The 238,580-nt window shown below is 45.7% G+C and overlaps 2 protein-coding genes across 2 annotated transcripts; both read right to left on the bottom strand.

Moving 5' to 3' along the window:
- Nucleotides 1-4,379: 4,379 nt before the first annotated feature.
- GPR45 (G protein-coupled receptor 45) lies at nt 4,380-102,021 on the bottom strand. Its single transcript, XM_068565121.1, has 2 exons — nt 101,932-102,021; nt 4,380-7,585 (listed from the first exon to the last, which is right to left on the bottom strand). The coding sequence occupies exon 2, from the start codon at nt 7,512-7,514 to the stop codon at nt 6,216-6,218; it is 1,299 nt and encodes a 432-aa protein (XP_068421222.1). The 5' UTR covers nt 7,515-7,585; nt 101,932-102,021; the 3' UTR covers nt 4,380-6,215.
- MRPS9 (mitochondrial ribosomal protein S9) lies at nt 95,354-141,486 on the bottom strand. The gene is made up of 11 exons (XM_068565122.1): nt 141,331-141,486; nt 136,295-136,474; nt 125,952-126,014; nt 125,833-125,863; nt 115,627-115,706; nt 106,611-106,696; nt 105,646-105,721; nt 102,985-103,153; nt 101,932-102,040; nt 97,801-97,970; nt 95,354-96,066 (listed from the first exon to the last, which is right to left on the bottom strand). Exons 1-11 carry the CDS (start codon nt 141,463-141,465, stop codon nt 95,975-95,977), a joined length of 1,191 nt encoding a protein of 396 aa, XP_068421223.1. The 5' UTR covers nt 141,466-141,486; the 3' UTR covers nt 95,354-95,974.
- Nucleotides 141,487-238,580: the final 97,094 nt, after the last annotated feature.

Below are 238,580 nucleotides of genomic sequence, written 5' to 3'. Positions count from 1 at the left end.
ATCAAAACCACCAATTCTACTTTCATAAGTTTATTTTCGGAAAATAATCAGCAGCTAGGTAGGAAGATTTATGTCAGGGATACTCATTGTAGGATTTTTTTTTTTTTAATAGTGGAAAACAGAAAAAAAACAAAACCAAACAGGGGGTACTTAAGTAACTTAGCTTCTGGTGCAGCCACATAATGGATGACTTCCAGCCACCAGAAATCACTTCAAAACATGAAAAAAAAAACCCTACCAAAACACTAAGCTAAGTTGTGGGATAGTATGATCCAAATTTTGCAAAAGAAATACACATTTTTATATGTAAGTTTAAAAAACTAGAATACCTTTAATTTTCTTCATGCGTTTGGGTAAAAAAAAAGTTTTCATTTCTACAAGGAGCAAATTACCTCTATAATAAAAAATAGTCAGTAGATAGGATTTTTAGGGAACATTTATTCCTAAGGATGGAAAGTACTCCATTCTCTTACAGAATCTAAATCTAAACTTTAAGGTATAGCATCACCTCACGTCTAGTTAAGAACTTACCCATATCTGCTTATGGCATCATTTGAGAAGGAAAGATTCAAGGAAAACAGAGCAGGGGGCCGGGGAGCGAAGAGGATGTGGGGGAAGAAGAGGGTCTGTAGGTTCACACGAAGGTATAACGGAGATTTAGACTCTGGGGACAAAACCCTGGTGGAACCGCACACGTTGGAGAGCGTCTGAGCGGGTGCAACTCAGTGGTCCCAGGGCTCCCCGCCGGGAAAGCGGTTCCTAGCGGCCTGGACTGCCTGCTTCCTGAGCGGCCCGGCAAATCCCGTGACAGTCGAAGCCTTGGGGAGACAGAGCCTCCTGCTCCCCACAGAGTTTCTCCCTTCACGCTTTGCAAGCAAATTACGCTTTGCACTTTTCCATATGCATTTATAAAGTTATTCAGTCCTGTTTGTCTTTTATGGTGAGGTGAGTGACCCTTTCTTCATGGTTTAATAAAACATTCGAAGTCTTCGTGACACCACAGCAAAGCACCGCAAGGAGGGGAGACTGCAGCAGCATTTCAATGAGGGAGGAAATGAGAAATGAGTCCCCAAAGGACACTTAATAAGGAACAGCAAACCTGTCTTTTCAAAAAATGCTTCTGGAAATGAGCTTGGCTGTTTTTTTCCGGCTGGATGGTTGGCAAAGGGACAGCAGCTGCCAGAGGCAGCAGGAGAGAGCGCTGGGGAGCTGGAACACGCAGATCCGTGCAAGGGACCGGCCTTACTACCCCGGCCTTGGGGATGGTCAGACGCTTACCTGGACACCTCCAGGCTGAGCTGGCATATCAGCACCCTCGGATTCCTGGTTGCAGAAGGTAACCTTCTGGCCACACCTGTGTGTTTCTCATACAGGCGAGTTCTTTCTGTTCCTATCACACTAAGTAGGAAAGATCCCTCTGTGCTGCAGCCCCTCCCTGGTTCCCTCTGAGCCAGGCACTTGGGCACCTCTCCTATTCTTAGATCACCTCGTCCCTGGCTCCTCCAGGAGGAAAGGGCAGAGGGCGGAAGGTAAACCAAGACTGTCTGCTACAGTGCCCTCGCGCGCCCGCCCCAAATAACGTGCGCACACGCGCACACATCATGCTATGTGTTCCAACATCCTTTTATTCTTACACAGTCCAGATGTAACCACCCCTAGGGTCCCCAGCCCTGTTTCCTTGAGCTGCTCAATCGCCATGGCCTGGCCCCGGCCCCCATCTCTGCGGGTCCACCTTGCCATCAGCAAACGGTCTGCACCTTCCAATAGGCGAAGCTGTGAAAGTATACTCTTTCCTTTAACATAATCAAATTCTTGGCAGACTCAGTCTCAATCGCTGTCGATCGTGGTTTTAAATTATAAATTTTGTATCTTGGCAAAAGTCATCTCTTTGTGGCTGCAAATTTTCAAACACCTTTTGTGCCTAAAAGGTTAAATGTGGCGACTCTCTTCTCGGCCCAGTCATCAACGCACATGCAATTTCTGTGTCTGGACACACATCCCCAGGCGCTGGGGGCCAGAGGCAAAGAGAGAGGCACCATCTTGGGTTGATTGTGTTTATTTTACATCGAGAAGAGGCTCAGTTATGAAATTTGCACTTAGGACTTAAGAATGTCTGTGTGTGCTAAGGTCGCTCATTTTTCAAAATCGTGCAGTCTTGGCAGAAACTGCTGGGAGTCCCCCAACTCCTCCTCTCCTTCTGTGCTGAGAGAGCCTTGACTGGACACGTGGGCACCTGACTAGGGACTCAGTCTCCCAGCCTCCTTTGCAGCCGGCGTGATCATGTGACTGGGCTCTGGACCAGGGAAGACCAGGGAAGACCAGGGGAGTGTGGATGTGCCTTATCCCCACCCTCCTCCACACTCTCGCCTCCTGAGGAGCCAGGACACAGACCTGGCTGCGGCCTGCACTGACCCCAGAGATGAGGACGATGCCGCAGGGACAATGCACACCGAGATGGGCGGAGCCTGAGTCCCGAACAACCCGGTGGGCGGGGAGCCCACCTCACAGCTGGACTTCCGTGAGAGTGGGCGGGGTTACTTTTTAAGGTTAGCGCTGGGGGCGGGGGGGGGTGGGGTCTGTTCCAGCAGCTCTGCCCATTTCCCCTAGCCCACTGCCTCCCTGCCGGCCTCCCTCCCGCCTGCATCCCTGCATTCCCGGCTCCGCCACCCAGCTGTCTGCGGACCTTAGAACCACCGAGAACAGTGGGGTGTGACCTCGGGCTGTTTCTCCAGCCTGGGAGTAAGGTGGCACTACCCACCCATCCCTTCCCCTAGCAGCCCAGGGGGGCTGACTCACAGCCCTGGGAGCGTTTTGAGCGGAATGAAGTGGTCATTTCAGGCCATCGAGTCCATGCTCCCGGCTTCAGTAGCTGTTGTGTTCTTGCCAGCCGACCCTGAAATCTTACAAGCACGTGAAGACAAGGAAAGGACAGGACAGCCAGTTTCTGAAACACGTTTTTACCCTTGCCCCAAGCGGACAAAGCTGGGAGGTAAGCAGGTTGACAACACGACTCTAGCGATTACTGCCCTGGTATATCCAGCCCAGGCGTGGGACTAGGTCCTCATATACATTATGTCATGTGTTCCTCTCGGGGGCCTCTGGCTGGGAGTGTCTCCCTCGTTTAGGAGGCCAGGAAGCTGGACACAGAATCACTTGCTGGAGGCAAGGCTGCTGACTGCGTGAACAAGGGGAGCACAGCAACGTCGGAAATACTTCACATGGCAGATTTTCAGTCCCCAAAAAAGCGTGTACTGTGAATCATGTCAGGGGAAACTACGCCGGGGCTCAGAGTAGCCAAGTAGGAACTGATCTAGACTTTGCTCTTCATCTTGGTTGTCAGTCAGAATGTCCTAGAGAACCCTTTGCCTTTATTTCACCCCAACAGCAGGGGGCCGAGATTCATGATGACGAGGTAGTGGATTTCCCCGGGTGGTGAGGATTAGGGTGACACTTCTGAGACTTACCGTGTCTCATTTTCTGAGGCAAGGCTCTCCCACGGGCCGTCACCACCACAGTCACTGCCCAGGACCCCACAGAAACAATTCAGCGCCCAGGGTTTGGGGGAAGTCCAGGGCCAGAGAGAAGATGAAAACATAATACAGAGAAGCAGTGGTCGCCCTGCAGGCATCAGGGAAGGAGACAAGAACTTGCTATTTATGCAGGATTTTAAGAAGTTCCTTGAAGGCCCAGCGAGGCTGGAGAGAATCAGGAAGTCGGCAGAGTGAAAGTCAGAGGTGAAACTAAGTGGCTGGAATTATCTAGCAGGGTGGGGAGTTTTTAAAAATGTGGGCGCCCTGTTGTGACCCTCACACTGCTGAATCTCCCGTTGTCATCAGTAATGCCCTTTAGTCATTGCAGCTCGGCTAGTGGCTTACAGGTTCTGGACTAGACTTCCCGAAGTGGGTGTATCTCAGGAGGTGTCCGACCCCAGATTCCTGGTGTACTAGTCGTGGCTCTGGCGCTAATTTTGGCAAGAAACACAGTCTTATACACCGAAAGAGCAGTAATACTTTACTTAAAATATATACAAAATTATTACTTTGAAACATGTGTATTACTATCCAACATACATCATATAACACTGCTTGATGTAAATTTTGGTACCTTCATTCGTTCAGTTTTGTGATTTCTCTTTTACACGAGGCTCCTGAAGAACGTTCATTTAAGAATGCCCACCGGAGGGGAGGTGCCCAGAGGCCTGGTCCCCGTGGTGGTCTGGCTGTGCTCTTGGACACCACTGAGACTGTGCAACTCTGCCTCGCGGGGGGCACTCGGGACACAGAAGTGAGGGGACCCACCTCAATCAGTCACATGCCATTGACCGTCTTCAACCAATCTCTCTCTCTCTCCTCTCTCTCCCTCACTCTAGGTATACAATGGTCTGGGGGGGGGGGGTGGTTCTGGGCCTGGGTGTAAAAGGAGGGTGAAGTTGGTGAGAAAAAGTGCCAATTATTTTCTGGAAAACCCTCGTCTGGACTTAGGTTAATGTGAATTATGTTTTCCTTCTTTTTTGCTTCTGTCACAGGAGGAAAGCATGGGAATGGGGAGCTGGTCTCTTCATACAACCTTGGGAAGCAAATGAGGAGAAAAACACAAAGGGGAGCGTCTGTGCTTGAGTTACAGTTATCCTGAGATAAATCAGACATCTGCCTTTGGGCCCAGCCGGGCGTGACTCATCACCACCCCCTGCAGTGCCTTGCATCTCGTAGGCACTTAATAAATGCTCGCTGCATGGATGGATAAACGAAGGCAGGGGATCTGGTGACTACAAGTGGAAAACATGCACACGGCAGGGACCTCGGCAGGGATGTGGGAGACCCTCTAGGCCCGCTTCCTCGCTTAGCAGATGGGGAAACCGAGGCCCAGAGAAGTGGGGGGTGAAACGAGCAAGGTCACGTGACTAGTTCCTGATGGAGTTAGACTTAGAACCCTATTTTCTAAATTTATCCTTAAATTTCCCACTCTCTTCAGATCTGAAGCTGTAAAGAGAGCTCCGTGGACTCAACCGTGTGCCCTGACCTCAGGAAAGTCACCCCCACCGTCAGAAGCTCCCGGTGGTAAAGGGGGCCCTGGGTGTAGAGGCTGGGTGTACGAGACAAGCAGCAGGTCCCCTCTAGGCAGCTGCCCTCCTGGGATCCCAATCCTGCCTGGGCTGGGGGACCAAGGTCCTGGGGGGGTGGCCCCGACGGCAGTGGTCAGAGCCCTGCGGCCCTGAGTGAGGTAGAGGAACACAGAGGTCAGTGGGAGCGGGTCGTTGCGTCCCGGCCGCAGGTCCTGGGACGGGGTGACGTGGCAGCCTCAGTGCGTCGAGAGGAACATGTACACAAAGCCCCCGACCGCTTCTGGGGCTGAAAGCAGGTCGCCACAAGTACTTGCTGAAAAGATGGATCACAGGAGAAGGAGTGTGGTTCCCGCTCACGGGGAAAGATGGAATGAGGACAAGGGGGGCCCGGGGACCAGAGGCGAGAGAGAGGGAAGGGGCAGGGGCTGTCAGGCAGGCAGGGAGGTGACAGGCTTCAGGGTGAGGGGCCGGGTGGGCCGGTCCAGGGGGGAGGCTTGAGGATGTGCGCTGGGGTGGGCTTGTCATTTCAGCTGAGCGGCCCCCGAACATTCTCTGGGCTTCAAGCCACCAAGGCCTCCCATGTGTCACACGGGGGCAGCTGAAAAGCCCGGGGGCTCCTCTGCTTCCCGCGTGATTTTGGTTTATAGAACGGACAATTTGGCATCGTCCAAAATGCACATCTGACCGATGTAAAGAACCTGGCATGTTTCCACAACGTATGCCACAGACACAAACGCCTCTGAAGAATGCTGGCGCCCAATACAGTGACTGATGACCCAGAGATGAACCTACTTGGGTTTCTCACGTCAGAACACGGCACCACGGCTGTCTCCGAGGCAGACCTTGAGAGAGCCCTGCAGACAGAGCCTTCCTCCTGCCCCGCAGCCAACCTCCCTCCCTGCTCCCCTCGCCTCCCTAACGTTGGGCCCGACTCCTTCATCACCCACCCGTTTCCCCTTTCGTCGTGACCGCTGTCCAGTTTCCATCAGACCCGCCGGGAGAAACAAAAATAATTCATCGTGTCAACCTGGGAGCCGCAGCTCACCCGGTAACGAACGAGTCCCTTTGTGCTTAAGAGGCCCCGCCAGGTGCTGACTGCACGGAAGTCCCAGGAAGCCGAGTGGGGGGCAGGGGGCTCACCGCCACCCCCTCCCTACACGGCGGACTGGTTTTCCGTGCACGCGTAGACGGTGCTCGGCTGGATTCGCCTCCGGATCCGCTCAGGCACTTTGGGGAGGATCTGGAAGGTCTGGGGCAGCAGCTCCAGGCAGGCCTCGCGGAACTTCTTGATTCGCCAGCAGTAGACGATGGGGTTGAAGACGGACTTGAGGTAGCTGAGCCCTAGGATGCAAGAGCTGGTGGTGTAGAACGAGGGGCCGCAGTAGAACCTCCGGCTGAACACCGACAGCAGGCTGTAGACGGAGTGCGGCAGCCAGCACAGCGAGAAGCCCACGAAGAGGATCAGGATGGTGGTGAAGGCCTTGGTTTTGAAGCTCAGGTCCAGGCTGACCTGCTGCTGCCGCTGGAGCCGCCGCAGGCCGGCGCGGGGCAGCCCCCGCAGGTCCAGGCTGTCCGACTGGTTGTGCACGCGCACGGCGTTCTTGCGCACCGTGTGCAGGATGCCCAGGTAGGAGCCGAGCATCACGGCGAAGGGCGCGAAGAAGGCGGCGCCCACCAGCGCCAGCACGTAGGCGCGGCCGGCCGGCAGTTCGGTGTAGCCCAGCACGCACTGCGGGGCCCGCGCCGGCACCTCCACCAGCGGCCAGGCGGCCAGCGACGGGGCCGAGACGCAGAAGGACAGCGCCCAGGACGCGGCGATGATCACCTTGGCCCTGCGGGGGTTCAGCCTGTCCTGGCGCTGGACGATGATGAGGAAGCGGTCCACGCTGATGATGAGCAGGATGGCCACGCCCTCCAGGACGAAGAACCAGAAGAGCGCGGCCGAGAGACGGCAGAAGGCGTCCCCGAAGTGCCAGCGGACGGTGACGAGGGTGACGGCGGTGAAGGGCATGCAGCACAAGGACAGCATGATGTCCGAGAAGGCCAGCGTGGCCAGCAGCAGGTTGATGGCGGAGCGCATGGCCGGCCTCTGGTACACGATGACGCAGACCACGGCGTTGCCGAGGAGCCCCACCACGATCATCAGCATCATGAGGGCCGCCAGGGACATCCTGAGGGGCGCTGGCGGGGCGGGGGGCCCGGGGTCTGCCGCGTGGCTCCCGTTGGGCAGCGGGTGTTCGTAGGTCTCGATGGACGAGCGGTTACAGGCCATCGTGGAGGGCAGCCTGGAGCTGGGGCAGAAGGGAGAGGAAGGGGCCTCAGCGCCTCGGGGGCTGCAGCGTTCTGCCTGCCGGCTGCATCGACCGCCCGGTTGTCTTGGATCTGGAGGGCGCTGCAAGGGCTGGGAGGAGCCTTCCTCTTCGGGAGCAACTGGCTGGGATGTGCGATTCATCCATCACAGCCTCCGCATCTCCGTGACAACCGACTGTGTCCTCAGCTTTCTACTTGGACGCTCTCAGGGGCCTGGAGCAAAGAAGCACGAAAGAGAACGGGGTTAGACCTTCCAAGCGCGGGTTGGATAGAGCAGTTTTTGCCTTTTACAGGTATTTTAAACATCAGAGTGGCGATGACTCACTCACTTACCACGTGGGACAAGGCTTGGTCTTCACTAATACGCCGAGCCTTGTCACATCACCCAGGAAACCTGATTAGACCCACCTTGTGGGGGACCAGACTTTGTAATCAACATTGCCATAATCAGCATGTATTTTATAACTTGAATTATAAACAGCCTGATCCAGTGACGCTTTGGACAAGGCAACCCCCCGTAGAAAGCCAGCTCCACGAGGGCAGGGTTTTGTCTGTGTTGTTTGCTGTGTCCCCAGCGGAGAAGATACTCAACAGAAATTTTGTGGAGTAAATAAACGGTAGTTGATGCCGCTGCTATTTAAGTGTGGAGTCACGTGCAGTTGTAAGAAATAATCCAGCAAGATCCCAGGTACCCTTCCCCCAATTTCCCCTAGTGGTAACACTTCGGATAACTGCAGTGCTGCCAGACTGCTAGAATGTTACTTTTGGAAACGCTGATGAAAAGGAGGACACTCTCCCCCCAGATAAACCCTTTTAAAGGGTGCTATTGGGGCTTCCCTGATGGACAGTGGTTAAGAATCCGCCTGCCAATGCAGGCGACACGGGTTCAATCCCTGGTCCAGGAAGACTACATGCCGCGGAGCAACTAAGCCCGTGCGCCACGACTACCGAGCCTGCGCGCTAGAGCCCGGGAGCCACAACTACTGAGCCCGTGTGCCACATCTATTGAAGCCTGCATTCTAGAGCCCATGAGCCACAACTACTGAGCCCGTGTGCCACGTCTACTGAAGCCCACACGCCTAGAGCCCGTGCTCCGCAACAAGAGAAGCCACCGCAATGAGAAGCCCGTGCACCACAACGAAGATCGAACACAGCCAAAAATTTAAAAAAAAAAAAAAAGGATGCTGTTATCTTTCATTTCGTGTTTCTTTCATGGGTGTGGCAAGGATGGGGTTCTGTAGCTCAGTCCAAAGTCAGCTTGCTGAGCAGGTGAAATCCACCACTTTCCCATCACTGGGCGCCTCCGGAAGGCTGCTTAACCTCTGCTGGTGTGACCTCCTCGTCTGTAACATACAAATTCCAAAGCTTCCCACTGACCGATGACTTGGCAGGCTGTCCACTTGAGGCGGAAAGAATGTCGTTGCAGAGACTGGGCGACGTCGCTTCTTCTGGCATTCAGCATTGCTGGGGTTAGGTTGGAAGTGGATTTGATTCTGTTCCTTCACAGGTGACAAGTTATTGCCTCTTGAAGGCTGGATATTTTCTTTCTGAAAAATGTTTACAGGGCAGTGTCTAGATATGAGTCTTTTCTTGTTTGTTGTGCTGGGTACTCAGAGGGCCTTTTAAATCCAAAGCCATGTGCCCCTCAACTCTGGGAAAGTTTCTTTTTTCACGTCTTTGCTAGTTTTCTACCTTTTGATCTTTGTGGAGAATACTTAACAGGTAGATGCTGGACCTCACCGATTGGGCCTTAATTTTTCTTTTCTTTTCCCTTACTTTTAAAAAAATTTTTCATTGAAATATAGTTGATTTACAATGTTGTGTTCCCTTGTGTGTGTGTGTGTGTTTTTAATTTGTCTGCTTTGGACTCTTTTTTACACTGTGCTCTGAGGGGGTTTTTTAACTTTGTGTTTAGTCCTATTTAATTTCTGACTCTGGCAGTCATGTTTTAAAATCTCAGAGTGTTCCTGTCTTCTGTGTCTTTTGTGCGGCTCTTCACTCGTTGAGGGATGTAGTCTCGAAACTCTCCAGGTTCCTAGAGGTGGTATTTTAAGTTCTCTTCTTTTTTTCTGAACTTTCTCTGGCTCCTCTGGAGTCAGGGCCTCAGTTTCTCTTTAAGACTGCTGGTCCTCCTCACGCTAGCGATCCTGAGTCCTGATCCTGCTGCGTCCCCAGGGCAGGGGGGCCACTGGGGGCAGTCTCCCGCCCACCCTCTCACTGTGTGGCGTGCCCGGGGGTGGTCCAGGGCGGGCCGGCCTTGCATCAGGGTGCACGGGTGTGGAGCCAGCCCCAAGCTGAGGGCTTCCCGTGCTGGGAAGAGGAGGGCTGCCCTCTGGGACCATAAACCTTCATGACCGTCAAGTACATGGTCAGTACATTCACTGCAGTCTTCTACTCTTTGCCTAAAGGAGGAGAGATAAATATCTATCACTTGACTTCACACAGGTTGGACCACCCCTTTTAAAAAAGTGGTTTGAGTGGGTCTCTGTTTTTCCAGTGAAGATGTTAAATAAGTATTTCACATAATTTGTAAGGAGTATACCAACCTCATGACTCATCTTTAAGAAGTGCTGGGGCTTCCCTGGTGGCGCAGTGGTTAAGAATCCGCCTGCCAATGCAGGGGACGTGAGTTTGAGCCCTGGTCTGGGAAGATCCCACATGCCACAGAACAACTAAGCCCGTGCACCACAACTACTGAGCCTGCGCTCTAGAGCCTGTGAGCCACAACTACTGAGCCCACATACCACAACTACTGAAGCCCGTGCGCCTAGAGCCCGTGCCCCACAACAAGAGAAGCTGCCACAATGAGAAGCCCGCGCACCACAATTAGAGAAAGCCTGCGCGCAGCAACGAAGACTCAACACAGCCAAAAATAAATAAATTAAAATAAATAAATTAAAAAGAAAAAAAAGAAGTGCTAAGTATATAATAGGGGGTAAGAACCCAGCCCAGGATTCAGATGGATCCTACCAATGGATGATTTTATTTCTTAATTTCTCTAAGTCTTTGTTTCTTCATCTGTAAAGTGGGGATAACAACAGTGCCCCCCCGGGGAGGGTTATTAGGGGAAGCACAGGAGGGGACGGGCCCACAGTGCTGGGAGCACGGCAAGCAGTGCACCGAGCTAGCTGCTCATTTGTTTCCTTTTCGTACCTGAGCTTTATTGAGATACTGTTGACATATAACATATGTAAGTCTAAGGTGTACAATGTGATGATTTGATACACGTGTAATATTGAGAAATGATGACCACAATAAACTTAGTTAACAGCTCCATGCCCTCATGTAATTATCTTTCTTTTGGTGTGTATGTGGTGGTGACATTTAAGATTTACCTTCTTAACAAGTTTCAAGTGTATAATACAGTCTTGTGAATTGCACTCACCATGCGGGACATTATTCACAATAGCCAAGACATGGAAACAAGCCAACTGCCCATTGGTGGATGAATGGATAAAGAAATTGTGGTGTATATATACAATGGAAGAAGCTTTAGAATTATTAACAATATATCATTTGGTATATACTTTGTTTAAAAATTACCTAAAGGTATAATACAATTTTTAAAATGTAAGAATCCAGTGAACTAACAGTTTGACTAAATTTTCTTTTTACAGGCCCAATCGTTATTTCCTTTGAGAAATAAATGTTTCATAATTTCAATAAAAAGAATGTTGCAGTAGAGAATGTAGGTGACTAGAGTGGCCATGGAACCAGGAGGCTGGGCAAGCAGCTTCGGGCCGCCCCAGGCCCCCGGGAAAGTCCCACTAGCCACGGGGAGGGATCACGTGGGCAGTGACCAGCTTGGGCTGGTGCAGGCAGTGCCCACCAGGAGCCAAAAGAACACGCGTGACCGAGTGGAGATTCCTGCCGCAGGTGGTGGTCTAGGAACGAAAGCATTCGAAGGAGACTGGAATGGTTTCTTCTTTCCTCCACCTCCTGCCAGAGACAAACTGTGTGAGCTGGGTGAGTATCAGACCTGTAGAAGCTTCCAAAGACACCTCCGCTGATGCTTCTCTTTTGTGGAAGCCCTCCTGCTTTCCACTTACTCATGCCTACTTCTTCCTCTGTGCTGGCAAGAAGCATCTCTTTTTCCAAGTTCCTTAGAGTCGTCCTTATCATAGCGATCTCAAGTTGAAGGGCTGGGGTGATGTAGGAATCTAGGCGGCCTCAGACCACTTAGTCTAAAGGCTCTGCGGGTGGCAACGTCTTGGGGATGTTAGCTCAGGTCCACCCAGCCCCCGGCGCTCCAGGGGTAGACCCTGCCTTGGCCGAGCACGCCCGGAACGAGTTCATCTCTGTGGTGGGACTAGTCATCCAGACTCGTGGAGGCTGAGCTGTATAATCAGAGATCTGGTGTGTTATTTTATAAGTGAGAAGTATCTCTCTGCAGACGACAAATGCTTGTGTTAGCACGATACAATACTTCTGTGCCTCAGTTTTCCAATCTGTGAAATGGAGATAACTACACATCTACCCCCAGGGTTGTAAAAACATGTGCAAGACCTGGTACAAAGAAGGGCATTAGTAAATAATCAACTAGTAGTTAATAGATTAATCCACATCCCTCATTGTTTCAAGTTTATGGATTTCTGTCTCTTGGATTACGGAGCAAGAACCATGACAGGCGTGCATGAAGCCCTCATGGATTAAGTCCTTCTTGGAGCACAGAATAAGGGGTCACTGAGTAAAAGACACACCCCTGTGTGTCCATGTGTCTGTCACTCCTGGCTGAACCCTTCACCTGCTCCCTTCTCTATGCTGTAAGAGCGGATCTTCCCTACAACATAATTACAGGGGGTGATTTCATGCTTAACCAAAGGAACAGATGGTGCAAGGAATTTTTTTTTTTAATGTGTGTCTTGAGGTTGAATCAGATTAAAATTGTTTGGGCTTCTGGGCAACAACTTGTCTCTGATATTTTAATTTAGCGTTTTGGTCACGGTCCTGTTGCTAATACCCAAGTCAACAGCACTTTTCTTACCAAGCGCTCGGGCACACTAAAGATCAAAGTGAGAGGTAACAGGCGAACAGGAAATGTTCCGGTACCTTCTTTAGTCTGACCCAGCACTACCGCCTCTCTGGCGGTTTTCACTCGGAGGGGTGGGATCGTGATGGGAATTATAAGCCGAGGAAGAAGCGAGTTGGGAACGGAACCATTTCAAGGTACCTACTGTAGTTCCCATGCCATCAATCCCACCTTGGAGCTGGGCGGTCGTACAGGTGTTGAAGATAAATAAGCATCTTGAACTGAGCTTTAATTTATGAGCTAAGGGGAAGAGACCGGCCTGTGCTGTGGCGTCAGCAGGGGTCCGCTGACCCTGTGCTCAATGGACCGCGTCCGCACAAAGGATGGAGGGAGCTTTCGGCCGTGCGCAGGGAGGAAACACTGCCATCTGTACACTGAACTGACCACGGCATTGTCTAACGCTCCTTCTGCCACTCCTGCGGCCCTGCCGCTGCTCTGCGCGGAGAGCTGGCCCTGCCCGCCATCCACGTGTGCCACGCAGATGCATCCACGAGCAGCTCACCTTCGCAAAAGTAGTGCCAGGTAGAGCCAAGGCCCGAGGCCAGTCTCCGGTGCTGAGGCTCCGAAAGAGGGGCCCGACGTTGGTAGGACCAGAGCGAGAGTGAACGCAGTTTCTTGTCCGTGATGCTGACGAGCATAGAGAAAAGACAAACAATGCCTCCACCGGACCAGCCAAGATGAGATGCAGAGAGCCCTTAGGTGAGCGCACACCTTCCAGGAGGTGACGGTGGAGGGTGGTCATCTGTGAGGGTGAGGGAAGGTGTCTTTCTCTGCTCTGTAAGTATGACAGCTCTGCGGGGGACCACCTGGTGGTACCCTGGGGGGTTACCTGGGCCAGGGGCAGCCGCGGGATGCTGCGAGGCCCTGGGACATGCCCTGCCTGCCTGCGTCCTTCCCTTCCTTCCCTCCCTCCCTCCTTCCCTCCCTCCCTCCTTCCCTCCCTCCCTCCTTCCCTCCTTCCTTCCCTCCTTCCTTCCCTCCCTCCCTCCTTCCCTCCCTCCTTCCCTCCCTCCCTCCTTCCCTCCTTCCTTCCCTCCCTCCCTCCTTCCTTCCCTCCCTCCCTCCTTCCCTCCTTCCTTCCTTCCTTCCTTCCTTCCTTCCTCCCTCCCTCCCTCCCTCCCCTCCCATCCCCTTCTCTTCTCTGTCTATCTTTGTGTGTGTGTCTGTCCGTCTCTCTCTTTTCTAGCTTTTAAAACTTTTTATGACGGTACATTGCAAACCTATAGAAAAGTAGAAAAATTAGTATAACAGAGCCCCATTTGGCCAAGCTTTTGAGATATGTTTTTCCCATTTCCTTCCGTTGAAGTGGGAGCAGCTCTGCACGTCCTTGTCACCAAACACCTCCTGTCCTGGCTTTTTTTTTTAAATTATTTTATTTATTATTTTTGGCTGTGTTGGGTCTTCGTTGCTGTGCACGGGCTTTCTCTAGTTGTGGCGAGCAGGGGCTACTCTTCTTGCAGAACACGGGCTCTAGGTGCGCAGGCTTCAGTAGTTGTGGTGCACGGGCTTCAGTAGTTGTGGCTCGCGGGCTCAGTAGTTGTGGCTCGAGGGCTCAGTAGCTGTGGCTCACAGGCTCTAGAGCACAGGCTCAGTAGTTGTGGCGCACAGACTTAGTTGCTCCGTGGCATGTGGGATCTTCCCAGACCAGGGCTCGAACCCGTGTCCCCTGCATGGCAGGCGGATTCTTAACCACTGCGCTACCAGGGAAGCCCCTGTCCTGGCTTTTGTTTCCAATGTAAAACCTGGAGATTCTGCTGGGTTTTCTTGGAGAGAGGAGAGCAGGCTGAGAGGCAGAGGAGTGTCCTGATAGACAAGGAGAGGAACGCCAGCCCAGGAGAGGTTCCTAGGGGACAGGGCCGGCGGGGAGTGGGTGCACGGAGGGCTAGGGGTTCTAGAACCTCTCCGAGCTGCTCCAAGGATTTGACCGTCCTAGTAACGATGGTCCTGCAGCCAGAGATCAGTCCCCAATAGGATGTCACTGACTGTATTGCAAACGTGTAGCTTCAGGTGACAGATCTCCTCTTAGCTGGTAACATGCAGCTCTGAAGGGACAAAGTCTGAAATGTTTTTCTTCCTTTTCCATTTTCAAAGTCCGACATGAAGAGACCATCCAGGCTGTAACCTGAGATGGAGCTCGCTAGAACCCAGAGGGGGACGGAACGCAGTGTGCAGGCAGAAGCCCCTGGACGGGGCGGAGGGTTGCTGGGAGGGCAGCAGCGCCGGGCAGAGGGCAGAGCTGAGCCAGGGGAAGACTTCCTGGCAACTGGCAGGTTAAGCACCAGCATGGGTTCTCAGTGGAGGCGCTTATCTCTTTCCCTGTTGCCCCTAAAACAGAATGGCCTGAAGGCAGGTCCACAAGGAGGCAGCAGGGTGTGTCATCACCTGTGTTGTCTGAAAAAAACAATGCACAACCTACACCTCGAGAGTTACATTTTATTTGGCGGACAAAACTGAGGACTTAAGGCCGGGACACAGCATCTCAGATCACTCCGAGGGACGGCTCCGAAGAGGCAAGGGGACTGGGGGGTGGGGCAGGATATATGGGAGTTTTTGCGACACAGACCAAGTAGTCGGAACATCAGAGGGTTACTGAAGAAAACCGGACATCTCAAGTGAAGGAATTTAGCGCTTTTCTGTGTATGGGAAGATGCAAGAGTCTTGACTCACTGAAATCATTCCTTTGATCTGCACCTCAGCCATCTGGGGCCAGTATCCTGTGCTCTCTCATCCTGAGTCTCCTCAGGGCTCACCACTGGGGCGGCTGTAGTGCGATGGCTGCTAGATGGGGGGCATCCCGTTTCTATCCTGAGTGCCCTCAGGGCTCACCACTGGGGCGGCTGTAGTGCGATGGCTGCTAGATGGGGGGCATCCCGTGTCTATCCTGAGTGCCCTCAGGGCTCACCACTGGGGCGGCTGTAGTGTGATGGCTGCTAGATGGGGGGCATCCCGTTTCTATCCTGAGTTCCCTCAGGGCTCATCACTGGGGCGGCTGTAATGTGATGGCTTGATGGCTGCAGCATCCTTTGTTTACTGACATGGCAGGTGCACTTGTAGTTCACACGTTTGAGGTCGGCGCAGCCCAGAAAGCCCGCGTCACTGTTGTGCGTTCAGGGAAATGACGGCCCCTCCCCACACGATGGCAACAGCAGCTGTTCCCCCATCTTCAGACCCCACCTGCCGTCTCCTCACGGCTCCCCTGTGCATCTCTGTGTCCTCTGAGCAAAGGCCGGCGCTGGCCTTCCTGGGGCTGTGCCCTGGGTGCCTGGAGAGCGTCCCTGGGGCGGGACCACCGCCCACTTCGAAGAACAAACCCTCAAAGCACTGGGTCGGGGACCAAGCCCTTCTTAGGGTACTGTTTTCCAGAAATACTAAAGTCGAGTCCTCACTACACACAGGCACATCTACATTTTACTTCACAGACTTAGAAATATGTATTTAATCTCCAAGAGAATTTGCCGTCTCTTCTGGTGGGAAACTTGGTGGACTCTTTCTCTGAAGTTGTGGTTATTGCTTCAGGTAACCAATTGGCGTCTGAGATATTGGACTTTTAATTCTTACTACGGAAAAACACAGTGGTTCACAATCACCCAACCTAGGGAATGAAGTCGGTGTGGGCAGATGGAGAAGTTTGCTGTGGAAACAGCTTGACTCTGTCCTTACCTGCAGCCACGTCACCTGCCTTTTTGATACAGACTCTCAAACAGATGGCATATTCCAATTTCAATAACTTTATTGGCAATGAAAAAATATGCAAGAGCTGCCAAAAGTAATTCATCAATAGCTGTGCTTGGAAACAGGTGTTGGGCTACGTGTCTCAACTTTTAAGAAAAGTGAGCTGAGAGAGACCAGATTGTTTGATTTCTCAAGTCAGGCGAGACTCCTGGGGGAAGTTTTTCAAACAGAACAGAATCGGGGAGCCTTTTAAGGAAGCACATCTTTACTGACTGTTTTTAACAACACCTGAAATGTATTGTGTGCGCGTTACTGGCGGCTAGGTTCGGTCCTAGCTCGGTGGTTCTCTGAACCTGCGTCAGCGTCACATAGGAACTTGTTAAAAATGCAGATTGTCAGGGCCACCCAGACAAACTGAGTCAGAACCCTGGGGATGGGGCCCAGGAAGCTGTGTTTTAACCAGCGTCCCAGGGGATTTGAAGTTCTCAGTTGTGGGAGCTACTGACACAGCCTACCCGCTGGAAGCCTGCCAGTGACTCGGTTTTACAGACAGAAGTCCTTGACCTAGAAATTCATAAAAAGACACACCTGCCTTGGGACCCAGGAGGACTGGTTTAACCCTGGACTGTGCCACTCCGGTAAGATGTAAGTGAGAGTTCATGGCAGTCTTTTATATTTGCAACAAGTTAGTATTTCGGGGCAAGAGCGACAGAAACAGAAGAAGGAAGGAAAGTGGCTCAGAGGCTCTGTAGGACCAGCGAGGGCCAGAGTGCGGTGGGAGCACGGCAGCCGTGGACAGGCCCCAGGACCCCGGCTGCCCTCGGGCATGTATGACCTGCACAGGTGAGCTCTCACAGGTGCTTCTGGAGTGATGTGGGTGAGTTCTCCTTGTCCCCCCAAAGTTAAACTCTGCTGGCTGGAGAGAATGTAGGATTCAACGCTACATTGGCGGGAGACGCAGGGTAGCCCCGGGATTCGGCCGCTGTCCACTCTGTGGAATCCGCGGTGCCACCCCCATGATACGTACAGAAAACATCCATATGGCCCCGTGGAGTGACCAGGCTCGGGGCCTGAGAGGGTTAAAGCCTCGACATGCCCGCAGCCCATCCTACGGAACTAGCTTTCAAGGATTCTATGAGTACACGGGGGCTAAGACACACTGAATTTTTGCTCTGACCAAAGAAACAGTAATAACACCTAGTATTTGGATAAAACTTTAACATATTCAGAATGTTCCCACAATGTGCCTTTATTTCCTTCTCACAGCCACCCGATGATACGTTAATATTCCCATTTACGGATGAGGAAACAATCAATACATGAAGTGATTTGCTTGAGGTGACACAAGTGGGCAGAGGGGCTCCGGTCACTTGTCGCCTCCTCTCAGGCCCTGAGGCTTCCTCTGTCCTGGGGGCCTGGTCAGTGGTACCCACTCAGGGTGCAGGTGGGTTTCATCGTGCGGACAAATTCCTTTCTACAGACTCACATGCCGATTCGGATACACTGACTGCCCACACTTGCTCTAGTTATGAGAAAGAATAGTTGGTAATATAAGTCCTTCTGAAAAGAAGGACCCACCCAACCTTCACCAAATACCTGTTTTTTGCATCTTTATGTTCCCCTCTTTCTTTAGAGGAGGCCGAAGCATATGGCTCACGTAGGGACCTTAGTTTCCAAGTGAATCCTTGAAAATTGTATTTGTGCATGTCACTGTTAAAAGGCAACTTTCCCCCCTTTCTGAACTAGTTTAGAGGTGTTGCACCTGAGGTGGAGTTTTTAAAGTCCCGGAATCATGTATGAAGATTTTGCTAGAGGCACAAAGCCTACGGTGCTTGTTTAAAAATAGTTTGATGTTCTAATGAAATCTGAGACACAGCACTTTTTCAAGATGCTACAAAATAAGACCTGCCAAGGTCAAGTTTCTCCAGGTAGAACATGTGATGTCCCAAGCAGCCTGTCTGGGGCTCCAAGACAGCCCACCCCGGGGCTCCCAGCGCAGCTGCACCGCCTTTAAATTCGAGGAACCCCCCCCCCCCGGGTGCCGGCCCCTCAGACTTCTCAGCCTTGCAGCCTGGCTGCTTTGCAAAACCTTTTCCCTCCTCCAAAATCACATCTGCAGGTGCCCATCCCTCCGCTTTAACTTGGCTTTCTCAGAAACTATTTTTAAACTCTTTTTTGGTACCTTTGCAATTTTCCTAACATTTTAATGCCCCTATTCTGAAAAAAGAAAACCCTGACTCTGATCAAAAATATGCTTTTTCACTTGTAGTAAAGAAAACAGACACAGCTGATGTATTCGATTAAAATGATTTTTGATGATATTTTAATGTTTTTAACAGCTTTATTGAAACACAATTTACACATGACAAAACCTGCCCATCGTAAGATTACAATTCAATGGATTTTATACAATTTATAATGTTGGGCAACTGTCACCACAATCCATCTTCAGAACGTTTCCATGGCCCCCAAAAAGACCCCTTGTGTCTGTTTGCATGCAACTGGTTGCTTTTTTTTTTTTTTTTTTTCAGAAATTCAAATAGGAATTATTTATTTATTTTTGGCTGTGTTGGGTCTTCGTTTCTGTGCGAGGGCTTTCTCTAGTTGCGGCGAGCGGGGGCCGCTCTTCATCGCGGTGCGCGGGTCTCTCACTGTTGTGGCCTCTCTTGTTGTGGAGCACAGGCTCCAGACGCGCAGGCTCAGTAGTTGTGGCTCACGGGCCCAGTTGCTCCGCGGCATGTGGGATCTTGCCAGACTAGGGCTCGAACCTGTGTCCCCTGCATTGGCAGGCAGATTCTCAACCACGCGCCACCAGGGAAGCCCCTGGTTGCATTTTTAATAGTGGTTTTGTTTTGTTTTTGTTTTTTGGCTGCACTGCACGGCTTGCGGGATCTTAGTTCCCTGACCAGGGATGGAACCTGTGCCCTTGGCTGTGAAAGCATGGAGTCCTAACCACTGGACCACCAGGGAACTCCCGATTTTTAATAGCGTTTTAAATTTCCAAAAAAGAGTTCCTAATACCGCCCACGAACTTGACAGCTGTGTGGAGGGCTGTTAATCTGGCAGCCCCACCCTGACATTCCCCCCCGGGTCCCCGGCAGGAGGAGGGAAGTGGTATTGAAATTTGTGATAAAGATGAAATAGCATTGGAATCATTTTAGTCCTTCGGCCCAGGCCCATGTGGATATTCGTGACTCCGAGTGACCAAGCATCAATTGGGCAGCGAGCAGGGCAAGCTTAACTCCTTCACCCCTATACCTGCAGCAAACCCCTGCCCAACCTAGAGTCACGATGGGCCAGTGAAGCACAGCAGGCCGTGGGGCTGGGCTGGTCAGGGAGCTCCAGATCCAAACCACCGTCCTGCCTCTGCTTCCCAGCCTTGGAACTTGAGGACCGTTTGCAATTCTTCAGCCTCTGCTGCTTCTTCTTCTTCTTCTGTACCAACTCCACAGGGTGGCAGCAAAGATTAAACAGCATCTTGCAAGTCACAGGGCGAGCGGAGGGACGGGCCTTCATCAGGGCAGAGGGCAAGCTCAAAGGCATCATGCAGCAGAGCTACTCGGGAAACACCTGCCTGGCCCTCCACGAGGCGGATCCGGTGTGGACGGCCCCGCAGGGCACAGGGGAGCGAGGGGCTGGATGGAGAAATGGCCGCTCGTGCTTGGTCGAGTTTCCGTTCTGGAGAAACATTGTCAAGAGGAAGCTACACTCCCAGAAGCCCCGTCAGACCCAAGATCATTACCGCTTCCAGATCAACTGTCCTGCATTGTGTTCAATACTATCCACGGTCCCTCCGAGCATCTGGAATGACTTGCTCAGACTTGTTTCATTTACGACGCGTTACAGTTTAACTGTCACATTAAAAGAATTGACCTAGAAATTCCACCTCCAGGAATTGGTTCTAGGGAAACAATTATTGATGGTCACAAAGACTTGGCCACACGAATGCTTAGGGCAGTGTTGTTTCTAAGAGGGAGACCGCGTGTAAGTTCAGTGACAGGAAGGCAGTCAGGAGACGCAGGGCCTGTAGTCGCAGCTCTGGGTTAAATGTTGACTCTGCTCTTGGTGAGCCTCTTGGCCTCAGTTTCCTCATCTGCAGAATGGGCAAATGAGATTCCCTCCCTCACGTGCTCTGGCAGGAGCAGCACCGTGCATGCGACCCGGTAAGCACTGGGCACAGGCTTCTGCTTTGCCTACGACGTCCTAACAACAGAATTGTGTCCCGCAGCAAAAGTAACCCTGCAGGCCGGTGCTCAGCAGCGCGGAAAGATGTTCACGAGATAGCAAGGGGGAAGTGAAGGTTAGAGCATAGTTTGTAGAGTTTGAACCCTCGCTAATAAATGCACGCGTTAAAAACGAGCATGGGAAGTAAGCGCATGTTTGCATTGGTCTCTCTGGCAACTTCCCTGCCTCCACCCCTCCCCCGGCAGCCCCCCCTCCCCCTGCAGGCCCTCCCACCCCAGCGCAGCAGCCAGGATTCCTGGGGAAAAGGGAGTCAGAGCAAGTCATTCTTGTGCATCTCCACTGGCTCCAAACTCACTTGGAAATGGGCATGAAAGCCGAACCTGTTCATGGGGAGCCCACTGTGGGTGGTTTCCCAGCCCTAACCTCCCTCTGTGACACCCACAGTCTCCCCTGCTCCCGCCCCTGCCCCTCACACTGGTTTCCCTGCTGTGCCTACTTGGTGTCCTCTGTCTGGAATGTTCTCCCCCTCCTTCCCCACCTCCTGCAAGTGCTTCTTCAAAAGCCCATCTCAGGGTGTCCTTCCCTGCTCACTGGTGATGACAACCGTCCCACGGAGAGCTCAGCCTGCACCGTCCTCCTGGCCCTTGTCACTGACATGCAGGACCCTGCCCTCGCTCGTCCTCCTTTATCTCCAGCGCTTACGGCAGCTTCTGGAACTTAGGGGCTGCTCCTCAACATTCATCGAGCGAATGAATGCTTTGACTTTTCTTCCATCGCGCACCTATACGTTCTAAGCTTTCTGCAGTTAACATAACTTAATTTTTTTCATAAAAAGGTCAATTTTTAAAAAATGAGTATATAACTGATTCACTTTGCTGTACACCTGAAACTAACACAACATTGTAAATCAACTATACTCCAACATAAAATTTTTTTTAAATGAGTAGCATTTTATACGTATGCCTCAATTTTACACCATTTCGGTTTTGAACTCAAGATTCATGGATGTGATGGGCAAGGGTGGAAAACAGACAGTGAGACGGAGGCGGGGAGAGGGAACAGGCAGAACCCACTATTTCAGGCCATTTCCTAGACGGCAGGCAAATCCTTTGCTAAATCAAAGGGCTGGAATTTAATACGACTCCTTATCAAGAAAGGCAACTTACTAATTTAAACCCAGGGCCAGAATATTTCCATTCCAGCTGCTACAACTTCTAATAATTCCCAACATCTTTTTATTGTTCAGGATTTTAATAACATCAAACACATCTTCCCCAGCACGAGGAACACATTTAGTTCAAAAACCGCCAAGCTGGAAAACATTTGAAACGCACAGCCAAGCCACAGGGCAACTGGGCCCGCAGGTCAGTGGTGTCCACGTGGGCTTGCCCCACAGTTAGCCACCAGGAGAAGAGGTTTGTTTGCCATAAGGGAGGCTCGGTTCAGGTTTCTTGGGATAATGCTTAACGATCCACTCGAACATACAGGCCTGTTCTGTGCTAAGCTCCTCGGGTAATATTACCCAGAGGTCTGGAGTGTCTGGAAGATGATGACTTGATTCTTACTTGGGGACAAAGATGGTGCTCGAGCAGGAACTGTGGGCGTCCCAGGGTCTGTCCTTGCTGTTTCCCCACACTCTCCCTAAGAGATCACTTCTCTTCCAAGATTCCAAACACCCCCAAGACACTGCTCAGACCCAGTTCCGCAAGCCAGATCCGGCTCCCTTTCTTGACTCCCAGGGTCCACGGAAGATCAGCTCTTGGCTATTTCACACCCAGCGTACCTGAATCGGAACTCAGCGTCTTCACCCCCAGTGGGGTCCTCCATCACCCCGCATCCCGAAAACCAACCCCCCAGCCCCCCAGTTACCGAAGCAGAATCTGGAGTCAACCTTGACCCCTCCCTGCCCCTCATTCCGTGCCTCCAAACAATCATCTACTCTCTTAAGAACCTCAGAACTCAACCCACGTTTCTCTGTCCACACTGCCACTGCTCCAGTTTGGGTGCTGCCATCTCTCAACCAGGTCACAGCCACCTGCCGGCCCCAGGGTACCCCTCCCCTGCCCACCACAGCCCTCCCTCTGCTGCCACTGGAGTGTCTCCCCGCGAAGGAGATCAGACCAGGTTGCTCTTGGCTTAAAGCCCATCAACCGCTTCCTACCGACCTTGGGATGAAGTCCAGCCTCCCTGCCCGGACTTGCAAGGGTGTGCGGAGACTAATCCTGTGAAGCTTGTGAAATCAGCTTGGGGGTCATAACCAGGACTGACAGAAGTAGAATAAGGTGGAAATGGAGCTCTTCATGCAGGGTAAGGGGAGAATTGCTGGTGACTGTTGGGTCATACTGACACGTGTGTCCTGAGCTATGACGTTACATGCATTTCTCACTGTGGGTTGTAGTTGAAGACTGGTTTGGAAAACGCTAGTGGGGGCTTCCCTGGTGGCGCAGTGGTGAAGAATCCGCCTGCCAACGCAGGGGGCACGGGTTCGAGCCCTGGCCCGGGAAGATCCCACAGACCGTGGAGCAAGTAAGCCCGTGCACCACAACTGCTGAGTCTGCGCTCTAGAGCCCGCGAGCCACAACTACTGAGCCCATGTGCCGCAACTACTGAAGCCCGCGTGCCTAGAGCCCGTGCTCTGCAACAAGAGAAGTCACCGCAATGAGAAGCCTGCGCACCGCAACGAAGAGTAGCGCCTGCCTGCCGCAACTAGAGAAAGCCTGCGTGCAGCAACGAAGACCCAACGCAGCCAAAAATAAATAAATAAATTCATTTAAAAAAAAAAAAAAAAAAGAAAAACGCTAGCGGACAAGACCTTTGGTGAGCTGGCCCTGGTCCGACTGTCCAGGCCCCTCCTCCTTCCCCCCTGCAACCTTCTCTGGTCACCTGCAGGATCTCACATACCCATCTGCCTGCTACTTCCGGCCCTTTGCACATGCTGTTCTCCTCCCCGGAAGTGCTTTGCTTGCACTGCCCTGGCCTTGTTATGTCTAGTTCTCGCTCTTCAGATCTCAGCCAAAATGTCTGTCCCTCATGGAAGCCTTCCTTGACCCCTAGGCAGGGATAGGTCACCTGCCCCATGTCTCCCTGTCGTCCTGCCCTTCCCCACTGTAGCCCACGTCACAGTGTAGTGCAGCGTAGTGGTTTGTGTCTGCTTTCCTGCTCTTGGCTCCGCTGGGGCAGGAGTTACATCTGTCTTTTCCCCTCTGTGTCCCTGGCACAATAGAGCAGGTACTCAACGACCATGAGTTGAATGAGCCCATTCATTAACTCAAGGCTCATGCGTCAAGGGTTGCTTGCGTCCCTCTTCTGCGCAAGACCTCGTGGACAGACCTCGTGGACAGACCGACGGAAACAAGCAAGGCAGCATCATTGCCTGGAATTCGGAGGTGACATTTCCCTGACCTCTGCAGCGGGACTGCCACTCCCCAGGGGACGGGCAAGCTCAGCTGCACAGCGTCCTACGGGTGATGCTAGAGGGTTGAGGACGATTCTCTGGGACCCAAAGTAAACCTAACAAAACCGCCTCCAGATCACGTCCTGCATTTCAGCCTTGACTTCCAGCTTGGGAATTTTATATTTCACATAACATTTTTATATGAAAATTATGTTTATATTTCATATACAATTTCACATGAAATAGATATGAAACCCGCAGTTTACTCAGAACTTTAATATCTGGGGCTACGACAAGGTGTCATTCCTTAGGCTTAAGCCGGACACAGGGACTTTACCAAGCCTGTAATGCGTCCACCTGGGGAGGAAGAATACATTGCAAATGTCAGTTATTCACACCACATGACTTCATTAATTCACACTCATTCCTTTTAGTCCTGTCTGAAATAAATAATGCTGGGCCAAAGGAGGAGGCATTCAGGGTTCTGGACCCTGAGGCCAGAGAGAAGGAAGAGGAGCGGGTGGGGAGACCCAGGGCTTGGGGTCCGAGCCTTGCCCAACCCTGCCTGCCTGGGTTGCCCCGCTCGGGGCACTGAATCTTCCCGAGTCACAGTCACTTACCTACACAGAGGGGCAGTCACACCTGCACCTAAGCTTGTTGGAAGGATGAACACAGACAGAACTTTGAGGCCAGCTCTGCGGGTAGGTTCTGGATGCAGGAGCCGAGGCCAGGAGGCCGCTGGGAAGATGCCCTCAGGGTGACGAGGGAGGGAAGTGGGGTCTCTAAAACAGGGGGTCCTCCAGCCCCCAGGAGACCCCACCGGGCGGGGCCTGGGGTGGGGTGGGGAGCTGGGACCAGGCAGCCTCTCTAACCGGGGCCTGACCAGGGGCCAGAGCATCAGCGGTACCAGGGGAGCCCAGGATCAGGGAGTAAGAGGCCCTGTTCAAACCACGGAGCAAAGGATGCACTTTCCGCATCGGTTTCATTTTCTTTTTCCTTTACGTATACTGTGAGCGTCTGTGTCCAAACACGTCCCCCGGCAATAAAGTGTTTTCCTCTGTGACCACGTCAGTGTGAGGAACCGATTAAAGGAGGGAGTGACCACTGCCTTCTTATCCCCCGTCAGCCTCCGAGTCCCGCTATCGGATGTGAACGCTCCTGCAGCACCCCGGCCGGCATTCCCCACTTCCTGACGAGCTGCAAGCAGGAAGCGGGGCCGCCTGGACCTGGGGAATCCAGTACCCCTCACCCTGTTCAGAGTCACTGTAACCAAAGCGTTGGGGAGAAACACTGATAGAAGCCACACGAGGGAGGCCTTGCATCGCCAAACGTTCAATACGAGACATGCACAAAACAGCCAATGGGCTTTGCAAGAAACGTGGTTTGTATTCCTCAGAGAAAGTCTGGAGATCAGATTTTCAGGGAGTTCCTATAAGAAATGTGTGGAAGTAAGGAAAACGAGGGGCCCCCTTCACTTTTTTAGATTACAGTGCATAACAGTAAGCTCTTAATTTTCCACATCAATGGCAGGAAACTTTTATAGATAGCATTAGTAGAAATGATAATAATACTAACAATAATGTAATAAAAACAACAAAAATAACTAGGACCCAAACAGCTAAACGTTAAGTCCTGAAACCATAAAACTCCTAAAACATAGGGGAAAAGGTTCATGACGTTGAATCAGGCAATGATTTATTGGCTATGACACCAAAAGCACTGGCAACAAAAGCACAAATGGGCAGATAGGGCTACATCCAACTAAAAACTTCTGCACAGCCAAGGAAACAATCAACAGAGTGAAAAGGCAACCTACGGAATGGGAGAAAATACTTGCAAATCATACATCTGATAAGTGGCTAATATCCAAATATATAAGAACGTTACAACTCAACAACAACAACAAAAAAACAGATTGAAAACTGGCAGAGGATTTGGATAACGATTTCTCCAAAGAAGATACACAAATGGCCAGGAAGCATCTGAAAAGATGCTCAACGTTGCTAATCATCAGGGAAATGCAAAAAAAACCCACAAAGAGATATCATCTCATACCCATTAGGATGGCTCCTATCAACAAAACAAAAGAGAAAATAATAAGTGTTGGTGAGGGTGTGGAGAAAATGGAACCCTTGTGCACCTGCTGGTGAGGATATAAAATAGTCTCTATGGAAATCAGTATGGAGGTCCCTCAAAAAATTAAAAATAGAATTACCAGATGATCCAGCAATCTTATTTCTAGGTATACATCCCCCCCAGATTGAAAGCAGGATCTCAAAGAGGTATTTGCCCACCCATGTTTATTGCAGTATTATTCATAATTGTCAAGAGATAAAAGCAAATGGACCCAAATGTCCATTGACAGACGAATGAATAAAGAAAATACGGTATATACAGACAGCAGAATATGATCAAGCCCTAAAAAAGAAGGAAATCCTATCACATGCTACAACGTGAATGAACCTCAAGGACATTACGCTAAGTGAAACAAGCCAGTCACGACAAGACAAATACTGTATGATTCCACTTGTGCGAAGGATCTACAGTAATCAAACCCAACAAAACAGGAAGTAGAATGGTGGTTGCCAAGGCTGGGGGGAAGGGGATGCGGAAGTCTTTGGTGGGTACAGAGTCTCAGTTTTGCGAGGTGAGGACGGTTCTAGAGATACTCTGCACAAAATGTGAATGTATTTACTACTACCAGACTATGCACTTAAAAATGCTTACAATGGTAAATTTTGTGTTACATGTTTTTTACCATTAAAAAAATTTTTTTAAAAATTTTTAACTAAAAAAATCCCCCTACTACCATTTATTGATCACTACATGCCAGGTGCTGGACTAAGCTCCCTACATATATTCTCTCACGTAATCACGACAAAGCATCCTGCTGAGGTGGGGACTACTAACCCATTTTGCAAAGGAAGTAACTAAAGCTGAGCGGGCAGGTATTGCACCCAAGGTCACAGGTGTAGAAGGCTGAGCGATGTGCCCTAAGTGGTCCAGGGAATAAGCGGCTGAGCTGGGATGATGAGGTCTCCCTCCAAGGCCATTCCCGTAACTCACACGTCTGTGGGGCTGCAGGACAACCTGGGCTGGGGTGACATCCTCCCACCAGGTGGGGGGCTCAGGCCTCTGGTACAGCTGTGAGGGGAGGCGAGTGCCAGGAAGCAGGCAGGCTGCCAGGTCGTTAGTTTGGAACGAGGGGTGAAGGATGGTTCTGTGGACCATGGGGAGTATACATTCCTATGTCAATGCAAAGCATTTGGGAGAAGGTAGTGGACACAAAGGGACCCAGTTTCCAACAAATCAGAGGTGGTTTCCTACAGCCCCACCTTCTGAGCAGCCCGTATTGGGATCACTAAGAAGGGGAAAAGGAGAGCAGCGTTCACGTGCGCAAACGAAGTCATAGAGCCTGTGCTAGGGGCTGTACCAGCCTCGCTGAATCCTCAGAAAAGAGTTAGGAATCAGATGAGGAAACCGAGGGCCTGGGGAACTTGCTGAGGTACCTGGCTGGTGAGTGAAGCACTGGGACCAGCCGGGGAGCCGGGGATGCTGGGCTGTCTCTGCAATTCGTGACCCAACCTCCAAGGCCATCAACACCCTGCCCTGGTCCACCTGGATGCCCTCTCTTCTAGAACCAGCTCTCCCTCCGGAAGTCCCGTCACTTCCTTCCCATCCCTGTGCGTGGCATCTTGCTTCCTACTTAACACTCAGCAGAAGTGATGGAACAGAACCTCCCCAGGCTGGCCGGAGCCCACGGAGCTCACTGCATCTGTGCACAGACACTGCCTCCCCGACGGCTGACCTGTCCTTGGTCCAGAGGCCACGGCCGCAAACCTCGTTTCTTCTCCCTCCCTCCCTCCCTTCCTTCTTTTCTTCCTTCCTTTCTCCCTTCCCTCCTTCCTTCCCTTTCCCTCCCTCCTTCCTTCCCTCCTTCCTTCCCTTCCCTCCCTCCTTCCTTCCCTCCTTCTTTTCTTCCTTCCTCCCTCCGTTCTTTCCTTCCTTCCCTCTCTCCTTCTCTTCCTTCCCTCCCTCCTTCCTTCCCTCCCTCCTTCCTTCCTTCCCTCTCTCCCTCCTTCCTTCCTTCCTTCCCTCCCTCCTTCCTTCTATCCCTCCCTCCTTCCTTCCCTCCCTCCTTCCTTCCTTCCCTCCCTCCTTCCTTCCTTCCTTCCTCCCTTCCTTTTTTAAAAAAGTTTTTGTTGGAGTAGAGTGGACGTAACAATGTTGCGCTGGTTTCAGGTGTACAGCAAAGTGAATCAGTTATACATACATACATATCCACTCTTTCTCAGATTCTTTTCCCATATAGGTTATTACAGAATATTGAGTGTAGTTCCCTGTGCTTATACAGTAGGTCCTTATTAGTTATCTATTTTATATGTAGTAGTGTGTATACGTTGATCCCAATCTCCTAACTTATCGCTTCCCCCCCATGTTTCCCCTTTGGTAACCGTAAGTTTGATTTCGAGATCTGTGAGTCTGCTTCTATTTTGCAAACTCTCTGCCTCTTGCATCGCCCATTTTCCTTCACTACTGGATCATTCCCACTCCAGCAACACTGCTCTTCCTGTGGTCACGCAGTGACCTCCACTGAGAGGAACTCCTGGCATATTTCACACCCAACCGGATTGATTTTAACAATCCCTGGCCTATTCAATGTAATTAAATTCAGTAACAACCATTGTTTTCTTGGTTCATTCTCTAGCTTTAACGCAACAATTTAAGAAAGAATAAATTTCCATTGCAAAGCTATTCAAGTTTAGTATGTTCATGACTAAAATTTGCATTCATCAAACAGAAATATGACACCTTGCAGTTTGCAGTCTATTGTAGTGTTCTGAAGTTTAAACACAAATAAAAACTTCATTTGATCACATGGAATGACAGAACTGAAGTCACCAAGTTCTGTTTAGAAGAGTATACATTTCTAAGCCAACGCAGGGTTGTTTTGACAATCTCCCTGCTACCCCTGCACCCACGTCAAACCTCCTGGTTGAATTCAGGAATGTGTAGGACCACCAGGCCTGGAGACAAGGAACTGAGCTGAAACAATTCTGGACTGTTTCGGATGACTCTGAGTCTGTATGTGTAGGGGCTGACTCTATAACTGGTAATTCTCTGGAAAATGCCATGTTTATTAAAAGAAAATGACATAAGTGTGCGCATCTGAAGCTTTCACGTGTGTTACTAAAACTCAACAGTCTAATTCGAAAAAGATACAGGCACCCCCATGTTTATAGAAACATTATTTACAAGAGCCAAGATGTGAAAGCAACCCAAGTGTCCATAGATAGATGAATGGATAAAGAAGATGTGGTGTATCTATACACAATGGAATATTACTCAGCCATAAAAAAGAACAAAATCTTGCCATTTGCAAGAACATGGATGGCCCTAGAAGGAATTATGCTAAGTGAAATAAGTCAGACAGAGAAAGACATATACAGTATGATTTCACTTATATGTGGAATTAAAACAAAACAAAGAAAGAAACAAAGTAAAACAAAACAAACTAATAGATACAGAGATCAGATTAGTGGTTACCACAGGGGAAGGGGGATGGGGGGGGTGGGCGAAATGGGTGAAGGAAGTCATCCGTATGGTGATGGAGGGTAACTTGACTTGGGGTGGTGACCATGCCGTAGTTTATGCAGATGTTGGATTATAATGCTGGACCCTTGAAATTTATATGTATAAAACTCGACAGAAATTGCAACAGTCTTTAGAAATGAGACCAACAAAAGCCTGTTTGTCACTGACATTGTTCAGAATGAGCACTGAACGGTGATGATAAAAAGCAGACTCTTTAGTTGACTAATTATTATTTTTCTCTACAGAAAGCGCCCCCCCCTTATTACCTGCACTTGGGAAAGAGTCCGCCCACCCCACCTTCCCAGCACCGGCCACGCCAGGCACTTCTTGCTCCTCACTGACCCCAACACACTGCCCACCAACCCCCTCCTCCTGCAAAGCTGTCCTTCTGTGGCCTCTGGTCCACCTGTGTCTCGGGTTCTCCTCCCAAGGCGCTCACTGCTCCTCCTCAGTCTCCATGTCCCATCCCCCCCCCCCCCACTTTCCCAGCCTCTAAACATCAAAGTAACAAGCCCGGGGGCCTCTCGCCCCCTAGGTGATCTCAGGTCCCAGGGTTTTAAGGACGTCTGTGCGCTGATAGCTCCTGAAGTTACATCTCCAGGTGAGACTTCACCCCCGAACTCTGATACCTAAGTGTAACAAATCTGTCGCTGACACCTCCGCCTGGATGTCTCTCTGGATCTCATCCTCGCCCCATCCAAATCCTGCTCCTCTCCTAGTTCTCTCTCTCTCTCTCTCTCTCAGCAGACGGCGACTCTAGTTTTCCAGTGGCTTAAACCGAAATCCTGGCAGTAATCCTTTCCTCTTTCCCTAACACCCCACATCTAACCATTAACAAATCCTGTTTGCCTGCCCTTTGAAATATTTCCAGAACCCGACCACCTCTTCTCACACCACCCGCAGTTCCGGCCCACGTAACACCTGGCTTGGAGCGTTGCAGCAGCCTCTCACCCCAATCCCAGCCCCTCTAGTATTTCCTCACATGCAGCCAGAATGGTCTTTTTAAAATGTAAGGGAGATCTTCACTCCTTTGCTCAAAACCCTTTCCCCGTTTCACTCAGGACAAATTCCAGAATCCTTACCAAGGCCTTTGAGTTCCAACACGCTCTAGCACAACCTGACCCTCACACCCACTACTACTTCCCCTTGTTTACTGCCATCCTCTGCCTCACCCACTCTCTGCAGCTACATGACTCTTCTAATAGTTCTCAAACTCTCCCCTACACTCCTGCCTCAGGGCCTTTGCACCAGCTGTCCCCTCTGCTGGAATGCCCCCCGCCAGAGATCTTCGAGGTTCATTCCATCACTTCCTCCCTCTTCCTAACCATCACACGCCTGGCAGGGCCTTTCTTGACCAGCGTCTTCCCCATCACTCTCTAGGCCCTTGTCCCTGCTGCAACGGGATGTCTTAGATCCACTATTTATTTAAATGTCTGTCTCCACCCATTAGAGGGACTCTATTTTGTCACTCTTTGTGGTCTCCAGAAAAGGTCCCAGACCTCCCTGCTATTCTCCGAGCTCGGGGAGAACTTCCAGAGCCACTGTGGAAAAATCACTCAGAAAAAAGCAACAAAAACTCCCGAACACAGGTGCTTGATTTTGCTTGTTTCTTCGTGGAAAACAGCCCAGGAACGTGCCCGATTTCTTGGTTGAAGACCTGTGACAAGGCTTAGGCCTGCGATGGCAAGTTTGCTGCGTGGATTTTTTCCACGCTCGCCTTCTGAGGTCTCCGCAGATTCTATGTTCAATCACGGCCTCGGGCACGGTCTCCCGAGCCTCCGTGAGTCACCAAGCAGCCACTGCTGGCACATGAGATGGCGTTGGTCATCCCTGCTTTAAAAATAGTTCAACATATGCATCTTGTTCCCATGCTGGATTCCGAAGGTCTAGCTGTAATTCACCGGAAAGGTTGAGAATCTAAGACGGGCTGGGGTAAGGGGAGGTGTCGGCTCCGGAGCCCCTCACAGCCCCTCCAGAGATGGCCGACAGCTCCGGGGTTCCCCAGAGGTCCCTCAGAGTAGCTCGGGGCCCCTCATCACCCACAAGTCTGCAGAACAATACTCTCCCCTGAGGGCAAAGTCTCCGCTGCTCTGATTGTCATCTCTTCTCACATCTCTCAAAGGCTTCCCTGCCCGATCCACATTCATGTTCTTCTCCTTGATACGAGGGCCCCTCAGCAAACGCCCCACGCCCACCGACTGCAAGAGCCAGAGACCCTCGAGGTCAGGCTGGACACCACCCTCCCTGCCAGTTCCTCACCAGTGCCTGCTGGTTTCACCCCCGTCTCTTTCACCATCCCTTCCTCTCTAGACCACGACCCGAGCATGAGTTACGACCTGAATCAGCACATCAAGACCCTGGCAGGTCCTGCACGAAAGAAACCCTTGACTCAGTGAACCCAGCCTCGCTGAATCCTTTGTGGCCCAGGAACACCTGGTCCCTTCACCACGTCTCCCAAGACCGTGCACCGTGGGATACTCCTTGGGAGACACCCTCAACCTCTCCTGGTGGGGGACCTAGAATTTCTACCCTGTCCTTATCACGAGCTGCTTCCTTCTCTAAACCCCAGGCATCTCCATCACTCCCAGGGATGGCCTGGGGCCGCCTCTCCCCCTCAGGTGTGTGGCTGCAGGTGTGAGAGCAGAGCCTCTCCCTCGGGACCACTGGGATGTGCTTACAATGCAGACTCGAGGTCACCAGGTCTGGCGTGGGACCTGAGGTTACGCCCTGCGTCCAAGCTCCCAGGTGAAGCCCAGCAGCCGTCGGATCCCTGCCCAGAGCAGCGAAGGCAGGAGGTGGAGGTGACTTGCAGGTGACAGACCCCGGCCCCCTTCGGCTCTGCCCTTAACTAGGCAGCCTTCAGCTCTTTAAGCCCTGCTTTCTTGACCTCAAATGGGCATAAGTACCCGGTGAGACCGTGGACAGTTGCTGTTGTCCACACTGTTTTGTGGTATTTGATGAGACGGTCAGTCAGCTGCGGCCACAGGAGACAGAGGAGGGGCTCGGAAACGAAGAGTATTCCACTTTCAGGAGGCCCGGCCTCCCGCAGGGCCACGTGGGGAAGGTGCCCGGGGTCCAGGAGCAGAGGTCAGGGGTGGGAAAGTTTTAAGGCACAGCCCTCGTTGGGGTTTTCCAGGAAAGGCCGGGCAGGGCTGGGGAGCATCAGAAGATTGGCTGGTTTGGGTGATTTGGGCGGGCTTTGGGGAGGTGGGGGGGTGGCCTCCGGTTCTCTGGTCCCTCTGGGACCACGGAGGCAGAGGAGTATTTCCTGCTGGGGGGCAGGGGCAGAGGGAGGAGTCTGGCTCTGGGTTGATGAGTCTGAATGTCAAGGGCATGATCCTGGCTGGCCCTGGGAGGGACAGACAGCCTGCCACCCTCTGACCCTCGCCCAGGGCGTGCTGGCTGATTGGATGACGCGGGGCACGTGTGCGCGCGCACGCGTGTGCACATGGCACCGCCCGGCCCACGGCACTCCCCACGTGGCTGCGGTTGCTGTCATCGTTTTTATTATTCTTGCTCAGAGCTTTTCAAACCCGCGTGACTAACAGAAAAGAACTCCCTCCTACCCCGCACCGCTGTGAATTTCAGAGCAAGATGCTGAAGCCTTGATGGAGCCGGCGTCCCCACGGGCTGCTTCCGCCCTGGGGAGCCCGAGCTGAACCCCGGGCCCCTCCCCCCCGACCCGGGTCCCAGCCCTTGAGTCCATCCTCCCAGACCCTCCGCCGAGAGGAACAAATTGTGATGATCTCTGAACTTCCCTTCCTGTTTGCTTGTAAATTAACTCGCTACCCGAAAGGCTGAGAATCTCTGCCTGTCAGATATTTTCTTCCCAGTTGACGAGAAAGTGCTCAAAAATAGAGCTGCCACCTGACACATCCTGGAGCGAATTGCCTTACACACAGCAGGCAGCTCGAGGCACGTTCACGGCTCACCTTCGCCTCTGGACCCCAGTTCACGGCAGTGGGCAGACAGCAGGGTGCGGGAGGGCTGGGAACGCCCTTTCATGCTCCCCCCACCCATCCCGTCTTCTGCTTGAACTGCAAACGTTTCAACCAAAGACGAAGCAGGCGATCGAACCACCCACCAAACCTAATCAGCAGGTCCACTGGCCCCAGACTTTTTAGCGCCTGCCCGCAGGTTCCCCCGGCGTCAAAACACGAAGACATTCAAAATCCCCACCGAGGAGTTTTAACAGGGCGTCACCCGTAAGTTACAAGTGGCTACGTTTCCCTTTGGTGTGTTTTGGGACAATTTTCTTCCACGGACATGTGTCACTTTATTTTTTTTTTAATATTATGAAATATTTCAAACTACAGAAAATTACAGAGATTATTAAAATGAACACTCGTGTACATTATCCACATTTGTTTTCCATTTATAATCAGAGAAAATCCAGTAACCCTACAACAACAAAAACCTTAAATTCATCCTCTTTCCCTCCAAGTCAGTCCTTCCTGACTTCCAGTTTCGGATGATGGTGACCTAGTAATTCAGGTGACACAGCAATCAACACGAAACCCTCAGAACTGTGACTGAAGGCAACCTACTCGCTAACCCCCAAGTCCAACTGATGGCACCTCTGTGCTTCTTGAAAAAAACCCCATTTTTTTCCCTTCCCGTTGCTACTTCAACAGCCTCGATTATGTTGATTCTCTTCCTCTTTCTGGTCCTTTTAGGTCAGTACTTCAAGCTGTCATCCCGTGTCTCTGGCTTCGTTATGACTGAGGAATCAGGCATCAGCCCGGCTGCAATTCCTCTGTGTACAATCCAGTGTTTTCCTCCCTCCCTCTCTGGATGGATTTAAGATCTTTTATCTTCGCTCTTCTACAGTTTCTCTGTTATGCTCAGATGCAGATGTCTTTTAAAATAGTTCAGCCTCCTGAAGCAGAAGCAGCTAGTTTTCCCATCGTTTCTAGAAGTTCGCCGCCGTTACGTCATCGCATTTGCTCTTCCCTCCTTCTCTCTCTCTCTTCCTCTCCACCTTATTAGACATGGAGGGACGTTCCCACGTTCTTCTCTGCGTCCCCTAACCTCTCATATTTTCCACAACATCATCTCTCAGTTTGTGCCTCCTGGGTGATTTCTTCAGGTTTTTCTTCCAGTTTACAAAGTCTTTCTTTTGCTGAGTCTATTCGGCTATTTAGTCTGTTCAGGAAGTTTTAATTATGATGGTTTTCATCCCCCTGTTCCTGGCACAGAGCTTTACAAGCCCTCAGGATCTGATAGGAGTGTCTTTGTGATGCTACGGATGCAGCTCAAGGCGGGTCCCTAGATGGGTCGGGATGAGGCTGCTCACTGGAAAGGCAGACCGTGTGATTAGAAGGTAGGGGGTTTGGGCCATCCCACCTCCAGGGAGGAAGGGAGCTGGAGACTGAGTTCAATCACACAGACAATGACTCAATCAATCGTGCCCACCTGTGAAACCCTGATAAACACTCTGGACCCCGTGGTTTCCTGTTGCTGAACACATGCCTCAGAGCTCACCTCTCTGCTCCTTTTATCTGGCTGGTTCTCCTTACCTATGTCCTTTATAATAAACTGTAAATATAAGTGCAGCACTTTCCTGAGTTCTGTGGGCTGTACTAGCAAATTATCAAGCCTGAGGGGGTCATGGAAACTCTGGAACTATAGCCGGTCGGTCAGGGGTCCCAGTGGCCTGTGAAACAAGAGTGTCTTGTCGGGGACCAGGCCTTGACTTGTGGGGCCTCTGCGGACTCCAGGTGGTCAGTGCCAGAAGGACACTCGGCGTGTACAGCTGGGGTTGGAACAGAATAGAATCCCAGTCCTCCTACTTGCTGTGTGTGAGACTCTGGGCAGGTCACAGAGCCGCTCTGTGCCTCAGTTTCCTTGTCTTAAAAATGAGGGACTTCCCTGGCGGTCCAGTGGTTAAGACTCCGAGCTCCCAATGCAGGGAACACGGGATCGATCCCTGGTCGGGAACTAAGATCCCGCATGCCGCATGGTGCGGCCAAAAAAAAAAAAAAAAAAGATCATAGCAGCACCTGCCACATAAAATGTATGAACAATAAACGGGACACTCGGTGTCTGGCACATCATGACTCCCCTGACAAGTGGGAATGCCCCAGTCTCCTGCTCAGATGCCACGTATCCAGAAAGCCTGCGGCGCGGCCTTCAGTGGAGGTCACTCCTCTTTCCCTGCACTGTGGGTACCCCCATCCCTCTCTCTGTCTTATTTCTGTTCGACCTGACACCTGTATTAGGCAGCTCTTCCAGTGACAATGCTCTGTAACAAATCATCCCTCAGACTGTCACGTCCAGGAGCAAGCCTTTACACTCACGCTCACGGGTCCACAGGCTACAGGACTGGTTGATCCCGGTGGGCTCAGCTGAGCAGCTCTGTTGCCAACTTGGATCTGCTGGGCGGGTCTCCAGGCTGCAGGTTGGGGTCAAGTCGGTGCCACAAGTGTCCCATTATTCTGGGACCAGAAACTACTCGGGGCATGTTCTCACGGCAATGGCAGAAGTACAAGAAGCAAGCCAACACCCATGAGCATATTGGAAGCCTCTGCTTACGCTGCCCACCCGTATCCCACAGGCCCAGGTGCGTCACCTGCCACGCCCAGTGTCCAGAGGCCAGAATGGACTCTATTTCCTGGCAAGGAGCTGCACTGGCCATAGCAACACGTGATGCTTAATTCTAACATGAGCAGGCTTTGGGGAATCCGGGAACAATGCTCCAATCTACCACTCTCCTTGGCATAGTGTATTTTTACTGGTTTTTATCAAGAGTACTTCTCCTGCCATGTAATAGAAGCTCCATGAGGGCAGGGACATTGGTTGTTCTGTACACAGTTCTCTCCTGGGCCCTTAAACAGTCACTCTTCAGCAGGTGTCTGTTGACTGAATGCGTGAACAAATGAATGAATGAGCCGGGTGAGAACAGTAGTGATAGCAGTCACACTGCTAACCTTCTATGGTACAGCTGGGGATGAGCTGTGAAATGGCCAGAAAGAGGTGGGCAGGTGGGGCTTCCTGAATGCTGCAGGGAGGGGCCATGCAGTGCTGTCGGCCAGTTGCCTCCTTGTACCAGAAACTGGCCATGGGACAGCGGAGTCACAGGTTCCGGGCCAGGCCATGATGCATCCATGTGGATCACTTTATATTCATCCTCAAAGCCAGATGCTAAAGCAAGAGCCACACCACAGGTACCCAAAGCCAGTGATGAGACATCACTTCAGTATCTCAATGCCCCTGGTTTTCCAACCATTTGTTGCAAGAAAAAGCTCTAGTACCGAGTTAACTTCCCTAAAGTAATACTTACCAGCTGGCTGACCACAGAATTACCAGCCTCATTCACTAAGTAGGATTCTACACCCAGAGGTGGAGACATTGAGTTCAGCCTACTTTTATATACGTATTTTTTAACTCTCCTTGTTAAGGAATGACACCATGAATGGAAAGAGCCCTAAAAATACAAATTCTCTACAATTTAGCAAATGCAGGGACAATGAAAAGTCTAATAATAAACTTGAGACAGACTAAATACCACATAATTAGCACACTTGAACCAGAGGCAGAAGAAAAACATGTAATTAAATCTGAATACTTTAGGAAGAAATAAAAATGGTGCAATAATAGCTAAATCAACCAGAATGAGAAAGGTTATAAAAAAAGAAACCTCCGATTGATTTCCCCAGTAAGAAGATGATTTGGGACCAAACAGCAAAGGCTGGAAGAAGAGGGGGAAATTCACTACGGATACAGGAAAGTGAAGCTGATGTAATTTCCAAGAGCAAATGGTTGCTTCTCCAGAAGCACCCTGAAGGCTGAGTTCTCTTATGGTTGGTGAGAACAGAAAACACTGACGTGTAAAACTCCGTTCACATGTAAGCATTAATTATGTAAAGCCCTGTGGTTCCTGGAACAGCCAAGAGCCTTTCTACCCCAGGGGCTTTGCACTGTGGTTCCCTGCCTGGAGAAGTTTCCAAATTATGGCATGACTCACTCCTCACCTCATTCTCAGCTCTGCTCAGATGTCACCGTAGCTCCCAGGGGCTCCTTGTGCTCCTACTAGGCTTGATTTTTCTTCAAAATAAAGCATAACCTCCACTCAACACTATATTATACATCTGTTTATTCTTTTTTTTTTTTTGGCCTGACCACGCAGTATGTGGGATCCTAGTCCCCCAACCAGGGATTGAACCCACACCCCCTGCATTGGAAACACACAGTTTCAACCACTGGACCACCAGGGAAGCCCCTACAATTGTTTGTTCTTTGACCTATCCTCTGTCTCTCTGTATGCACCACGGGGGAGAGGGCTTGGTCTTTTATTACCCACCATCCCACCCCAAGCACCTGGCTGGAAGTACATGAATAAGAAACCTTCATTGACCGACTAAACGAGCACAGCACCCCAGAGGACCACACAGTAGATCCTCCCAAAGGTGTGAACAAACAAATCCGTGGAATTTGTCGACTCGGCTAAAGGAAAGCACACCTTCATCCTCAACATCACCGTTATAGAAGCTGTCGTTGAATAGTAGCGGTAAGTACAGCTGCCCTCAGCCTGCTCGTGGCACTGAATGGTACTGGCATTGAATCTGTTTCTCACAAGCACCTTTCTGGCGAGGTCCACGTCAGTGGGGGAGAAGGGGGCCCCGACGCCCGGGGTGCTTAGTGCGAGGCCGCTCAGGACCGCCCAGGCTGGCGGGGAAGCCGAGGGAGCCGGCGGGCACCACGTCTGCAGGAGCCTCTCCAGGAACCAGCAGGTCTGGGACTGACAGAACGATTCCTAGTACTCGGGCCTGTCTCCAGCTTCTGTGCAGAAAAAATGCAATTACTTTCTTCCCCCTCTGTCTGCTAAGAACCCGCAGAGAGAGGATGGCTGGCTTTCCAGGGACCCTCCGGACTCTGGCAGCCACAGTGACTCCCAGCCCGGGGCACAGGAGAACCAGCCGGGGAGCTTAAATAGTAAGATGCTCAGGCCTCACCCTCTGGCATTCCGTTTGCACTGGCCCGGGGCTGGGCCCAGGCATCTGCATTTTTTTTTAAAAAAAGTGCAACAATTGTTTCCACCGTGCAGGGGGTTGAGAGCCGCTGGGGCCCCAGAAGAGGTGCAGGGTGTGGAGTAGGGGGTGATGGTGGGGGAATGAGGTGCCTCACTTTCTAAATAGAGACAGGATGAGAATTACTACTTTTCCTTTTGCCTCGGGCTCTGATATGGCTCCACACTGGTAATAGTTCTGTCTTTATTTCAACATTTTAAATAAAAATTTACTTAAAAATTGCTATTTTGCTTGTCGTGGGTTTTTTGCATTAATTTTTGTTTTTAAAAAATGCATGGAAATTTTATTTATGTTGATTCATGGAGGTGTTTCGGCACCTCATTAAATTTAGTGCCCGAAGCAAGTGCCTCAGGGCTTCACCCTGGGGGTTTGGGGAGGTGGGATGTGGCGGTGCCCGTGGGAGGGGGCAGAGACCTGGCAGAGGGTGCATCTCCTGATGGGGACATCTCATCCCGTCACCAGAGCCTCCCTCGGAGAGACACCCAGACCTCGGCTCTAAACACCATCTTCATGAACATGGTATCTCCGTCCGGCCCAGACTCCTCACCTGACTTCCTCCCCGACAGTCCCACTTGAGTATCTGAACACGTCTCAAACTTGTTCAAAGCTGGCCTCTGCGTTCCAAATCCTTCTCCGGCCCAAATCAAACCAACGGCAGCAGCAAACCCCGGTCCTCCTAGATGTGCCTCTCAGTTTTGTTGGGGCCCAGGGAGGGCTGCCCCAAAATGCGCCTCCCTGGCATATTGATTAATCTGAATTAAAGTTACTGAAGAAGCGGCCGATGCAAGAGGGTCACTGTGACCCTCCTCTCTGTCTCCCTGAAAGCAGGAACTAAATCCTCCATGTGAAGGGCCACCCGGTACAGGAGGAAGAGGCATCCTCATCACCAGAGATGGGGATTCAGGGCCGAGCAGCCGGGATAAACAAACCTTGTTGCTTCTTTACTAATTTAGTACCCAAGCCCAGAGCTTAAATTCCTTGCTAATTAAGCACCCAAACCTAAGTTTCTTTGTCCTGTCAATTCCTCCCTGCCGCTTCTCAGGGCCCATTTCTATGAGAATTTAGATCTGTGTGCGTGAATTAAATGTTTCTCTTTCTCCCGCTCATCTGCGTTGTGTCGATTTTATTACTGGTCCCGCCAGGAGAACTCAAGAGGGATCAGAGGGGGAATTTCCCCTCCTCCACAGCAGCGGTTCACAGGCCAGATGCTCTGGCATCCATCACCCCCCCCCACCCCAGCCCTTCAGCACATACAATCCGCCAGCAGTCTGTCGACTCTGCCTCGGCACATGCCCAGAAGCATCTCCTGTCCGTCCTCACTGCCTCTCTCCTGTCATCTCCTGCCTGGACCCCTGTCAGCCTGTCTCCCCCCAGCCTCCAAGCAACCCAAGCGATTGTCCTACACCCAAGATCCATCACTAAGCTCTGTTCACACCTTGCCATCAAAAATAGAGCAAACCCGGCGCTCCCCTGGCGGTCTAGTGGTTGGGACTCTGCGCTTCCAATGCAGGGGCCACGGGTTCGATTCCTGGTCGGGGAACTAAGATCCCACGTGCCAAAAAAATAAATAAATACATACACAAAAGATTTTTTAAAAAAATAGAGCAAACCCCTTCCCACAGCTTTCCCTGACAAACAGACACACCCTTTGCCTCGGCCCTTGAAGCTCGGCCTGACCAGCCGTCAAGCTGCCCAACCCTGCTGCCCACCACCCTCCTCCCCGCTCACCGTCTGCAGCCGCGCTGGCCTCCTTCCTGGCTCTTCCACAGGCCCACCTGGCTTTTGCCTCGCGGCCTTTGCACCTGCAGTGTCCTGGTCTGGACCGCTCTCACCCCTGGAACCTCCCATGGGGGCCCCAGCGTTTAGGTCTTTGTTGAAATGTCACTTCTTTAGAGGGGACGTCCCTGACCACCCCACTGGTCACTCGTTATCTCATCTCTGCTTTCTGTATCCCACTTGTCTGTCTCCAAAATCATTTTAAGGTACTAATATTTTGCTTGTCTATTGTTTTTCTTCACCACTAGAATGTATATTTCATGAAAACGGCGGCATCATCTGTGTCGTTTGTGCTGTGTCTCCGTGGCCTACAAGAGAGCTGGCTTATAATAGGTGTTCCATAAATACATGTTGAATTAATAAATTACTGAATAAATGAATGGATAAGTGCGTAACTGAATGTTAATGATAGAACTTTCTCTTGGAAATTCCTAGGACCTATAGGCTAGCAGGATGACTTTTACACTTCAAGGTAAAGAACCAAAGACATACAGCTAAGGAAGTCCAAGAACTATAATGTACGGAGTTGCTGTTCTTCTTGGAAACCCTTCCAGCACCTTCAGTGGGTTTGAAAGGCAGGCCCCTGTGACACGGTCCATAAGTAGCAGAATAACGGCCGTGCCAAGAGGCCGGGACAAATCCCTGGAACATGCGAATATGTCACTCGACGTGGCGCAGGGGAGTGGAGGGTGCAGGTGAGCTTGAGATTGTCAGCCAGCTGACCTGGACGTGGGGAGGATCCCGGCTGTCTGCGTGGGTCCATTGTGATCACAGAGCCCCAGTGGGAAGAATCAGCGTCCGAATGGGCAGCAGAAAAGGACCCACCGGCCAACACTGATCTTAAAGATGGAGGCAGAGGCCACAAGCCAAAGAAGGTAGAGGCTGGAAAAGGCAAGGAGACGGACTCCTTCCGAGCCTCCAGAAGGACCAGATCCCTGCTGACGCTTGACCGTAGCCGAGGGAGACCCGTGTTGGACTCTGACCTCCAGGACCGTGAGGGAGTAGACTTGGTTTGTTTGTTTGTTTGTTTTGACTTGGTTTGTTTTAAGCCACCCCATTGGTAGTGATGTCACCTGCCCCTAGGAGATGAATACACGGTCTGTCGGTAGAAGGTGGTCAGGGCGGTGCCCTTAGCCCTCTCTCATGTCTATAAAGACTAAACTGTGCGAAACCAGGAGATGCAGCAGGGCGGGTACATTCCGACCCTGAAGACCAGGCCAGGGATACGGCAGTGTCATGAACGGGCCCGTGGCAGACTGGCCAGGGGAGGGGAGTGGCCGTATCCTGAGAGCCACTGCTGGGCTCTTGGCTTTTAGCCACGTCCTCTGGGAGGGCGGGGGGCGGGGGGGGGGGGGGCGGAGCACGCAACAATTGTCCACCACCATTCATTCTTCCACTCACTCGTCCGTTGCAAATGCTTCTGGAGCATCAATTAGGTGCCAGGCACTTTGTCATCACCGTGGCAACAATCATACCAAAGGTCAGGTTCAGGAACTGACTACATTTTCATGGAAAATTTGGCAATAATAATAATAATAATAACAACAATATGCACCACTTACTAAGAAGTTACTATGTACCCGGTCCATGCTGGATACTTAAAGAACACTTTGTCTCATCTTGACAAGGTAGACAGCAGGTCCGTCCTGCAGATTCTCAGAGAGGTGTGTTTAATGACCTGTCGACAGCCACAGGGAACAGGATATAACTTAGATGCCTCTCTTGCCTGAAGCTTGTGCTCTTTCTGTGACATCATACTGACCCTCAAGATAGAAAGAGTTTCCATTGTTTTACTTTATCGCATGCCCGAGACTCTAACAGTATTACCTGTAATCTTCACAACAGCCCTATGGGGAAGGTATTGTCTCCACTTTACAAATGAGGAAACTGAGGCTCAGGGAAATTAGGCTTCTTGTCCCAAATCACGTAAGTCATAAATGTCAGAGCCAGGGTGGCCCATCTCCACATCTTGTGTTTGGTCCACACAGCAGGCTGCCTGGGGCAGATCCCGCTGCCCGAAGTCTATAGTTTTAAAACTACATTATTTTCACTCCTTCAGCCTCTGTTGTCCATTTACATCTCTCCTCTCTAACAGAATCTCATGCAGTGCCCGCCTTCACTTTCCCTGTCTCACTTCCGCTCCTTCGCCCGCTTGCCCAGGTTCTGGTGTCTACACTGGGCTGTGATGCGGAAACTGGTTCCACTGGAAAATCAAGGGCAGCTGAGGCCTTTGGGAGAACACAGCGGAGACAGGCATCAGCCTCCTGTCAGCAGCCGGGCCCCCGTTGGAGGGGCTTCAGCGGATGCTCTGTGTGGGGCAACTGGTCCTTAGAGGTTTCCATGGAGACCCCTCTCTGCTCTCTGATTCGCTCACCAGACCCTTGGCATCACGATGGAGACCACTGTCCTGAGGACCCCGGGCCTGCCTACAACAGGCCCCCAACGAGGCGCCCCTTACACAGGCTGGGGGTAAAACAGAGACCAGGCCCACATCTTGTCCATGGAATTTCCCAGAAGTGGTTTGCAAAGCAGACTATCCTTAAACTAGTTTTATTTTCTATAGGAATAAAGCTGTCGTTAATGCCGTGATCCCGGCCAGGACTGTCTCCGAAAGCCGTGGTTGTGACCATGTCACCGACGTGGCCAGGGAGCCGGAGCCCTCCCTCCCCCATCCCTACCAGGCATCTCTCCTCTTCTCCCGCCAACAGAACTTGGATCTGGTCCAGACACACCTGGGCATCCGTGCAGGTGGGCGGGGCCTGGTTTGGGGATGTGTGACCCAGCCCTGACCAATGGGATGCGAGGGGAGTCACTCGTGGGAAAGATCTGTGCTCCTGCTGTCAGGAGCAGCGGGGGCCAAGCCATTCTGTGCTGCTGAAGGGACGCAAGGCTGAAGAAAAACCAGACGGGCCCGCGGAGCCGGGGGACGTGAGGCCCCCGGGGGGCTGACCGGTAGCCTGTCCAGCCCCAGAGTGTGAGCCTTTTATTCCCTGAGTTAATCGAGTGTCTCTATTGCTAAAGCCGCCTTTGGCTGCATTTCCTGCTCCTTGAAGCCGAGCACATAGTAACGGACAGGCCCCCATCCAGGCATAAGAGCAAAGGGAGAGCTCTAGTTAGTGACGTCAGGGACCTCGCCGCCTGAGGGGCCCCTGGTTTGTCCAGCCCGGCACCCTCATTTAACGCGTGAGGACCTGAGGTCAGGGGGTGGAATGTCCTGCCTGGGCCCCCTGGCTGGTTGCAGAAGAGCCACTACGAAGGTTTGGGGTGTGGGGACCACCGACATCCAACCTTGCAGCCCATCCCGTAAGCTCTGCGCCTCAGCCAACCCCCGCGCACCCCAAAGGACAGGATGGCCTCCGGGGACGCGCCTGTCTGAACTGAGTCCTCCTTCTGGCTCCCTGGGTCTCCTAACTGCATCCCGTCTTATAGCGCAAGACTCTAATAAGCTAGCTCGTTCTCACTGGGGTGGTGGGGACTTCCTGAGTTACCACCGATGCTTCGAAAGATGCAAGTGCAAAGCCCAGGATAAACAGAATAACTTCCCAAAGGATGCAAGTGCAAAAATAGAATTTCAGGACGGGTGTTTAAGCCACACCAGTCAGGCCCTGCTGAGTCTGCCCTCCACCTGTCAAGCTAGTTCACTGTCTTCCTGGACTTAGAGAAGGCAGGACCACCTCGTGCTTTCCGAGCACCGACTTGGCAGCTGTTACAATGCTTTGAGGAGCCCGGGAGACTCAGGCACCCGGCTCTCTGCCCGCACTGGTCACTCAAAGCAGAAACAATGCTTCCATGTGCCAGGCACTGGGCCAGTGTTCCCATAAACCATTCCATTTACTCCTATGATAATGCTGTGGGACAGAAAGGGTTAACCTTTCACAATTCAGTGGATGACTCTCGGGCCGGAGAACCAGCTCGCCCAAAGCCACAGGCACTGGTTTAAATGGCACAGCTTGAGACGGAATCCTGGTCCGTATGGGGCCAAAGCCCATGTGCTGTTTCTGTCCCAGAGCATCTATCAGGGCTGGAGTTCTCGGGGCTGGTCCAGGCAGCCGTGGCTTACAGAGGATGTAGGATCTGAGCTCAAGGGGAAACTAGAAGGACAGGCTGAGGCCCATCAATGGCCTTCTATTTGTATGAGGTACAAAATAGTAATTCCACGTATGCCTAGAAGTTTCAAAAATCTTAGAAGGGATGAGAGCTAATGCACGAGAGGAAAAGAACATACCTAATCTTCAGCTTGAAATAGAATGCTTCTCGGACGGCGTGTCCACTTCCTAGGGCTGCCCTGACAAGTTCTCCCAAACTGGTGTTCTAGAACTGCAGGAATTTAGTCTCTCGTGGTTCAAAATCAAGGTGGCGGCAGGGTTGGTTTCTGGAAGCCCAGCAGGAGAATCTGTTCTCTGAGTCTTTGTGAGCTTCTCAAAGCAACATATTTATATTTATGCATTTGCCATAAGAAAGAATAAAGGTTTTGCTTTTTTTTTTTTTTCAGCCAGGCAGAGGGAGACGGTCTGGGAAAGCAGAAAATGCGGTACAGGAGGGCAGTGAGGGCTCTGCCCCCCGGGGAGCATCTCAGCGCTTGTTGGGAGGGGCGGGAGGGGCGGGGCGATGGGAAGGGCGTGGCTGGTGGCTATTGGCGCAGCCACCAGGAATTCCCCGTGGGTCTCCGGCCACACCGTCGCGTCGCCCTCTCCGCTCCCTTGAGGTTGAGCGCGGCAAGTGGCCCTCGTTGGCCAGGAACCGTGAGGGGTGCCCTCTGGCTGATGCTGAAGGGCAGGTGCGCCCCTGACTCCCTCGCCCCTCCTGGCCCTTGATGCTGGAGCCTTCCCTGCCTGAAGGTGACGAAGAGGAGACCCCAGCCACCCTTGGCGACCACGGAGCAGGAAGAACAAGCAGCCCTTTGCTGCTCCCCGGGGGTGTCAACACCACGTGGCCTCGTCCCCCGGCCACACAGCAGGCAAGGACTCGGGGTTTGGGTCACATCTCTGCTGCTCCCTGGGGCTGTGGGCAAGTGAGTTGCCCTCCCTGAGTAAGATACACATATAAACGCCTCCAACAACCTACAAGAAAGCATGTATGAGGCTTAAGTGACGGACACACAGGGAGCAGCCAGCGCAGTGCCAGGTCATCTACGTGCTCAGTAAAGCTCAGTCTCTGATCCCCTGGTTCTCTCCAAGGCCTCGGTTTCTCATCATTAAATGAGGCCGTGAGGTTGCAGGGGACGGTCCCCGAGGGCCCTTCCTGCCTTCTCTAGGATAGGACTGGCGCCTTTCACACAGTCACATTGTAGAGTCCCGGCGCGTCTGCGTGTGTCTTGACAGTGACGGATGATTGAAGGACACGGACTACCCACCTGTGACTTCTTCCCTCTCAGAAGAGAGGAAATATCGTTTCCCTGCCCTGAGAATCATGTATGATGGTCATAGAGCCTTTGGCAACCCCCGGCAGTAAATCAGCGGTCAGAGTCACTGGATGTGGCCTGAGACTCAGGGATGTGCCCTGAGGAGGGGACGGGAGACCCCGGAGACAGCCACACCTCTCTCCCCAGCTTCTGATCAGCCATTCCAGACACCAGCTGTTTATTTTTCACTTGCTTATGTGATTAGATCTGCTTGGCTGACGGCCTTCCAAGGCTCCGTTCTCAGGAAAACCGTTCTGCCGTTTAATAAGCCTGGGTAGACCGCGGCTGCGCGAACCACAGGGCACCAGGTCAAGGTTGACCTCCCCCCCGCCCCCAGCCTCGTCGTAGCATTTTCTTCTCCATCAAGTGCTCTTCTGCGGCAACACAAATCCCCATCCCCCCACCCCGCAAGTTTTCCTTCCCCACCGGATTCCTTCAAACAACAAATAATGACTGTGTGCTGGGCTCTGAGCTGGGAGCTGGGATGCAGCTCGGGGCTTGGCTCATGGAGTCCAGTGGGGAAGAGGCTTCATGGAACCATCAGGAAACTGCTGGAAAATCGCAAGCCTGGAAAGAGCTGCGGAAGCAACATCCACGGTGCAGGGACCACGGCAGCGCGGGGGCCCTTCCTGCACGTGCCCGCTCCCCAAGGGTCCGCACGCCTCCACCTCGCCCCTGCCCGGCTGACACGTCCCCACCGTGCTGCAAAGACTCCCTAGTCTTGACCTCCTGACCCTTGTCTGAGCTTCTGGCTTGTATTTCCAACTGCCAGTTACACAACTTACAGCTGTCTCTCATAAGAATAAAATCAAACGTGTACCAGCACTTACTGTGGGTGTGTTTGACAAGAATGTATGCAATCCTTCTTAGGAGTTCTCTTACTGTTCCTATTTTACTCGGAGACAGTGGTGTGCAGAGGGGTCATACCCTTGATCAAGGCCACACGGCTTAGAAGTGGCAGAACCCGGATTTGAACTCTGAGCTCTGACACCAAGCCTGGGCCCTCACCACCGTCCACTCCATCCACTGCCACTGGGGTGACCCGTGGCATCTCGTATTAAAACATCTAAAACCAAGCCCCTCTTCCTCCTCTCCACCGAGCCCCTTATCCACGCACCCTGTGTGAGCTCTGTCCCTCTTCCTGTCTTTTCTAGAAATGACATCGTCACTCTCTCAGGCACTTAGACTGTCACCTCCCCCTGCCTCTTCCCTCCTATGTAATCAGTTGCTAAGTCCTGTGGCTGTCTGCAAAGTCTTCTAGGTCATTATAACAGCTCCTGAATGATCCAGTTTCTGCCTTGCCTCTCTCCAACTGACCCCCAAAATAACATGTAACGTTTGTCCCCCTACATCTGTTTGGTTCCTCCCTTGATCAGATACGTTATGGCTTCCTAATGGAACTCATGAATCCTAAGTCCTGAGACCTCTCTTCTGGGTTGCACGTGTGTCCCCTGAAACTCACCCACGGCACCTGAAGTTCAACATGCCTCCAACCACACCTTCTGCTGTCACCCTCTCCATCCTCCCGTTCTTCCTCTGGTAGCAGAACCCCAGAGAGTTAGCGGGACACAAGACAATGTTTCCCATTCTCCCTGCAGTGAGGTATGGCCAGGTGACTAAGGTCTAGCCAAACAGATGTTTAGCAAAAAGGATGTGGGAAACTTGTGGGCCATGACCTGGGAGGAAAGAGGCACGCTTTCCTTCCACTTCACTGCAGCCAGGTGGTCTTGGTGGTGTGCCATCTTGGACCACCTGACAGATGACAGAACAAGGTAGAAAGAGCCTGTGTCCCAATACTATGGAGCTACCCTATTAGTTCTGAATTGCTTACACTTCAGCATCTATGTAGAAGATAAATAAGTGTCTCTTTTGTTTAAGTCATTTGGTGTGTCTGTAGTAGGGGGGGAAATACCTTTCTAAGCTCTTGACTGGGGCCCCTATTGTGAGAAACAGACGAACAAGAGAAGGGCATACACATTTACTTAATAAACTTTCACATGACACAGGAGCCTTAACAAGGAAATGAAGCCCCAAAGAAATGGTTAGATCTGAGTGTTTTTATGCTAGGTCTGATGAAGAGTGGAAGGCTGTGGAAAGATATAACAGGACAGAAAGTGCAAGCTAAGTATAGTAAACTTGAGGAAACAGAGCAACTTCTCTTCCTTCAGATTCATCTGTGTCCCTTTCTATTCCAAGATAAGGATGCCCCTTTCCTGTGGATATAGGGAGGGTACCCCGCACATGAGGGTTTTATGACCTGCTTCAAGGGAAGTTCAGAAAGTGTTTTTTACTGAAGACCTAAATGTAAGACCTGAAACCATAACTCTGAGAAGAGAACATAGGCAGAACGCTACTCAGTGACAACCCCTCCAAACGGCGCTGAGCCCATTTGCTTCCTTCTGTCTCCCCCTCTAGAGCCTGCACTCCTGGGAGATGGCGGTTATGACCCCCGGATCTGTCCCCAGAGGCCTAGCACTGCCTTGGTCCACGGTAGGGGATGTTTAATACATGAACAGAATGAGTGCAGGAGAAAATGGCTGAGACAAGGAAACGGTCTCTTCCACCACGGATGAGATGCCAGCATGCCGCCACTCCTCTGAAGAAACGTGGGGCAACCAGGTGGAGGAGGGCTTTCTGATTGTACGTGGTCACCTCTGGTCGTTACAAAGAGGGGGAGGGGTTCCAGCAAGACAACAGGCCTCAAATGGAGTCGTTCATGCTAAGTCACCAATTCGAGACTCAACTTAATGACAGTTTCCGCTCTCCCAGAAATGGGATCTCAACCCAGTCCGTCAGGAGCCACCTGACCAGCACTGGCCGCCTGCCTGGTGGACCCCTGCCGTCCGGCCCCTCCAGGAAAGCGATCTTGCCATACCCAACCTGCTTTTTTGCCAAGTATAAGCTTCTTGTTGCCGTTCCCTTCGGCCTGTTAAGACTGCTTCATTTGGTCCAGCTCCTGAGAGCTCTTTTCTCTCTGCTGAATGAGATGCTTCTTGATTCATAAATCTTTGAATAAAGCCAACAAGATCTTTGAAATTTACTTCGTTGAATTTTGTTTTTTCATGCTAGGGACAACATTTTTTTTTTTTTTAAGAGAAACACTAATCTTGCCTGCTGAACTTCTTTAAAAGTGAGAACAGACCATGAAAACGCCACTGCTGAGAATCTGCTTCTCCAAGATGAAGACTAGAAACATTACCTCTTCCTGGAAGCCTCCGGCACCTCCGTCCACCCTCCTTAACCTGAGCTCCTGGACTGGTCAGCACCTCTATTCTGTTCCGTCAGCAGAAGAAAACGTCTGAGCAGCAAGGTGGGAGGCTGCCACCCTCCAGGAGACGGAACTATGACTCTCTCTGGAGACAGATTTCTCCATAGGGAGTAAGAACGGAGGCATTTGTGATTAAAAAATAAGGCAGAGTCTTGTAACTCTTTGGTGAACAGGATTCCAACGATCCTCCCTTGCCTTTGGGCTCCACAGTGTCGTCTGTTTACAATTGCTAATAAACCCTTTAACTCTGCAAAGTTCTTCCCGAATACACCGCCATTTCTCTTTGCTCTTTCACGAAGGTGGAAATAGCACCTAGAGGAAGGCACACCATTCCCTTCCTGCCCCAATGAATGAAAGAGAAACCACCAAGCTACCACACACTCCATGTCCTGCTCAGCCTCTTCTCTGAGTCGGGACTTGAGAAGGTGGAAATTATACTGAATTATATGAGACCAAAAATGTTATTTACTGGATGCAGGTCAGAGGTCAGTTGTGATGCTGAGGGTTCTCTTGGTGGCATGCTGGGCGCCAGGATGCAGCCGTGAATGACACCCATGGAGCCCATCCTTGGAGCGCACAGTAAAGCGGGGGGGCTCAGACACCGACCACTGTGCTCACAGCAGCTCACCCAAACCAACCCAAATATCTGGGGACAATTTGGAAATAAGTCATGGAAGAAAAAGCAAACTGCAAATCAGGCCAAGCTTCCAAGGACAAGCCCAGTTTTTAATCCTTCACCACCACTGGCTCCTTTCTCAAGGCAGAAACAAATGTTTGATGAAAGAATGAGTGGATAAAAGAGATGACATCTCAGTTAAAAAACAAAATCATTTTTTGGTCCTCATGGCCTTGGTCATCTGGTCTACCACTAGACTACCACTTTTTAAATTAGTAATCACCTAACAAGTAACTCCACCCCCCAATGGCTATACTCACAACAAATGCCACATACAGAGGGAGGGGAGGGGAAGGGAGGGGAGGGGTTATTTATTGAGCATATGCTACATGCTTTACAAATGCTGTTTTGTTTAATCTTATGTCAGCTCCGTGAGGCATTTTTCATTATATCCCTCTTTTACAGAGGAACAGATAGAAGTTAGAACTGGTTACATAACGTGTACCAGATCATACAGAGAGAAGGGAGTCGTTGTGCAGACGCAAATCCAGGTCTGTCTGAGTTCCGAGTCCTGCTCTTTCTGGAATGTCATGACTTTTCAAACTTACTCCAGACGAACAAGGAAGACTTTACTTGGGGGGCTTTCACTGCTAAAATCAAATAACAATTTATAGTGACAGCTTTTCTCCAATTTGCACGAAAAGTTAATTGAATTTTCTTAATTTCATGTTTTTTCTCCTATTATTTTTTTTTCCTAAGGCTTTGGCGCCTGCTACCCCTTATCTGAGAGTGACAGCAGCAGTCCTAAAAGGAATGAAAAATTAGGAAAGGATCATTAACAACGACTCATGCTTCAGTCAGGAGATTTTTTTTTTATTATGGAATGAGTGCTCTCAATTTTGATTTTAGATTGAATCTGTGTTCCAAGAGCCCTGGAGCTCACGGGAGAGTTACACGCACGAAGCTCATTGAAAAAGGTGTTTGGACTGGATGTCCTGAGGAGGGCTGTCCCTCTGAGGGAGAACATCAGGATGAACCCAACGCCACATTAGCAAGGACACACCAGGGGTGATGAAGCAATTTCCTATTCAGAGGTAGCTGGTCCTGTTCCTTCCAGCAAGCAGCTTGTCTGTACTGGCTTCTATTAGGAACAGAAACAGTCTTTGGTCACTCAGTAAATCACCGATTTCCCACAGAAGACATGTCCTTTTCATTAAAGAAGGAGGGAAATTAGACCACTGCCTTAGAGCCACGGAACAGTATTGTTACACTGCAAACAATTATATAAAAGCCAGGTCTCACTGAGAGGCAACCTTCCAGGACAATAAGGAAAGAAAGAAAGAAAGAGCTTTTGAAAGCGGTCAGGTCTGAGGCTCTACAGCCTGCTCAGAGGCCAACTTCTTCCTTCCAGGAGCCATTTACTCAGTCACCTCTTCATTTATTTCTCCAACATTTTTTCAGCCCCACTCTGTGCTGTGTAGTTCTTTGCAAAGGCCTAGGATGCATACGAACGTCCTGCCATCCATCTGGTGCGAGACAAGAGTGGTGGAGAGAATTCATACAACACTGCGCCCCACAGGCTCTGCTGGGTGGGGAAGGGTGCCGGGTGGGGACCACAGAGGAGTGTAGGCATCAGGGACAAAGGATGTTGTGTTTCCATGTTGTGATGACGCCCCAAGGAATCTCCAGATTTGACGGAAACATCAACAGAAAAAAATAGTTTGGATTTCATCAAAATTAAAAACTTTTGTGCAGCAAAGGACACTATCAACAGAGTGAAAAGGCCATCGATGGAAAATGTTTGCAAAGCATACACCCAACAAGGAATTAATACCCAGAATAGATGAAGAACCCCTACACCTCAACAATAAAAACAAACAGCCTGATTCGAACATGGGCAAAGGACTTGAAAAGACATTCCTCTGAAGAAGATACACCTATTTTCATAGTGTTCAGTTTTCCTTTTTGTTGTACTGTTGTTTTCTGGTTTTGATATCAGAGTAATAATGACTTCATAAAAAGGACTGAGAAGTTTTCCTTCATCTTCTATTTTCCAGAAGACATTGGGTAGAACTGATGTTTTTCTTTAAATGTTAGGTATAATTCTCCAGTGAAACTACCTGGCCTGGAGATTTTAAATTAGGAATTTAGGGCTTCCCTGGTGGGGCAGTGGTTAAGAATCCGCCTGCCAATTCAGGGGACACGGGTTCAAGCCCTGGTCTGGGAAGATCCCACATGCCGTGGAGCAACTAAGCCCGTGCGCCATAACTACTGAGCCTGCGCTCTAGAGCCCGCGGGCCACAACTACTGAGCCCACGTGTCACAACTGCTGAAGCCCGCACGCCTAGAGCCCGTGCTTCGCAACAAGAGAAGCCACCACGATGAGAAGCCTGCGCACTGCAATGCAGAGTAGCTCCTGCTCGCCACAACTAGAGAAAAGCCCGTGCACAGCAACAAAGACCCAACACAGCCAAAAATAAATTAATTTTAAAAAATTAGGAATTTAATTTCCTTAATAGTTATAGGGCTATTAAAATTATCCATGTCATACTGGAGTAGTTGTGGTAGTTTGCACTTTTTAAGGAATTGTTCCATTTCATCTAAGTTGTCAGATTTATGTGTATAGAGTTGCTTGGACTATTCTCTTATTACTTTTTTGATGTCTGCAGAATCTATAGTGATATGCCACTTCCTTTCTGGTATTAGATTCGGCATCTTCTCTCTTTCTTTCTTTGTCAGTCTTGCTAGAGATTTGTCAATTTCTTTATTTTTTCCAAGGGCCAGCTTTTTGTTTGTTTAATTGATTTTCTTTTTCTATTTTTAAATTCACAGATTTCTTCCTCTTTCTTTCTTTCTTTCTTTCTTTCTTTCTTTCTTTCTTTCTTTCTTTCTTTCTTTCTTTCTTCTTTCTGTCTTTCTTGAGGTATAGCTGATGTACAATATTATATAAGTTTCAGGTGTACAACACAGTGATTCACAATTTTTAAAGGTTATACTCTATTTATAGTTATGATAAAGTATTGGCTATATTCCCTGTGTTGTACGATATATCCTTGTAGCTTATTTATTTTATACATAATAGTTTGTACCTCTTAATCCCCTCAAATTCATAGATTTCTGATTGAATATCGTTTTCTTCCTTCTACTTGCTTTGGGTTTATTTTGCTCTTCTTTTTTTTAGTTTCCTGAGATGGAGGCTTAGATTATTGTTATGAGACTTCTCTGCTTTTCTAATGTAAGCATTTAATGATGTAAATTTCCCTCTCGGCATTGAATTAGCTGCATCCTAAGAATTTTGATATGTTGTATTTTCATTTTGATTAAGTTAAATGTGTTTTTAAAATTTCCCTTGAAACTTACTCTTTGACTCATGAATTATTTAGAAGTGTGTTATTTAGTTTCAAGGTGTTTGGATTTCCTTTTATCTTTCTGTTATTGGTTTCTAGTTTGAATAATAATGACCATTATTGCCTTGAGCACTTTTTCAGTCCCGCCCTTTATCTCTTCTCCTAGAACTCCAATGACATGAATGTAAGATCTTTTATAGTCTCACAGGCCTCTAAGTCACCTCCTTCCCTCCCTCCCTCTCTCTCTCCCTTCCTTCCTTGCTTCCTTCCTTGCTTCCTTCCTTGCTTCCTTCCTTCCTTTCTCCTTTTGTCTATTTTTTCTTTTATTCACTTTCGGTAATTTCTATTTATCTTCAAGTTCACTGATTTTTTTCCTCTCTCTCCTCCATTCTGCTGTTAACTTCATCCACTGAGATTTTTTTATTTATTGCACTTTTCAGTTCTAAAATTTCAATTTCATTCCTATTTATATGTTTTATTTCATCACTGAGATTTTCTACTTTTTCATTTGTGTAAAGTGTGTTGATAATTGCTCAGAGCATTTTTATGATGACTCGTTTAAAATCCTTGTTGGTAATTCTAACATATATATTATCTTGGTGTTGGCATCTGTTGGTTGAGTTTTTTCATTCAAGTTGAGATCTTCCTGATTCTTTGTATGATAAGTGATTTGGGGTCGAAGCCTAGATGAGTTGGGTATTGTGTTATGAGACTCCGGGTTGCAAGAGGCGAAATAAAACACAGGGAACTCACTGCTGTGTTATCCTTCAAGTTCTAAGGTCCCTGGTGGATCTGTCTCCTTTTCTCCACTTTTCAGAGTCTTCTTTTGTTTATTTTATGCATAATGTCCAGGGATTTTGAGCTCTACTTAGCAGGAAGGGTAAGAACAATCACTTCTACACCATCTTTCTGGGAGCAGAAACCCGTACTTCTTTGAATCGAACCACCTTTCTTCTGTTTCAGGAGTCACGTCTCGCTCCTTCTTACTCCTGTTGCTCTAATATCAGGACAATATGTGAAGATACTACCTCCTTAGTGATCCCTGAGTTAAGAGGATGCCCCTTTCCATATTCCATGCCTTTCCCCTGTTCACACACTCATTATCTCTTGCTCCAGTTATTTAAATGGCTCCCTAATTAGTCTCCAAACGGACAGCCTCTCCCTTTCTTCCAGTCTCCTCTGTCCTGCAGATTGCGGGCAGGTTGGTCTCCTGAGGCATAAGTCTCTATCCTTCCTTTCTCTTCCTCCCTAACTTTAGACCGCTCACCACCAGCTTCATCGTAAAACTCAAACTCCTTAGCCTGGGGTTCAAAGCCATCCATACAACGGCTCCACTTCCCGTGGACAGCCTTCCCGTCCTCTGCTCTCACATACAATCTGATACCGTGGCTAAAATGTCTCACTTCCAGAGTCCAGACACATGCTGTGCAGTTGGCCCTGGGCCTTCACTCATGCTTTTCCTCCACTTGGAATGCCCCTCCTTGCCCACTGTCTCAAGGAACGGTTCCTTGATCACCCAAGGCAGAACTGACAGCTTCTCATAGCCTTTTGCTCACATCTCTCTTTGAGCATATTTTCAGTCCGTGTCATAGTGACAAGGCAGAATGTATGCTCCTGGCAGGGTGTCTCCTCTTGTCTAAAACCAGGTCTTCTTGGCTCAGCAGTCCAGGGAAGAGAGCAAGCCCATCAGCGGATGGAAGGCCAGAGCTGGCTTCACCTGGAGGCAGGGGGTATGGCAGAAAAGCCTACGCTTACTCCTAGAATACATGCCAGTTTCAGGAGGTTCTGCTCTGCCCTGGGCTCCTCTGAAGGTCCAGGAAGAACACTTTAGAGATACATTCACCACACTTGTCTTGAAGTCAGTTGTGGAGACCCTCTAGGGCAAGGCTCCTCGCCCTGCATTAGATCTACCTATTCTGTCTGTGATGTGGACAGTCCACCCTTTGGGGTGCTGCTGCTTTCTCTTAAGGGGGGTGCTGGCAGCGCGAGGAGCGAGGGAACGGAGAAGTTGCTGGGGTTTGAGTCTTAGCTCTGCCACTTACGAGCTCTGTAAACTCTGGACAAATTATCTAACTTCTTTCTGTACCGCCGATTCCTCATCTGCAAAATGGGGACAATTATAGAAGCTGCAGAGAATCCCATTCAAATGCTTAGAACATCGGACGGCACTCCATAAATGGTAGCAGTTACCATTTTCAACGTTTTCCACCAAAGTGCCCTGAACAGTAGGAGAATATGAGTGAGGATCTGGGGGGAGTGCCCAAATTAGCCTCTATTTGCTCGACGTTTCTTGGAAGCATTCTATTTCACGTTAAATATTTATGCAAGTTTTGCATTCTACTCTATTGTAAGGTTGAGTTTGTTTTAATAGCTGGCTAATACTTCTTCTGCAAATGTACTTAAGAGAACATACGTTCTAGAAGGACGCCTCTGTGTTTTCCCCTCAGCACAGGCTGGGGCTTCCCAGTGTGAGGGGCTCAGTCAGTGGGCCTTGAGCCAAAGATGCAGGGGTCTGGCGCCCAGGCCAGCACCGGAAGGTGTGTCTCACTGGAGAGTGCCGTGCGGGGCCAATGCAGCCCCGCCACCCCATTCACTCCTCCTCCCGAAACAGAGTCACAACCTCAGTCCACCTTTTCTCATTCCGGAGAGCTGGCCTCCGGCTGGACGCATGGGATATGGGGAATGTGGGCGCGGAAATAAAAATCTTGGCTTGGATTTCCTGAGCTATGATCATCAATAAAATAGGGCAAAAGAGAGCTATAATCTAACGTACTATATTACTGTAATTAGAGCTTCACGCATGGAGCTCTCGCCCGCCCTCCCTCCAAAATAATGAAACAGTTTAGCATAAATAGTAGTGACTTTATTCTCCATCATGGGGTGTTCAGTGATTGGGTAATTATGGTAACAGCACATCCAGTTAACGGGTGTCGAGTTCAGAATGTAAGAGAAAAAGGACGCGGAAAGGCACACGGAGGAAGAGAACCACAGAATCACAGCACTGCAGCGTTGGGAAGAATCCTGGCAATTGCGTACCTTCCATCCCACAGAAGAAGAAACGGAGACTCAAGACGGGGGCGTTAGGGCGGGGGTGAAAGACCTGCAAATGTCAGATGCTTAGACAGAGGTGGAGTCAGAACCAAAACCCTGGCCTCTCTCTCCTGTTCCAATTCTCTTCTACTGGGGCTTCCCTGGTGGCGCAGTGGTTAAGAATCTGCCTGCCAATGTAGGGGACACGGGTTTGAGCCCTGGTCTGGGAAGATCCCACACGCCGCGGAGCAACTAAGCCCATGCGCCACAACTACTGAGCCTACGTGCCACAACTACTGAAGCCCACGAGCCACAACTACTGAAGCCCACGCGCCTCGAGCCCGTGCTCCGCAACAAGAGAAGCCACCGCAATGAGAAGCCCGCGCACTGCAACGAAGAGTAGCCCCCGCTCGCCGCAACTAGAGAAAGCCCACGTGCAGCAACGAAGACACAACGCAGCCAAAAATAAAGAAATAAAAAATTCTTTTCTACCCACGTGTCTCTGGGAAACCACGTAAGGCAGAATACTCTAGAAAGCTTTCTGCAGGGTGAGTAGTCTTTGTTAACGAAATCTGCAGAGGTAGAAAACAACGTTCTTTCGTTGTCTGTGGCTGAAAGTCATGCCCACTGAATGTCAACAGCAATCAGCAGTAAAGGTGTGAAATGTGTTTTTTTTTGTCCATTTTGTTCCTCTGACATAGCAGACAGGAAAAATGAGCAAGTGCACCCATTAAGATTTTGTTCAACTTACAATCGAGGAGGCTAATTGTTTATTTTCAGTTAGATTTTATTTCTGTTATTACATTGAGAGCATCAGATAAAAAATATACTTTCCCATAAGAATATGTACATTTCTTAGTCCTGCATTGCATGTAAGGGGCTTGGATAGTCAATGCTTTTAGTAACGAAGGCACAGGTTTCCTAAGGAAGCAAGCTAAGGGTCATCATGGGACAACCAGGGGGCAGAGGCCAGCCGGCAGACGGGTCACAGGTTCACACTGACACAACCGTGCACCATCTCCGCCTAGTGTGTAGACACAGTCACAGCCAGTCATCCACATGACCGCCCTCCACTCTCCTCCTTCCTGTGGAAAAGGAGAGGCTGGGAAGTAGTAGGAAAGATGCCACTGGCGGCCAGAGGGAGCCGGTTCCCCACCAGTCCCCGCGGCCTCTGTCCTCTGCTCCTCAATCCCAGGAAAGCCACCTGAGGGGCTGGGGCCAGGGGGCTTCCTCCTTCCACTCTGTCCAGTGACCACCCAACAAAACACGCACCTGCCACCGCTGGGAGCTAAGCCTGGCTTGGACGGGGTGGACGGGACAGTCCGATTCTGTCTGTGACGGGAACAGGGGCCACTTGGGCGAGAGCCGCCATCACGGGTGGTCACGGGCCACTTGGCAGGAAGCAGCCGAGCAGCTGGAAAGACTCGCTTCGGAAGTTTGGTTCCCACTATCACATCCACAGAGAGATGCCAACGCCACTATTTCTCACCATTTCTTTCTTGCTCCCATTCAACCCTCCCCCAGCCTCGAAACGCAGCCGGGGCCCAGACGTCTTGCTGGACAGAGACACCCACAGTCCGACTGCAAGATGGGATGAGGAGGTGTGGAGACAGCAGCTGAAGCCAGTGGTGTGACATGGGAAGACCCCTTCCCGTGGGCACCTCGGCCATCAGCGGGCACGCAGCCCAGCCTGGGAGGTGCTTGCTGTCCGTGGCTCCACCGACGTGACACCCATGGCCCACTTTCCCACCACAAAGTACTTCCTCAGCCAAAGTTCTACGTGAACATCCCCAGGAGTCAGCTGCCCAGGGAGCGGTACAGTGGGGACCGGCGTCTCCATTGGCTCGGGAGGAAAGCGAAGCCAGGGCAGCTGGCACACAGCCAGAGAGAGGAACGACTAGACGTGCGCTGAATTTACTGCAGGACGGCTCTGTACTGCCTTGGTTATCTCATCTGTAAAATGGGGCTGATAACGGGGCCCCCACCCTCCAGAGGATGCTGTAAGGATTAAACGAAATAACGCAGGAGACGGGTTTCCCGTGGTGCCTGGGCTAGGGGAGCCTTCAGTTTAAGCGTTAGCTGACCCTCCAATGTCCTTACAAGTGTCTCTGTCTTACAGATAAGGAGACTGGGGCACAGAAAGGAAAATGACTCACCAGCACGGTACATGGCCTTGTTAGGTCTCAAAATGCAGACCCGCGTGACTGCAAAACCTGCCCTCTTTCCACTCAAGAACAGGGTGATTTCAGAACTCAGGTTGCCTGTTTCCAAGTTCTAGCACTTTCACCCTGATTTGAGACAGCTTCCTATATAGAAAGTGTTGTGGCCCGGTTTGACCGCCGCACGCAAGCCTTCTGCCTCAGAAAATACACAACAATGTACTGCCATCCGAACAAAAATCCGAGCACCATGTTCCATGATGACGTTGATGACATCAGCAAAGAAGCTCTCGTCAGAGCCCCTGGAGCTCCAAGAGGTTCTGTAGCACACTTTAGCGTTTGAGGCCAATAATGAACATGAAAGCCAATAGGATGTTCTCATCAGTATTCCTACAATTTCAAAAATCCTTTTTCTTTATGACATCATTTCCATCTCTGTTCTCTTTTTTTTTTTTTTTTGGAAAAGGTTAAGTGGATGCAAAGAGAAAGATCATTAGAAAAAAACCTTTCTAATTCCTAAGGCTTTGTGCACGCAGTAGGCATTCCATAGATGCTTGTAGAATGTATGAATAAATGGATTATATGAATGAATGCATCTATTTTCTTCTTGTGAATTGGTTCAAAGAGCCAGTTTTACAGAGACTGGCTAAAAACTGCATCCTGAGAGGTCTCAAGTATCCTTTGCTTTGCTAAAAAGCCCACTGTCTTTATATTTTAGATGCCCCCTGAGGCACGGATGTCCCCCACGGGTACGGCCAGAGGCTCATTCCTGCTTGGTAAGCATTCAACTTGAGCTTGAACGCAAGAGCCTAGGAGGTGCCCACACTTAACGCGGGGACCCGCAGCCCAGGCGGGGAGCACACCTTCCTTTGGGCGTCGTGTTCACTCTGTGCCCTTCGCTGGGGGCTGGGCAGTTCTGATCCCATTTCCACCCATTTGATGATTCTTGAAAAGAACAAACACGCAGACGAGATCAGCAGGCTGACACTGCTGAGACACGACACAGGCTTTGCTGGGAGCTACGTTAGAACACGCTCTTGGGTCAGAGGGACCTGGACTGGTCAGAACACCTGAGCCTGAGTCTCGGCTCTGGGGTCTCATCAAGGAACCACGGAATACTCCTCCTCCTTCCCGACCTGTAACGCGGCCCTGGCGACACTCATTGAACAGAATGGTGGGCACAGAAAACACTCGGACTCGGTGAAGAGACAAGCTGGCCTGACTCAAAGGATCACGCCCGCAAACGGAGGGGCAGGAGGAGAGCTCGCCGTGGCCACTGGAGGGCCCTTGGCTCATGACATGTTCTCAGCAGCCAGTAACTTCAGATGATCATATGCACCCCACTCTCAGACAGGTTAAACTACAGGCACTCCCGAATCGGCCGTTCATGCACCTGCCACCTTCCCAATTTCTGCTACATAGAGTGGAACATCACCGCTGTTATAATTTGTCTATATTTCCTCTTACATCAAATTTCTGTATGTTTTCATCTTGTTGTAATCAATAAATCCCCGGTTTGACATGCTGGTACCATGTGCTTCTATGTTGCATGCCATGCTCCGTGAACCAGCGTATTAAGCCAAAGGCTGTTCTATTGCCTGATCCCGATAGGAATAAAAGGCAGCCCACGGAAACCTGTGTGGGCCGCGTGTCCCCAAGGCTGGGCAAAGCGCAGTCTTAACATATTTAAAATCCATTATCTGACCACACGTAACAGGAATTATTTACAATTTACACGTTACAGCGTGAACACCACATTCACGGTCATATACAGTCTGGTTCTGAGCACAACACGGACAGCAGGTGGGGTGGCCTACAGTCCCTTGCACACAAGGGGCTCAGACATGTTAGAGGATTTTGCAAGATCACATTAGAAATAAACCCTCTACGTCTTCAGCTCATTTCACTGTACGCTCCACAGGGGGAACAATATTTTTTTAAAAGACTGCTTTCCTCTTTTTAGGCAGATCAACTCTCTCCTGCCATCTTTTTACCTTCCCATCCATTTATCCATCCAGCTACCCATCTATCCACTCATCCATCCATCCATTCCTCTATCTGCCCTTCCGAACACGCCTCCACATCCCTCCATTGATCCATCCGACCATGCATCCCCTCCCCCATCCATCCATCCATCCATCCATCCATCCATCCATCCATCCATCCATCCATCCATTCATCCATCCATTCATCCATCCATCCATTCATCCATCCATTCATCCATCCATCCATTCATCCATCCATCCATCCTTGCACTCAGCGTTTGAGGACCTTCTTTGTGCTTGTCACTCTACAGAGCACTGGAACTACCTACCAGTTTTTTTTTGTTTTTTTTTTTTTTTAAATTTTATTTATTTATTTATTTATTTATTTATGGCTGTGTTGGGTCTTGGTTTCTGTGCGAGGGCTTTCTCTACTTGCAGCAAGTGGGGGCCACTCTTCATCGCGGTGCGCGGGCCTCTCACTATCGCGGCCCCTCTTGTTGCGGAGCACAGGCTCCAGACGCGCAGGCTCAGCAATTGTGGCTCACGGGCCTAGTCGCTCCGCGGCATGTGGGATCTTCCCAGACCAGGGCTCGAACCCGTGTCCCCTGCATTGGCAGGCAGATTCTCAACCACTGCGCCACCTTCCGGGAAGCCCTACCTACCAGTTTTTATTCTTTTTTTTTTTTCCAGTTTTTATTCTTATAAAAAGTTTTCATTTTGAAAAAGGGATGGTAATAAAAGTAATTCAGGCACACGTCCTTGTACTGTGCTTCCCTTCATTGTGCTTGGCAGATACTGTGTCATTTGCAAATTGACGGTCTGTGACAGCTCTGCATTGAACAACTCTATCTGAGCCATTTTTTCCAACAGCATTGGCTCACTTCACGTCTCTGTGTCCCATTTTGGTCATTCTTGCAATATTTCAAGCTTTTTCTTCACTATTATATTTGTTACGGTGATCTGTGATCGGTAATCCTTGACATTACTTGTGTAATTGTTTTGGGGTGCCACGAACATTGTCGTCTTATTTTAAGCGATTGTCAGGGCCACCCCAGCCTTCAGGCACCACCACCCTGATCAGTCAGCAGCTGTCAAATCAAGGCAAGACCACCCCCCAACCCCCCCGCCGGCCAGCAAAAAGATTATGCCTCGTCGAAGGCTCAGGTGATGGTTAGCATTTTTTAGCAATAAAGTATTTTTAAATTAAGGTACACACATTGTCCTTTTAGACACAACGCTAATGCACACTGAATAGACTACAGGATAGTGTAAGTGTAATTTTTATATGCACTGGAAAACCAAAAAATTTGTGACTCGCTTTACTGCGATGGCCTGGACCCGAACCCACGGCATCTTGGAGGTGTGCCTGTATCTGCACCAGTGTCTTCTCATTTGAAAATCGACCAAAGATTTTCCCTGATGATAGAAAAACACAGTAATGTGCTCTCATTCTTCCTGTCAAGTGAAATAAAATACTTGGGAGTCTGCCAACAAAAGAGCCAGGAAAAGACCTAGTTACTAAGAGCCTTCTTCCTCATAAGTGCACGAGAAGTACAGTCATTAGGGTTATGTTGTTGGACCCCTTTAGATGAAAAGGGCGCACATCCAATTACTTCACATGATAACGAGTTCAAATAATTAGAAACGCATCCCTGACAGAGTCTTGGAACTTTGTGGAAGAGCTAATTTAAGCGTCTAGGTGTTTTCTCAGGCTGCCCTTCAGAGTTGAGATTCACTTATCTTCACTATTGCACTCTGTTTTGCCATTTTAATTCCTCCATTTCAGAGTTGAGGGCAGTGAACCAGTCATCAATGATGTAGGTGGCCTTACAGATAAATGGAAGCGTTTCAAAGTAGATAAAAACATAACGCCCACAATCATACTGAACGGAGTGAAACAAAACATGAATCCGTTATCAACTAGCAGATGAAAGGAAAAAGCTCAAACGTGCAAAAGAAAAAAACATTTGAAATTTCTAAATAAAAAAAAAATAAATAGAACAAAACTAACACTCCTGTTAAAGATTTTTAAAGTTTGCCTAAACAGGCTGTAACTCCAATGAAATCACTTTCACCAAGTCTCCCAGGCACCAGTCACTGACTTTCTTACCGACTAATGCAGTAAAGCAGTGGTGCTCAAACTTTGGGGAGCATCTGTACCACCTGGAAGGCTGGTTAACACACAGAGTACTGGGTCCCACTCAGAGTTTCAGATTCAGATTCAGATTCAGGAGGTCCGGAGTGGAGCGCAAGAATTTGCATTGCTAAGTCTCCGGCTGCTGCTGCTGGTCTGGGGACCCCACTTTGAGAAGCACGGGAAGAGACCATCCCTAGTCCTCATCTTACATAACTTCTCAGCTGCGGGTGGCACTGGGGACCACTCCCTAGACCCCCGAACACCACACTTCTCTTGCTTTCTCTGCCATCTCTCCTTGTCTCCTTTTTAGTCTCCCGGTATCCCTCGAGATTTACCCTAGGCTTACTGCTCTTTCACTGAAATCTCACCGAGCAAATTCATTCACCCTGAAGCCTTCATCACCACCTACAGCCGGCAGCCCCGAGGCTGCAGCTCTGGCCTGTTACATGTGAGCTTCACAAGGACACGGTTCCACGTCTCGTTCACAGCTGCATCCCAGGTGACCAGAGCATGCCTGGCACACGGAATGTGCTCTGTAAATATCTGTTACAACTTCCTGGTAGATATTTCTACCTAACTGTTCCACAAGCTAACTGGCAACCAAGATCAAATGTATTCGGAAAGACATGTATCAAAAGAAGGGTATTATATAAACTAGATTCTCCGCCCACCCCTCCCAATATTTCCAACGGTACCATCATCCACTGGTTTTGTAAGATCTAAGAAAGCTAATGGTCATCCTGGAATCCTCGCCTGTCAGACGCCAAGTTGTGTTGGTTTTACCTTCTAAATCTCTTCCAAGTCCACCTGTTTCTTCCCATTGCCACTGCCTGGCTGGGCCACCTCAGTCTCTCACCCGGATGCCATGGCGCCTGTCCCTGCCCGCTGCGTGCCTCCTGTAATCTCCCTACCACACGGCAGTCGGCTGACAAAGCAGGTCTCATCCTGCCTGGGTCCAGGGATCCCCTTGCCTGCAGCGCAGGGCGTCACTGTGGCCTCAGAGTCTCCTGATGGGCCCCCACTGCTTCCCTGGCTGTCCTTCACCCTCTTTTCCCCCAGCCTGCGCTCCAACTGGCCTTGACTTATTTTTGTTCCTTGAACACTCCACGCTCTCTTCTTTCTGAGCCACCACTCGTGATATTCCTCCCACTTGGAATAGACTTTCCTTTTCCTCCGACTACATTTTACTGACTACCTCCTGCTCATTTGTCAGTTCCCAACTTAAAAATTCACATCTTCCAAGAAGCCTTCCTTTTCCCCCTCAAAAAAAAAGAAAACAGGGCCATTTTTGCCTCTGAGATGGCCCACACTCTGTCTGTGGAGTGTGTTTCTCTCTAAATAATTCCACTTCTTACCTAAAAAAACAAAAACAAACAAAAAAAAAACCCAAAAAATGGGGATACGGCCTCCCTTGCATTCCAATAACCCTCTGTATCTGCACACACTGTGTTACCTCTGCTTATTTAGTTATCTGCCGTATCTGCATCTCCAGGGAAGGCTCCTGTCTATGCAGTGCCGGGCCCAGGGCCTGCACCCAGCTGCATTTGCTAAAGGAATAGGCCAACCAGATTTAATGGGGGGAAATTTAAAAGAAATGATTTTAAATGAAACTATTTTTCTATGCTGAGAACAGCCAATGGAGCGGGAAGGGGCACAAAGGGACATTTGGGACCATGGAGGTTTTCTGTATCTTGCTCTGGTGGAGGTTACATGGGGGTGGACATAGGCAAAGATCCATCAAGCTGTACACTGAAGAGCTGTGGGTTTTAAATGTGTAAATCATACATCAGTAAAAAGAAGTAAGTTATTTTAAACTCACAGCATAACCCATATGGCGATATAAATATTCCTATGGGTTAAACAACTCATATCGGATATAACAATAGAATTTACTAACAACCAAAGGCATAAAGGTCCCTTAAGGAGCTAATTATTTCCCAAAGATCCAGAACTAAAAACATGGTGAAGTAATTCCTTAAGTCTTTGTTCTGGAATTGAGCTAGTTTTACAGTGACTATGCCTTACTCAAAGTTGAGGCCCTGAAATATTTTCAAGGAAAGAAATTATTTCAAAGTCATTCTCTACAGAATCACATAGATGATTTAAAAACCCCATTTCCAAATCGAGATAATGAAGTATAGCTACATTTCAATGTTTGAGAAATCTTTAACTACGGTAATGGCAACAGCTGCTCAGTGGGGTCCACAGTGTGCCTGATAGTATCGTTTCCTTCTTGAACTGTAGGAACAGGACATGGCGTGAACCACTACGGCCCTATTAAAAAGGAGCCCTGCTATCCTGACTTTTGAGCAAGAGAATTTTCCAAGCATATCAAGAAATGTAGAACTGTCTAGTTGTCTGTCTTGGACTAGAACACAAAACGCGGACGTCCAGGGCTTGTCTCTAAGCAGTAGTAAGTGGAGGGGACTTAGGTGCCTGTTTTCTGGAAGTTACTTTTCATAAGGAGGTGGTCCCTGCGCTTCTCACGCTGGGCTCCCCAACAGTCCCCATGGCTCTGGAGATGTGTGCTTGTTCCAGCTGCCTCCCGGTCCCTTGGGCCAGGCAAAAGCCAGTGTTGAAACAGCAATTAAAACATTCTTCAGGTAGGGTGAAAAACACCCAAGGGATGCACTACATGCATCCAAAGTAATGAGACTGAGAGCCACGAACCACTAAAGGGGCACTTTCTACGCTTCAGATGGGACTCATTGCCCTCCGCCCACTTGGGTGATTTTTCTACAAAGGACATCTTTTGTTCCTATTCTTGGTATTGTTTTAGTGAAAGTTTCATTTTCCTTATGTCTCCATTTACTGCTGGTATTTTCACACTCAAAACTTAAAGGAGAGAAAAATTTTAAACTCCTGATTATCTAATTTAGTGAGGATATTACTTTATCATCATCAACATCATCATCATTACCAAGTGAGGGAGTTTTTGGGGTTTTTTTTCAATTTACCAAACCGTTCCAGAACCAGAGATAGAAAAACTGAAAGCATCGCAGCCTGACTGCCCCTTTTCCTGATGGGAAAACGGAGGCAGCTAACGGACAGACGACGGATAGCCTGCCCCCCGCAGACGTGCTTATCCCTAATCTGAGGTACTCTGTCGCTCTTTCAAAGTATTACCCACGAAAAGGAAATAATCTGATAAAGTTGGCGTTACACAGGGGAGGGGCGGGAGGGGGTATGAGCGACGGTCAGCGCTGGTGATGGTGGTGGATGTGGTGACGGTGGTGATGGCGGTGGCTGATCGTGATGGTGACGCCGGCCCGGTCCTCTCCCGTTTCTTCATCACCGCCTGTCTTCTCTGCCTCCCGCCTCCCCGCGCGGCCTCTGCCCGGAGAAACACAGCCGACAGGATTTGCACCCAAGCCGCACGTCCGCGGGCGCAAGGCTGCTGCGCCCAGCGAAGCGGCACCGCTCGGCTGGCCCCGCGCCCCTCTCGGCGCCCCCTCGGCTGCGGCCCCTCCGCGCCCCCCGCGCGCCGGCACCGCCTCGCGTGGCGCGCGCAGCCCGAGCCCCGGACGACCGGGCCGGCCCGCCCACCCGCAGGGAGCGCCCGCGACCCCGGCCCGCTTCCCGCCGAGCCCCCCGGCCCGGCCACCGGTCACTTACGCCTGCGCTGGGCCCGCCGCCCGGCGGCCCCGAGACAAAGGCTGCGCGGCCGCTGCGCCGCCGGCTGCTCCCGGAGCTGCGGCTGCCGGGGACCGGGAGGAGGATGGGGCGGAGGAGACGGGGCGGGAGGGGGCCCTGTGGGAGGGGCCGGCGCGCCGCGGTCCACCCGCTGGGGCCGCCCAGACCCGAGCCCTCCTCCCCCGCCCGCCGCCCTCCCGGGTCCTCGGCCGAAAACCTCCCCCCAGGGGCCGGGGTACCGCCCCTCGGGGGGCGAGGGAGAGGAAGAGGAGGGAGGGAGACGGAGAGAGGGAGGGAGGGAGGGAGAGAGAGTGAGTGTTCCTCCTTCCTAATCACGATCCTCTCCAACCACCCCCGCGTCCCCAGCAAGCTTCGGAAAAGGCCAGACTCTGCCTCACCTGGGCAACCCTGGAGACGCTCACACCCACCCACCTCCTTCCACCGCGCGCAGCTCTCCCAAGGATGGACGTCAGACCATTTCATGGAGAGCAAAGCCGAGCCTGGGAGGTTAAGTGCACCAAGGCGCGGCGCCAGGAGGGGCTGCCGCGGGAAGAAGGCCCCGGGCGCCAGACCCACCTCTTACCTGTTTCCCTCCCCGAAGCCTGGCACCTGGCAGACCGGCAAGGTTGCAGGGTGGGGGCTGCGCACTCCCTCTCTGGGAGAAGTTAACTTCTGTTTGGCTCCGAGATTTACATCTTGTTATGAACAGTAGCTATGATTTATTTTTATTTTTAAAACTTTTTTATTATGGCATTTAAGAGAATCAAAAGTAGAGGGAATGGTATCGTGAACCCACAACTGCTCAGCTCCAGCCTGAAAGACTGTCAACATTTTCTCTTTTTTTCCTTTCATCTGCTCCCCACTTCCCTATCCCTGGAGGCTAAGGACCTAAAAACAAACAAACAGAACAAAAAACAAAAAAACCATGAGGGACTTCCCTGGTGGTCCCGTGGTTAAGACTCCACACCGGCGGATCCCTGGTGGCGGAACTAAGATCCCACATGCCACGCAGCAGAAAAACAAAACAAACGAACAAAACATGATCATGATATCATTATCCCATGTTACAAAATTAAGAATAATTCCTTGATATCTTGTGACTATGGTTTATTCACAGCTGATGGTTGTCACCCGCCTGGTCTTTGTGTTTAGTGCTTCACCTGTGCCGCTCAGCCTAGGTGGGCCGTGACTTCCACCAAAGCTCGTGGTAGCGCGGAGGTGAGCTGGTGGTTGCTGGCCCGCAGTCGCTGATGGAGCAGGAACAGGTGAGCACTGACCCCCCAAGGCCCAGACACTCCTTAGTGTCCCCAAACCCCTTGAAAATTTTGATTGAAGCCCATCCTTCCAGGATAATGCACACATAGAATTGTGATTTAAATTCCAGGGGTTTCAATCCAATTCTCACAGTCTGTCTGAGAATGGTGGAGCCGAGGCATGCCCCTCGGCCCCCGGCTTAGGGAGCATTGCTGAGAGGTGGCGGAGACAGCCAGGGTGCAGGCTCTGACTCAGACTGCCTGGCTTTGAACCCTACGTGTCTTGCTAGCCTAGTGGCCTTGGACCGCTTACTTGACATCTCTGTGCCTGCTTCCTCATTGGGAAAAGATGGGGCTGTCATTCGAGGTTGTCTAGTTGGGCTGCCAGGGCGCTTTTGTGCACGGACAGTGCCTGGCACCGGAAGCATGGGGGGACGCTCAGAGCGTTCTCGCTGCTTGTGCCCTCTGAGTGGTTAAACCCAGAAGGACCGCGGCTCCAAAGGATTCGCAGCCTTACTTGAAGCAGAGGGAGAGGGCCCACGCCTGCTTTCTGCTGCAGCAGAAGCAGCGTATAGACATACACACGACAAAGACAAAGCGGCCCTTCTCTCTTTGACGGGGGCGGGAAGGATGTTTGCCTGATGGCCAACGTGGAGTTCTTAGAACTGTGCGGGTCACGTGTACCGACGTGGCTCCAGGAAATGATCTTTGAGATGCTGAAAGGATGCACTCATTCTCTATCACCCACGCCAGCCAAACTGGCCTCAGTTAATGGACCGAGACGGTCCCTGAAGCCTCACCTCCTCTCCAAGGTGGCCCCTGACAGCCTCGGGCAGTGGGCAGTGTCCCCAGTCTGAGCTCCTGGGCACCGGCCTGCTTTAGTGACTAGGGCTGTGGGTCGCTGTGCGTGATGTGTCGGCCCATCTAGATTGTAAATGTGCAGAGAGCTGCGATTGTAACGCAGGGTCTCAGCATCCCCCAAACACCTGTCCATCGTCCACCCAGCACTGGTGCAAGGGGTATGCACAGAGATGTCAAGTAAGTGGTCCAAGGCCACTAGGCTAGCAAGACACGTAGGGTTCAAAGCCAGGCAGTCTGAGTCAGAGCCTGCACCCTGGCTATCTCTGCTACCTCTCAACAATGCTCCCTAAGCTAGGTACCTAGGGGAAAGGGACTCTCCCTGATTATGGCCCCCTGGTTCTGCCTCTTCACCTCCTGGTTGCTCGGTATCCGCATCCCTGAAGTGGGAAGCGTGGTTACTTCCCCCGCGTGGCGCTGGGCTCCCGGGACCTTCTGACGAGCGCCCACCTCTCTCTCCGCCCCGTACTTCCCCTTTCTCTCTCTCCTGCTTCCCTTCCCTCACTCCCGACTCTCTGTTTTCCTTTCCTATCTCACAATATGGATTATATGACTTTTAAAACCGTTTGATGGAATTTGCTTGTATCAATGAAGGATGATGTAGGTGAATAAAATCAAGACTAAAGCTTTTGTAGAGTGAGATGGACAAATGACAAACAGTGTCTACTTCTACTCAGGGGAGAACGACCCAACTGTAGGTCTTCAAACAGAAGGGAGAATATTTGAGGGATACTCAGGCCTTATGGGTCTTCTTGGGAATAAATTTACCAAAGGACCCTGAAGTTAAGAGAAAACATAACAGCGAGTGTTACTGGCATCTACTTGTTCTTTGGGGACAATCTGACACTCTGGGCCAGCTCTAAGAAAGAACTATTACAATGACAAAGAACTTTAGTCATGGTAAAGAAATAGGGTTTGGTTTGGCCAAATGAAGACCATATGAATGTGAAAGGACAGCTCTTGGTGATGAATATGGATTTCGCGGCCCTAACAATCAACTTACAGAAGATTAATAGAAGGAGAGCTGTATCTTATCTGGGCGTCCAGCTGTTGAGAAACCTAAACTTATTGACACTAAAGATAAGCTTAGATAAAAGACATTCAGTTCAAGTGGAGACAAAAATACTTGAAAATAAGCCTAATGCTAGCAACTAAGTGCAGGCAGTAAACATATCTGTGGTTCCAGCCCACTGGCTGTTGTAGAGATGACAGATCATGGTAAGCAACAGCGGATTATTAACCACCAAGTGCTCTGTGCACCATGACGATGTGAGCCGCTCACTCTCCCACCTCAAAGGAAATCGGCTGTCCTAACAAGGAAACTCACAGCCTAGTTGGAAACTAAGAAAACTGAGGAGATCACAGGGGGTGAGGTGTGGTCTACGTGGCCTCCTGCGGAATCTGGATGGGCTTGGGGCTGCCTCCACCAACAGAGAAGGGAGGGAGGGTCCATCTGTGGTCTCCGGGGAATAGATCATCAGAGGCATGTAGCTTCCATCTGCCTCGTTTGGAACAAACGCTCACCGTCCAGTGCTTCCTCTTGGGATAAGCCCACCAGGCTGGGAGAGGTCCAAGCCGCACGAAGAGGTCACGGAGAGGCGCCCAGGTCAGTGGTCCCAGCCTTTGAGTGCTCCCAGCCCACGTACCAGACATACGAATGAAGATGCCTCCCTATGATTCCAGGGCCCAGCCTTCAAGTTCCCTCCAGTTTTCCATCCCAGACCTCAGACGTCATGGAGAAGAGATTAGTCATCCCCTCTGTGCTCTGTCTGAATTCCTGACCCAAAGAATCTGGACATAATAAAATGGTGTTTGATGCCACAGAGTTTGGGTAGTTGTTGTGTAGCAGCAGATAACAGGAATATCAAACAATCTGCCAGATGCATGAGGCAGATTTTGCCTTCAAAGAGCTTACAGTCTTAGCAGGGACGGGGGGTGGTATAAGCTGAGCAAGAAGGTTGGGGGCTTCCAAGCGGGACCCTGCCCCTCCTGGCTGCGTGGCCCTGGGGAGTGATTGTCTCTGTGCTCCGTCCTCGTCTGTAAAATAACGGTAACGATAGTACCTGCTTCACAGGCGAGGTGTGGAGAGAGAACATCCCTGAACCACGTAGAGCCCAGTGAACACTGCATTGGGGCATAATGTTGTCACGCCCCAGGCACACGTACCTGTGACACCACGCAGGAGACAGCGCTCCCGAACCCAGCCACAGCGTCAGGTGATCTCTGTGTCAAGGGAAGCGGATTTCTAGGATGGATTTGATCAGTAGGCTCTATGGTTTTAAAATGAGTTCACAATGGCTTCCTTGAAATCAAGAGTTTTACAATCTTTTTTCGACTGTGGCCCACAGTAAAAAAATACATTTGCTATTGTGACCTAATACACACAAGCATCCACTGCTATAAAAACCACGTTAAGGGACTTCCCTGGTGGCGCACTGGTTACGAGTCCACCTGCCAATGCAGGGGACACGGGTTCAGGTCCTGGTCTGGGAGGATCCTACATGCCACGGAGCAACTAAGCCCGTGCGCCACAACTACTGAGCCTGTGCTCTGCAACGTGTGAGCCACAACTACTGAGCCCTCAATGAGGAGTAGCCCCAACTCGACACAACTAGAAGGGCCCGCACGCAGCAACGAAAACCCAAGGCAGCCAAAAGTAAATGAATAAATAATTAAATTAAAAAAAGAAAGTCGGAGAATATTAGAAACAATATTAAAAAAAGACACATCAAGATGTTCACGAAACAATATTTGCCCTTACTCTGTGCAATGCACTCTGATATTTCGTATTCTGTTCTATTTAATTTTGCAAGATCCACTGAATTGATTTTGTGACCTGCTAAATGGGTTGAAATTTACCATCTGAAAAGCAGTGTCTTAAATAACAATTTTTATAGTTTCCTTGTCCTAAATATTTCACTGTTTTTTCCTTCGTTCATCTAACTCATGCTCCACTTTCTGGAAGTGGCCCCCCTTCAGGACGCCCATCCACTGCCCCCCATCCCGACTGGCTATGCTGGGTTCTGGCGGAGCCAGGGGTCTGTCCGACTTGGTGACGCCAGACCTCGTGCTGTGTGCTGCCCCGCAGGTCCTGGCACCGTGCTGGCACGTAGCGGGTGTCAGCAAGGATTTTTGAATTGGTCTTAGAACAGGGATACTAACTTTATTTTTCTGCTCACGTTTTATGTGTGCTAAGCACTTAGCTGGTTCTCAGATAATTTATAATTTGAGGTCATTATTTGGTGAGGATGCGATATGCCAGGGAGAAGAGACCTGGCCAGCATCCCTTTCCCGGGTATCCTAAACCAACACGCACACAGTTCTTAGTCCTCACCCCAGTCACAATGCCATAAAGCTGTTGTCACTTTATAACCACAGGACATGGAAAATCAAATTCCAGAAAGTGCCTCGCAAGTAAAAATTTACACCGCCTGGTGCTGCAGACCAGCTTGGTGACTGCTTTTGGTCACTGCCCGTCATAGACAATGACCCCGGCACACGTTCTGCTACTATAGTCATTCCCCCAACGCACTGTCCTGCTCACAGGAAACAAGCAAGCATCTGCTAAGGTTTTGTTTTTTTCTATCTTGTTTTGCTTTTTTCTTCTGCAGAACCTCATGATAGGCAATAAAATGAGCCAGTGGAAATTTCAGAGAAACGTGAATTAGAGCCACAGATCCTTCAGGGGCATCTACATTTAGCTCACAGTGCAAAATATTTGTGTCCACTCTTGGGCTGCTGTGTCGGCAAAATGAGAGCGTATTTGCACAGGTGACACACCTTAATTCCACTGTATCTGTAGATAAAGGGAATTACCTTCTCTTCAAGGGGAGTCATGTGATGGAGTAATAAAAAGGTGGTCCACAGACGAGGGTGTTGAATCACAGCTCCAACATTCATCACCTGAGCGACTGGAAGCCAGGAGCTTCAGCTTTTTGAGCCTCAATTACCTCATCTGTAAAATGGGGATAATAATATACCTCTCAGGGTCATGGTGTTAGACAAAGGTCCATGCACACCACGGGGTCAGAAGCCACTCCTCGTTCATGTGGGTGACACGTGTCTTGTGCCACGGCGTCCTGCCTTCCGGACCAACATGGAAGGGGCCAAGGACTGATGGCTGAGCCAAAAGCAGCCCCTGCAGGCGGGCCAGAGATGCCTCAGCCTAACTAGAAGGTCACTAGAGAGTGATCAACAGGCCCGATCAATTAACTTTTAAAAATAGCTTTATCCAAAGAAATGATTACCAAAAAGTCTGTTTAGTGGGTGTAGCAGACGGAACAATGGCTCCATAAAGATATCTATGGTTCTAATCCCTGGAATTGTGAATACGTTCATGTTCCATGGCAAAAGGGACTTCGCAGATGTGATTAAGTAAAGGGTCTTGAGATGGGGAGATGATCTTGGATTATCCAGGTGGCCTTGTGTAACCACAAGAGTCCTTATAAAAGGGAGGCCAGGGCTTCCCTGGCGGCGCAGTGGTTGAGAGTCTGCCTGCCAATGCAGGGGACACGGGTTCGAGCCCTAGTCTGGGAAGATCCCACATGCCGCGGAGCAACTGGGCCCGTGAGCCACAACTACTGAGCCTGCGCGTCTGGAGCCTGTGCTCCGCAACAAGAGAGGCCGCGATAGTGAGAGGCCCGCGCACCGCGATGAAGAGTGGCCCCCACTTGCTGCAACTAGAGAAAGCCCTCGCACAGAAACGAAGACTCAACACAGCCAAAAATAAATAAATAAATAAAAAAGAAAAGAAAAAAAATTAAAAAAAAAAAGGGAGGCCAGAGGGTCAGACTCAGAGAAGGAGGTGTGAGGACAGACACAGAGGTCGGCTACCGTGGGGTGACCAGAAGTGAAGTGTTGTGTGTGTGATGGTGTGAAAGTAGGAGAGACGCGCAGGGGAAAAGCACAGGAGGGAAGATGGGGTTCTTCTCTACTGAGAAGGAAAACTGGATTTTTCCAAGTCAGGAGGTAATTAGGTCATGAAGGTGGAGCCCTCATCGTGGGATTAGTGCCCTTATGAAAAGAGACATGAGAACTTGCTTTCTCTCTGCATCTTTGTCTCTTTCAGTCTCTCTGTCTCTGTCCCTATGTCTGTCTGTCTCTCCCCACCACGTGAGGACACAGTGAGAAGGCAGCTAGTTGTCTACGAGCCAGTGGATCTGCTGGCATCTTGATCTCAGACTTTCAGCCTCCAGACTGTGAGATATAAGTATCTGTTCTTTGAACCACCCAGTCTTTGGCGTTTCTTGTCATAGCGGCCAGAACAGACTGCTGCCCCCAGATAGCTCATGATGGAGGGAGACGGTGGGGGGTCTCAGCTGTGGCCCTGGGACTGAACGCAGCAGGGTGGTTTCTCCCTGACATCCCTCCCGGAAGTCCCCCTCAGGGATGGCGGCCCACTGGGAGCTGGCTACACGGGCAGCGTGGAGCCGAGCGGGGCTAGGGGTGGACTCTGACGGGCGTGGAGACGAGCCACCTGCCTCTCGGCAGCGCCCGTGCCCGGGGTGGGGAGCCCGGGGCGCAGACAAGCCCTGCTCGCCAGCTGCTCACGGGCCCACGTCAGCTGTGAGAGCCACCTGGTGAGGCCGCCCTACGAGGCAGGGCATCCCTGCTCCGTGATGAGCAAGGCGGAGCTCGAGGGCAGGCTCCGGGCTGCCGCCCGGGGTGGCTGAGGCTCTGCGGGGCTCACACCGTGTTTCAGCCTCTTTCTCTGCCCAGTCCCTTCTCCTCCCCTCACGGGTGCTCATCTCTGCAGGAGTCGGCTTGAGCTGTCGTGACAACGTGCCACGGACCAGGGGCGCTTAAACAGCACAAACACATTCTCTCACAGTCCTGGAGGCTGGAAGTCCAAGCTCAAGGTGTCAGCAGGGTGGGTTTCTTCCACGGCGTCTCTTCTCGGCTCACGGATGCCCATCTTCCTCCTGTGCCTTGGTGGTGTCCTCCCTCTGTGTCCTCATCCCCTTTTCTTACAAGGACACTGAGTCCTATTGGATTAGGTTCCACCCTAATAGCCTCATTTTAACTTTTTTAAAAAAATTTTTATTGGAGTATAGTTGCTTTACAATGCTGTTAGTTTCTGCTGTACAGCAAAGTGAATCAGCTCTCCCTTCTTTTTCCTTCTTGTCTTTCCTTCCCCACCCCACCCCCCAATAATTTTCGTTTGTGACACTTGTCTCTGATACACATCCGATGATGTCACCTGCCTGCCACTACTCTCCAGTTCTCTCCTGGTGGTAAAACCCCAGCACAAACCTTTGTCACAAAGAAACCTCTGCAGTTTCTAGAAGGGGAGGCGCGCGGGGCAGAAGGAAGCTGGGAAGGACCGTGGTCTCGCCACGGAGATGCTGGGTTAGCGCCAGGACGAGGGTCCCGACGTGGTGAGACTCCAGGGAGTGTGCGGGAGACGGAGGGCCCACGCGGAGCCACCCTCACGGCCTGACCGTGTGCACGGGTGTCTGTTCTACCTGATGAGCCCGCTCTGGTGGACAGACTGCTTACAAACATAATAGTTGTGATGCAAAACAGTATGGAGGGTCCTCAGAAAACTAAAAATAGGACTACCATATGATCCAGCCACCCCACTCCTGGGAATACACATGGACAAAGGTGTAATTCAAAAAGATACATGCACCCCAGTGTTCACAGCAGCACTACTCACAATAGCCAAGACATGGAAACAACCTAAACGTCCATCGACAGAGGAATGGATAAAGAAGATGCGGTACATATATATACAATGGACTATTACTCAGCCATAAAAAGAACGAAATAATACCGTTTGCAGCAACATGGATGCAACTAGAGATTGTCATACTAAGTGAAGTAAGCCAGACAAAGACAAATACCATATGATGTCACTTATATGTGGGATCTAAAATAGGACACAAATGAACCTATCTACAAAACAGAAACAGACTCACAGGCATAGAGAACAGACTTGTGGTTGCCAAGGGGGAGGAGACGTGGGAGAGGGATAGACTGGGAGTTTGGGGTTGGTAGATGCAAACGATTACATTTAGAATGGATAAACAACAAGGTCCTACTGTACAGCACAGGGAACTGTACTCAGTATCCTGTGGTAAACCATAACGGAAAAGAATATGCAAAAGAATGTCTATATGGGTATAACTGAGTCACTCTGCTGCACAGCAGATACTGGCACAACACTGTAAATCAACTATACTTCAATAAAAAATATATATATAATAATTGTGGAGGACAGACTCCAGGGTGGCCCCTGTGATGCCCGCCCCCTCGGGTAGGACTTGCTCCCCTGTGTGTGGGTGGCACAGGAAGGAAAGACTAGATGAGCATTCCTCGGACACGTGCCAAGCAATCATCCCGGTGGCCAAGCTCCCGCCCCAGATCTCGGCAGCACGGACTGTACTTGCTCGAAGCCGAAGAGCAGCACAGGGGGCGCAGAGCACCCAGGATACCCAGGAGCGCCGGCGTCCCTCGCTTCCGGGAAGAGGGCGAGAAGAGGGTGGGCTTAGAGGGTCTGTCTGTCTTCTGTCTGGAGTCCTGTTTCCTGTCCCCGGGGCTGTCAGTGAGCTCGGGAGTGAGCTCGGGACCCGGGGGAGCCGCTCACACTTTTCCAATTAGATGCTTATCCTGCGACTCGTTTATTTTGTCTGAATTGAATCCCCAGAATATTAAATATACGCATAATCAAATGTAAGTACAAGCCCACATTTGAAAGTCAAATATAAAGAGTTTCTGAATTTGTATCATTTTGCATTATCCAGGCTTCTGCTTTCATCCACGGGAATGAATAAATAAGAGTTGTCTGAGACCAAAATAATTTTCTGGGCAAAGAGGAATAAATGTGTTAAAATGAAGGGGAAAAAACACCTCTGAAGATGAAAAGGTTTTCACCCAAGATTGAGGTGGGAGAGATGGAATCTGCCTGTTACTTTCCATTTCAATCATCCAGCCTTTTGTCATCAACATAATAATGGGGCAGCACAGAACATCTTGGAGGGAGAACCAAGGCCAAAACAGCAGCCGCCAATAAGCCCAGAGCCCTGGACACGAACCTCAGAAAACATGAGCCTCTAATCAGTTCTCCTCAAGATCCTAATCAAGTTCCTTTTTATGAAAATCAAACTTCGTTTGATAACATTAATATTTTCAGAGGAAGCCTGAGAAAGCCACCCACTTAAGACCCTAAGTTAGCTGGATGTTAATTCAAATGAAGGAGATTCTGCAATTCGTTTCCTCTTTCCATTTTTAGAAAGGAGTAGACATTTTCTAGCTCAAGGAATTTTTGAAGCCTTCTAAATTGAGGAGACAAAAATTAAATTATTAGAAAACTGTTTCTCTTCTGACAACTTGGTATTTCTCATCTTGGCTTATCTAAGAAGGCCTATCTGTATTTTCAAAAACGGTTTTCTGGATAACATTTATGTAAGAATTAGTTCTATTTTAAATTACATAGGCATTTCCCCTTGTCAAATACAGTAGGCGCTTTGATTAGTGAAATGGCATCAGTGGATTGAAATAGCATTTCTACATGGGCTACTTGCATTTCTGATGCTTCTCTGAACACGGGAGGGGCACTTTTTATCGTGAGATACATCCGTACAGGCATGTGCAGATGAACGGATAGTTCTAGAGGGAACACTGGGTGTAATCGCCACCGAGACCAAGAAAGAGAACTTTATCAGCACCCAAAGCCCACGCCGGGCTGGCTCCCCACCCACTCTGACTTAGCCAATAGTCCTTCACTTGCTTCTCTTTATGTGTGTACTTCCTGCTTAAGGATCCCCAGATATGGACAAGCTCCCCCCTCTCTCTCCTTATGGCCCCTAGATTTTTATGTATTCCTTACTTTACAGTCATTGTTCTGTTTGATGCTTAGATTGTCCCGACTGGGACCAGAGGAAGTCCATCAACGTGGCTTCTGGGTCCTTGGGGACCCCCTCCCGCCATACCTTCAGTCTTTAAAACTCAATTTCATTGCAATATTATTTACAGAAAATAAAATGCACCCACAGTAACTGTGCAGGGTGGGAAGTTTCACACAGGTGCACACCTGCGTGACCACCGCCACTCATGCAGAATCTCCATCACCCCGCAAAGGTTTCTCCTGCCACTTCAGTCAGCTCTCCACCGCAGCAGCCCCATCAGTCAGTTTCAGCTTTCTCCAATTTCATAAAAACGGAGTCAGACAGCATGCGTTCTTTATGTCTGTTAGTTTTTCACTCAGCATGATGTGTTTGAGGTTCATCCATGTTGCCGGGTGCGTCTGTGATCCTTTGTTATTTCTGGGTAGCACTGCCCCGCAGGCTAGACCACAACTTGTACATCTATTCACCTGTTGATGGACATTTAGGCTGCTTCCAGTATGGGGCTAGTGAGAGTAAAGCTGCTACAAAATTTGCCCACATACAAGTCTTTGTGTGGACGTAGCTTTCATTTCTCTTGGGTAAAAACCCAGGCTGGTACCGCTTGGCCATATGGTAAATGGATGGTTAACTTTATAAGACACTGCACAAAGCCACCCAAGGTCACCCCGTACATTCCCTGCCTTGGTCAAAGCAGTCACTTCTCCAACAAGCCCTGATTCCTTTTTAGTACAAAACAGAACTTAGAAATCAGGGTTGGGTATGGTCATGCTCACGGCTGCGGGCAGTGGCCGTGTCACCAAGCACTGCTTCCGGTGGGTCATTTTCGGAAAAGGTGAATCCCTGTCCCAGCACTGCAGGGCACCCGGCATCCTGGCCTCTGTGCAGCAAATACCGGTGTCACCCCTCAATCACTGAGAAACACATACACACCCTAAAGCAACCACACATTTTCCATCCTGGAAAGACGCACTGGTCCACACAACTTTCCACCATCAAATGCATCTGTGGTCTGCATCTACACCAATGTGCTCTTGGTTCCCTGCTGTTTCAATGGAAAAAGGGAAGTTTCTCCTGTCTGGGGTTATTTCCTCGCCTATCCTCGCTTCCCTGGCATCCACAGGGCTTCTCTCCCCCACTTTCGCCTCCTTCCCTAACATCTTCATCTCCTCCTCCACTTTCACTTCTCCCCCATGTTCAATTCCTCCCCACCTTCACTTCCCCCATCTTCACTTCCTCACCCAACTTCTCTTCCCCCCATCTTCACTTCCTCCCCCAACTTCACTTCCCCCCACCTTCACTTCCTCCCCATCTTCACTTCCTCCCCATCTTCACTTCCTCCCCCATCTTCACTTCCCCCACCTTCACTTCCCCCATCTTCACTTCCTCCCCCATCTTCACTTCCTCCCCCATCTTCACTTCCCCCATCTTCACTTCCCCCATCTTCACTTCCTCCCCCATCTTCACTTCCCATCTTCACTTCCTCCCCATCTTCACTTCCCCCCATCTTCACTTCCCCCATCTTCACTTCCTCCCCCATCTTCACTTCCCCCATCTTCACTTCCCCCATCTTCACTTCCTCCCCCATCTTCACTTCCTCCCCCATCTTCACTTCCCCCATCTTCACTTCCCCCATCTTCACTTCCTCCCCCATCTTCACTTCCCATCTTCACTTCCTCCCCATCTTCACTTCCCCCCATCTTCACTTCCCCCATCTTCACTTCCTCCCCCATCTTCACTTCCCCCATCTTCACTTCCCCCATCTTCACTTCCTCCCCCATCTTCACTTGCCCCCATCTTCACTTCCCCCCCACTTTCACTTCCTCCCATCTTCACTTCCTCCCCCATCTTCACTTCCTCCACCTTCACTTCCTCCCCCATCTTCACTTCCCCCATCTTCACTTCCTCCCCCATCTTCACTTCCCATCTTCACTTCCTCCCCCATCTTCACTTCCCCCATCTTCACTTCCTCCCCCATCTTCACTTCCTCCCATCTTCACTTCCTCCCCATCTTCACTTCCCCCATCTTCACTTCCTCCCCCATCTTCACTTCCCCCACCTTCACTTCCTCCCCCATCTTTACTTCCTCCCCCATCTTCACTTCCTCCCCCATTCCACTGGAATTTGTACACACTCCAGCCTCCTTATCTCAGAACAAAACCAAGCCTTCGGGCCCCAGGCCCTCCTTCAGCTACAGCCCTTTGGTCCTCTTTGCCTGGCCCCACCCACATCCTCACCCCACTGCACTGTGGGTTCTGTTCCCACCACCCTACCGCGCCCGCTTTTACTAAGGTCACCAATGACCTCATTTGCGCCAAATCCAGAGGACACCCTTCGGCCTTCACCTGACGTCTCTGCACGGTGTAGATTCCCCTCTCCCTTGCCAATGGTGAGATTGGTTTTCTTCATTTGTCCTGGCTGTGGCAGGAAGTGCACAGAAGTGGTCCAGGGTTTGAGAAATGGTCCTGGGGTGACTGCCTGGAAGGGCTCCGCATGCATTTGGAAGTGTTAGCTCCAGGTTTGTTAAAATTGTAATAGAACAGACCTGACCTACTGCATTTCTAACACCATAGGCTCCCCTAGTACATAAACTCCCTCCACTGCCATCCCAGCATCTCATGGGAAACTCTGTGTTGATAAAGGGAGAAAACAGAAGGAAAATATACAATATTTGATTCATCCAACCTTACATTCCTCCTCCGAAACAAATACCGCTGTGGATCTATTATCAAAAGATGAAACTATTTTTGAAAAAGTACCACAGCAATTCAGCGGAGGAAGACAGTCTTTTCAACAAATGATGCTGGAGCAACTGGACACTCCCAGGCAAAACATCCAACACCCCCGACCCAACACCACACCTTATTCAATGAAAATTATATCAAAATGAATCACAGACTTAAAAAACATAAATGTAAAAAACGTAAAATTATAAAACATTTAGGGAAAAAGAAGGTCTTTGGGATCTAGGGCTCAGGGAAGAGTTCTTAGACTCGACACTAAAAGCAGCGTCCATAAAAGGAAAACAACCTCCTCGAAATGAAAGACCTTTGCTTAGTGAAATATCCTTTTAACAGGATGAAAAGACAAGATACCAAGTGTGAGAAAATGTTAACAAACCACATATCTGATAAAGGGCTGGCAAGTGGAACGTATAAAGAACTCTTAACACTCCACAGTGAAAAGCAAACAACCCAGTTAGAAAATGGGCAAAAAAACATGAATGGAGACAGGACACGTCTTCACGGAAGAAGGTACACAGTTGGCAAATAAGCACATGGAAAGAGGGTCACTGTCGTTTGCTATCAGAGAAACGCAAATTAAATCCACAGAGATAACACTACATACCTGTCAGAATGGCTACAATAAAAAATGGTGAAACACCAAATGCTCTCAAGTATGCAGAGACGCTGGGCCACTCACACATGGCTGGAGGGGATGTAAAACGGTCCAGCCACCCTGGCAAACGGTTCAGCAGTTTCTTATAAAACCAGACAGGCAACGACCACGTGACCTGCAGGCTTGGACCTCTGTCTAGAGAAATGAAGACTTAGGTTCACACGAAAACATGTGCACAGATGCTCGTAGCAGTTTTAGTTGATCTCAAGCTGGAGTAAATATATTTTAAGTTAGAGGAAACTTAGCCATATTCATCAGTGCTGGCAAAAACACCGCGTCACCCCCGCCAGCCATTTAACGAAATAAAGTAAGCAGCTTAAAAATGCCTTTTACGAAATTCTTTCCTGTTTTGTAGTTGATGCAAATCAGTGGATAATCAGGAGTTCTTGTATGTTAAAAGGGGAAGTTTTCGATTTAAATTATTAATATTCCAAGACTTTCTAACCCCTGAACTGACTTTTGAGACACAGAAGTAGAGAGAAATCCCTCCGGTTTAAATGCAGAGGCTCTGCCAGACGCTTCCTCCTCGACACCATCCTAATGCCTCTTATCATACAGATGAATCATCAGAAATTACCACTCAGCTTTATCTCTTGCCTTTCTCATTAGAAAAACTCATAAACTTCACATTTTACCTATGCTAATGTTTCTAAACAAACTTTGTTGTCTTATTTGCATAATATCAAAATATTGTTTGAAATCTTACATTCATTCGTCTTAGTTAATTTCAAGCTCAGAGACCACACGAGCACCAAGTGAGCTAAAACCTCCCGTGACCCCAAACCCCTCCACTCCGTGAACCCTGGCCCTCTCTGCCCCGCACTCGCACACCATCATTACTGCTCATGATGCCAACGATGGTGGGAGAAGGGTCTCCAAAGGCCAGCCTGTGCATTACTTCTTCCAGAATTAGAGATATTTCTCCCTCAATTTAGTGCTGAATCGAAGACTCATATAACTTACTATGTGCCAGGCACCTTTCTAAGCATTTACACATGTTAATTAATTTATTCCTTATAACCACCTTATGAAGCAAGTAGTATGGCTATCCCATTTTACAGATAAGGAACGTGAGGCCCTGGGAGGCAAATAACCTGCTCATATCACACAAATAGGTGGCAGAGGCAGGACTCAGACTAAGCAGTTCAGACCTGGACCCTTAGCTAGTCCACCTCCCAGAAAGAATGGATGGATGGGGCTTCCCTGGTGGCGCAGTGGTTAAGAATCCGCCTGCCAATGCAGGGGACACGGGTTCGAGCCCTGGTCCGGGAAGATCCCACATGCGACGGAGCAACCAAGCCCATGTGCCACAACTACTGAACCCGTGAGCCACAACTACTGAGCCAGTGCACCTAGAGACCGTGCTCTGCAACAAGAGAAGCCACCGCAACGAGAAGCCCGTGCACCACAACGAAGAGTAGCCCCCGCTTGCCACAACTAGAGAAAGCCTGCATGCAGCAACGAAGACCCAACACAGCCAAAAATACATAAAATAAATTTATTAAAAAATTTAATAATAATAATAAAGAATGGATGGATGGATGGAGGGAGGGATGGAGAAGTGGATGGAGTGATGGATGGAGGAATGGATGGATGGATGGAGGGATGGATGGATGGATGGATGGAAGAATGGATGGACAGATGGATATACAAATGATTGAATGAACTAATGAAAAAGTTTGTCCTGTGTGGCCATAAGGTGCAAATGGGATCCGCATTGACCTGGGAGCTCCCTGGTTCTCAGGGCCTGTCTGTGGCCTCCGCATGGCAGCATCTGGCCTCAATCCCGACTTAGGACTTGCTTTTTCATGAACACTGTGATCGCCAAGGTGTAATATCAGGAGCGCAGAGCTGGGAGGCGGGAAACCTGCATTCTTATGTTGCCTGCAACACCAACCTGTACGCTCTCAGGTACACTGAGGACCTGCTTCCCCATCTGTCAGTGAGAGGGTTCAACCAGAGTAACTTCTAATACTTAACAAGTCTATGTTGTGATCCGTCCAAGTGAAAGTCCACTGGCAAGACCAGAAGTACAGGAGGTGGGCATGAATCAAGACGCTGGAGCACCCGGCAGAGGCTGGGCGTGGTCCAAGCTCCTGGCCCAAGAGACGGCTGCAGTGCCACGTGGCTGCAGCTCGGGGAGAGGGAGGAGGTGAGGCCAGAGAAGAAGAGCTGAGACGGGGCCTCAAGAGCCTGCGGCACAGACCGTGACGCTGCAACTCCGCAGGCCACGGGGAGACACGGAGGGCTTTCACCCATTTATTTTGTGATACATATTACATACAATTCTATCCTTCCGCCCATTTTCACACGCACAGCTCAGTGGCACTGAGGACATTCACGCTGCTGTGCAGCCATCCCCACCATCCGTCTCCACAACTTTCTCATCTTCCCAACCTGAAACTCTGTCCATGAAACACTCACTCCCCCTCCCCCCGTCCCTGGCCTCCCAGGTCTACTTTGGTCTCTATGGATTTGATGACCCCAGGGCCTCAGAGCATTTGTCTTTTTGTGACAGGCTTATTTCACTGAGCATAACGTCTGTCAGGTGCACCTATGTTGTGTCACGTGTCAGAATTTCCTTCCTTTTAGAGGCTGAATAGTACTCCATTGCATGTATGGATGACATTTTGCCTATCCATTCATCTGTCGATGGACACTTGGGCTGTGACCACCTTCTAGCTACTGTGAATAGTGCTGCTATGAATGTGGGTGGACTCAATCTGTCTGAACGGAAGGGTTCTGAGTAGGATACTGGTTGGGCCAGAGTTTCCCTTTGGAAAGATCTCCCTGGTGGTGCAGAGACGATGATGATGATGACAGCAGTGACATTTAGTGGGTGCTTTCTATGCGCCAGGTACCGTCCCAAGTACTGGACATGTACTCACTCATGTAACCCTCATTCCATCCTCACACCTACTCCTGCGAGAAGGTGCTGTCTCCACCGTACATGTGGGCAAATGGAGAGAAGTTGAAAACTCTGTCCAAAGTTATGCAGATAGCAAGAAACAGAGTCTGTAACTGAACCCGGGAAGCCTGCCTGCTCACACCGACCCCGGCACCGCTCAGGATGTGCGGGGAGGGGAGGGCTGCAGGATGGCGGCCCTTTGCAGGGCGTTTGGAATTATCCAGGCAGGAGCTGACAAGGGCTGTGAACGCAGGCAGCAGAGAAGGATGGTCGTGAGGGGAGAGGTTTGAGAGTCTCGGGGTGGGACGGACAAGCTCCCCATGAGTGAGTGACCATGGATGTGAGGAAGGGGAAGGGGGCTGAAGAGGTGGACAGCTTTTGAACTTGACTGCATACTGGAGAGAGGTGTCATCACTAAGAGAACATGGGTAAACCTGAAGGGAGGGTAGGGCGGGGACAATAGACATTGATTCTATTCGGTACCTGCTGAATCTGAGATGTTATGGGGCATTCAGATAGAGGCAGTTATATTAGAGACAAACTCAAAGGAAAGACCTCGTTGGGGGCACAGACCAGGCGGTTGTTAGCGTGGGGAGGGTTAGAATCTTAGACGCAGATGGGCTTGTTCATGGGTTGTGTGTCTAGAATAAAAGGGAGAGACTGAAACCCAGGGACTGGGGAGCCTCAAAGCCGGGTAGAGGGCACACTTGGGTTTGTAAATTTTAGAACAGACACGACAGCGTGGAGAGAGGGGGTGAGGTCCCACTGCGTTGCCCCATGAGCCATCTGTTCTATTCGGGGGATGCCAATGGTTAGGAGCTGCGTCAACAAAGAGGAGAGAGAGGACACTTACAGAGAAGCGTCAGAAGGGTAGGAGGATGTGGAATCCAAGGCGGGAGAAGGTTTCCAGAGGCATGGGGTCCAGTGCCTCACAGAGACCAAATGAAAGGGGCCTGAAAGATGTCCCTGACCTCTGCAGTTAACGTTACTGGTGACCCTGCAAAGAGCTGACCGGTCAATGTGGTGGACCCGCCCTGGGCCGGGCCTGGCGGAGTGGAGTGGAGGCGGGGTGTGGAAGGGTGTGGACAGACGCCGGGATGAGGGGGACAGGGCAGGGGCTGGTGAGGGGCCCTGGGGATGGCAGGCACATCCCCACCGAGGAAAGGAACTGTGCAGACATCCCAGGCCTGGGAGGCCGGAGGACGGGGTGACCAGACAAGAGGGGGACACCTGAGAACAGACAGGGGCAGTAGGAACGGCTGGGTGTCCACCGGGCAGAGACCCTGGAAAAGCTGGAGCTCTTGAAAAGGGAAATGCTCGGTGCTGATCTTGGCCGTGGGGCTGGCACACACACCCCGGAAATGGCAGAGGCTCTGCAGAGTCACTGGCTACCGGTATAAAGTCAATTCGTGCCACTGACTTGATAAAGTTAGTTCTGGGAATTGACCCCAAGGACAAATGAGAGAAAAAGCAAATATGCTGGTGGTACATTATTTATGGTATTATTTTTAAAAAGCACACGTGGCTAACGGTATGGATACTAGTTAAGTAAATTGGGAAACATATGCTCGATGGATGGAATATTCTGAGGTCATTAAAATGATAATTATGAAGCTCAAAGTGGTTATATGATCATAAATGGAAATCCGTTTTAAAATGGTATGTATGTTCCAATTACCATGATGTAAAATATGCTTTCACGTGAAAATATACATACTAGAATTCCTAAAAATGCTACTAGCTGTTGGTTGTGGATAATGGTAAGATTACGGGTGGGTTGTTTTCTTTCTGCATTTGGTAAACTCACTTTGACTCTGAATGCTACAGTGCTGGTTAGAACAACAGAAAAGCAGCCTTGAATCTTCTTAGTTATCAGCCTATTGAAAAGAGAACATAGCTGAATATTTCCCCTCCATCCTCTGACGGTACGGAGGTCTAAGAAGATGGAGTTGGGACTTCCCTGGTGGCGCAATGGTTAAGAATCTGCCTGCCAATGCAGGGGACACGGGTTCGAGCCCTGGTCCGGGAAGATCCCACATGCCGCGGAGCAACTAAGCCCGTGTGCCACAACTACTGAGCCTGTGCTCTAGAGCCCGCGAGACACAATTACTGAGCCCTCGTGCCACAACTACTGAAGCCCGCGCGCCTAGAGCCCTTGCGCCGCAACAAGAGAAGCCCCCGCAACGAGAAGCCCGCGCACCGCAACTAGAGAGAGCCCGGGCACAGCAAGGAAGACCCAACGCAGCCAAAAATAAATAAATAAAATAAATAAATTTATAAAATAAAAAAAAAAAAAAGAAGATGGAGTTTACGTGATACAGCGATTCCACTGGAACCCTCGCACTCCACGGCGTGGAGGCTGAGTGTTTACGACCAGGGTGGTCCCCCTGCCCCCGCGGCAGCCTGGGCCACCCCGCAGGCCACAGCGCGCCTGGATGCTGTTGATAGAAACGTGCTGGCTAAACTCAGCCTGCATGTCCTGCCAGGGTGGGGAAGGCGGGGAAGGGGAGAGAGGGCCGTCCTGGCCAAGCCCGTAGCCAGTACCAGCACGTGGCCTGCGCAGCACCTGCGCCACCGGGCAGGTCCCTGGGGGCCACCCACACGCTCTCATCCGCTCCCACCCCCGGCACCTTGGTCTCAGGATGGAACGCCCCGTCCCAAACGCGTTGGTTTTGTTTCTCAGTCTCTTAATAGTGGTCTTCCTCTATTGTGAGTTAAATTCTCTCCACTTTTTTCCTTTTTTTGTAAACTAGCATTTAGAGAGTTTATTAATACTCAAAACACTGATGTAAATGTATGTTTTGAAATAGCAACTCGAAGTCAAAGGGGAGCCAGCCTATCCCAGGGGCAGCGGCTGCAGGAGGAAGCAGGGGTGTCCGGCCTCCCGTCTGCAGGACTCTTCCTTCCCTCCCTGCAAGACACTGCAGCCAAGCCCTATGACTCGGCTTCTGGTCTTTTCCAGCAATCCGCCTTTCATAAGACGACTCGAGTCATCCTCATCACAAGAGAAATAATTTTTCTGGTAACTACGTATGGTGACAGATGTGAACCAGACTTATCATGGTGATCATTCTGCAATATACAGGCAGACCTCGGAGATACTGTGGGTTCGGTTCCGGACCACCGCAGTGCAGCGAATATCGCAATAAAGCGAGTCACACAAAAATTTTTGGTTTTCCAGTGCATATATAAGTTATGTTTATGCTATACTTTAGTCTACTAAGTGTAGCATTATGTCTAAAAAATGCACATAGCTTAATTAGAAAATACTTTATTGCTAAAAATTGCTAAGCATCCCCTGAGCCTTCAGCGAGCCTGATCTCCTCACTGCTGACTGGTCCGGGGGGTGGCAGCAGTGAAGTCTGCCACATCGACTGACGACTCTTCCTTTCACGAACGATTTCTCTGCAGCCTTCAATGCTGTGTGATAGCATCTTCCCCCCAGTAGAACTTCTTTCAGAACTGGAGTCAATCCTCTCAAACCCTGCTGCTGACTCATCAACTAAAGTTTATGGAATATTCTAAATCCTTTGTTGTCACTTCAACAATCTTCACCGCATCTTCATCAGGAGCAGATTCCAACTCAGGAAACCACCTTCTCTGTTCATCCGTAAGCAGCAACTCCTCATCCGTTATTCTCATGAGATGGCAGCAATTCAGTCCCATCTGCAGGCTCCACTTCTAATTCTAGTTCTCTTGCTGTTTCCACCACATCTGCAGTTACTTTCTCCACTGAGGTCTTGAACCCCTCAAAGTCATCCATGAGGGTTGGAATCAACTTCTTCCAAACTCCTGTTAATGTTGATATTTTGACCTCTTCCCGTGAATCAGGAATGTTCTTAATGGCATCTGGAATGATGAATCCTTTCTAGAAGGTTTTCAGTTGACTTTGCCATATCCATCAGAGGAATCTCTATCTGTGGCATCTATAGGCTTATAAATGTTATTTCTTAAATGATAAGACTCGAAAGTTAAAATTACTCCTTGAGTAATTCCATGGGCTGCAGAATGGATGCTGTGTTCGCAGCATGAAGACAACATTAATCTCATTGTCCATCTCCATCAGAGCTCTGGGGTGACCAGGTGCATTGTCAACGAGCAGTAGTATTTTGAAAGCAACCTTTTTTTCTGAGCAGTAGTTCTCAACAGCGGGCTTAAAATATCCAGTAAAGCATGTTGTAAACAGATGTGTTGTCATACAGACTTTCTTGTTCCACTTATAGAGCACAGGCAGAGTAGATTTAGCATAATTCTTTAAGGCCCTAGGATTTTCAGAATGGTAAGTGAGCACTGGCTTCAACTTAAGGTCACCAGCTGCATTAGCCCCTAACAAGACAGTCAGCCTGTCCTTTGAAGCTTTGACTTCAGGAACTGAGTTCTCTTCTTCAGCTATGAAAGTCCTAGATGGCATCTTTTTCCAATAGAAGGCTGTTTCATCTACACTTAAAATCTGTTGTTTACTGTAGCCACCTTTATTAATTACTTAGCTAGATCTTTTGGATAACTTGCTGCAGCTTCTACATCAGCACTTGCTGCTTCACCTTGCACTTTTTATTTTTTATTTTTTAAGACCTTTTGGCCTCGCTGCGTGGCATGTGGGATCTTACTTCCCCGACCAGGAATCAAAACGTGCCCCCTGCATTGGAAGCGTGGAGTCCTAACCACTGGACCGCCAGGGAAGTCCCCACCTTGTACTTTTATGTTATGGAGGTGGCTTCTTTCCTTAAACCTCATGAATTAATACCTGCTAGCTTCAAACTTCTCTTCTGCAGCTTCTTCACCTCTTCCAGCCTTCACGGAATTAGAGAGTTAGGGCCTTGCTGTGGAGTAGGCTTTGGCTTAAGAGACTGTTGTGACTGTTAGAATTTTCTATCCAGACACCACAACTTTCTCCACATCAGCAATAGGGCTGTTTGCTTTCTTATGTCTGCGTGTGTTCACTGGGGCAGCGCTTTCAATTTCCTTCAAGGACTTTTCCTCTGCATACACAACTTCGCTAACCGTGTGGCCCAAGAACCCTAGCTTTCAGCCGGCCTTGGCTTCCGACATGCCTTCTTCATTAAGCTTCATCATTTCAAGTTTTTGATTTAAAGTGAGAGATGCGTGAACCTCCTGTCACCTGAACACTAGAAGCCACTGTAGGGTACTAATGGGCCGAATTTCGATACTGTTGTGTGTCAGGGAGTACGGAGGCCCGAGCAGAGGGAGAGAGACGGGGAACAGCTGGTCGGTGGACAGTCAGAACACACACACATTTATCCATTCAGTTCACCACCTTATATGGGTGTGACTCGTGGGCCCCCCAATTACAATATAGTAACGTCAAAGATCACTGATCACAGATCACCCTAACAAATATAGTAATAATGAAAAAGTTTGAAATATTGCGACAATTACCAAAATGTGACAGAAATACACAGAGAGCAAATGCTTTGGGAAAATGGCACCAACAGCCTTGCTCGATGCAGGGTTGCCACAAACCTTCAATTTATATTACATATATAAAAAATGCAATATCTGTGAAGCACAATAAAAGGAGGTATGCCTCTATACAAATATCAAATCATTATGTTGTACACCTGAAACTAATATAATAAAAGGGAACCAATTTAATAAGTGAGATCGTTATAAATTCAAATATAAGCATGTGAAAAATAAATCAGAATTTAGAGATTCGTCTGCAATAGATGGATTTAAAAATATAATTAATATGCCTGATGTTTCCAAGGGGCATTACAACGTACAGGAATCACCTGGATGAAACTAGGGAAGAGGGCGGGAATCTCACCCCCTTCGCCTTTTCTGCATTGAGTAGCCTATTCGGTTGTAAACTACTCCACCTTGTGGTTAAACCAGGGTACTAATCGCTAGAAATCTGGACACTTCAAGGCGAAATTCACTCTTTTCTGTTATAAAAGTTATGAATGAGCTTTAAAAAGTTCAAACCACACATGAAAGAAGTAAAAAATAATCAATAATTTCACTGCATAAAGATATCTAGACACAAACAGATTTTGTAAGTCAAACACAGGCATAAAGATATCTAGACACAAATACATTTTATAAGTCAAATACAGGCACGTAATACGTGAATATTCTTTGATAGAAGAGAAACAGTTACCACTTGCTTTTTTCACTTCAAATGAATCAACGTCTCAACACGATTCAGGAATGAGAGCTAGTCCGTATCTGATCACGTTAGCAGGCTGGAATGAAAACTCGGAATCCTGTCACCCAGCAATTAGGGTAACCTCCGTGGACCTCTGTTAAGGGGTGGGGGGGTGTCAGAGGTTGCACACCAATGGGACCCTGAGTCCGGCCCCTGACCCCTGGGGCCCGGGGTCTCTCACTGCAGAGCACGCGCGCGCGGCCTCCCTGGGGAAGCCTCTGGTTGGTGACAGCTGGACGGAGAGCCCTAAGCTCCCCTCTGCTCGAGCCGTGTGATGATGCGGTCCCTTCCGGCGGACGCTTCACACCTGGAGCAGGTTTTCCCCGTGTGTGGTCCCCGGACCGGCTGCAGCCGCATTGCCTGGAACTAGCTGGAAATGCAAACTCAGCTACAAATGCCTGCTCTAGGCCTCCTGCAGAAACTCGGGGGTCAGGGGCGGGCCTGGAACGTGTCTTAAGTCCTCCAGACGACTCTGACTCTGATGCCCGTCTGAGAACCACGATCTGGAACACTGATGAAACATCCCATTCTTTCTTATTCACTTGTCTCTCACCTCTTCATTATTAACCTTGAAAATGTTCCCTCCACAGGGGATTGGGCTACTACGTAGGTTCAGCTGATCGCAAAAGGGGTTACGCTATTAACTGACCTGGTAGTTACGGGTCACCTTGACAAAGTAACGGGATGGGATGACATACACTTTACATAAATCACAAGTGACTTGATCTTGGACTTAAGCTTTCAAAACCCAGGGTCTGAGCCCTCTCTCCAGCTCCGCTGCTTGCACTCTGGTCCCAGCCACCAGCTACGTCACCTGACTCGGTGCACCGCCTCCTGCCTGAATTCCCTGCTCCACCCGAGGCCCCGAGTGCCCCCTGAGCACGACGACGGTCAGACGCACGCACAGGGCGCGCCAGCCTCCGCTCAGAACATGCAGTGATTCCCGTCTGCCGCCAAGGAAACCATGGCCTTCAAGCCCTCCCGCTCACCCCGCCCGGCTCTGCCCTGTCCTCTCACTACCCTCCTCCCTCTGCTCTGCCCACACCTGCCAGCTCCCGGGGTTTGGCATCAGGCCAGCCCCTCGACCGGGGCCCTCCGGTGCCAGGCGTGTGATGCTTGCTCCTTGCTGCCTTCACGGCTCCCTGCAACAGCTGCCCCCCCGCCTCGCTGTGCCAGTCCTAACCCCCCTTCCCTGCTCCAGGGCACCCTCCACCACGCGCAAGGCCAGCCACGTAACACTTTATTGTCCCCCCACGCCGGCACACAAGCTTTTGTTTCTGCTCCCTAAACCTCCTCAGCACTCACCGTGGGGCTGCGTATATTAGCATCTGTCGGGTCAATGGAAGAGCGTAGGGGTCTGCGAGGGACCCCGCGCCTTCGCTCTGGAAGGCGTCAGCCAGCTTTGCACCTGGGAGCTAGGCTGGAAGTGCTACCAAGGCCCCAGGCAGGGCATGTCCTGAAACCCAGCCGGCTCCAGGCAGCCGTCCAGGAGAGAGGCGCACAGAGTTAACATGTGTGGGAAAAGAAACTTTCATTTCTTGGTTTAAAATTTGCACATCCCAGGATACGTTTCTGAAAATAAGCAAGTGTTCGCTGGCAGAGCCATCAGACGGTGTAAAATTGCCCGCACGAGCCTTCCCTGGGCACTGGCTACAGAAACGTCCTAAGAGAAGGCTGTCCTGAGCTCCATCGGGGATTTAGGGCACAGATCTCTTCCAGAAGCCCTGCCTCCTGTGACTCGCTCGGGGACCTCTGAGTTCCTGCGCCAGCCTCATCTCCAACAATAACCTACGCTCACACCTGTTATTACTTTCTTTCTTTCGGCCGTGCCACGCGGCACGTGGGATCTTAGTTCCCTAACCAACCAGGGATCCATGCCCCCTGCATTGGAAGCGCAGTCCTAACCACTGGACCGCCAGGGAAGTCCCCTGTATTAGTTTTCTATGGCTGCTGTAACCAACCACAAGCATAACGGCTGAAAAACAGCACGAATTTACTGCCTTACGGTTCCGTGGGTTAGAGGTCCAACCCCGAGGGTTTACCTCACTGGGTTAAAACCAGGGTGCGGGCAGGCAGTGTTCCTTTCTGGCGGCCCGCAGCACCTTAACACTAAGGCTAGGGCTCACTCGCCTGATTAGATTCAAAGTACAGACTATTCAATGTTTAAATTTTTAAATTTTTCTCATTTAAAGGAAATAGATTTCCTAAGCCACAAGCAAGTTATTGTTACTCTCTTTATTGAGCTCTGAAGTACAGTACATCATTTAAGAATATTCTGAAAGACTTGGTGCTACGATGAAGTGAGTAGTTACAGCCACACACTAGATGTCTTAGAAATACCCATCCATTCCCTCCGAGCCACTCCTGTCTGTCACCTCTCAAACCGCCCTGTGTCGTGCGCCCTGCCCAGCAGGACATCTCAATTCTCATCCGCGTGACCCACGAGTGGGTTCCACTGTGTGGGGACAGCTAAGTTTGTAACGTGAAGATCCGCTTTGGAGTTTGGGCGGCTTATTGTAGGTCTCCGAATTCTCCCTGCAAACCATCCAAAAAGATTTCTCCCAACATGCCGGGGAGTCTCCGAGGCAGTATGTGGACATGAGGGCAAGATGACGGTGGCGAGCTGGGCCCTTGCCCTGTGGACCCTGCAGATCCCAACGCGGGGGGCGGACAGGGAGGGAGGGCAGGAGGGTGGTCGGCGGGGGAGACCTCAGAGGGCGATGCCGCACAGGCAGTTAGGAACGCCCATCCCATCACGCACGATGATACTGGTGCTTATGTTTAGGAAGCTTACATATAAAGACCAAAATAAGCCCACTATGCTCCTTAAAGAAGAAATTTAAAGGTAGGAACACGAAACCCAGAAACTAAAACTAAGATGACCATAAAGTGTTGAATTCGTCCCATCATCGTCATGAACTGAATGGGCATTCTCAGCGAGGTGCTGTGCACACCCTCAGGCCAGGAACGGACCTTCGGGGTTCCGTGGACCCCTCAGCATTACAGGATGGTACTCTTGTACACGCCGCCTTTCCAGGGTGAGGAGCCTTTGTTTTCATCCAATTCCATTGCTCCAACATGGATTAGAATTTTTACACAGTCTAAATTCACATCATCTTGAAAGAGCACCAGTGCTGATGATGTATGGGAGGCCCTCCAGCTTGAACAGTATTCGTGTGCAGAGCTGTTTCTACAGAAAGCCTCCAGCACCCGGGTGTCAGGCCGCAGCTGGCTGATGCTCCCGTCGCCGCCTGTGGGCAGCCGGCTGGGGAGAAGAGAAGCCAGATCCAGGAGGGCCCTTGGAAGAGGGAACGTCAACAGGAATTCCAGCCAGGCCGGCTGAGGCCAGCCCATCTTAGGGATGCACGGATGCCCACGCGCAGCTCAGACAGTAACGCAGCTGGTACTGCCTTCCTGTCACTTCTTCCCTCAGGAAGACCAGGCCCTGGGGGATGTGCAGGGGGGGCGGCTACCAAGAGTAACTGGGGCGCAATCTCTGAATGCTGCCCGCCGGGCAGGGCCCACGTCCTCCTCGAGGCAGCTTTGACGTTTTTGGTCGACGCTGGCAATGGCAAGTCACCAGGACCTGCTGCCTCGTTAACTGCCAGGTGTCTCACCCCAGTTCTGAGTGGTCTGCGGAGCCCTGGAAAGCAGGGATCCTGCCCCCATCTTTCAGACCAGAGGGCTGAGGCTCGGTGTGGGCGGAGGGCGGTGGTCTCCGGAGCACGTGTCACCCCAGGCCTCGCAAAAGCTCCCAGCCGAGGTCCCATCCTCAGCTCCGTGTCATTATTGCTCAGTCAACACTTCTCAGCAGGACCTAACTGCCTTCTAATTGTTTTCTCTGTTTGTTGTTTTTCTAATTAGAGACGCAAATTCTAAGCTTTGAGGACAAAAACTCTGTTGACTACTTTTTGTAACCCCCTTCCTGTGGGATCTACCGACCTGCAGTGTCCGGCTCCCTTTCCTTTATCTGCGAATCGCCGTGAAACACGCCTCTCCTCTACCACCCTCCCCTCGCTTCCAGGCAATACTCTGAAATTACAGAAGAAAAATTCAGTGTGATAATGGGGGACCCTGAGAGGGAGCAGCGACGACGGTGTCCTCGGCGGAGAAGTTTACGGGGTTCGAAATGCCATCAGGAGAGGTTGTGTGAATCTTTCATTCTCGACTCGGAGAGAAGGACCTCACACTGTGAGGCTGGCTCCCCCGGGGAGGTTTCAATCTTTTTTAGGAGAAGTACAATCAAGTCTTGGGAAAATGAAAAAGGAATAAATTTGGAGTTCTCGTGAACAGTTTTCATAGAAGATCCAACCGTGGTCCTAACTTTCGTTAAAGCTAAAGTAGCAGTGATTTCATGAAAAGTAAAAGGAATTTACCACTTTATTAAAGGGGTCTCCTCCCATCGGTTAAAGAAAATTTCCTAGAAGGAACCTGTCTGATTTGTATTTATAACTTGTTAAATAAATGTCTGATGAATAAAAATTGAAAAAGCACTAACACAGCAAGACTAGGACCCCATATTCTGCTACTGCAGGAACAGTGCCTGAAAGGCTGAGGCCCTGTGTAAAACCCAGGTTTTATCAGGATCAGGTGTGAGGAGGCCAACAGGCCAGCAAGTGACTGCCTGAAAGGCACGCGGCAGGCATGTGGTTTACTGTCGCCAGGGACCTGCTAACCCTGGGAGGGGCCCTCCCTCCATGCAGCAAGGCCCCAAGACATCTGGAAACACATGGTTAAAGCAGGCCTTCACTCCAAAAATCATGGCCTTTAAGTACCTTCTGATTCTAATGAAATACCTAATTCTACCTTACGGTTCCTTTTTTGAAATATATATTATAAATGTTATTATTTAGTTTAAAAAGCTAACGGCCTGTGCTGAAGGAAGGAATACACTGATATGACTTGAATTGTTTTTTCCCCACATTTTGCACCTCTGTAGTAATTTATATTTTCCGAGAAATGACAGAAAAAAATTCTTTGACAATATTTTGCTCAGTGTTGAAGCTCAGTAGTTTTTGTATCTTAGTGCTCAAAGATTACTTTCAATTTTCAGTAATTAGCTTACTGTGTCTTAACCAAAGGCTTACAATAAGAAGAAAATTTTCTGTAGCCCACAAAGTTGGTCACCAAAGAAGGTGGCAGTATTTCTGTGCGATGATGATGATGATTTTTATGGCTCCTGGACTGTTAATTTGGGGGAATGGGTCACAGGCTTCCTGGTAGAGGCGCTTGACATCAACGCTCGTGCACACACAAGGCGCTGGCCCTCCCTTGTGAACACTGAGAGCTCCTGGCCGGCTGCCACCTCCCGTGGTGCGTGAGGGCCGAGCATCTGTGTCTGTGGGGCTGCTGGATCGAGTGCAGCCTGGACGACTTAACAGACACATGGAAACACTCGGTGTACAGCGCTCAGCTACCCCACACACAGCATCGTGTTTCTGTTTTTTCTGAGGAGTCGAGGCGGTGAACTGTCATTCATTTTCAAGTTAACTGCCTGTTTACACCATGACCCCCACTCCTTCCCTTGTCCAACTGAGATCCTGTGCACTTGGGTTTAACCAAACGACAGAGGTTAAGGAGGGGTTTCTTGAGGAAGATCACAACCAACACTGATAGAGGACCTGCTCTGGGCTCCGCGGCTCCTGTGGATTTTACTGAATCCTCTAACCCTGGGACAGGGCAGGGTGTCCTCCCCTCCTCACGAGCGAACACCCAGCTGTAAGGAGGTCAGCTGCCCGAGGTCACACATAAGCCCCGGAGACTGTTCTCGAGCTCCTACGTCCCGACTCACGGTGGTTTTTCATTCACTTTTATCATAAAACGGTTCATGATAAAAATCACACGTATCACATTTGAAAGGTATAGTAAAGCGGACACTCATGTACCCTCCTCCCAGCCAGATAAAGGTTATGACCAATACCCTTGACCCCTGCTCCCACCAGGTCAGGCCCGAGATCTCACCATGGTGTCTGCTTCGCCTGCTGGATCTAGGGCTGCACACAAAGGGCGGACTTACTGTCCTTGAAAAACCCCCCAAACCCTCCTCATGCCCGTGGTTCTCAGTGTCATAGGGAGGGACCCCTCTGGGCATCTTGTGAGAGCAATGGAACTACATAGCCAAGAAAAAGTGACGCATGTATAGAACTCTGGAACTATTTCAAGGTTTCACAGACACGCCAAAGCCAGATCCTCAGACCTAATTCATACTGTAACTGCAAGTCTGTACCCAACTTGGAAGGTACTATGCTAAGTGAAATAAGCCAGAAAGAGAAAGGCAAACTCGGGCGCGGTATCACTTATACGTAGACTCTTTAAAAAAATAAAAATGGAGTCACACTCAGAAGCAGAGGGTGGAATGGTGGCTGCCGGGGGCTGGGGGGGACTGGCCTGTTGTCTTCCGCAGAGACTCGGCTGGGCTCTGGACAAAGACACTCCACGGGCTTCACTCTTCTCAACAAGCCTCTCATCCCTCAGTCTTGAAAGACATGCCGTAACAACTGCTCTCCGGGAAAACGACCAAGTTAGGGGGAGGAGTCCAAGTCCGTCCTGACATTAGGTTAGCAGTGTGGCTCTCGTGGGACAGATCTGTGGGGCTGGGCCCTTCCGTCCGCAAAAGGTGGTCTCTTGATTGGACTTTGCTGAATGCTCCTTTCAGGTCAAATATGCCAAGACTCTGAGTTATGCTTCTAAAGCTCTCTTCTGAAAAAGTTTTAAAAGTAAAGCAGCAGAACAAAGCTGAACAGTTTTAAATAATTATTTTTAGAAGGTAACCTTTACAACATTGCATTTTAGAATAAATCATCTCACAACTCAAACGTCTGATGGTGTTGCTTCACCCCAGCCAGCAACCGTCTCCTGCGCGTCTGCCGCGTGCCAGGTGCACAGCGGCCCTCTCCTTTCCCGCCCAGAACACTCAGCGCTTCTTCCAGGTGAACTTCCTGCGGGCTCCCTCCTGGCCTGGCTTCTTCCGCTCTCTGACACGGGGATCGGCAGTAAGCAGTCCCGCTGCAGCATAAAAAGAGACGCCTTTATGAACCATGGAAAGCGCAGGAAAGCAGGAGAACCGCGTGAATTGGCAGCTCCTGCTGTCAGAGGAAAAGCACCCAGGCCCACAAGCAATTCCCAGCCTCATATACAACTCATGACAGCAGTCCGCTTTCACTCTCCTAAGCCATTTTCCCAATTTCTGAGACAAACACCAGGTACATTACTTGAGTCTGCTTTTCTTCTCCTATGAGAGGTATGACTCCTCGTTGGTTTTTAAACCTGTTCAACTTAAGACAAAGCTGCTCTGGTGTGCCAGTCACTACTCACTGCCAGGGAACTTGCCCGGCACACTTACTATTACAGATGTGAAAGTTTCAAGAAGGAGAAAAGAAAAACTTCCTGGGGGGGCGAAGTGTGTGGAAGTATACAGACACGATACAGTAACAGTGCCCGTGAATATACTGACACATAATATATGACTTATCAAACATATCTGAGAAAAGAAACTTCTTCTTCTAATTTGTGTGATAGTAATATTTCTTGGTACTTTGTTTCAGAATCTAAAAAAGGTTTTAGAGTTGTGTTCTCAGCACAACGCACTGGTTCCAGAAGAGTAAAGTCACTTTAGACTGGAAGCTCCCGTCTCCCACCATCAGGAGTAATTACAGCTTCTGAGCAATAAACGAGTCACTCAGCAGACGGCCCCGACGGGTGCGCCCAGCGGTGGTCCAGCCGTGGGATGTTGGTAACTGCCACAAGAACACCAGCGACGAGAAAACTCTTTAACTGTGTTTATAAATATGTAAACAGACCGGAGTTTCTCACTGTCTTTTTCACCTTTCCAACACTAGCACTTCTCTTCACTGTATGCGAGGCTTCTGTATTTTATTAGGGTACTTTCAATGGCCACACAGCAAAGGCAAAATTCACATTTTACGCTTGTCATATACCCATAGCTCTTGCATTTACTTGTACTTAGGGGGCACGGAATAAAACAACGTTTTGTGTGGAATGCAAACAAGACCTGTCTAAATTCTAGTTTAAATGATAAGTAATGATGCTTTATTACTTTTCATTATGCACAGAAACTCAAACTAGCAGAATTGTTAAGTGAGGTCCTATCAAATGATTTTAATGACTAGATATGAATCCTACAAAATGGTGAACTGTTTATAAGCAAATGGATTCTTAGAGGCTTAAAGAAATTAACTTGCCTAAGCTACGGGTGGCCCTATCTGCAGAGTGGGATCAGAACCCCAGCGGCGCAGTGGGAGGGCAGGGGCAGGGCCCACGTCACTTGCCCGGAGGGGCTCCTGGACCCAGAGGCGCCGGGGGCCTTGCTGAGGCCACACAGCCAGTCGGCAGTGTCCGCAGTGCTTTCCTCCTTCACAAATGGTGGGAAGATACTCCTCGGCTAGAGCTGCCCCGACTGACTGTGAAATGCGGACGCAGGGCCCTAACGAACATGTTGATCGTAGGACCCTTCTCCCCCTGTGCAGAGACTCCTGAATTCACGGCTAGGTGACAGGGTCACACAGAGTGAGTAAGGGAAATGAAATTCGAACTAATATCACAGTGGAAAAGGAATCTCCAATAACTTTGGAGAGGAACACCTTAGGGGTTCCATCATTAAATCGGATAACGATTACAAATTGCTATGATAAAACAAAAGCCACCGCCCACGTGCCCGACACAAAACGGAGTCGGATGAAGACTCGAGGGTGACCCGGCCCCGCCCACCTGACCTCGCACCTTGGCGCATCCACTCGACCTCGTCCTCGGTGACAAAGCTGCACAAGGCTCTCGCCGTCGCCAAGCGGATGGCCCCCGCCTGCGCCGCCCGCCCGCCCCCCGACACCGTGCAGGTCACGTCGTGCTGTCCAAGCCGGTCGAGGAAGTGGAAAGGGAACATCAGCTGTTCTCTAAGGCACAGCACGAGAGGCAGAGTTAAGTTCACCGCGAAGATACCCAACTTTACAGGCTGCTCACATTCTGGACGTTTGTAAGACCCACACTAGACGCAGGAACACGAGCGTCTCCGGCACTCAGAGGCTCGCTGAGAGCAGGGCCGGGCCTCTTTCTCTCGGGCACGACAGCATGCCCCAGCTGTTTGCTGATCCTGCTTGCCTCACGAGCATTTTGCGAGGCTTGAACATAACCTCATAAAGAAGTCTGAAAGCTGGGAGAACTCCTTTAATCCACTGAACCCAACCTCTCTGGATTCAATGATCAGATGTAATATTAACAGGCCTTCCCAAGCAACTATCAAGTGCCATTTGGGTTCACTAAGTAAAGTGTACTATGATGTATCTGTATAAGGTTTGTGCTCGTCCAGACGCCGTGAGTTTTAAAGTCACTGAAACCACACTCGACGTTTTCCCACTGAGGCACGCACTCTGACTGCAGTTCCCTCGGCTGCAGGGTGCTGCCCGGTGACACCCCACAAACCAGTCAGGCCCGCTTCCCCCCCACAGCCAGTGAGCACCCACGCGGTCCAGGCAGGGCCAGGGCCAGAGGCTGGAGCAGGCAGACTGCCCTGGACCTTCTTCTCACTCACAAACAAGGGACTGCTTTTGCCTTGATAGCTCTTATGAATTTTACTTAGAAAAGCTGATGAATACTGAATACTGCATTTGCTCGTTTGGTCTGGCACCGTAGCTTTCTGGACCCCCCAAGTAAAGGTTATCGTCACACAGTGGCGCTGAGAGGTGGATGTTACCCCTGGACCACACACTAGCGGAGCAAGCCCCGGTGGTGTGGACGGACCCAACAAGAGCTCGGAAGGCAGAGTTAACTGCAATCTGTCACAATACTGCTTCAACAGGGATGCAGTTCCAACAGGAGTGAAACAAGCCCTACAATAGAAAACAGGCATGAAACGACCTAAAGCCAGTGTTGTTTTCTTTGAACAAATGTTCCAAAGCAACCAAATGAAAAACAGCGATGTTACAAAAGTAGTACTACAGTTGACCTTTGCACAACATGGGTTTGAACTGTGCAGGCCCGCTGACACGTGGACTTTTTTCAACAGTAAACACTACAGACCTACACCATCCACAGTGGCCGAATCTCTGGATGAGGAAACTCGATACACAGAGCCAACGGGAAGGTTATACCCAGATTTTCCACTGTGCTGGGAAAATCCCAACCTCCACATTGTTCAAGGGTCAACGATATTATAACTAATAGCTGTATTATAAGAGCTAAAGAAAATGTAGAGGCTGATAATCTACCCCCGCCATTTCCAGCCAGGACATCGAGGTCAGTATGGAACCTAAGGGACTGTCTTTGGCACATCACGGGCCCACGCTGCCTGACACGACTGCGCAGGTGAGTGACGCCCTGCTCACCTACTCGTTTGGGAGCTTAAACGTTTATCTGTTTTAATTCCTAAAACTTTAAGATTCCCTAACAAATGCTTATATAGATTAAAAAACTGAGACTAAAATTTGGGGAAAAAAATTCAGGCTCTATGAGAGCACTTGAGTCAGGCTGGTCAAGGCGAGAAAGGACCCGAGGAAGTGGAGTCTGCACGGTCGGGAAGCTGGTGCACACTGAGCGCGACACTGAGTCTAGGAAGAGAGAAAGCAACACCCAAAGGGTACAGCGGAAAACGATGACACAGCTATCGGTCTTAATTAATCTGGACTCACACTCGTACACGCAGAAACAGTTACAGGCATGAAAATACTTCACAAATCTCTCCTCTCAGTGATCTCAGATGACATCCTGAGCTAAAACAATCAATTTTATTTTGCTCTTTGTTATATAATCAAAGTTATTTTGAAAAAAAAAAAAAATTTCCTCCTTTCAGTCTTCTCTGAATGCCACTCCTACGGCACCAATTGTGCAGCACATAACCTGGTACATATATAAAATCACGTACTCTTATTTTTCTGTGACCGCTTAAGATGCTAACTTGTCTCCTCTATTACACGGTTAGTGCCATGTGAGGAAAGTACTCCCTTTGTACAGGTGATCAATTAAGAGTTGCTTCACTGGCTGAGTGACAGAGCAAAGGCCTTTCCAAATCAGAAAGCAATGCTCTGTGTACCCCACACAGCACCAGGCACATCGCGGTAAATATCTGCTAAGTGAAAGAATAAACACAAAATTTCTGACAACGCGAGGAAGGAACACAGTCGACACTCCCAATGACCTGTTTGCTATGTCTGTGTAAAAACAGCCTAAAGAAAGGACCCTGGAAAGAAAAGCAAGCAGTTCAAACTGACCTTCAGGCAAGCACCTCAGAGATCATCAAGTCCAACTCCCTCCTACCATTTAGGAAGGTGACCTTTAAGCATCTTGGCTGAGTTCACACAGCTGGAAAACAGACCTAGAATCAAGATCACCGATTCCTGGCTCGGCCGTCTCCCTACTACTGGTCAGTGGTCACCTCCCTGCTCATCTGTAAGCTCGTGAGCCACTCGTGCAGGAGGAAAGGCCAGTCCCCGAGTAGCACGGCTGCCGTAAATCCCGACAGCTACTGAAAGACGGTGAGGCGGTTTGGGCGCCTATCCCACCAAGACTAGCCTCAGGCTTCCCAATCAGATAGGGAGCTTCTTGACAACAGAAACCGTATCTCACATAGCTCTGGTATCTTCGCAATGCCAAGAGCAAGCCTGGGCACACAGACAACCCTTAGCAAATGCCCGCCGCATCAGACTGAAGGATGAGTTCTAAGGGTGCAGTTTAATTGTGAGATAGAGCCGAAACTGAGACCTGCTATTAAATCATCAGGAGTTACATCTGAAAACAAATGAACAGCTGGCTATTGATCAAATGCCATTCCTTACAGCAGTCGTAACGCTGAAGTTACGGCTCTCTCTGGCTTTTGGTAAGACAGATAAGAGCTTCCTCCGTCGGCTTCCCTGAGAGGATGATGGCAGAATTAGTCTAATTCCTACTAAACAGACTTAGAGTGGGCTACTTCTTGACGCACACACACACACAAATAAAATACACATACGTTTCCTGAAGTAATTATTCCATCCAGAAGCTTACACTACACTGGCAGGGTCCTCTTTCCTGACATAAGCATTGGGATCATAAGAGCCTTAACCCTTCTGACCCTAAACACCACTGCAGGAACCAGGAGGAGATTAGGAAGAGAGGAACGAACCGTGCAGAACTGCTGTGACTTGCGCAGGACGACACTAACGACTGGGAAAATCGTAGCCATCTCAAGAAGGGGCCTTACACAGTGACTCAGGAACGCATCTCACATGGGCACGCTTAGCGGGGTTGAGCTGTAACACCGACTTATAATTCACGTCTGTTCCTCCACAGGATACAAAGTTCAAAGACTAAAACGGCCATATGTAGCCATGGGAACTAAGCAAAGCCTGAGGAGCTCTTATTTTAATATGTAAATGTCAGGTTTCTTTGCTTGCTCAATACATACACACACATATATATATATATATATATATATATATATATACACATATAAACTTTTCTGTGAATAGAAAAAAATCCAAAGTGATAAAGCGAACTTTTTCTAATATTTACGATGGTAAGTGCCAAACAAGGTTGGTTTTCGTTGTTTCGTGGCTGCCCATCCCCAAACCCAGGAAGCAGAGGTGGCACAGTCTGCATTTCAGAACATAAGACCCCGAGGCACTCAACTTCCGGTATGATCTGATGAGAAGGGGAGGAAGACGCAATTAATGAGGAATTCTAGAGATGCTTTCTAAAAATCTGGAAAACGACATAAAAAATAGTGACAGCATCCCTCTAGCTAGTTTGATATATTCTATTAGTAAAGAGAAATAATCATGCAGACAAATATAATCAGAAAATCATAAGCCTTAGTTGATCGTGACATATTATAAAGTACATTTTCTTTAAAAACAAAAAGCAAAACCAAAACAAAGACCTCACCTGTCCTGAGTCACCGGAAAGTAGAGCAGGTAGTCGACCCCATTTACTTCTATCTTCCCACTTCCATGGTCATAAACGGCCACTTCTGCCTTTGCAGTCTTTCTGTTACCTTTAAAAATATAAGACATCTATTAGTGAACATCTTGAGGACCAATGCTTTGACAGAGGCAAAACTATATTAATTTTTTTCCCCCAGAATAACAATATGTAACACTCTATACAAGAAAGTTCTATAATTACTACAAGTCAAACAAAAATAGAACAGGCAAACTACACAATAATTGACGTAATAAAGCTTACTATGGGGTGATTTTGTTCTTTAATCCCATTTTAGAAACACTACAATGATTTTAGTTTCAACAAGGTAATTCAGATTTATTTATATTATTAAAAAAATCAATTTACATAGTGTTCTTTTTAAATTAATAAGAATATATCAATCGTATAATTTTTAAAATATATGAATAGTAAAATAAAGTTATAATTGGTAGAAATAAAAGGAATCCTTAGGAAAGGTCACACTTCTTTGAAAACATTAACTGAAAATGATAAAGGAATGATGTAAAATTTTTTAAAGTTGCAGATGTATCATTTAATAACTCAATTCTTTAAAGTTACACCATGTCAAATGTCTCTGTACACCTACAAGGAAGATGTGAGTCAAGGACCTAAAGTTTTAACATTTTGTAGTTTTAGCATCTGACGTGCAGGTTCACCGAAAATTTTCATTTATTATAAGAAACCTTTATTTAGAAACCTAAACCTTTATAACAAACCTACATTTTGTTGTTTCTACCAGTTGAAAATGTGAAAATACAAAGTGTTAATATGATTGTTGTGTCCACATTTTTTTCTTGCAACATTATAAAGTTCAGTTTTTAAAAATGTCAACAGAACCTTAATATTCGGAAATCCAGCGCAGCAGCGGCAAAAATAAACAAACAAAATGAACACCAAAGGGCAAGAGCAAATAAACATCCGGCCATTTCCCAATCCTTGGCGGGGCGGTGGGGGGGGGGGGGGGGAGGTGTTCTCTCTCCATGGGTGCGTTACCTCGGCCTGTGCTGAAGGCCATACCCTTCTCGTCATACTGCACAGGCTCAATCAGTTGTTTTTTCGATTGAATGGTTACACTCCTGCGGAACCTGCCCACAAATTCTTCTTCAGCCTCGTCACACGGCAACGCCGATAACCTTTCCAGCAGCCGAATGAACTGTGCGTACTGCAGACAATAGAAATTCATTAGGAGATGCAAGTGTGATTGCATTTGCTAAATTTTTTCTATTTTTATATATACTTGATCTTTCCAATGTTGCTTTTCTTGATGAATTTTGACAGGATGACACTTCCGCAACTTCATGCTGCTTTTAAAACAGCGTGCAGATGCAGCACTTTCCCTGTGTACCTTTAGTGCTCAATCTTTTCTTTCGAGAAACAAAGAGATTTATCATTCAAAGAAAAATCCATTTCTCTGTATCAGGATTACATGAAGGTGAAATTTAAGTTCATTTTCAAAAAAATACTTAGATGATCTTTAAGTATAATTTCTACTCTTTTATTAGAACTGTATCAAGAGGCGCTTCATAAATAATTTCCAGCAAGTTTCGTACAGTAAAACGGGAAGAGTCTGATTTTGAGAAAACGTACCTCTTAAACTACATTTCATAATACATTTGGCAAATGTATCTTTAGCTGTTCAAGCTGTGTTACTTTAATGTTTACGATTTCCTTTAAAACCGAACAATCAAGCTATTTAAAAATTCAAGAGATACTTGACTTAAAGGGCAACCTCTTGAAATAAATTACCCTTGCTACTCAGTGCATTTTTTTTTAATAGTTCTTGAACATGTGATTAGAAAGTAAACAACTTGGTATTAACCCCTTAAAATTAGAAGCCAGAGTAATCACTCTAAAGTGTTTATGCAGAAGGAAACAACTGATACTTGAGATCCTTAGCATGGAGAGTGAAACCCAGTTTTTGATAACCTTATTTATGTTTTGCCAACCCTAAAAATCATACTCATCTTTGTTACCACTGCCTTTACAGTGAAAATCTGCCATTAATAATTTGAAATATATAAAAATCTCACAAGTAAGATTAAAAGGGCTGCTTCAAGTATTGCTTCCTGTGATGTAACAATACTAGAGAAGGCAACTGTCTGAGGAAGAGTGAACTACTAGCCACCTGCGGTACCCAGCCTGGTAAAGCTCCGTCACCTTCATTCACAGGCCTGTCCTTCCTCAGCTGTTCTCAGTTCCTCTGCACCGGCTGTAATACCCTCGAACACACAAGGAGGCAACTACGGGTATGACACAGCCTTGCTTATGAACTGGGATCACGGTTCAAGACATCACTGACTACCCCTGCCTTCCTCATCTTGACACCAGCCATCAGCTTCAGGATTTCTTCCAACATCCAGCTGCCCAAAGTACAAAGATACCTATATATTTGGTTGTTTTGTTTTCATAGCTGCACATCTATAACAAAGTCCTTGGGATGTTTTCAAAATGAAAACAAACAAACCTGTATTATAAAAATCAAAGCAGCCAGAAAACAGGAAACACTGAAATGATTCATTCAATGAAGAAGCAAAGAGAGGTTTTTCAGTTGGATCCAAGTGCAGTGATGCTGACTTGGCAGTTAGGATATTAGAAATTAATTTCAGATCTTCAACTCACCAAACGCCTGACACCTTAGTTAAGCAAAATGCAACTTTTCCAAAACATTAATTTCTACAATATGTTAAATGAAGAAAAGAGCAATTTAAGCATATGACTTGAAATCTACACGGCAGCAAGGTACTAACAATGTTACCCACTGCCATGGAAGGAAAAAACCTTTCTTGGAACAATTTGTGAAATTTTTCTATACTCCCCTCTTCCAGAAATAATCTAAATTTAGAACATCAACACATTTAAAACATCAAATTTCCTGTGATAATACTGGCATATATTAGAACATTGAGCAAAAAAAGAATCAGACTAAGACCTAAAGCAGGGGTCACCACATTCATAGGCTTTAACATTCACTGGGGGAGCCTGCTGAAACTGTGAATTCCTGGGTGACACCCATGGAAATTCTGCGTGAGGGCTGAACCTTGGGAACTGCATTTTGTAACCAGCATTCCAGGTGATTCTGATACAGGTGGTTTTGCCGATTCCAAGAGGAAACATACTGGCCGTGTGGATACTGCACTGGTAAGCCAGGAAAGTAACCATGCGCTTCATTTCTTTTCTACTTAACCTGTAACAACCCCTTACATTTATCATTAGCTTGTAAAATTAGCACCCGCTTTACTGAAGGAGGTGAAAAATGACAGCTGCCACGCTCCCCTGAACAAGGGGCAGAGGATGCAAGCGCACTTGTGGAGGAGGGTCTGGGGACCAGGCACGCCACCTTCCTGACCCTCCCAGGGCAGAAATCAGCTCCACGTGTCACTTGTGGAGGAGGGTCTGGGGACCAGGCACGCCACCTTCCTGACCCTCCCAGGGCAGAAATCAGCTCCACGTGTCACTTGTGGAGGAGGGTCTGGGGACCAGGCACGCCACCTTCCTGACCCTCCCAGGGCAGAGATCAGCTCCACGTGTTTTAAAAGGAAAACCGTCTTACGAACACCTGCCTCTGAGGAACGTTACTATTAGGATCCTAAATACAGCAACTGTCTACAATCCTACGGCACAGGTCCCCTTAAATTAAAAAGATTAATTACTCACATCTTGATCTGACAGTTTTTCCACTAACATTTCTTCCAGTTCCTCCTTAATCAGCCATCTGCTGCCAATCGGGTCTCTGTTAAAATATCACATTATATTCTCTTTTAAATTAACCATGCAATGAGTTGTATCACAAAAGATCCCACAAGTAGTAGCGATTCTTGATTGGGAAACACATTTTTGTACTATATAGCTGTAAAATTTCATCCAAGTAAATGATTTTTGAGACACATTATTTCATTTCCTCAATCTACTTTAGAAAAGATACCCAGTCTAGCAAATGTTCCATTCGCAGAGTTAGACATGGCATTGGGGAACCCATTTGATGATATTCAAGTCACTAGGTTTCTCAAAAATTAAAACTGTGCTTGCTTTTCATAATTTACTTTAAAGGGTATGTTACGGACACAGAGTTAATCTGTCAATGGACTAAAGTAGAAATGAAATCCAAATAAAAGCCTAGGGGTAGTATTTACAACTAAAACTAGGTATATTCAGAAACTTGTGTCTTTTGCATAGGAAGAAATATGTGAATAACCAGCCCCAAATTTAAAACTGGTTGGTCAGGTCAATGGATCTAATCTATCACTGTTTGCTAAATGGAAGCACAAACCTTCAAATACAAAATACACACACACACACACGTATGTATATATATACGGGTATATATATACGGGCATATAAATGCACAGTTACATACACAAAACTTCTAAAGAAATAATGTTCAAATACAGTAAGTGCCACTTAACATACAAATCTAGAATGAAGTAATATAAAAATAATAACCTTAATATTTACATCCTCCCAAACAAAAAAGAAATCACCTATTATTTGGAATTTTAATGATTAATGCTGAAATAATGAACAAATTTTTAGGCTTTTAGGTATGCCTAAAAAACACCAATGATAAGTGGTATGTTTTTAGTTAATTTTCTCATATACTTTAATGCAAAAAAAGAACTTACTTGGCTTTAGTTTCTTCTGAAAACAGACCTTTGGCTCGCAGCTGGTCTTGACGGTTTTCTACATCTAGTAGCTTTCCGTATGCTCCCTGTGGCAAATAACACACACATACATTAAACCAAGAGAGACGGCGCACCATTACCTCCCTTTAGGTCTCCCCTGAGCACCTCATCTCAGAAGCGCCCTCCTCAAGTCACAGCTGCACAGCAAGGATTACTGAAAATGTTTTTTAACAATGCTATTTCTCATTCAAACTAAAGAATGGTGGAGTAATTTCAATGAGAATTTAGTATCATACATAGTAACACACTTAACTTCAAATGATTTTTAAAAAACTCTATAGAAGGTTTACAACTCAGTGAGGTTAGTAAAAACAAAATAAAGTTATAAGCTATCTGTTTTCCTTAAGAGTTCCACAAAGAGAACCAAAACTTTTCCTTAAAAAAAATCATAATTTATATAGCAATATGCATTTAAACTTAGAGAATTACCAGTAAAAAATTTTAACATTTATATAAGATGTCTTTACCATGTAGTCTGTATCTTAAGAAGTTTTCTATTAATATTTATTTTTCATTATTTGATTTCTATTGATTTACTTTCTAACAAAGTCTGTGAATGTATGTCACCTGTTAAATCATAATGCAAGTAGGAGAAAATTTACCATTTTGTAAGCACTAATCTGGCAATAACGGTTATCAATGAAATACGATTTCCAGGAAATGAGTTTACAATAAGCAGAATAATGCAACTGTCTCCCAATTTTTTTGACTGAGCAAACTTGAGGACTCAAATCCAATCTCTGTGTATTCATTTATAATGTACACATAACCTACCATACTAACACCTAAGGGACAGACGTTTTCAAAGGATGAGCTAGAGATGATATAGACATTTTTTCTTGCTTAATCATGACACCGTCCAACACCATCAGCCAATCTCAGAAGACACAACTTGTTACTCATAGAGATGTCTATCCATATTTAAAACAGTCTTCATAATTTCCAGTTTTGGGGACAACCTCTTGTGGGTGCTGATTAGAGCGTCATATTGTATCAAAATGCTGCTGATGAAGAGTCTGCTCTAAGACTACACGTGCCCCTCTGCTACTCCCTTTGTATTTACCAGTGCCTGCATTTGACTATCTTCATTCTGCACCCTCTTTTCAGGAATCCATTTCTCTCAAGGGGAAAAAGAATGTAGGGAGGGAGGGAGGGAGGGAGGGAGGAAAAAGGATGTAAAGACCGAGCCTTTGAGTTTCATAAATATAGATGAGAAAAGCTGAGATTATGCTCCCTGGGCCAGGACTTCTTGGTGAGAAAAGGATAAGTTCATTTCCTGTAGTCGGGAGACTCGTAAGAGTGTGTTTTGTTTTGTTTTGTTTGTTTTCAGTAAGGGTAGTAGGACTGATAACTTAGAAAAGAATAAGAAAAGCAGCAGCACTTAGAAACAGTAAAACTGGGCCGAGCATCTCCGACAGAGTGAAACAATCACTATCAATAGTTCAGTGATTCTAAAGCTAAGTTCCCAGCTGAAGCAGACAGCAGCAGCATCTAGCCCAAGCACTAGGTTAGAAATGTAAATTCTCAGGCCCCAACCCAGACTTTCCCAAGAGGAACCTCTTGGGAGGGGGGCCCAGTGATCTGTCTGAACGATGCCCCCAAGTAACGCACCCTGAAGTTTGGATCTAAACACTGGAACTCTGGGGACAAATGAGGTTAATTCAATTTTAGGGCACAGATTAAGAATAACTATCTCTACAACTATACTCAAAAGTATAAATCCATCACCTGTAGCAGCAGAAAAATGTATCTGACAATTCAAAACAAACTGTCCACTCTGAAGAAAGCAAGAACTAATAGGAGCCATCCACATCCAGAACGTGTTCCTGCTATGCAACTTAAAACCATACAACTTGTCTCCCGAGAACTGGTAAGCCGCGTTTGACTGTAGTTAGGGTACCTGAAATTCATATTTAAAGGCTAAGATAGTGAGTTGTAAGCCCAACTGAATAGTGTATCAGAAAAATTTCTATGTACCTATTTCTAGAAAGCAATTCTGAAGTGCTCTGAACAGGTAAAACAGAGGGAGAATAAAAAACCCCACAAAATGAATCCTCCCCGCCTTGCACGAAGGGGACAGACGTGTGCAAGCAGCATCTCGCTGTGCACCTGCACCGCCCGCCCCGCCCGCCCCGCCCCCGCCGCCCCCCGGAAGCCTGCTCCCGCTGGGGTCTGTGGGAGCAGGATGGCATCAGTCTCCACGTCTCCACGCTGGGCTGCTCCAGAGCCCTGAGATTCTGAGAGTCCTTAGTCAGAGATGTTGTATCTTTCAAATCTACCTTAAAAATATGAATCCAAGAGAACACCAACAACGGCAGTAAGACACCCTACCTGGTTATAAGGGTTTATTTAATTTTCTGGAATAACCAAGGCAACTAAAACAAAAATAATTGATCTGCTTCATAGGTGAAGTTTCAAGTCAAAATTTGGGGTGCTAAATTTGTCATCATTTTCCAGTGATTCTGAGCAATTTTTAAGTCCATATTTTTCTTAAAACTTTCTTGCGCTCTGCTACTACCTTCCAGTGTTATATTTAGCTCCATAATAATGCATAAATAGTGTAAGTAACATCACCAGAAAAAATGTGGAATATGAGAAAACCATCCATGAAGAGTACACGTCAAATTTCGAACATGGTAAGTTCTATTCATTTATGGCACATGCTTTGATAGTTGTAATTCATCAAGTTATATAATACTCTTTAAGCCCCCTCATACACTTCTTTAAATAGGAAAATATATGTAAAGTACTTAGCATACTGCCTGGCCTACAGTAGTGGTCAAGAAATGATACAGGGGTGAGGTATGGCATTCAGGAGTCAAATAATCGAAAACAGTTTTACTGGTGCACTATTTCTATTTTTCTTTCTTTTGTAGATAGTAAAACCACTCCTGAGATTCTATCTTGGTTAGTCAGAGACAACAGTCCTCTGGGAAGTACATTCTATAGCTTCAGCTCCCTGAAGAGAGGTGCACTAATTTACATCAAAAAATCCTTGAGGGTATAAAATACGCCAGGAACTGTCAACATCACAGATTACCAGTGCTAGCTTCTGGTATATTGTTAAATTTCCACTTTAATTTTTAAGGGACCCTAGAGAATTAGCATGACCCCACCTACACTAAGTTTATATACTGTATTTAACAGTATAATTTTCAAATATGACAGGAATAACCCAGATGTGAAATGCTGAATCATTAATCACAGCTATGATTAATATTTCATAAAATCAAAGCAAGCCTATCCACCCCTCATGTCATCAGATTTCCATAATGTATGAATCGAATTTAGAAGGTGCCTAATTTGGAAATACCAGATGCTCAGGGTACAGGAGAGAAATGCTTTAACTGAACTCTCCCAAGAGCACGAGCAGTATCATCTTCAGTCTCTACCAAATCCTGCTTTGGTTGTATTAACCGTGCTGAAATTCCAATTTTAGGAAGGGTAAACAAACAACATTTCTTAGGACGGTGGTATAGAAAAAGTCAACTGTATTTTGATATACAAAATATGTAATAACTAACCGTAATGATCATCTTAGATACTAGTTCAATACAGAAAAAGTAAGCGACTTAACATATGTTTGTTGAAAAAAAAAATCACAGAAAATAAATTTTCTAAATAACAATCTTCTCAATTTTTTGGCTACTGGCATATACAAAACCAACTGGAATAAATATACATATAATTCATTTATCATGGTTTTTATCATGCTATTTATCTGAAGCTCCAAGTGACATACTTCTATGGTAGACCCTAGCTATCACTTTGTAAATACATTATGCTATACAGCGTATACTTCGTGTAGTGCTACTCAACATAAAAAAAGGAAATAATCTCACATATAGGTCATGTTGGACAAGTACTCTGGGAAAGTACGCACCCGGGAGTAATTACATAGAAGTGGTTGTGACTCAGATACCATATATTTTTACTACTGAAAGCTCCATCATATATTATAAAAACAATTTTGCCATTATAAAAGAAGTAATCTGATTAAAATCAACAGAGGCAATAAATTGAATCAGTTTTTAAAAATTAATTTTCCCAACTGTTACACTTAGAACATACAAGATACACAATGGTAATTATTCATATATCAATATGAGGAAAATGTATATTAAAGATACTTCTAGAACAGCAGTTCGTTGCTGAATTAGTTACTGAATTAACTCCTGCTGTCAAGAAAGAACTTAAAACAGCACACAGACACATGTCAGCACTGGTCTGTAGCTTTCTAAAAAGAAGCACTTTACACAGTCGTAGTTATTTCACAATACCTCACTGTGGGAAGGGTCACTACTTTAATTCCATTTTTAAAGAGCACTGCTTCAAAAGTTTTCAGTATTCACCACCAGGGGACAAGGAGGACGCAGAGAATCCTGTGATACGAAGCCTCCGGAACTTCTGCTTGTTGACTCTGGAACCTCCATACAAGTGAGGCCTCAGACCCCTCCCTGGGCTACTGCGTGCAACACGGAAGGTTTAAGTCGCTTGAAATAAACTGGAGAATTTCTAAATAAGCCAGGCAAATGAATCCTGTTTATACACGCATTATTAGGATTAGAATTACTTTGTACTTTTTCATATTTTAAACTTTTCCCCCCAATTCAGCAGAATAGTTTAAGTACATAATGATCTACTTATTCCTTAATCTTATACTTTTTAGGGTAAAAATTTCATCTGTGGCTGTATAATTCCTTCAATTTATAGAAACACTCTGAAAATACTCCAATGTTTACTGTAAAACTAGTCCTAAAATATAAATGAGGTTTCTATAAGATGCTAAATTCCCAGTATAGTTTTTAGACATGCAGAGCCTTATCTTAAACGTTGGGGTAGGTGAGCTGATGCAAAATGTCAATAGAAGCTTAATGTTTCTGACAACTTACAGTGTCTCCAATGTTTTATACAGCTTTTCCCAAGCTCTGGTTTCACGGGATGTTAAAAGGTGTTTTGGGTAGAAACAGTTCCGTGATCCAACACGTTTGAGCAGCAGTGTTTCTCTACTGAAGGGCATCACGGAGCTTTTATCACGCTAAGTGTCTCCTTATTAGTTTCCCAGTGCTGTATACAATATGCAGCATTCCCAAATGAGCTTAATTTCAGAGACCCTTTCTTGAAGCTTTTATAACCAGGGTTCCTCAGAAAGCACTTTGGGAAAGGCTATATTACAGCCATGCCCTGTCTTAATGAATCATATTTTACAAAAGGATTCCCATTTCAGAGTCAAATAATCACCTCCCACAATGAGTTTAAAACAATTTTCAACTCACTTTTAATGAGTTTCAAGATATTCAGAAACCTAGGTGTTGACAGGAGGAGTGAACGGGAATTAACATTTGTCTTAGGATTAAAGGACCTGCACAACTGCCCAGGTTGCGACTGCCCGGCTCATGAAGGCAGCCCCTCTGCCTGCCCGCCCCGCCCGGTCGCCTGGGCAGCTCCAGCTGTGGCGGGCAGGGGTGCCTGGGGCAGCTGGGACCCAAGGGCACAGCCACCGGCCTAGCCCTTAGCTGCGCAGGCAGGTCTCCTCCCCCACCCCTGGACACGCAGCTCAGCTCTCCTCTGGTACAGCACCTGCTCCACTTCAGACGCACACACCCTCTAAAAAGTCTTCCCTCTCCTTTACATTTCGGTTCAGTTGTTTCTGGAAACTCCTTTTACTCTTTCTTCTTTCTGCTCCTGAAACGCTACGCTGAAACTCTAAATCATGTCTGAGAAGTACACAAGTTCCACTGGTTACATGGCTGTTAAGGAGATGGAAAGTCATACATTTGGGGTAAAAAAGACGGATGAGCAGGGCCATCCAGCCCGGAGCCCCCTCAGTCCTCAACGATCCTTTGAGAAACCCCGTACAGCCCTTATTTCTTCTTAAACTACCTTTCACTGTTTAAGAATTTACTTGTTAGTACTGTTTCACACTTCATTCATTACATATGTACACCCTATTTGCTATTTTGTAAAATAAATGGTTTTTATTGACCTTCCCAGGAACCTGAAGACAGGTGTATGGTTGAGGCCACAGGAAGGTGGCAATTCCAGCCAACCTGACGAGGAGCCCTTAGAATGTTACACACTCAGAGTCTGCGACCCCAGCCCCGTGGATCGGCACGTTTCCCTTCACCTTGCGCTTTCCCATCAGCTTGTTCGGTTCATTGTTCGGCGGGAACAATGAACCGCTTCTTTCTTCTCATCCTCCTCCTCCCTCAAAATCCTCCCAACTTCTCCACAAAAAAACCTGGATGGACTAACTACAGGTTAACTGGAAACAGTGCTCACTTAAGCATTGCACATTACCCTTAACCGGAAGCTGCATCAGGCCCGCCTTTTATTCGCTGCTATAATGTAACACACAACTTTAACACGCAAGCAGTGACCAAGTGCTAAAAAGCAGCATTGATGTTATTACCGAAGATAAAGGCTAAGGGACATCACAAAGGCCTCCGGGCAGAACTGCAAACATGCTGAGAGCTGTGCTTTTCTCACAAAAAGCATGGCCGTGACGGCCACAGCTCACACAATCACAGCCGGTCCAGGACATGGAAAACAGAGCTTGCCTTAGTGTCTTTCACCCCCTCACATGGGAAGAAACTGCATCAACAAAAAGCAACGGCAGCAACAATGATTCACTTCCCGCCCACCTGCCGCAGTCTTTGCGGGGCTGGTTCCCTTGCTGCAGTGGGATGGTGGCGGGGGGATCACCCTCCCACAGAATGGAACGGACCCCTCCCCCCACCAAGAGAGGGAAGAACCAAGGAGGGAGCCAACATGGGGAGCAGTTTCAAGTTCTACCGTCTTATTTTATATGCGATCCCTGATTCACTACGAAACCACTCTTGTGCGCTGAACAGTGAATATTTAGTCACATACTATTTCAGAGTAACAAACAGCACCTAGCATGATGCTGACCTGCACCAGCCAGGCCATGACCACAGCTGTGAGTAATAACATCTGCCACACATGAGGCTCAAGCGATTGGTATATATTTAGGAAAACATTTATCCTTTTTCCATACATGTAATTACTTTAAAGTTCCGTAAGATGCATTTTTGAAAATACAAGGGTTTATTAATTACCTGAATTAACATGCTCAAGTTAAACCAAAATATCTGTAATTTACATGTGTAAACTGTTCCGATGAACAGTAAAACAAATAGCAAACCCACAGTGTTCGGGGGTCAAACTATGCAACAAATGGACAGACCTAAATTACTGAATTTAACTAACACATAGAAGCCCAAAGAACTCTCCTACATGCAAGGCAACTATATGATGCAAAAAGACTGTTTATAAACTGGATGTAATTTGACATTCTAGTCAAGAGTGGGGTAGAATTTTATCCACTGAGAAACCGACCAATTTCTTGAGCAATCCCTTTTAAAACTCATAAATAAAGTTAGGCCTCTTATACAATGTGTAATTTCTTCATTATGATGAAATGCAACAAAATATCTTGCCCTTGGGTTGCTCAGTTTCAGCCAAAACAAATGCAAATGGCTTGTCAGATGACAGCTGTTTGATAAGGCTCCTCTACAAGACCCGCATGCTTTACTTTTTTCCGTGAAACTTGGGATGAAAGGCAGAAGGCAGGAAGAGAATTAATGTAGCATACAGTCTAAAGGCAATGCTACAACCGTGATTAAGTAGAAAAGTTAAAAGGCACAGATTTTCCACAGCTTCGCTGCGTGCAACCCATCCGTGTAACAAGTTGACAGGCCTAGCGCGCCAGCTCCATCATCCCCTCCGACAGCTAAAACGCAGCGCTGCATCCCTTTTCAGGGGAAATTTGCGTCTGCACCATGAAGCGTTGTACATTATTTCTCAGCACTGCAGGGGGCTCGAGTCCATATGGAACCTTCACAAATATTACCACAGATCAAACCAGCGGCGTCGTGAGGCAGATTTGACATACCTATTTAAATGAGCAGCAGGGGTCCCTGGGCAGCCTCAGGCTGTGCGCAGAGCCTGGGCGGAGAGCAGAAGCCCAGCTCCATTACTCAGCAAAGACACTCTCCGCATCCATCATTCATTTCATTTCTGCCAGGGCAAGAAGCTCATTTGCCCAAGGTCAACAAAAAGGGAAAAGAAGGTTTTCTTTTTTTTCCCCGAGAAATAAATGTACCTGACAAGTGGGGATTTTGTCCTTTGGGTTTGCGGAGCACAAATAAACACCAGCCAGCTCGACAGAGTACACGTGTGCTTGCGAGCCGAGCCACCCGAGAGCTGACTGCGGATGGGAAGGCCCAGGGACAACTTCTGTGACTTGTAAAACTCACATATGAATAAAATAAAACTTGACACCATGTTCTAAAAATAAAGTGGGTTCTGTTGTTTCAAACTGGGTATTAGCATCCGGGCTTTTTGTCACGGTAACTGTAGGGGACTCCCCAGTGTGCGCACCATCAACCCAACTCACGGCTCTGCAAGAAAATAAGACCTGTCCCCAGTACACGCACACGCAGCTGGAAGGCAACAAGTAATAAAAGCACTTCCTAGGCCTTCTGAGCCCAAATTCTAGACTCATACACTACACTGACCTATGAAAAGCAAAAATCGTATAGGAATCACTAAAGGGTAGAGAGAAGGACTTGCCTCTCCCCCAAGGTGAGCGCCCCATCGCCCTGACAGCCCCTTTCCTGATTCAGGTCCCACCTTGACGCACACCCATGCACTGATACTGAGCTGAGCATCTATCTCCCAATATGACCTCAGTTTGGAAGTAAAAGCATTTTAAGGACAAACCATTCTGACATAAATTCTCTAATGCTTACCTTTAGCAAAAATGAATTAATAAAATATAAAGCCTTTCAACATACTGTCTTGCCTCTGGAAGTCTTATTTTTTGTCCATTATGAAACACACTAGGTAAATTCTGAAGCTGAGGGAAATCTCTGCTATCATTAGTTACTTAGCTTACAGTTCATATTATTTACCATAAATGTAATATACTTACATGCATTAATGAATAATATGACTGTTTGCCAGTATAAAAGAGAAAATGAAATGGGCGGCCATCTTCTCCCCACTGGATTGCTAATAAAAACAAATAAACAAAAATAAAAATATACAGAGACCAAATAGCTTGTATTTAATTGCAATTCATAATTCTGCAAGAAGACACATTTTTAATTCTGATTAACTTTTAAAATAACAAAATAGCATTAATATTTAGAATTTAGTTTGGCAGGTTTAACATGTAAATATTTAGGATATTTAATATTTCATACCCATTAATACAAAGCAACGTTTATATTTGATAAAACATTCCTAAATATTTCACCATGAGAATTTCTGTAATATGTTTTAAATAAACACACAAAATACCAAAGTCATCTTGCTAGAACAAAAAAATTTGGCTGTAAATACAACGCACTCCCATGTTCTTAAAAAGGAAAACTGATAAAGTCAATTATGTAATACAGTTAGGAAATTAGAGACAGGAATACTGTAAGAAAGAAAAAAACAAAATGGATTTTCCCGTGCCCCGTTATTTGTTTCAACTCTGTGGTGAGATACCTCCAAGAGTTTGAAACGTTTAAAACAGAAGGGGCCCCGCAAAGATGTGATGTGTAATTCCTTCTGAAACACAGATGGTCGTTCACATCTAACAACCACCCAACAAACTGGGAAACGGAGCTGCTGCAGTAAATAAAGCAAACACCAGCTCCATGTCCTCTTCCCGTATCTGTACTGAGCTGTTTCTCTGTTAACAACGTGCGAGAACTCCAAACACGAAGACTGCACTCCTCTATTACATGAGTTGTAAACTCTTTTCTCCCAGTCTGTCACTTGCCTTTAAATTTTGTTTGTGGCGTCTTTCATAATCAAGACGTTTGAAGTGTATGTGTACAGTAGACTCTGTCCCTTTTCCTCTACGGCAGTGCTTCTCAACTGTTCCTTCATTATCATTCCTACTAAGGCACCTTTTCAGACACTTTTCTCCCTAATTGCCTGCCTCCCCATGAAATCTTAATACCGCAGATACACTGCATATCCGCTGATGTATACTGTGGCCCTTTGGAGGGCCACAGACATTGTAATAGCTAAGATTTTTTCACCTCCTGCGAACCAATTTACACCCCCTTGGGGGCAATATCACCCCCATTGAGAAAACCTGCTTTAAGACTTTGGGCTTTCTAAAAACTATTTTCCCATATTTGCTTCTGGAGTTTTTGTACGTTTTCATGATCAGAAATTTAATCGATCTGAAATTTATGTCTGTGAGGCAGAAATCCAAACATGCATTATGTTGTCCAACAAAGAGAGTCATTACTCCATTACAGTTTTTTGAGTAATACACTCTTTTCTTTTAAAACGTCACCTGTACAATATGTAGGGTATCTTCCTCTTCTGGGGTAACTGGATTACACACAGAACACTTTAAGTGCATACATTTAAAATGAAGACCAAAATTTCATAACAAATGGTGAAAAATGTCTAGATACAGTGCTTGGCTTGAAAAATAAAAACACATTCTTATTTGCCAATGGCTTACTGATGAATTAAATGGTTCTCCAACACCACTTTCAAAGACTTCATGGAATCTTGTATGTTTTCCAGTATTTATAACTCTACTATGCAATTTTCAGTATATTGTGAAAGTAGAGAGCGATCAAGAAAGACAAATATCATGGCTGCAGATAAGACTCTACTGAAAAGCTTGGAGGGATTTTGGAGTTGGGTCTCATTCCATGTGTGTACATGATTTTATAATATGCATTTACGTGCGTGTGTGTATATACGTGTGTGTATATAATTTCATTCAGTCTAAGATGTCACAGATTTTAAGATGCTCCGTCACATATCTTCTACAAAGAAAGAAAGAAAAAAAAAAAGCAAATGGTATGCAGTATAGTTTACATAAATTGTAAAATGGATCCTGTTTGGTAAAGGTGTTAAAATTTGAAAAACTGTGTCGTAGAGTTCACAAAACCTGGCAAAAACAAACATATGCTGATTGTGAATAATCTGGTCCACTAGTCTGTCTGTTTGCACCATTACCACCATTTAATTAAAATCAGTTTCTTGCTGCGTTTTGATACTTGGTAGGGTAACTTCCTTCATTACTCTTATTTCTTTTAAAAACTTCTCGCTGCTTCTTGTACATTTACTCTTTCAAAATAAACTTTGAAAGTTTTTTTCCAAAAGTCCTACCAGGACTTTGAAATTACATGAAATTTATTAATAATTTTTAAAGTAGCAACTCTGCAATATTATCTTTCCTTACATGAAAGTGAAATCTTTTTTTCCAGCTATTCAGATTAACACTTATGATCTTTCAGTTTTACGATTTTCTATATAAATCCCTTACATACTTTTGGAGTTTCATTTGCATTTTAGTTTCTGTTGCTCTTGATACTGTCCCCTCAGTTAGCTGTTTTCTATAAAGTCAACTTTAATTACACAACACACTTTTTTTTTTTAATAGACTTTATTTTTTTTGAGAGCAGTTTTAGGTTCACAGCAAAATTGAGAGGAAGGTGCAGAGATTTCCCACATACCTCTACCACCCCCATTATCAACATCCCCACCAGATGATCCTACACTGACACATCATAATCACCCAAAGTCCATAGTTTACATTAGGGCTCACTCCTGCGGGCACTGTATGTGTTTGTACAGATGTATAATGACGTTTATCCGCTGCTCTAAAAAGCCTGAGCTCTGCCTATTCCTTCCTCCCTCCCCCGCGACCCCTGGCAACCACTGACCTTTTCACCAGTTCCATAGTTCTGCCTTTTCCAGAATGTCACAGAACTGGGACCATGCAGTGTGTAGCCTTTTCAGGTTGGCTTCCTTCACTTCGTAATATGCATTTAAGTTTCCTCCATGCCTTTTCAAGGTGTGATAGCACCCTTCTTTTTAGTGCTCAACAACACTCCATTGTCTGGACGGACCACAGTTTAATCATCCATTCACCAACTGAGGGACATCTTGGTTACTTTCATTTTGGCAATTCTGAATAAAGCTGCTATAAACAACTGCGTGCAGGTTTTTGCGTGGACATGTTTTCAACTTACCTGGGTAAATGCCAAGAAGCAAATACCAAACTGCTGGATGATACGGAAAGAGCAGGCTTCGTTTTGTAAGAAATCACCAGACCATCCTCCAGAGCGGCTGTGCCATTCTCCTGTACCCCTATGGGTAAGGAAGAGGGGCTCCTGTTGCTCCACATCCCCACCAGCATTTGCTGTTGTCAGAGTTCCGGATTCTGGCCATTCTAATGGGTGTGTAGTGGCATCTCCTTGTTGCTTTAATTTGTATTTCCATGCAGCATCTTTTCAAATGCTTATGTTTCATCTGCGTATGTTCTCTGGTGATGTGTCTGTTCAAGTCTTTGGCTCATTTTTACATCAGGTGGTTGTTTTCTTACTGTTGACTTCTAAGAGTTCTTTGTGTATTTTGGATAACAGTCCTTTATCAGATATGTCTTTTCCAAGTATTTTTCTACCATCCTGTGGCTTGTCTGTTCATTTTCTTGACCACGTCTTCCACAGAGCAGAAAATTTTAATTTTAATGAAATCCAGCTTATCAACTCTTTCTTTCATGGATCATGACTTCGGTGTTTTATCTAAAAAGCTATGGTGACACCCAAGTCTTCTCGGTTATTAATTATAGATTCAGTTTCTTTAATAGGTATAGGCCTATTCACATTGTCTACTTCTTGTGTAAGTATCATACTATTCCATAGTATGATTCTCCAACAGTTCATCTAGCTACCCTACTGATGAACATTTAAATTGTTTCTAATTTTTTGCTGACACAGGCTACTTGCAATTTCCAGTCTGATGAGTGATAATGATCTCTTATCCTTATTTGACAGACATTATTTCTGATCTGACATTTTCCGATGTTTACTGGCTACTTTTATTTTCTTGATTTATGAAGTACCTTCTTTCCCTTTTGCCCATTTTTCTATGAGGCTGTTTTCCTTGTTAATTTTAACAATAATTTATTCCAGACATTAGACCTCTATTGTGTTTCAAATTTTCTCCAGTCTGTTGCTTGTTTTTTAAATTTACTGTATCTTTTTTTTTCAGGGAGAAGTTTTACATTTTGAAATAGAAAATTTATTGACCTTTGTCCTCTTTGTTTGTGACTTAAGGGCATAATATTTGTTATTTAAAAATACTGATAGTTGTATGATTATCTTTCAACTGGCCACTTTATCTGATTCTATTCTAGAGTTTCAATCTCTTAATTCCAAAATCATAACGTACTTTTAAGTCTTGACCCAACTCTGTCATCTTCTGGATACAATCTATTTTTTAATATTCCATTAAGTGGATTAAGAAATAGGAGATTTCTGTCCACAGAAATGCAGAAGCATGTTTCCACCAATTTTTCTTTAAGGTTGCCACAAATTTAAAACAGAAAATGAGAATAATCCAAATGTACCGCTGATGAAAATTCATCCTCACCAAAACCAATGGCAGAACAGAAGGAAACTGAAATGCAACACTCCAAACTGAATTAAATATCTTCAAGTAACCCTCTGGAGTTTCTGGAGAACACTCTGAATCAAAAGTTCAAAACTGAGAACAAATGGACAAAAAGCTCAAAGAAATGAAACAACGTGATTAAATTCAGGGGAGAAACAGAAAAAGTTAAAAAAGAATCAGAAATGTAGACTAACTTATAAGTTAACCCAAAAAAGAACAGCCTAAAAAGACAATAAAGGACATTAAAAAAAAAGGAGGGAAACAACCAAAACAATGAAAATGACATAAAGAAGTTAAGAGTCAGAGAGATGGTGACTGACTTGGAGGACGATCAAGGAAGGAATAACAAAGAAGTTAAGAGTCAGAGAGATGGTGACTGACTTGGAAGACGATCAAGGAAGGAATAACATTTATATAATTGGAGCCCCAAGGAACAAAAACAAAAAGTGGAACAGAACTAATATTCCTAACTTAAAAAAAACTATTTCTGGATGTAAAGACTTGAACCTACCTATTTAAAGAGCTCACGGTCACCACTGTAATCTCGCCCTCAATAATCCACTCGATGCCATATTTTCATAAAGCTGCTAGATAGTTTTAGATTAAGAATCCTTAGGATCACCAGGGGGAAAGATAACTAGGCTGGCACGAAACTGCTCAGAAACTACAGACAAAGGCAAGGCAACGATGGAGCAGCAGTTTCAAGAAACTCAAGAAAAGAAAGTATGAACCAAAGACTTTCCCCTCCAGCCAAGCGGTCCTTCAAGTATCAAGGCTATGAAAAAAACAATTTTAAAAACATAAGAACTCAGGGAATTTATACCTAGGAGCCCTTTTTGAAGAATCTACTGGAAAATGAACTCCATTCAACCAAGAGATGACCAGGGAGACCTTAGCAAAAGGAGTTATGGACAGCATTTAATAGGCTAATTGTAGGCTTAAAACTAAAACAAAGACGAGCAATAAGTGCACAGAAGAAGACGTTAAAACCCACAAGTACGTATGCGTGTCTGTAGGAATATATTTGTACAGCTGAAATTCAGTGTTTTTAAAATGGTTCTTGCCCACCAAGATACATAAAGGCAGAGAAAGTTCACAATTTCTTTGTAACCGAGGAGACCATCACGTTACTTAGGTCATCAGTACACTCCATGCCACACTGATTTCTTTGTGTGGATTTGGCCACCATGCTGTCATCAGCTGGCAGGAGGCTCACAGGATCTCTGCATGACTAGCATTTCAGCTTCACCTATACACTCTGGCATGTTTTTATAAAAGAATATCATTTTAACAAATTTCAGAACAATTCACAGTTTGAATGTTTCCAGTATACAGATATCCAAATAATGACATTCTACTGTAATGCTTATATATAGTTTTTAGTTTATAGTTTTGTATTTTCTAAGTGGGCACTCGTAACACCTGTGCATATTAAGTGATTTATTCCTAATTTCTTTGCCTTTTTTAATCATACTGGTTAAGACTTTCAAAATAACAATGAGTACCAGAGGCAAGTGTAGGCATACTTGCCTTATTCCTGAACTTAATGTAAAGGAATCCAACGATATGTTTTTTAACCTGATGTGTTTCTGTTTCTCACGATAGTCTTTCTCAAACTAAGAAAATTTCTTTCTATTTCTAGTTTAAGAGTTTTTACCAAAAAATAAATGCTGAATTTTGTTAAATAACTTCTTATTCATCTTCGGAAATATTTTTTCCCTGACTCAGTTAACACAGAGGACTACGTTAATAAATTCCTAATGGTAAACCACCCTTATATTCCTGGGGTGTGGGGGGCAGAGATCGTATTCTCTTAATATAATGCTGTATTCGGTTTGCTATCATTTAATTTAGTAAGAATAGAGTGTAGGTTTCTTTAAGGGGAGCTTAGAGGTTTATGTTATCCTTCTTCTGTTCTGCAGCAGTTCAAATAATATAAAAGTTACAAACTTTTTCAAGGTATGACAGACCTCACCGACAAAACTTTCTGGGCTGTGTGCCTCTTTGGTTAGGTCTTTGATTACCTTTGACTTCTTCTCCAGCTTTTAGTCTAACCAGCATTTCCTAATTAAGACAATTTTGGGAACTCTTGTTTTTCTTTAAACTGTATGAGTGGGGTTTGAGCAACACTCTGGATCCACGACTGCCTGGGCCCACCTACGTCCTCTGCCTCGGCCACTTCCCAGCTATGTGCCCTGGGTAAGTTTACCCCACACATCTGAAAAATGGGGCAAACAATATTATCTACTTACGAAAACTGCTGTGAAGATTATGAGTTAATGCATGCAAAGCACTGAGAACTGTGCCTGGCCTGCTCTGAGTTTTAATAAATACTAGTTACTATATTATTTAGGATATTTTTCAGCTTAATAAGAATCAAGTTACCCATAACAATCTTACACTTTTAAATATCCTCTGAAAAAAATAAATATATATCCTCTGAATACTATTATGTAAAATTATTAACGTTGTCCTCTTATGTTTTCTCTTTTTCCATTAACCAGACTTGCTAGAATTTGATCAATTCCACTGGCTTTTTCAAAGAGTTAGTTGGTTTTATTGTCTTACCCCTTCTTTTAAAAATCTTTACTTGATCCATCCATTTCATTCTTTTTCTGCCTTCTTGAACTGAACACTGAACAGTTCATTTATTTCTAGTCTTTCTTAATAACTAATAAATATAGGTTTCCCTCTCCATAAAACACTGTCTGTATCCCATAGTGTTTAATATGAACTGTCATATACTTCTAAATAGTCTAAAATCTCAATTTTGATTTCTCTTTAACCCAAAAGTTTTATGGTTCTATCGATTTTAATTCAGAATATCTAATCTACAAAACTTCTACTTTTATAAGTTGTTAGGTTTTCTCTACAACCTATTACATCATATTCTATTAATATTCCATTGGCATCTGCATAGAAAATGTATTCTTTGTACTTGTATCTGTAACTATAAAATCATGCTGTGTTATTCAAATTCTTTACAGCCTTAGTTAACAGTTTTTGCTTTAAACATTTCAATGCTAAATGCTTGGTGCAAAAAGGTTCATGGTCTTCAAATCCACTTAATGGATATTAGGTTTTATCAATATAGATTAACATTCTTGTCTCACTGAACCATTCCCGAACCTCCCTGAACCCCATTCTGTCTGGCATTAGGTGCTACTCCTTGCTTCTGTCATCAACCGGGTACATATCTTTGTTTTTCCCAATATTTTTATCACTTACTTTAAAAAGTAGAGCAGCTTTTTTATGTTAACTCAATCTGGAAGCTTCCATCTTTTAATAAGGGAAGTGGTGGCACATTACAAGTGCCATAATCTATTCAAATCTAAAGTTCACTGATTTTTTTAACACAAAAAAATCAATTTGTCCTATTCACAAAGTACAGCAAAATTGGTAGGTAGATGGCAAAAAGTACTCTGCTCATTCTAAAGGCATACTGTTTAAACACAGTTAAATATACTTAACTGAAATGTAAGAAAATCCTATCAACACTGACATATTTCCAAAATAACACACAGGCATTCCGCAGGGACACACGGACATTTCAGTTTTTACATTCCAGCTGACAGTAGTAACAACTTTCTAATATTCAGAAGCTGGTATGATCTGAAAGAAAGAACCAGTCTCAGAGGGGCAGATATCCAAGAAGAGATGCAACTAGTAGAGATACACAGAACAAAGAGAGGAAGAGACATAAGTGAGGAGACTGAGAGGTTGAAAAATGGGGGGGAAAAAAGTGATTTTTTTTTCCCCCACTAAAAACAGGGGAAAAAAATCACTATCATTACAAACATTTACAGAAAAGCCACTAAGTGTAAGTTACTGTGCCTTGTGCATAGTTTTATTTCTAGGAAACTGAGCTGCATCTTTAAATTTGATGTGTACTTTTAATATAGCCTTCATCTGTTATCTTCCCAGAAGCTATTAATTGGATTGATGTCATAGTTTACTATCAACCACATCTAAGAATTCAGAAAATATAAAAGACAGAATATATTTACTAAAAGATTCAAAATACTTATAACAAGATTCAAAATAACAATTATCATGTAAAGAGAAGTAGAGAAAAATGACAGAATGCCTAGCTTTGAACAAAGGTGACTCAGCAAAAACATCAATGCAAAACAAATACATTTTTAATAAAAATATCTGCTCTCTCACCAATCTCTATTTATCAGCTCTGAAACACCCTAATGCTGCCTGTAAACTGAGCATCTGTGGCCAGCAGGCGACCCTCCAATGTATCCACACATTTTCGCTGTTGAGTTACAGACCTACTAAGAGTCAACTGTGTTTATTCCCAAACCTGTTTATTAGAATTGTACTTATTTCTGTAATTACATGAATCAAGTATTCCATAAACAGATGAAACATGGGTGGAAACAGAAAAGACAGTTGATGTTCGTATCAAAACTAAGTTGAATGCTTTAGAAAGAGTCAAAGGCAAGTTACTAAAAAAAAAAAAAAAGTCTGTTCAACTTCTGTGTAGTCGGGGGAAAATCGGTAGAAATGTAAAAATATTCTGCACTCAGATTCCTTAGGAAGTTTAAGTTCTTCACTCCACTGTAAGGAAATCAAAACTGAAAACCTCTGATGCTGCATCTCAGGGGCAGAGGCACGCAAAAGAAACGAGGAGGAACAGATACGTCCTCAAAGAAAAACCCTCTAGGGCTACAGCAAAAGACTGATGAATATAAATTTATATTTGAGTGTTTTAAAGAAATGATTTCTGGCTTTAATACTTTTTAAAGTAACTGACAATGCCCCCCCACCCCCAGCTTATCCAAGAAGCTTCTAACGTAAATTAGAAAATAGTAAATATGTTATTTTCTGGTGACCTTAAAGCTTGTCCTACGTTCTCAAGATTTTAGTTTACACATTTAAAAGATAAAGAGAAAAATCTTGGGCTTCCCTGGTGGCGCAGTGGTTGAGAATCTGCCTGCCAATGCAGCGGACACGGGTTCGAGCCCTGGTCTGGGAAGATCCCACATGCCGCAGAGCAACTGGGCCCGTGGGCCACAACTACTGAGCCTGCGCGTCTGGAGCCTGTGCTCCGCGACAAGAGAGGCCGCGACAGTGAGAGGCCCGCGCACCGCGATGAAGAGTGGCCCCCACTCGCCGCAACTAGAGAAAGCCCTCGCACAGAAATGAAGACCCAACACACCCAAAAATAAATAAATTAATAAATTTATAAAAAAAAAGAAAGATAAAGAGAAAAATCTTAAAAGAAACCAGAGAAAACAGGGGGCCAGCTAAGAATGTTGGCTAACTGCTCATCAGGAACAGCGCAAGGCAAGAGACAACAGAATCACATCAATAAAGTAATAAAAGTCGAAAAAGGGGGGAGGGAATCTATATTCAGTGAAAATATGCTTACAAATCGAAGAAGAATTTTAAATTTTCATATTAAAAAAAGTTGAATTTGTCTCCAGCAGATCTGTACCCAGCTCTTCTTCAAAAAGGCATATTAGAATGCAAATAAATTGACATTAGTATAGGCATAAACTCTAACCTGATCTAATTTTAATATCATTTAATTAAAAAGAAAGTTCGTAAACTCCATTCATTATTAGTTATAAAGTACTCCTGACTTATTTCACGACTACCATGACATAGGAGGGCATCTCCATAACACCTGAGTGACTGCTGATACATAACACAGAACTGTAGGAAAGAAAGAACTATCTGTTTTATTCTTGAACAAACTTACCTCTTTGTTTTGGAAAAATCTCTTCAGGATGCTGTAAAATAAATTAAAAATGCATCAGGTAATTGCTGTAACATATAAACCTAAGTGACATTTGTAAAAATATTAATGAAGATAACTACCTTCATTACTGGCCGGGCTCGCTTCTCAAACAAACCACTGGGAAAAAGGTAAGCAATCGCTCTCTGAAAATACACACAAAGGTTAATTAACAGTCGTTATAACAACAAGTTCACGTTATGACTAATAGTAACTGAGTGCTTAGTAACCATGTGCCAGATATCGAACCAAGAGTTTCACATACATTATCACACCTTGTAATCTTCTAAATGGGATAATCAAATTACCACATATACGTTCCCCAAAAGAAAGAAATTTGTAACTGCTAAACTAGTTATTAACAATTTTCAAGTGTCCGCTTCAAACACGAGTGTGCTAGCACAAATAACCCTTCTCTCTCCTTCTTAACGGAAACTGGAGGAGCCCCTGTGCGAGTGCTGGGCGAGGGCCCAGATCAGCCTCCCAGCCCCAGGTGGCAGGCGGATGTCCTCATACACAAGACTGGAAAGGGCAGGCCCTACATCCCACCCACCGTGAGACCGGGGTGTTTTCAGAAGCTCTTTGAACGTTTCCTAGAACGTGGGAGAGGGTTTTAAACTACATGTTTCCAAACATGTTCTCTTCAGTGTCTGTGTTGCAAGGGGGACGCTCTTGACATTCTGAATGTGATGCTCCCCTGTAGGCAACTCCCCCTATACGGTGGGTCATTTACCATCCCTGGCCCTTTCCCCAACGTCCGTGCCAGGAACAACCCCAGTGCTTGTGACAAATCTCACCCCCACACGTGTCCAAAGGCCCTTCACCTCCTGGGAGCAGGACTGCCCCCTACTTGCGTAAGCCCCTACAGCCTCCTCCTACACCCACCCACCCACCATCCCACCCACAATTAAAAGGAAGAACAAACACAGAGGCCATGCGTTTTCATCTCTGTGGGACGCTGGCAGGCGCAAAGTCAGTGGCCTTGGACCCCAGCCCCTCTCTGAACTCTAAATGACCCAGCAGCTCCTGCAGACCCATTGCTGCTCTTTTAGGGCCTGTTCTCTCCACGCAGCCAATGTGCTGGACCAGGTTCTGCTCCTGGAAGTAAGGGCCTATAATTTGGGGGTATATTCAATTATATTAGGGAGCCCAGCTGTGTCTCTGGGTCAGGCATCATTCCTTCAGCCTTTTGGCAATAAAATTGACACTAAAAAACAAAAACAACAACAACAACAAACTTGGCTCACACATCAGAATGCTAACTTTGTGAACTTTTTTTTTTCTTTTTGAAAAACCAGGGACTCCTCTCCCTTCCTTCTCTGAAGAAGAAAAGGTGGACTTTTTATTTAATAAGTGATGTTGAGACAACGGATTGCCATTTGAAAAAAGATAAAACTTGATCCAAACCTCACACCATACACCAGAGTAACTCCAAATGAGTCAGAGAGCCAAACTTGGAAAATGAAACCAAACAAGTACCAGAAGACAACATGTATGAATTCCTTTACAACCTAGACATGGGAAAGTCCTTCTTAACTACCACCCAAAATTCAGAAGGAAAGGAAAAAAAAAATTGACCAGTTAAACTACAGAAAAAAAAAAAGAAAAATATGGCTCAAATATATTCAGAATAAAAAAGGAGCAATTAAAACTATTGAGATAACACTTTTCATCTAACAGGACTAACAAAAATTCGAAAGCTTCACAGCATACTGCTGGCAAGGTTACAGAAACACCCTGATGCCTGCTGGTGGGAGTGTCCAACCTCCAGGGTTGGCAGTTTGCTAACATCTAACAAGACTACATATACATTTCCCGCAGCAATTCCACTTCTACAAATTTACCCTGAAGATACACCCCCACGAATATAAAACAACACAACATAGGCTGTTAATTGATTTATAAGAACACAATACTAGAAACAACCAAATTATCATACACAAGAGGTTAGTTGAATAAATGAAGGTACATCTATGCCATCAAGTACTCTATAGCCGTAACAGAAGACTGAGAAAAGCAAGATGCAAAAGAAATATACTTAGAATGTGGCCACTGGTGTAAGAAAGAGAAACAGAAGTAAGAAAATACATACTGGAGTAGGAAAAAAACATACATAGGTTTCTTTTTGCAAACATAAACACAGTCTTTTTTAAGGCAGTTTTCTGATATGTTATTCAGAAATATCTATATTAGAATAATAAAAAATTGCAGAATTTAAATATTTCGCTAAGTGAAGTTAAGTCAACCAGAAAACCACTGGAGGAAGGTGGTGAAGGAAATACCTGACTCTGCTAGCGTTAACCTCCCTGTCAACTGTTAGGTTCTAGGATTCCTGGTGTGTGTGTGGCACTTACCAGGCACCAGAGAACATATACCACCAGGAAATGGCCTATACCCTCTCAAGCATCTTAAAATTGGAGGAAAATTGGCATTCACATCTGAATTGTGGTTTGGCCCACTTGGACCAAGTTTATCAACCATGATGGATTAACAGAAATGTCACAATTATCTGAAATAAGTACTTTTTCACTTCTGAACAATCTACATGAAAAACTATTATTTACACTAAGAAACACCCAGGCGCAGTGGTTAAGAATCCGCCTGCCAGTGCAGGGGACACGGGTTCGATCCCTGGTCCAGGAAGAGCCCACATGCCGCGGAGCAACTAAGCCCGAGAGCCACAACTACTGAGCCCGTGTGCCACAACTACTGAAGCCTTCATGCCTAGAGCCCGTGCTCCACAACAAGAGAAGCCACCGCAATGAGAAGCCCGCACACCACAACGAAGAGTAGCCCCCGCCCACCGCAACTAGAGAAAGCCCGTGCACAGCAATGAAGACCCAATGCAGCCAAAAATAAATAATTAATTAGGGCTTCCCTGGTGGCGCAGTGGTTGAGAATCTGCCTGCTGATGCAGGGGACACGGGTTCGAGCCCTGGTCTGGGAAGATCCCACATGCCGTGGAGCAACTGGGCCCGTGAGCCACAACCACTGAGCCTGCGCGTCTGGAGCCTGTGCTCCGCAACAAGAGAGGCCGTGATAGTGAAGAGGCCCACGCACCGCGATGAAGAGTGGCCCCGGCTCGCCGCAACTAGAGAAAGCCCTCGCACAGAAACGAAGACCCAACACAGCCAAGAATAAATAAATAAATAAATAAAATTTAAAAAAAAATTAATTTTAAAAAATAATAAACTAAGAAACACCCAACCTTTCACAAAAACTAAAACCAAAAATACATGTATCAGTTGGGACTCAATTAATGATTCTTCAAGAAGCTTTAAAACAGTATTACTAGCCTAACATTTTTATTTGTTTCAGGCTTAGCATTTGTTTCAAGAGACCTATTCTCAGTTGAGGAACCAGACTTTAGATGTGGCCTGTAGGTAAACACACTGGTATTCAAACATCATCAATATCCACGAACATATACCTGAAATAGACACTAAACCTTGCCTTACTCTGATTTAAGGTTGTTGCTGCCTTAATCTTTCAGTTTTACATTCACTCAGAAGAAAATCTGAGCCACAGGAATAGAAAACAAAGGGCATTTTCCTACAGTAAGCTCTAGCTTAATATTTCCTATATTAAGTTCTGGAATTTGTATGGAATTCAACTTGGCGAAGTTCTCAGGTGTTTTAAAGTAATGTCACATTTGAAAACATTGTTAGACATATGTATGGCTTAGGTTCAATGGTTGGTTGTCACAAAAACAAAAAAACATAACACAAAAAACCTTGCTTCTCCCAGGGAGGAAAAAAAAAGTGGAGTACACATTTAGTGACAAGTATAGAACCCTTTAGAAATTTATTAGACTACGGCGTGGTTTACCTGAATCCAAAACAAAAAAAGTACTGATTAAAATAAAAGAATGTAAACTAAAGAAAAAAATTAATCCAAGTAAGTCACAGAATAAACTAATTCTCATTTGTAAACATGTTGTTTACATCTTTGGATTTTCACTAGAATACTGGTAATTCAAGTGTTCCCTAAAATGAAGGCAAAGTATTTAACTATATTCTTAGGCTTATGTCAAAGTATAAAAGGACTGCAAACTCAATCCAGGAGAAGGAAGGACTGGGTCAGGAATGCAATCTCTATTAATTAGGTATCCCAGCTGGGCAGTGGGTTTGCAGCTGTTAACTTGATCAATGACTTACCTAAATGTCATCTCTACTGATTCGCTTATAAATTACCAGCAAGTGAGACTAATGTACAGGTGCTAATTTATTTAAACTGTTCTCTACAGTTCTACACAGCTTTATAAACTGCATCTGGCACCTAATGTTAGCTGTCAGTTGTACTTAGACATGCCTGTCCTAACGACTCTGTTCATTAGAAGTGAGCACAAATTATGAAATATTGTGAAAAATGATACATCAAATGGAATGGGCACAGCAAATCAATTAGAGAAACTTCACACGGCATATTCACACCTTGGAGAACAAAACATTCAGGTTTCGGAAGGAGGTCTATAATACCAATTAAAAAGTAATTGGTAGACGTCAGCAGTATTATATATCAATTTGCTGGCTTTTTTCCTGAAATTCTAGAGTAACGCAGAACTTTTAATTCCTAAATAAAGACATTAGTAAATGCAAGTGCAATTCTGTATCCATAATATTTAATATAACCGAAATGTCTCCAACTTAAAATTTATAAGCTTAATTCAAAAAGGAAAATGCAAATATCAGCGGTCCTCAACCTTTCTGTGTTTACAGCACGATTCTGAGAAAAAGAGTTTTGATGGTACACGTGAAAGGACGAAAAGGGTGAACGACACTACACAGACGTGTCTACTCTGGCACGGCGGGTGTGTGACGATGTCTGTGGAATTCCAGGGCCCTGACCACTGGCCAGCCTTGAGCCTTGAGCCTTGGGTCAAGAGCTGAGGAAAACATCTCTGCCCACCTCTGTCACATACTATGGGGCTACTTCTTACAGTTCCCACACACACAGACTCTTCTTTTGACCAAACTGTAACCGCTTTACACTGAATTACAAGCCCCATCCAGCTCGATGTTCACCGGACAGACTCCGTGCAGTAACACACACTGTCTCAGACAAGAATACTTTTCACACACTGATCAACATCTGGCCATCACCTGGGGAAGATTTATGGCACAGGAGTTGAGAAACATGGCATTAAGACCTATTTTCAAAATATTCAGCATGCATCTGAGTACTTTCAGCAAGACACCAAACACACATACACTACACGGCTTGCCAGAGGGACCTGTCTGTCCTCCCATCAGATCTTCTGGGGGTTACCACAGCACCAGTGATTCACAGGGAAAGCGCAGCAGGCAGTTCCTTTCTTTTCAATGTAACTTAAGAAATTAGGCAAAAATTAAACTATTTTGAAATGGAGAAAATCTATACCTGATTTCTTTTTAGTTAATTTGCTATTTCACCAACTAAAAAGGATATTTTTCATATAAATTTAATGCCATGATTGAGCATTAAACATTTTGCAAAAAAAAATTTCTAGCAGATACACAACGCTGTAGCTTTAATAATAAAAAATACTTCTAAATAATGTACCTTTAAATATCAGCAGTGACAAGCAGAATTATTTTTATTCATAAACTTTACCTGTCATATTACTTTTTCTTTCACTAATCCACATCAGTACTCTTTTTTAAAGGCTTATTAAATTAAGGGAGCACCAGCATAAAAGATTACCTAGGTGTAATTTTCACACATAAGTTGTATACACTTCACTCAGTGAGGCCAGAGGCCAGATTTCTATTCAAGCTCAACCTTCTGGAATAAAGTTGTAAACCTAGAAATCAATGCAAAAGGCCTATGAAGAGCGGAAGTGGCTACTACAAACTCATGATTTCCTCATGCTGAGTCCAGTGGCTCCTAGTTTTCACCCACACGCCTAACAACCTTAGCTGCGCCAGAAGGCCAGAAGGCCAGCAGGCAAGGGGAGCGGCAAGAGGCCAAGACAGACACCTTGATAGGAAAGGAGCCAGGCCACTCAGTACAGGGACAAACGCACACTGCGGGGCACCGCAGTTTAACAACCACTCTAAACAGGAACATCCTGAGGCTCTCAAAGGTTAAATTATACTCTCTAAATTCTACTAAGTAAGGCTGGGGAGACCGCAATTTATTTTAGAAAATGTTACCAAAAAATTTAATCTTTGAAAGTGTGGAAAAAACAGACTTGGACACAGAAACACCGTGTACAGCTTTGATTTCCTCAACAATAAATACCTACTCTGTAGGCTTTTATGAAGATTAAACATGCGAATGTATATCAGGCTCCCAGACAGCATCTTGCACATACATACGAGGTTTTCAGTAAGTGGTGGTATTTTTCTTTTCAAATAACAATTAAAAATAAGTTTCTCTCATCTAGGAAATTCCCTTTTGTAGAGTATCTAATTTCCTGATCATATTATTAAGAGACAAATTACAATACCTAGTTTTAATTTATATATTAAAAGTCAATATATTATAAAAAGCATTCACGATATCTAAATATATAACAGCAACCATAATGTTCTTCTGAAGATTATCTGGAAGCTTAAAATATTTTCCTGATTTTGGATATCAATTATTTATTTTTGTCTTTAGAAATAACCAAGCATTTTGTCAGTATGGAAATGTTAAATAGGACTTAGCTATACTGTCTCTCTTTCAGGTTATATACACAGCCAAAACTGTTACAAAAATAATAGTTTCAAATACATAAATGAAAACAGCAACTATAAAATGATAAATTCCCATATATTTTCAGTGCTTTGGTAACAGTTGGCTGTCATTGCCCTCTTTTGCTTTTACATCTACTCAGAAGTCAAAGAAGGTCCCCTTAATTTAATAAAATGCCAGAAGAGTTAATTGACATAAAATGTGAGACTGAGTGAAGCACATCAATCATTTGTAGGAAAGTCGAGCACAGCAGAACCAAGTCGCCCACGTCAAGGAAAAGGGATCACACTTCCACACGGGCTTTCAGACATGAGCGAGGTGAGACAACACACCACCCTACAGTACAATGCAAACTCTGGCTGAAGTGGCTGATAAATCAATGTTCCCAAGAGGACTGCAGATTCTCCTCCCCAACATTCTGTCTCCAATTGCTGTCTCCAATTTTAGCAATTGGTTTAGCATTCTGTCTCATGGAAGACTTGTATGACCAAGGCAATTAGAAAACTAGTGACTGATTCAAGTCATGGTAGATTTTATTTATTACAATAAAATCTGCCATAAGAACAATAACATAACGCATTAATCTCACACTCCTTAGTTATATTCTGAGGTAGGCGAGCAGCTATTATTATTTTAGAGATGAGGAAACCTAGTGACTGTGCTGTGACTTGTCAGACATCACGACGCGAGCTAGTGACACTGCAAGGACTCTGCTAATGCCAGGTTCTGCATCTTTCTAGGATGTCACTTCAACTACAACAAATTTATCTTTTAAAAGAAGATTAATTTAACCACAAAGTTCTACGTGTTCTGCATCTATATTCCTTACAGGAAATGCAGCTTCATTTTAAAACATTTTACATATTTTGAAGAAGTGATTGGATTTTTTTCATAACAATTCATGATTTCATTACTTTACTGGCTAAATCCAAGGAAGATTTTTATTATGTTCCATTAGCACAATGACACAAAATAACATCAACTTACTTTCACTACACACACACACACACACACACACACACACAGAGTTTTACAGAAAAGCTGTCACCTCTCACATTTACTGTGTGATGTTAAATACATCTTCTCTGGAAAACATTTCAATATTTTAAGAAGCAGAACTAAAAATATTGTTTCTAACTGACTGAATGACAGAATCTTTTAGATTTCTCTAAATAATACAAAAAGGATCCTTTAGATGAAGACACCAATGTCTGCCTGTTTTAAACCCCTTAACGAAAAAAATTTTTAAGTATTTTAATATACGAAAAAAACTGTTTTAGATCTTCAATATTTTTGCCTAAATGCATTTCACAGATGACTGCAGCAATCATTATTTTAGCAATTGGTTAGTAGCAAGGAAAAACCAGTTTCTAAAATTCATAAAATAACAAATGGTTTAATCTGAATACAATGGCACTTAATTTACCTACGTGAAAATTATACAGCAAACCTAGACTTTTAACTAGGTAATTGAATTAAATTATAGGTCATGTCTACTCTGTAAAAATTAAATCCTCATGAAAATAGTTTTAACATCTCAAACTAGCATTCTGATTAAACAGCCAAACAATGAACTCACACCATTCTAAACAACATAATTCATATGTAATACTTACGTTGTGAAAATGTTCATCCCTTCAGATAGATTTACAAAACTACTGAATGATTCTGTTTCTCTCAGTGAGCTAAATATATTCCATGTACACCTAAAAAGGTAGTAAAGAGATGCTCAAAAATGCCTTAGTGGTAAAGTCAGTTAGGCAGTGGGATCCTCTTGCTGAGAACAGTTACTCAGGAACACACAGGTCACAAGGAGAGAGGGGAGGACCATTTTTAAAAGCAGACAGTAATTATCAAAAATCAAAAGCAGAAATACACACACAAATCCCAGGCCCAGAGGCCTTCACTGATGAATTCAACCAAACATTTAAAGAAGAATTAATACCAGTTCTTCATGAACAATTCCAAAAATAAAAGAGAACTTCCCAACTCATTCTGTGAGACCAGTATTACCCTGATATCAAAATCACAGATTATTACAAGAAAAGAAAAATACAGATAAGTATCAATTAGATGCAAAAATCCTCAGCAAAACACTAGCAAACCAATTCCAGAAACACATAAAAAAGATGACCCACCCAGACAAAGTGGGATTTATTCCAGGAACACAAGGTTGGTTTAACATCTAAGTCAATTACTGCAAAAAATAATAAATAAATAACCCACATCCTTTAAAATATAGTTAAAATCTCTGATTCTTGTGAGTCTTAACTGACATCTAACACTTTGTTTAAAAGGGTTGGCTGTTAAGAAGTAATGTTTCATTGAATAATGTTAAAAAAACAAACAAAAATCTTCATTTGCTTCCATGATTCCCAGGGCAAATTACAGGTAAAACAAGTTTGTCCTTTATGATTGACTTCGTGATCTGCTATGTCATAAACTTTTTTTGGGTTTGTATTTGTCTCTTTAGTCCTAAGAACAACATGGAGATAGTCATCCCTATTTTAATTTAGTAAATAAAGACACAAAAAAAAGATAAAGAAGATAGATAAAGAAAATGAAAAAAAAATCAAGTAATGTGATATACCACACCAATAAAAGATACCATCTCAGTAAAAGCAAAAAAAAAAAAAGTTGACAAAATCCAAAACCCCTTTATGATAATAATGCTCAGCAAACTAGGTATGGAAAGGAATCTCCAGTACCTGATAAAGAGCATCTATAAAAACCCATAGCTAACATCATTCCCGATGGTGCAAGACTGAAGGCTTTTCCCTAAGATCAGGAACAAGGTGAGAATGTCCACTCACTATTTCTATTCAGCTTTGCTGGAGGTCCTAGCCAGGGCAATTAGGCAAGAAAAAGAAATAAGAGGCATTCAGATTGGAAAGAAAGAACTAAAACTATTTCTATTTGTCAGTGGCAACATTTTATATGTAGAAAATCCTAAGAAATCCACCAAAAAACTACAAAACAATTCTATTTACAATAGAATAACTTTAAAAAGCAATTAATGCTCAGAAGTAAACTTAAAAGAAATGCCAAACAAACTCTGAAAACTGGAAAACATCACAATAAGAAATTAAAGAAGATCTAAATAAACAGAAAGACATCCCATGATCACAGATCAGAAGACTTAAGATGGCAATACTCCCAAAATTGATCTAGAGATTCAACATAATCCCTACCAAAATCCTAGCTGGCTCGCTGAAGAAACTGACAAGCTCATTCTAAAATTCATATGGAAATTCAAAGGGCAGAGAATAGACAAAATGACCTCGAAAAAGAAGAACAAAGTGAGAGTCCTAGCACTAGGTGGAACAGGAACAGAATTTTAACCCTACTCTCAAATCACTTAGAACATGCCTTCACTTTGCAAATTCAAATATATAGTTAGGCTGATAAAAACTCTGGACTTGTGTTTACTTATGGGATTTTTCCTATAAACTTACCATTTGTTTTATCATTTTGTAAGAAAGCTGAGTTTAAAACTACACAACAGGATAAATGTTTCTAAATCCTGTGTATAAACATTCATAGTGGCTCCTGTGACCTGGAATCAAGGAAAAGTATCCATTTCTGGTTAAAATCTAAACCTCACTATACTTTATAATGCTTCAAATACAGAGTAGCATCTCTCTGAAACCACAGTTCCAACTTGCAAAATAGTAGAGTGGCATTTTTCCTTATTCTGACAGTCTGACAGCTTTCGGTATTTAAAACTCTACAACAATTACTTTTCCAACAGAGTAACTGTACTTACATCAATATCCTCTTGGGTAAAAGTTTCTGGATCTTCTCCCATCATGTTGGCTAAGTGTCTCTTTCCTATGTTGAATTCTTCAATCTGCTTTTTAATAAAATCCACTGTGTAAGTTTCACGTCTTAAGGCTGTAACATTTTTCCTTGTTGTTACAACTGTGGTATGTCTTAACCTTAATATCTAGCAGAAAATACAAGCGGAAAGAAAAGATTTTAAATTAAACAATGATCTTACAGGCCACTGTCTCTAAATAAAACAAGACATTCAAACAACTCTCTTTTTATTACGGTACTCAATTGGCAGGAGTCTGGAGACAAGGTAAAGGCTTGTTAAGACAACTGTTCCCTGCTAGAAAGCTTGCTTTTAAAAGCTTCTGTTTACAAAGTAGTTGAAACTACTGGCATTTCAACACATTAAAAATAATAATAATAAAAATAACTGTGAGTGATATGCTACCTCCGTGTCTGCTACAAACATCCACATTTGATACCGACTGGTCAAGGTCGGCTGCTGTGATATTTGACGCACAACGAATGAAGAGTAAAACGCCACTCCCTTAAAAAGAGGCAAGTGTACATGCAGACAGAAACTAGCAAACAGGAGACACGGACCTAGTGACTTGCTTCTAAAGAACAGAATACCACTAACATGGTAGAACGTCACTTCTTAGATTAGGTCACAAAAAGACTGTCTTCCCCCTTTTTCATCCTCTCTTGACCAACCTGAGGGAAGCAAGATGTGGTGAGCTGCCCTCCAGAGCTCCACAGGGCAAGAACTGAGGGGGGCCCCAGCCAAGAGCCAGCCCAATAGCCGTCAAGGATGTGAATCCTGCTGACACCCACACTGAGTGTGCAGGCAGCGGACTTCCACCCCCGGCCCCGAGATGACCGTAGCCACCGCCAACACCTGGGCCGCTGCCTTATGGGAGACCCTGAGCAAAAGGCCCAGTGTAACCGTGCCTGGAATCCTGACCCACAGAAACCGTGAGATAAATATCTGTTGTTGTAAGCTGCTAAATTTGAGGGTAATTTGTTATTCAGCACTAAATAACTCATCATTCAGCACCCCAATTACATCAAGAAAGCATGGTACAAGAGAGTGCACTTACCCAGTTTCATAAGCAAGGACAGGTGGGAACAATGGGCGTAGCTATTATCAAGCTTTTTTTAAGTAAGAACTTTTTAAACTACATAAGGAAAATGCAAATTTTAATATCCCAGTATTTTCCATAATTAAAGCAACGAGGGACACACTAAATCTACCCTTAAAAGGACAGGATGAGATCTCAAAGGGTGTTATGCTACCAAAGGGGTTTTCTTTTCCACTGCTAATAAACTGCGATTTCTAAAAGTCAAAAATTATCTGGGGGAAAACATAACTTATTTATAGAGCTGTATAGTATCTGATACAAACCCCAGTCAATTTTTAAATTTGCTTTTCAAAGAGTTTTTAGCAATTGCCAGTAGTTTATTAAGACCCTACTGTAAAACCAATTGGATGCTGTGATAAATATAGAACATTATAATCTCCAGGAGCCCACAAGATGAGAGATGAAAAGAACAGATCCTTAAGACAGACAGCAATGTTTTTACAATAAAAGCAAAATATACAAGGGCTAAGGCATCAAATGTTATCCATCATCCTTCTCTGGCAGACAGTGCAATTCGACAAAGGCATATTGGCTCAGTAAAAACTGAACGTTTAAGCACTAAGAAAGTGCTTAGTAGAAAATAAAGAGGACATATTGATGTTTGTAGTAATAGTTTTCAAAACAGAAATTGGTCTACTGCTTTTTCTCACTATGAAAGTCATAAATATTACAGAAAGTAAATTGGTATCCTACATAAAATTATATTGACAGGCGTTAAGAATTCATGGGTAACCTTTGTATCACACCATGACTGTCAAACTGTTTATAATAAAGCCAAAACTACTTTCATTTGCGACAGTTAAAAAAAAAAAAATTCAAGTATCCTCACATAGCCAAACACTTTCTAATCCTGTCCCACCGCTCTCTCACCAATTATTAAACCAATTATAATTGCTATAACCAATTATTTGTTGTTGCCAGAATCCACTGACTCTGTACACCTCTGTCCCTAGTGGTCCTATTACATCTTCCTAGAACAGAATACCTCTCTTTTCCCACGTAACTCCTAACTGACTCTCCCATCACCTCCTCTGAGAAGTTGCCCACCACCCTACCCATCACAACTCATTTGTATTAGGCACTGCGCTTCTGTGCTTTTCTGTATTTACCTTTGCAAATCTCACAGTACACTGTGTGTAGATCCTTGATATTCACGGGTTTAAAACCAGAAAAATTTGGCCATTCCCAAGTAATATTCCCTCCTCCACCCCAAATTTGGGACACTCAGATATCTGCACTTGTACTGAGGCATTAACATGAAACGTGTATGCCACAATTCTGGTATGCAGGAGAAAACCTGCTGGAGAGCTTCCCAACTGAGTAGCCAGGAGCCACAGCTTAAAAGAACTTGTTTCTTTTTCCTTTTGCATCAGTGTCTCTCAAACATTTTTGACTGTGACCCACAGTAATAGCTACTGCTTATATCACTCCCTAGGACACACACACACATATATACATAAACAAAAGGCAAAATACCCTGTGTAAGATGCACTTTGATTATTATAATTATTCTATTCTCTTCACTCCCTTCTTTAACCTCTTATGAGATTTCATAACTAATGGGTTATGACCCAAACTAAACAAAAAACAGGTGTACTGTTTCAGCAACTCATAAAGTGATTAAAAACTTTGTTGTTTTACGAAACATGGCCCCTAAAAGAAATATAATGATTAATATTGGAGACGAAAGTGAAGAAATGCTAATATTTAAGACAGATAAGCTCTGTGCCAGGAAAAATGCTTTATAAATGTCTTTAGCCATATAGAAGGAACCATTAAGGGTTTGATGGGGTCAGTTAAGTCTTTCAGTTGTATCTGAGCTGTACTGCATGTGCTAACACATGTGCTGTGGAGGTATTCAGGAATTTGGGGATTCAGCACCTCAGGACCATCCCCTGAGAGTGCTAAGGGTGGATACCGTCTAGTAATTGCTTGACTTCAATGATTTGTTTACTTCGCAGTGCCTGGCTCAAGTGAAGTGCTCAGGAAACATCTGCCATATGGGTGAAAAAAAAGAAAAGCTTTATTTATTTCAGGAGTGGTCAGGGAGGTGAAATTAAAGTAACAAAGAGAAATCATTTTTCACCCACCTTACTGAAAAAAATAATAATACCTAATGCAGGTGGAAAGAAGGGCACACTTTTACATCAACGATGAACTGTGAATTGCTACAGCCTTTCTGGAGAACTATGTGGAAACATCTATTAGATGTCTACTGAGAAGTACACATCCTTTGCAGCAATCACCTCACAACTGGAACTCTCTCCTACAGAAATAAAAGCATCATATGGAAGATATTTGATGTAGTAAGAATTACACCAGGATATTTACTTAACACTTTATTAGTGGGAAGAAAAAGGAAACAAAGCAAATGCCCATCAACTGTTAAATTAACTTTGATACATTCATACCACAGAATATTATGCAGCAGTTACACACGTTAATAGGTGACTTGGAGAGATTTCTGCTATACATGTAAGTTAAAGAAGCAAAAAGTAGAACAGGATCCATTTTCTGAAAGTATGCATATGCATGCATGTCTATGCTTAAAAGAACATCGAGAAAGACACAGAAGGATACATATGTTCAAAGGTTTGGGAGTTCCAGGGATGGAGCAGAAGTTAACAACTCTCTGTCACCTCCCCCACTTTGTGTCAACAATAAGAACACTCTGTATGCCACAGTCCCTTTTATAGGAAATTATGCGTATACAGAAAGGATACACTCAAAAGAGGTGCATGAAAAAAGTAAAAACTTCCAACCTCTTTTCCAGCTAAAAAATAATAAAAACAAATGTTTGATGGATGAATGGATGGATGGATTGGTTGATCTGAGTTAAAACATAAAAGAAAAAAGATTTTTTAAAAAGATGGCACTCCTTTTTCAACAGTTTTTGATCACAGTACTTGACTTCTTTACAGTATTTGGTACTGTCAATCACTCTCCCTCCTTGGAACATTCTCCTGTTTTCTATGCCTCCACGCTGCCTGGGTTTTCCCCTACTTCTTTGGCAGGTCATTCTCAATCTCTCGGGTGGCTCTTCTTCCTCTGCTGTTTGTCCTTCAGGGTCCCGGTCCCTCTGCTTATTCCTCATTCACTACAACCTCCCCTAGATGATCTAATTCATTTCCAAGACCTCAATTACCATCTACAAGGTAACAGAGAACTTGTAAATCAGCTTTCTTCCTTAACTTGCTTATCTATGGGTTTACGGGAAATCTCCACTTGGACATCCCCAATATAACTATTTAATAAACACAATTATATCCAAAACTAAGCTCGTTTCCATCCCTCTCAAATCTCGTTCCTCCTACTCAGATCCCATGTCAGTAAATCGCATCATCGTCCAATCAGCTGTGAAGCTAGAATCCTGGCTTCCCACTGCCCTCAGGATTAAATTTAATTCAGAAGTTGTGATTTCCATCTCTCAGAGACAAAGTACCGGGAAAATTAAGAAAACGGAAACTGCACAGATGCAAGACACTTTCAAACTGTCACTCTCTGTCCTCTCCACTGTGCGACTTTCTGCATTAAGTCTTCGGGTCCCTGCAGGGGTCCAGTTCTCATCCACCTCCGCCCTCCGGACCGCGGGGCTCGCGGGCAGGGCGGGACCCATCACCCACCCGGGCGGCGGGTCAAGGCAGGGGTCGCTCTAGTTCCGTCTCAGATAACGTCCCCCTCACTGCACCCTGAGAAAACCAGCAACAGCTTCCAGGGTGGGCACCAGAAGGCAATCCCACTCCTCTCTCTACCTCAGACCGCCGCTGAGCACCTAAGACCCCAGGGGCCCCGTGTGAGGGCGCGGAGACGCCAGGGGACCGCGACGGCGCCGGCTCCACACCCGCGTGCTCCAGGGACCAGCACTCCCACCTCTCTCAGGCCTTACCTGGCACCCGGGACTTCTCTGCAGCTTAGCAGCCGCGGCTTTCCAGAGGCCCTGTCCCCGAGCAAAGCTAACCCTACCCCCAAGAAAGAGCCGGTACGAAGCAGCTGCGCCGCAGGACACACAGAGAGCCGCCATGTTGACTGCGGGAAGCACGGGCAGTAGGACGAAAAGGCGGGGCTTGCGGACTGCGCAGGCGCTGATGGGCTCCGGGTCCTCGAGGCTGCCGGGAAGGGGCGCTGGAGCAGGGGGCGTGTCCCGCGGCCAGAGGCGGCTCGTCGCTGATTGGGGGCGGGAGCCCGCGGGGCGTGTCCGACCCCGGCCCGGGGTCGACTTTGACCGTGCGAAGGGTAGTGGGTCCGCATCCTGGCCTTGCGCATCTTCTGCGCGTCTTGTAGTCGGTTGCTCCCCGAGTCTCCTTGGAACGACTGCCACGTGGCTGTCTCGCCAGCCCTTCCGCCCCACGTCCAGCCTGCCCTAGCGCCGGCTCCCCTGCGCAGTCCTGTCTTCACGCTCCGTCATCACCCAGCTCTTCTCTCCGCTAGGTAGGACCGAGCTCCGTGCCTCTGCTCCCAGCAGACCCCTTCCTGGCCTGGGTTTTACCTCCTCCTCCCTTCCCACGTGGATCGGGGTCCAGTGTCTCCACCCTCCTCCGGAAACTGGTTGTTTCCTAAGTGTATGAAGCGCAGGCTAACCCTTAAACCTGCGAGGACAGACACTTGTCTTTGCTTGTCACCCCCTTACTGTTACTACTAAGCCTCCCTGGAAACTCAGTCAGAACTAAATAAATGGGTATGAATATAGATGAGCATGGCTTGCCTTCTGGGGCTTTTTTACTGTTTGCTCCAGACGGTAACTCCCAGGGCGCTTTCTACGAAATACATATTACAGGATGTAGTAAGCCGCTCTTAAAGGGTTTCCAAACAATTAGATTCGAAGGATCAGTAAAATTAATACGCAAATACACACATGCATATGGAAAATCTGAGGTCAAGTTGTCAAGCAAATAAATGTCATCTACTATCATCACTATTTCGTAAAACACAGAACATTTTAATGTTAAGAAGGTAGAAGTGACATAATCTGGGAATGAAGTGTGGTCCTTCCAATGGAGTGCATTTATGTGTACGCAAAGCTCGCTCTCGTTCTTTTTGTTGTTACCTTTTAGGCTAGCGAGACTTTCATCAAAAGTTGGCAGAGACCCATGAACTAGTATTTGGGAACCACGACTTTATAACTTATTAAAATAGATGTCTTTAAACAGCAGTTCCTACACATTGTAAAACAAAATTTTTAACTTAATTGTGGAAATTTCACCAAGACAATCAAATAAGTATGTAGAAGCAGAATTTATATCATTTTTAAAAAGTGACATGTTGGAGCATATGAAAAATACATTAAGTACTGAAATTAAGATTAGGACTTGTGGAAGTTTTTTTCTCTTATTTTTTTCTCTAAGATTCATGTTATGATCTTTTACTAGATTACAGTAAAGCAAATGTAATACATCTCCCACCTCTAGGGGCAACCCTTGGACTGCTGCTTTGAATTTCCTGTGTAGCCTTTGAGTTTGGGAAGAAATATGTAACTGTAGGTTGACATTGGCTGCATAATTTGGAGACAGAAGGAAAGATTGGAATCAGGAATGTACTGATAAACATTTAAAATATGAAAAAAATGTAATTTTACCAAACAGCTACAGCTTAGATTCATTTAATTTTTCTCTCGTTTACTGAGCACCTGTTATGTCAGAGGCAACAGGCATCCTCGGTCCCATATCAGGATCATAAAATCCCAACAGTCCAACATGGTGGAGTCATGTAAATGTGAGGATTTGGTTCTAAGAGCAGCTTCTAAGGTAAATATCAGGAGAGTCGAAATGTTGGACAAACAACACCAAGTGTTGCCGAGATGTGAGAATGCAGGAAGTGTTAGATGCTGGTGGTGAGGGTGTAAATTGATATAGTTTTCCTGAAATCAATGAATCAATGATCTAAAGTTAAGATGCGCACACCCTACAATCTATTGATTACATTCCTAGGTATATATACCCTGCAGAAATTCTTGCACAGTATATCAGGATACCTGTATAAAAATGTTCATAGAATCAAATTCTTTTGTAACAACACAAAAAACCTACACACATTTTTAAAGGATTCCTAGAAAGGGTCCCTGGAACTGCAGAGCTTTGTCGATCAATATGGAAAACTTCAGTCTAGAAAAAACACGAAGGCTTGATAGGTCCACAGACAACTGAGATCTTCAGAGAACTTTGAATCAAAGATGACCAAAGAACAAAATAATGCCGTTTGCAGCAACAGGGATGGAATTAGAGATGATCCTACTCAGTGAAGTAAGTCAGAAGGAGAAAGACAAATACCACATGATATCACTTATATGTAGAATCTAAAGTATAACGTAAATGAACTTATCTACCAAACAGAAACGGACTCACAGACATAGAGAACAGACTTGTGGTTGCCAAATGTGGGTGGGGGCAGGATGGAGTGGGAGTTTGGGGTTAACAGATGCAAACGATTATATACAGAATGGATAACAACAAGGTCCTACTGTACAGCACAGGAAGAAAAAAAAAAAAAAGATGACCAAACACCGTATGCTTCAGGGAAAGTGCAGAAAATGTGGATCAAGAAATCAGAGTTCCCCTCTGAGCCCTGCCACAGACTCACTCTTGACACTCGGTGGTCATTTCGCTTATGGAAAACCTGCATTTCTCATCAGCGTAACAAGGGTGTATTAGACCAGTCATCCTCAGCAGTGCAGCCCCCAGAGCAGGAACTTCAGCATCACTTACTAAAAAAAAGGAAATTTAGACACAGAGACAGACATGTACAGAGGAAAAACAACATAAAGACACAAGGAGAGGATGGCTGTCTACAAGCCATGGAACCCCCGAGGCCACCAGAGACAAGGAAGGAGGATCTGGAACAGATTCTCCCTCACAGGGAAGAAGCTAAGCCTGCTGACCTTGATCTTGGACCTCCTGCCTGCAGATTGTGAGACTATACAGTCTCCCTCCCGCCGAGCTGCACCGGCTTGTTCCAGAACAGGTGATCTGCCTTTCCTTTCCTTGACGGGATGTGAAGAAAGCCAGCATCGCTTGCCCTTAAACCATTACCACGGAAGATTTATTACCCCGACTTTAGTTTACTATGCTTCAGTTAAAAAAATTATGTGAATAAATTATTTTGATTTCTAAAGATCTTTAAAAAATCCAGTAGCTTCCTTTTTAATTAAGGTTTCCCAAATGAATGGGTTTTTTCTTCCAGAATACCTTAGTGGGGGAGGCATCAGCTTACCCTGCAGCGTAATCTCTCCCTGTGCTGTCCACTGCCCCCCAACAAAACACACCTCCCCTTGCTGGAACTGGGAATTCTCTCTGCTGCGGTCCCGCCTTTGCACCCCTACCCTTGTCCTTCTCTTGCCTGGAATGCCCTTCCTCCCAGCAGTCCTGGTGATGCACCCATGGATTGGGTTTTAAAACATTCACAGTGTTTTAGTATTCGTCCCCTCAAGAGATGGAGCCCTGCCCTTGCATGTGAGCTGGACTTAATGACCCGCCTCTGAAGGATAGGATAAAGTGGAAGGCTTGATGGACACTTGAATTCTAGTCGCTGTGGCTTCCTGCTTGCTCACTCTTTCTGGAAGTGCCCACTCTGGGGGAACTCAGATTTCTGGACCACAGAAATTATGAGGTAACAAATATATGTTGTCTTAAGCCACAAAAATGTGGGACAATTTATTCTCTAGCAACAAATAACTAAATTGCCTGGGAATTTGTTAAAAATGCACATTCTTGGGGCCCAGTCCAGACTTATTATATCTGAGGGTGAAGCCCAGCCCTCCAAATAATTCAGGATTCTTGTTTTGTTTTATTTTTTGAATTTATGATTTGTTATTTAGTAGGAGGTCAGGTTCCATGACATTTAATCCAGTGACAATGCCCTTTTCCATCTCGATCATCTGGCAGATTCCTACCCATCTTGTGTGTGTGTGTGTGTGTGTGTGTGTGTGTGTGTTTAAAAGATACGTAACATAAAATTTACCATTTTAACCTTTTCTAAGTGTATAGTTCAATGGCATTAAGTCCATTTATATTGTTGCGTAACTATCACTACCATCCATCTCCAGAACTTTTTCATCTTCTCCAACTGAAACTCTGAACCTATGAAACAATTCCTGTTTTCCCTCTCCCCCGGCCCCTGGTAACCACAATTCTACTTTCTGTCTCCGTGAATTAGGCTATTATATTTACCTCATCGAAGTGGAATCATACATTTTCCCTTTTGTGACTGGCTTATTTTACTTAGCATAATGTTTTCAAGGTTCATCCATGTTGTAGCATGCGTCAGAATTTCATTCCTTTTTAAAGCTATGTACTATCCCATTGTATGCATAGACCACATTTTGTTTATCCATCTGTCAAGGGACACTTGAGTTGTTTTCGCCTTTGGGCTTGTGAATAATGGTGCTATGAACATGAGTGTACAGTATCTGTTCAGGTCGCTGCTTTTAATTCTTTGGGGCATATACCTAGAAGTGGCGTTGCAGGATTCTTGTTTTTAATGTGGCCAGATTTTTAACTTAATCTACACAGGCGGTTGCCCACAAAAGATAACTTGATAATTTAAATCTACAACATAGAAAGGCTCTAGTTATATAGACCACTCCCAGCTAAACAAACAATATACATGGGGTATGAAAATGAGTAATGTAAATTTCACTGGCATTTAAAAATATTTATATGAGGTAATTTGAATACATAATTACTATATATCAAGCTTCTCTAACAGTTTAAGAACTGAATCTGTCTCAGCCCACAAGTAAATCTATTCTCCCAAAGTTCATATATTTTATCATATTGATTGAATTTTAATAAGTAAGAAATAGAACAAATATCTTCTTTGGCTTTTTACCCCACTGTGTTCAGTGTGAACCCCATCCATTTACATATGCTCTTTACCTACGAGCTGTCATTTATGTCTGCTATAAGAGAGACAGCACTTAGGGAGCTGTCAGTCAATGCTGTTATGATGCTTCAAGAATCATTCCTCAAGGCTTCATTATCAAAAATAAAACAAATTTACATGGAACATAAATGTGGATTAATCGCACGACTTGCTGTGCATTGAAAATGACTTCAAACGCACACAAGTTCATGCGGCAGTATGTTTGGGCCAGTGTCTCCTTGACCATGTTTGCAATTACTTTGCATAGATTAAGTCATTTTTCAAGTGAATTTAGACAGTAAAGGTAGTTATCCGGGTAGGGTGGTCGAATTATAAGTGGTTTCCCTGCTTGAAATAATAGTGTGTAGAAAATGTTCTGTGACATTATGGGTGTCTCTTTCACCCATGTCCGAGGCATGAATTTGGGCTCAATCCAGGACTCCTTTGAGGATGCTGAGTGAAGGTATAGCGAATCTAGAAAAAAGGAACTAAATGAACAAGATTTTAGCCTGGATATAGTCAAGGGTCTAGGACTTGCAGAATGAAATAAAATTGGAATCAATAAAATCACTAAGGGCATGGTTAAAATAAACAGGCTTAATAATCAAATTCCAGAAAACTAGAACTAAAGTGAACTTCTTGAGGCATAAAAGAGACTATTTTAGGACCGATAGAAGAAGTACCACTTTACACAGCAGGGAGGCAACTTAAAAAGTGCATTGCTCCTCAGAGGTTGATGCAGTCTGAAAATGTAAATAAGTAGAAGGTTGTGATCCAGACCTGAAAAATGAGAGTGTTCTCATTCAAAAACGCACTGAAGTGTGATCTCAGTCTTTTGCGGAAGTAAAGCTAAGAACAAATCTCTAGAGTCTGTCAGAGAAAGTGTATCGATTTAGGCGGACCGTGGGGTATGATTCTAAGAAATATAAAAAGAATTGTATAAATTATACACGCATGTACACATGAACACACACATGCACATGTAAGACATTACAAAGTGTAAAAAGAATTATATAACATGGCATGAGTTGAGCTCTGTTCTAAGTTTTTTCTCATTTAATCATAACACCCCTATGAGGGGGACGCTGTTATTACCCTCTTGTGAGACATAAGGAAGGTGCCATTTGGACGTGTTAGATGCCTTGATCCGGTCCCACAACCAGGAAGGGAGGGAGCCAGACAACGTGCACTGGAGCACGTGCTTCTCTGTATCACACCCAGTCCTGGGCAGGACGGGCGTCTTTACCAAGGGTGTCTTGAGAACCTCATTCTCACCCTTCTCCATTGTCCCTGCTCCCTGGTACTGTTCTCTTCTGGGACCCAGTCCACTCGTCCGCCTGCTTTGGCACCAACCCACTTAACTCCGTCTGCAGCTCTCATGGTCCTCACCCATCCCACCATCTACGTAAGGACACAAGGCTACATCTGCTAGGTTGCTCTTCGCAGGTCAAAAACTGGCTGCCCTTCGGACATGTTTTCTTTGGCCTGCACAGTGATGTGTGCGTGTGTATGTATGTGTGTGTGTGTGAAATTTAAATGCGGATGCCTTAGGTTGATCACCACCCTCCTTCATGTCCCCACCACTCTCAGTGGCCTGCTTCGGGCTGCTCCCGTGTTCACGTTACAACCCTGCCTTCTACAGAGGGCACTGTGAGGGCTACACACACGCCCTGATAAATGCTTCCCCATATAAACATGAACCCCCAAACTATTCAGATTTTGTCTACTCAAAGATAGCTAGGAATGTTCAGGCTCTAGGACCCAAAGGATTTTTCCAGAAAGGCCAACCTTTCTGGACACTGAATACTTCATGATTTGGAGACATTGGATAAACCTGCCCAGCATTTCTGCTGACTCTGCCGTCCAGCTGGAAAGTGGAGTCTTGGTACTTTAGGAATTAAAGTACGAAATTAATCTACACAAAGACTATTTTATCTTTAACACCCATTATTTATTGATACATACTTTGCAAGGCTCTGTGATAGAACTATCTGGGTATTAAGATGATACCTGTCTTTCAGGAGCTTATAAACGTACAGGGAGAAAAAGATATTTACACAAATCTGATCATTCTAAAGAGACTGTGATATAGTCATGAGAGAATCGCAAAGTAATTTGGGAGTCTGAGAAAGAAGACAGTACTTCCTGTCAAATGGATCAAGATGGTTTTATTTCCTAAATGTTTTATGGAGCTGCAAATCAAAATAAGGAAACCATTGAACTCATTTCTTTACCACTATGCAGAACCACTTCTAAACTCTCTCTGAAAGCAATTAAACTACCCTTTTTATAAATCTGACAAAGTGGAATTTTCTTTCTCAATTTATCAGATCAGGTGATTAAAAATTATTCTTCAATATCCCTAAATGACTCTCAAGCATTTGCATGCCACCTTTCTTATTTGCACTGAAGAAACATTCCTGGCCAATTTTCCAAGTGTTTTCCGAAATAAGTATCATATCTGAAATCTGAAATTGTGTCCAATTTCACTGAGCAGATCACAGCCTAGTGAATGGCTAAACTATCACATCTCTTTATGAATAAAGTTTGCTGTGATTAGATTGTAAACACCTGCATGTTGTTATTTTAACTTTAGACTCAAAAGAACATTTTATCCTGGGAAATGCAGATACCTGAAATAAGCATGTCAACTTTCAAACGAAGCTATTAGAGTTCCATTCTTAATAACCTTGAAGCTTAGAAATAGCTCTGCTTATACGGTAAATCCATGATTTCTTGTTGTTTTATTTATGTGCCCGGCACTCTTTAGATATGGGTTGCTGACCTCAGGGTACACACATGTCAAATATTCATGTTCTTTATGACTTTGTATCTAATCACAGCAATGTGTTTCTTTATGCAGTCAGAATTCAAGAGTTCAATTTAATAATTCAACCACTTATGAAGTTTATAACAGGGAAGATAAAATTGACAGTACGAGTCTGCGTGACTTCCAGATTTTATTTGTTATACATTTGATCTATTGTTGGAAAGAGGAAGCAGAAGGAAAGAAATGGGATTTTGGTTTTCATCTTCTGTTTTTTTGTACTTGCACAATCAATATTGTAGAATCACACTGGGAACAGCATTGGAGAGGGGTTCCTGCTAAACCACAGGCACAAGCTTTGGGTTATTAACGTTTTATCGGTCTGTGCTCAGCTGTGGCTGGGATTTATTACCTGGTATTCACTAGCTTACAAAATCGTGGAAGCACCATCTCCCCTGGAACTACACTGATGATACTGATGCTACGTTGTGCACCAGCCAAGTGGATGCCTCATGCCCTGCCCATCTAGAGCCACTTAATCCAGTTCCAAATCTAAGCCTCACATGGGGGCCTCTGATTGGCAGAAGCTAAATCATATCTGGAACTCTAGATGCAAGGAGTCTTTAACTTTCCAGCTGGAGAAGTACAGGAGGGATGTAATTTGTTTAACCATTTTGCTTGCTGCTCTATTGCTATCAGTTTTCCAAACAGTACCCAGTACCTAGAACCTGGAACGTAAAAGTCTGTTGAGGAAGGAAATTGGAAGTTAATCCATGGTTTTCGACACAGCCACTCAATGGGGATATTGCAAAGGTGGCTTAAGCATCTACAGATACCTAGATGAGATGAATTTCAAGTCTTTTTCAAATCCCTTGAGGACAGAGTCCATGTCCGTTTTGTTCACATTGTACCCCAGCTCCACTGTGCCTGGTACAATACGAGGCAATCAATAAACTCTTGTTGGTTGAATGACTGATGATGTAAAATATAAGTTGTCACTTTCTCCTGTCTCCATTATTCTTCAGGGGTCAAGATCCACATATTGACTATTCTCCAGTTTTTGTTTGCTGTCATGTAGATATTATATTTGATAATGTTTTCATTTGATTTCCTTTTCCTAAATTGAGGATGTGTACAAATTGAGGATTTGTGACTTGCTCTTCATGCTGACAGCTGAATTTATTTCAATGCTCAGTTAACTCAGAGTAAGACTGGCCATTTCAATAACAGTGCTGTTGTCTACTGGGTCCTTTTCTATTTTTATCGCACAGAGAAGTATCATTGAGGATTTTTACCCCCATAGAAGATGCCTTCCTTCTAACCTTAAAAAATGGCACCTTAACTCTTGAATTGAGGCCAATGCAACATGATTAATCAGAAAATAATGACCATCCTTTCAGTGTTCCAAAAGCATGTCCTTGCTGTGGCTTTATTTCTATGATTGGGAGTGAAGGATAATGAGAACTGCCAGTTGTTTGGCAAAAGCTTTCCTCCCTATTCCTATACTCACAAGAGGGGTTTTCTATTTATCTTTTTATTCCTTATTTTCATTTTTTATTTTTATTTTTTTAAACATATTTATTGGAGTATAATTGCTTTACAATGTTGTGTTAGTTTCTGCTGTATAACAATGTGAATCAGCTATATGTATACATATATGTATCCCCATATCCCCTCCCTCTTGCAGCTCCCTCCCACCCTCCCTATCCCACCCCTCTGGGTGGTCACAAAACACCAAGCTGATCTCCCTGTGCTATGCAGCTGCTTCCCCCTAGCTATCTATTTCACATTTGGTAGTGTATATATGTCAGTGCTACTCTCTCACTTCGTCCCAGCTTACCCTTCCCCCTCCCCGTATCCTCAAGTCCATTCTCTACGTCTGCGTCTTTATTCCTGTCCTGCCCCTAGGCTCATCAGAACCATTTTTTTTTTTTAGATTTCATATACATGTGTTAGTATACGGTATTTGTTTTTCTCTTTCTGACTTACTTCACTCTGTATGGCAGACTCTAGGTCCATCCACCTCATTACAAATAACTCAATTTTGTTTCTTATTATGGCTGAGTAACATTCCATTGTATATATGTGCCACATCCTCTTTATGCATTCATCTGTCAATGGATACTTAGGTTGATTCCATGTCCTGGCTATTGTAAATAGAGCTGCAATGAACATTGTGGTACATGACTCTTTCTGAATTATGGTTTTCTCAGGGTATACGCCCAGTAGTGGGATTGCTGGGTCGTATGGTAGTTCTGTTTTTAGTCTTCTAATGAACCACCATACTGTTCTCCATAGTGGCTGTGTCAATTTACATTCCCACCAACAGTGCAAGAGGGTTCCCTTTTCTCCACACCCTCTCCAGCATTTATTGTTTGTAGATTTTTTGATGATGGCCATTCTGACTGGTGTGAGGTGATACCTCATTGTGGTTTTGATTTGCATTTCACTAATGATTAGTGATGTTGAGCATCCTTTCATGTGTTTGTTGGCAATTTGTATACCATCTTTGGAGAAAAGTTTATTTAGGTCTTCTGCCCATTTTTGGATTAGGTTGTTTGTTTTTTTGATATTGAGCTACATGAGCTGCTTGTGCATTTTGGAGATTAATCCTTTGTCAGTTGCTTCGTTTGCAAATATTTTCTCCCATTCTGGGGGTTGTCTTTTCGTCTTGTTTATGGTTTTCTTTGCTGTGCAAAACGTTTTAAGTTTCATTAGGTCCCATTTGTTTATTTTTGTTTTTATGTCCATTTCTCCAGGACGTGGGTCAAAAAGGATCTTGCTGTGATTTATGTCAAAGAGTGTTCTTCCTATGTTTTCCTCTAAGAGTTTTATAGCGTCTGGCTTTACATTTAGGTCTTTAATGCACGTTGAGTTTATTTTTGTGTATGGTGTTAGGAAGTGTTCTAATTTCATTCTTTTACATATAGCTGTCCAGTTTTCCCAGCACCACTTATTGAAGAGGCTGTCTTTTCTCCATTGTATATTCTTGCCTCCTTTATCAAAGATAAGGTGACCATATGTGTGTGGGTTTATCTCTGGGCTTTCTATCCTGTTCCATTGATCAATATTTCTGTTTCTGTGCCAGTACCATACTGACTTGATTACTGTAGCTTTGTAGTATAGTCTGAAGTCAGGGAGCCTGATTCCTCCAGCTCCATTTTTCTTTCTCAAGATTGCTTTGGCTATTTGGGGTCTTTTGTATTTCCATACAAATTGTAAGATTTTTTGTTTTAGTTCTGTGAAAAATGCCATTGGTAGTTTGATAGGGATTGCATTGAATCTGTAGATTGCTTTGGGTAGTAGAGTCATTTTCACAATGTTGATTCTTCTAATCCAAGAACATGGTATATCTCTCCAACTGTTTGTACCATCTTTAATTTCTTTCATCATTGTCTTATAGTTTTCTGCATACAGGTCTTTTGTCTCCTTAGGTAGGTTTATTCCTAGGTATTTTATTCTTTTTGTTGCAGTGGTAAATGGGAGTGTTTCCTTAATTTCTCTTTCAGATTTTTCGTCATTACTGTATAGGAATGCAAGAGATTTCTGTGTATTAATTTTGTATCCTGCTACTTTATCAGATTCACTGATTAGCTCTAGTAGTTTTCTGGTAGCATCTTTAGGATTCTCTATGTATAGTATCATGTCATCTGCAAACAGTGACAGTTTTACTTCTTCTTTTCCAAATTAGATTCCTTTTAGTTCTTTTTCTTCTCTGATTGCCATGGCTAAAACTTCCAGAACTAAGTTGAATAACAGTGGTGAGAGTGGGCAACCTTGTCTTGTTCCTGATCTTAGAGGAAATGGTTTCAGTTTGTCACCATTGAGAACGATGTTGGCTGTGGGTTTGTCATATATGCCCTTTATTACGTTGAGGTAGGTTCCCTCTATGCCCACTTTCTGGAGAGTTCTTATCATAAATGGGTGTTGAATCTTGTCGAAAGCTTTTTCTGCATCTATTGAGATTATCATATGGTTTTTATCCTTCAATTTGTTAATATGGTGTATCACATTGATTGATTTGCATATATTGAAGAATCCTTGCATTCCTGGGATAAACCCCACCTGATCATGGTGTATGATCCTTTTAATGTGTTGTTGGATTCTGTTTGCTAGTATTTTGCTGAGGATTTTTGAATCTATGTTCATCAGTGATATTGGCCTGTAGTTTTCCTTTTTTGGGACATCTTTGTCTGGTTTTGGTATCAGGGTGATGGTGGCCTCATAGAATGAGTTTGGGAGTGTTCCTCCCTCTGCTATATTTTGGAAGAGTTTGAGAAGGCTAGGGTTAGCTCTTCTCTAAATGTTTGATAGAATTCGCCTGTGAAACCATCTGGTCCTGGGCTTTTGTTTGTTGGAAGATTTTTAATCACAGTTTCAATTTCAATGTTTGTGATCTGTCTGTTTATATTTTCTATTTCTTCCTGGTTCAGTCTCAGAAGGCTGTGCTTTTCTAAGAATTTGTCCATTTCTTCCAGGTTGTCCATTTTATTGGCATATAGTTGCTTGTAGTAATCTCTCACGATCCTTTGCATTTCTGCAGTGCCAGTTGTTACTTCTCCTTTTTCATTTCTAATTCTGTTGATTTGAGTCTTCTCCCTTTTTTTCTTGATGAGTCTTGATGGGGCTTCAAAGCTTCCCCCCGCCCCCCCCCCGTCTCCACCAGTGAAGGGGCTCCCTAGTGTGTGGAAACTTTTCCTCCTCCACAGCTCCCTCCCACTGGTGCAGGTCCCATCCCTATTCTTTTGTCTCCGTTTTTTCTTTTTTCTTTTGCCGTACCCAGGTACGTGGGGAGTTTCTTGTCTTTTGGGAAGTCTGAGGTCTTCTGCCAGCGTTCAGTGGGTGTTCTGTAGGAGTTGTTCCACATGCAGAGGTATTTCTGATGTATTTGTGGGGAGGAAGGTGATCTCCACGTCTTACTCCTCTGCCATCTTGAAGCAGGTTCCTATTCCTTATTTTTAAAACTCTGACTTTTCCTTTCCTAAAAAACTCACTGGTGTTTCATTTTCTGTTCAAATATCTATAGAAACCTCCATTTTATTTTATGTGCACACCCAGAATCTGCATATTTCTGTAAGTGAATTACTGTGATGATTATTTAATCGAATTACCCAAAGTTCAGCACCTTTAGGAATTAATTAAAGGGAAATTATTGCACATTATACACAACTCCATGTTTTATTTTACAAATTTCCACTTCATAAGACTTTTTCTTTCCAAAATTAGATTTACAACCATATCTACAGCAAAAAGTATACCTTACATTTATTCAATAATATATTTTTAAAGCATTTTTACATATTTTACCTCATTTGATTCTCATAACAGCCTAATTATATTTTTAAGCATACTAGAAACTGTGTCAAGTTTGGATACACTGGCTTGAATATTTTAAATGCTAAAAGCAGATATCAACAATGGAAAAGTGTTATTTTATCTTTAGAAAAAAACCCCCACATATTAATACCATGAAAATAAAATAATTCAAAGGAAAAATAAAACATATCTAGGTAGATTGGTTGCAAAAATAAAATTGCCTCTTAAATTTCTTAGATGTTCTTAATTTCTACACATATACACACACACAGAGTAAATAAAAATTACCCTGAATAAGATGAAATAAATCCTTTAATGATTTTTGAAATAATTCCATCACCACAAACACAAATTTGCCCTAAGTATTGATATCCAGTTCCATGAAATGCTCTTTTGGCCAGGGGTTCAAGCTTATTTTCCAAATTCAGAATAAGAGTGAGTAAACAAGGATTCAGAAAACAATTGGCTGAGACATCACTTCTATCACTTCCCTGCCATTTTCCTTCAGTGACTTATCTTTCTCTCCACGTAAACCTTTTCTCTCTTAGTTTGTTAGTGACATCTCTTTTTTTCTTTTTGTGGTAAAATACACATAACATAAAATTTATCATCTTAACTATTTTAAATCTACAGTTCAGTGGTATTAAGTACATTCATGTTGTTGTGCAGCTATCACCACGGTCCATCTCCAGAACAGTTTGCATCTTGCAAAACCGAAATTCTGAACTCACAAAACAGCAACTGTCCATTCTTCCTTCTCCCCAACTCCTGACAACAACCTTTTTATTTATTTATTTTCTTTATGAATTTGACTACTCAAGGAACCTCATACAAGTGGAATCATACAGTATATGTCTTTTTGTGGCTGGCTTATCTCACTTAGCATGATATCCTCAAAGTTCATCCATGTTATAGCATATGTCAGAATTTCCTCCCTTTTTAAGGCTGAACTGTATAAGTATACCACATCTTGCTTACCCATTCATCTGTCAGTGGATACTTGGGTTGCTTCTACATTCTAGCTGTTATGAATATGCTGCTATGTAGTTACTGTTTGCATGGAATATCTTCTTCCATCTTTTCTCTTCAACCTATTAGCATCTTTCATCTAAAGTGAGTCTCTTGTAGATAGCTTATAGTTGGGTCATGTGTTTTTATTCATTCTGCCGATCTCTGTCTTTTTTTTAATAAATTTATTTATTTGTTTGTATTTTATTTTTGGCTGTGTTGGGTCTTTGTTGCTGCGTGCGGGCTTTCTCTAGTTGCGGCGAGTGGGGGTTACTCTTTGTTGCAGCGCGTGGGCTACTCAGTGCGGTGGCTTCTCTTGTTGCAGAGCACAGGCTTTAGGCCAAGCGGGCTTCAGTAGTTGCAGCACACGGGCTCAGTAGTTGTGGCTTGCGGGCTCCAGAATGCAGGCTCAGTAGTTGTGGCACACGGGCTTGTGGGATCTTCCTGGACCAGGGCTTGAACCTGTGTCCCCTGCATTGGCAGGCAGATTCTTAACCACTGTGCCAGCAGGGAAGTCCCAATCTCTGTCTTTAGACTGGAGAGTATAATCCATTTACACTTAAAGTAATTACTGATGAGGAGAGACTTCTGTCATTTTGCTATTTGTTTTCTATATGACTTTTAGCTTTTTTGTACCTCATTTTTTCACATTACTGTCTTTTTTGTGTTTGGTTGATTTTTTTTTTTGAAGTGAAATATTTTAATTCCCTTCTCATTTCCTTTTGTGTATATTCTATAGATATTTTATTTGTGGTTACCATGTGTATTACATGTAACACCCTAAAGTGGTAACACTCTAATTTGAATTTATACCAGCTTAACTTCAATAATATACAAATCTATCCTCACCCCCTTTTAGTTATTGATGTCAAAATGTTACAGATCTGTCCTCACCCCCTTTTAGTTATTGATGTCAAAATGTTACAGATCTGTCCTCACCCCCTTTCAGTTATTGATGTCACAGTGTCGAAGAACATAAACAAATAGTTGTATTTTTAAATGCGTTAGTCTCTTAAATTATGTAGAAAACAAAATATGGGGTTACAAACCAAAGTTAAAGTAATACTACCATTTAGACTAATATTTTTTTAAAGGTATTAGCCTCTTAAATCATGTAGAAAACAAAAGGTAGAGTTACAAACAAAATAATACTATTACTAGCTGTTATAATTGCCCATTATTTAACTTTACTGAGATCTGTTTTTCTTCATACGGCTTTAGGTTACTGTCTAGTGTCCTTTCATTTCAACCATGACTCCTTTTAGCATTTCTTGTAGGGCAGGTCTAGTGGTCCATGAACTCCCTCAGTTTTTGTTTATCTGGGAATGTCCTAATTTTTCCCTCACTTTTGAAGGACGGTTTTGCTGAATATAGGATTTTTGATTGATAATATTTTCTTTCAGCACTTTGAATATATGAGCCTACTGCCTTCTGGCTCCAGAGTTTCTGATGAGAAGTATGCTGATTATATTATTGAGGATCTTTATTTGTAAAGATTCACTTCTCTCTCGCTGCTTTCAAGATTCGCCCTCTGTCTTTGGCTTTCAACAGCTTGATTATAATACGTCTTGTAGTGGGTCTCTTTGGGTTCCTTTTGGTTGGAGTTCATTGAGCTTCTTAGATGTTTCTATTTATGTATTTCATCATATTTGGGAAGTTTTTGGCCATTATTTCTTCACATAATCTCTTTGCCCCCTTCTCTCTCTTCTTCTGGGACTCCAAAAACGCATATGTTGATCTGCATGATGGTGTCCCACTGGTCCCTTAGAGTCTGTTCACTTTTCTTTAATCTTTTTTCTTTCCTTAGACTCAATATTTTCAATGGTCTCATCTTCAGGTTCACTGATTCTTTCTTTTGCCTGTTTAAATCTGTCTTTGAATTCCTCTAGTGAATTTTTCATTTTAGTTATTATACTTTTTTGCTCCAGGATATATTTTCTTTTTCTTAGTGTTCTCTTTATTGTTATTTTCATTTTGTTTATACATCATTTTCTTGATTTCCCCCACATCTTCCTTTAGTTCTTTGGGCATCTTTAAAACAGTTGTTTTAAAGTCTTTATCTAACAGGTCTGCCAAAGTGGTCTTTCTCAGGGACAGCTTTTAGTGGGTTTCTTTCTTTCCCCTTTCAATGGACCATACTTTTCTGTTTCATCGTATGCCTTGTGATTTTTTGTTGAAAACTGGACATTTTAAACTAATAATATGGTAACTCTGGAAATCAGATTCTCCCTCTTCTCCAGGATTTTCTGGGGTTTGTTTTTGTTATTGTTTTTATTTTTTGATTGCTGTATGCTGTCTCTGTGCTGGGGATCAGCCTGAGGTGTAAACTTAAGGTCTTCTATGCCTTTCCTTGGCCATGCATGATGACTTTCCAGATTCCCCCATATACACAGTTGCTTTGGGATGTCCTAGACCCTAAATGTTTGGCTCTCAAAAGAAGAAAATGAGAAGGGAAAAAAAAAACTAAAGAAAATTTTAAAAGACACCAACACTTTAAATCCTCTGACAGTCATTTTAGTGTGAAGAGGAGAGTCTTATAACAGTGGGGGCAGGAGTGCAACAATACCTCTGTGTCTGCACTCTTGTCTGCACCTCTGTGATCATAAGCAGCCATCAGCGATCAGAGCACAGATCCATGATCCATAATACCCGCCCTGTCTCCCTCAAGCTGTGTGCAAGCTGCTTCTAAAACATGTGCTCAGCTGCTCGCTGCGGGGCTGGGGGACGGGAGACGGGTAGTTGCCACCATGAAACTGACTGAAATTAAGTGCAATTTACCATCCAAGTCTCCCCCTGGACGTTGCAAGCCTTCCATAGACTCCAGAGTTCCAAATAGTTACATCAGACAGATTCTGCTAGTGCAGTTATTGTCTAGGTGGGGGGTGGATTCATAGTGCCTCCTATTCTGCCATCTTCCCAGAATCCTCCCTTTATTTTTATGAGATAAAAAGTAACTTTCCTAGTATTTCTTGAAATAATCCTCTTTTTTTTAAAAATAAATTTATTTATTTTTTAATTTATGGCTGCGTTGGGTCTTCGTTGCTGTGCGCGGGCTTTCTCCAGTTGTGGCGAGCGGAGGCTACTCTTCGTTGCGGTGCGTGGGCTTCTCATTGCAGTGGCTTCTCTTATTGCCGAGCACGGGCTCTAGGTGTGCAGGCTTCAGTAGTTGTGGCTCACGAGCTCAGTAGTTGTGGCTTGCAGGCTCTAGAGCGCAGGCTCAGTAGTTGTGGCGCACGGGCTTAGTTGCTCCGTGGCACGTGGGATCTTCCCGGACCAGGGCTCGAACCCATGTCCCCTGCATTGGCAGGTGGATTCTCAACCACTGTGCCACCAGGGAAGCCCTGTTTTGTATTTTTAAAACAATAGAAATTTCCCTGTCGATTTCTGCAAAACTGTTAATAGCTTGCACCTGTTAAAAAATGTTTAAATAAATACCAAATAGTATATTAATGGGGAAAAAGGCTGATGTTTTTGCCAAAAGCAAGGCATTTTCCCAGTAACATGTTGTCGTATTGAGGTACAGAATGTTTTGTTTTACAGATTACAAACAAAAACCACTTTAAGAAAGGCAACTACAGGGACTTCCCTGGCACTCCAGTGGTTAAGAGTCCATGCTTCCACTGCAGGGGGTGCGGGTTTGATCCTTGGTTGAGGAACTAAGATCCCGCATGCTGTACCACACAGCCAAAAAAAAAAAAAGAAAGAAAGAAAGAAAGAAAGGCAACTACATTCTTTTGCAAGTGCCATCAACATTGAGATCATGCTCTATCCCAAAGGTTCTTAACATTGGCTGGATGTTGAAAAAGTACTGACGTCTAGTCCCAGGCCCAGAGATACTGATTGAATGGTCTGGGGTATGACCTGGACTTTGAGATTGTAAAAGCCCCCCAGGTGATTCTCACGAGCATGGGACTCTCTGCTCTATGCCTTCGTCCTCTCATGGCAATGAACGTGCTACTCAAAATATGACTGCTGAGACACTTTAATATTCTTCAAAGACTAGCTCATGATTTCGGAATGAGCATTTACCCTCACTTTACAATCCCAGGCATCTTGTCTAACATTCCTACTTGTATTGTACCTGTTGGGGCTTGGCCAGATTCACTGGATCTCTTTTATTTTTCTGCCCCCATCCCCTGGCTTCTGTGTGCTTTTGCTTCCACCTCTTCACACCTATGCCTTTCTTTGGAGGTCTGCCCCAGGTCTGGGGAAGCCACTGTGGCCACAAGTACAGAAAGCAGGACAAGCCTGGGAGTTCACTTCTCATGGGAGGCTTAGCCAACGGCTAACTGGTGGGACCAGTGAAAGCCCAGCTCTCTTGCCTCCATTTGGGAAAAACTGAAGTAAAACTTATGGTCCAGTTCTCCTGCCAGGTCAGACTGGTTCTTCTCTCCAGCAAACTTAGCCTGAGATCACACTCTTACTTCCTTTTGCCCTTTCTGTCTTGCTCCCAACCCCTACCTCATCCCTGGTTGGTTCCCCTGGGAGCACTTCCTGAAAAAATCATTTGCACCTACATTCTTGTCTCAGGATCTGTTTCTGGGAACCCAGTGAGGTCACAGCTCCTTGGTGGCCCCACAGAGTAACTATCGGTACAAGAACGTGAGTTAAGAAATGAAAGAGAAAATAACACAGTGAAACATTAATTGGAAGAAAAAAATAAACTTATTCAGCCATGCTTGAAGAAGGTGCAGAGTCACCAAAGAGGACTTTCTATTTTTAATCTTCATTTGAAAGTTAAAAGATTATTCTGTGTGTTTTTAAAAACTACCCAGAGATATCATGCCATGAGTGATATTTCCATCTGTTAGGGGACAGCACCAACAGCAAAATAGTTTCATATATTTGATCATCAGTATCAAATTTGCAGAGATGGGTGGGTATATGTATTCTGCCTGGATGACTTAACCAGGCAGACTTGTGCAAACTGACACACCCTGATTAGATCCTTTGGCTACTGGCATGGGACAAATTATGACATGCCCATGCAGGAACATGGTTCCATGAAAAGTCAGAGCAGACAGGGTTTTTCTTCCATTCTTGGAAAGAAAATACTGGGTTACTTTTAAGTAAGTCATGGTGGTTCAAGAATCATTTTTGGACCACTTGAGAATGGAAAGACAAAGTGGATTCAATCCAGTTTCAGACACATGAGGCTCCAGAAAGCACTGCTATAACAGACACTCATTTTTGCTCTTAAGGCTGCAACCTTGGCAAAGAAGCAGATGCCAGATCAAGGTCAAAAGTGACCCGAACCTTCTCTTAAGCAGTCGTTTCTCTAGCCTGGAATTGAGGCCAGAGCAGCATGAAAGCAGCTCCTTTCTGAACACACGGATTCTGAGGCTGAAGAAAAGGCTTCATTTTCCAGAGCTGTCAGTCTGATGCCTTTTTTGACAATGAGATTTACTAAAGAATTTTATAGAGAAAAAAAAAAAAAAGAGAGAAATTAAGCAAAATGTCCAGATGTCATCTGTTAAAAATGTTTTATTGAGGCAATAAACAAATAACATCAACAAGTACTAAAATTTTAATTAAAATATGATTTACAGTGTTGCTCTATACCACTAGAAGCATCCTTATTGATGGGAAATAAGATTGCACTGCTTTGTGTCCTTAGGACACTCAAACATCACATTTGACTTTGCGGGTCTCCCCCAAGTCGTGTGATCTCATAACGCCTTTTCCACGCCCATGAGCATGAACATGTTCTATAACATTGAAAACACAATGGCAGTATCAATCCTTCCCTTTCATTGCCGGCTACATCACTAAATAGATGTATATTATGTTCTCTTGCCTCCTGCTCAGAAAAATCTAAGTATTGCATTTCTGTCAATTCATTGATTGAAGAGCTTCCCCCTCAGAATGTTGACAGCTGCTTCCGATGTTTATGAAATAACTTGGGTAACAGCTGCCAGTAGATTGGCTGAAGAAGATCTGGAACCATGTAATTAGCATACATCAAATGCGCACATTTCCTTTGAAAAACCTCTTCAGCCCAAAGTTGACTATCAGGAAGCTGATGATTCTTGTCAAGTTCACAACAGGTCTTGCTAATGCTTAACTCTCCATTAGCTGATTTTACATGGAGCACATTAATATAGTTACTATTGAATAAGTTAACATTGAATGCTATTTGTAACTAATACTGCTTTAATTTTTGTCCTTTAACCAGCAAACATCCGTGTGAGAACCGTCTCTTAACGATAGAATGCACTGATTAGTCCGTTGTACTTGAGCGGATGTAATTCCTAGATTTAAAGTGGAAATAAACCCAGTCACCTAATTCATTACCCTTATGGACATACAAATATTCTTTGCAAGAAACAACATGGGTTTGTATTGCAGTCACCACGATGTTAAGGAGTGCGTTAAAATCCTTGAAGTAAACACCAAAATATCAACGGTGGATGTTCAGCGTGGCATGCCTGTGAGAGATTTTTCCTCCTTCCTGTCTATTGCAAATATTTTATTTGGACAAGCAATTTTTATATAATCGAAAAAATGAACTTTATATTAAAATGCTTTGAGTACTTGAAGGAAGCTACAAGGGTACCTTCACAGCCAAAGGGAACACTAGTCTTACTTAACTATCTTGAAAGGACCTGGATGTAGAAAGAACTTCCCCAGGGACTATGTTCTTATAGCTATAGGAACAGATACTGCAATGTTTGCAACATATACACAGCAGTGTATAAAAAGACTAGCATCCTACAAAGAATGAGGACACATAGGCTCATGTTAAAAAATAAATCAAAAACAAATATTTGATTAGTAACATGACTACAGATCTAAATATCCCTAGAGCAAAGCTTATGCTATCTAGAGGACGGATACCGCTTTTAAACCCTTTCCTGAAAGCACATCCACACCTGTGCGTTCGTTCATATGGTCAATCTATCAGGTATTCGTTCCTGATCTATTTCAATCTTCCAGGGTTCATTTTGAATGTTGCTTCTCCCTTGACCTCGCCCCTCATTCCAGGAAGAGGTCTGCCTTCTCCTCCTTGACCCTACCTCTGCTCTTTGACCTTCTCTAACACACTGACTTGCCTCTGGCTTCACCTGTCTTCTGGACCGGGAGTGTACCTCTCGCCAAGTCCGTTCTCAAGGGAGAGTTTTCACAGGCAAAATCAGCCTCCTTCATCACCCACCACAATCTTTTAAAAATTTTCATGCATGATGCATGTATTTATTTTAATTTTTTACCCAAAGATAGTGACTAATAATTCTCTTTTTCTACAGTTTTGTTAAGGTATAATTGACATACATAAACTGCACATATTTAAAGCATGCATTTGATAAAATTTAACACATACGTCCATCTGTGAAACCATCACCACTATCACAATAATGAACAGTTCTATAATGACCAAAAGTTTCCTTGTGCTCTTTTGTCATCCCTCCATCTAGCCCTGGCCCCAGGCAACCACGGAGCTGTTTTCTGTCCATATGGATAAGTTTGAATTTTCTAGAGTTTTGTATAGATGGAATTATGTTGTATGTACCCTTTTTTTCCAAGGCAAGGTCCTGGTTGCTTTAATCCAGACAATTATCTAAAAATTCATCCATACACTTTTATATCAATAGTTCATTTGTTTTTATTTCTGAGTAACATTTCTTGGTGTAGGTTAATCATAATTGATTTATCCATTCTCTAGTTAATGGGCACTTGGGTTGTTTCCAGTTTTTGGTTATTATGAATAAAACTGCTATGAACACACGTGCAAGTTCTTGGGCAGACATGTGCTTTCATTTCCCCTCATTAGATAAACACCTAAGAGTGGAATGGCCTGGTTGTATGGTAGATGTATGTTTAACTGTTTAAGAAACTGTCAAACTGTTTTCCAAAGTAGTGGTGACATTTTATACCTCTACCAGCAGTGCATGAGATTTGCTGTGGAACTTTGCCAACACTTGGTATAGTCTATCCTTTTACTTTTAGCCATTCTAGTGGGTATGTAGGGGTGCCTCATGGTTTTAATTTGCAATTCCCCAATAACTAATGATGTTGAGCATCTTTTTATGTGCTTATTTGCCATCTGTATATCTTCTTTGCCTAAGTATCTGTTCAATCTCTTGCCTGTTTAAAGAATTGGTTTATCTTCTTATTCTTGAGTTATTAGAGTTCCTTATACTTACAGGTCTTTATATATACATAGAAGTTCTTTATACATACAAGAATATATTTGTAAATAATTTCTTCTAGTATGTGGCTTGCCTTTTCATTTTCCTAACATTGTCTTTTGAAGAGCAAAAGTTTTAAATTTGGATGAGGTCCAATTGTTTTGATTTTTCTTTTTATAGTTCATGTTTTCAGTGTCACATTGAAGAATTCTTTGTTGAATCCAAGGTCACGAAGTTGTCTCTTATTTTTTACTCTGATGTTTTTGGGTTTTGTGCTTTTATGTATATATACGATCCATTTAAAGTCATTTTTATGTGCTGTGAAGTAAAGCTTGAGGTTATTTTTTGCATATCACTATCTAGTTGTTCTAGCACTGTTTGGAGAAAAGATTATCCTTTCCCTGATGAATTACCTTGACACTTGTGTTGAAAATAAATTTACCATATATGTGTACGTCTATTCCTAGAACCTATTCCATTGATCTGTTTGTCTAACATCAATACCACCCTATTTTGATTACTGTGGCTTAAGTATTATAAAGCTAAAACAGTTTAAGTCCATCATCTTTGTTCTTCTTTTAATATCACATTCTAGGGCCCATGCATTTCCATATAAATTTTAAAATGAACTTTTTCTTTTTTTTTTTTTAAATGAACTTTTTCAATTTCTACAACCAGTAGAAATGTTGACCATTTCATTGATTCTATACATCAATTTGAAGTTTTTATTTATATCTTAATAATATTAACTATTTTGATCTATGAACAAGATATATTTTCTCATTAATTTAGGTATTCTTTGATTTCTCTAAGTGCACAGGCTTTTAAAATCTTTCCCCCCCCCCCTTGGAAATCTGGATGTCTTTTATTTCTTTTTCTTGAGTTACTTCATTGATTAGAACCTCACGTATGATACTGAATAGAAGAGTTGATAGTGGACATTCTTGCACAGTTTCTGATATTGGGGGGAAGCATTTCATTGTTCACAGTGTTAGCTGTAGGCTGTTCACAGATGTGTTGTATCAGATTGAAGGAGTTCCCTTCTACCTCTAGTTTGCAGAGAGTTTATCAGGAATGGGTGTTGGATTCTTTCAAATCCTTTTCCTGCCTATACGGAAATGTTCATATAACTTTCCATTCTCGTTGGATAGTACAGTAAATTACATTGACTTTTGACTTTTCAACCATCCTTGTTTTCCTGGGATAAAGGCCAGTTGGTCAAGAGATAGATAGGAAATTGTATTCGATTTTCTAAAAAATTGTGAAGAAGTTTTGACTCTATGATCATGAAGGATATTGATCTGTAATTTTCTTGTGATGTCTTTGTCTGGCTTTGGTATCAGGGTATTCCTGGCCTCATAGAATGAGTTGATGAGTATTCTTTCCTCTGTAGTTTCTGGAAGAAGTCATTTTAAATTGGTGTCATTTTGTCCCTAAATATTTGGAAATTTTTGCCAAAACTTAAGCCATCTGGGCCTGGAGTTTTTAACTACAAATGTAATTTCTTTAGTAGAGAAAGAAATCACCCTTGGTATTGTTTATTTATTTACATTTGTCTTCTGTCCTTTCGTCCTGATCAGTCTGGCGAAAGATTTATCAATTTAATCAAAGAGCTCTCTTTGGCCTCTGGGTTAGGTATTGGTTACACTTTGCATTGAACTGTGTGATTGCATGCCAACTGATGATGCTATTTCTGAAGTCAGGGGGTTAGGGAAGTTAGAGATCTCCCCTCAGACCTCATCCCAGTTTCTAACCGTATCCCTCTTATTATTTTGTGTGCCCTCTTTTGAAGAAATGTGGACAAATTCCTTTTGAACGAGTCTAAAAGAAATATAAGTGGCATTGCACACAAAAAAGTTTAGGCCTCCACACAAGATTGCCCTTACTTTTGATACCAGCTGCAAGTGTGGGAGTTTCCAAAACCATCCTCAGGCTTGATAATTCACTGAAAAGATTCACAGACCTCACCCAAAGCTTATACTCACAGTTAATTTACTACAGATTAAAATCAACCAAGGGAAAAAGCAGCACATAGGGCAGAGTCCAGGAAAAGTACCAAATGCAGAGCTTCTGTTGTCTTCTCCCCATGGGTCAGGGGGCACTGTTTTCCAGCATCCATGAGAAACGGTATGTGCACAGCTTTGCCAACCAGAGGTACCAACAGAGCTTCAGTGTCCAGAGTCTTTATCAGGTCTTCATCACAAGGCATCGCTGATTGACTACCCATGTGGTTGAGCCCAGTCTTCAGGTCAACCGATACTGGGCGGCTGCAATCCAGAAGGAGGGAAGTAAAGATTTGAGAAGGAGGGTTAGATAAAAGGGATGCTGGTTGGATGGTAAAATCTGGACTCTACTTGGGATACAAAGACTTATTAAAGTCCACAGTGGCAGTATTATATAAATGGAATGATGCAATATGTAACATTTTGAGGTTTTTTTTCTTTTTTTTTAACTCAGCATAATTCCCTGGAGATTCATTCGATTTGTTTGTTGTTTGTTCCTTGCTACTGCTGCGTAGTACTCTGTGGACGGAAGTTTCTCTCTCACCAAGGATGGTCATCTGGGGTGTTTGCAGTTTTCAGCTATTATGCTATGAACATCTGTGTACATATTTTTGTGTGGATATGAGTTTTCATTTCTCAGGAGTGTGATTACTGGTTGTACGGTAGTTGCAGGTTTAGTTTTTTTTGTTTTTTGTTTTTTGTTTAAAATTCGCATTCTTATTGATTGATTGATTGATTGCTGTGTTGGGTCTTCGTTTCTGTGCGAGGGCTTTCTCCAGCTGCGGCAAGCGGGGACCACTCTTCATCGCGTTGCGCGGGCCTCTCACCATCGCGGCCTCTCCCGTTGCGGAGCACAGGCTCCAGACGCGCAGGCTCAGCAATTGTGGCCCACGGGGCCCAGTTGCTCCGCGGCACGCGGGATCCTCCCAGACCAGGGCTCGGACCCGTGTCCCCTGCATTAGCAGGCAGACTCCCAACCACTGCGCCACCAGGGAAGCCCGCAGGTTTAGTTTTATAAGAAACTGCCAAATTGTTTTCCAGAGCACCTGGACCATTTCACATCCTCACCAGCCATATATGAGTGATTCAGTTTCTCTGTATCCTCACCAGCATTTGGCATTAACACTATTGTTTATTTTAGCCATTCTGATAGGTGTGTAATGGTATTTCATTGTGATTTTAATTTGCATTTCCCTGATGACTGACAGATTTGAACAGTATTCCGTGTGTTTGTCATCTCTGTCAAATGTTCATGTATTTCACCTATTTTCAAATAGGATATTTTTTCATGATGAATTTTGAGACTTATTTATATATTCCAGATATAAGTTGGCTATGTGGGTTTCAAATCTTTACTCCTATTATGTAGCTTGTCTTTTTATCTTCTTAATGGGGTCCTTAACAGAGCAAATGTTTCTAATTTTGTTGAGGTCTAATATATTAAATTTTCCTTCTGCAGATCACAGTTTTGGTGCCAAGTATAAAAAGTTGAAGATTTTGTCCTATGTTATCTTTTTTTTTTTTTTTAATTGAAACTTGAGTTATACATATGTTAATGGCATTTTAGGACAGTAATGAAGATTTTTGTTTAAATTAATTAATTAATTAATTTAATTTTTGGCTGTGTTGGGTCTTCGTTTCTGTGCGAGGGCTTTCTCTAGTTGCGGCAAGCAGGGGCCACTCTTCATCGCGGTGCGCGGGCCTCTCACTGTCGCGGCCTCTCTTATTGCGGAGCACAGGCTCCAGACGCGCAGGCTCAGTAGTTGTGGCGCACGGGCCTAGCTGCTCCGCAGCATGTGGGATCTTCCCAGACCAGGGCTCGAACCCGTGTCCCCTGCATTGGCAGGCAGATTCTCAACCGCTGCGCCACCAGGGAAGCCCTGTCCTATGTTATCTTTTTTTCTCAAAGTTTTATGGTTTTACTTTTCACATTTAAATCTGTGATTTATTTGTATCTCTTTCTAAAGGTAAGTAGAATTGATGCTGAGTGAAGCCCAGCCCACCACTGGTCCTGCGAGTAGAATGTATTGGGTGTCATCCTATAATGTCTTCTTCCTCTTACTACCTGGTTCTCTGACATATAGGACTGATGTGATGTCGGAAAACCTATAGCTCCTAGGAATATTTTCAAGATGACTAAGCTCAGAAATAGTTCACTGTCTCTGAGAGTCAGGTGATTCTTTGATTCTTTTTCAATTGCAGTTTTAGGACACCAAAAGCAAACGTTGAGCCAAAGTGGGTAGCACACCAGTGCATCCCATTTGGATGCAATACCTAAACCGCCCCCAGCCACTGCCTCACTCTAACTCAGGAGCTCTGCCTGAAAGCAGAGGAGCAGCTCCAGGCTGAGAGCCAGATTCCTCAAATATGCCGTCCTCGCTACAATAACCACCTTTTAAAATTTGAGTTAATTGAAAACCGGAGTCTTCTGCACGGAAGCTAAGGAAATGGAGAGCCAGCCTTTCCTCTCCTCTGAGCTCTGGTCCCCATTGCATCCGAAATCGGAGGGAGCAGGAAGCAGAGAGTGGTGGCTCAGGGTTTGGGGGGAGGGGGGAGCAAAGCCTTCCTGGTCCTTTCCTAGGAGAGCCTTGTGTTCTCTGGTCCTGGCAGTTTTAAAACTTCGCCTTTATTTTGTGAGGCACTTCTGTTGATTCTTTGGAGATTCTTATTACTGGGGACCCTTAATCTGTAGTTCTTTCAACCCAGGGGAATGCTTTCCTTTTGGTTTAATCTGTAGAACAGACTAGAGTTAACTTTTTGTTGGCCAGCCTACCTTGTCTAGAGAGACCTTTTGATTATCACAACTAAGCTTGTCTCCTTAAGGGAGATAAAGCAGTGGCCGATATAATCACCTGCGGCAGATACGAACCTGTTAGAAACAGTCTCCCTCCAGTGGAGAGGATGACTGAGGAGAGGGAATCCCTATAAGAGAGCTGGGATGCGGCATCCCTGCCTTTTCTGATAGTGCTTGTAACAGTTATCTACTGCCGGGTACCAAGCTACCCCAAAGTTAGGCAATTTGGGCAGAGCTCATGGGAGTACCCTCTGGGTCGTTCCCAGTCTGGCTTTTCTTGGCAAGGCTCACTCACACGTCTGGGGCCTCAGCTGGGAAGGCTGAGACAGCTGGGCCTCTCTCCATGTGGTGTTTCGTCGTCCAGCAAGCCAGCCTGGGTTTGTCCACATGGTGGCAAAATTGTTCCTAGCGGCAGGAGAGCCAGCAGCAAGGCACCTTGACGCTGGGCTTGGAACACACACAACGCACTTCCGCTGCGTTCTGTTCTGCAAAGCAAGTCACAAGCACCCCGAATTTAAGAGGAGGAGAAACAGGCTCCACCTCTTGGTGAGTGGAGTTACAAATAATATGTGGCTACATTTAGTAATTTACCACAGTGCTTTAAGACGTAAATGCCTTTTTCTCAACGTCCTAAGAGAACAAGCCACGTAACAGAAAACAGAGGACCAGCCACAGCCAAACCAGTCCACGTGAGAGGTCATCAACATCACCTCTTTGACCACTTACAACCAAGAATGCCCAGATAATGACACGGCTGCTTTGGACGAGGAGAGTGAGACTAGAAAGATGGGCGATTAAATGCCACTTGTATCTTTTCTTTTCGGTTCACAATATCAAATAATAAATAGGCCTTTTGTTTCCTTTCATAAGTACAGTATTCTAAACCTGTTTCATTTGAGCTCCGGAGAAGTGAAATAAGCTTTCTGTAAACCCAAGCGGTTACCAAGGACATTGTTTTGTGATAAAGTTTAAGTCCAAGTTCAACTACACATAGTGAATGCCAGGTGCGTAATGCTTCACAGTTGGGTGACACTCCAAGTGGGTAGAGGGGGCGTATGTAGCATGATACCATCTCCCATCCATGTTTTTTGAAATTTTGGAAATTCGTTGCCACGAATTCATTGCGCTTGAGTTTGAGAACATATTTGAGTTTCCCCTGGCCTTGCATCCACAGCAAGTGGCATTTTGAAAAATGTACTGAAATGGACTTAATCTAACCTTCATGTGTACCAGTGAAGGTTCAATGCAAAACAATCAGTATGACAAACATTTCAGCCTATTAGCCTAAGTATTTAGGGCTGTTTATTTTGAAATGCTTTCAAGGTTTCAAGAATGTAAACGTATCAGCTGGAAAAGATACATTTCTACCCATTTCCATCCACCCACTCAGATGGAAAAGCCAGTATATTTTTACAGCTCAAAAAATCAGTTATTTTCCCAGGCAAATACACGGGTGGAATTTTCAAGGCATTTCCCAATGTTACACCCGTGGACTGGAGAACAGAATCAGGCTCTTTGTGTGTCAGGAAGGGAAAAGCATCAAGTACTGAATACCTCTTGGCTTTGGCACAAAGACACTATTTAGTATGATATGTGCTTACATTATAGATGCGAACCAGCATTTAGGCATGTAGCCAATATATAATCACTCACGTTATGGCTGAAAGAGCCATATAATGTGGTATAATGTCACGATGGAAACTTGACCCTTTCCGCCTAGATTTTGGTACCCTGCTGATTGGATATTGCCTATGCTAACTTCTCTGGGTAGATAACAGAATTGTGCAAATTGTTAAAAAAAATACAGCAAGGGCAAGCTTTACTCTTTCGGCTACTACGTAGTAACACTTGGTAGTGATTTTAGAAGAGAACTGTTCAAATAGCTGCACTGTTACGTGCTGAGTTCATAAAGTGTTTGAACATACCTCTTGTAGACCACTGTTTCTCCCACTTCTTTTGGGCTGTCTCATACTCTCCAGAATGAACAGAATGCTTTCAGTACTGCAGATGCTGAACTACCTTTATCCATTTTCCTTTAAGTAGCATGATATTCTTTAGGTGAGCAATTCTTATTTTCCCAGGAAGATTTTTGTAAGTAGTGAATAGAAAGTCATTTATTCTTTTTTTTTCTTTTCTTTTTCCCCCTTTCTTTCTTTTTTTCATTCTTTTCCTTTTCTTTCTTTTTTTCTTTTCTTTCTTTCTTTGTTTTTTTTTTCTTTGTAAAGTATCAGGTTGCAAAGGGAAAAAACATGGGCTTTGCTGTCAGATGCAATAATCCACCACGGCCACTTTCTAGCTAGTTAGTTACAAACCTCCTTGATCCTCAGTTTCAAGGTCTGCATAATCAGGGCAATAGCCCCAGCTATGCAGGTGGATGGTGATAATGAGCAACATGGTATGTAAATTTCTGAGCAGCTTGTAGGTATGTTATAAATAGTCAAAATTATCATTGTACTTTGCATAGTCAGGACGTGTCTGCATTTATGTCTGTGGTTCATCTTTTAGTTATGCATGTTGAAGTGTTCTTTTTTTTTTTTTTTTTGGATTGGGGTGTTTGTTTCTTTAATATTGAGCTGAATGAGCTGTTTATATATTTTGGAGATTAATCCTTTGTCCGTTGATTCGTTTGCAAATATTTTCTCCCATTCTGAGGGTTGTCTTTTCGTCTTGTTTATGGTTTCCTTTGCTGTGCAAAAGCTTTGAAGTTTCATTAGGTCCCATTTGTTTATTTTTGTTTTTCTTTCCATTACTCTAGGAGGTGGATCAAAAAAGATCTTGCTGTGATTTATGTCAAAGAGTGTTCTTCCTATGTTTTCCTCTAAGAGTTTTATAGTGTCCAGTCTTATATTTAGGTCTCTAATCCATTTTGAGTTTATTTTTGTGTATGGTGCTAGGGAGTATTCTAATTTCATTCTTTTGCATATAGCTGTCCAGTTTACCCAGCACCACTTATTGAAGAGACTGTCTTTTCTCCATTGTATATCTTTGCCTCCTTTGTCATAGATTAGTTGACCATAGGTGTGTGGGTTAATCTCTGGGCTTTCTATCCTGTTCCATTGATCTATGTTTCTGTTTTTGTGCCAGTACCATATTGTCTTGATTACTGTAGCTTTGTAGTATAGTCTGAAGTCAGGGAGTCTGATTCCTCCAGCTCCATTTTTTTCCCTCAAGACTGCTTTGGCTATTCAGGGTCTTTCGTGTCTCCATACAAATTTTAATATGATTTGTTCTAGCTCCGTAAAAAATGCCATTGGTAATTTGATAGGGATTGCATTGAATCTGTAGGTTGCTTTGGGTAGTATACTCATTTTCACAATGTTGATTCTTCCAATCCAAGAACATGGTATATCTCTCCATCTGTTGGTATCATCTTTAATTTCTTTCATCAGTGTCTTATAGTTTTCTGCATACAGGTCTTTTGTCTCCCTAGGCAGGTTTATTCCTAGGTATTTTATTCTTTTTGTCGCAATGGTAAATGGGAGTGTTTCCATAATTTCTCTTTCAGATTTTTCATCATTAGTGTATAGGAATGCAAGAGATTTCTGTGCATTCATTTTGTATCCTGCAACTTTACCATATTCATTAATTAGCTCTAGCAGTTTTCTGGTGGCAGTTTTAGGATTCTCTATGTATAGTATCATGTCATCCGCAAACAGTGACAGTTTTACTTCTTCTTTTCCAATTTGTATTCCTTTTATTTCTTTTTCTTCTCTGATTGCCGTGGCTAGGACTTCCAGAACTATGTTGAATAATAGTGGTGAGAGTGGACATCCTTGTCTCGTTCCTGATCTTCGAGGAAATGCTTTCAGTTTTTCACCATTGAGAATGATGTTTGCTGTGGGTTTGTCATATATGGCCTTTATTATGTTGAGGTAGGTTCCCTCTATGCCCACTTTCTGGAGAGTTTTTATCAGAAATGGGTGTTGAATTTTGTCAAAAGCTTTTTCTGCATCTATTGAGATGATCATATGGTTTTTATCCTTCAATTTGTTAATATGGTGTATCACATTGATTGATTTGCGTATATTGAAGAATCCTTGCGTCCCTGGGATAAATCCCGCTTGATCGTGGTGTATGATCCTTTTAATGTGTTGTTGGATTCTGTTTGCTAGTATTTTGTTGAGGATTTTTGCATCTATGTTCATCAGTGATATTGGTCTGTCATTTTCTTTTTTTGTAGTGTCTTTGTCTGGTTTTGGTATCAGGGTGATGGTGGCCTCATAGAATGAGTTTGGGAGTGTTCCTTCCTCTGCAATTGTTTGGAAGAGTTTGAGAAGGATAGGTGTTAGCTCTTCTCTAAATGTTTGATAGAATTCACCTGTGAAGCCATCTGGTCCTGGACTTTTGTTTGTTGGAAGATTTTTAATCACAGTTTCAATTTCATTACTTGTGATTGGTCTGTTCATATTTTCTGTTTCTTCCTGGTTTAGTCTTGGAAGGTTATACCTTTCTAAGAATTTGTCCATTTCTTCCAGGTTGTCCGTTTTATTGGCATAAAGTTGCTTGTAGTAGTCTCTTAGGATGCTTTGTATTTCTGCGGTGTCTGTTGTAACTTCTCCTTTTTCATTTCTGATTTTATTGATTTAAGTCCTCTCCCTCTTTTTCTTGATGAGTCTGGCTAATGGCTTATCAATTTTGTTTATCTTCTCAAAGAACCAACTTTTAGTTTTATTGATCTTTGCTATTGTTTTCTTTGTTTCTATTTCATTTATTTCTGCTCTGATCTTTATGATTTCTTTCCTTCTGCTAACTTTGGGTTTTGTTTGTTCTTCTTTCTCTCGTTTCTTTAGGTGTAAGGTTAGATTGTTTACTTGAGATTTTTCTTGTTTCTTTAGGTAGGCTTGTATAGCTATAAACTTCCCTCTTAGAACTGCTTTCGCTGCATCCCATAGGTTTTGGGTCGTCGTGTTTTCATTGTCATTTGTCTCTAGGTATTTTTTTATTTCCTCTTTGATTTCTTCAGTGATCTCTTGGTTATTTAGTAATGTATTGTTTAGCCTCCATGTGTTTGTCTTTTTTACGTTTTTTTCCCTGTAATTCATTTCTAATCTCATAGCGTTGTGGTCAGAAAAGATGCTTGATATGATTTCAATTTTCTTAAATTTACTGAGGCTTGATTTGTGACCCAAGATGTGATCTATCCTGGAGAATGTTCCGTGCGCACTTGAGAAGAACGTGTTATCTGCTGTTTTTGGATGGAATGTCCTATATATATCAATTAAATCTATCTGATCTATTGTGTCATTTAAAGCTTCTGTTTCCTTATTTATTTTCATTTTGGATGATCTGTCCATTGGTGTAAGTGAGGTGTTAAAGTCCCCCACTATGATTGTGTTACTGTCAATTTCCTCTTTTATAGCTGTTAGCAGTTGCCTTATGTATTGAGGTGCTCCTATGTTGGGTGCATATATATTTATAATTGTTATATCTTCTTCTTGGATTGATCCCTGGATCATTATGTAGTGTCCTTCCTTGTCTCTTGTAACATTCTTTATTTTAAAGTCTATTTTATCCGATATGAGTATAGCTACTCCAGCTTTCTTTTGATTTCCATTTGCATGGAATATCTTTTTCCATCCCCTCACTTTCAGTCTGTATGTGTCCCTAGGTCTAAAGTGGGTCTCTTGTAGACAGCATATATATGGGTCTTGTTTTTGTATCCATTCAGCCAGTCTATGTCTTTTGGTTGGGGCATTTAATCCATTCACGTTTAAGGTAATTATCGATATGTATGTTCCTATGACCATTTTCTTAATTGTTTTGGGTTTGTTTTTGTAGGTCCTTTTCTTCTCTTGTGTTTCCCACTTAGAGAAGTTCCTTTAGCATTTGTTGTAGAGCTGGTTTGGTGGTGCTGAATTCTCTTAGCTTTTGCTTGTCTGTAAAGCTTTCGATTTCTCCATCAAATCTAAATGAGATCCTTGCCGGGTAGAGTAATCTTGGTTGTAGGTTCTTCCCTTTCATCACTTTAAGTATATCATGCCACTCCCTTCTGGCTTGCAGAGTTTCTGCTGAGAAATCAGCTGTTAACCTTATGGGAGTTCCCTTGTATGTTATTTGTCGTTTTTCCCTTGCTGCTTTCAATAATTTTTCTTTGTCTTTAATTTTTGCCACTTTGATTACTATGTGTCTCGGCGTGTTTCTCCTTGGGTTTATCCTGTATGGGACTCTCTGCGCTTCCTGGACTTGGGTGGCTATTTCCTTTCCCATGTTAGGGAAGTTTTTGACTATAATCTCTTCAAATATTTTCTCGGGTCCTTTCTCTCTCTCTTCTCCTTCTGGGACCCCTATAATGCGAATGTTGTTGCGTTTAATGTTGTCCCAGAGGTCTCTTAGGCTGTCTTCATTTCTTTTCATTCTTTTTTCTTTAGTCTGTTCCGCAGCCGTGAATTCCACCATTCTGTCTTCCAGGTCACTTATCCGTTCTTCTGCCTCAGTTATTCTGCTATTGATTCCTTCTAGTGTAGTTTTCATTTCAGTTATTGTATTGGTCATCTCTGTTTGTTTGTTCTTTAATTCTTCTAGGTCTTTGTTAATCATTTCTTGCATCCTCTCGATCTTTGCCTCCATTCTTATTCCGAAGTCCTGGATCATCTTCGCTATCATTATTCTGAATTCTTTTTCTGGAAGGTTGCCTATCTCCACTTCATTTAGTTGTTTTTCTGGGGTTTTTTCTTGTTCCTTCATCTGGTACATAGCCCTCTGCCTTTTCATCTTGTCTATCTTTCTGTAACTGTGGTTTTTGGTCCACAGGCTGCAGGATTGTAGATTTTCTTGCTTCTGCTGTCTGCCCTCTGGTGGTTGAGGCTATCTAAGAGGCTTGATGGGAGGCTCTGGTGGTGGGTAGAGCTGACTCAAGTGTTCTTTTATTATATAAAACATTTAGTTTATACATCGACCTGGTTCCCATATTCTTTTAGGCACATTTTATTACTATTCCTGATAACAGCTTAACCAGCAGTGTTTACATCAGTTGGGCACGAAGTGGATTCTGGGGGGACTGAGCTCTGAGGCGCAGCTGGTCTGCTCCCTGTGCTGTGTCATGGGGAAAGTACTGCCTTCCAGGGAGGACACTTGTACTTTTGTTCTTAAAATGATAAACTCTAGTTGATAATATTTACCTTGACCAGCCCACACAGTAGTATATGATGAACTATGACCACTTTTTAAAATGTTCTTACTTAAAATGTGATCTTAAGTTAGTTTTAAAATGCTGTTTTTAAGAATTTAGAAATGATACTTTAAAATATTATTATTTTAAATACCTCATATAAGTGGAATCATGCAGTATTTGTCTTTTTTGTAACTGGCTTATTTCATTTAGCATAATGTCCTCAAAGTTCACCTGTATTGTCACCTGTAGCAGGATTCCCTTCTTTTTTAAGGCCGATAGTATTCCACTGTATGTTTAGTCCGCATTTTCTTTATCTGTTCATCCATCAGGCAATATTTAGGTTGTATCCACACGTTGATTTTTATGAATAGCCCTGCAATGAACGGGGGAGTGCTAACAATCTCTCTGAGATCCTGATTTCCGTATTTGGTGGATAAATACCCAGAAATGGGATTGCTGGATTATATGAAAATTTTCTTTTTAATTTTTTGAGAACCGCCCCCCATACTGTTTTCCATGGCAGCTGCAGCATTGTACACTCCTACCAACAGTGTACAAGGTTCCAATTTCTCCACATCTTCCCCAATACTTAACTTTCAGTTTCAGCGGCTCCAACTGTGATCCCTGCCCCTCCCCCAGTGATGCTCCAGTTCCCCTCTTCCCTGTCTTTCCGGAGCTCAGACCGAAAAACAGGGAGTCATCCTTGCCTTCTCCTTGTCTCACACCCCATATCCAACCCATCAGGAAATCCCACTGAGTCTACCTTACACCTACCCCTGGGATGTACCCACTTCTCACCACCTCCCAGCCTGGTTCAAGCCACTCTCTTATCTCACCTGGATTGTTGCAATAACCTCCCAGAGGGCTCTGCCTGCTTCCACTCCTGCTGCCTTGAAGTTCCAGTCGGCCTGCATCCTTCTGCCCAAAACCTGCTGATGGCTCCCATCTCGCTCAGAGTAAAAGCAAAGTCTCCAGTGATCTGCACAGGCCCTGCAGGACCTGTCCCCCTCCCCCACCCCGCAGTTCACTTACCTGCCTCCTCACCTCACCCTGCTCCAGCCACATTCACTCTTTTTTGCTTTTTCTCCAATGTGCCAAATACGCTCCCACGTAGGGCCTTCCCCCTTTCTCCTCCCTCTTTCTGTGGCCCCCTTCCCTCCTCAAAACATTTGCAAATGTCCCTTCTCCCTGAGACTTCCCTCCACCACATTGTTTCAATTGCAGCCCCCACCTTTATCCTCCTTCTCCACTTTTTTCTTCTCCAAAGACTTATCCCCTTCTTACCAATTCTGTACTCATCTGTTTTGTTCATGGCCTGTCTCATGTAGAGCAGGAGACTTGTAAATGTACATGATTTTCTCCCCACTGCTGTATCCTTAGTGCCTAGAACTAAGACCCTCCATGAATATATGAATGGATGGATCAGTGAATGGAAGCATGTGTTTCCATTGACTAGAGTGACAGCCCTTCCTCATGCAGACGAGGGATAAGTATGTATCCGTGCTCTTGAAAACATTTCCAATGTTAAAAAAATTTTCCAAGTCAGAATCTCTACAATGATTATTGCTGTAAATATTACACTACAGCTTAAAATGTAAAGTAAATATTATTTTCATCAGAAAGAAAGCTGGTTATTTGTGTGAAGGCCTTGCTCACCTAGGTGTTGAAGGGTAATTAACAGGGCACATCCAGTGCCTCTGTGGAGCTTGAAAGGCAAGAATTCGGATTTTTGAGTCTATGGCTTGACGGTATGGATTTGTCATCTTTCTCCACTGCTCACCAAATGAAGAATGAACTGAAACAGTTTTTACAACAGTTCCTTGCATTGAAGAAGTTTTAAAATGTAGAAAGAAATGTGTCTTCATTTTTCAAAGCTCTCCATAGTGAGGAATTCTTAATTTTTATGTTAACTTGAGCTCAGAATGGAATTTCAACGATGCGATGAGGGTTGCAGGCAATGTGTTCTGGTGGAAAGGAATTTTTGTTTGTTTGCTTTGTTTTCTTCCCCTTCTGTCTTTGCCAGTAATTGGCTCTGAAGTTTCAATGAACTCCCATCACGTTTCTGTTTTCAGGCTGCAAAACAGGAAGGAGAGAAATTACTGCTCTTTTATAACAATGTTGTCATGTTGTATAAACAAATGTTGGGAAAGGTAAAAATACTTTAAAGTGTGAGGAAGACATTTACAAGTTCGGGTAAAGCGCTCTTATGTATTCGACATGTACGCAGAGAGGTAGTGCTTAGGACTAATTGTGTGAACCCCGGTGATTAAAGATTTCCCCAGGGAATTGCCCCACCAGGTGCAATCCTTGTCTACCTTGAAGGCTAGATCCACCTCTGTACTTGCACACTCTAAAAACTTTGTTATACAAATGCAAGGTACTATGTTGTTACTAAGTTAGGTATTCTTTTTACTTTAGAAGAACTCCTTGCTAGTCTGATGGACCTGAAAGTTTACAAAGCACTTTCTAATATGTTAATCTGTGCTCGAAAGGATCAAGGGTTTTAATGAATCTACTGGCCTGAATTATATGTCGGCATTTTTAACTATGAAATTTGCACGTGTGTTGGATGTTGTTCTAATGCAATTGAGGCAGGAGATAGATGGCTCCAGGCTAAGCAGCTGGAGTTCATCCCCTGTGTACAGACACCCCAAAACAGCAGAAGTGAGGAGAAAGCTGAGCCCTGCCCAGGTAAGAGATAGAAGACCGCATGTTTCTCCTTCTCGAGGTCAAGGAGACCTTCCCGACTACACGTGCGCAGAAAAGCTCCTCGGAGTTCAAAAGGGAGCGGGCACCACCTCATAGTAGGTGATGCCAACCTACCCATAGGCCTCTTCGCTGGAATCCATCCTGGCTAAGGGATGCACGTACACACAGGGGAGGACCCTGAGATAAACCAAATACGGACTCAGAGCCAGGCAAGGCAAGATGACCGGACAAAGGAAACCCGGAAGAAATGCCCCATATAAGTGATTCAAACTACCACGAAGGCACGGGGCTCTCTTCCTGAGCACGACCCTGTGAGTCTATTCACACGTACTCTTTTTCCTCCAATAAACACTTTACTTGTTTCACGACTTTCCGTCTTTGTGGGCATTCTTTTCTGCAAAGCCGAAGGGCCAGGGCCTGTCACTGACCGCTGGCCTAGTAGCCAGGATTCTGTGCTCTCGCTGCCCCGGCCTGACCTCAGTCTCTGGCTGGACTCAAAATCCTGCTTCAAGCCGCTGTAGGCTGAGGCCACCCGAGACCACAGTGGTATTTCCATTTCCATATTTTACACAAGCATCTACAAGATTGGGATTTGCCCAAGGTCACATAGCTGGTAGTTGACAGAAAGGAGATCCTGATGCCGAGCAGGGCCCTGTGGGGCTCCCGGGCATGGAGGCCTTTTTGTCCCCCATTCCTTGTAGGCAAGACTCCAGCCTCCATGACCTACCCTGAGTTCCAAAGGGCAGATTCGAACAGTTGGTAATCAAGGGAGAAGCAGCCGAGAGACCACCTGAGGCAAGATTAAAGGGACCAGGGAAGCTCATCAAGATTAGGAGACCGACCACCTGAGACCCTGCACACACCCCAGTCTGGTCAGCAACCCCAGCCTTTTGAAACTTTGCAGAAGAAAGAAGAATGTGAGACTGTTACTGCCTTGATCCTTATCACATACCCCTGACCGTGAGTCTTGACTATACAACCTCTCCCTAGTCCCCAGGGAGGGGGGCACAGTTCTTGAGGCGCTAGCCTACTGTGTTCCCTCTTTGCCTGGCAAAGAAATAAAGCCATTCTTCCTTTCTCCTCCATAACTCTGTCTCCGTATTTCTGTTTGGCATTGGTGCACAGAGAGCCAAGATTCTGGCAACAATTCCAAATTAGATGTCTTGACTCCTTCCCATTCTGTTGCCAGTACTCGCTGTGCGGATGGTCCAGGTGTCTGGCCATGGGACATATTTACACTTCTAGTCACCCCGATCAATATTATTCCATTGCGGTTTTTTCTCATCAGCAATTAAGTATTTCAAGAAAGGAAACCCAGTGGACTTAAGGTTCACTCATGGGTGTTCTTGTAAAACCACCTCTTCAAACCCTTCAAGAGAAATGAACCTAGATTTTATTTTACAAAGGTACAAATTCCAACTCAAATGTTTTTTTCTTTTTTTTTTAAATTAATTTATTTATTTATGTTTATTTTTGGCTGTGTTGGGTCTTCGTTTCTGTGCGAGGGCTTTCTCTAGTTGCGGCGAGCGGGGGCCCCTCTTCATCGCGGTGCGCGGGCCTCTCACCGTCGTGGCCTCTCCCGTTGCGGAGCACAGGCTCCAGACGCGTAGGCTCAGTAGTTGTGGCTCACGGGCTTAGTTGCTCCGCAGCACGCGGGATCTTCCCAGACCAGGGCTCGAACCCGTGTCCCCTGCATTGGCAGGCAGATTCTTAACCACTGCGCCACCAGGGAAGCCCCAACTCAAATGTTTTCAAAGCACCTCGTGATTGTCAATAGAAAGCACGATTATACTGTCAATGCTCTGATACTGTGTGTCTTCAAATCCCCCATTGCTGACAGATCACAGGCACTCAATCACTGTTTTTGAAGGTACAAATGCAGTATTTCTGTATTCGTTATTGGCACAGACGTATGTGTTCAGTGCGTTCGCCTATATTGTTAGTTACCTTCACGTAGGTGTGTATCTCGCCTTCCTTCCTTGAGGGCAGGACCACTGTCCCGTTCTTGTTTCCTGTTCTATCCTGCAAGCAACACCCGCTTTCGGCGTCCCCAAACCTTCAGTAGGGAATATTACACACAGCAGTTTTGGAGAGTAAAGGAGGAGGGGGCTGCATCTCTGAGGCAAGAGGTCCGGAGGGTGTTCTTGAGCCACGAGACGTGCACAAGTGAGAAGGAGAAGTAGGGAATTACATCCTTCCTTGCTCCAGAATCCTAGCACTTAGGAGAGAGCCCTGGGTGTCGCACCATATATGAGATGGGGGTGATAGTCGTTTTATTCACTTACTAAAGGACAGAGTGACCCTACTGGGCCAGAAGACTTGACTTCATTCAGGCTACATATTGGCCGCTGCTTATTTGGGGTTATAACCCTTTAATAGGCAGCGTGACTAGTTCCGGAAACCCTCCTGCCCGTCGCGTTGCCTTCTACCTCAGCACTTGTCACACACCTGTCGTATGACTTGGTTCTGAGTCCTGCTCATTTGCCTGGAAACTATGTCCTTCCCAGAGGAAACAAACCTAAATGACTTTTTTTTTTCTTTTAATGTTTTATTTTATTTATTTATTTGGCTGCGCCGGGTCTTAGTTGCAGCATGTGGGATCTTGTTCCCTGACCAGGGATCGAACTCCGGCCCCCTGCATTGGGAGTGTGGAGTCTTAACTACTGGACCACCAGGGAAGTCCCCTAAATGACTTTTGAATAAACTATAATGGAAAAGAATATGAGGAGAATATATATATGTATAACTGAGTCACTTAGCCATAAAGTGGAAATTAACACAACATTGTAAATCAACTACACTTCAATAAAATTTAAAAAAAAAAGACAAAGGAAATCTTGTTTTGCTTTCACTTTGACTTGGCCCAAGGGTCAGTGGTGGACATGGTGGCTAGTTTATCGTGGCCCCCTGGGTTCAACGGGTGTCTGGCTCCACCCTTAAGGGCAGTTTTTTTTTTGTTGTTTTGTTTTTTAAAGGGCCAGTTTTAAATGACGACTAAACAACATCAGAACAAAACTTCTGGGTCTCAAAATTCTGACATATTTTAGAAATGGGTAGGAAATTTAAATCATCAGTAAAGGGAATGAACAAGAGGATTCTGAACCATGGAGGCCTGTTTTACACTGACAGCAGCAGGCTGTTTTTACTTCCCCATTCTTTTTTTCTCTCTCTCTTTCTCTCCTTTTCTCCTTCCCATTTACCGAGTAATAAGAAAAACTGATGTCGATAAAAATTTTCCTCTTATCTCATCTGATTGATCAGTATGTTTTCTCTCCTGATCAGCGAGTCTTGTGGGGTTTTTGCTGCAAAAACCCTTTTCCCATCAGTTTGTTCTAAAATGCTGCATTCTCCTGCGCTTAGGCCAGGATAGGGGTATTGTTCCAGTTTACATAGGCGGAGAAGTAGCGCTGATCTCATTTCGACAGTAAACAATTGATAACTTCAGAAGTACCTCTTAAAATCAAGACTCCTCCTAATAAAACATCCTTTAAAAATTCTTTTCAGTTGCAGAACGGGGAATTAGCCAGCCTCTGTACCGCTCAGGCCTATCCTGGGCTCAGCTCTGAAACACCACCTTTCTCCCCGCCAAATGCACAGAACTGGGGACGCAGGTGCATGGCCAAGGCGTTTGCTCAAAGGTGAGAAGCCATGGACCCTGCCTTCAACGCAGTGTAGAACCAGATGACTTGGGAAGGACCTCGGGTTTCCTCTCTGCTCCGTTTCCTGCATGGAGCTCACCAGAGCACAACGAGAGCAAATAGCTTTGAAACTGAGGTGCTTACGGAAGTTCCAAGTGTGATGCCCCACGTGGAGTATATTTCCTAGAAAAGAAAGCCCAACTGCCGACCACTGGCCAGAGTGAAGAGCCCCAGCCTTTCTGATGTGGCCGCGCCAAACATTTCCATTTCCTGGTGGTTTAACGGTGGTGTATTCTTTCCCTGTTTCTAGGGCTGACGAATTCCGCCGCCGTCTTTGCTGCCTGCAGGATGCATGCGGACCACAGCAGATTTCTCACAGGGGACCTTGCTCCCATTACCGTGAGTATGGGACTGTGTTCCGTTTAAGACTTAGAGTCTGACTGTGGTCAGAAGAGAAAAGCACATCTGATTCTTGTTGGAGGGATTGTTATTAGCTTAATACCAGTTAATAGTGCAGTGTGAGCTCTTCCTCGGCTATTAATCTATAAAACCTTAAACTTGTGCTCCTTGAACTCTTTTTTTTCGGACGTATAGTCATCCTGCCACCCAGAGAATCGGAGAAATTGTCATTGTTGTTAAGGTAAAGAAGGCTCTCTTGGGTATATGCGGTATTTTTTTTTTTTTTGGCTGCGTTGGGTCTTCGTTGCTGCGCGCGGGCTTTCTCTAGTTGCGCCGAGCGGGGGCTACTCTTCGCTGCGGTGCGTGGCTTCTTATTGCGGTGGCTTCTCTTGTTGCAGAGCACGGGCTCTAGGCGCGCGGGCTTCAGTAGTTGCGGCTCGCGGGCTCTAGAGCGCAGGCTCAGTAGTTGTGGTGCACGGGCTTAGTTGCTCAACAGCATGTGGGATCTTCCTGGACCAGGGCTCGAACCCGTGTCGCCTGGATTGGCAGGCCGATTCTTAACCACTGCGCCACCAGGGAAGCCCTAGGCAGTATTTTTTTGTTATGTGTGTGTGTGTAAATGTAATCCTTCCTCACCTAGTGTAAACTATTTTCCACGGCATCTGTGTAAGGCCCACAGTCCTTAATTTTAAAATATTGTGGCATATTTTAGTGGAGTCTAACAGATCAATTTCTTGCTGAAAATCAGAATTTCCTGCTGAAAATCCGAAAGGAAGCCCTCCCTTTACTCCATCACCCACTGGAACGCATGGTGCGCATGGCAACGGCCAGGTCTGTTTGGTGTCCCAGAATCGTGCTGGCTTTTTGCATAAGTGAACACAGACCCCAGCTTAAAATGCCTAAGCTTGTCTCAATTCAGGGGTAAAATTCCGGTCCTCTGACCAGTGTCTGGCTGCCTGGGTTCAGACACCACCCATAGACCACACGTGTGATGGGAAGTAAAATTTTTCATGACTCCAAGAGGTTGCTCTGGAGATTGAACAAGGAAAAGAACTTAAAAAAAAAACAAACCCATTTCCCCTTTATTTACAGAAACTAGTGTTAGAGGAACCCTGGCTAAGGGCAAACGCTCAGTTGAGGGGTTTTCCAAGTGGTGTTAAAGGGTAGAGGCCAGAAGAGTGGGCTGATAATTGGGCAGCCCACCGTAATAAAATTTGGGAAGTGGAAAAGCAGGTCTGGTGCTTCGTTTAGGGTCCATGTGAGAGCAAAGCTCATCTGAGGCAGAGAATCAGTTAGGATGACTTTAGTGTCAGCAACCAGCAGCCAGTGAGGAGAGGGAAAGTGCCTGAGAGGGAAGGTGGATTGAAAAGGTACCAACAAGTTGTGCCCAAAGGGATGAACTTGGCCTTCTCCATGTCAGGGGATGACACACCTTTGAGGACAGCTTTGTCAGTGGGTGTTATGGCCCCACTAATTCATCCAGCGGACACTAATTCAGCAGCTGCTGCATGCCAGGCTCTACGTTAGGCACCAAGACAAGACCCTTACCTTCCTAGGACTTACCTTGTCGTGGGCAGCAGGACGTTGACTAAATACATGCACTTGGGTTGTGAGTTTTGATGAGGATCAGGAAGGAAATGAACACGGGGAGCTTCTCTGAATTGGGGAAAAGGGTAGAACAAAGGAGTCTTTCCTGAGGAAGTGACGTCTGAGCTCAGGCGTGAAGAATGAGTAAGAGCAACTTGTGCAGGTCATGGAAGAAGGAACTCTTCACAGAGAGACGGGTGTGGGGAAGAGCGTCAGGTGCGCGGCTGGGGCACAGCAAGTGGGCAGGGAGGATGCCAGATAGGGTCCTCAGGTTGGATGGGGATGAGGTCCCATGGGGCTTGTAAGTTCTGCTAAAATTCTATGATTTCAGTCTACGTGAAATGGAAACTTCCAAAAGCTTTTTAAGAAGGGAGGGGCATGATCCAGCTTGAGTTTCTAAAAGCTTCCTCTGCTCTCTAAGGAGAACGCTCGGAAGGGACAAGAATAGGAGGGGGTGACAGGCGGAGACGATGCTATAAGGACGGGGGTGGGGCTGAGGAGACAGGGTGACGACGGCTCAGGCTTAGGGCTACACACGTGTTCCTGCACGTCTGCCCTCACCTTGATTTAACTTCCTGCTCTGGGATTGCAATAGGGAAGAACCTTTTTTATTCTGCTATGAGTTAATCACTAAAGGGATGTTGCCGATAAGCTTAAATTCCACACAATGGCCCATCTCGGACCCCTGCCTCCGAGAGATGAAGGTAAATGAGCATTCAGCTCAAACACCTGTGTTTAGCCCCCAGGGAACCTCCTGAGCAGGCCCACCTGTGAATGACTGCACGAGGGGGAAATTAACACCTCCCCTCCGGAGGCTGACGGGAACCAGGAAGTGCTTGGCTTTAGTCCCGCCCCTTGTAGTATAAAAGGAGCCTGAATGCTGGCGCAGGCAAGACGGTTCTTTGGGGCACGAGCCCACCATCTTCTCGGTCTGCTGGCTTTCTGGATAAAGTCACTACTCCTTTAACAGGATCTGGAGGATGCAATATGCCAACCACCCACATGCTGAGTAGAGGAGAGACGACAGGCCCCGGTCCATCATCTGGGTGGCCAGTGAGTGAAGAGTTTCCTTCCTTTGTGCTGAGCCATTGCCCATGGGGATCACTACCCTCTCGCCCACGTTCCTTTTAGAACAGAGGCACACGGAGAATGCCTTTGGATGGTGGATCCTTTTTCCACTGGGCACTGCTTGAGCTGCTTCTTGGCTTATTACACCTTTTTACCCATCACCTTTCCAGGAACCACCCACCTTTCACACCATTTTGCAGGCTAGCAGGTGTGTGTGTGGTTTCCCAGTGCCCACAGTTTGGCCCCCTCCTTCCACCAGGGTTCCCTTACAGTATTGACCCAGAGAAGCCCCCCAGATTCCACAGTAAGAACTTGGAGTTCAAGGCAGGGAGAAGACAGAGCAGGGCTGTGGAAATACCCTCTAATAGTAGGAGAAATGTAAATGAAAAACACTTACCAGGAGATGCCTTTTATAGCATCTACATTATTACACTAACAGAAGTAAATTGTATTTTGATTGTGGCCGGTTGAAAACCACATCCTACACGTATGAGGTATATAATCAGCCTAATCAGTTGCTGATCCCAGGACAATTTCATCCCAGTGTACGGGGAGAGTGCAAATAACATAGAGTTTATTCCATTCTTCTTAGTAATTTAAATGTCACTTTGTTAAATGAACTTGAAGACAGATTTGCATTACTTGAATGCAGGGTTTCCAATAATAACGTAACACTTTTTTTCGTACGAAGGGAATGGCTTCATATAAAAAGTAAGTGGTTAAATTCAAAACATTTTCCCAAAGGAGTGTCTTTGAGTGCTATGATTTTTAAATTTTGGGAGGGTTTCTGGTGTCAACTCTAAAGTCTCAGTATATGTGCCAGTGACTAAGCTATTGTCTCTCAACCTACTTGTCTGTGTGTCGTTTTATGATCCCAGGGCTGGGACTCTGCAAAGCAGACTTGAGCTTTGCTGGCTGCTTCCCTGATAGACGCTGCCAGCAGGGGGTGCTTTGGAGGCAGAAGGGGGATGGCTCCCCTCCCCAGCCCGGCCTGTCTCTTCATTCAGGGAGCTAGGGTTCATCTAAGTGGTGGCAGTTGAATGTGGTTTGTCCAGCGCTCACAGAACCTGCTTTATCTCACCCCATCAGAGAGAGGCAGCTGGGTTCCAGCTCAGCGGAGTCTCTTCTTCAAGCTCCCACATTTACATCATCTCAACCTCCAGTCCTGCAATTGTTCCCTCCATGATACCTTAGTGTCCCTTTTTGCCTTTACAGTTGCTCAATATCTAGGTAACGGTCGAATTATCTCCCTTAAATAGCCGATGTGCTTTCGGTGTCCTGGCGGTGCGGCCACCGCGAGGGACTGACCTCTGCGGGGCTTCCGGATCTCAGCCTCTTTCTGAGTTCAAGGCTGCGTTGCTCAGGCTCGGGGTAGCTGGGATGTAAGCACCACAGTCCCATGAGTTGGAAGTGCACTTGCCCGCGGGGGGCCTCTGGTCCTGCCCGACTTTGCTTTACACTGAACAGGCTGACAAAGTCCATGCAATAGAAGCATTGGGGGCATGATAGAAATAGAAGCCATACAAGTAGCATTTGCCAATTTTTCCAGCTGGACGCTGCTGAGAATTCTTACATAGGAGAATAAAGAGATATCTTTTCCTGAAGGGAGCTGCTAACAGAAAAGAAATTTAAGCTCTGGGTCTGAGGGACTGTGGCTTAAAGCCCTAAGATGCCTTTTAGAAGCTGTTGTGCTTCTTGTAGCCAGAGTTGCACCCTGGGACTCGGGGATTACGCCCAGGTGTAAAGTCTTCTCCTTCTTCATCTGTAAACACTCTGACAGCAGAGTGCGAAGAGGAGCTTACAAAAAACCACCTGAGGAGAAGAATCTGAGAAAGAATCGATAGGTGTATATGTATAACTGAGTCACTTTGCTGCATACCTGAAACTAACACAACATTGTAAATCCACTAGCCTTCAATATAAAATAAAAAACTAAAAAATATAATCAATGACAACGTCTTAAATAAGTGATTAGTCTAAATAAAGAGATGTGGGGTAAAACAACAACAACAAAAAACACCTGACCCGCAGCATGGAGGTGGGGTCAGAAAGCCACGGTGTCTGTTTCTGGCTCTACTATTTATAAGCTGGGTGATCATGGGCCAGGCGTGTCCCAGCTTCCTCATCTCAAAGCACACAAAGGTGACTCCTGCCTCGGATGGCGGTTTTGAGAATTAAACGAGATCACATTTGTAAAGCGGTGGGCCAGGGCTTGCACCCCATAAGTGGCAGTCTCCAGCCAGCATCCGCTCCCCTCCCCTAAGCCCTCACTGGGCTGACCCCTCCTCAAGACAAAGCCACCAGGCTGGGGTGAGGAGGGGGTGCCGACTCGCCATGTGAGAGGGTTCCCGGTGGTCCTTGGCTTGCAGGGTGTAGCTTCGTCCCCTTCCCCAGTCACACGTCCACACGGTCCTGTAACGGACAGAACCAAGACCTTCGTGTCACAGCTTACAGAGCGAGTTTCACGTCCCACCTGGCTTGCGACACTTACGCATTTCTTTGCCTCCCCTGAGACGTGAGGAAGCTACAGGGCAGCGCGGCAGAGAATTTAATCAGCCCGAGCTTCCGCCTCCAGGCAGCCCTGACCGCCCTCTTCATGTGGGCTGAGACTTTGTGCTTTGGGACCATGGCACCTTCTCTGGGCGTTTCAGAGATCTCCACGCCTCCCGTGCATCCTTGGTGTCGCCTGGAAACAGGTCAGTCCCTCCTGATCCGGTCCACAGAGTCCCTGAACCAGTGTTTTAAAGAAAACTCGGATCAACTCCCTCTCCTGCTTAAAAGCCTTCAATGACTCCCACTGCCCGTAAGATAGTAGTTAAGCTTCCGTCTGATCTTCAGAGGTGTGCCCACCGTCGGTTGCGTCTCTGGCAGCCATGCCCTTGTGTCGTTGACCCTGAGCTGACAGCAAGCCTTTCAAGGCTCAGACATAAGAATCTTTGCAGCTTTGGTCTTGTTCTCTTGGAACACCCACTCTGGCGGAAGACAGCTGCCACGTGAAAAGTCCAGCCACCCGACGCCACCGTCCTGTGGGGATGGCAGAGGTAGCCGCATGGCAGGGCCCTGAGGCCACATGGAGAGGAAGAGAGACCACCAGGCCGTGACCCCGCCGGGCCTTCAGGGGACTCAAGCCTCTGCTGCCTACTGACTGCCATGCATGAGGGACCCAGGGAGAAGAGCAGAAACCCCTGGGGCTGGGGCAGCACCTCTCTCTCTGTGATGTCTGAGGGCTGCATCACGTGCTCTCCAGGTGGGCTGCCTTGGGCTTCCTCCAGACATGGAGTCAGCATCCGAGAGCAAGCCACCTAAGGGACCAGAAGTGCAGCTGCCCGTTCCTGAAGGCTTGGAAGCGGGCACAGGGTCACTTCTGCCATATCCTATCGGTCAAGCTGTCCCAGAGCCGAGGCTCCAGGGTGGGGGACACAGATCTCCTCTCTCGATAGGAGACATCTCCAAGGATTCAGGGGCCACGTTTATCAACTGCTGTAGTCTGATAGCTGGCCACCGATTACTTCTGTTTCTCTCAGGTGCAAAAATATACTCGCTGCTCCCCTCTTGACACACTCCTACCACTGCGGGCATCACACCCTTTTAATTAATTGTTTACGTGTGTGCCTGCCCTCTGGACTTCCTTCCGCAGAGACAGGGTGTCTCATTCTTCTCTGGATCCAACATGGCTGATAGGCTTATGACCCAGCATATAACATACATCCAGTAAAGGCTGAACCACCGTAAATTACACTGTAGACACGTACAGTAAACAGATTGTAACCCACATAAATTTAGAAAGGAGAATATCAGCTAATGGTTGGATTAAATACTGTATTTAATTACATATTTCCCAGATCTCTCCCTCTTTTCAATTCATTATGATCATCTTGAAAATTAAAAATAAGTCTGAAAAAATTTGGAAGTAGAAATGGAACTAACAGAAGGCTTAAGTCTTGCTAGGTGAGCACATAATTATATTAATATTCATTATCTTGTCCCACCTGCTCATGTTTCATCTTTATTTTTGCCTCCCTTTTCTACTGAGCTGGGCCAGGGTGACAGCAAGAGTCAGAAAGGCCCAGCCCCTGGTATGACCATAACCACCAGCTTCTACATCACTCTTCATCCCTCATCAGAAGTATGGATTTGGGAGTAACACACTACTATGTATAAAATAGATAAACAACAAGGACCTACTGTAGAGCACAGGGAACTCTACTCAATATTTTGTAATAACCTATAGTGGAAAAGAATATGAAAAAGAATATATAGGACTTCCCTGGCAGTCCAGTGGTTAAGACGCCATGCTTCCACTGCAGGGGGTGAGGGTTCGATCCCTGGTCAGGGAAGCTCCACGTGCCACACGGTGAGGCAAAAAGAAAATTACTAAAAAAAAAAAAAAAGTGTATATATATATATACACACACACACACACACACACACACACACACACACACATAACTGAATCACTTTGCTGTACACCTGACATACAGCATTGTAAATCAACTATACTTCAGTAAAAAATAAAAAATTCAGGCAGAAAAAAAGAAGTACTTTGACCTCACACGTAGGAGGTGCAAACCAAGGCAGAAGGTCAGTCCTGGCCCTCAGCCATCATGGACAAGGGGGAGGGAAGGAATATGAGGAGAAGGAGGGGGGAAATCTTTGATTTAGATTAAACAAAGCAAAACACAACCCGGGAGACATCCCAGTGGCACTGGGTCTTTCCTAAACTGGCAGCAAAGGGGACCCAGCAGGGAGTTTTGAAGCCTGCATGTTGTGATGCCAGCCTCATATTTATAACCTGGAGGGGGCATCCTGCCTCAATCCGTCCACGCGGGACCTGGGGCAGGGTGGTGTTCCAGGAGATGGCTCCTGCAGGGAGGCAAGGGTCCAGCGATGAGGACCCAGGGAGAGCCAAGGGAGAAAACCGTTCATTCATTCATTCTCTCACGAACAGGTATTTACGTGCAGCCCACTGTGTGCCAGGCGCAGGAATAGGATGGAGCAAAGACAGCCGGGCTTTCCATGCCTGGAGAACTTGCCTGGCAGTGAGGGGCACATGATGAGGGTTTTAGTTAAAACCCACACGCTGCTTGTGTTGTGGTGAATTCTGCAGAGGAAACCCACCAGAGCTCTCAGGGAGCTAAGTGGATGGGGCAGTGTTTTAGGCAGGGTGGTCGAGGAGAACCCTCCTGAGGAGGGACCACGTGAGATGGGGGAGGAGACGCAGCCTGCAGGCCCGCAAGCTGCAGGAACCCCATGGTTTCCAGGGATGGACGGAGGTGGGCGGGGCCACACCCTGCAGCCCTTGTGAGCCAGGTTGGAGAATGTGGGGTTTCATTTTAAGTGCCATGGGAAATCACTAAAGGTTTTGTTTTTTTTAAAATTTTATTGGACTGGAGTTGACTTACAATGTTGTGTTAGTTTCAGGTGTACAGCACAGTGATTCAGTTATACATATACATATATTCATTCTTTTTCAGATTCTTTTCGCATAGCGGTTATCACAGAATATTTCTTATGCTATATAATAGGTCCTTGTTGGTTATCTATCTTATACATAGTAGTGTGTGTATGTTCATCCCAAGCTCCTGACTTATCCCTCCCCCCACGTTTCCCTTTGGTGACCATAAGTTTGTTTTCGATATCTGTAAGTCTGTTTCTGTTTTGCTAATAAGTTCATTTGTGTCATATTTTTAAAATTAGATTCCACATATGAGTGACATCATATGGTATTTGTCCTTCTCTGTCTGACTTACTTCACTTAGTGTGATAATCTCTAGGTCCATCCATGTTGCTGCAAATGGCGTTGTTTCATTCTTTTTTATGGCTGAGTAATATTCCATTGTGCATATATATGTATATACCACTCCTTCTTTATCCATTCATCTGTTGATGGACACTTAGGTTGTTTCCATGTCTTGGCTATTGTAAATAATGCTGCTATGAACATTGGGGTGCATGTATCTTTTCTAAGCAGAGTTTCCTCCAGATATATGCCCAGGAGTGGGATTGCTGGATCACATGGTAATTCTATTTTTAGTATTTTAAGGAACCTCCATACCGTTCTCCATAGTGGTTGTACACTAAAGGGGTTTAAACTGGGGAGTAAAATAATTATGCTTTAGGAACCTCCGCCTGGATGCCACGTGGAGTACAGAACCATCAGACTACTGCAGGGTCTTGAGAGGATAGATAGGAAGCAGCTTAGACACAAAGGTGGCGATGGGGATGGACGGGAGTGGATGGCTGGGAGGTGCATTCTGGCAGCGGGACCGACAGGACCGACTGAGAGATGGGTGGGGTGAGGGAGGGCGAGGGAGGGCTGAGGAAGACGTTCAGATTTCTTCAGAACTGGGGGGTCCTTCACAAGAGCCAGTTCAGGTGGGATCATCTTAAAATGCCTACAAACCTCCAAACGGAAATGTCAAGTCCGCGGTTGGGTACGTGAGCCTGGAGCACAGAGGACAGTTCTGGAGATGCTAGCACAGAGACGTAACCATGTGAGAGCACGGCGCTCGCAGATGCAAGCACGTGGCCGAGGATGGGGGAGACCTCGGGACCAAGGGTGGGGCCTCCAATGTTGGAGACTGTACAGAGGAGGAGACAATGACAATGGTGAGTTTAGTCCACGTTATCAGTCAGAATCCTGTCTGATGGCAGACTTAGGGCTGGGAAAGTGAGCAGAGCTTCATAAAGTGATTCTTTGCAGAGGTGTAGGCGAGGTTTAGGAAAAGCAATGAGGGATGGTGGAGCACCTGCGGCTACAGCAGCTGCAGCTTTTCACACCTGCACGGGAAGGGGGAGCCACTGCTCTGTGTGTGTGTGTGTGTGTGTGTGTGTGTGTGTGTGTGTGATGGGGCGGATGGGCTCGTGGAAAGTATGAGTGTGAGTGGCTGAATGGAGCGAGCTATCTGACGGGAGTTGTGGCCATTTGTGGGAGACACTGGCTTAGCCAGGAAGATGTTCCTTCACCCTCTGCCCTCCCTCTGCCCTCCAGCCATGGTCCTCTACTGGCTGAGCCCACAGGAGCCAGAGGACGATAGAGCCAGGGATGCAGTACCTAGAGGTCAGCCTCCCTGATCACCGGGCAGGTTGAAGGCTGATGATCTGGAGGGATGAATGGAAGTTTCCCAGCCCAGACCACGCCGCATGCTGTCACATCTGCAGGATTTTCACAGGCCGATCCCATGTGTGTTCTCTACCATAAAGACTCCGGGTCACGGCTTCCCTGGTGGCGCAGTGGTTGAGAATCTGCCTGCCAATGCAGGGGACACGGGTTCGAGCCCTGGTCTGGGGAGATCCCACATGCCGCAGAGCAACTGGGCCCGTGAGCCACAACTACTGAGCCTGCGCGTCTGGAGCCTGTGCTCCGCAACAAGAGAGGCCGCGATAGTGAGAGGCCCGCGCACCGCGATGAAGAGTGGCCCCCACTTGCCACAACTAGAGAAAGCCCTCGCACAGAAACGAAGACCCAACACGGCCATAAATAAATAAATAAATAAATTAAAAAAAAAAAAAAAAAAGACTCGGGGTCAAAAAAACTACCTGCTCTTCTTGGGGCCCAGGGCCTCGTGACAGAAAGGCACCCGCAGGGTTGAGGTCTGTGCCTGCAAAGGCAGTCCTCTGGGAAGCGGGCAAGGGAAAAAAAGAGGGAGGGACTCATAGATTCAAAGACACTAAAGAGACATATCAGCTAGTTGCAGATTGGACCTGTTTCCATCCTGATCGAAGCAAAGTAAGTTTTAATAAAAATTATGAGGCCATGTGGAAAATTTTAATGATGCTTGGGAATTTGATAGTATAAAGGAATCTTTGTTAACTTTGCTGCATGTATTTATTGTTATTATCTTTTAGGGATATATTTTGAAATACTTATGGACAAAATTATGTAATGTCCAGCATTTGCTTTCAAATACTCTGGTGCAGGTTGAGGGCTGGTGAGTGAGTGGGGTACAGATTTTTGGCCTTGTGTAGATAATCACTGATGCTGGGTGACGGGTACAGGGGGGCTCATCACATTTCTTTTTCTACTTTTGTATATATTTGACTATTTCCATGATAAAAACTTATACTTAGAAAAAAGGAATATTCTCCTACAAATATTCTTTCATCCACTGTCAGCAGGGCAGATGCATTGCAAGTGTGTGTTTTTTCTTAATAACATCTGCAGGTCTGAATTTATGAATTGGCTGGCCTGGAAAAGGTGCAGTCCCTCTAATAGTACTTTCTTTGTAGGAGTTACTTGATTGTTGTGTAGATTTCGTCATTTTCCCCCTCCCTTTTTTCATAGATTCATTCATTTGTTAAATAAATAGCTACTGAGCCTCTCCTATGTTCCAGTTAAGTACTTACCCCTGGGAATACAGGAGTGAGGTAACAGGCAAGGGCTGAGCCCTCTTAAAATCTATAGCCCTCGAGTGAGGAGGGCACTGCAGGGTCCAGGGTGGTGCTGGGAAGTTCAGGCTCCTGAAACAGGTCCATGATGTCTCTTCCTATCCAGAACTCAGTCTCGACTCAATTGCCAGGTAGAAATGGACCATCAGATCTGAGCTTGCCCAAGTCACATCTCCAATGACGATCAGACAAGGGAGAATATAAAAACGTCCTTTTACAGTTCATCCCGAAACAGATGTTTTCCCGCTCATTTCCCCTCACCAGACTCAGAAGGTTAACTCCTATCACATAAGAAAAGTTGTATCTTTTGCTAAAAGTTGTTTCACATGCTAATGTGCCAGGTCGTTTTAACAATCTGATCACAGCGAGACCTGGAAGTTCAATTACTGGCTTGTATCCTGTGGAAAGAGAACAGAACGGGTATCCAGAGCTTTCTGTTGAGAAACAGAATACAGGCAAAATCAAAATGCCTTCTATATTTAAAATGGATAACCAACAACCAATAAGGACCTAGTGTATAGCACAGGGAACTCTCTCAATATTCTGGAACAACCTAAATGGGAAAAGAATTTGAAAAAGAATAGATACATGTATGTGTATAACTGAATCACTTTGCTGTACGCCTGAAACTAACACAACATTGTTAATCAACTATACTCCAATATGATAAAGTTTTTTAAAATGCCAGACTCTACAACCTTTATGCTTATGACAATGGATATTTTCATTAAGGTTCTGTGTCCAGTGTCACACACATATTCAAGCCTTTACTGCCAGATTAAGCACCTTTTCTTCCCTCTAGACTAGAGACTACAGTTTTTTTTCTTGAGTACATAACTTTCTCTCTGCTCTCTTTTTCTCCCCACCCGGCCGCCTCTCCCCATGCGGAGCCATCCGTCAGGAAGTTTTGGTAGGAAACCCTCGTGAATCTGGGAGACAAGGGTCTTCAGATACAGAAACCACAGGAGAGAAGGGGTTGGGGTGTGAAATTGAAGGGAGCTCATCAACAGCAAGAGAGCAAATGTCCAAGCTGTTCCTTTTTCCTTCCACTCTCCGCCCTTCCCAGACCTCCAATGTCCAAAGCCTGGAGTGGTCCGTTCATGGGCTTATCTGCACCCTGAGGTTTGAGATATATGTGTGTCTCAGGGCTTCATGTTGTTCAGTGGATTCAATAGAGAAAAGAACTTTTAAAATACTTTTCTGTCTAAACAGTTCATGAGCCCTCGGGTGGGCGTCTAGGGAATGTGCCTGGGGATAACCTGGATGGCACAGGCGTGCAAATGACAACTGATTGTCACCCACCTGGCCACGTCCCACTCCAGGAAGGTTTTCACCACTGAGCAGGTTTAAATCACTTTTATTCGTAGTCACATACTGTGTAGAGAAGGCTTGTATTTGGCCATTTGACTAGAAAGAGGAGCGTCGGGGACATTGATATTGCAAAATAATTATTAATAAGAAGCACAAAATGGCAATGAGTCTGCAAATTCCTCTCAGTAGTATCTGCGTTGATCTGCAGATACCTCCTACTGCACCTGATTGTGTGACTAGTGCTTCAATATTTAATGTTAAAAACATAAAATATATGAAATTTGGCTTTTACTTCACCAGGAATTAAACACATAAAACTATTTCTACAGTCAACGTGTTATTTGCGAAGTTTTTACAAATATTAGTGTGAAATGTTCTCCCTTATTTGTCATTAAGAGAAAAAAAAAAAAGCAAAGATTATAAAAACAAGTCAGTTAATTTTTTAAGGGCAATATGCAAGATTTCTAAATATCGAGCCATAAAGTGAATTTTTAATATAAATGACACAGTAATGTGTGGTTAAATTTCAACCTGCATTTTAATATCCATTCAGTCTCCAAGGATGAGAAAATATACCATTTTAAAATTAATTCACTAATCGATTCTAAAATTGTTAAAGTGAATGAAATATCCTATGTCATCTATATCTTGATAAGATGAAGATGTGATGTTTTATAGGTAATAATTAAAGATTGCAAAATATGAACCATAAGATATGGTTTTAAAAACAGCGATATAAAATAATTTTTACTTAAAAATCACAAAGCCGTGAAATTATTTGGAGAAACGACTAAGAGCACACAAGGGGTTATTTATTACGATCACAGGAGTTTGTAATAAAAAAGAAAAAGGCCTCTGCTTGGTAGGATCCCCACTGAGTGCCCCCTCCTCCAGGTCTTTCCTGGGGGTCTGAAGATCTCAGGGCATCGGGCACGCCACAGAATTGAATGATCACCAGGGGTGGCTTAGCTGTTGCTGCTTGGAGCTGGCTTTCTGGCCCTCTCGGTGCTCCAGGCATGGCTGAGCAGAAAACCTGTCCTCTTGAGAGCTTCTGGGAAGGACGTAGGGTACACGTGGGACTCGGAGGTTCTGCTCGGCTTTGTGGGGAGTGGGCTTTGCACCTCGATGAGCCCACAGGTCAAGCAGGGCCATCAGGCTGCAAAATGGAATCAAGAATGACTTTCTCTGTTGATGAAAAATAACTCGCAAAATGAGTAGGGGAGACATATCTCTTTCCAAATGAATAAATTGACCTTAGTGAAAAAACCGGAGAGAGCTGTATTTAGTCAACAGGACTGGACTGGTTTTACTTTCTTAGTTTTGACAAAGCTGCCACAGTACTGTGAGTCAGCAGCTTTAGGCGCAGGCAGGTGAAGGGTAGGTGAGGGTTCTCTGGATGACCTTTCTGTAGGTTTAAAATTATTTTAGGGACTTCCTGGTGGCGCAGTGGTTAAGAATCCGCCTGCCAGGGACACGGGTTCGATCCCTGGTCCGGGAAGATCCCACATGCCGCGGAGCAGCTAAGCCCATGTGCCGCAACTACTGAGCCTGTGCACTAGAGCCCACAAGCCAGAACTACTGAGCCCGCGAGCCACAGCTACTGAAGCCCGCGCACCTAGAGCCCGTGCTCCACAACAAGAGAAGCCACCGCAATGAGAAGCCCGCACATCACAAAGAAGAGTAGCCCCCGCTCGCCGCAACTAGAGAAAGCCCGCGCGCAGCAACGAAGACCCAACGCAGCCAAAAATAAATTAATTAAATACATTAATTTTAAAAAATATTTTAAAATAAAAGGTTATAAAATGAAGTGCTGAAAATATCCCTTTTACAAGGAGTGCTAGAGATTTTGATGCCGCGTGGAGAGTGTTTGCGCAGCTCAAATCCAGCACCTCGCTTGAAACATTTAGTGTGGAAGCACCTTGAAAACCGCACTCGGATGCGGGGCACACACAGCTCACTCTTCCGGGGCGGGGGGTGGTGGGGGAACGTTCTCGGCCCCGGATCAGGGTGTCCTCATGTAGCCCGTTTGCACCTGGAGCTGCCGGGGCAGTGCCTGCCCCATCTCTTTTATGTCCTAATAATGCCGCCTTTCCGGCCACCCATTGAATCGGGTTCCTACTGCATTTCACACTTGGATTAACTCAATCATGCAAATGATGTCAAGCCTAAAAGAAATCGGGCTGTGGGCAAATAAGAAATGCTAATAAACACTGAAAATACGGCTCAGAGCGGGATGCTCCTTTGTGACACCGCAGCCCTCGGTCCTTAGATTCCTGTGCTCAGGCCGAGCAGGGGTTGGGAGCTGTAAACAGGTTTGAGTTCTAACATAAATAAAAACCACAGGGCTAATTAGACTCCCAAATCTTGATTTCACCTCTTTTGGTGGAATGAACTGCTTCCAACAAGATTAGCAGGATAAAGTTTCCCATGTAAAGCATTCCTTGGAATATTTTTGTTTGTCCTTAGCAAGCGGAGATTTCCAGGGGATGCTTTGTAGGTTTCCTCGGGTTCCTTCCTGTATAAACACCATGATGTCTTGGCCCCAGGGCCCTGGTCTCTCTATTTGGAGGGCCCTCTATCAATTACACTTGTCCAGACCCTAATGGCCTTTGAAGGCCCAGTTAAAACAAAATCTCTTAATTCAGAAAGCTTTCCTGATGGCTTTCAAGAGAAGGGCTTCCTCCCTGCCCTGAGCTCTGCCCTGTTCTGCTGGGTTACCAACATTTACTGTCTTACATCTTATGCTTTTGTGCACATGAAGCTCCTTTCTGCCTGAAATGCAGTTTCCCTGATGGAGCAGCCGTGCCATCAAGGTATCTCCTGCAGATCTACCGTCACAGCTTATCCTCACCATTGTGGGTGGTCAGCAACTATTCTTAGAGGATTTACTGGGAGTTTAGCTGGTGGATGAAGAAAGGACCACAGTAGTGGAGGCCAATAGAGTCCCTCATCCTGTTCTGTTCACATGATTTGGTTTCAATTCTCCCCAGGCAGAGAACATTAGGCAAAGAAAGGGACCCACTGTGTATGCTTCTAAATAAAAACCAGGGAATTCCCTGGCGGTCCAGTGGTTAGGGCTCCACGCTCTCACTGCAGGGGCCGGGGTTTGTTCCCTGGTCGGGGAACTAAGATCCCGCAAACCGCGTAGTGCAGCCAAAAAAAAAAAAAAAAAAACCACCCCAAATTTTTAAAATAATTTATTTATTTTATTTATTTATTTTTGGCTGCATTGGGTCTTCATTGCCCCACGCAGGCTTTCTCTAGTTGTGGGGAGCAGAGGCTACTCTTCATTGCAGAGCACGGGCTTCTCATTGCGGTGGCTTCTCTTGTTGCGGAGCATGGGCTCTAGGCGCGCGGGCTCAGTGGTTGTGGCTCGTGGGCTGTAGAGCGCAGGCTCAGTAGCTGTGGCTCGTGGGCTGTAGAGTGCAGGCTCAGTAGTTGTGGCGCACGGGCTTAGTTGCTCTGCAGCATCTGGGATCTTCCCGGACCAGGGCTCGAACCCGTGTCCCCTGCATTGCCAGGAGGATTCTTAACCACTGCGCCACCAGGGAAGTCCACACACCAACTTTAAAAAGAACCAGATGTGCACAAGGAGGCGCTGGGCCCCCCCGGAGACCCTCGGAGGCATGATTCCTGCCAATCCCGGTCTCCAGGGGGTGAACGCCACACGCAGAGGTGCAAGTGTGACCCCTGCTCCCTCCTGACTCCTCACTCTGGTCGGCACCGGCCTCGCTCCAGGGTTCACCTACTTTGCTTTAAAGCTGTTGACCTAAGGCTGCCTTCACAGAAAACTTCCTGTGTCCAGGAACATGAAGTAGGTTTAAGCTTATTGAACACAGACACTACACTCAAAACTTCTCTGTATCATTCACAGCACCCAGCCCAGAATGGAGCTCAAAATGATTAGTTGAAGAATTGCCCCCACCAGTGGAATAAGTTGACCTATCTGGACCTCTCTCCGTCTTTTCTCCCTTCCTTCACCTCACATGCCCATGACCTGTCGCTGGAGAACGCAGCGTGGAGAGAGCACAGCTTGGAGTGAACAGTGCCGTCCGTAAAGATGACGATGAGGTCACTAGTAACAATTTTTTAAAATTGAAATCTAGTTGATTCACATGTTGTGTTAGTTTCAGGTGTACAACGAAGTGAATCTGTTATACATATGTATACATATTTATTCTTCCTCAGATTCTTTTCCACTATAGGTTATGATAAGATATTGAATATAGTTCCCTGTGCTTTACAGTAGGTCCTTGTTGGTTATCTATTTATGTACATAGTAGTGTGTATACATTAATCCCAAACTCCTAATTTATCCCCCCCTTCCCCTTTGGTTCCCCTTTGGTAACCATAAATTTATTTTCTATGTCTGTGAGTCTATTTCAGTTTTGTAAATAAGTTCATTTTTGTCGTATTTTAGATTCCACATGTAAGTGATACCATATGATGTTTACTTTTCTCTGTCTGACTTACTTCACTTAGTATGATAATCTCTAGGTCCATGCATGTTGCTGCAAATGGCATTATTTCATTTGTTTTTATGGCTGAGTAGTATTCCATTGTGTACATATGTACCATATCTTCTTTGCCCATTCAGCTGTCGATGGACATTCAGGTTGCTTCCATGTGTTCGTTATCGTGAATAATGCTGTTATGAACATAAGGGTGCATGTGTCTTTTCGAATTAGAGTTTACTAGCAACAATTTTGAGAATAACTTTTACTGAGGGCTTCCTATGGGCCAGGTGCTGTGCTTAAGTGACTGACACGCATTATCTCATTTAATCCTTCTGACATCCTGTGGGGCAGGAGCTAAATTATTGTCTTTATGCCTCATACACACAAGGAACCTGGGAGAGTTAGAAGTGTGACTTCAGACCCCAAGCCCCAAATCAGCAGGAAAAACTGTTTCTCCTGGTCCTGTGGTCCTTCTCACCAGGAAGGCTGCATTGGGCACAGAGGCAAGGCTCTGAACATACATTTTCTTAAACATGATCATTGTTTTCGACAGGAGGACTGGAATGCCACCGGTCCCTTCCCCTGGCTTGATGTAAAGAGCCTCACCTCCATCTCTGGGGAGGCGACCGATGCCTGGGGATCACTTCCCGGAGGACTTTGTTTCTGTGACCACATGCAGATGTCAGGAGTCTGCAGAGTTCATCCGAGGATCTATCTCCAAGAGCAGTGATTTTCATAAAAGAGCATAATAGTAGACTTCATGCCACATTCATTTTTACCTTTCTGCCCCTCTGTGAGAAATACTGTCAATAAAACTCTCCACCATAATCCTTTTCATCTTAAGCCCACTCACTTATACTTAATGTCCACCAAAGTAGGTGGGTTAAAAGTAGCCTCTTGTTCTCTCCCCTTCAAGGTGATTGGCACCCCTTTCCATTCCAAACGAGAGAGAAAACCAAAGCTCAGCTGTGAACCCCTTCCAGAGGCTTGTTGGAGCCGCACACACACCCCTGACAGATACAACAGGGATTAATGAGCCGTGACCAGAAGTTTGATTTTTCTGTCAAGTGCTCCCATCCGTTTTTAATAAACAGAAGAACAACATAAACTCCATTGCCTGCTCTGCACGGCTTCCGCCGAGCGGGTTGCTCCTGGCACCATGAGTGCTGAGCTGAGTTGTGATTCTAGACAACCGACAAATGCTTTTACGAGCCCCTTTGGTCGGCTACTCTGGCGACTGGCTCTGCTCCCCCAGACCCACTTCTTTGCCTCTGTTCAATATGGGCCTCTCAGTGCTTTGCCAGGGGAAACCGTCAAGTGTAATACCACATTTACAACTAAATGGCTTCAATTTATTGTCACCGGTGTAAAAATGCCAAAATACCCACTGTTTTCCCTTTAAGCCACGCTGTGTGCTCTTTTGCAGAAGGCTGTCTCCTGCAAGTTCTGGATTTGGAGCCAAGGCACAGAGAACTTAAGTAGCAGATGGTGGGAACCAGGTACAGTGGCGGGGCGACACCTGACATCATGGCACTCATCCTCTGTTTGGATGAAGCTGTATTTTGTGCCCGTGTGATATCTATTCTTACCAAAAATACTCCTTACCAGAACTTGCTTTTGTCCACATTCACCAAAAAATTGCGTTGCTCAGAAAAGGAGACGTCTGTGTTGTAAAAATGATGATGAGTTCAGCATGTAGTTCTTTCTTTTTCTTTTTGGTTTTGCAAAACACACTAGGATTTATGTGGGGCATTTGCTTCTTTATTCCCCAAGATAGTTGCTGAAAAAGACTGGCTGCCTTAAACCCAAGTGACCACAGGATGTCACCAGTGTTCCATGAAAATTCCACCGAAAGGGCATTTACCTGGTAATGCAAAACTTGTTTCTTAAAGAAGAAAGGTCAGAGCACACACGTGTGGTCACACCTACAATTTCAAATAAAATCTGGGTTTGCAGAGGCAGCCTTGGCTTCATCACGTGAAATCAAAGCCAATCTGAACCTCGACTGTCCTTGAGGAAGACGTGCCACCTACTAGTAAACCAGTAAACTTAACAGCCCAGAGCTGCTATTTAATTGTCCCTGAAGAGAAGTCACCCTGAAGTGGAGTTAATAACCAATACCAGATCTTTTTTTTTTCCCCCTCACTTTAATTTTCTTTGAAAGCTTCCTGCTCAGGCAATGTGGTGGCCAATAGCTAATGGAATTATGTGCTGCTCAGATACCTTCCTCGGACTGGGATATTTAGCAGATCCCCAAAGAAGAGTCTAAAAGAGCCTGGAAGAGGAAAAATTCAAAAGGAACATGAATAGAATCTAAACTTACCAAGGGAAGAAATTTCAAAATGGAAATTAGTTAAATAACGAGACTGATCCTGTCTTGCACTGAGGCAGGAGGGACACAGCTGTGGTGCCAGGGGCAGTTATGGACAAGGTGTTGGCTGAGCGGTGAACACAGTGGGAAACCCAGGGCCCATCGGTCACTGAAAACGAGGCAGCAAAGTGAGGGACTCTACGGAAGACATACAGGTGATGGGATCGGGGGAGCCAAGCCAGCAGGAGACCAAGGCAGAGCCTCAGCTCCCTTCCTGGCAGGGAGGAACCTGGTTCAGGAAGATTCCCATTGGTTTATGGTATCAAAGCCTCACTGAGTTGAGTCAACAAGTGTCTCATCCTCACTGGTTCCACGGGCGTCATCCTAGTACTCACCGTTGTTTGACTGTAACCGCCTACAGTCTGAGGGGGTCCGTTCTTTTCGGAGAAGCGGTCAGAAGACCCACACCGCTTCATCCTAGGGATGGTCCATCGGGAGTTTGGATGGAGCGCGTCTCCCAGCCTTTCGTTTGTGTGCCCGTGTGTACAGATCTGAACCGCTGTGATTTGTGAAAACTTAATGCAGGCAATGCTTTTACTGGTATGGAGGCTGCTATGGGCGGAACGTGTCCCCCTGCCTGCCCTGCTCCCAAGTTCCATATGTTCAATTTCTAACCCCCAGGGCCGCAGACTGTGACCGTGTTTGGAGACGGGGTCTTTCAGGAGGTAATAAGTTAAGATGAGGTCACTAGGTGGGCCCTAGTCCAATAGGGCTGGTGTGCTTATAAGGAGAGGTTAGGACGCAGACAGGCACAGGGAGAAGACCCTGTGAAGACACAGGGAGAAGACAGGAGAACCAGCTCTGCCCACACCTGGTCTCAGACTCCCAGCCTCCAGATCTGTGAGGACGTACATTTCTGTGGTTTAATTCCCCCCCCCCCCCCGCCGCAGTCTGTGGTCATTTGTCATGGCAGCTGTAGCAAACCAATACAGGGGCTAAAATATCTCAGCGTGGCAACATTAGTTGTGTAATTCTGATGACAGTCTCTCTGGTTAAACGCAGCTGCTACTGTAATCACAATGGCCCACACCAGCTGAGAACTTGGTGAGTGCTGGGTAGTTTACCGAGGGGATTACACACGTCAATCGTGTAATCACCACGGCAGCCGTCGGAGGCTGTCATCCCCACTTTTCAGATGAAAACACTGAGGTGAGGGGTCCTGCCCCGTGGGGCTCCAGGGCCCACACACCACCTCTACGAAAGGTGCTCCGTCTTGCAAACCATGGGGAGGAAAGATCCCAGAAAGGGGGCTTGGGAGTAGGGAGGTTGCGGTGTTTTCTTCATAGTCCTGTCTTTGATCCACGAATTTCCAACAGACCATTTTAACCTTGTGTGGGGAGTTTTGAATAGGATACAGCTGCCCCAGGAAGTGCGCGGGTTACCCAGAGTCAAGCTGGATGCCCATTCTTTGAATCGCAGAGTGGCCTTCCTCCCCTTTTAGGGCACACTCACATCCACAGGTGGTACCTTCCAAGTTACCCAACCCCACCAGTTCCCGTGAATTGCACTGAAAGGCCAGGCTGGCAGGAGTGACCGGGCGCAGGTGACGTTTAGTGAGTGGGGTCGGACACTGGGGCGCAGACTCAGGTGCTGGCGAATCCAGGATTCACGTGGAATTAGAGCGCTGGGGAGCCCGATGGGCCCCGTAAGCCCTCGGGTCCATTTAACTGAATTCATGGCTCTGTTGCAGCGTGGACTGTGGGTGCTGTTAAGGCCTCCACCTCCCCAGACACAAGCTTCCCCGCTGGGCCCTTGGGCTCCGTCTACACGGCAGATTGTTAGCGCCCCCGGAAGGGCCGTGAGCCCCTCCTTCAGCTGCCGTGGAAGCTGGGCCTGTACCTTGCCTGGGTTTGCACAGTGAGGGGCTGGACCAGCCCAGAGGCTGGCTTGTCTCGTGGTCAGTGCCTCATGCAAATATCCGGATTTATTTTTAAAAAGAAAAGAAAAAAAAGATAAGCTGATAAGTAATTGCTCTCACCACGGAGGAATTTGTTGCCTAAGAAGAGATTCACCGTGGCGGCGCCTTTGAATAGGAAGCTCCCTTGGTCCTGGAAACACGATTGGCTTTACAGAAATTCAGTTTACAAGCCTTTAAAACGCACCTATTTTGTAAAGCGACAGGGGCACCCAGGGACTCAGCACACACCAAGTGGGTTCAATAATCACCCCCGGGAGGGTAGCTGAGGGAGAGGTCACGGGCACCTGGGGAAGGGCTGTGCTCCACGGGTCTTGAATTTGAGGGGCGCTGTGCTGAGCGCCCCACGTGCATCATGCCGCAAATCTTATCACAGCCTGGTGAGCTGAGAACGAAGACTGTCCCCATTTCACAGGTTGGGAAACTGAGGCACGGAAAGAATATGCAACTGGCGTGGGGTCAGGTCCCTCACGGACCCAAAGCACTGTGAGCTTCAGAAGAAAACAGGGACATTAGCTTAACTGTGAACTTGGAATTAAAAAAATAAAAAACCGGCAGCTAGACATTCACTGACTCAAAAATAGAGAACACATTGACCTTCTGCTTTTGAAATTGTTTAGTAACGGGAAGCTGGTTTCAAACTTGACTTGGCAGAGTTTGGAGGAAGACAGGCTTATTTTTAAAAGGCACTCGAGGTGTTTTCAAGGCAACGCCATCAGTCTGACGTGGGAGGGAAGAGATGTGAGGGAGGTGTCTTTAAACATCTTATAACTAATTTGTGTAGAAAGTAAAATATCAAGAAAATCCACATCGTTTTGATAATTGTAGAGTATTACCCCCTTTTTAAGGATTAGGAAAAATATTCAGGCCATTATGTGTTCAACTCAACCATTTAATTACGCGAATGCCTTTTTCAAAATATCCTACTAGGGTCTCAGCGGATACGTGTGAGTGTTCTGCGCCATGACTTCTGTATAATAATAATAAGTGAAAAGTAAACACAATTTGGTGCTTAAATAGCTTTCCTCTTTTCCTCGGCCATCCGGGCCTTCACTTCATTTAATTACTCTGTTCGCTGCTCGGGCATCTCCCCTCTCTGTGATGCTTTGGGATGCTGGAGATGTCCCACGTGCAAAGGTGCAGTCCGTGTGACACTGGGCACTGGATCCTGAGGTTGAGGTGCAGTCTTTCTGGACACATACTTCCTCATACCTGGGTGTGATAAGAGATTTGGTGAGTTGTTAGCGGCTTCTGCCTCTTTTAAGTATCCCTGGTGTATTTCTCTCTGTGCTGGATTCACCCGCTTGGAGGAAGCAAACGATTTATAGAAATCACAAAGCACAGCGCAAGGTACGGGGACGGGGCTGGATGTGTTCTGCAGTTTGCCGCTGTGTTGGGTGTTAATTTCTGCACCTGAATATTTAAGTCTAGTAACTTGCTTGGGCTTCCGTGTTGTTCTTAATGCACCAAGCAGCTACACTCACCAGGTCCTTCCTCTCTCCCTTCAGCTGTGTGTGTGTGTGTGTGCGTGCGTGCGCGTGTGCGTGTGTGTGTGTGTGTGTGTTTTTCCTCCCTGACCATCCCCTGGTAGAGAATCGTGGGGCTGGGGGCCGGGTGGAAGCTGAGGGGGCACAGGCCTACCTTCGATGCCCTTTCCAGCGTGGTGCTCTGACTAATGAACAGAGACTGGGTCTCCCCTTCTCCAGAGATGGAGCCCATCGGTCCCTGGGTCCCCACTAGCCCACGGGCACCCAGCCTGCGTCCCGAGTGGATGACTTCTGGCTCACTGTGCCCTCCCTGTCCTGGTGCCAGTGGCCGTGAATAACCTTGCTTTTGTGTGTATTTATTTTATTTTGAATTTCTCCACCCTGCTTCTTTCCACCCACAGACACCCACCGCCCACCCCTGCTCACCGGCCCCACGCGGCGATTTCTTGAAATGTTAGACTCTTTCTTCCTCTGTCCCCCCACTTCCAGTTCTGGAAGCATTTTGTTTCCGTACTGCTTTGTGAAGCTGGTGCTGAGTCCAGATCCTTGGGGCTTTAAAGTTGAATTAATTATTAAACAGGAAGGGAGCAGTGCTTTCAGCAGACGCCAAGTAACTCTACTGCAACCTGGCACAGCTTTTCCCCACCCTTATGCTGTGGTTTGCTGAGGGCGGCTGGCGATTTTTATTCTAGTTTTAATCAAGCATTTCTGTAAGTTTTCAGGCAGTTAAGATCTGGCAGCCAAGGGCTGGGGCTGGGGAGGGGTCGGTCCTCATCACCTTCTGAGCATTTTGGCCAAAAAATTTTTCTTTCTTTTTAAATCAGAAGCACTTTCCCAGTTTGGAAATCAATCTGAAATCGCCCACTCCCAACTGTTCACCTTTCCTGAGAACAGGGTGGGCTTTTTCTCAAGATACGTGTGTGTGTGTGTATAGATACACGTTTTGCTATACATACATCTACATATATAAGATGTGTTTATATTAGTTCCTATTTGTAGAGAATGTGCTTTTCAAATAAAACCGTCAAAACACTGACTTCGTTGCCACGTGATTTTTATAATCATTGCTTTAATTTTGGGGTAAGTTGATGGTATCACACCCTGTATTTAAAAATAATAGTAAAGACACCTGCAGAATTTCTCAATTTCCTGAGTCTAGGCATTGATACTTCTCAGAAACTCACAACTCGTCCGCGTGGCTGGCCCGCTTGGCCCCGGTGCCGGGCATGGGCGTCCTCTCGGAGCTACAGGAATGAGACGGTGCCAGTGTTTCCCAGAGAAACCCAAGCTCATATCAAAGGATCAATGTAATCGCCTGAAAGGGCCAGCTGCCCTCATGCCGGGCTCCCCGTTTCTTTCCAAGGGGCCTTTCCCAGTCTCAGCCGACTGGCTTTCCGCAGGAAGCCTCATAGGAAGTATGCTCAGCTCCACTGAGCTTGGCTCCATGGCCGGGCGGACGGCAGTGCAGGCTGCAGGGTCAGGGGAGCAGGTCTGTCTCTAGGTGCAGCTGGGTGCGTAGGCAGGAGCATGGAACATCCTTGGGAGGAAACGGAACAAAGATTTGGTTAAAAATCTCAACGTTCATGCATGTAAATTTGGAACAGGGTTAAAAACAGTAAGCCCAACACACACTCCTGCAGCCCTCCCAGGAGCCTTGGGTCAGGGCTGCCTGGGAGAATGCCAGGACATGAACCCTGCACGGCCAAACTCCCTCACGACGTGTCCGGGAAACCTGCGCTGTGCGTATCCTTTATAGTCTCAGAACTTTGTAAAAATGGAAGATGCCCTGTGAGCCTTGCTAGCCAATTATTATTTTGAAATGTGTTTCGTTTCCCTTTAGGGATTAAACAAAACAGGATTCTTGCCGACATTTTTTTATTTGTTTAAATATATAAAATGTTTTCCTCAAGTATATTGTCTACATCTTGACTGTATAATTTCCACCCATCAATACATTTAACTACAATAAACCAATACATTTAATTAAAATTAAATGCAAAAAAGTGTGATCCATTGGTTCCTTTGGAAAGGTTACTTAGAAGAAGCCAGATAAATGTACACTTCCACAAATTTAACTAAACTCAATATTTCAACAACCTCTCCTGTATTTTCCCTGAATCGCCACCTTTTCCAGTGATGGACCCGCTCTCACCGTAACGCCCTCTGACTTCTGACCTCTGTGCTGTGGTGGATTTGGGGGCTCCCACCCCCAGGGTGTCCTGTTTGGTCATATTATTTAGGATTGTGTAATGGCCATATCGTAGCCACTATGCTTCTAACCACAGTAAATTATTTAAAACCCAGATTAAAAATGACATATTCCTCATCAACCAATATTTGGAAAATATATGTATTAAATGAACAACTTGTGTCCCGTTTCGATCTTTGTGTCCCATTTTCCTTCTGGAAAATATATTATGAGCTGGGTTTCAAAGTAAGCGATAATATTTCTGGTCTTTGACTAAGCAAAGATCCTTGTCCTTTTTGTTTAAAAATGGGTGGACACATGAAACACCCACGGACAGTGTGCAATACAGAAATTTCAGAAATAGTTTATTTAAAATAACCTCCCAGAAGCTAAAAATGAGTGGATACATGTATATGTATAACTGATTCACTTTGCTGTACGCCTGCAACTAACACAACATTGTAAATCAACTGTACTCCAATAAAAAGTTTTAAAAATCAATAAATAAATAAAATAAGAGAAAAAAAAAAAACCTCCCAGGAGCTGGCCTAAGTCTTCTGGTTTAGATATTACAGCACACTTGAAAAGCACTTGTACTTCTTTGGACCGTCAAAGTAGCCAATCAACACTGTCAACAAACAAAACAACAAATAAAGAAAGAATGCAGAGAATATTAAAGACGTGCATGGCTTTTCCAACACCTTTTATTCCCCCAGCTTTAAGGAGAACTCCAAGAATACCGTGTGTCCCAACCTACAGTTTCCTGAAGTCTCTCTCCCTTGACCTCCAGAAAGAAAGTTAGGAAATGTGTGTTTCTGTCAGATTTGTGTCAAATATGTTCCAAAAGAAAAATGAGGCATTCCCTTCATCATGAGGACCATTTACTGGACAAGCTGTCACCCTGCCTTCCTTGCTATTCTGAGCTGGTGGCATGGCCTCTGTGCTGCGTGAAAGGCCGGATTCCGGGCAGAGCCCAGCCTCCTGCCCTGACGCCGGTGGTCTCTGCAGGTGTATGGGCCACAGCCCTAGGCAAGGCTGTCCCCGCCTTCCCCAAAGGTCTCGGAGCCCTTCTGCAGCCCAGATGGTTCCAATTTGAGGCCTCCACTCAGCGCTGGAACTGGATTGAGTTTCTTCCCTGAAACCAACAAGACCTGCTTCAGCATTTTGCTTGGATTAAAATATTTGTCCCTTTTTTCACAGGGCAGAAGGAGGACTCCTGAAGCCTCCGAAGGAAGGAAATCATTACAGGGCCCTACAGAAGTAGGTCATGTGCTACAGCTGCTCATAGTTTAAGAGGAAGAAACATCGGACCTCAAACCCGGAGCACGACTCTTTCCAAATGCTTGTGAGCAGCCCAAGAAAAACATCCTTCCGAGGCTTATCTAATAACCAGCATCTGTAATCGTCTCAATGTGCGCTCAGGGGTCCTTGGAGTTTGCACCTACTTCCCAGGGCCGCCGAGATGCTGAAACAGAAAACAGCACCATTTAACGAAAGGGATTTAATAGTTTGTGTTAAAGCTGATAGGGCCCATTAGGGGCTGTCATTTTTGTAAACAACGAAGACACGTTACCCTCTTCTTGGGTGTAAAGTTGCCCGGCGCGGGACCCGCAAACATTCGGTAACGATCTGTAGAACATGCAGGAAAAGACAATTAAGGCGCCACTTGAAAAAGTCTGTTTTCCTCACATATTTGGTTTCTTGCTAAGTAAACTCATGAAGATCATACATGTGGAAACATATGCTTACATTATAAAAAATAACATGAGTGTGCATTTCATTAGCAAAAATCAAAGAACAGACATCCTATAAGTGTTTCGGGTTCCTATAAGCTTGGGAAATATCAGAAGCGATTAGTTAAATGAAGAGCACAATCCCTGTTCTTCAGTTCGTATTACAATAATAGAACGGCCACTATTTTACGGTGCTTTAGGGCACGTAAAATTAACAGCTTACAACGCCATTGAAGTCAGAGTGACAACCTTTGAAAGCTGTAAACAAAAAGGTTTCCATAAAATCTATTTACTGCAGAAATAGAATATTCTGCTTGCTGGGATTCAGATTTTGTTTGTTGGCATTTATTTTTGCATTGCAGCAGGCACCAGGCAGGGACAAGATCTGAGGAGCCGTACCCTTTTCGAGACTAACCAGATGCACTTGAGAAATGAAATCTACTGGACTCTCCGACTTTGGAAGCGGAATTTGCTCCCTTTCTGTCCCTTTTCTTTTAAAGACAAATGACTCTTTTGGATAGGTTTTAGGTTTAGCTGCACCTGACTTTCTGTGCACAGAGGGAAAGGTTTGGGGGTGGGGGGAGGTCCAGATTCAAATTATTCTCATTATTCACAGAGCCTCGAAAGCCCCCCAGTGATGCGTTTTGAGAAGTAGCCTCGGGCAGAACTTGCTATCAATGAAGGCCAGGAACAAAAAAACATTTAAAAGCAGATTACAAATCCCTCCTAACAAAGCAAAATCAAATCACTGATCAATAAGTGCAGCTGGGTTTAAATTGTTTCCTTAAAAAGGCTTTAAAAACTTTTTTGAATGAGAGGCTGGAGGCTGAACCTTTTATGCTTTGGTGCAAGCTCCTTCTGGAAAAGTCTTTCCCACCTCTTTCCAGCTAGGCCTCTCTTGGGACGAGCTGGAGCTGCTCTCTTTCTGCTTAACTCGGGCCCTGTGGCTGGAAAGGCTGGCAACGGGGTATCCAAGAAAGGAAAGATGTTCTTTGATGTATGTCAGGTGCTCCAAGATATTTTAGCTGCTCATGCCAACAGCATAGCTGGATTCCCCGTGGTCATCTAGGAACACTTTGTGAAATGCCCAAACTGGGTGGCTATTATTGCTATAAAATCAACTTGGAACCTAAAGAAAATTTTCAACAAAAAAAGGCCCCAGCGGCTTCCCTGGTGGCGCAGCGGTTAAGAATCCGCCTGCCAATGCAGGGGACACGGGTTCGAGCCCTGGTCCGGGAAGATCCCACACGCCGCGGAGCAACTAAGCCCGTGCGCCACAACTACTGAGCCTGCGCTCTAGAGCCCGCGAGCCACAACTACTGAGCCCTCGTGCCACAACTACTGAAACCCGCACACCTAGAGCCCTTGCTCCGCAACAAGAGAAGCCACGAGAATGGGAAGCCCGCGCACTGCAACGAAGACCCAACACAGCCAAAAAAATAAAAACAAACAAATAAATAAATTTATTAAAAAAAAAAAAAAAAAAAAGGGCCCCAGACTCTTAGGTCACTTCAGCCACAAAAAAGCACTGGTTAGACTGTGGCTCGTTATCTAGATCAAGGTCACGTGGAGGACGCGGAGGGGAACCTCGCAGCGTCATACGTGACTCAGATGCCTGCTCTTTCAGGGACTAGATTCAAACAGGCTTTTAAAAACAAGGGGAGAGAGAAAAGCGAGAAAACCAATGAGCAAGTGGAGTTCAGTTTAGTCACATATGTTCCAAATGGCACAGAAATAAGCAAAAAAGAGTTCTGGTACATTTTTTAAAATGATTTCATTATTGCCAGACAAGAATTGAAAGATTGTCCAGATGCTGTTGGAAAGATAGAAACATGAGATTAAATTTTAAAAATAATAATAATACCACAAATGGTTTCTTGCCCTTGTAAACAGCCGACGTATGCGATCTTTGAAGTTAGGCCGATTTGCAAATCATTTTATAAAAACGGAAGGTTGCGATTCGGTAGAAACGTTTGCTCTTGGCCTGGCCCTCTGGTTCTCTCTGTGGACATCACTCGGCTGGGGAGGATGGTCATTTTAGCAGAATAAGTGGGGGTAACCAGACGGTGGGAGGCTCCGCTCAATACACCCCTCGCCAGGCTGAGCGGTGGTGGAGGAGGGTGCTGCCCGGCGGGGCCCCTCAGGCGGCCCGTGTCACACACACAAGTGTGAGTCGCCGGTGGGGACACCCCCTCCCAAGAACCAGCGCTTGGGCTGCAGACGTGCTCCTTCCCAACATCCTACTTGACTCAAAGGACTCCCTCCTTTCTCCCCGGCTCCTCCTCCCCATAATATTCACCTTGAAGCAATGCACCTGCACTATTGCAAAGCCCTGCCCCGCCTCGTGTGAAGAAAGCTCTTCCTTCTCTGAGGTTCCTCTACTGCTCGTGTGGAAATGATTTACTGCCTGGAAAACGGAGGCCTTATCTCTTTACTGCTGTGGGTGTGTCATCTTTCTAAGAAGACGTTAAGCTTCCTGAAGGTGAGGATTACAAAGTCTCTGGAAACCTGCTCAGGGCTGCGATGGCCCAATTGCTCAGTAAAAATCGGTCTATTACTGGATGGTTGGTAACGAAGCTGAAAATAGATGCAAAATGAACATGCCTCAATAGATGCTCAATGAGGTTAAACTCTCATCCGGGGGGCTCAAAGCTTGCTCAGTGATGGGACTTTCGCAAGCACCCCTCGAAGCAGCCTCTCTCTACGGAGTGATGGGAAGGAACAAAGTCAGCACCCCTTTCACAGAAATCCTCTGAGAGTGTGAATTTCAATCCGTCCCGGGATTCCAGGTGAGGCTTCCAACCACGCAGCCATTTCACTCTGTTGAGCTAAGACCTTCCATTATCTGGTAAAAGGAGTCACACTCTGGTTTTCCTGAAAGTACTTGAGTTGTTACACAGAACGGACCATTCTCATCTCATGCTGGCATGACAGTTAGTTCCAGGGCTTCAGCCTTTATTCCTTCCGCAGGACAAATGCTGAAGGACACGCTGTTTCGTGGCCAAAGTGTTATCTGACCTACTCTCAACCCCAGGAAAATTTCTCCAGCAACAGCCTTGTTTCCTAACGTCGTAAATAATCTCTCTACACAAAAATGTACATGAACACAATAAAAATCAATACAGATACCTGGGCTTCATAGTTGAAAATTTTTAATGGATACTTGCAAATTAGGGTCTCAAAATTCTAACAGCATCCACTGGTCTTTTCACTTATAGGTCTTTAAATTTTACCAAAGGGACCTATTTCTTATTTCCAGAAATGGAAACAGACACACTACATAGAGATGTGTTTACTCTATGAAGCGTTGGTCACGGGGCTGCCCGTGCACCCCAAAACTTTTGCCTTTGCTCTTGGCGTGGCTTGCAGGGGCGAGGCTCTCATCCATTAACTATCTCAGCTAATGGATGTGCCACTCAAGTCCTCTGTGTGTCGTACAAATCACATTGTAAAGAGGCAAATTAATCTCTTTTGTTCAAAAACAATTCACTAAATACCTAATACGTGCAAATACAAGTGGCAGAAAAGCTACCCGTAAAGCACATCAGTCTGAATTCGATCCCTCTCAGCATTCCTTGTTTGTATCGAAAACTGGCCCCGTTTACACAGCTGGGCCACTGTGTCCCTCGGGGGTTCGTTACCTGTTTAAAGGCAGGGTCGTCCCCGGATTACCACAGTCTCAGGCAATGCACACGTATCCACTAATAGGGGAGTGGAAATGTAAAATGTAAATGAGCGCTTGGGTCTTTTCTCTCTGCCAGATGCCTGCTGATTTTCTGCTAAATGGCTGTGCTTTGGAGATCTTGGAAGTAGAGGCTGAACACATCTCCTTGCAGTGTCTCTCACTTTGACTAATCTTTGGTTTGGGCAACTGCCTCTAAGCGGCTTCAGGGAGAACATATACAAAGCGAGCGTAATCATGATGTGAAAATGCCCTGTGGCCGCTGGAGCGCTTCTACCTGATTTGAAAGTCCCTCCTTCCACCATCATTTATCCTCCTGGAATTACCTGCCTTGTTCTCCACGAGTTCAACCCAGACAGACACCGCGTTCTCACCAACCCCAGCTCCCTTTCATTCCTGAGCAGCTCATTCTGGCCTGGAAACTTTTTCCTGTGTCTTTCAGTCTCCCCAGAGTCTCCCCAACCTGTAACCTTTTACCCTTTCCCAAAATGACTATTTCAAGTTTTCATGTAAGTAAAAAGCCTAGTAAGCGACTGGTAAGCACTGCTTAAATAACCGTTGTGAAATAAAAATTATTTCATCAAGCTTGGCGTGACTTCTCTGATGACGAACTATGTTATTCAGTTTACTACATTTCTAGGAGCTCTCCGAATTAGCTCCAACCTACATCTGGTCCCTCCACTTTCTGACGTCCTCTCGGTTCTTAAGTACTCAGGTGGTCCAGCTTGTACCACATTCATCTTCTGATCTGGAACACAAGCTGCGTGCATGCCTGTGTGCTCGGCGGCGAACGTTAAATTTGTGGACCCCATGAATTCCTGCAGGAGGGCAAGAATATGTCCTTTATCGTCATCTTTTTCTCCCTCTTTTTTCATCATGAGTCCCAGTATCACCGAACATCTAGAATCACAGAAGTCCTTCAATAAATGTCAAGTTACTGGTAACGTTTTTAGGCAAAAGTCTCATGACTTCAATAAAAACATTGCCTGGGAAGAAAGCTAGGGTACAGCAGCCTAGTTCTTGACTAATTCAATCTACAGCATGCACGTTTAATAAGAAAGCCTGATTTAAGAAAAAAAAGAATTAATCAAGAAAATGAGTAGTTTTAACTGTAAATTTTCTTCAATTTACAATTTCTAATTCTAAACAGGTTTTGAATGGATGACAGCATGGTTTGTTATCAGGTAATGTCTCAAGTTTAGTTGAAGCCTTTTTTGTGTGTGTTCTAGGAGGGTCATTCAATGTTTACCGAAGATATCACTTGATTATTTTATTTTTTCTTATAAGTGTGGATAGGTTTTTAATTCCATTTTTTTCTCTTAAAACTCTCTTGTCTAGGAATTGGACTATTACACACACAAACACGTTAGAACAGAAACAAAGGGTATCACTATTTTTTCTTACATTCAAGACAACTTATTTTATTCGGAAACGAAGAAATTCTGCATGCATGAAAGATGAGAAAAGAAAATACTGGAGTCATCCACGAGGGCGAGGTGGAGGGAGTGAGTTCCCATCAGATGTCCTGGGAAGGCTTCTGAAGTTGAGTTTTGAAATTCACGCAGATGTATTGACACAAAGGCCCGTTGGAGAGTTAACAGCGTGCTGTGGCTTAACCATTCGGGCGACAGCTTCTGTGTCTAGCAAGGGAGGGAAGACACGTACAAACTCTGAGTGAAGGAGGGCGCGGGCTACGATTCATGCACGGAGAGATTTCTCTGCAAGCTTCAGTCCGTTATCGCAAGGTCTACAGGGACACCTAGTAAAATCTCCATGAACTGGTAACAAACCCAGCTCCTGGTACATCTGATGCCATGGTATTTACCTAGTAGTCAGCAAGAGGAAGAGCAAAGTACTCTTCTTTTCCTAAGTAAAAGCAAGTGAATGAAAATCTAAATCATCCAAATTGCACCTCAAAAAGGCATACTTTGATAGAAAGTAACAGTGGAGACTGCCTAGTCTGTTGTCTGAATTAAATACAAATTTACACACCCAAGTGACTAAAATAATGAAAGTGATAGATTAGTGTATTGCTGCTTGATCACTGTCTGCAATGCAGAACTTATGAGCAGCCTGATTTTGAGAACAATTACTTGTAATTAAAGCTGTGCGGGTTACCAAAAAAAAAAAAAAATAGAGAAGTCCTTTGTGTATAACACCAATTAATTACTTTTTTTTCAGTGAGAACAGCTCAAGTGTCTGTGCTGCTATTTATATCTGACCACATCAGGAGTGGTGGGGATAGGAAATACGCCTCGCTTAGCAGCATTCTTGGGATGTGATCTGCAACTCACGCTTCTCAGCCAGATTTCCCCAAACACATAAAAAAAAAAATAATAACATCCATAAGACTCTAACATCAGAAGGCTATTAAGATTCCTGTTTTCTTCATAATTAATAAAAACAAATACCCAGGCCTGGCTAGACAGCTTGTAAGTCTCTTTCTCTTGCCCTCTCCCCACCTGCAGAGGAATTACAAACACAGGAATGCCCCGGCAGCACTGCCCCTTTCCTTGTAAGGACCCACGCGTGAGCGTATTTGATTCAGCCTCACGACAGTCCTGAACTTGTGTGTCCATCCAAACTGAAAGGCGTGGTTGGCCCTCCTTGCTCTTGGTGATATGTAGGGTCAGCGGGCTGGCAGAGGATGGGGAGAGGCTCTGTTGCTGGTGTCCAGCTGCCGCCACCGCCGTGACTTGGAGCCCCTTGCCCTGCGGGAAGACCACGCAGTGACATCACTTATTTCCTCCTCTCCCTCAGTTACAGAGCAAGTTCCGGATTTTCAGGACCCTCCTTGCAGACCAGTTCATGACTGGTTGTACGACCGACAGCAACTAAATTCCTTTCCCGTGGTAGAACTTTCTGCATGTGAATGCACGCACAAAACAGGCAACGAGTCAGGAGTGGGGTTCTGTGTCTTGATTTTGAGTTTAGGAAAGACAGTCACTGTAGGAAACGTCAAAATAAATGAGGATATGGATTTTATTGGGGCAGGTGATCACTGAGGGGCGTTTGTCTTTATTTTCACTGTTTTCCCAAGAGGCCTGTGACATTTCTGGAATGAAATGGTGATCTATTGTGCTTAACGATGCAAGATGGGAGGGGTGTCCCACTGTCTAGGGGCAATTCCTGGCTCCATCCCTCGTGCTGTAAGACTTTGAGGGTCTGACCTTCTCCAAGGTTCCCACAGGTCCTGTGTGTGAAATTACAATAATATCTACTTCATAACTCTGTTGTGAAATTAAGTAATATATATAAAGAAATCTTTACTGTGCCAGAGCCAAATGAATTGCTAGCAAGCCTTAGCTACTGTCATCAACTAATTGGATTTTAAAAAATAATAAAAAGTCAAACATAAATTATGGCTTCACGGTATTGTACCTCCAGTTCTCATAATCTTGATCACTCCTTTGGGTTAAGACTTTATGGCAGGGCTTCCCTGGTGGCACAGTGGTTAAAAACCCGCTTGCCAATGCAGGGGACACGGGTTCGAGCCCTGGTCCGGGAAGATCCCACAGGCCACGGAGCAACTAAGCCTGTGCGCCACAACTACTGAGCCTGCGCTCTAGAGCTCACGAGCCACAACTACTGAAGCCCACGCGCCTAGAGCCTGTGCTCCGCAACAGGAGAAGCCACTGCAATGAGAAGCCCGTGCACCGCAACAAAGAGTAGCTCCCACTCTCAGCCACTAGAGAAAACCCACGTGCAGCAGCGAAGACCCAATGCAGCCAAAAATTAAATAAATGAATAAATAAATAAATTTATATATTAAAAAAAAGACCTTATGGCAGAAGATCCAAATTAAACATAGGCTTGGTTATATGCTTAGGACATTTTTCTGGAAGGACACACACAAAACTGTTCATAGTGATTTCTTCTGTGGAAAGGGGTAGGCTGGGGGTAAGAAGGGAAACTTTTCTTTGTCTTTTACAAGTTTCTGTAGAATTTGAATTTTTACTGTGCACCAATATGTATTTTACTTCACAGGAATAGATGCATACTTGGAGGTGCCCTTTTCAGATTGACTATCAGAGCCCAGGATTCTGAGACAAGATTGGTGTAAATGATGGTGGAGCCCCTGGACCCACTAAGGGCACCATGGGGACATGTAGGGGACACGCCATGCCACTGGAGCAGTTCTGGGCCCCAGACCCCATCGCTGACCTCGGCACACCCTCATCCAGGGAACACAGCACATGTGACTGGGGCTCAGTCAGACCTGACGTCCAGACACTGGGAGCTGTGTGCCCTTGGGGAAGATACTGGGCCTCTCTGTGCAGCATTTTCTTCACTGGATTCTTTTTTTTTTTAAGGAGGATCATTTGAAAAGGATCTTTCTTTTAAAAAAATAGCCAGTGAGGATACTTTTTCACTCCTACACGTCTCCACTTCCGCGTGTGCCGAGAACGTTCCATTAGCTCTGCCGTCAGGTGAGGCAGGCTTCCTCCCTCTCCTCCCCTGACTCCCCTTCCAGTCTACTCATGATTTTTTTTTTTTTACTTTAAAAACATGCTATATTTGCCAGAGTTCAGTCCCTTTCTTTCTCCCCTCCTCCTCCTCTTTTTCTTTCTCTTTCCCTTCCCTCTCTTCTCTGTGTTTGCACCAAAAGAACTCCCCAGCCGGAAACTCTACCTCAGCCTTGGAACTCTTTGTGTCTGGGTTAATTTTCTCCGATTCTGTCGGAGTGGAGGTTCAGAGCTGCTGTCAGGAGCTACTCTTCGCTCTAAATGAGGAAAATTAATAGACTTTTCTCTTTAACCCAAATTCTAGGCTAAATCATCACTAACCAATCAGCTTTCCTTTGTGGCCTTACTTTTTGCAGTTTTAACGTTATTTGGGGGCTTGAGGATTTTTCTCTTATGCCTTCTCTGGGTTCCGCAGGGTGAACGGTTTAACCTCCAACTCCACACATTCTAGGGAGAGTCTGGTTGGTACGGAGGGGTCCTCTCTGCCTTCTTTTGCTTCTGTTTTGAGGATTAGAGTAAGGGGTGAAGCCCGGGGAGCCAGAGGAAACCTTGGGCGTTTATCACCCACCCCTTTCCAGTCTTATTTCCAATCTCCCGGCACATCCTTCCAACACCCCCCAGGATGTGTCTATTCTCATGGAAGACTCTTCTCAATTTATTACCATGCAGTGACCTGATATGCAAGTCACCAAAAGCATTTGTGGATAAACACATAAAGTCTTCCCTGTCCCAGCACGAGCGGTACCCCAAACCCCCCAACAAGGTGAAGTCTGGATTGGCTGGGGCAGAAGTTGGTGTCCCTGGTTCTTTGTCACTTGTAGGCACGAGTACAAAACCCAAAGCAGGAAATCCCACATTGCTCCCAGGTAGATGGGGGAGTGAAGATTCGCTTTTTCAGGAATGACCTTCCAAGGGCTTTGTGGTGACACTTGGATAGAAATTCCCTCCGCGCGCTTAGCTGCTGGATTGCAATGTGTCTGCAGTGCAAAAGTGGCCTTATCTGTCATGTCCCGTACTTTATAAAAAGTGTGCTGCCCTTAACAGACACACAGGGCTATGTTCACGACACCCTAGATTTAGGAGGAAGATGTGTAGAACTAATCACTTTTCACAAACCGGCAAAATTTGGATGTGGTTTCTGGAACCACTGAGTGGTGTGAGTGTCAGGGCCTCCGTTTCATAATCACACAAGGAGAATGACGTGCAGCTCAGAACTGAGACCAAGAGATACAGGATTTCAGGAGAGTGACAAATCAGTTCAAAAAAGAGAAGGATGGGTCAGAAGATGGAAACGTGAGGTTACGCAGAATCGGAAGTGGGAAGTGGCTGGAAAACGGTTTTGGGTAAAGATCGCAAAGGTGGAGGCTCAGGAATTACTTCATTGTATTGAAAACCCTGTTAATGGAAGAACAGACAAAACTGTGAGATGTGACATTTCTTGGAGATGAATCTGACTCTTAACCCAGAGCAATGAGAACTAAAGCATTAGAGGGAGTTGGAAGGAGGCCTTGCGGAGGAAGGGAGAATTTCTACATCCCCTAAGTAACTGACTGTGCTGGAGACAGAAGATAAGGGTTTGAATTTACCCACCCCACCCCATCAATTTCCTACATCGCAACCAATACACGTCACCAAAAACCCAGTTATGACCATGGCCCTCTCCAAGTTAGAATTGTCCGGTAACTGCTCATCCTTCTAGAAATCCTGTGTCCGTAACATGGTCTACTCATGGGAGACCTACGTCCAGGCTCACCTGGGGCCGTCTGGTTGGCGCCTCTTGTCCTGGTGTGACTTCTGACAGCATCACCTTCACGTCCACCGGATCCAGCCTAGACACGACCCATCAAGCCCGTGCGATCGGCCTCCCGCACGGCCTCCCCGTCTACCACGGCCGTCCAGCTGCCTCTGAGGCAGAGTCTGCTGCTTGCTCTTCTTTGTCTGAGTAACAGAACCCCCCCCGCTGCAGTTGTTAGCTGGACCCATGACCTCATGGAGGAAGGTGACTTCTCCTCCCCAGCAACAAGGTGTGGCCGTGGGATTTAGTGCCAGGTAGTCGGATGTGTGCCGACGTGATGGAGGCAAGTTCCAGAGGAAGTCCTTAAAAGGAGAAAGTGTGTCTGTCCTCTTCCCTCTTCCTCATCCTGCTGCCCGGAACAGAGATGTGGACGTGAGCCTTCCTGGCCGCAGAGCTAAGAGGTGACAAGGCAACTGTGAGTAGCCAGACGGAGCAGAACCACACCCGGCCCGTGTCACCTACCTTTGGATTTTACCTGAGGATGAACGCCTGTCTAATTTAACCCGATTGTATTCTGGATCTCTTTTACAGACATGCGTCATGTCCAAATAAAACAGAATTTGGTACCAAAAATGTTTAAAATAAGCACATTGTCTTTGTGGTGGATGCCAGTTTCAAGAACTCAGAAACTGCAGGCTGGAGGGCCGGTGACCCTTCCCACCGACGGCAAACACTGGACAAAATCATCACCTGCAAACACCTGGCAGGCAGATCACAGAGCGTCACGTCATAGCTCGAGGGGAAAGTGGGCGGGGAAGTTGAGAATTCCGGTGGATATTGGCTGCTTCTTGCTGCTTTTAGCAGAGGCCTGAGAGAGAGAGGAACTCAAGCTGGAGGTAGGCAGCTGGCCCCGGGGGGGGGGGGGGGGGGGGATGGATGGGGATTTTGTTCTGCAGAGGGCGGGACTCAGTGTCTGCAGCATAAAATCTGGGTTGAGTCAGAGACCGAGGTAAAAAGCCAGGTGTTCCGGTGGCCCTAAATGAAGCCCTTGTAAGGCTTTTTCAGGAAACTCTGGTGATTTTTTTGTTTTGTTTTTCGCCAGACAATGAGAGGGAGAGAGAGAGAAAGGAGGAGGGGGACGAGGAGGAGAAGGAGGAGGGGAGAGAGCAGGGCCAGTCCAGGGTCAAACGCTGGACGGGAGGGCACGGCCTCCCTTTCAAGCCTGTTGTCTCAGAGGAGCTCAGATCGCTGGCGCTAAGTTGAGCGGAGAAGTGGCTAGAGCACAGGGCTGGTAATGAAAAGCCAAAGGCTTGGGGCTTAGGAACTATTGGTGGTTAGGGTTATTTGCACATGGCCTGACCAGAAGCAAATAAACCAAAAAACGACAGGTTTTGAGGTCACTGTATTGCCAAAACCTGCGACCACTCAGCCCCTGAAGCCACTCCTGGGCCGCCACAGGGCGCTGGTGGGAAGTGGGCTGTGGGAACCCACGGACATCTCAGACTTGCTGTGGAGGAGAAAGGTGACTTGCAGAGGGCAAAGGCCAGGCGCCCAGGGACGGGGCACGGGGCTCCCCCAGACATGGGCCGGGCCGCAGGTGGATCCACAGTGCACACACCTGTGAGCGCACACACACGCACACACACTTTACTCCATGCAGGGTGGGTCACTCTAGAATATGTTATGAATGAGTGACCACTGTAAATTTCCCATCTTTCTCTTTCCAAATCCAGAGGGGTGTTTGGGTTACTCTACGTATTGTCAGTTTGATAGGGCGCCCTAAAAATATCACCACAGATGTTTACTGTGTCCCATTTCTGGAGGCCAGGAGTCCGAGGCCAGGAGGTCGGCAGAACTGGGTCCCTCTGAGAGCTCCGAGGGAGGGATCCGTTCCAGACTCCTCTCCCGGCTTCTGGAGGTTTGCTGGCCATCTCTGGCTTCACGTTCACATGGCCCAATGCCTAGACGAACGCCTGCACAGAGGAGGCTGTCGATGAACACGAGCTGAATGAATGATGTATGAATGAATGGATTCTCTAATCAGGAGCTCACGTGAAGCACCCAACCTCTCAATATCTTGAGCTCTTCATGGTGAAAGTGAGTTATTTATCTTAAAATGATTAAATAAAGTCTTCTGCATGCAAGTGCCTTATAAACTATAAGACATGGCACAAATACTGGATTTACTTAATTATTTGTGCTTTCTACATGTTCTGGATGTGACCTGGGGCCTGGGTGGTTTTGTTTCACGGGAAGGGCAGCCCTGCGGTCAGCACACCCTCTACCATGTTGCCTGAGTGGTCATTTACTTTAAATCGTTCACTATCAGCCATGGGATGTGTAGTCTATGGGCACATTTGCTTTCAATGAAAACCCTGGGAGGGGCTCTTGAGCATTTAAAAGACCCTAATCAGAAATGGACACCCGAGGGTGATTAGTTATAAGGTGAGGACTTTGACCAGGAACCCACACTTCAGAGGCAAAGTCTTCAGATATTGCCTAAATCTGCTCTCCAAGATTTGCCAATGAGCACAATAGATGTTAGAAACAAGTTCTCATTGGCTGTTTCTACTGAGTAGCATCTAGGTGTGTGGCTGGCATGAAGGATTGGGGGCTCTCCATCACCCCCATATCAAGGAGGCTCTGGAGAGGTTTGGGTCCTGGTCGTCCCACCCCGAGGAGGACCCTGTCCGCTGAGCTGACTCAGGGGCCAGTGGTGCTGCCGTGGAAGCCGAATCCGGCCTCTGGACCCTGACACCGCGTTAATTTTCAGAGACAGAGTTGTGGGTGAGGTAGAAAAGAATAGCTTTATTGTTTGCCAGGCAAAGGGGGCCACAGCGGGCTAATGCCCTCAAGACTGTGTGTCCCGCCCTGGAGGGGGTCTGAGGAGTTTTATAGTAATGGTTCCAGGAGGGCGTGGTCAGCTCATGGACACTTTTCTGATTGGCTGGTGGTGAGGTCATCGGGAGTTGGCATCATCAACCTTCTGGTTCCAACAGGTCTGGGGTCTCCGTGCTTGTGAGCTGCATACAGTTAACTTCTCCCGCCTGGAGGGGGTTTCAGTGTCTGCAAAACAGCTCAAAGATATTGTTGTGTGCATCCCTCGAGGGGAACCAGGACCCTGGCCCAAGGCTGCACTACTGTTTCCTGACTGTCCCTCCCTTGTCTCTGCATCCCCTCCCTTCCCTGATTAGCAACTGTTTGAACCTGCTCCTTGGAACTCAGGGAAGGTCCTGGAGGCTGAATGAAGCCTATTTCCTGTAATCAAGAAGTGGGGGACACGGAAGGGCTTTCATGCCCAGGAGCCCACAGGGTCCTGCTCGTTATCACCATGAACACCACATGCCAGCCACAGATCGAAGCTCTCACCCAGAGCTGAGGACAGAGGACAGGGACTTCCTTAAGCTCATCAGGATGGGCCTCTATGATACTTGTTTTCATGCTGAGTTTTAATCAATATTTTGCCTGAGTCTTGCTCTCTGTGTAGCAAAGGGTTGTGGGGCTGGAGACAAACAACCTTTCTCTACCTTTGATCACTGCCCGCTCCCCGGAGTCCCCGTAAGGCCCTGACCTTGCCTTGACCACTACACTGCTCCTGGTTAGTTCACAGAGCTGAGCCTGGGCACCGACTGCCTGAACGGCAGGGCCACCTGGACCGCAGTCTGCTCCCCCAGACAGGGTGCTCTGTCGACACTGCTAAAGACAAATGCAGTTTGCAAAACGAATGAATTATTATTATTTAATGAGCTCAATTTGCCCTCAGTTTCCTCAGACGGTGAATCTGGTAGGGATTTATTTGCTAGAAATAAGTCAGATTTCCATCTCACCTCCGCCTTTATGCAAGACCTCAGCTTGCGGCACGTTGGCCCCGAGGCCCGCTGACCTCCTGGGTGACCCTGGCGCTCAGCCATGTCCATGGCCCACCACGCATCCTCCGGCCGGGCAGTGTCAGCTGCCGCCCCATGGCCTCTGGTTGTGAGGGTGCCTCCCTGTGCCCCAGGGGCTAAGGGCTCCACAGAGAGGCTGGCAGGATGTCCCTTCTCCAGAGTCAGTGCCACCTGTGTCACCGGAGCCCATGTCCCTCCCCGACTGTAGCTTGTGCTGATGGCAACACTGTCAGGGATTAGAATGCATCCTCGGTGGGAGAAGAGGCAGGAGATGGACTTGTCTTTTCCCTCCCTTTTCCACCCCTTCTCCAGGGAACTTCAGGCCACGGCACCCTCCCCCTCTGTCTGCCCCAGCCAAGTCCACGTGCAGCTCAGCTCTGCTCTGGGCTGTCTTCCTTCAGATCACCAGACATCCCCAGATACAACCCTCACCATGGACACAGCCCAGGCAAATGCTAAAATCACTGCTCCTTAGTTAGTGTGATTTGATAGACAATATTCCAAACACATCAAATCCAGAAGTTACGCAGAGATAGGGAATTTTCAAGCTAGTTTTTCCTCATAAAAAGGAAGTTTTACTGCTGGATTCCTTCTCCCCTCAACTTCCATGGTATAAGCTTCTGAAGCTTGGGAAGCAGTGATCAGTTACCATCAAGAATCAACCCAGCAGAGGAGCTAGGACATGGAGTAGAGAAGGATTCCTCAAAAATGTGAATAACACAGAAAAGTGGCACTAAGATTTAGCATCAATAATTGGCCCTCTATGAAGTCAACAAGTGGATTAATACCATTTACAAGTATGAACCCAAGAATGTGTTGGGAAACAGATTCTCCGAAATGTATTGGGACAGAGCCGTGATAACAGATTAACAAATTCTGGCCAACAGACCCAATATTCTGTTGTTTGACAAACTTAATAAAACAGAGATGCTCAGTGAAACTGCTTTTCTACTGAACAGAACTATCCCAAGAACATATGCAAGAAGGATAAATAAGTATGTGGCTTTGACAGAAGAGCTGGAATGAAAGCAGAATGTGAGGGACAGTAGAAAATCTAGCTGTCATTTCTGCACCCTATGTAGGTTTCAAAAACTGGACATTCATTGTAAATGAGCCTCTATTCAGAGACAGAGGTTCTGTATATATGGGCACTATTTTTTTTCCATTTTTATGATGGATGATCAAACCGTGCTTAGCTTCTGTTAATATTTGAAGTATATAAAGATCTATTAATCCAAATAACAAGAATAAAGTAATTTTGTGAAAATTTATCAGTCTGTACACCTAGGGCACATATTTATGTGTTTTCTTTATGTATATTACACCTCTGTTAACAGTTTTAAAAGATACCAATGCTGACAATCTCAGCTCTCATTGAGACCCTGGTAAATCAACCTCATTGATATATATTTTTGTAAAATGCTCCTTTCGGTACTATGCCCTGCAGCAGAGCTCCGATTGTTTAATCCCTGGACTAGGTGATTACTTCAGAGCTGGTAACCTAAATGTTCTCATAGGATGTGCTTTCCAAGCTCTAAGAGGAGGGGAGAAAAGTGACAGTGGCATTAACGGCAGCTGGGGACTCTATCCTTTAAAACACCCAACAAGCCTACTCTGCTTGTCAGGGTGACAAAGCTCTACCTTTGGTCTGTGGGCCGGAGGGCAAGGGGAATCAAGCCTTATTTGAATTGTGTAGCATCTGAGACATTGGAAATCCTTTGGAAGGTCACTCATTAAGCCCCACTACTTTTTCTCTCTTCAATTTAGGTAAATGAAATAAAACCATGAATGTTGGAAGTCATAATTCAAGTATTAAAATTTATTGGGTTAAAAAAAAAGACCTGAAGATGAGTAATACTTGAACACATTCCAGAATCTTCCATCTAGGGCAAATCCAGACCAGCCTGCAAGGGGATGATGGCCTTGGTGAATGTCATACAGCTCAGAAGCAAAAGGATGCTGACATCGTTACATCCTCAATTGAACTGTGAGTGGCATGTATCGCCCTGGCAGGTAAGGGGTGTCCTCAGCAAACGGGAAGACCTCACATTTACGCTCCATCCTGTGATATTGCAGGTATGACCCAGGTCGCACGCAGTTCATTGTTCAGGGCTGGAGTGCCTTTACACCAACTTAAACTAGGTAAGATGAGATACAATAATAAAATAAATAAAATACACATCTTGAGTCCTGTTTTCAAATCCTAAAGAATGGGCAGAAAAGTGACCTTTTGGAATCGTGAAAGAAAGAGGGGAAGAATGGTCAGTGTGCCGTGTACTTGATTCCACCAGAGGCCCCCTGCCCACCTCCTAGCGACCCCTGTGGGGGTCACCCACACCCTACGGTTTTAAAAATTGTTCTTTAATTAATTTATTTATTTATTTTTGGCTGTGTTGGGTCTTCGTTGCTGCGCGTGGCTTTCTCTAGTTGCAGCGAGCGGGGGCTACTTTTCACTGCGGTGCGCGGGCTTCTCACTGCGGTGACTTCTCTTGTTGCCGAGCACGGGCTCTAGGCACACGGGCTTCAGTAGTTGTGGCACTCGGGCTTTAGTAGTTGTGGCACGTGGGCTCAGTAGTTGTGGCTCGCGGGCTCTAGAACGCAGGCTCAGTAGCTGTGGCGCACAGGCTTAGTTGCTCCGCGGCATGTGGGATCTTCCCAGACCGGGGCTCGAGCCTGTGTCCCCTGCACTGGCAGGCGGATTCTTAACCACTGCGCCACCAGGGAAGTCCCTAAAATTGTTGTTTTAGACGGCACTCAACAGCATTGGGGTGGGGACACAAAGACTGATTAAGGGTGGGTGCAGGGGCAGCCTTGCATGTGGACGGGGTGACCAGTGACATAAGGGGAGAGATCTGAGCTCTGGCCCAACCCCTCCTTTATTCAAACATCAGGCGCGAGCTAGTTGCTCCAATGAGCTCTGTCCTGTGCTCGGCACCTCCCCTCCCCCTCCCCACCCCTCCAGCGCTCCGTGCAGTGACGACCAGACCCAGCACCCAGCACCCCCAGAGAGACGGCTCTGTGGCTGAGCTCGCCCTGGTGCTGGGCTCGGGGAACTGAGGCCAAGGTCAGCAGGGCCTTTGGAACCCCTGTGAGCCTGCGGGCAGCATGAACACCCACCCAAAGGATGGAAAACGGGACTTTGTCAATCACATGCGCAGTTTCATTGATGGGTTTGGGTGTAGGGTGAAGACTTTCTGAAAGCTGACTCCTAATTCTCTATATAATAATATTATGTAACAGCTTGTACTTGTATATTAACTTAAACAAAATCATACCGGTGCTTTTCTGATTCTGTGGATTGCAGCCTTTCCCCCCTACCTTCCTTTACCAAAAGTAGAAGAGCGAATACGCCCCACATCCAGTGACTGAGAGCTCTGCTCGCCTGGGGCTCTGATGAGCTTGGGTTCCCAGACTCTGCTTTTCACGTGCCCAGCTTGGCGGCTCCTTCTCTCTGTGCCCCCTCCGCCCCTCTCTTCCACTTTTCATCCTGCACTCTCCTCCCAACCTTCCTGTTTAACCTGACTTAAGCACCTGGGGATAAGTCAGGGTTTCTGAGTCATCAAACTAGGAAGCCTTCCCATCCGCCACTTCCAGGCCCGGGTCCCCCCTCCCAGGGACGCACTGCCACCCGACTATCACCCTGTAGCGTCATGGCAGAGACTTCCTTCCCCGCACCCCTTGCCATTTTTTGCGGCTGTGAGTGATTGTTCACTGCGTGTCAAACATACACAGTTGACTCTTTGTTGGAGTCAACTGGGTCTCCATTCGAAAAAAACACAAACGCTATTTGCTAAACTCTGAATGAATTCAAGACCATCCTTCCATTTGAAGAGCTTTATCCTCTCCTTCAGGTGCACGGGCAACCGTGGCTGGTGGTTTTGGGATGCTGTGTCTTTGGCCGGCTTCTAAGCACTTCCCGTCGCAGTAGCTGAGAAATAATCTCTCCTCTAACTCTCACTGCTGTCCTGTGGGGCAGTTACTATAATTTCGAAGCTGAGTGAAATGAGACCCAGAAAGCTGAAGCGACTTGGCCACCTGACGTGGCTGTAAGGGGAAGACAGAGGTTGACACCTGGGCCGTGGAGTGGGTATGGGAAGGGGCTCTGAGGGTGCTTTTTCTTTCCTTCCCACCTAATTCACACAGTAGAGAAGAGACCACGTGCAGATATGTAGTTCTTCTAGGTCTTAGGGAAGCCGGAAAGAGCTAGAACAATCACCAGTGCCCAGGCTTGACCTTGACGTAACCTCCAAAGAAAACAGAGCAGCCCAAGGAAGACAAGAGCTTCAACTCTCTAAAGGACCTCCAAGTCTCTCCATTAGAGCACATTTTTTTACCTTTAATTCTCTCATAAGGACTATCATATTTTCCTCAGATATTTTATTGTTACCAATATGAAGTTTTTTCATCACAAATAATGTCATTTTTAGACCATCTATATGATAACCAAAATGGATGGTGAAAAACTCAGCCAAGCACTTGGTTGGACATTTTTTTTTCTGGTTTACATAACACCAAATAAAGTCAAATTTAATTTTTATAGAACGAGCTGGGCCTAAGTTCTTCTATAAAAATAGGTTTTTCAGGGAAAATGGGAAATTGACAATTTCCCCAAGAATTTCGTATGAAGAAGTACTCTCTCTTAGTTGAATAATGACTTGAGATTAAGCACTCCTGTATTCTTTTTTCTTCCCTTTATTAATGAATTAGAATATACAATTGATTTAGAATTAAATAAAATTCTCATAAGCATCACTCACGTCTTCATGACCAGTCACTCGCGCTTTGTAAAACTGGATTTCCATTTAAATGGTTTCATGTCAAAATGGGCTGCTGGGGCCCCAGCTGGGAAGCAGCCTGAGCCGGCCCAGCCAGCACCCTCCAGCCAGCAGTGCAGGTGGAAGCCACGGGCATTTTATCAACTGTGGTTGAGCTTTAGGATATTTCTACAAAATCATAAATTTTTTTTGCCATATTATAAACCTGTGTGATGATAAGAGTTCTGAATCCTCTCTTCTTTTTCCTTCTCTCCCTCAACTTAACTTCTAGAGATATTCTTATTCCAAAGTGTGTTCATCAATGACAGCTCTAGACCGGGAACCGGACACAAGTAACCGCGTACATGGCTGGGCACTCATGCATATCGCTGCAAGATCCTGAATAAAATATTAGCAAAGAGAGATGGCAGTGTATTAAAAAAAAGATTGAATGGAGTTCACTCCAGAATGCAGTAACAATTCAATAATAAGAAATCAGTAGGGAGGGTGGGAGGGAGATGCAAGAGGGAAGGGATATGGGGATATATGTATACATATAGCTGATTCACTTTGTTACACAGCAGAAACTAACACAACATTGCAAAGCAATTAAACTCCAATAAAGAGGTTTAAAAAAAAGAAAAAAATCAGTAAATATAATTCACCACTCTATTAAATTAATCACCAATCATTTGCTGATCTGAATAAATGCTAAAACATGTCTGAAAGATGATATCCAGTCCTGAGTTTTAAAAAACCTTCGTGTAATGGGTCTAGATCCATACTTTCCTAACATGATCAAACCGCACACACACACACACACACACACACACACACACACATTCATTCTGGTGTCAGTATTATAGTGTCATGTTTTGTGGTGAAACCCTAATAAAGAACTACTTCTATTAAAGTCAACACCAGGTCAAGGGTCCCTGTTATCACCAATATTATTTAAAATTGTTCCAGAAGTACTTCTCAAAGGAATTAACAAAATAAGAGGTGTAAGTAGTAGAAAGAAGGAGGCAACATTTTTCTTATTTGCAGACGATCTGATATGATTGTACACCTGGGAAACACCACGAGAGTTAAAAAAAAAATCATATTTAAAAGCAAAAGAAATAGGTGGCTACTCAGTAAAGAAAAAATTAATAGCTTTTTCCATACAAACATAAGAGACAGGGAAAAAACGGGGAGACAAGACTGTATTTATTTGTTCAACACATTTTTCTGGAGAGCCGTTTGTGCCGTGCCCGGGGGACGCAGCTGTAAGAGGTCAGAGTCTTGTTCTCTAGTAAGTTGCCCTGCAATTAGAGGAGATAGACCATAAACAAGCAAACACATAAATGAACAAATAAGACTTTCAGATGGTGGTAAGTGCGGGGAAGGAATGCAGGAGAAGAACGTGATGGAATCGTGGAATTAGAGAGGCAGGTGTCACACAGAGGGGTCTGGGACGGCTTCTCCAAAGAGGCGGATCCGAGCTGAGACAGGAGGGTTGAGAAGTAGCCCGTCAGCAGAGACCCAGGGGGAGGAAACTGCAGGAAGCAGGAGAGGGGGAGGACGGGGCCTGAGCGGCTTCGGCAGGCAGCCCTCAGGAGGCTGGAGCTTGTATTCAGCGCTTTAAGGGGAGGAGTGTTGATATGATTAAATGTACCACTGAAACATTTAACTCTGGCGGATTCGGAGAGACTGGATTGTGGGACGTGCGAGCGGAAACAGAATAATCTTTATTTATTTATTTATTTATTTGGCTGTGTTGGGTCTTAGTTGTGGCATGCGGGCTCAGTGGTTGCGGCACTTGGGCTTAGTTGCCCCGGGGCATGTGGGATCTTAGTTCCCCAACCCGGTATCCAAACTGTGCCACCTGCAGTGGAAGCGTGGAGTCTTAACCACTGGACCGCCAGGGAACCCCAGTTCTGTGGGGTTCAGTCCTATTTGCTCATGACTTTCGAAGGCTATCTCCAGCCAAATATTTCCACATTGTTGTGGGTTGCATTGGTCCCTCCAAAACTCTGCTCAAGTTCTAACCCCAGAAACCTGTGAATGTGACCATAAGTAGAAATAGGGTCCTTGCAGGTGTAATCAGGTTCAGATAAAGTCTGGATACTGGATCAGGATGGGCCCTAAATTCAATAACCGGTGTCCTTATAAGAAGAAGAAAATTTAGACACAGACACACACAAAAGGAAGAGAGCCATGGGAAGACAGAGGTAGAAACTGGAGTGATGAAACGGCAAGCTAAGCCGTGCCAAGGAGCGCTGGAAGCCTCCGGAAGCAGGAGAGGGACACGGAACAAACTCTCCCCTGTGGCCCTGCTGACACCTCAATTATGAACTTCTGGCCTCCAGAACTGGGAAAGAATCAATTTCTGCTGTTTGAAGCCCCCTAGTTTGTAATTCATGACTGCAGCTCTAGGAAACTAATACACACCTTAACGTCTAATATTAGGGCCTATGGAACTTAACTTTGTTAAAACAAAACCCTTCTTCCGTTACCTATTAACATATATATATATATATATATATATATATATATATATATATAATTTAAAATAACATACATCAAACGGTAACAGTAGTCAAGTGTGAACAGTAAGAATGAAGGGGCTTTGGCTCTATACCTATTTGTATGGTCTGAATATTTTACAAGCTGCATGCCTTGCTTTTGTAATAGAATGAAATTTTCAAAGAAAGAAAGAAAGTGTACAGTGAAAGCCGGCCAGATTGCCATGAATGGAATCCAAAAAGTTCAATTGTGTAAAATGAAAGGTCATGTTTTCGGGGGATTAACAGACCACGATGACTATGGGCAGCCGGCCAGCTCTGAGCTCCAGGTGCCCAGCTGCTCATTTCTAAACCCATCGTGGTCCCAGCCGGGCCTCGTGGCCGTGATGGTGGTTGTCTGTGCTGGTTAAATATCCATGAGGTTGATTGCTGGTCTAGGGGCTGGCTAGGATTCCTGGGATAATGGCTCCATCCCTGGAATCTCCCAAGTTGTTGGCACCTGTTTCATGGGTCCAGCTGGGGAGACTGGGCCTGAGGAATTCAGCCAACACAGGGATCCAGCCTCACCCTCTCTCCTCCCCAAACTGCATTGTTGCCCAACTGCTCGGCTCCCCAGTCCCTCTCTGGAACCATGGAACCAGTCTTGAGAACTTCAGCCTATCCCCTTTGGGAACTTGGAATCATAAAAGTCAGGGACCAATAGCCAATCTCAGTACACAATCTGAGTTTGAATTTCTACACGGAGTGCTAGGAAGTGTGTGTACTGTATTACATATTGTACCAGGACTTGTATAAGGAATAATAGGAAACAGAAGTAAATTATTATCTCTCTGGTCCCACTGAGGCAGGAGATAGATGGGCTCCAGGCTAGACATTTACAATTGGCCTCCTGTTCACACTTCCTGGGATGAGAAGAAGATGGGCTCCAGGCCGGACATTCATTACCAGCCCCCTGTTTACATTTCCTGAGGCAAGAAACAAACGGGCTCCAGGATTACGTATTTAGGACCGGACTCCTGCCTACATTTTGAGATCTGCACCTCGATATAAAAACCAGCAACAGAAATAGGGTAGACAACCGGCTGTTGGACATTTTATGGCAGGGACAGAGTGGGACTAAACCCTGTTAAAAGATCAGGAGGTCATACATTTCCCATCCTTGGGGCAAGGGAGACATTGCACATGCACAGAAAGGCTCCGTGGGGGTCAAAAAGGAGGGGGCACCACCCCATAATAGGTGATGCTAAGGCCGTCCCATAGGCCTCTGGGCTGTAATCCACCTTGGAAAAAAGTTGCACACGCATGTTGGGGAGGGTGCTAGGGCAGGGCAGGTGCGGAGAAAGAAACCAGATAATTGGCCAGAGGTAAAGAGAGACCCGGAAGAGCTGCCCTATATGCATGACCTAACCGCCCCTTTACTGCGCTCCTCCTCATTGGGGGGACGCCCACTCCCTTCCTCTCCAGGTGTGCATCTCTGCCCTGCTTCTGTCTTAACTAAACAGACTGTTTCTCTGTGTGCTCTCCCGCTTGTTGTTGCGCTATGTCTCTAATAATAAACTTGTACCTGTTTTTACGGTTTTTGCCTCCGCGAGAAATGTCTTTTTCACTGGGGGCAAGAGCCAGGGGGTGTGGTGGCTAGGATTCCTGGTTTTCATTCGGGTTCCCCAGGTTCAATTCCTGGGCAGGGAAGTAAGATCTCCCTTCACGCCACCACTCACTGCTGCCTCTCCGAGATCATCACTATTCTAATGTTCTAGACTCCCTTTTCACAAATTATTGGTTATCAACTGGATTCATTCCACTGTATTGCTATTTGCCTTATATGCTCACTAATACTTTCCTTTTCTTTTCTTTTTTTTTTGGTTAATTTTTTGTATATAAATACAAAGTCATGTTCCAGGACCTTTTGCTTTATCCATTTCAATTCTGTTTGATGTGCACCTCACATTGGGCCTGTCAGTGGCATCAGAGAGGCTATACTCTAGTGAGCTCAGATAATCATTCAACCTACGGTGATTAAAATGAGCCCCAAGTAACTGGCCCTGTAACAGCCCCTCAACAGCAGCTGGTACCAGGCATTCCTGTAATGTGCCCCTCTAAGCTCCCAAAACGTGGAGAATCCCAATTGCTGACAATCACTCTTCTTCTGATGGAAACACGAGTTTTGCAGAGCTTTGTAAACGCGTTCCTGCAGTTTCCCATCCACCCTGTTTCATACTCCAGGCCCTCTGGAATCTTCCCCATCCCAGAACACTGCGGCATTCGTGATGCTTAATTTTAAGTGTCAATTTGACCGGGCTAAGGGATGCCCAGATTGCTGGTAAAACATCATTTCTGGATGTGTCCATGAGGTGTTCTTGGACGAGATGAACATTTGAATTGGTGGCCTGAGTGAAGTAGCTGGCCCTCCCTGACGTGGGTGGACATCGTCCGATCCACTGGGGGCATGAGGAGAACCCGAAGGTGGAGGAAGGGAGAATTGACGCTGTCTCTCTGCCTGACGGCTTGAGCTGGGACACCAGTCTTCTCCGGCCCTCAGACTGGGACTCATACCGCTGACGCGCCTGGTTCTCAGGCCTTGGGGCTTGGACAGGAGCTACCCCGCTGGTTCTCCTGGGTCTCCAGACTGCAGATGGCCGATCAGGGGACTTCTCTGCCTCCATAATTACATGACTACATAATTACAGTCCCTTCCTTATAATAAATGTGTGTGTGTGTGTGTGTGTGTGTGTGTGTGTCCCACTGGTTCTGTTTCTCTGGAGAACCCTGAGTAACACACCATAGACATGAGGCCGAATTCTCCCTAAGATTTCCAATCATTCCACCCCCCTGCAGCCTTTCTACAAATCCTTGAGCGAGAGGGACCCAGAAGTATTCTGCCACCCACTGGGCTGACTGGAGAATCAGAGCAAAATCAGAACCACGAAACCAGCTTCATGGAGCTGACACAAGGCAAAGAATGGGAAGTCCTCCTGCCCCCAGAACCTCGGAGCACCCCACAGACAACTGGTCTTCCAGGAGAGAGGTTACAGAAAGGAGAGACAGAATTTATTAACCGTCTCCTTGGCCTGCAGCTCCTGACTTCCTTTGGGCTCACCAGACGTCGCTAGGCGCCAGACACATATGCACGCTGCCATTTGCGTGTCTGTGTTAAAGTTGACTTAATTAGGAGAGTTTACCTAAAATAAATGCTTAAATGAATTCTCTTAGTGGTGCAACATTTTTGTCTACTGTCTATAGCTGTGCCTTGTGGCTGGAAAAGGACAGGACACATGAAGTGTGCAGCCGCTCTGAAATCATGTTTACACGCATCGATGTGCAGTCAGCAAAGAGAATGGGACTGGGGTCGAGTGAACTCCTGTAGGATAAATAGAGATAAATAATTCAGATTCTCATTAGAATAGAGGCACAGGGCTGCGGTGCATGGGAGCGCCCTGCCTTTGTGTGAATTGCTATGCAGTCAGAAGCCATAGCATGTAATCGAGCATTAATATTAACGTAAATCAGAGGCAGGAATTAGCAATATTTCTCAAGTCTTATAGGGTAACTGAATTCGCACTATATTGTTTCGTCCTCCTGGGCATTTTAGTAATCGTGTAATAGAAATGTTGAGGTAGTTGAGATATTCTTTCTATGAGTCTGTGAAAGGATTTTTAACACAATGTCTTTGGTAGACAGTTCTGATAGAATGCGTGGAACAAAAAGAAATATGCCTATTTTGGTAATACGGGTATGTTTCATTAGCTCAGCCTGCAGCGATATGACATTACATTCTAAAAGGAATACAATTAATAACAATGAGAGATTTTTAGCTCTCAGAGTGTAGCTGGAGGAATGAAGCCCGGCGTCAGGGCAATTAAGCGAAGGCACCGCATTACCTTTGTCTGTATACCCTGGAACATCACCCGGTCTCAATGTGTTGAATTGTCATTTCTTTAGCGTAGAATTTGTAATTTATTTTGATGTTTCCTGTAATTCAGACCACCATCAGAAAAAAAATTATTTTTCCTCTCTTTTTTACGCAGGTAAGAAAAGAATCTTTTAAAATAACAAGTTCGTAGAAATAAACGTTTCTTTGGCTGGGCATCGCTTCCATTTTTCTAGAAGGGAATGAATGACTGCCGGTGAGATGCACCCAGTAACTGCTGGGGACGAAACCGAATGGAACCATCCCATTGGTGCAGCAGAAACGTATTTTAAAAACCTCGGAAGCATGTCTAGTCCCTGCTGTATAGAAAAACTTCTTCAGGAAAAGAAGTTGTACTTGGAGACCATTAAAATAATCAGCCAGGATATTATTTTATTCAGCGTTAACCTTTACGTTTTATGTTAAATGACAGTGAAGCTTCTGGAACACGATGAATCCCCAGAGTCCCGGTAGCCGAGATTTCTTTTATCTCTAAAGAGGTTTCATTTCACTCTGCGACGTGGAAACTGCTCCTGGCTCCCTTCACTGGTCCTTTTTAATAGGCATAGCAAAAGATAAAATGGCTTGAAACATGAAAACTCTGGTTTCAAAACAGAGGGTATGAAGAGGCTGGTGGAAAGCCCCATTTGGGTGTGTCCCGTCTGCGTCCAGCTTTCTGATCCTGGATCTGTCCGGGCAAGGGGGAGGCCGCAGGGGTGGAGAAGGTGGGGAGAGAGCGAGAGGGCGTGCCAGAGACCCCCAGCCACTGGTCCTGCTGCCCCAAATTGATCCTGATGGACTTTTCCTGGCGACCAGCCACACCCCGTCAGCAGGCGTCTGGCTGCAGAGCCTCAGCCTGGGAGGGATTAATGCCTGACTCCATTTCCACTCATGAGTAATGTATTAAAATTTTGTAGCTAATAAATTCTTCATCTGAGAGGCTCCAGGTTACTTCTGACTTACACGGCGACCTGGTTAATGTCACACCAGCCTGCGCTGGGTTCCCAAGGCTTCTGCACGCAGCCAGCCGGACTGCCAACTCCCTCTTCCTGTGACCGCCAGTTAGTTCCTGCATAAATGCAGAAGCACACACCTCTTCAGACAATTAAATCACACCAAACCGCCGGGGGACTTAGACCTGCGAGGGTTATGTGAGCGGTCCCCCTCCCCGGCTAAGTATTATTGACAAATCCATCAAGGGCAGTGAGGCACTGGTTTCCACCCTGCCTAGAAGGACACTGGGGCAGCGGTGACATGCCGTCACCGTGGTAACTGCGGCTGAAGTGAACAGCCTGTTAGGACGGGTGACCTCTGTTGGCAGTGAGCCTAGAGATGTCGCACTTGCCTGGCTGCCATGTCGTGGGGACTCCAAGGAGAAGCCCGGTGCCCTCCGATTGATTCATTAGGCCCTGAACGTATCGATCGCTCCAATTTGCAGGAATTTATTATATTGATATGGGACTGATTAACATTTTGTGCCAGACTGGTTCGGTATGCACTTGTAACAGCTTTTAATGATTAATTGACTTTTATGATTCCATCTCAGGGCCGTCAATGAGCTGTGAACTGTGGCAGGCTCGCTGCTGGGCTCTCTCTCAGGTGGCACGGGGCAGTGATTGAAGGCCTGGGAAATTAGTGTCCTTGCTGTCTCATTTTACGAAAGATAAATGCTATGACATTTCACGCAGACCTTAATTTCGAACAGAACTAAGCAGATCATTTTGCAATTTGATCCTAAACAGGTAAATAGCACAACTTGTTCAGCATTTTACAAGTTAAGCACGCAGAAAACAGAGGCAGTCAATGGGAAGCCCGCAGAAGGTAAAATGAAACAATATGGGCTGGACCGCGCAGCATTTTAATAATCACGTACTACGTGACAGTCAACATCCGCGCCCATTTTTCAGCCCAGAATATACTGCTCTCATTCACTCGGTGCTGAGCCCAGGCTGCACCATTTGGCAGAAGCTGAAGAGTTAGCATTTACCTTCCCGGCTGCAGGCAGCCCTGCAATATCGCCTGGTGAGTCGAGGAAAACACATTGACTGGTTTGCCACAAAAGTAAATAGCAGCGGAAGGGACGGGCTCTCGTTTAATACGTGCCCCTGACATGGAATAAAGGGAATATCACACTCAGCGCGGTTTATGTGGTGCCTGAAACAACTGTAAACATTATGAAAAGACAGCGGGAGAAGACGAGAATTTATTGTGTTCTCGAAAGACGGCGAGAGAGGGGCACGCGGGCTGGGGCTGCCAGCACACGGCTTCCCGCGTTCATATTTAAAGCATATTTCCTTTCTTTCATTTTAATTAAAAGACTTAAGTTAGGGAGAAACTGTCTAAACATCATGTCAAATTATTCATGTTTGTACATACAAGGAATAAAATGAAATGGTTCTCCGGTGCACGGCTCTTTCTTCTTTACCCGTTCCGGATTTTTCTATCACGTGACGTACAGAGTAAGGACACCTTTTTTTGGATGTGCAGTTCTCAGTTGCTAAGGTGGAACCCAACGTATGCATATACATATTTTATGGCTCTGGTCTGAGATACACGCAAACCGTAGCATCTTTATTTTCTCCAGGCCCCCCACTGGTGCCAAGCACGGGGGTCACGGAGTCAGGTGCCCCAAAGACACCAGAAACTCCATCTTGTTGCCTCGCTCATTTCTGACAAAGGCTTCTTCCTCGGCTTGCAGACAAACCACCCTAATCTCGTTTCCACTTGTGGATAGAACGACGGCTTTGTTTTTGTGATTCCTTTATCCGGTGGAAAGCAGAGCTCGCTCGGCATCTTGATCTGTGTGTATTTACACATGCACATACACAGGCGGTCTCTGAATGTATGTAGGTCACCTGCGTGGTCCGCAGCGCCTTCACCTGACTCTCCCAAATTCTAAGGCTTGCTCGGCATTGGTTGCCGTCGGCAGCACCTCAGTCGCCCCTCTCGGCGCACAGAGTATAGAGGAGGTGAGAGCGCTGGAAACCCTCAACGCGCCTCTCTCCTGTTTGGAAATTGAGAAAGCAGAAACATAATTGCTTTTGTTGGATCACAATCCTGAATAGCAAAAGACGTTTGAAACATCTGCCCTTCCTTTGATTGGCTTTACATCTTCTCTCTTTTTGGCTACTGTTCATTATTCTGCATTTTATTCATTACCGAGAAATGCTTTGCAAGCCAATATTTTCATATGCTGAAGGCTGACTTGGATTCAGGGTATTTAATCTGATCCAGCCCCACACAAACCCGTAATAGACTATGACACACCACACATAGATAAATTCTATAGAGAGAGCTGGGTTTCATGCCCAAGGATCTGATTCTCTCCATTGTGCCAGAAATACCAGATCCCCAGGCACGGAGGAGGGAAATGGGTTTCTCTCCAGTTTCTTCCTTTTATTGGAAAGGGGAAAGGGAAGAACCTGGCCCCATCTGGAAGTCTGTCCTGGGTTCATGCTGCAAGGCTGCAGCGGAGTTTCCCCTATGTTTGTAAATACACAGGCACCCAGGCACACACACCGATACCTCAGACCCATCAACTGTATGTCAATTCTCTGCCATCGGTGGGGGGGGGGAGGGGGAGTCCATCCTTTTGGTGTCTCATCAGCATCATATGGTCTCAAATTAGAATTCAGATTTCTTAACTTGCTCAGAACCATTGGTTTCCTCTCACCTGCATTTGTTCAGCAAGGAGAATTTTCAGGAGTCACTGAATATTCTCTCGCCTCTTTCCTTCCAATCACTAATCGAATAGCTTTCTGTATCTATTTTATCTTCTGGTTCTGCTGTCAGATACCTGTCACACTATTAGCAGGAATTCCATGAAAAATTTAACAGGAAAAAAAATGTTGATTCCCCCGAGTGGACGACTGGAATACATTCTCTCCTTATCCCATGGTTATTACCCTTCAAAATGCCTGCCTTTTAGTGAGCATTTTAACTCAGGCAGAGAAAGGTACAGAAAGTGTGGGAAATGATCTTATTCTAACACCTTAGGAAAATGTTCAAAAGTTCAAGTAGAAAAAAATCAATATTTTGGGGGACTTCCCTGGTGGTCCAGTGGTTAAGACTCTGCGTTTCCAATGCAGGGGGCGTGGGTTAGACCCCTGGTTGGGGAATTAAGATCCCACATGCCGAGCGGCGTGGCCAAAAAAAAATATTTTTTTATCTGTACGTTTTATTAGTAAGATCTACCTAAAGAACCACTGTGGCATACTTTATTTTATAGTCATAAATATGACAACAATCTGTATTAGATTACTTATATGTAATAGAAATGCTAGTATCAACTATTTTATATTTTTGATGCTAGACTTTCTACTAGAGATTGAAATTTTTTTTTTTTTTGGTTGTGTTGGGTGTTTGTTGCTGCGCTCGGGCTATCTCTAGTTGTGGTGAGTGGGGGCTACTCTTCGTTGCTGTGAGCAGGCTTCTCATTGCAGTGGCTTCTCTTGCTGTGGAGCACGGGCTCTAGAGGCAAGGGCTTCAGTAGTTGTGGCGTGTGGGCTCAGTAGCTGTGGCTTGTGGGTTCTAGAGGGCAGGCTCAGTAGTTGTGGCACACGGGCTTAGTTGCTCCGCGGCATGTGGGATCTTCCCAGACCAGGGCTTGAACCCGTGTCCCCTGCATTGGCAGGCAGATTCTTAACCACTGTGCCACCAGGGAAGTCCCTATAGATTGAAATTTTACTTAACGATTACTGCTTTTAAATTGAAGGTGTAATCCATCACAGTGGTATGATTTATTATTTTTAAGCATATTTGTATGTCTCTGATCTAAACAACATCTCCAGTAACAGGTGCATGTATAAATATATTTTCATTCAGTGTCTAAGTCTGGCTGCTCTAACAGAATGTCATAAACTGGGGGGGGGGGGCAGTGCTTATAAACAACAGAAATTCATTTCTCACAGGAGGCTGGAGGTTGGCAATCAAGGTGACAGCATGGTTGGGGTCCGGTGAGGACCCTCTA

Source organism: Eschrichtius robustus, chromosome 15 (assembly GCF_028021215.1).
Source record: "Eschrichtius robustus isolate mEscRob2 chromosome 15, mEscRob2.pri, whole genome shotgun sequence".
NCBI lineage: Eukaryota > Metazoa > Chordata > Mammalia > Artiodactyla > Eschrichtiidae > Eschrichtius > Eschrichtius robustus.
The sequence above is the reverse complement of the archived record's forward strand: the minus strand, read 5'-3'. Positions and strand labels throughout refer to the sequence as shown.

What these genes read in the sequence shown, in the direction of transcription:
- GPR45 (XM_068565121.1), bottom strand. Translation starts at nt 7,514, where the DNA reads ATGAATCGCACATCCCAGCCAGTTGCTCCCGAAGAGGAAGGCTCCTCC.
- MRPS9 (XM_068565122.1), bottom strand. Translation starts at nt 141,465, where the DNA reads ATGGCGGCTCTCTGTGTGTCCTGCGGCGCAGCTGCTTCGTACCGGCTC. An exon ending in AGAGAAGTCCCGGGTGCCAG is followed by an intron (nt 136,475 to 141,330) that starts GTAAGGCCTGAG and finishes ATTTTCTGCTAG; the next exon opens with ATATTAAGGTTAAGACATAC. An exon ending in TCAGAAGAAACTAAAGCCAA is followed by an intron (nt 105,722 to 106,610) that starts GTAAGTTCTTTT and finishes ATATTTTAACAG; the next exon opens with AGACCCGATTGGCAGCAGAT.